Source organism: Peromyscus eremicus, chromosome 2 (assembly GCF_949786415.1).
Source record: "Peromyscus eremicus chromosome 2, PerEre_H2_v1, whole genome shotgun sequence".
Classification (NCBI taxonomy): domain Eukaryota; kingdom Metazoa; phylum Chordata; class Mammalia; order Rodentia; family Cricetidae; genus Peromyscus; species Peromyscus eremicus.
In genome coordinates this window covers 61,002,209-61,290,566 of record NC_081417.1, presented here as the reverse complement: position 1 = coordinate 61,290,566, position 288,358 = coordinate 61,002,209, and the positions used below count along the sequence as shown (strand labels likewise).

At 43.4% G+C, this 288,358-nt stretch overlaps 5 protein-coding genes and 1 pseudogene across 5 annotated transcripts; 3 read left to right on the top strand and 3 right to left on the bottom strand.

Annotated features, from left to right (window-relative positions):
- Window positions 1-54,628: 54,628 nt before the first annotated feature.
- LOC131904749 (UAP56-interacting factor-like) lies at window positions 54,629-55,673 on the bottom strand (annotated as a pseudogene).
- A 4,222-nt stretch (window positions 55,674-59,895) lies between these two features.
- On the top strand, window positions 59,896-70,795 carry Ndufb6 (NADH:ubiquinone oxidoreductase subunit B6). The gene is made up of 4 exons (XM_059254109.1): window positions 59,896-60,203; window positions 62,343-62,435; window positions 68,041-68,085; window positions 70,617-70,795. The coding sequence occupies exons 1-4, from the start codon at window positions 60,024-60,026 to the stop codon at window positions 70,683-70,685; spliced, it is 387 nt and encodes a 128-aa protein (XP_059110092.1). The 5' UTR covers window positions 59,896-60,023; the 3' UTR covers window positions 70,686-70,795.
- Window positions 70,796-71,062: 267 nt separating this feature from the next.
- On the bottom strand, window positions 71,063-71,769 carry Smim27 (small integral membrane protein 27). Its single transcript, XM_059254110.1, has 2 exons — window positions 71,553-71,769; window positions 71,063-71,255 (listed from the first exon to the last, which is right to left on the bottom strand). Exons 1-2 carry the CDS (start codon window positions 71,595-71,597, stop codon window positions 71,133-71,135), a joined length of 168 nt encoding a protein of 55 aa, XP_059110093.1. The 5' UTR covers window positions 71,598-71,769; the 3' UTR covers window positions 71,063-71,132.
- Topors (TOP1 binding arginine/serine rich protein, E3 ubiquitin ligase) lies at window positions 71,431-84,126 on the top strand. Its single transcript, XM_059254108.1, has 3 exons — window positions 71,431-71,598; window positions 72,771-72,971; window positions 80,600-84,126. The coding sequence occupies exons 1-3, from the start codon at window positions 71,596-71,598 to the stop codon at window positions 83,549-83,551; spliced, it is 3,156 nt and encodes a 1,051-aa protein (XP_059110091.1). The 5' UTR covers window positions 71,431-71,595; the 3' UTR covers window positions 83,552-84,126.
- Window positions 84,127-103,046: 18,920 nt separating this feature from the next.
- Rigi (RNA sensor RIG-I) lies at window positions 103,047-153,638 on the top strand. Its single transcript, XM_059254107.1, has 18 exons — window positions 103,047-103,410; window positions 114,345-114,479; window positions 119,927-120,108; window positions 120,998-121,145; window positions 122,256-122,378; window positions 123,911-124,018; window positions 124,385-124,538; window positions 125,557-125,815; window positions 127,743-127,905; window positions 129,250-129,354; window positions 131,991-132,148; window positions 133,078-133,213; window positions 135,517-135,665; window positions 138,629-138,719; window positions 140,544-140,714; window positions 144,396-144,547; window positions 149,968-150,111; window positions 152,471-153,638. Exons 1-18 carry the CDS (start codon window positions 103,305-103,307, stop codon window positions 152,765-152,767), a joined length of 2,781 nt encoding a protein of 926 aa, XP_059110090.1. The 5' UTR covers window positions 103,047-103,304; the 3' UTR covers window positions 152,768-153,638.
- Window positions 153,639-160,805: 7,167 nt separating this feature from the next.
- On the bottom strand, window positions 160,806-226,891 carry Aco1 (aconitase 1). Its single transcript, XM_059254106.1, has 21 exons — window positions 226,761-226,891; window positions 205,207-205,325; window positions 204,195-204,363; window positions 200,918-201,055; window positions 193,652-193,721; window positions 193,350-193,533; window positions 192,582-192,721; window positions 190,112-190,283; window positions 188,954-189,054; window positions 188,020-188,136; window positions 186,821-186,980; window positions 185,357-185,492; window positions 184,440-184,524; window positions 183,537-183,693; window positions 181,069-181,193; window positions 178,424-178,528; window positions 177,246-177,388; window positions 175,686-175,833; window positions 165,399-165,521; window positions 162,782-162,967; window positions 160,806-161,600 (listed from the first exon to the last, which is right to left on the bottom strand). The coding sequence occupies exons 2-21, from the start codon at window positions 205,301-205,303 to the stop codon at window positions 161,487-161,489; spliced, it is 2,670 nt and encodes an 889-aa protein (XP_059110089.1). The 5' UTR covers window positions 205,304-205,325; window positions 226,761-226,891; the 3' UTR covers window positions 160,806-161,486.
- Between the last annotated feature and the right edge of the window lie 61,467 nt (window positions 226,892-288,358).

Sequence of the window (288,358 nt, the reverse complement as noted above, 5' to 3'; positions counted from 1 at the left end):
ACATAATACAAAATTACTGTGAAATGTGGAGTCGGATCTCAGAAGATTTGTCTTGCACCCCACAGCCTTTCCCCATATCACTCACCATCCTCACCAATTCATTCCCCAGTCCTTGTTCTGATGGGTCACTCTTAGTTTACAGCACTTTCCATCTTTAAGATGCTCTGTAACCTGGGCATCTTCTCACTCAGCTTCCACGGTCCTTCACCAGAAGCTGGGGATTACTTATTGAATCTCTACATCATCTCTAACAGAAACAAGATTCATTTGATAGAAACAATCCCTTAACTCTGTCTATGTTTACTTTTCTCTGGAGGCTTGTTTATGTAATAGTACTGTTTGCTTACTTGTTTTTTCTTGCAACTTATTTACATAGATCTGTTCCATCCAATAAGGCCATCGCTGTCCAAATGATGCGATTGAACCTTTGAAATGTGAGTAGTTCCAACTGAGAATTACTGTAAGCATCAGATACATACTACATTTTAAAAAATTTTAAAAGAGAAGATCAGCAAACCCACTACCTAATTCCACACACACAGTCCAGGAACCCTCTTTGTGTACAAACCACCTTTCCCAGATAAGTGTAGCTATCACTCCTCAGCAAAGAAGTCTACAGAAAAAGGGGCCAGCACAAAAAAGCAAAACTGGACCCAATGTAAAGAGAAACAGATATGGAGAACCCAGCCTTGGTGAATAAATCTGCATCACAGCTCCTCCATCTATGGCTCAGGGAACATTGCAGAGGGGAGGAAAGATTGTTAGAGCCAGAATGTCAAGAAGTCTGTTGTGAAACAGTCTTCTAGAAATGGCCACGTGAAGAAGACCAGAACAATGGCAATACCAACAGACATGTTAACGTGGAAGGGGATAGTTTTCAAGGTCCCACACCTAGACAAAGAACTACAGGCAAGTAACGACCGCTGCTTTTCCCAGACATGAACCTCCATTTTGGTTGTCCAATGCAGAGTAGTCAGCCATGAAACCATAATACATACTACCTACAAAAATTGACTCAGCAGATTATGTGTGTGTGTGTGTGTGTGTGTGTGTGTGTGTGTGTGTGTGTGTATACAGACAGACAGATAGACATATGTATGCACGTAAAAATAAAGAAAAAGAAGCCATCGACTTAAGTGGGAGGGACATGAATGGGAAGGGTTCCAGGGCGAGTAGCTGCCAGGGGCTTGAGGGAGGAAAAGGAGGGAGGAAAGTAATGCAATTCTATTTCAATCAAAAAAAATTTAAAGAGTATAATATATCTGATTAATACAATTTTGTATTTATTACATGTTAAAGTAATATTTTGAATCGCTAAGTTAATGTATATTAAAGTAAATTTCACTTATTTCTGATTATGAGAAGCTTCACAATGATATATGCAACTCACGTTGTATTTTTATTAGACAGTGTTAGACAAGAGCATAAGATAATTAAGTAGATGTAATTAGAAAAGTTGATTAGCTCCAAGGCTTGCAAGGCCTTGAAAGAACATCTGTGAATCACTCTGAGTATGCCAAAACTCTCTCTATGTACAGAAACACACAGCATCTTCACTCGCATTTCATGACTTTGATATTGCATCGTAAGCAGGGAACTTGAACATGCCAGTCTCCACAATGACTCCTGCCAGTGCCCTCTCCCAGCTCTTTGCTTCCTGTCATTAAGTAGCTAAGAAAAGCTCCCCGAAATGGAGACCAGAAGAGGACAAAGTCCTGCAAGGGAAGTCGGAGAATATTGTATAGTTTCCACCATGGGATGAAAGCACATACCGTTAGCTTAGGGTGCACTCTCTGGCATGCCGTAAGTGAGAGACATAGCATCTCCTTAAGTGGGTCATGGACTAGTTAATTTCCATTCATGGGGTTTGTTTTGTTTTCTGGCATCTCAGTTAGCTCCAAGGTGATGCTTTAAATAGTCGTGAAGGCATCATGGAAGAGGCGAAGTTTCCGGAGTGGCCATTATTAACTCCCTTTGTCAGTAATTTCTTCACCTTCTGACAAGTCTTCAGTGGAGTCAGAGCTACTGTCCTGGAATGCCACCAGCAAGCTGTTATCAGAGCTCTCCAGCCACCCCTGGGTACCACTGCCAACAAACTGGAAAGAATTGTGTAGGAGGAAATGGCAGCCTTGCTGAGTCGGGCAACTTCTTTGACCCAAGGTTGACTGGTAATTAGTGTGCCTGTGTTCCTGGGGCCACAAAAGGAACAGTCAGCCAAGACCCAGCTCTTTCTGATTCTCCCCCCATGGAAAAGCATTGCCCAGGATGGTGAGATGCTCAACTCCATAGAGAAGAACCCAGAGAGACAGTCCCTGTGCTGCAGCATGTATGAGCACTATCCCTTCATGTTCTATGGTACCTCTAGTGTGTAGGTGAAAGAAGGAATAAATTCTATGGCCTTTGAAAATCTGTGCTCCCCGCAAACTTCTGCTTATGATCTAGACTAGATGAGTCGGGGGAGGGGGTTCATAATGGGGTACTCCCAAGACAGGCTAACTTGGAAGGCTATCTGAAACATTACAGGTTTTGGAAGTACAAGAGGTCACACAGAGTAGTGATCCTGCAATTTAACAGGTCTGATCTTAACTAAATAACTCACCCCTACCCCAAGCTTTCTCCATCTATAAGATGAGCACACACCACTTTCTGTAGGAGTTGAAGTCATACTTAATGAAAGGTTGTAACTCAAGACACCCCTCCCTCATCCTGCCTCATTCTCTCTCCTGAATTATTTCAGTAATTTTCCAACAGGCCTTCATCTTACTTTACTCCATCCACTTTGGGGGGCACTTGATACAGACATGAGTGCCCTGTTTAAATGCAGGTAATATCAAGTCACTCATGCTCAAAATTTTTAATGTTTTCTCATCTCATTCAGAGTAAAACCCAATGCAATACAATGGTTTTGAAGGCTTACGCAACTCCCCTTTAGCTACTGCTTCGCATCAGAATTCTACCTTTCTCTGTCTGCGCCCCTTAGACACACTGCCCTGGCTATCCCCTAAACTGCCTCGACCAATCAGTCCTTTCACATTGGATGGTTATCTGCTCATGTGTCAACCTTGGAAAGCTCTCCCTGGCAACTGTTTCCTTCACCCCTGGCATCGCTAGCTCCCTTGTTGTGCCTTACCTTGTTCTCCTAGAACACTACTGGTATCTCCCATTAAAATATTAGTCCATATTTTAAATTTGAAGACTGTCAGTCTAGATGATTCCAATCATTCTCTTGCATGAAGACAATTTATCAGCACACACACACACACACATATATTCTGCCAAACATCAGAGACCTAATGTATTAGTTACTTTTACATCACAGAGACCACATATACCTGGAAGCAACTTTTGATGCTTACTTTCAATTATCAACTTGATTAGATTAGGAAACACCCCGGTGGGACTCCAGAGATGGCTCAGTGGTTACACAGCACTTGATGCTCTCCCAGGGAACCTGAGTTCCATCTCCAGCACCCATGTCAGGTGGATCACAACTGCCTGTAACTCCAGCTTCAGGGGATGAGACACTGTCTTTTGGCTTCTGTAGGTACCCACACGCGTGGCATATACACACACACTAAAAGTAAATCTAAAAATTAAGAGAGAAAGACACAGAGCGTTAATAAGGCATGCCTTGGGTGTGTCTGTGGGATGTTTACAGGGAGCTTTAACAGGACTAGAGACCTACTTCCATCTCATGAGCTGGGATCACAGATTGAATGAAAAGGGGAGAGGAGAAAGCCCACTGAACGCCAATATTCCCCTTTCTCTGCCCCCCCCCCATATCCCCTATACGCGTAAGTTTTTTCAACCAAACTTCAAGCTCTTCCTGCCACCAGCATTTCTAGGCCACGCCCTCGACTATGAGCCATATAAAATCTTTTCTTTTCTCACTTGGGTTGTTCCTGGTCAGGCAGTTACAGCAAGAAGAAACGTAGCTGATATACAGCTTAAGGAAAGAGAAGTTCATTTTGATTCACAGTTTAAAGAACATGGCCCATCCTGGCGGGGAAGCCATGACAGTTATGGAGGCTTGGACTGTGACAGCAAGAGCTTAGTTCTTTCTCACGTAGCACTGAACCTGATGCGGAGCCTGGGCCAGAAGCAGATCAGACTACAGCCTCAAAGGCGTCAGCTAGTGACCCACCACCAGAAGCCTTGCCTTCTATCACAGGTTCTATAACCCCTCAAACACGGCCAGCAGCCGGGGACCAAGTGTCTAAGCACGCAAGCCTGTGAGGAGCATCCAGACCATAATACCTAACAATATAGGAAGCAATTGGAAGAAGGAACTCATTAGAGTTCAAAGAAATAGACCAGAACACTTTCAGAAAGCAGGACTTGCTGAGAGCTAAAAAGCAGCCTCGAGGCAGGGCCCGTTGTGATCTGGGAAATCACCGCTCGGGGTCCTGAAACCACAGGCACGCCATTTTGGCTCCGAGACTCTTTGGCAGCTCACCGGATACAGCTGAGACACAGAATGAAGCTTTTGAGGACTCAGCTGTTGAAGGTTTGGGGGTTGGCATTCATCCCTCCCGAAGACAGGGATCTTGACATGATACCCTTCTCTCTGGCTTGAGAAAAAGATAATGACCCAGAAACACAGGGTATGGGTTTTATTGTTTCAGGCTGCTGACGTACTCAAGAGTCTTTTTGGGGCATGAAAATGAGAAGTCATTGTGGTGGGACATTGCATCATCTTGGATCGCCTCTAGAAACAACCTTTAAATATTAATTTGTTACAATGGGAGATTATAAAGCAAATTAAGAATCCGTGTCAAGCCAGAAGAAGCAAGACCAGTGGACAACACACACAGTAATGCAGGGCTGGAGAGATGGCTCAGTGGTTAAGAGTGCTTACTGCTTGTATTGCCTAGTTTAGACAATGTACAGTCAAACTATTAAAATTATTAAGCTAGTTCACAGAGCTCCAGGAGTCCAGTTGAAGAGAGAGAAGAGGGATTCTATGAGCAAGGGGCATCAAGATCATGATGGGGAAACCTACAGAGACAACCAAACCAAACTAGTGGGAACTCATCAAATTTAGACCAACAGCTGTGGAGCCTCCATGGGACTGGACTAGGCCCTCTGCATAAGCGAGACAGCTGTGTAGCTTGATCTGCTTAAGGGGCCCCCTGGCAGTAGGATCAGGATACATCTCTGGTGCATGAGCTGACTTTTTGGAGCCTACTGCCTATGGTGGGACACCTTGTACAGCCTTGAGGCAGAGGGGTGGGCTTGGACTGCCTCTACTGAATGTACTAGGCTCTGCTGACTCCCCATGGGAGGCCTTACCTTCTTGTAGGAGGGAATAGGGGGTAGGTTGGGGGGAAAGGCTAGAGGGGCAGGAGGAAGGAAGAGGGGGATCTGTGATTGGTATGTAAAATGAATAAAAAAAATTCTTAATAAAAAAGTCAGAAATAAGTAAGGTATGGTGGTCCACACCAGTAATTCCAGCTCTGGAGAGCCTGGAGCAGGAGGATTGCCATCTGTAGAGCTCATGATATATAAAGTCATAAAGTATGCCCACTTAAGTCTTAAGATAGGAGTGACATGACTCTTATGGAGATAACCAACCACTCTCTGATTAGAGAGAAGGCTCACTCTACAGGAGGAAATCATGCCCGGTACTGTAAATCTGTTAAGAACTCATGACATGACTAGTGGGCATCCACAAAAATACAGCTACTTTAGAGAATGGGTTGACACTTACTAAAAAGTTAAAGATGGTGCTGGAGAGATGACCCTGCAAATTAAGAGAACTTCCTGCTCTTGCCGAGGACCTGGGTTTGGTTCCTCTGAAGGCTCCTACGCTCACATGATGCACATACAAACAGGCACACATAAATACACATGCATTAAAAAAATTTTTTTTGAGACAGAGTTTATCTGTGTAACAGCCCAGGCTGTCCTGGAACTTGCTCTATAGACCGGGCTGACCCCAAACTCACAAAGATTTGCCTGGCTCTGCTTCCTGAGTGCTGGGATTAAAGGAGTGTGCCACCACTTCCTGGCCAAAAAAATTTTTTAAGTCAAACGTATCCATATTATATGACCAAGACACCCCACTCTAGATATTTACCCACAAGAAACTGTATTTACCAGTTTTCTGTTGCTATAATAAAAATACCCAAGACTCAGTAGATAATTAGTGAAGGGAGATTTCGAGGCTGAAGGGATGGTTCAGTGGTTAAGAGCACTTGCTGCTCTTGCAGAGCACCTGGGTTCAGTTCCAGCATCTACGTCAGGTGGCTCACAATCACCTGTAACTCCAGTTCCAGAGGATCTGATACCCTCTGGCCTCTGTGGGCACTAAATATTCACGTAGTATACATAAACTCACACAGGCACACATAATTCACATAATTAAACAAATAAATCCAGCTCTTTTTTTTCTTTCTTTTTTTTTTTTTTTTTTTTTTTTGAGAAGGAGATTTATACCTCATGGTTTGGGAAGCTGAACTCCAGACAATGCCATGCTGGTGCTGGCCTTGACTCTGCTGGGTGCCTCAGTATCCTGTCATGGCAGGTGCTGTCATGGTAGATGATTTTATGTTGAGGACACACGGGAGAGGGGAGCCAGAGTGACAGAGGAAGCCAGAAATTAAGGAGGGGTCGGTCTAGTTGTTTTATAACTTGTTTGAAAGAAACGAGCTGGAGCCCCATAAGAATGCCAGGGTTACTCTCTGAGGCAGCACCTTTGGTGACTTAATCACCTCTAACCTGGCCCCACCTTTAAGGGCTGTGGGCCATCTCTCACCATCATCTCACTGAGGGACAAACGTCAATCACATGAACCCATGGGAGGCAGACTGCTTCCAAACCATAGCCAATACATGGAGACATGTCCATACTGGAACTAATCTACAAAGATTTATGTTAACTTTATAATAAAAAAGAGGAGCTGTTTGTCAATTGTCAAGTGGATAAACAAACCATTTACAGACACACGGTAGAATCACTCTCAATAATATTTCCTTGGAAGAATCATTTTTTTAAAGAGCTCATGGTGACCCTTTCAGAACTACTCTGACATTTCAGTTGTCTCTGAATTGCTGCGAGAACATTCCAGAACCCTTGAGAGCAAGCTAATGACAGGCTGCAGTCAGCGGAGGGCAGGCAGCCCCAGTAACTTCCCACTTCTTGTCTCAGTTTGTTTCATTGCTTCCTCATATGACCGCATCATATGGCTTCCTGTGATTTCTGCCGTCCCTTGTGGTTTAGTTCTCAGTCTGCCGTGACAGTGGTGGATAGTTGAAGACGTCCTCCCAGGAAGGCCTTTCCCGAGAGGCTCAGCAGCCCCACTGATGAGCACAGTGCTTCACGCCACCCGGAGCAGCAGGAGAGGGAACTTGCAGTGTGGGCAGGATCTTGCCCTGGTGATGACTCTCCACCTACGAGCCCAGAGCCCAACATCCATCCACCCACTTGCTTTGTGTGCCAACTGGGGTTCTTTCTCTCCTTTTTAAAGTTTATTCTTTAAGAATTTCATGCATGCATGCAATGTTCTTTGATTGTATCCTCTCCACTCTTCCCCAACTTCTCCAGAATCCCCCGTCACAAAACTCTTCCAACTTCATGGACTCCTCCTCCTTCTATTTCTTCTTCTTCTTCTTGCTTTTTTTAAAATAACTCATTGCATCCAACTAGTGCTGCCCATATATGTATGGGTGTGGGGCCAACCCCTGAAGCATGGTCAACCTACGAGAGATAACACCTCTAAGGAAAATTGCCTCTCTCTTCCCAGCAGCCATCAAATGTCAACAGCTTCTCATCTAGGGACAGGGCCTTGTAGACCCCTCCCCATCCATCCTATGTTGACTGGCTTAATCATGTGCAGATTGTATGCAGACACCACAGCCTCTGTGAGATCAGGAGTGTAACTGTTCTGTCATATCCAGAAGACACTCTTTTGCTCTGGTCCTCCAAACCTCCGGCTCTTACAGTCTTCCTACCACCTCTTCCAAGATATGCCTTGAACCTTTGAGGGAGTGAGTGTTACACAAATTTCCCATTTGTGTTGGAATACTCCATAGACAATTATTCTTTGGGGGTTGGAAGTCTGCATGAACAGCCATCTACTGCACAATGACACTGATGAGAACTGAGAGCTGCACTCATCTATGGGCATAGAGATATATATGAATTTAGAGAGCAGTCTGATACTATAATTATTTAGCAAAACAATAGCAGTAGGCTTACCCCCTGGGATCTATGAGCTCCCCAGCCACAGGTTCTTGGCCAGATTTGCAGGGCTAGGCATGAGTTCCCTTCTGTGGAGTGATCCTTAAATCCAACCAGAGAGTAGTTGTTTACCCTCAAAACGTTTAAACCACTATGGCACCCTTACAGCTTGATAAGGCTCTTGGTGGCTTCCATCCCATCACCGGCAACTAGCATAATACTTTCTGGTACCTTGAAAGCCAGTCAGAAGATAGGAAGCTTCTGGTAAGTACCAGCTTGATTTCTCCAAGTTCTGCATGTCCAAAGTGTATGGTGTCGTCAGCAATAGTCTTACTATTAAGTTCTGTGTGTCCAATGTGTATGGTGTCTTCAGCAATAGTCTTACTATTAAGTTCTGGTGGCCAACTGAGATCAATAGCAATAGTCTGTCTTGTTCTGGGGGCCTCTGAGAACTTCTGTGACAGCCTTTTTTTTTAAATACATTAAGTTTAGGGCCAATGTGACAGCTCTGCAGATAAAGGCACTTGCTGCCAAGCTGGAGTTTGATCCCTGAGACACACACAGTGGAGGGAGAGACCTAACTCCTGCCTTGACCTCTGACTTCCACACCTTTGCCATGCTTGAGAGTATACACACACACACACACACACACACACACACACACACACACATTCACAAAATAAAATAAATGCAATTTAATTTTTAAAATAAAAATTTTCATTCAAATTAAAAATTGAATTAAGATGTTAAATTTAGTTCTAAGGTGAGTTGCTAAAGGCTTAAGGCTGAAGTCCTTAGAAGAATTATAACTTTGATATTTTCTGTATTAAAAACAGTTCTACTCACTTATGTATTCAAAAACATTTCCTTTAAAGTTGTGTGTATGTGTATATGTCTGTCTGTCTGAAATCCTGGAAAGGTGATTGCAGCCATCTTTTTTGCCCCTGTATACCTAATGGATTTGATTAATTCCCATGAGCAGTGGGTGTAAGCATTACAGTTTGGATGGAAAGTTATCTTGGTAGTTGGGAGCCAAGGAATACCACAAAGTCACACTGCACAACAAACCTCACACAAGAGGTTTATTGGGAGGGAAAAATCAGGAGGGTAGCTGCCTCTGCTCAGGTGAGAAACAGCAGAGAACTGAACAGAAGGCAGAGCTCTTGGAGAGGAGGGTGGAACTTTCCAGGGTGGGGATTGGTGGGATTTCAAGTCCAAAGCTTGGGCTTTTTACTTTATAGGGTGGGGGCAGGGTCCAGTCATTGGGGCAGTTAGAGTGTTCTGTGGGTGGAACCTGGCAGATGGAAGTCCTTGTGGGAGGGGCCTGGACACTTATATGACTCCAGGGGCTTACATTTCCCTCTCTTTTGTTTATTATTGATAAACAATCAGGTTACCGGAAAGGGTCACAATGTTATCATGAGACTACTTCCCGCTGAACTGGGACATCGCAGTCCTTTGGGTGAAGTGATCTTCACCATCAGGGCATGATCAGGAGTCGCTGGCCTCTGGCTCTGCAGCGAGGGGCCAATAAACCTGTATTGCAAATGATTGAAAGTCTGGTTAGAAGTCTTTTGAATCTGTTGTTGAAGAAATCTAGACAAGAAGTTTATAAGGCAGGGTGCAATTAGTAGGATTAAGAAAAGGAGGAGAAGGGGGCTAAGAAGGGTGGTATCCAATTCCATATTGGACTGTCAATGAGCCACTAGCCAGAGGCATGGAGCTGTTTCTACATTTTCAGAGATGCACCTGGAGTTGTCAGATCTTGTCTTTTATTACACCTGACTGGTTGACATAGAAGCAACACTTCTCCCTGAGGAAGAGGCAAAGACTGCCTCTTGCCATTAGTGAATCTAATCCTCACCGATCATGTAGCACTTATGTTATGGTGGCCACCGAGTCTCTTTGGCCCTGGAGCATAAGGACAGTCTGAGCCACATATTAGAAGTCCTGGATGAACTGAGAGGAAACCCAATGGTAAATAGAAGTAGTCAGTCCCACCACTCCATTTGGTGACACCTAGGACTGCTAGAGAGGGTATGACCTGAACTGCTTGCTTCTCATGCTATGTGGCTGTAAACCCTGTGATGGGAATTAGCAAGGGTTCTTCACTGGGTGCTACCCCTAGATTTGGTAAAAGAAACCCCAGGGCACAAGTCCCAGACCACTCAACCGGTAAGCATCAATAAACTTGAGTGCTTCAGAGAATTGAACCATTGTGAATGGGAATAGGGGCTGGGTGGTAGTATTCAGAGTTATGGATGGTATCATTACAATCTGCGGAATCCAGGATGCCTACAAAATGTGTTTCTGAGCAGTTAAAGCAGTCTGTGATACCAAAGAGAGAGATGTGGGAGAGATAAGGGGTGGTAGTGATACTTGGCTCAGAGCAATTGATGAGAGGCAAGGTAAGAGAATCTAATAAGACAACAGAGGAGGCGACAAATGGTTGTCATGAATTAGACCCGGGAGGGACACACAGTCAATATTCTTTAATGCCAAAGCATTATTCAATAGCTGACACACAGAGGTATGGTCTAAAATAGATGGTATGACAGGGAGGTGGAATCAATATCATCTAAAAGGTATGATATTAGGGATACAAGGACTTTTGAGAAGCTTTAGACCATTTCTTCTACCATGTCTATACCTAGGGGTTGAGAGAATGGATGTCCACCCTCTGTGTTTTTATTGTGCCTGATTGACATCTGTGAACGCTATAATAAAGTTTACTAATGACCCCTTCTCCATCTGGGGTGCTATGGGCCATTCATACCTAAAAGACACCTAAATCCCTGTAAAACTGAATCCAGTAAGTTGAGAACAAAGAACACTTAGAGACAGGGAATTTTTGAGCTCTGGCTATAGAGGGAAAAAACCAGGAGGGTGGCTGCCTCTGCTCAGGCGAGAAATAGCAGAGAAATGAGCAGAAGGCAGGGCTTATATAGCGTTTCTTGGGCAGGTGGGTAGAACTTTTTAGGGTGAAGCTTTCCAGGGTGGGGATTGGTAGGATTTCAAATCCAGAGCTTGGGTTTTTTACTCTGTAGGGTGGGGACAGGGTCCAGCCATTAGGGCAGTTAGAGTGTTTCTTGGGTGGAACCTGGCAGGTCGAGGCTCTCAGGGGAAGGGCCTGGACACTCATGTGGTTGGAGGGGTTTACAGTGGGGAATGACAGAATTCAGAAGAGCTAGAGGACCTGCACGATTCCACATCACTCAACAACCTGACAACCAATACTTGGGCATTATCCTACAGAAATCTCAGTGCTCTGTAAAAACAGCAGCATGGAAAAGGGAAACAGGCGTACTACCCATCCCCCAAAACAGAGGCATGAGCATTTCATTGTTGATCAATGAATCATTAAAATTTGAATTGAAGGCCAGACTTTGTGACACATGCCTATAATCCCAGACTGAGCTATATTGCAAGGCCCCATTTTAATTTTCTTTTTGTAATGTGGAGGTGCGTAGAGTTTTACTTTGTTGAAGTGAAAAAAGGAATTCTGTCCTCCACCCTCAGAATTTCTCTGCCTGGCAGCAGACTTAACTTTCCAGAGCATGAGCTCCTTTGGTGATTGCAACTTGAAGACGCTTGTTTTGAATACATCATGTTTTATCTTTTTAATTATTTTAGGAGTTTGGGCTTTCTCTCTGAGATCTTGTCTTTTCTATTCTCTTAAAATGTTTTCAATGGTTTGCTGTTCAGAATCAACTCCTTATCTACCCAGAGCCCTGCACTTCCAAAAGAAAGCCACTGTCCTAAACAATGAAAGAAGACATTGATTCTAAAAACTTCTTAGTGGCTGTCAGTTGCTATTAATTTAATAATCTAATCTTTATTATGTTGCAAGAAAAGAATGCCTCCTTAAGAGACAGCAGCACACTTCCCAATAATATACTTGGGTTTTATCTTTCTGGATACGCCATGTCCAATAGCTAAGACAAATCTTTTCTGCATGTTAAATCTTGGCACAGCTCACATTTCATTATTACTGCCTTTGCTGGTTTTTAATAATCTTTAATAAGCAACAGAACTGATGAAGCATTGAGTGAGATTCCAGTTCTTGCTTGTCAATTTAAAATAGAAATTGCTTGCTGTACATATATATTAATTTGCCATCCCAAAATATTTACTCCTGGGGCACAAACTCCCAGTCACCACTAAGGCAGATATATGCTCAGGTGACTCCCCTGAATAACCCTGAAGGATCTAAGATAACAATTAAGAAGCTACTATGGGTTTTAAGAAAACTTCAAATTGAATAAGACAATCTTTAAATCAATTATTCTCAAGCATAGAAATGAAATATGACTTATAAATGTACATTCAACCTGCATATGAATATAGATCACATATGATGTAAAGAATAACTTTTGTTTGCTAGTGAAGGGATACCACTCTGACGACCATATTTACACTTTGAAATGGGATTTTTGAGGTGTCTCAGTTATGCAATGGACAGTTTAGACTTCTACAGTAGGATTTCGCCATGAAGAAAGGCATGAAATCCTACTGTAGAAGTCTAAGCATCTGGAGGTGGGACTGGATCAGGAGTTCAAGGCTAGAGGGCTACATCAGATCATGTTTCCAAACAACCAAAAACTGGGGGGAGAAAGTAACAAATAGGAGAGCTTAAAATAACTACCCCAGAAAGAATTCTCCTGGAACTCCACTTGATATATGTAGGTATATATGTACATACATATAGAAAACTAGGTAACATCTTTGCCTAAAGAGCACATCCATGATTACTCATTGCTAACACATGGTTTAAATACAAGGATTCCTATGTATTTTGTTTTTAACACACATAATTAGTTTTCTAAGAACATAAGGAAACGAGGAAGTAATTCCCAATATAACTGTAAAGTGCAACAGACTGAGAAACAAGGAAACCAGAAAAAATTGGAAATAAGGGAGAGGGCTTAGGATGCACAGCTATTGACTTAGAGTTTTCTTTTCTCTTTTCTTTCTTTTTTTGTTTGTTTTTCTTTTTTCGAGACAGGGTTTCTCTGTTTAGCCCTGACTGTCCTGGAACTCACTTGGTAGCCCAGGCTGGCCTCGAACTCACAGAGATCCGCCTGCCTCTGCCTCCCAGGTGCTGGGATTAAAGGCGTGCGCCACCACTGCCAGCTTGACTTAAGAGTTTTCGATAGATACATGACTCCCAGTTCCAGATCCCATCACCTGTGTCCTGTGGTGGAGCCATCCCAGAATATGCTGCTGCTCATATACTCAACTCCTGATGCAGCTTCCACAGTGTTATGACCATAAAGTCAGGGTGGCAGCTTGCTGGTGTCACTCTATAGTGACTGTGTGAACGGGCTCATGACCTCTGTAATCCACAGGGACACCTTCTAGAAGTTTTGCTTCTAGTTCTCTGTCTTTTAGACATGTTGAGGAACTGTTAAGACTTTTAGTTATTTGTACCTCCCTGGTCTTGATATCCAGTGGGAAGTGGAGTTGATATGTGGCAGGTAGCTATTACATGGACAGCAGTCTTTGGATTAATAAATGTTTCCTTTCATTTGTTTCGTAAGGTCTGTTGATGTCCTTTCTGTATTTTTCTTCATTAAAAACAACAACAACAAAAAAAAAAAAAAACTTGAAATTCCCTGACTATGATTGCTGGAATTATTCTGTCAATCTCTTCCTGGCTGCCTTGGATCAACCCCACCCCTGAGGGGTGGCCCTTTGATGGGCACCCTATGTGTCTCTTTTATTGCTGTTGATCACCTGGCTTCAAACAGAGCCCAGATACTCATGTTCAATGGCCCCCTAGATCTTATCCTAATTTTAGCTTAATTATTTTGAAACTGATATACAGAGTTCAGAGAACAGTACAGTGCAATAGGGACCCTTGAAAAGTAGACCCTAAATAATTATAGCTGTTCCAGAATCTCAGGCTGGAGGAGGGAATGCAGAAAAGCCCTGATGCCGGAGGGGGGACTGTAGATGTAATTCTGAACAGTCTTATTAAATAAGACACACAGAGCCAAATGCAGAGTTAAAAGCCCAAGAGGTCAGAGAACTAGCGAATAGCCCTTAGCTTACCAGTCGCTGCCGTCCTTTCCCTGAGAAAAGAGACCTACTTACCGTGTGTCTGTCTTTTTATTGACTTTCTGTTCTGCCTTCTCATTGGTTGTAAACCCAACCACATGACTTCTTCGTCACTGCTTGTCTATACAGACCTCCAGGTCTCTATGGTTGTTACTTGGGTTAAAGGCATGTGTCTCCATGCTGGCTGTATCCTTGAACACACAGACTCTGCCTGCCATGTGATCGGATTAAGGGCATGTGCTACCACTGCCAGACTTCTGCTTGATGGCTTGCTATTAGCTCTGACCCCCCCCCAGGCAACTTTATTTATTAACATACAAATAAAATCCCATTTCAGCACAAATAAAATATCACCACAGGGGACTTGACTCCCAGGAAAAGTCTCAGTTCCGACAGCCTATCATCTGGCTTTGCTTTCATCTTCTCTATGAAACTGTCGTACTGCGACAGGAAAGATGAAGGAAAACTAAGAACTCTTCCCTCCCCTCTTTGGCCAAATTGTAGATAAATCCATTTCCTCTTATCAAGTACTGTTTCCTAATTTCTTTTAGAATACAGAGCAACTAAAGCGTCAGGAATGGGCCTGTGTTCAGCAACGGCAGCATGGAATGCATGTAAACACATGCCATGAGCCCCTGGGTCCGCATATCTCATGTCCTCTTAGTGGTGGACCTTCATCCCCTCAGACCAGCTCAAGCCCCAGGCACAGAGCAGAGAGAAGATGTGCAGGGGGCGGGGTACGGATTTGGAGTCAGGGATGAGGAGATGTTGAGAACACAACTCCTAATTGGGGATAATTGAAGGTTTCCTTAAGAGGGAGAAGGGAGTTCTTCCTTTCCCTTTCCTTCTCCAATACCACTGGGTCATCAGGAGCTCTGGTGTGGTTTCTATGGTGAGACAAGGCAGGTATCACTGTCACACCAGTCACATTTATCGGTCTGTTCTGTGCAACAAGATCTATTCCTACTGCTACAGACTTATTTGTGTTGTAAGATGAAGGAAACACTTATGTATGCGTGCACACACAAACACACAGATGCACACCACAGATGTGTGTGCTTACACTGTATATGTGCACAAAATATCAGCAGATGTCCATGGCACACCTGTGACAGTGCTGATCTCTGGGACCAAGGGATCGTAAAGGAATGGGGAGAAGCTTTAAATTCCTTGTATTTTTAAAACTTTGGCAATAGCTAAATATTCTTAGGGGAAAATGAGATATTTCTAGTTTATGAAGAAAACAGCTAGACTTAAAAATCAAAACACTGAAAAATTCCCTTGCTTATGTCAGAACCCCCCATGTTGGCTCCCACCCACCTAGCTTCCAAGATTCTAGCGTCATCTAGGAGAGTTGCTTTCCCTTCCCGTTCTTAATAGTCCAGCTTTTTTAAAAACCGGTGTTGCCATCCCACTTTGAAGGCAGCTTGAGAAGAAGCTCATTTAATAATGTAATGAATAATTGATTCAAATAAACAAAACACAGTGCCACCTTTGCATTAAAAGAGTTTTCCTCCTTGTACATCTTATTGCTATCACCAATATTCACCTGTTACCATGGCTACGTGCTCATGGGTAGGAAGAAAGATTTGGAGAAGATCTTGACACACTTGGAAGTCTAGAGACTTCTGGTCTGGACATGGCTTGGCTGTGCCTCGTGCCTCCTTACTTTGTACCGTTTAGCAAGTAACACAAAGAAACAAGCCCATGAGACACAGAGGTAAGAGGCATCCATGAACTGGTACCCTAAGAGAAACCAAACCAAGGAGCCAGAGGCAGGGCAGAGAAGACATGGGCTAACAGCATAATGCAGAGTCAACTGCTGGTTAATACTCACATTCTGCTGTTAATTCCAGGATTTTCTAAGCAGTGTAGAACTGCTCTGTGTACCAAGTTTAACTACAGATGTTATTTCCATAAACAGAGTTAGCTCTTTGAGTGTAGACAGATATTTACAACTTGAGAGGCAACTGTCTAGGACACTGGATCCTGACCATGTGACTTCTAGCTGCTACCAAATCACTGCTCCTGTGTGGTCCCAAGAGGAAACAGCATACACACAGAGAGGACAAGTCAGACCAACGGGAGCTCTTGTCACTCACACCCAAAAATGGAACTCCAGATAGGCTGGAGTGCTCCTTTTGAATACTGTATGTTTGTGGGTTTTAAAAAATTTAAATATTCTATCTTTATTCCTTTAAGAAAGGAGAACATGAGAAGAGGAAGAGAAACAGACAAAGAAAGAGAGTCCTGGGGAAGCAAGAGGTGGTGAACACTGTGGTCAGGCTGTCACAGTGAACACCTTGTCTGGGCATCTCCTCCAACAGCTGTGGTGGCACTGCACAGCTGCATCACCAGTCCCACAGTGAGCATCTAGATTGACAGTTTCTCTGTTTTATAGACACGAAGGGAAACATCTTCACACACTGTGCCCTTCTTGGAGTCTTCTAAGGAGGAACACCCAGAAGTGAAATTTCTGGGTCACGAGTCTGTACATTTTATATTTGAATGCATATTGCCAACTTGCCTTCCAGGGAGGTTGTACAGCATGGCTCTCAACTATAAGGATGACAGTTTCCTGCTGCTGAGCTAACAAGACTGGATATTTACATCTATATCACATATGTAATATATAAATTATATTCAATGCTTTTTGTTATTTTAATTTTTCTCCTTTTTACTGAAGTTTATTACATCTGCAAATTTTGTCATATTATCCCTCCCCAGCTCCTCTCGGATCCACTTCTCTGTTCTCTGTACAGACAACTTTTGTCCTCTCTTTTTTCTTAAACTATCAAGTCCAATTTATGCTGCCCACATATTCTTGGGTGTGTGGCCTTTCACTGGATTGTAGATGACTTCCCGGGGCCTATAATCTCAAAGAAAACCGTCTCTCCCTCTCCCAGCAATTATCAACTGCCAGTAGCTCCTGCACTGGAGTGGAAAGTCATGCTTACAACCTGTCCCACCCTCCTCCTGCACTGGGGTGGAAATTCATGCTTATACCCTCTCCCACCCTCCTCCTGCACTGGGGTGGAAAGTCATGCTTACACCCTCCCCCATCTTCCTCCTGCACTGGGATGGAAATTCAAGCTTACACCCTGCCCCACCCTCCTCCTGCACTGGGGTGGAAATTCGTGCGTACACCCTCCCCCACCCTCATCCTGCACTGGGGTGGAATTTGGTCTGGTTTGGACTTGCACAGTCACAACCGCTGTGTGTTCATACATGTAGCTGCCCTGCTATGCCTGGAAGATACTGTTTCCTTGTAGCCATCCATTGCCTCTGGCTCTTACATTCTTTCCGCTCTCCTCTACAATCATCCCTGAGCTTTGGGGGTATGTGTGACATAGATGTCCTATTTAGAACTGACCACTCCACAGTCTCTTATTCTGTGTACCTTAAACAGTTGTGAGCATCTGTGTTAACCACTGCAAGTAGAACTTTCTCTGATGAAGTTTGAGATCTACATGAATCTATGAGTATAATAATAAATCATTAGGAGTCAAACTAATATTGTCCCAACCAGCGGGATCTTCAGCAGAGACCCTAGAAGGGGGAATGGTGAATGAAAGGGACAAGAGACACAAAGAATTGACAGCAAGACAGTATTCTGATCAAACTGCAAAATTTTATTTTTCTCAGGCAGATTTTATAGTAAGCAGACCAGAAAACTTTCTTTGTGAAAAGATCAGGGGACTGTTGAGTTGCCAAGCAACCCAATCAAGCAACCCAACCACAAAACGTTGTTACTAATGGTCACTGTAGCAGAAAGATAAGGAAATGTTAAGTTAGTTTCTAATAACTCAAGACTTGTCCAGGCATGTCAAAAGTTTCTGGTTAGTGGCTCAATACTGGACAACAGAGACTTAACTCAGGCAGGCAATATGGCATGGCTCTTACAGTTGTCCTCGGCAAATATTATGTCCATTTAGCAGAATAATAGTGGTAGGCTCTTCTCTAGGGTCTATGACTTATCTAGCCACAAGTTCCTGGCCCCAGTCATGGTACCAAGCATGGGTTTCATCTTGTGGAATTTACGAATCCAACCAGGAAGTGTTTGGTTACACCCATGATGTTTGTGCCGCTATTGCACCTGTGGGAATGTCTCGCCATTTGTTGTTGTAGCTTGCAGGATTCACATTTGAGTAATATGGGTGCCTATTTTTCTCATAAGACAGTGTGTACATCACCTTCCAGCACTATGAAAGCTAGCCAGTAAGGAGGAAGCTACCAGCTCATTACCAGATAGATAAATACATGTTCTATGACTAAAGTATGTAGTATCCTCAGCCGTAGGATCTTATAATCAAATTATGGGTAACCAAGAGCATTGGCAGCCTGTAATGTTTGAGCATCTATGAGACATCACTGGACTTTAAAAGAAGAAACATTCCTGGTACTAAGCTTTTAATTTGTTTGCCTGTGGTATCTAGTAAGAGCATTGCCACTCAATTACAGTTTTAACTTTGTGTGTGTGGGGAGCATTTGCAACAGTATGTCGTAGGGATGTTTCCATACAACTTTTTAGAAAGGTTGTTAGTGTTATTTATCCCTCTTCTACTCTGCCCTCCTCACTCCAGTTTAACGCTTCCTCTTCCATCATTTCTTTTCAGCCTCTATATCACTGAGTTCTGTCTTCTGTCCCTTAAAAGCCATTTCCCATGGGCCCTTAGTAATTTCCTGACCTCTATGGGTATTCCAAATGAAATATACATATCTGATGAGTTAAACATCTAGAAATAAGGGAAGTCATGTGACATTTGTCTTTCTGGGTCTGGATTACCTCACTTAGAATGACCGTTTACAGCTCCATACAATTACCTGTAAATTTCATAATTTCACTTTTCTTAATGGCTGGATAATATTCCCTTGTATAAATATTTGCTCACTATTTATCTGACAGAGGGTTAAACCTATTTAAAAATGGAGCATAGAACTAAATAGAGAATTCTCAAAAGTTGAAATACAAATGGCCAAAAGACATTTTTCACGTTTTCAACATCTTTAGCTACCAGAAAAATGCAAATTGAAATTACTTTAGGACTTTTTTTACCCAAGTCAGAATAGCTAAGATCAGAAAACAAATGATGATAAATGCTGGTGTGGGTGTGAAAAAATTATTTACTGCTAGTGGGAGTGAGTGCATATGGAAATTAATGTGGAGGTTTGTCAAAAAACTAAAAATAGATCTACCACATGATCCAACTCTATCACTCTGAAGCATATATCCAACAAACTCTACATCCTACTATAGAGAAACCTGCTCCAATGTCCATTACTGTTTAGTCTAAATGTCCATCAATTGATGAATGGATAATGAAAATATGGCATATTCACACAGCAGAATATTATTCAGACATTAAGATATTTTCTTTCTTTTTTTTTTTTTTTTTTTTTTTTTTTGGTTTTTCGAGACAAGGTTTCCCTGTGTAGCTTTGCGCCTTTCCTGGAACTCACTTGGTAGCCCAGGCTGGCCTCGAACTCACAGAGATCCACCTGGCTCTGCCTCCCGAGTGCTGGGATTAAAGGCGTGCGCCACCACCGCCCGGCGATATTTTCTTTCTTAAGTGAGTTGCAAATTCATTTGTTTTTGGATTTTACTTATGTATTGCTATGTAACAACCACAAATAAAACAATATCATTTTAATAGCCCTCATCATACCCATTTCATGGGTAAAGTATTTGGGCAGGATTCAGCTAGATGACTGTTCTCTGTGTGATGTCGGGATGGTATACAATTGGTGCATGGGGTGGCCTGGAGGATCCACAGTGCCCTTACACCAGCTTGGTGTCTTGATGGGGATAGGTAGAAGAATGTACACAGTTGGCCTAATACTTCTCCACGGAATCCCGGAGCTTCTCTCTGTGGCCTCTTTGGGCCCTAAGAGCTTAAAAGAAAAGCTGCTAGTCCTCCTAGAGGGTAAACTTAGAATACGCATAGTGTAAATTCCATGATTCTAAATTGGACATTTTTAGCAAATATATTGTGTTGAGGACTGTCATGGTTTGAATGAAAACGGTCCCCACAGACTCATATGTTTGAATGCTTGTTCCCCAGTTAGTAGAACTGTTTGGGAAGGATTATGGAGTGTGGCCTAATTGGAGAAGGTGTGTCTCGGGGGCGGGGGTGGGGAGGGGGTATGGGTCGGGGAGCTCTGCGGTTTCAAAATTCCACCCCAGGTCCAGTGTCTCCCTGCCTGCTGCGTGTAAATCAGGATGTCAAGCTCTCAACTCCTGCTCCAGTGCCATGCCTGTCTGCTTCCTGCCATGCTGATCCTAGAATAACTCTCTAAAACTGTAAGCAAGGCCCCAGTTAAATACTTCTCTTTATAATAGTTGCATTAGTCATGGTGTCTCTTCACAGCAACGTAACTAAGGCAGCGACACAGCTCAAGAGCAAGAAGGGTGAAGCAATAACAGAGCTCGCCCCCACTTAAGTACTTCCTCAGCAAGGCTGCACCTCCTAAAGGTTCCATAACCTCCACAAACAGCACCCCAAACTCGGGACATGTATTCCATGTGTGTGCCTCTGGGGGATACTTCTCATGTAAACCACCACAGGCATGTTTATTAGCTTTAACTTTGAAGCAGTTTGCAAAGAATAACATTCATGTTATTGAATGGTTAAAAGTAGCTTGCCCAGGGCTGGAGAGATGGCTCAGAGGTTGAGAGCACTGGCTGATCTTCCAGAGGACCCGGGTTCAATTCCCAGTACCCACATGGTGGCTCACAACTGTCTGTAATTTCTGTTCCAGGTGATCTGACACTCTCACACAGACATATATGTAGGCAAATGTCAGTGTACACAAAATACAAATAAATTATTTTTTTAAAAAAGTAGTTTACCTACAAAGCTATCTTGGCTGAGAGACTTCCGAAGGAAATTCTGTTTAAATTTTTGCTATTGGTATTCAGATGGGATAGCTCATCCTAAGTCAGTTACACTAACTGAAATATTTTTCACATTAGGTGTGAAGTTGTGCTTCATAGCTATGTATACCTGACCTTGGAAAGAACTTTGTAATGAATATTAACATGGGAAAGCAAGCTAATCAAGACACGTGGGAAGACAGTACTTTCTAGAAAGGCTTTTTATAGATACAGCAAGTAAAACTTAAACTTTTTCTCAGTTTTTCATAACATTCAAGACGATATAAGCTCTTTAAAATAAAAATATTATGTAGGAAGATGAGAGCTGGAGAGATAGCTCAGCAGTTAAGAGCACCTGCTGCTCTTGCAAATGACCCAGGTTCGGTTCCCAGCACCCACTTGAAGGCAAGCAACCATCTGTAACACCAGTTCCAGGCCTCTTCTGACCTCCTCGGGCACCAAGCACATACAGAATGCAGGGAAAACATCTATACACATAAAATAAATCTAAAAAGAAATGAAGAAAGAAACCTCAATACTGAGATGAGTCTTAATACTTAATTCTGAGATGAGTCTTGTCTAGAATGAGCCTCAAGGCAACAAGTCATGTTAGATTGCCCTTGAAGCATCCCTACCCCTGGCAACAAGAGGGCTCAAAAAAGTATCTGTTGGTCTATATATGAGGAATAAATAAGTGAATCAGTTTTTACAGTGTTACTTGGTCTCATGAAAGCTGTAGGAGATTGAACCTCAGGGGCCTTGGGAAGGGACCTTGCGTGTGTGTCATGTGTGTGTCACCTGCTCACTCCCCTGCAGACCCCCATTGTGATCACATCAGTCCTCCACGCAGGGCCCAGCATGGCTAGCTCTCCTCTTGGTTTCCCATGTCCCTCTCTTGGCTGCTGTACTCCTGGCTCACCTCTTCCCATCACGGAGCATCGAGTGCCATGGTTCTTGTCACCGCTTAGTTTCCATGGCAACTAATCATGGTAGGTTCTCAAATTCCAGGTAATCTCAAGTTGCAAGGCAAATGAGAATCACAGTTGGACTCACAGATAGCTCTGTCTAGAAAACACAATGGGACATCTGGTGACTTTATCACATTCATTGTATGAAATGAAGGGACAGTTGAGATGATGCCAGGAGCAAGATTCACTAAATGATGCAGCCAAGAGGCTTCAGTATGTTTATCAGAAAACAAATATACCTTTTAAGTGAAATTATCAACATGTGGTAATGCTCTGAGATTGGATGTATCATGAACTTTAATAGAATAAATATTGATGGGATGTATGTTAAATATTTGAAGTCATGGGAACCTAAGTGTTCTGTTTAGTCCATCTAATTCCTGACATGAAACCAATAAAGTCATTTACAGTTTTACAACCACAAGCACAGACAAATCTTAGAACATTTTAAGAATTACTTATTAGGGCCAGAGAGGCTCAGCGATTAAGAGCACTTGTTGCTCTTGCAGAGGACCTGGGTTTGTTTTTCAGCACTCACGTGATGGCTCACAAACACTCAAAACTCCAGCTTCAGGGGATCTGACCCTCTTTTCTGACCTCCAACAGGTGCCAGGCACACATGTGGTACATGTACTTTCGTGCAGACAAATGACTCATGTACATAAAATAAATCATAAAAGACTTTAAAATTTGTATTTATTATTATATGTGTATGATTTGTGTGGGCACACATGGCATGGTGCTCATGTGGAGGTCAGAGGATAATTTTGTGGAATTCTCTCTTTTCACCTTTATTTGGGTTCCAGGGATTGAACTCAGGTCCTCAGGCTTTCAAGCTAGTGTGTTTGCCACATGAGCCATCTTGGCAGTCCCGAATTTAGAACATTTCTATCACCCCAAAAAGAGACCTTGTGCCCAATCTAAATAACTCCTTATTTCAATTCCCTATCTACAATGTCTATTTGCCTCTGATGAATATTTCATATAAATGTATCGGGGACTATGGGGGTCCAGCCCCTCGATAGTCCCCTCCCAGGGTCTGGGAAGAATCTACAACCAGCTGATAATTAATCTTTGAAGAAAAGAAATGAATCTATGTACACGAAACTCCTTAGTTCATGCACTTTATTATTCTGTGATAGTTCTCTCTCTACACAGCTTCTATTCTGCTCTCATGTCTAGCTCCTTTCTTGCCTGATTTCTCTCTATATTTATCTACTGTCCCCTCTAGGTTCTATCTTAATTCCTTCATCTAGTTCTGTCCCTTCTATCTCCTTCTCTCTCATCTGGCTCTTCCTCATCTTGTTCTTCCCCATCTGACTCTTCCTCATCTTTCATCTCGTTCCTCTAGTCCTCTCTTCTAGCCCTTCAATCTAGTTCTTCCCCATCTCAGTTTGTTCCTCTCAAGTTCTTACCCATCTAATTCTTCCCTTCTCTTTTCTCTTCTCCCTCCTGTGGACTGGAAATCTTGGTATATATAGGGAGGGTCCGAGCTGAATTGCGTAAAGCTATTACTTAATGTCCACCTCTCCTACCACCTGGGCGGTGTCTCCTTGTGGAATTTAAGTCAGGAGACTTGCACGTGGGCTGTTAATCATTGTTATCCTTGGAAGTTGGGCGCCCACCTGGGTGGCGTTTCCTGTAGTTCTTGAAAGTGGCTAAGGGAGATATCTGATTCCAGAGAAAGCCTTTCCCGAGGCTGTTCTCCAAATACCTGGAATGTATATGTCCAGAGAGTGATCAGTCCACACTGTTAGCCCTTCTTAGGGAAAAATCAATTGGGAAAACTATGAAGGCATACATGATTTTCATAACAGAATACGGCTGATATATAACAAGCCAAGTAACACCAAAAACTCCTTGGGATTTGGCTTCCTCTGGAGGAATTCCTTGATTCCTCCCAGTAGTGACTTTGCCATAACCAGCTGAGTTCTTACGATATATTCCTGCCGCCTGCAGCATAAATGGAAGTCTAAAGTGCCATATGACATGTGGTCATTTGAGCCTCTCTGTCACCAATGTTTCTGAGAGAGGCATTCATTTGAAGCATATATTAGTGCTTTATTCCTTTATATTGCTGGAATAGCATCCAGTTGTATGGACAGATTATACTTGATCAGTTCACCAGTTAATGAATATTGGGATTGTTTCTACTTGGAAATATTACAGTGTTTCTATAAACATTCACATATGAGCCTTTATTAAAACATGTTTCGCCAGGCGGTGGTGGCGCACGCCTTTAATCCCAGCACTCGGGAGGCAGAGCCAGGTGGATCTTTGTGAGTTCGAGGCCAGCCTGGTCTACAGATCCAGGAAAGGCGCAAAGCTACACAGAGAAACCCTGTCTTGAAAAACCAAAAAAAAAAAAAAACATGTTTCATTTCCCCTGTGCAGGTAAGAAGAATTCTTTGGTTCTATAGTAACATTAACATTTTAAGAAAGTGCTACTTACTTATTTTACAAAGTGACTACATTATTTCACATTCTTTTTGTTTGTTTGTTTGGGTTTTTTGGGTTTTGTTTGTTTGTTTTGGGTTTGTTTGTTTGTTTGTTTTTTGAAACAGAGTTTCTCTGCGTAGTTTTGATGCCTTTCCTGGATCTAGCTCTGTAGACCAGGTTGGCCTTGAACTCACAGAGATCCACCTGGCTCTGCCTCCTGAGGGCTGGGATTAAAGGTGCGTGCCATTGCCACCTGGCCCTCACATTCTTACTAGTTGTGGTTTAAATGAAAATCATCTTCCACAGACTCATGTTTTGTCCCCAGCTGAGGGCAGGCCTTGAGGTAGAGCCTCCTTGGAGAAGTAGTTCACTGGCAATAGGCCTTGAGGGTTTTCATCTCGTCACCTGACTCCACTACTGCCCTACCTTCCCAACCACGATGGGCTGTTTCTTAAACCTTAAGCCAAAACACACCTTTTCCCCATAAGTTGCTTCTTGGATATTTGGTCACAGCAACAAGTGAGTAGTATACCAGTAAGGACTCACCTTCCCTGTCGTTGTCTGATTTTTTTTAACCACTGGCTTTTTATATTATAAAGATCTTAACAGATCTCATACCACCTTTGTATATCCTTAAGGGGAAAGCTGTTATCCTAAGCCACATTTCAAGAAACAGATGAATTATTCTCTGTAAAAAGTTGAGAATCCACATACAGCTTCCAATTGTGTATTAAACTCTGGAATGATACAACTTTTGTAATATATATATATATATATATATATATATATATATATATATGTATGTATATACTATTTAACACAGTGCATGTGTTTAAGTCAGATGTGTGCAGATGTGTGCATGAGAGTCAGGTGTGTGCATGGGAGTCGGGTGTGTGCATGGGAGTTGGGTGTGTGCATGAGAGTCGGGTGTGTGCATGAGAGTCAGATGTGTTCGTGAGAGTCAGGTGTGTGCATGAGACAACTTTTTACCTCAATCCACATTGTTACTGACAGGAAACTGGAACTGCTGGTGAAAACTAGAGCAGCCATCTTCACACAGAGACACAATTCACTTGGAGGGCAGGGCATTCACTAGGTGGGCAGGGCATCCAGACAAGGAGGCCTGAGATACAGTTCACTAGGTGGGCAGGGCATTCACTAGGTGGGCAGAGCATCCACTAGGTGGACAGGGCATCCACTAGGTGAGCAGGGCATCCAGGCAGGTAAGCCTGAGATACAATTCACTAGGTGGACAGGGCATCCAGACAAGGAGGCCTCAGCTTCTGTATTTTATTTCAGGGTTGGCATATCAACCCTGAGTTGCTTAATTAGACTTTGCTATGAGCAATAAGTATCTTGTTTAACACAGAGTTATTTTGAGGTGGTTTGTTACAACAGCCAAAATGTGAAATTACCAACATACAGGATGGCTTTGTGGGAAAATGGATAAAATGAGTTTTCTCTGCGTAGTCAAGGACACAGCCAAGCGGTGACCCTAACCTTTAATCCCACTACCAACCATAGAAACCTGGAGGTCTGTATAGACAGGCAGTGACGAGGAAATCATGTGGTTGGGTTTAGAGCCAATGAGAAGGCAGAACAGAAAGGCAATAAAAAGACAGGTCACACAGGAGAAGATCTCTCAGAGGAAGAGGCAGCAGTGACTGGTAAGCTAAAGGTAGTTTTGAGCTTCGCTACTGCTCTGATCTCTTAGGCTTTAACTCTGTATTTGGCTCTGTGTTTCTTATTTACTAAGACGGTTTAGAATTTCATCTACAACATAGTGAGTTCCAAGCTAGTCTACTGGCCTCTCTCTCTCTCTCTCTCTCTCTCTCTCTCTCTCTCTCTCTCTCTCTCTCTCTCTCACACACACACACACACACACACACACACAATATATATATATATTTAAGGGTTGGGGATTTAGCTCAAAGATAGAGTGTTTATATAGCAAGTGAAAGGCCCTGGGTTCAATCTTAGCACCACAAGTAAATAAATAAATTACAAAATCTGTGTGAGTGTGTGTGTACATATAATAAAAGGCATCTAGCATCTAGTTGCAAAAGTGCTTCATTATAATCATATTCATTGGTAAGTGACTCGGTACAAATTTGATATATATAAAGTGAACTTTGCCCACTGGGCTTACATAACAGGTGAAGATCATTTTTGCCTCCACATCATTGAGAACCTTTGCCCAGGACTAAGAACTCTCTGTATATTAGGTTTCAGAATCCTCTCAACGAGTTTCATAGTCCCTGCATTTTCAAATACAGAGTATGAGGGTTAATGAGGCCGAGTTCCTTGCCCCACTATGCAGGTAGTGGAGGGGCCTGAGTTTCAGTTCCTGAGCCCAGAACCCAGTTGCCTCGTCACAGTTACCCACCCCTATAACTAGACCTAACTATTCCTTGTGATAATACAAGAATTTCATGGTAATGGCTGATAACCATAGCCTCTCCAAGCAGTGTGACTAGGAGGGATTGCTACACTGTAAGATGAATAAACTACTCTTCCCATTGCACTCACTGGGATAGGGTGACATGTGGGTTAGGGTGACATGTGGAGCAATTATTTTGACTCACCCAGGGAACACAGGGAGAATTAAGCTAATGTCCATGCAGACCTGCCAAACGCTGAAAAGCAAAAGTAAGCAGCCCTCGAGAACCTCGAGAACCTGGGACCCAGCGATACTGAGCAGCATGATGCTGGCTCCAGGGACCCAGCCTCCCGAGCCTGGCAGGCAGCTGCGATCGATCGATCAATCCAAGAGAGGCCAGGCTCCAAGATGGGCTGGTTTCTGCCCGTTGCTCTTTGCAGAGGCATAATGAAGAGCTGAGCCTGATGGACTCTGAACATTAGTTGGGTTTTTCTTTTCCTGGCAACAAAATTAAACCCGCACCCAGGGATTTATCCACTCTTTTGCTGATCTTGGTGTGAACAGTGCGGCTAAATCCCTGCACACAGCACCAACTCCGTCTCCTGGGATGCTTCTTAAAACGTGGCTAAGCACAAGCCGAAAACACTTAAAGTCTTGTTGAAGTCAACACACAGAGAACAAACCTCGCAAAAGTAATGAAAGAATTAGTTTCACACCTTAAGATAAACGCAGAGGAAAGTGGGGTCAGAGATGTTGTCTCAGCTGTTTGGAGAAGCAGGCATCTGGGGAAGAGGATGCAGTGTGCCTGAAACCCATTTTAATACCACTGATAACAGTGTCAGATTGTGTGACAGTACAGACGACTTGGGAGTTGTTTTTTAAAGTCTGTTTGATATATGAAAATTTTAACCTTTAGTGCTCTTTAGTGTTGGGAAGGTAAAATCCCATGTGGCATGGCTTTTTTTTTTTTTTTGTAATCTCTTGGAAACAAATTTATGATTTAAATACCATATGAGAAGCCACTTCAATTTTTAAAAACTATCATTTATTTATTTATTTATTTATTTATTTATTTATTTATTTATTTATTTATTTATTGTGTGGGTGTGTATGGCATGGCATGGAGGTCAGAGGACAACTTTCAGGAGTGAATTCTCTCTTTCCACCTCCTTAAATCTCTTTGCATGCTCCTACTGCAAAATGTACTTCAATTTAGCTGGCCTGTGAGCTTCTGGCAGTTTCTCCTGGCTCTACCTCTGATCTCCCCACAGGAGAGCTGGGACTATGGATGCATGCCACGGGATCTTGCTTCTATGTAGGTTCTGAGGACAGACCTCGGGGCCTCACTCCTACCCTGAACTATCTCCCTGTCCTCCACCAACTCAGTATTTAAAGTCAGAATGAAATAAGGGTGTTGGTTTATCCCAGCCTTCATTTCATTTTATTTGACCCTCAGCTTTTGTGTTTTGTTTTATTTTTCCCCCCTAAGAATAGCCCACGAACCACCTGCTCGAAAAATCAGCAGTTCTTGGAGTTCACTGCTCAGGATTCCATTGTCCTTAAGGTCTGAGGTGAAGGAAGTCAGATCAGAGAGCATGGGCGTTGAAAAGTGGTTCTCAACCTGCTGACCACACCTGCTTCCCAAAAAGACCCGAGGAGAGACAGTCCACAACACTCCTCCACTCCTCCTCAGTGTGCTGGACGTGGAGAGACATGATCTTGGGAGCCAAGAGGTGGGGAAGCCGCTGTGAGTCCCTGATGAGCCATTCTCCAAGGCGCTGGCCCAGCTGGGAGTCCAACTAAAGCCAACCGGTAAGGGAATACCTCCCCACCCTGGGACGGTTAGCCTCTGAAAAGGACTCTGGAGAGGGCAGTGAGGATCCTCACAAACACTGCTGGTACCTCTGGAAGAGCTTCCTCCTTCCAGACCTCCTGTCCTCCGGCTACAGAAAGGAAGATGCTGTCTAGCCTTGAGGTTTCCTGTAGGGTGGTGATTTTTTTTTTAATATTTATTTATTTATTTATTTATTTATTTATTTATTTATTTATTTATTTATATTATGTATACAGTGTTCTGGCTGCGTGTTTGCCGGCAGGCCAGAAGAGGGCACCATATCTCATTACAGATGGTCGTGAGCCACCCTGTGTTTGCTGGGATTTGAACTCAGGACCTCTGGAAGGCTCTTAACCGCTGAGCCATCTCTCCAGCCCCAGGTGGTGATTTCTAAGGAGAATGTTCAAGAAGAGCTACAGAAGAACACAGAAAGCAGAAGTTTAAACAGCACTGCCCAAGTTTGACTTAAAGTGAAAATAAATATGTCAACCAAGGAGGGGGTGGGGCCAAGCCTGGGAAGAAAAGAAACCAAAAGACAGAAGATGACTCCCCCAGACCGCCTTGTGCTAAAGGAAAGAGTAATGAAAACAAAATGTCAATAAAACGAAAGCATAAATACAAACAGCCGAAAAGAAGCAAGCACAATCAAATCAGAAGCATTACCAGTCAACAAATAAATCTTAAATAGAACACCTAAACACTTCTGGAGACAGACAGCCAACAGTTTAAAAATTAAAACAGAGACCAAAGAAGGGGTTCAGACCATGATGACACAAAATATAATTACGGTTCCTGAAGTAGTACTCAATAGAAAATTAAACTTCTTGGAAATACAGTGAAGAAACATTTTTCTGAAGTGAAAAACAAAATCTGTTCTTGAAAGAACAGATTATTTAGTCGAGACTTTTTTTTTTTGCATTAAACAATAGGCATTGATTAAGGTATTTAACTTGAGGGATAAAGATTTTTCTGTGGCGTCCTTGCAGAAAATGCTAACCACCTACAAGTGTAGAAATGGGGCGGGCCCCTTGTTTTCCTCAAAGCACGGTGAGCATACCTCTGCACTTTGGTGGGAGGGAGCAGGACCAGATGATGGACAATGCCGAGCTGTCGCGCAAACTGGAAGGCCAGAGACAGGCCTTTCTGAACACAAGAAAATAAATAGGAGACACAAGAGAAAGCTGGGAGAGGAAGAGAGAAAGAAAAGGAGAGAGACCCCCACCACCACCACCACACACACATTTTTGACAAAAATCTAGGTAGTCAAATGAGTTAAAAAGCACCTATTATTATTTCTAGCAACTTTTTCCAGATATTGTCAACAATTAGATTTTCGAATTCAAAAAGGCCCCGCACCAGTTTGGGCAGAATGAAGAGGCAGGAGACATGGAAACATTGAAGGGGGTAAGCCCCACAGCATCATCAATAACAATAACGGCAATAATAATCCCTGCCTGGAGGGATGGCACATGCCTATAATCCCAACACTCAGGAGGCTGGGACAAGAAGGCCACACATTCAAGGCCAGCCTGGGGTCCAGAGCAAGAGAAAAACAATTCTCCCCAAGGGCAGAATAAAAGCGAATAATCACATAAGTACTGTGTACAGACCCTGCTGTGTCCTGAGCGCCGGAGCATGCAGTCCTCTGCGTCCTCCTCCCTTGATAGCAGCCCTGGGCGATGTGGTTTGTTCTGTTCAACTCAAGCTCATTTTAGCTTCTTCTGCCACTGTGGTTTGTCAGGTTGAAGGATGTATGGCTCGAAGCTAAATATTTCCGAGCAAATTGTTCTTTAAAATACACAGCATTGTGTCAAGGGCCACAGACGTGGCATTAGAGCTAGGCTTCAGTTCTGTGATTCATTGCTGATGTGGGGGTGTACATGATGTGTGCACACACTGTGTGCATGATGTGTGCGAGCGGGCGCACATACCATGCCGTTTGAGTGGAGGTGGGAGGACAACTCTGGGGAGTTTGTCTTATTCTTCCACCTTTACGTGGGTTCCAAGGTTCGAACTCAGGCAGCCAGGTTTTCAGGGCAAGCCGTCTCGACAACCCTCAGTTTGTAACAGCATAAGGTTATGTTTAATCTTTCTGTTTCTGTTTTTTTTTTTTTTTCATCTAGATTTGGGGCTCCTTGAGGTAAAATGACTAGTTTGCATATTTACATATGAAATAGCCACAAAGCTTTCATACCTATATCCATAATTGCTTCCTTAGGAGGGTCTCTTTCTTACCTGCTGAGCATCTTATCTTGTGGGGCTGCGTGATGAATTGGGGTTTGTAAGTTTGAGTTGGATTTAGGGAAGTAGCTAAATTATTTGCACATGAAGGGGAAGAAAAGGGCTGGAGAGATGGCTCAATGTTGAGAGCATCCGTTACTTTTCAGACGACCCAGGTTTGCCTCCCAGAATCCATTCAGTGGCTCACGACCATCTGTAATTGCAGTTAGGTGATCCGATGCATTCTTCCGACCTCCTCTGACCACAGGCACATATGGTGATATTTTATTTGTATTAAAATATTATTTGTATGTTAATAAATAAAGTTGTCCGGGGTCAGAGCTATTAGCAAGCCATAGGAAAGCAGGGCAGTGGTGGCGTACGCTTGTAATCCCAGCACTTGGTAGGCAGAGCTGGGTAAGTCTCTGTGTGTTCAGGGATACAGCCATTATTGGATACACATGCCTTTAATTTCTTTTTTTTTTTTTTTTTTTTTTTTTTTGGTTTTTCGAGACAGGGTTTCTCTGTGTAGCTTTGCGCCTTTCCTGGGACTCACTTGGTAGCCCAGGCTGGCCTCGAACTCACAGAGATCCGCCTGGCTTTGCCTCCCGAGTGCTGGGATTAAAGGCGTGCGCCACCACCGCCCGGCCTTTAATTTCAATACCAATCATGGAAAACCTGGAGGCCTATACAGACAGGCCGTGACCAGGCAGTCATGTGGTTGGGTTTACAACCAATGAGAAGGCAGAACAGGAACTCTATATAAAGACTTTAACACAAGGGTAACCCTGGTTCGGAGAGGTAGGACCACCACAGGAGGAAGGGTAAGGTTTTAGCTCTTAGCTCTGACCTCTTGGCTTTCTTCTTTGCATTGGTTCTGTGTTTCTTATTTAATAAGAAGATTGGTTACATCTACAGGCACAACCACACCGCACAGACAGACACACAGGCCAAAGCTCACACACACCAAATAAAATAATAAATCTTTCATAGGGGAGGGTAAGGATAATTTGGAAGTAGGCGTTTGCAGGTTAAGAATCAAGAAGAGAAATGATGTGGAGTTAAGGTGTTCCAGGAAGAAGCCCTGGATGGAGTGCCATCAAGGAGATTTTTGAAGGTGAGAAGGTAGAATGTGGTGTTCATCCTTTCTTCTGCTTGTATACTGTAACTTCCCGCCCTGACCTTCCAGGACACACAGATCTGGTGGGGCAATGAGGACTATAACACCCTAATGGTGAGGCGGAACACTATGGGCAGAGGTGGAGGGCTCCGAGCAGATAAATCCTGGCTCCTGGGTGGATTTCCTCTGCCAAACAGTTTATTTAGACAGTCTTTACAGTCTAGGTGGCTATGAATCTCTCACCGTGTAGAATTTTCAACAGTTCTTTGCATGGTAGCAGAAAGGTGGGGACAAGAATGTAGAAAACAGAATCAGATTGTATTTTCCAAAATCTTCCCCGCCCAGCTGCTCCCATCCTCCACCAAGCTGGATGTGATTCCCAGTCTGCTTTGTTGACTGATTCAAGGTCTCTAACCAAAGACATTGGCAAAGATGCTTTGTCTTCCTACTAGCACCACGGTCCAACCCTCCCAAGAGAGATCCTGTTCTGTTTGCCTAGACATTCTACTATATAGCTAGCAGTGCTCCTGGGAACTTTCCTCTTTTGCCTGCTTCTGGAACCTTCATTACTCCACCTTTCTCCCTTAGGCAACAGCCTCCCACCACCCCCCAACACCCCCACCCCTGACTTCTACGAAGTGCGTAGTGTTTTACAGGCTCGCATGAAACCGCTGCCTCGGTTTCAGTGAACGACTCCATCACCTATCTGGTGACACATTCTGTGACCAACACTGTTGCTTTCTCCCCCTGGAATTTATTACCCAAGAAAATCAGATGTAAAATGAAACTCCTTAGACCACAGCGGGGATTTCTGACAGCCTTTCAGGGGGTGCCTCATCTGTGAGATGTGGCCATTCTGCTGTGATTCTCTCAACCTGTTCACCAATGATACCTATTATCGGATGGGAGTTCCTTACAAGCGGGCCCTCTGTGAGCCTCAGTTCCCCTCTGGACATGTCTCTCATCGGCACACTCAGACCATCTTGCCACATCTTGCCAAAGCTACTTCTGACATTCCTCACAATAGAGCCCCTCCTACTATGTTGAAGTGGGCCTTCCCTCACGTGACTAGATTTCTGTCCCAGCCTCCACACTGCTTCATTTTACCTAACCGGTGTTAATTATCCCAGTAAAGGTTTCACTCTAACAGCTCTGGTCTCTTTTTAATCACAGTTGATTCTTCAGCCCCAGCTGACCAGAACCACAGAGTGTTAATTAAAAATATCACTTAATACTCCCAATAAAGTCTTTTTAAGGGACTTTCAAACGTTCCTCTGAAACTTCACACGGCAGGTCTCCATCTTCTGCATTAACTTCTAAGTTCTCACAACAGCCCAGTAAGCTCTGGACACTCAAAGGCTTTTCCAACTCAAAGTTCCACAGTCCTTCCACAGTCCTCCCCAAACCATGGTCAGATCTGTCACAGCAACACCTCACTCCTGCTACCAATTTCTGTCTTAGTTAGGTTTCTATTGCTGTAATAAGACACCGGGACCAAAAGCAACTCAGGGGGAAAGTATTCGTTTGGCTTAAACTTCCACACCACAGTCCATTATCAAAGGAAGTCAGGGCAGGACCTCAAGGCAGGAGAAACCTGGCAGCCAGCAGCTGTGAAGGAACACTGCTTACTGGCTTGTGCTCAGTGGCCAGCTCAGCTTACTTTCTTACACAGCTCAGCACCACCCACAGTCAGCTGGGCCCTCCCACGGCAATCTTCAATCAACCAATCGAACAAACAAGAAGTTCCCGGACAGAGTTGCCCTCGGGGAATCTAATAACGGGTTTCCTCAATCGGATTCCTCTTCTCAGGTGACTCTGGCTCGTGTCAAGTTGATGGAACAGCGACAGACTGACCAGGACCCTGCCTAACTGTAGCTAGGTGACTGACCAGGACCCGGCCTAACTGTAGCTCGGGGAGACAGTGAGTTTATTTGGCTGGCTCACAGGAAGACGGTTGACTCGGGCAGTTTAACCAACCTCGGGAAGCTCATCTCAGCGTGGGGTCTGCTCAAGAAAGCTGCATCACTCCAGTTCCCCCGCACAATTTGCAGGCGGCTCCATCTATGATTTCCAGTTCCCCCAGCAGCTGCTTACGCTTATGTAACCTCCAGCCTCCTGATAGGGAACTTTCTCCTGAGATTTTGTAACTTTTATGTGAATTCCCTGAGCCTCCCTCCTTATGTCCACGAGGAAATGTTTCCTTTAGGAGGAACTAGCTACACAATAGGCATCATTGCTGCCCCTTGCACGTTTATATCAGGGGTATTGGCAAGGCTTGCCTGACATACCAATGCTAATACAATATTTACAATAGTTTTAATAAATGGAGACAACTTATTTGGATAGAAGTCAGACAACATTCTGGATAATTCCAGAACTTCCGGAATAACAATGGACTCCCAGAGCTGGGTGAGATCTTGAAGGTCAGTCAGTCTGTTTATTGTTATTTTATATTGGACTCTAGCAGCATTTTCAGTTCACAGATGTATGTTTTCTTGTAAAAGATAATCGTTCTATTTTTCGTTTGAATGAACTAACATTGCTTTTTTTCTGAGCAACAAGGACAGAAAATGAGTCATATGATTCATATTTGAACTTTGATTCCGGTTGTGTCTGTGGGTCCTCTGCACTCGGTGGTGGAAGTCAGCCCCTAAAGAAGAACTTTTTGAAGGTTGTGCCCCCACCTGCTTCCTCTGCCTCCTGGTCACCACCGTGTGAACAGCTGCTGCCACACACCTCCGCTGCCTTAGTCTGTGCGGCTCGGCACCCCGCCAGGCCCTACAACCTCTGGAAACGAAAGCTCAAATCTCTGTCATCGTCTCCTCGAATCTCAGTCACGGTCTCTTCAATCTGATGACTGTTTCGCTTGGCTTGGAATTTCTCTTCCTGTGGTTCAGTCTAGAAACTTCCTCCAGCACAGAACTGAGATAACTGTGACCTCACCTCCCATGCATTGCGCCTGGTTTTCTAGTTATTTAAGGAGGAAAGCTAAATCTATCCCTGTTATTTCATCATGGCCAGTGGTGGAATTTTTTACCCATCAGCCTAGTCAACCCTGATGACTCTGAACTCTTAACTCCCCATACAGACAAAAACACAGAGAATTATATAACTGTTTCTGGACTTGGGTTTTAGTGAGTAAAACATGTGTTATTTTCCATAGTTTTGGAAGAACAAGAATGAAAAGTGTTTTCAATAAGCTTTCCAAGGTCATTTACATGCCTGTGGCACTAATGGAAGTTATTCTAGTCAGAACGCAATGTTCAGATTTCTCACTTTACCATTGTTGATGTGATTAGAACTATCGAGTGATATTTGAATGTAAGATAGGGGCTCCTTTTAAGCATATGAGGAAGTCTGGGAGATGGCCGGAGTAGATACTCTTGTTTTGAACTCCTTTGCTGCTGGAAGCAAACCAATGTCACGATCAAACTTGCCTGTGGGATGGTGAGATTTGGAAATGACAGGAGCTCCATCACTGGTCCCCACGGAGCAGGCCACGGGTTGGAGAGAGAGGGAGGAAGGGTGGAGTCAGGGACCGTTCCCCAGTTCCTCAACTTTCTCCACCTGTTACCAGATGAACCCTCCTTTTGCATCTGTGTGCACATATTGTGTGTGTGTGTGCTTGTCTGTGAGCTGACTCGTCTTAGCTAGCCAGCTCGCTGCAGGGATGACCTGTCTCTGACGTCAGAGGGTTAGGATTGCCCACAGGCATCATGCCTGCCTGGCTTTTTCCTTGGGTTCTAAAGACCCAGACTCTGGCCCTCGGGCTGGAATGGTAAGGGCATCACCCACTGAGCCGTCTTCCCAGTCCAAACTCCCTTTTCACTTTCTGAGGCCACACCTGGGACACAGGACACCTGTGTGAACGGATGCGCAGATGGGAGAGAGACAGCGTGCCCTCTTCTGTCTCATCAGCAGTTGGGGATTTGCTTTCTGGTGCCAAATGAGGCAACACTTATTAAGTTCTGGGCTTGAAGCTTTTATTGTAATTATATTTTAGTTACAGGGAGTATTTTAATTGGGTGTTTTGGACTCATTTGGAGTTGACAGAACCCATATAACTTAGCAGATTACCTTAGGAATTTCAAACTGTGTGTCTCAAAATAGAGCTCAGAAAAAACAGGGAGTAGAATCTGTGTTGGCTTTAAAATCCACTTTGAGCAAGGGAAATTTACAGCTTGGTCTGCCTTCTGAGTCCCTGCCTGCTGCTGATGCTGCGCTTTGGGTGACAGGCTGTCATTTCGGGGCAGGGTTTTCATTTTAAATGATTTGTTCAAAATGAAATACTACTCTCTTTTAAGAAAACTTTGGGCTGAATTATTTTACCAAAACATTTTCCATGTTATGCCAAAAGATTAAATTTACCACATCAATGGCGTTTTAGGAAAACCGGCTACAACTGGTAACGAAGTGCCCTAAATTCTCGAAAAGGCAGGAAGTTTGCAGTCCATCAGAAAGTCTCCCCTCGCCTAGGGCTTTTTGACGCTTTTAAACAGCGCCACCTAGTGGAGTCCACCAGCTATAAACACACGGCAGCATTGTAAAACCCTGTCCTTGAGTCTTTGAAGACATGGTTAGCTGGGTGTGACAGCACATGGGTGTGATCCCAACGCTCGGAGACTAAGGCAAGAGGATTGGCATGAGTTCAAGAAGAGCCTAGACTACATAGCAAGACTCTGTCTCAAAAAAAAAAAAAAGAAAGGATGGGGAGGTTGGGGATGTAACTCAGTGGGACTGCAGGTGTATAGTGTGTTCAAGGCTTTGGTTTGGATCCCTAGTGCTGGGCTGGGGTGGGAGGTGGCAAATGAACCATTCCTGATGTTGTTCAGACTATTAATAAATGGATTCCAGTTCCAATTCCTGCATTGATTTATTTGAATGTATATATATACTCAATCAAGTTTCCGAAAGTCGTTTACTGATATCAAGTTCATGGGAGACTGTCTTTTTGCCTGCCTCCTTTCACACTGTCCCCCCCTCACCCCCTGCCATGGAATCCCATTGCAGAACTAAGACATTTATGTATAAAATAAGATGCCATTTTCTCAGAATGGGAAGGGACACAGGATACAGATGCTTGTTATAAACGCAATTGAGTTTATACAGCTCACCAAACACAGAAAGTGTCCAAGTGTGTGTCCATGGGATAGTGTGAGAGAACAGCCAGTGATGGAGAGAGTTTGTTCTCTGAATTCATTTTGTGTTCTCACTGGAAAAAAGCTAAGTTCCATTTGCCAGATTCTCCTGCAACTAACTGGGCAGGGGTTGGGGTTGAATTTCACAGGTGGAATATGGGTAGAATCTGACTTCTAAAATATCCTCCATAATTTCTTTGCTTCTCCCAAGTCACCTGATAGCTGTCCTTATCCAGTCAGACCATGGGAGCATCAATGTCTGTCTGTAGCCTACTCTCCTATTCTAACCCCACGACCTTCAATGAACTGTGACGTGGACACAGCTCATTTTATGACTGTAAGCTAAAGATCTGGGCTTGGTTTGTTACTTGCACTGATGACTATAGAAGAGAAGAAAATGGAAGGAAAGAGAGAGGATGGGGTGAGAGAGCATTCTTCTCCTTCAGAAAGATGCCTGGGCTTTCTGGCTCACTTGTGCAGGTTTCGGAGTAAGCCTGTGGTTGATAGACGCTGAAAACGCCAGCGGCCCAGCTGGAAAGCAGAGGCGGGGCATTTAGGAATGGGCCCTGTCGGCTTCCATAGTGTCTTTCCTGATGCTGCCACACCTCAGGCTGTCAAACCTTCTTCCACACTCACTAAAATTCTTAATCTCCATTCCAAGATGCCCGGCAATATATGATGTGTGTTTATTTCCATAATAGTCAGAGTATACAATGTGCGACCTTAGTAAAAAGTTCTCATCTGAACTATTTGTGGGGGCCCCACTCAGCACACATTCAACACCTAAGGGAGCCTTTCGATGAGCAAAGGGAGAAGAAACGAGTGGGCTGCAGAGGTCAGAGTCTGCAGAGGAAGAATGGGCAGGAAGCTGTTTTTGAAGGAAGGAAGGAAGGAAGGAAGGAAGGAAGGAAGGAAGGAAGGAAGGAAGGCAGGCAAGCCTAGCCACAGGAGGAAGTGAATGAGTGGTTCAGCTGGACGGCCATTGGTTTTTCGGGGTAAGCTGTGCAAAGAGGAGGGAACAGAACTGAACAGTCTATCCAAGATGGAGGCAGGATAACAGGAGCTCTGGAAACCATCGCTGAGAACTGAATTTCCAGCTAAGTCAGCACTCCGGATCAGTTAAGCGCACAGACAAGCTGGACTTGGGCCAACTCTGCTCAGCGGCTATCTTCAGCTGGGCCCGAAAGCACACTCAAGATGGGACGAGATATGACTGAACACTCTGCTAAATAGAAACGTTCAGAGATTACGGGAGTGCCTGTCGGCACTGGGTCCTTGAGTGCCGTTTCTTCTGGTCGGACTGATAACGAGAGGACCTCACCCTCTAGAGCAGCAGTCCCCAACCTTCCCAACGCTGCGGCCCGTTAGCACAGCTCCTCGTGTGGTGGGACCCCCAGCCACCAAATTACTGTCCTTGCTGCTTCATAACTGCAATTTTGCTACTGTTACGAATCTTAATGTAAATATGTTTTGGAGTAGAGGTTTGCCAAGGGGGTCATGACCCACAGGTTGAGAACTGCTGCTCTAGATTCTTCTAGATTGCCTTTTCTGCTATGAATCCCTCTCCTGTGGAGCTCACCCCCACTCTGTGTGCAGCCACAGTATTGGATAGATGGCTCTGTATCTCCTGCTCCTGCAAATACTTGGCTCCCACCTAAACTCTGTGTTCTTGAAGGGGATGGACTGTGAGTCATTTAACTCTGCATTGGAAGAGTAAGGACAATGTCTGCTCCCTGGAAAGCGATGGAATAATATGTGATAGATGCATGGATGATGGTTGAAAAGTAGATCAGTAAAAAGTAAATGGGCTGGATCTAGACCTTAAAAAAACAAGCTTTGAGTCCTAGCTACGTGGGAGGACTGAGGCAGGGGAGCATAGGTTTAACATCTAGCTAGCTATAGAGTGACTTCAGGCCAGCCTGGAAATCTTAGTGAAACCTTGTCTCAAAATAAAAAGTAAAAAAGCACACTGAAGATAAAATTCAGTGATAGCATACTTATCCACCGTACACAGGACCCTTGAGACTCTAAGTTCAATCTTGAGGAAAACACACACACACACACACACACACACACACACACACACACACACACACACGCAGAGAGAGAGGGCCCTGAATTTGGGCCTGGTGGTAATCCCAGCACTTGGGAGACCGAGTTGGGAGACTCACAAGTCCCAGGCCAGCCTGGATTCTATAGCAAAAATTCTGTCTTGAAAACAAAATGACAAAACCGAACCAAAAGAGGCTCCGCCCACCACAGTTGTTCCATGCACTCATCTGTCCACCACAGTTGTTCCATGCACTCATCTGTCCATGCATTGTTTGTCTTTCTTTATGAGGCGCTTGGTCCTTGGGTCCTGCCCATAGACCCATTCTCAGCACAGTTCAAGGTCTATCGTCTTTAAAACACTAAAGTGATTAATGAGTGAGTAGATGAACGACCTGATGGCACAAGACCTCAGAAAGAATTCCGTGAATGGAGATGGTTAGTTAGCCAGCTGCAAGGACAATTCTTACAGTCACATGCGGTAAGACTCAGCGTGCATGGAGAAGCACTGTGGGAGATACTTGGATCATGGTTAGAACATTCAGCTTAAGATACACAAATCATGGGAAGCAAAGCCAGGTGGATCTCTGTGAGTTCGAGGCCAGCCTGGACTACCAAGTGAGTTCCAGGAAAGGCGCAAAGCTACACAGAGAAACCCTGCCTCGAAAAACCAATAAAATAAAATAATTAAAAAAATAAAAAAAATAAAAGATACACAAATCAGAGAATGTTCAACTGGACATGGGAATTTGTTTTTTGTTTGGTTTGTTTTTGTTTTTGTTTGTTTGTTTCTTTGTTTGTTTTATATTGAGGTGTTTAATCCATGAATGCAATAAACCAAGTGAGCCCATCATTACTATGTTGCTCCTCAGAGTAGAGCCTGTGCATAAGGAGGCCAGCCAAAAATGAATCACCGGGGTCGGAGAGGTGGCTCAGCAGATAAGAACACTAGCTGTTCCGCCAGAGGACCCAGGTTTGAGTTCTAGCACCCACATGGAGGCTCATAATCATCAGTAATGCCAAGGTATCTGGCGCCCTCTGCTGGATTCTGTAAGCATTGCCCATACACGGTGCACAAGCTTGCGTGCAGACCCAACACCCATCCACATAAAATAAATAAAATAAAATAGTAAAGTAAAATAAAATAAGAGAGCCTCTGTCTCTGGTTCTATAGCAGTGAGGACACAGGTCAGTGAGAAGCTGACTTCCTCCTGGCATCAGGAGATGGGCTGACCCAGCCACAGCGAAGACTCATGAAAGGTATACTCCAGTCTGGAATTCAGAATCCTCCGACCTCAACCCCCCGAGTTCTGGGATTGTAAGTGATTGCCATGATTTTGAGATGCTAAGTCACATATCAATACAAAAATAAAGGTAAAATACATCAGTTATTATGTGAGTTTGCATCACAGTCAGTTGGGGTGGTTCAGATTCTTCTGCTTTTGCTTCCCCAACCCACCGCCCTCAAATTACCTAAGAAGGAGAAGAATGATGGAAGAGAAACTGGAAGGAGGAGGCGGGGGTCAGAGTAGGGAGAGAGTGTGTATATATGGGAAGAAAGAACTCAGCCATACTTCTGGAAGATTTGAGGAAACAGTGGACTTAAACATTTTGCCCTTGGTGTTTTGTAAGGTATATCATGATGAAGTGTAACAAAATGAAGTTAAGGAATTATTGCTTTTATTTAAGAAGACTAGGCTGTTGCTCAAAAAAGTTAAAAAATCAAAAGTTAAAAATAAAATAGAGCGAAGCATGGAGGTGAATGCCTTTAATCCCAGCGCTCAGGAGGAGGCAGAGGCAGGAGGATCTCTGTGAGTTCTAGAACAGCCTGGTCTACACAGTGAGTTCCAGGACAGCCAGAGCTACATATAGAGACCCTGCCTCAAAAATTCAATAGTAATAAAAATAAATAAATAATAAAATAGAATGATATGATCCAGCAATCCCACTCCTGTGTTTATATCCAAAGAAAACAAAACCACTATGTGGAAGAGATAACTGCACTTTCTTTTATTTTTGTTTTTATTATTAAGAAATTTTCTATTCATTTTACATACCAACCACAGATCCCCCTCTCCTCCCTCCTCCCAGCCTTCCCTCCCAACCCACCTCCCATTCCCACCTCCTCCAAAGCAAGGTCTCCCATGGGGAGTTAGCAGAGCCTGGCACATTCAGTTGAGGCATAGCCAAGCCCCTCCCCCTGCACCAAGGCTACACAAGGTGTCCCACCATAGGCATTGGGCTCCAAAAAGCCTGCTCATGCACCAGGGATGGGTCCCGGTCTCACTGCCTGGGGGCCCCCTAAACAGTTCAAGCTAAACAACTGTCTCGTCTATCCAGAGGTCCTAGTCCAGTACCATGGGGGCTCCTCAGCCATTGGTCCACAGTTCATGCAGATAACTACTCTTTCTATTCCATTGCAACTTTAGTCACAATAGCTGAGATATGGATGGAATCACTCTGAGAGTACCACAGAGAACAAGCAAGCGAGAAAGCCCAGTGGGATATAAAATACACGATGAAATACTATTCAGTGTATAAACAAAGAGAGAACTTTGTCATTGATGGCAACATGGATGAGCCTGGAGGACGCTGTGCTAAATGAAATAAACCAGACACAGAATGACAAGCTCTGGAAAACCTGAACTCAGAGAGAGTAGGATGGTTGTTATCAGGGTACCAAATATATAAGGTTTGAGGAGATTTTGGTCAAAGGATACATTTTAGTTAGATAGGAGGTGTAGCGAGAATTCTAATTGGTCTTAATAATAAAATCCTGGAGTCAGATATAGAGGTAAATGCTGAAAGATCAGAGAGACAAAGGAGAAGCCACAGCCACTTCTTACCTCGACAACTCCTCAGCTTAACTCCTGTCTCCTCCTGCCTTATATTCCTCTCCTGGCCCAGCCATATCACTTCTGCCTCCACCTCCCTAGTGCTGAGATTAAAGGTATGTGCATTCCAAGTACCGGGATCAAAGGCATGAAATCCCAAGTGCTGGGATTAAAGGTGTGAGCCTTGACCACCTGGCTCTGTTTCTCTTTTAGACTGGATCAATCTCGTGTAGCCTAGGGTGGCCTTGAATTGATTGTCCTGCTTCCTCCTCCCAAGTGCTGGGATTAAAGGTGTGTGCCACCACTGCCTGGCCTCTATGGTTAACTAGTGACTAGCTTACCACTCTGATCTCCAGGCAAGCTTTTATTTGTTAGAGCACAAACAAAATATCACCACATTTCCCTTTTTTGTCTAAAATAAAAAGATTATAACTTGCCGGGCGGTGGTGGCGCATGCCTTTAATCCCAGCACTCGGGAGGCAGAGTCAGGTGGATCTCTGTGAGTTCGAGGCCAGCCTGGGCTACCAAGTGAGTTCCAGGCAAGGCGCAAAGCTACACAGAGAAACCCTGTCTCGAAAAACCAAAAAAAAAAAAAAAAGAAAGAAAAAAAAAGATTATAACTAATATAAGAAAATCTATATACAGTAAGTACAATATATATAATATATACAGGCAACAAATATATCAACAATGCCTAGTCCATAAACATTTGACAAATTCAGAGAAAATACTCCATATCTATTCTATCTTGGTGAGTCTAGAAGGTTAAACCTTTCTATTCTACTTGTATTACCAAAACTATCTTTTAATATCTCTCAACCCTATACACTTTACACCTCTTTAGTGAATTTCTTTTCTGAATCTGGTAACAATGAAAACTATAATTATGACTATAAAGTCTTGAACTCCATCAGAGACCCAAGAAGGAAATAATATTACCTGAGTAAGCAGGAAGTGCAAGCAAGTGACTTCCAAAAAAATGTGAGAAATGACAGAAACAGCTGACTGCCTGAACAGTCACCCAAGGTCCCTTTGCAATGTTGGGGCATCTATCTTCAGCCTACAGGCCTAGCATATCTGACAGACTTATCTGTGAAGCAGGATTTTCTGAAGGGCCTTCCTACCCTGTCTTGGCAAAGTCTGGCAGTCCTTTCTTTTGTGTCCTGCTTGTCCCATTTGGACAGCACTCTGTCAGCAGTCAAAGTAAAGGCATTTTCTTGCCCAGTGGCTAATGTTTGCCACAAAGAAGGTAAAGTCCATATGGAATTTCTTCAGTGCCCATCATCTTCTTTGAAGTAGATTGGTGCTGCCAGGAGCAGACATGTCTCATTGTCATAAAAAAAGAATCTATGTTATTAAAGCATCTTAAATGCCATATTCTGTACATGTCTGTAGTATTTGAAGACCACCTGTCTACCTAAAATTTATGTTTGACCTTGAAAACATACTTAACATGACAAGTTTAATTCTAATAGGTGACTAACTACTAACCTGCATTTCTTTATTTCCTAAATAGTTTGTAATAATAACTTTCAAGGACTAGCAATTTGCATTACATTGTTAAATGAGATGTATAGGTCCAATACTTTGAACAAGATTAGAAATGTATGCACAGTATGTTCTAATAAAAATAATCTCAACTTTGTATCACTATACAAAGATGCATATCAATGTAAAATATTTAAAACATGTAGTTGCTTTTTAAAAGTAGATTCAATAATCTACTCTTTCATACTATCATATCTATATCCCCCTTTTTTCTTTTGAGAGTAGATTCAATAATCTACCTTTTATCCTATCATTTCTATATCTCCATTTTTCTTCTTTCTTTTTTTTTCAAAACAAGAACCCTAAATCTAATATCCTTTGTTCAGCTTTTTTTTAAACCATTACTCAAAACAACTTGTAACCAACCACCCTAAACAATGACAAATATCCATAACCCATTGAACAACAAAAAATCCACCCACCCCACCTCTTGGAAATGTGGGCATTGTGTTCTTAAAATTACTTCCTGCTGTCTGGGGGTGATGGCATTCTTTAGGGAATCCTGAAAAAAAATTTGGGATTAGTTGTTAAGTCCTGGAGAGGTAGCTGTATCATTTGTTGTCTAGTCTCTGCATAATGGGAAAGTGCAGCGCTTGTTTCAAGCTCTAGCTAGAGTAGTCTGTGAGGCTGGATCATCTGCTAGCCACCTCGAAATTGTCCTGACTAGTTTGTAGTCCAAAGCCAATCTTTAGGTGGTGTTTGTCATAGTGCAGGAAGAATTATCATTGTGGGAGCCCATCATCCTTTTGGAAACTTCCAAGGTTCCTGTTAGACATGGTCATGGTTCACTGCAGGAAAATTAAACATTTTAAATGCCATATGCAGCAGATCTCTTTTTTTTTTTTTTTTTTTTTTTTTTTTTTTTTTTTTTTTTTTTGGTTTTTCGAGGCAGGGTTTCTCTGTGTAGCTTTGCGCCTTTCCTGGAACTCACTTGGTAGCCCAGGCCAGCCTCGAACTCACAGAGATCCGCCTGGCTCTGCCTCCCGAGTGCTGGGATTAAAGGCGTGCGCCACCACTGCCCGGCTGCAGCAGATCTCAAAGAGGTTACAGGATCAATATTTGTTATGTACACCCAGAGTACAAAACCTTAATTCCTAGTTACCTGATAGAAACTCAAACCTGAAATCATGCACAGGAAGGTAGATGAAGCCTTTTTCTAGAATTAGTACTCTATATGGCCATTAATATCATGAAAAAAGTTCAAAATATACATATATATATCGATCTTATAAATTTTGAGATATTATTCATACCTTAAGAAAAAAAATTAAAGAGTCAAAATAAAACCAAAGGATTATGAAGTTAGTGGCAATATAATAATCCCTTAATTTGGTTTTTCTTCTGTCCCATATCAGGTGGCTCTTCTGACATGAGACAGAGATTTTTGGATTTTACTTTAACAAGCATGCTTAGGTTTAGAGAAGGAGAGAGCCACACTCCAACTCCAAAGCCAGCTTTAATTTTCAACTGAGCTGGTACTACAAAAAGACCATTTACATTACATGTCTGCAGAGAACAGCAGAAACAAACATTTGGGAAGATTTATGAAATTTTAGCATGTTGAAAATGTGATATACCAATAAGCCAATTTACTCTTTTTCTTGGGACATTTTCTCTGGATGATTTATCTTTTTCTTCAGATGTCTCATCTGTCCAGTGGTCTTCAGATTCCTTAGCTGGATGCCTTCATTCTCCTGGAAGGACAAAAACAAAACCTTTCCCTAACCCTAATTTTGGAGAGGTTCCCTTATGGCAAGTTATATCTGATCAAATGAAAAGCTTTTGTTAGTTTTAAAGTTAGTTTAGATTGGATGGTCATGCTGTTTGATGAACTATCATCTCTTCTAATTAAGAGGTCTCTCTTGTTCAAATGTAATCTTTATTGATTTTGATTTATAGTTTCTCTTGAAATTTTTGTTTTATTTTCTAAAGCTGTTCTATCATCCAGAGCAGTATGGCTTTTTACAATAGGCATTAGGTCTTTAATTGCTCTGGGAAGAAATTTCCTCCATGGTGACGGTAAATAACTGAACCAAATTTGACATGGGGGCCTGCAAGAGGCCCCTTTAAGATGTTTCCTGATGGCAAAGGGTTACCTTGACTGTCCCTTGTTGATCTACATTCGTTAGTCCAATGTCTGCCTTTGCCACACCTTCTGCATAATCCAGAAGAGAGGAGCATTCTGTTTGGATTATGCTTAGAAAAAAATATTGTTTCTAGGAATGCCCTGTTTACAATCCCTTTTTAGGTGACCTTGTTTACCACAATTGAAACACTTGACATTTCAATTTTCCTTCAAATCTCTGGAAATCACCTCTCCTATCTAAGCATCATCATGGTTATGAGATTCAATATTGATTGTACCTCAGATCCATTCCTCTAAGAGTGCTGATCTTGTCTTTAATGGCCTAATTACCCTTTTGCATTGTGCATGAGCATTTCCAAAAGCCAGAGTTTAATTATTATTTGTCTAGCTTCTGAATTTGGTATTATTCTATTTACTGCTGAAGTCAATCTTTGTAAGAAATCAACGAGGTTTTCTTTTGGGCCCTGTATAACTCTAGTAAATGACTCAGTTTTCTTTCCTACTTCTTCAGTTCTGTCCCAAGCATTCAAAGCTGCTGTGTGGCATAAAGCCAGGGTGTTGTCATCATGTAGAGACTGCCTTTAGCATACTTTCCCTCTCCAAGAAGTTGGTCTTGGCAGATTCTCATACCTCTAGCCCTACTTTGTTGTTCAAGAGTCTTAGCCTCATCTTTCTACCAGGCCCTCCACTGTAATTGATGACCAGGCTCCAAGACTGCTATAAGCAAGTCTCCAGTCTTGAGGGATAATTCTACTACAAGTTGACCATGAGTTTAACATCTGCTTCACAAAAGGTGAATGCATGCCACATGAGACTATCACTTCCTTGAATCTCCTCAAATCTAACATTTGCACAGGAGTCCATTCAGCTCTTACACAGTCTTGGGGATATCTATCATTTGGCAGTTCCTGTAAGGTTATTGGATAAATTAAGTTTGGCTGCTTGAAAACTTGTATCTTAGCACTCATATTAATCAACTTTTTTAGTGATAAAACAAAAATGACAAAACTGATAATATAAGTATAGGTAGGGCGACCAAACTAAGAATTCTGGGAAGAGGAAGGGCGGAGTCAGGAGTCACCAGCCAGACACAGAGGAATCAAGATGAGAATGCTGTCCTGAGAAAACATACCAAGCCACGTGGCTAAACATAGATAAGAATTATGGGTTAATTTAAGTGTAAGAGCTAGTTAGTAATAAGCCTGAGCTAATGGCCAAGCATTTATAATTAATATAAGCCTCTGAGTGACTATTTGGAAGTGGCTGCAGGATGGGGCGGGACACAGAAGCTTCCACCTACAGGGAGGAATACCTCTGAGAGAGCTACTGCACATAATAGTGGTTACAGTTAATGACAATATCTTCTATATTGGAAAATTCCTTAAAAAGCACATTTCTAATCTCCCTATAAAAATAAAATGAGTAATTTATATGTTAACTAGCTTTCTTATGCATTGTCTTCAAACATCACTTTAAATAGGGGCTCATGTACAGCCTGGGTTGGCTTTGAATTTACTATGTAGCTGAGGCCAGACTTGGAGTCTTGATTCTCCAGCTTCCACCTCCTAAGTGCTAGATAGCATTTCAGTATTACTTGTCACTTCTAGCTCCCAAAGGCTGGGCAGGTCTGCTTATGTTTGTATATCCACTCCATTTGTCCTTAGTTCATTCCCTGTTGGTCACTAACTACTCTATAGTAAGGGGGAAACCCCTGTATAAGGAGATAACAGTATTTTCCAACTGTAGAAGAAGAAAGACAAATTCTTGCATATTCCTAGTGTAAAATTGTTTTTATTGCACATTTACTTACAAAGCCAACAATACCGAACTGTGTGTATAGTTTGTTTCAATGATAAAAATGAAATTGTTTTAAAGATAATTACAAACAAACCCACAAGATCAATAAAATTCAAATGTGTGTGTGTGTGTGTGTGTGTGTGTGTGTGTGTGTGTGTGTGTGTGTGTGTGTGTGGTGTGTGTGAATGAATGTTCAAGTGTCTATGTGCATGTGTGCATGGATGAATATGGAGTCCAGAGGTTGACATCAGGCGTCTTCCCTGACCACTCTCCAGCTTGGATTTCAATAAGCAGGGTCTCTCACTTGAACCCAGAGCACACCAATTCTGCTAGTCTTGCCACCCAGCTTGCTCCTGGGACCCCCTGCCTCTACCTCCCAAGTCTGAGATTACAGGTGGGCCACCATGGTAGACAGACATCTGTGTGAGTGCTGTGTGGGGTCTATCTCTAGTCCTTTCTACATTGAGCTATGTCCTCTGCCCTAAGTATGGACATGTTTTGATCCAACAAAAACAATGATTTGGGCTGAGTCCTAGAAAAACGTCTTTAGGGAATCTTCCACTACACTGACATTTCACCTGCTAGACTATCAGTTGAGTCCCTGAGGGCTGCTAACATTTTTCCTTATGAATAATGACATTTATTTTAACTGATTCTTTTAGCAGAGCAAATATGCTTAATAGCAACCTGCGAACAAATGTTAGCAAATATTTAATAATGAAGGAGCATAACTTTTCCGTTTTGCCTACCTCATTTGAGGTATGTATATAAAAATGGAATGAATCTATGTGCTATGACATGTGACATCAAGTGACTAGTCACCACTTCCCTGAATCTGAATGACTGCCAAATCCTTATCCAAACAATGAGACAGAACATGCTGTGGCCTCTAGCTATGTGTGACTGTGAACACACGTGCAAATTTGCGTATTGGGTTATAAGGTGGTTATCTGAGCAATATAGATAATATACACATTAAAAGAACAAAACAAAAACTAGAACTGAGGTGCCTTTATTGTTAGTGATTTCAACAAGATGCTTTTTCTGGGATCTCTAGTTGACATTTCTTGACCCGGGAGGTGCAGGGATCCAACTAGAAGTAAACACCCGAGTGAAGAAGCACTGCTGTAGACTCCTAGACCATGAAGCTATCAGACGGAAGCCAGGACCCGTGGCTTATGTGCAAAGCATGTGCAAAGCTGAGGCAGGAGGACTGCTGTGAGGTTGAGGCCAGTATAGATGACATAGTGAATTACAGTCCAGCCTGGGTTACAGCCACAGTTACAGATTCTGTCTGAAAAAGCCAAACAACAACAACAAACCAACCAACCAAACAAACAAACAAACAAAACACAAATGAGGCAGCCTGCTTTTCTTTTTTTTAATAATTTATTTGTTTTCATTAGTATTATTATGTGCATTGGTGTTTTGCCTGAATGTATCTCTGTGTGAGGGTGTTGGATCACCTGGAACTGGAATTGCACAGTTGTGAGCCACCATGTGGGTGCTAAAGAATCAAACCCGGGTCCTCTGGAAGAGCAGTCAGTGCTCTTAACCAGTGAGTCATCTCTCCAGCTCCAGCAGCCTGCTTTTCTAATCTCAAAAGGATATTAAGGCGGTTGAACTCATGCCAAAGGTAACCTTCAATGGAAACTAACATTCAGCCGAGGGACCAGCTTAAAACTCCATCTCTGGCACACACCTTCTGCCCCCACCAGAAGTTTCTGATTATATTGGCTCCTATACATCTCCAAGAAAGGAAGAACATCTGGAAGGATGCCCCCTCTCACATCTTCACAGATTTTCCTGATCAACATGGGGATGTTTCCTCTTTGTCACTTAGCAAATGTTACCTTGTGTGGTAGGGTGACACATTTAACAAAATTTAAAATTTATGATTGTATGTGTGTAAGATGTGTATATGTGGGCATGCGTGTGGCAGTCAGAGGACAACTTTGTGGAGTCCTTTCTCTCCTCCCACCTTTACTTGGTGGATCACTTTTCTCTGGCGGTGTTAAAACACCATAACCAAGGTAACTTACAGAAGAAAGATTGTTTGGCCTTATGCTTCCAGAAGGGTAGAGTCCATCACCGTGAGGACAGCGGGGCAGCAGGTGGCAGGCGTGGCGTGGCACAGGAACTTCTTGAGCTGTCAGCTTGAAGCAGACACGTGGCTTTTTAATCTCAGAGGCCACCCCCAGTGACGTACTTCCTCTAGCTGGGCTGCGCCACTGAAACATGCCCAGATAGTGCCACCAAGTGTTCAAATGCCTGAGACTGTGAGGGACAGTCCTCATGGAAACAACCACATGTGGGTTCTTGAGATTTAATTCGGTCTTGCATAGCAAGCAGTTTACCTGCTGAGCCATCTGGCTGGCCTATGGGTGATGCATTTTTTTTTTAACTAAAGAATAAAATAGAAGAACTTTAGAGGCACTGAAGGAATTATAAAAGTTAATTGCGTTTTCAGTCATTTGGCTTGAGCAGCTCCTAAAGTGAAGATCTGAGGCTCTTAAGTAGGGACTGAAGGGGAGAGGACTCCGATGTGGAGCAATCTCTTACCTGGATTTAGTCTGACGGCCAAGCGTTGCCAGCGGTGATATCAGCCTTCCTTCTTCACCCCCATGACATCCGTGGCTTCATCCTCCTGTCTGCTCCAACACACCTTGCCAGGGAAAAAACTAACTTCCCTTCTAGGTTTTAAAAACAGAGCTGCAAGTATAGACCCTTTCTCAACAGATGAAAAGTCAAGCAAGTTTACTGACAGATACCTTTTCATTTCATTTTATGGCCGCTTCTCTCTGCCCTCTAAGCCATATAGGTTTGCAGGCTGGTTCCCGAGGTCTTAGACAAATCCCAACTTTTAGGTTTTTTTTTTTATAACTTTCCAGTGTAGCATGAATCTTAAAGGGTCTTATTAATAAAAATATATAAAATACCTGGGGGAACGCTGAAAGATCAGAGAAACAGAACAAGCCACATCCAACCTCACCTTGCCAATTCCTCAGCTGATCTTGTTTCCTCAGACTGAAAGCCTCTGAATCCTCATCTGAATGGATCTCAGCTGAACTGCTAAAAGCTAAAAGCTGAAAAGAGGCTCTAGGTCCTGGTCCTCATGCCTTATATACCTTTCTGCTTCCTGCCATCACTTTCTGGGATTAAAGGCATGTGTCACCATGCCTGGCTGTTTCCAGTGTGGCTTTGAACTCACAGAGATCCAGACGGATCTCTGCCTTTGGAATGCTAGGATTAAAGGTGTGTATGCCACCATTTTCTGGCCTCTGTATCTAGTGGCTGTTGTGTTCTCTGACTCCAGATAAGTTTATTGGGGTGCACAATATATCAACCACATTCCAGCAAATAGGAGCACTGTCTGGTGGGAAGGCCTGGCAGTTGTCTCACTCCTGCATCCCATCTGAGTTTGAGTCTGTCTTAAGGGATTGTCTCTTTTTCTGCTTTCTTTTTTCACAGCCTGAGTTCATGGGGAGAAATGGGACATGGTGGGTAGCATCCCGTGGCAGAAGAATTATATTTGTTTGAAAACATTGATTTCATTTATTATTATTATTGACTATTTACTTACTATTTGTCAATGTGAGAAGTAGTTTATTATCCACTGAGAATTATAAGATGTGAGGCTCAAAACATGACTGCTCCATTTAAGTCTTAGAAAACATTGGCTCTCACTTTGCTAAGAGGTAAAAAAAGAGAGGCTGAAGCCGATATCTCTAAAGGTTCTGCTAGTTCCATGCTGAACCTTTTGATTATCTTTAGTCCCCCTCGGGCACCTTGTGTTACCCAGCATGGAATGGTCAAAAGGCAGTTGGAAGAATACCAAGAGTGTAAATTCAGCTGATCAGTTACTGCAGATCCCAGAAATCGTAAATATGCTTTGTAACACAGAACAATCTGAAGACCACAACTCAGTCTTTGTAGCTCAGAATTACTCATGTGAAACCCGTTACATTTTATTTGTCAAAAACGAACAGCTTCAGAATAAATCTAACATAACCCCCCCCCCAAAAAAAATACCAAAAAGTACAGTGTAAAGCACTTCCTCATTAAATACAAACGTTCATTTTGTGATACACTGCATCAATGTTTTGCATGCATCTTGGTGCAGAGGAAATTTTAAGTTGCACCCTGTTTAAACTTTTTTAAAGCCTTCAAGAACTGAACAAGAATGACTACAACCACATTCCAATAAAGAAAATTTTCATCCAAAAAATCATATTGTTTTGTTAATATACAATATGTTAGCACTTAAGAGTTTTAACTTAGTTGTATTAAAGGCAAATTTTACTTTGAAAGGAAATTAAATTACAGATGCCTGAAGAGCAAACATTTATTATACCAAAGACACCATGTTTTTCAATGTACTTAGTGTCAACATACCTCTGTATAATAGTATTTAAAATAACAGGAAACAAGGATTTTTATATCATATTTTCACAAATTGTTCCAAAGATAGTGCTCATCCTCAGTTGTTTTTTCCTTTGCTTTAACATAAGCTACCAACAAACCACTCTAAAATGCTTTGTTCCTGAACCAAATATAAATATTCATATTGACAAAAATATTTCACGAGTCCTTGGCCTCAGTGAAAAGTGTCACAGCTAAGGAGAAGCTAGATTTATTTTCAATTCTGTGATTGGTTTCCAAAAATCCCTTATCAAGTAGAAATACTGGCAAATAACACACATTGATCAGATTTAGATCTCTGGTGTAAGCACGAAATTGTTGCAGATTTTCCCATGACTGGTAAGCACGAAATTGTTGCAGATTTTCCCATGACTGGTATAAGCCAGTAAGAAACTTAAAGAGTGTCAAAGACAATGGTCTCTACGATACAGGGAAGGTGGCCAGGAAGCACAGTGCTTGGTCTCATTTTACAGAAGTCAAATTTTACAGGAAGTTTAAGTAGAGATACTTAAACATCCACTTGGAGATTTGAACTCATAGCAAAACAAAATGACCACACTTGATAGCAGGAATATGTTGCTGCATTTTGGCATTGTACTGTCGTTTATGACGTACAATCCCTGAGGACTCTCAGCACTGTCTTGACACAGCAGACCTCCAGAATAAGAGAAAAGCCCTTTCTCCCTATAATGCCTGAACTCTGAGTGATACGAGAAACAGAGTGAATGTGTGAAGTTAAGCAGAACTTCAGTAAAATTTTGCATTTTTTCTTTGTGACATATACAAGTGGATTTTTGTTTGGGGAGTTGGAAATTATTGAACTTATCAAGCCTAAAAGCTTTAAAAAAAAACTTTTAAAATATGAAACATAGGGCTTTATGTCTAGTGAGTGTACTGTCAAAATACCCAAGGATTCAATTCATTTTAAAAATTGTAATTCTTGTGAGCATCATTTGTAAAAGACTCTATGGACACGAGACTCAAGACGGCACTAAATCCAAAGAGCGTAACTATAACCCAGGTTTTTATTTTTTACCGTTTCCAGTCCTTCATCTGCTACTGCCTTTCGTGTCTCCTTCCTTTACTAAACACAAACTGTCAGGGTTTGCATCGGGCGTCTCCCCCAAGGCCCTGCCAGCTAACTTTGTAACATAAGCATTTCAGCCCTGACACGGTGTGATCTGAGACTAATCCTGAGAGCCACATTCTTATTAAAAGTTCAGTACTGCATGCTTAGAACTGGCAGGGGTGTGGGTGTGGGGGGCGGCAGGGGGGGAGGGTGGTGGTGGTGGTGGTGGTTAACCTAACAATGACCGAAAAATGAACCGAGTTCCAAATATTTCCATAAATCTTAAAAGCCAAAACTGAAATTCTCCTATACTTTAACAAAAAATATGCCTCTAATTACAAAAAGTCAACTGTACTTCTTACCCCAGCACATTAGTGGGTAAGTAGCAGAGACCAAGTACGGGGTGCTGTGGGATGTTCTGTATGGCAAATGTGTTGCTCTGATTGGTTGCTAAATGAAACACTGATTGGCCATTAGTCAGGCAGGAGGAAGTATAGGCGGGACAAGGAGGAGAATAAAGCTGGGAAGTGGAAGGCTGAGTCAGAGACACTGCTAGCCGCCATGATGACAAACAGCATGTGAAGATGCCGGTAAGCCACGAGCCACGTGGCAAGGTACAGATTTATAGAAATGGATTAATTAAAGCTGTAAGAACAGTTAGCAAGAAGCCTGGTACGGCCATACAGTTTGTAAGCAATATAAGTCTCCGTGTTTACTTGGTTGGGTCTGAGCATCTGTGGGACTGGCGGGTGACAGAGATTTGTCCTGACTGTGGGCAAGGCAGGAAAACTCTAGCTACACCAGTGTGTACTCTTATTTCTGAACTTTAAGATTTACCATGGCAATGTCTAAAAACTGGACAAAAGTGATGAGATCCTAAACAACACACTCATACAAATATTCCATTTCTGTCTTTCTGTCTTCCTCTGGCTTTATGAAGAACCAAAGAAGTCATGCTCTCGTTCATGGGCAGACCATGAAATCTTTAAGAACAGGTAGGTACATTCCTGTTGCTAGAGTTTTCCTGACTGGCCCACAGTCAGGACAAATCTCTGACACCCACCAGTCCCACAGCCATTCAGACCCAACCAAATAAACACAGAGACTTATATTGGTTACAAACTGTATGGTCGTGGCAGGCTTCTTGCTAACTGTTCTTACAGCTTAAATTAATCCATTTCCATAAATCTATACCTTGCCACATGGCTTGTGGCTTACCGGGATCTTCACATGCGGCTTGTCATGGTGGCGGCTGGCTTGCCACATGGCTCATGGCTTACCGAGATCTTCACATGCGGCTTGTCATGGTGGCGGCTGGCAGTGTCTCTCTCACTCAGCTTCCTGTTTTCTCAATTCTCCTCTCTGTTAGTCCCGCCTATACTTCCTGCCTGGCCAGTGGCCAATCAGTGACTTATTTATTGATCAATCAGCAACACATTTGACATACAGACCATCCCACAGCACATTCCCTGTTATTTTTTCAGGACATTATTTATACATTAAAAAATCCTTCAAAAATGAAGTTATTTAGGCTTGTGACTGTTTTGAAAGAAGGCTTCTTGAACTTCTCTGATGAACCCTTAAAGCGATTCAACTTTTCAGTCATCGCTTAGGAGTTCCTATGATGTGGACCTATCCCAGTTACAAAGCGGCTTCCTCCTCTGTTGAATGTGCGGGTGGTTCTTTGCTCTTTCAGAATCCCAAATTGTTCATCCAAAGCCTGTTTTCCCACACTATTTATGTCAAACTCTAGAGGAACGCCTCTAGGAACTTTTTTCACATCAGACTGCTCTCTTTTTGTCAAGAATGAGGGTAGAGCAGCAGAGACAATCGTGGTTCCTGAGTTACTGGACACTGTACTGTTCCAGGATTGTCAATAAATACAGTCAAAATTCCTCCACTGCCTGAATTACTGGACATTGTACTGCTCCAGGATTGTCAATGGACACAGTCAAAATTCCTCCACTGTGGTGGAAGTACCCACTAGTGAGTTCTCTTTGCTACCATCTAGTAGCTGTTCTGTGTTCAACTGGGCCTGAACCTTCAGGCCTCTTCAGAAAAGAAAAGTAGCCTGGGGAGTATCTTTCTGAGGACTTAATTTATTTCCACTGCTGGTAAAATTAGCTGGAGTATTATTATTTTTTGTTTAACTGGTTATGTCTCTTGAGAACTGGTTTCCTTTGTACTTCATTTGGTCTCAGAAGGCTTGCCTTCCTTTTTAGTGCTGGAAAATATCATTCTATATTCTTGTCACTTAGAGGTGGACAATTCATAGGACTGATTCCCTTTTGAATTCCAGTTGTTTCCCTAGCTGCAAAGTGGTAACTCTATAAGGACGTCTCTTTCCAGGCAATACTCTTCCTCTAGGGCTCACACTAACTAGTTTTACCAAAACCAGAATTCTGCTGGGTTCCCCACCATACTCTCATCCTGAATTGAAAGTACCATTTTGCTGGAGTCTATTTCGTCTTGGAAAATTTTGCTTCTTTTCTTCCTCTCTATTCAGCTTGATAACATCATCCAAGGGACATACCAATCTTGTCAAGGTTCTTATTGTGGCGGGCTCTCAGTGATGGTGTCGGGATCACAGTGGCTCCCAGAAACCAAGTGCTGAATTCAGTTCCTGACTGGGGATGCTGCATCTGAGCAGTCATCCAGGAAGGCCAAAGTCTCAGGCCCATCACCTCCAACTCACGCACACAGACTATTACTAAGTGTGAGAGTGGAATGGTTTCCACAGAAAGTCAGGATGATGGTCCTCAAATCAAGAAATTACTAGATGTATTTAATTTTATTAGTAAAGGAAACATTTATTTGAATTGTCAAATGCCTTTATATAGTCCTTCCTAGCTTGGTTAGGTGTCTGGAGCCATGCAGCTTAGTTTCGGCTTGGCATATGACTATCTGTCCAAGGGGTTTCCTGGGGCAATCCGCCCATGGAACCATGGGACAGCATAGGAATTTGCAAAATTGGTGCAACCTGCAGGTTCTTTTCTCTCTCATTGTATTTCTCGCCCATAGTATTGATTCTTTGGGTGGTTTTTTAGTTTTACTTTATCAGTCACAAATGCAACAGCTGCAATTTCCCCTGGAAATTCTGTTCTTTCTACAATAGTTTCCCTTTAGATCAGCAGGGAGCTAAGGCTTCTCAAATTTCTTATCTGGAATTACTAATTACAACTTCTATTCCTGGAAACTTTTCTGACTCAATAGGGGCAGTTAGGTATATATGAAAAAACAACACTTGGAACATTAACCATGTCTCACAGTTCTGGAAAGGAAAGTGAGGCATGCATATACAGAATAGGGAAAAAGCCTCAGGAATACACATAGTGCCAACTGTTGAGAGCAAGTTCCCTGGACACCAAGCATGTAGAATCAGTGGTAGGATCTGGTATGATCCAATGAGAAAAATGCAATGCAAAATATGGGATAGAAAGATCCATCTTTACCATATACAGGAACTTATATGGAAGTATGGTATAGGATATGGGATAGGAAAAGAGTGCTTTGTCAAAGCCTGACTTTTATTGAGAGATTGAGAAAAGGGAACTATATAAGAGCATATCTTATAGACATGAAAGAATTGTTTGGGTTTGAATATTGTTGTCCTTAAAGCATTGTGCCCATGTCTATTACTTTTTAACTTTGCAACCGCAAGTAGCTGCCAGATGACATAAGGGCTGCAGAGAAGGATGTGTCTGGCTCTGTATTTAGTTCAGCCTGCAAAAAACGATGAACTCGGGGTTGGGGATTTAGCTCAGTGGTAGAGCGCTTGCCTAGCAAGCGCAAGGCCCTGGGTTTGGTCCTCAGCTCTGAAAAAAAAACAAAAACAAAAATGATGAACTCTATGTCTAGAATAAGGTTATACAGGGGGTGGGAAGGTGTATTTGGGGAAGCATAAAGGGGAACAATGGGGTCTTTTGGTAATGACTATGATATATTTCTTAAAAGTCAAAAATAGGAGCCAATAATAAAACTGTTCACGCAAGTCTGGTAGGAAAAACAAAACAAAACAAAACACCTCTGTCAAAGTATAAATAAGGACAACTCAAGCAATTCGGGGCCACCTGCTGGTCAGAATCTTCCTTGCACAGATGCCCCATCCCAGTCTCAGGACCTGAACCCTGGCAGTTAGGCTCCGGGGACTTATTCCTACTTGAGGATTAACTATGCAGATCTCATTATAACAGAGTCGAAGTCTGTAGATAAGAGAAGTTTACATGAGGGCCCGAAGATTGATAATACCTTAAATAATGGCTCAGTGCTTCAAGGCACGGATTTTAAAAAATTTTAAGGGAATTTCAAATGTAAATAAAAGATTGAAAAGGGAGGAAACAGTGAGCCCAAATGACCGATTGCAAACTCAGACTGTATCTCCTCTACCCCAGGCCCTCCCTGGACTGAGGCCTCAGCTCCAGACTTTGGCAAGGCTATTTTAGAGGCAACAAGACAGCTGTCCACAAGAGGGCGCAGCCTCGCTGAGCAGCCCACAGCTACAGAGACAATCCCTGCACTGGTTCATTAATGAAGGGTTGTAGAATGGCCTGCCGGTTCTTCCTGTGTTCGGTATTAAAGAACTTCTTTGAAGAAAGTGTCCCCTGTAAGCTCTTGGTTACTGTAAGAGGCAACCTGTACAGAAAAACTAGGAAAAAAAAGTCCGATTTTTAAAAAAAAAATCAGATTTCAAAGTAATGAGTTGATTCCTAAAAGTCACAAACCATCCAAAATATTTTGACTTCGTGGGTGTGATGTATTTTACATTTTAAAATTCCTCAGTTCATACTTACTGATGTTGAAATGTTTCTATCTTTGATCTGGGGAACCTGCCGGTTGCCTACTAGTCTTAGAAACTTCTAATGTGTGCTAGTGGTGGGTGCCCTGGGGAGATCCTTGTAGATCATAGTCTTGTCTTGTGAAGAGCTGTTTCCTGAGGCCCCAGGATGTAAACAAACTCTTCTGAAAGAGCAGCATGTGTTCCTAACCGCTGAGTCATTTCTACAACTCGCCAGCTTCTAGCCTAACCCTCCCTGTAGAATATTGCTGTTTTCAAAGCAGTTAGCTTTCTAATCAATTTTTTAAATTTATTCTTTGTGTCTTTCACATCATGCCTCCAGATCCCACTTGCCCCCCCCACAAAAAAATTTTAAGATAAAAAATAGGAAAAAAAAGGAAGAAGGGGTAAATCTAGCTGCAGTGTGACACAGTGAGTCACGCAGTAAACCCCTTTATTCATACATTTTTACATGCAGGCATTCATCACAAATAATCATTGGTCTAGTTTGAGGCCCCTGGTCTCTCTGCGCTCTGGGCCCTCACTGGAACTCTTCCTGGACATCCTGTTGCTGCCCTGTGTCATGGAGATCCTGCATCCCTCGATCCACAGGACTAACATCCATCCCCCCACCCCCACCCCCGACACACACATAACCCTGGTTCTGGGCCTCTGTAGTTGGAGGGTTGGTCAGCCCACCAGCTCTCCCCTGTCTTCACCACCACTGAGCTCTCCAGCACTGCCCTGGCTAGTTCACCCTTCGCAGTTATAACCAAGGGTCAGGGCCAGTTCTCCTGCTTTCAAGTCCTCAGGGTCAGTTCTCCCACGCCTACACCTTCAGGGCCAGCTCTGCTGTGCTGCCCAGGTGAGGTGTAGGGGCCACTCTCCCAAGCGCTGCAGCTGATGAGAAGCAGGGACAGCCCTCCTGCTCTTATGACCTCAGGGCCAGCTCTTCCACCAAAAGCAGTTGTTTTTAAGTTGAGCATACTGGTGTATCCCTGCTCATGAGTAGTGGAGACAGAAGAATTAGGAGTTCAAGCCCAGTCTCCCTTCAATAGCAAGCTCAAAGCCAGCCTATATTACACCAGACCCTGTCTCCAACAACGAACAAAATTCGTTTTCATCACCCAGGTGGTGGTGGCGGCAGCGCATGCCTTTAATCCCAGCACTCGGGAGGCAGAGGCAGGTGGATCTCTGTGAGTTCAAGGCTAGCCTGGACTACAGAGTGAGTTCCAGGAAAGGAGCAAAGCTACACAGAGAAACCTTGTCTCGAAAAAAAAAAAAAATTCGTTTTCAATTATATTAATTTAAAAACTTCAGAGCATATATATATATATATATATATATATATATATATATATATATATATATATAATCACTGCTCACCTCTCTTGGATAAAAGATAGCATGCCATATACTCTTCTTTCTACTGAGTGTAGGTCTCTCTCTCTCTCTGCCTTAACAATAGATTGTAGGGGTCACTCCACAGTTGTGAATAGAAAGCTTATCTATACGACGGCTGCATTCCAGTGCTTTACAGTACCATACGCTTTTCCACTAATCCTCTGTTGAGGAATCCAGGAGGTGATCTCTAAGGTTTTACTGTTACAAATTGTGTTGTGATGAGTATTCGCGCGTACCTCTGCACATTTTTACCACCATACCTTTGGGATAGCTTCTAAGGGGGACGGCTGGATCAGAGAGTAAATGGGCCTGTGTAATCCTCCCAAATAAAGACTTCTTTATTTCTGCAGTACAGACGAGGGAAGAAACCGACACAGCTGCTCAAGGTCCCTTGACGGGATCTGGATGCAATTATCTGTAGGTCAAGAGGGGGATTCAAGGGGGCGGGGCCGAGGTCCAGTAAACTCACGTCCTCGTCCTTCCGGCCAAGTTCTTTCTTCTCTGAACTCCAGCCCCAGGACCTCTCACACTTTCTATCCCATCCCCCTCCCCGCCCCCATTAATCCATAACTAAGGGACCTTCCAGAGCTTGCTTTTAATCCGGGATCTTAAAAACCAGGGCGGGAGAGAGGGTTTTGCGCATGCGCAGACCCCGACTTCCGCGAAGGAGTCCGCGGGCCCCCAGAGGCACTGTTTTGGTGTGACGTCATCACACCGCGCCGCGGCCCGGTGTCTTCAAGGTCGCTTTGAAGAGCGGCCGCGCGCGTAAGTGACCGGCCCCGGGTTCGGACGCGCACCGTGTCTCTTTGGCTAGCTCGCCGGCGACATGACGGGGTACACGCCGGATGAGAAGCTGCGGCTGCAGCAGCTGCGGGAGCTGAGGAGGCGGTGGCTGAAGGACCAGGAGCTGAGCCCCCGGGAGCCCGTGTTGCCGCCGCGCAGGTCTTGGCCCCTGGAGGAATTCTGGAATAACTTTCTGCGGGACAGGGCCCCGTGGAAGAACGTGGTGAGTGATGAGCCCCACAGGTCCCAGTTCCCACGCCGGGTCGCAGCCCGGCCACCCCGCACCCCGCTCTTCTCGGTCCCGACCCTGTTCATGCCCCGGAGGGCCCCCAGGGACAGTCAGCCTGGGGTCTCAGGTTTAGCGGACACTGTCACATCACGAGAGCCCTGGGCAGGGATCTGGAGTCCCCGGAGCGGCTTGGTTTCGGGAGGATGATCCTGTTTGGCTGTCAGGTGTACTGAGAAGTCCGGCCTTAGGTTTTCAGCACATGTAGTTCTTTCGATTGTAGATACTTTCCCTCAGAGTAACAGGCCAGAATTCACTGGAGTGCGATTTTAGTATTTGAGAACATGTAGGCGATTTGTAAGGTCGAGGTGATCGAGACCAGCTAACATTGCACTCAGCTGCCAGAGGGCTAGCTGGTATAGTATAGCCTCAGGGAACGCAACAGAAGACAGGGCTCTATTTGGGATGCTTTGTCACACTCTAAAGCTCCCTTTCTATGCCTCAGTATGTACTTTGAGCACGGTTTGTTTACTTTTAAGTTGCATCCCTCGACTTTGCCAAGCAGAAAAATCATCCATTCTAGGGCTATTTTTTATTTTAAGGGTTCCGGATATTTTCTTGGAGTCTGTTATGTCATATCCGTGATGAGTAATGACTACTATGTGGGAATTGCTTTCAATTACTTCCAATAATAATAATAATAATAATAATACGAAGAAGAAGAAGAAGAAGAAGAAGAAGAAGAAGAAGAAGAAGAAGAAGAAGAAGAAGAAGAAGTAGTAGTAACAGTAGGCTCTTGCTATCTTCGAACCTAGTATTCTGCTGAGGTTTTTGTATGCATTACTTCATTTCTTTATTCCTAAATGATAAAAACAGTTCCTAATTCTCATTTTAAATGTGAGGAAAGAGAAACATAGAAAATTTTTTTGAAGGATTTGCTCCTGGTCACATGAAGGAATTCATATTGAAATCCACACGTAATTACTATCTTACTGTGCTACAAAGTGTAATGCAACAGAAATTAGTGTAAAAGGGTACTACATACTTAAGGTGGTAAAATTCAACTGTAATTCAGGCTGCCTCTCCCTTCTTGTGTATCTGACATTGCCTGTTGATTTTGGCAGTCACTGGTGGCAAGCTGATAACTTAGCTAGTGATTTAAGGAAGTAATCATTTGTTGAATTTTGTCTTACCTTACTTTCGATGATTTTTTTTTCTTCTATAATCGTCTGGTATAATACATAGATTCTAGGTTGTCTTTCTCCTTAAAGGGTGTGTTTTAGTCAAATTAGATGCCATAGAAAAGTCCCATTTTTTTTTTTTTGTATTTTGACTTTCCCTTTTAAAATGGTATGTCAGAAGAGCTCTCAGTGAGTTTAGAAGACCTGTATGTTAATACGAAGTCTTCTTTTATCTTGAACATGAATGCCTTATATCTTACAGAATGCTGTTTATCCTAAACCCTGTCTAGCAGTCTTGCAGAATGCTACTCATCCTAAGCCTTGTTTGCTCTGACTCTGGCTGTCCTACAGGGAGTCCCAGAGTTAGTGAAAATATTGGAGTAGGTAGGTTAGCCCCAATCTGTCAGGAGATATGTTCCATTGAGAAGTTTGTAAAGTAACCATCACACTGTTTCTCTGTTGGCGGTGGGATTTTTTTTTTGCTTTTGTTTTGCTTTTTGTTCCACACACATTGAAAATGAGCTATCTCATGTTCTGTGTAGTAAGTGGCATATGTTGGTAATACAGCAGCTGCAGAGGTTGAGTAAGGAGGATTGTTTCATGTTCAAAGCCAGGCCAGGCTACACAGTGGGTCAGCCTGAGCTAAAGAGTGGGACCCTGTCTCAAAATACATTAATGAAAATAAAAATGAGGGGTGGGTGAAGATGCAGAGATGATTCAGCACTCAAGACCACTTGGCTTTTGCCAAGGACCCGGTTTTGGTCCCCAGGACCACATCTAGTTCCAGGGGATCCAAGGCCTTCTTCTCTCTGACTTCCAGTGGCACCAGGCACACTAGCGACACACCATCAATCATACATGAAAACAAAACACTAATACACATAAAATGAATAAATATAAAAAATTTAAAAAGAGAATATTTGTTTATTTTGCGTGTTGTGTTTCCCACCTGCAGGTCTTTAAGGCATACCGGTCCAGTCTCTTCGCTGTTTCTCATGTGCTTATACCTCTCTGGTTTATTCACTATTATGTCAAATATCACGTAGCAGTAAGTATTTGTTAAATGTATGCTGTTTAGAACTTATCTTTAATATTGTCCAATAATTTCCCTGGCTATGCTGTACTGAGGAAATAATACACCACTTTAAGTTCATTTTGAAGTTCTTTGAATTCTTTTGGGTAACAGATTTAATTGAACTTAAGTAGTCTTAGATACAACTAGTTTCAAAACTTGAAATTCAAAAGATTACTTGTATATACAACTAGTTTATACTAGTTTATAACTTGAATGCATAACTTGAAGTAGTGTTTAATTGATCAGAATGTCTAAACCTAGAGTCCTGAGCAGGAGGCGGGAAGATGATTTCTACTACCTTTTTAGCACAGCTTAGGTATGTCATATTCAAAAGAGGTCTCCTCATCCTTTCATTCTCCCTTGTTTTTAAAAGTCTGATTTTTCATAATTTTCTTTCTTTAGAATCTAGGGTGACCAAAGATAATAACTTTTTCATGGAAAGATCTTGCCTGGGTTGTCCAGAGCCACTTGCTGTATTTTAAAGATAAGCACAGTACGGTTGATACATAACATTGGACTCTGGGTGGTAGGAGAAGGACATACAGTTTCTGGGGTGTCCTGGAAGAAGGAACAGCGGTGACTTCCTTGTGTAGGCTGTTGGAACTCAAATAGTGTAAAGAGGGCATTCTTGTGTTCAGTGAGAGTTGTTAAGAGTCAGCTGAGCATGCCTTTTTAGGGAGCCTTGGTGACAGCAGCCTGGTGTAGGATATTGGAATGTGAGAAGAAAGTAAGGAACCTGAAGTGGACTAGGACATCAAATATGGTGAGGAGGCTAAACATGGGAGGAGGTGGTGATGGCGGTAGATTTGTTATACTGAGGAGCTTGGTCAAGTAAGTACACTGGTGGAAAGGGGTTGTTTCCATGAAAAGGGAGAACTCCTGGGGGAATGGGATTAGAATTGGAAGTGTTGGTATGAATTCAGTTATTACTATCTATTCATAGGTAGACAGAGAAATAACCATGAGTGTGGGCGGGTGCTTGTATGCATGTTCACTAAGTCTGTCCACTAAGAAGGCCTGGGAATAGTGCTGTCCCTAAGTTATACTCTAGCAGGCAGCATCTCTGTGTCTGAGACAGCTGAAGCTTCTGCTTGACAGAGCAGCAAGAAGAAAGCAGCCTCAGCTCTGTGATATTCCTGCCCAACGTTCATCATCTGAATGCAGTCACGAGGAATCCTGAAACAAGTCCAACTGGAGGGAATGTCCAGGGGAGCAAGAATATTGGCTTGTTACCTTCAAAAGTGTTAGTTCGTGGAGGTTAAAGAATGTCAGAAGACAGTTTGAAGGACGTGGGTTCTCCACTTCCACCGTGTGGTCTCCAGGGACGAACTCAGATTGTTAGGTTAGCAGCAAGCCTTTGCCCTGTGAGCCGTCTCCTTGGCCCACATTATGTCTTTCGAGCAAAAGAATGGAATACCTAGTGTGTCCTTTTTATTGTTATAGAAAGAATATATAAAAGTAAGTATCTGACATCCAGGAATATGTATTATGTTAGAGGGCAGATAACATTCAAGGGAGAGTGTGAGGGAACAAGTTATGCCAGTTAGAAGGAAAGATAGAAAGTCAGAGATGGCCGGGCGGTGGTGGTGCACGCCTTTAATCCCAGCACTCGGGAGGCAGAGCCAGGCGGATCTCTGTGAGTTCGAGGCCAGCCTGGGCTACCAAGTGAGTTCCAGGAAAGGCGCAAAGCTACACAGAGAAACCCTGTCTCGAAAAACCAAAAAAAAAAAAAAGAAAGTCAGAGATGACCATGGCCAGAAGTCCTCCAGACTAGATGGCTCTCTATTGATCCAATAAGCTGAGACCAAGTTAGGGAAAGTTTCAAAATCTAGGGAGAAGATGTGAGCTGTATGTATAACAAGCAGTGGAACTCTTCATTGTGTGAGTATTGAAACTAAGTCTCATATACTGCAAGCTAGCCTTGAACCCTGGATCTCCTCACTCTCACCTGATGACATCCAGGAGCTTCCACACCCAACCGAATTCTCCGCTGTTAAATGGGAGAATGGCATGATGATTGTGAGGAATGTAAAAAAACCAAAACAAAACAAAACAAAAACAAACAAACAAAAACAAACCAAAAGAACATTGAACCCAGCTCCAAGGAGTCCAAGTTCTACACCAGGCAGGGCAGCTGGAGGCTGTTGCAGTTTGGTACTTGTTAGACGAAGTGGGGAAAAAGCAAACTGATTTGAAATTACATGCTTCCCTGTCCATATGGTTCCTGGAGGAGCCATGTTATCCTGGCTCGTCTGCTGTGTCAGCAGTAAGGTTAGTAAGGGCTAGTAGGGAATCTCAGAAACCAGCTGAAAACCCTTCTGCAACAATAAAATGTACTAATAATTTATTAAGGGTCAGAATGGCTTACATTCCTGTACTGATGGGCTTGAAAACTGTGTTCACGAGCAGCTCCCTGGGCCTTTTCATGTCTCTGTCCGTCTCACTTCACCGCTGCTTTAGCGTGGTGATCTCCGGAAGAACACTGCCTTCTGCAGGAAGGTTGAACATCCGAGGGTGGCTGCTCTGAGGAGGTGGTCAGAGTCTTGTCTGGGATTTTAAAGTGTGCTTTTATCTTATAACTAAACTGCCATACCTCTGATAAAGCGTATTCTGTCCTTACCACCTCGGAACTAATTGAATTTGAACTCAAGACAATCCCACTTAACAATTGTAATCACTTTCTCTTAAGCGCTTTAAGCCCATCTATAAATTTGATTTGTTCAATCTTAATTTTAGGTGTTTATATGGTATATTGGTGCCTCTAAGAAGCAATTCTTTCAGCTTCAAATCAGAAGTGTGTCTATTATACATTTTCATTTTAATCCTGAACCTAATCTGTTAGACTTAGAATGTTTATATATTATAAACATTCTAACAATAGAATATGGATCATCCCAACTTTCTTTTTTAGTTACCTATTTTTTATTAGTTCTTTGAGAGTTCTATACAATTACAATGTGTTTTGATTGTGCTCACCTCTTTCCCAGCTCTTCCTAGATCCACTTCCCTTTCCAACCCACCCTTACTTACATTTTTAAAGATTTATTTTCCATTTATGTGTGCTTGCGCGTGTGCCCGTGTTGTGTGTCTGTGTGTGTCAGATCTCTGTGTGGTGTGTACACATGAGTACAGATGCCCGTAGAAGCCAGAGGAGTTGATTTCTTTGGAACTGGAGTTATAGGCAACTGTGAGGCAAGCATTGTGGGTGCTGGGAACTGAACTCTGGTCCTCTGGATCAGCAGTATGTACTCTTAACATCTAAGCCATCTCTCCAGTCCTATCCCAACTTTTAAAACTTGGCATTTACCGTTTTATACAGAGTGTAGTTTCCTTTATCATCTCTGTGGCCAAGTTGTCTTAGGATTGCAAAGACATTTCTCCTCTAGCAGAAGCGTATTTAATAAGCTACAGTATCGGGTTGACAAAAAGAGACATTAATATGATTACTTCTCTGAGGGATTCATGCTTTCTTTTTTTTATCTTTTTATTTTTATTTTTGTTTATTTAAGAGTTCTTTTTTCACATTAGATACCAACCACAGTTCCCTAGGATTCATGCTTTCTTAGCCACTAGTGGACATATTTCAACATTTCTTGTTTGGTGGGGTCTGGGGCCACTTACCTTTTACTCTTTCTCTTGGTTTGTTTATGGAAATTCTGCAGCTTCGTTATAGTAACATTCGTTTCAGTAACTGAATTCTACATCTCTGAAGACATTTAGTATCTTCTTGACTTTGGCCACAGTTCTTTTTAGAATAAAAATTTTAAATATGTATTGTTACTGTGTGGGTGGGAGTACAGCTGTCCCATAATATGCTTGGGAGGTCAAAGGACAATTTTGTGAATTGGTTTTCTCCTTTTATCTTGATGTGGGTTCTAGAGATGCAACTGAGGTTGCCAGGCCTGGTCCTTTACCCAGAGTCACCTCCCTGGCCCTGGCCACAGTTCATATAATAAAGACATTTTATTTCCCTTGTATCATAGTCTAAGCTTCTCTCACAGTCCTGGTCCCCTTGTCTTATATCATGCCAATGATCTTTTAAATATTTTGGTATGGTATCTTGTGCAGACAGACATACATGCTTTAACGAGTTTATTTGTTCTACATTTATATATTAAGCCCCTCTTATGCAAAGCACTGTAAATAGGGGTATAGCAGTGTACACAGCAGATTGTGCCCTGCTTCATGACATGCTTATTCTAGTCTTGGAGACTGGCAATCAGCACATGAATAAGAGACATATATGAATATAGGAGGTGATCAATTCTCTGGAAGAGAAATTAGCAGGGTAAAGGAATAGAGAATGACAGAGCTGCTGTTTTAATTGGGCCTTTCTGCAGAAGTGATACTAAAGGTACCTAACTGGAATGAGGTAAGGGACAAGCAGATACCCAGGAGGAGTACACTTCAGGTGAAGGTTGAGTGAGCACAAAGGCCCTGGGACACAGCAGGCTTTATTGATTTGACTAATAGTTGGAGATCAGGGAGCCATTGTGACTAGGGTACAGTGTTGTAGGAATGTAGCAGAGTCACTATATCTGGGGTAGATACTAGAACGGACAACCATCTTTTAGAAGCACTTTGACCTTGAAGAATCCTTGTAGAAAACAGTGATTGTTTCCCTTGACCTGTAAAATTGTTTTGCTGAAGGGGCATTGCAGGTATCCCGTGACTTTGGTCACTAGACGCCTCAGGCGTGCATCTCGGATGCTAATAATAATCTTGTTATTGCATATTGCAAACAATACATAATAAAGGACTGGAGTCATGGGGGCATGTGATGCTGTCCTTCAGTAAGACATGCAAATTAAGATTAGGGACCTTGGTATGAGGAAATACTTTGAGTAACAATCAATAAATACGCTTTTGTATGGCTCTTCATGGCTCAGTCCATCAGAAGAGACTGGACCTTCCTGCTGCCACATAGGCCTTAAAATTGGAGTACTTTCATCTTGGAGAGCCTTCTTCCACCGACCCACGCTACATGGTGCACCCCGACAGTACAGTGGGGGAGAGTGGTAGAAAGTCAAGTGGTTAGCCAGGGGTGAGATCATGGAGGGTTGTGGAGATCACAGCAAGGACTCCATCTTTTTCTTTACGGATTATGAGATTTTGAGCTAAAATATGATCCCCGTTGAAAGGATCATGCTACCTGTGTTGTTGGGGGCATGAGTAGAAGCAGGGTAGCTAGTAGGTGCTGTTGGAGCAGTTCTGGCAAAAACATCAAGCGGCATGGGCAAGGAAGGTACTGTTACCTGGGGAGATCAGTTGGGTGCAAGGTATATTACCAAGGTGGTTCCGGCAGGACCTACTGAGGAGTTAGGGCTTCTGGCAGATTTTAGCACTGAGGGAATACAGGTGCCATTAGCTAAGATAGGGAACATGAGGAGCAGCAGTTGTGGGGCTAGGGGAAATTAAATTGTGGGTGTGGTTAACTTCGAGATGCCTAGTGACTTAAGTAGAGATGTTGAATTAACAGTTATATGGGCCCAGAGTTCTAGGAAAATTTGGGATAAGATCTAACATTTTCAGAAGAAAGTCTAACACTGTAATTTACACAGAGTTACTTTTATTGCAGAAAACACCGTATGCCATCGTTGACTCGAAGCCCAGAATATTCCCAGTAAGTCTCAAAACTCCAGTTTTTCCGCTTGTACATTATTCCCCCTCCCATTCTACAAGTGATTGCCAAGCTCATTAGCATAAAATGATCCTTTCTTACTGTCAGCTGAAGTGTATTTGTGTATTCTTGTAGGGGAAAAGGAGGATAGTATGAAGTAGCAACTGAATTTGAAAATGCGGAGTGGACACCATATTTCTCAGCCTTGTTTTTTGACCCTGACTGCCCTAGAGCAGAAGGAACCCTCAGTTTTTCATGGGTAAAAGGCTATAGCATAAGCCTGAAGAGATACTTTTTGTCAATTCAAATTTAAATCAAGCTGAGTGTGTTGGTGTCCACCTTTAATCCCAGCACTCCCCCCTGTGGCAGGAGGATCTCTGCGTTTGAAGCCAGCCTGGTCTACAGAGTGTACCTTTCAGAACAGCCAGGGCTCCAGAGTGAGCTCCTGTCTCAAAAACAAAAGTTTAGTACTTTGGAATAAAATACTAAATCTTGTAATGATAAATATTTTATTATCTTGATTGTGGTGATGGTCTTATAGGTATATCCATACTTCAAAATTGTAGTATATAGTTTAAATATACACTTTATTATGTCTATGTTGCTTTAATTTTTAAGTCTTCATATAAACAATATATATTATATATAATCAATTGGTATTTTTAATGGTTGTTTATGAGGCTTAGTTGTTTAGTATACTAAAACATGTTGTCTATCTCTGCTTACAAATAATGAGTGAACCACTATAACTGTAAATTCAAAAACTTCCATTAGGTAGCATATGTTACTGTAGACGAATTTCTAAGCAGTCTTAAAGAACATGGAGCCAAATATAGGGGTGAAAGCCTTAGAGATCAGGGAAATAGTGAGAGCCACCAACCACCTTACCTCACCAGCTCTGTAGCTTCCAAAATGCGAGCTACTTCCTGTCTAACCTGTGCCTTTATTGCCTTGCTTTTCTGCCCTCTCATTAGCTCTTAGCCCAGCTACCTCACTTCCTTGTCACTGCCTGTCTGTACAGACCTCCAGGTCTCTATGGTTGGTACTGGGATTAAAGGCATGTGTCACCATGCTTGGCTGTGTTTCCTAGTGTGACCTTGAACACAGAGACCCTGCCTGCCAAGTGATTGGATTAAGGGCGTGTGCTATCACTGCCTGACTTTTGTGTTAATAGCTTGCTATTTCCTCTGATCTCCAGGCAAACTTTATTAACATAAAAATAAAATATTACATTTCAGCACAAATAAAATATCACCACGTTACAATAGTCTGTTATCAGCTATAACGGGACTTTTGGGGCAAACCATCAAAATTGGTTAACTGTCCATATTGGAATTCTGCTTTAGGAAATAACAGGAAACTTCTGTTATTTACTTACTTGTAATTGATGTGTGTCAGACCCCACATAGTCTCAAAATAGGATATTAACTTGCTGGTTGGTGGCTAATTAATATTTATTTATTCTTTGCTTGCCTGGTTACTTATCTAATTATGTGTTTATTTTGCCATTTATGTACAAAGGATAAGACCAGGCTCTGTACAGAAGACCATATCACTGGTTTTGTAGCACTTCTTTTATTTCTGTATTTTCTTTTTTTTTTTTTTTTTTTTTTTTTGCTACAGTGGTCCTTTCCTGTTTCTATGTTATTGACCACTTCCAGAATCTTCCCTTTTGACAAGCTGCAGAATGGCCATCTAATTTAGAATAGAACAAGCTGTGACAGTGTTGCAAGTCTCTGGCTTAACAGAACATGTTTTCTCCTTCCTAATGTGATAGACTAGTATGGGTCAGGCTGTCCTCCCAGTCTGTCCTGTCTCCGTCCTTATTAAAATGAATGCCAGAGCGTAATAGCTTTTCCATGTAGCGTCTGAACATGGACTAGAGCAGAGTGACCACCTATCCAGACTTAATACTTTCCTGAAAACTGGAGGTGGAGATTGAGAGAGTAGATGGAAGGAATAAAATACTAAATCTTGATTGAGTTGATTGTGGTGATGGTCTTACAGGTGTATCCATACTTCAAAATTAGACAGTCTAAATATGTACTTTATATGTCTATAACTCTTTAATTTTTAAGTCCTCCTGCAATAATTTGATTAATCTTTCCTCCTGTAATAATTTGATTAATCTTTATATATATAGATTTTATATATGTATGTGTGTGTATATATATATATTATATATATATATTAGTGCAGATGAAAATATAGCATCCAAATTGAAATGTTTTAAGTAAAATGGAAATGGAAAATAATTTTGAAGTTTTTTGGGGTTTTTTTTTGGAGATAGTATTTCTATGTAGTCTTGTCTGTTCTGGGACTTGCTATATAGACCAGGCTGGCTTCAAACTCTGCCTCTAGAGTGCTGGGATTAAAGGTGTGCACCACCATGCCTGGCTTAATTTTGAGTTAACAAAATGTTTATATGTTTATAGTCATTTATTGTGCTAAACAATAAATGTTGAAATATTTTACAATAAAATGTACATTTAATGAAAATAAATTTTAATTAAACATTTACTTGTCTTTCCTAGGGTGATACAATTCTGGAGACTGGAGAAGTAATTCCACCAATGAAAGATTTTCCTGATCAACATCATTAAAGAGCACTTAAAAACTGAAAGACTTGTGTAACAGCTAAAGCCTCTTCCTATAGTGCTGTATTTACTGAATCTGTTCCCTGGAAAAGTAACCAATAAAGCTTTTTCTTGGAGTGTTGTTATATTTCTTTCCAAAAATCGTCCGATTTGAGACTAACAGTAAAAAGACAAATACTAACAGTTCCATCAGCTACCTTTGTCCTGTCCGTTTTGATAAACAGGATGCAAAACACGCTTTAGTCACATGATAGATTTTTTTTTTTTTTTTTTTACATACTGGTTTGGCAAGAGGATGTGAAGTGTTTGAAGGACTAGAATGAAAATCTATGACCTGATGAAAAATCAGCATGTTAACGCTTATCACAAAAGACCATACGCAATTTTGTGTTGGGAATTTTACTTTTAAGTCTACATAGGTGCTCTGAGGAAAAGAACTGTGTTTGCTGAGAATTACCAAAGTTCATTCATTTCAAAGAATTTGTCTGGAAACTCCTTCTGTAGCTGTCGGCGTGCGGCTACAGTCGATGCATAGATGACGAATCCCCAGGAGAGCAAGACGATCACAAGTAGCAACTGAAAGAGGGGAGGGAAGGCAAAAAGAAAAATCAGTGTGCTGGCTACTCGCTGCTCCGGCCAGGCTGCCAGCTACAGGTGGGACACGGAAGCACAGCCTGCAGGCCCGCGGGCCCGGCAGCCCTGACGTCACGGCGGAAGAGCGTGTCCTCCAGGAAGGGGCGGAGCTGAGGGCAGGGCGTAAACGCTCAATTTAGGAATGGGTTTTGGAGTTCCGAGCCGCAAGCTAACAGTCGGCTCTCGGCCTGCGGGCCGTGGGATGCGGCGCTTCGGAGTTCCATCGCCCCCGCTACCTACCACGGAGTAAATCCAGTCCAGGGTGCGGCGATTCACTGGCCTCATGGTAAGGAGCACCGGGACGGGGTGGCGCGGGCCCTAGAGCCCGCTCCCGGGCGCCGTCCACCCCGCTGCTGCAGCAGCCATCTTTCGGCGAGCGGTTCCAGGCGCGCTTCCGCCCGGAGTTGGAGCGCGTCACGTGATCCGGGCCTAGCCCGCCTTTCAGGCAGCGGTGGAAATAGAAAATTTTAAAATCGCGGTTTCTTTTTGAGCTTACATAGGCATTTCTCAACTTTTCCCCCTCCAGTCGCAGTGCGATATTAACGCAAAATAGTATGCCATCGAGTGCATGTAAGTTTATTTGGAAATCGTCACGCTGGAAGGATTAAAGTTGCCGCCCTACACCCGCATCCGTTTCCACAAAATGCGGATAGACGTTCATATGCTTGTTGGGCATGAGCAATATCATCCACTCCTTTGTGTGACTAAGGAGTCGTTGGAAACTGTTAATCCGGCCATACATCAAGAACGACTAGTAAGAATGCTGTCGCTTATGGCTGGAAACATTTTTAAATAGGTTACCAGCATGGTGGACCTGCCACTCAACAAGTGTTGACTGGACGTTCATTTATCGAGTCGAGGGCCTGAGCAAGTGTGAAATACCAAGCCCCAAGGAAGGCAGTTTGGCAGGCGAGCTGGGATGCTGGCGGCGTTCACAGTGGAGGCCTGGCTGGCAGAGCCTGCACTGCGCGGCCTCGGGCGCAGACGTGTCTCAAGACAGTTTGGGTCTAGATTCCTAAGAGTGGGAAGTGGAAAGCAGGCCGCAGGGGGCGAAACGGTGTGGCCGGGGAAGTGCTCGACGCCTGGTGTCCATCCCCGCTGAAAAAGACATGAGGACCAGGGCACTGTGGGAGCTCGGTCCGGTTCTTGTCCTAGAGAGAATTCTAGCAACTTGTCCAAGTTGGCGAGGTTTCGGGGTTTTTTTCCCCCCCGCATATTTGGCAATGATGATCGAGTTTGTGCCTCCCGAAGACAGGCGCCCCCCCGCCGTGGGGGCAGGGCAGGGTCTGGCATCTGGGCGCCAGGCCCCGCCCCCTGCGGGCTCCTGTCCGCGGCGCATGCGCCCGGAGCGCGCGGGTGGGGGAGGGGGGAGGGGGCCGCTTTGCTGCACGGGGGAGGGGTGTCTCGCCCTCTCCCCGCCCCCAAACTGCCTTTGGTGATGAGCGTTCTACGTCACAGGGGTCGCAGCCGCCGCCGGCGGGGTCTCCGCTGTCTCGCGAGGAGGGTGAGGCGCCCCCTGTGGCGCCTGCCGAGGAAGCGGGGAGGCGCCGAAGCCGCCGGGTACGCCTTCGCGGATCCTGCCGCCACCGGCCGAGCTTGCTGGGCCGACGGGAGCTGGCCTCCAGCGGCCCAGCCGGGCCTGCGACCGCGTCCTCGGAGGTGAGTCGGGTGGGAACAATGGGCGCGGGGTTGGCGGGTCCGGGAACAAGGCTACGGCCTGGGCCTCCCGACGAGACCGGGGCACCTGTGGATGGATCGCTGGCGGTGGGCTGGCGGTGGGCGAAGGAGGCGAGTGTCTCAGCACCGCCCGAGGGGCGCGAGCCTGACTGACGACTGGAAAGAGCTGTGTGTCCGGGCAAAGCAGCCGCCACTTCTAGGAAGTGTGACCTTGGCAGGTCCCGAGCCGCCCCCCCCCCCCCCCCCCCCCCCGGACCCTGTCTGTGAAATGGGAGTAGCATTTTAGTTGATCGTGGTTATGTAACGTACGTGGTGTGGCTGTCTTTCCGTCTGTGCGAGCCGTTCTCAGGCTAAGGAAGCCACGAGGACTAGTGTAGTTGTGCAGTGTTACACATGTGGGTAGGGTTTATGTGCCTTGTGACTTACCACACATCTAGTTAGTGCAGCTTTGCTTCTGGGCTGCTGATTCTGATGTGTGGACTGGAGAGGGGCAGTGAAGAGGTGAGCATAGAGATTTAAGAAGGAAACTGGGAAGGAATTTTGGTGGGTAAGTTTCTAGATTAAGGAAAAAAAAAACCGAGAAATGGGTGCCTAAGATTAAAGCTACTGATAGGTAGAGATTGCTGCTTGGGAGGACTTGAGGGTTTGGATTTTAGTACGTGAAATGCAAAGTGAAGAACTCTGTAGCCAGCCACACTCAAGCATGCATGTCTAGAGTGAGTGCCTTTCGCAGGGAATAGTTCCCAGGCAAACACCCCCACCCCCGCGCGTGTCCCCACTTTTGGACAGGGACTCTTGTGACCAGTCTGGAGTTCCTTATGTAGCAGAGGGTGATCTTGATCTTCTGACTCTATTGCCTTCATCTTTCAGTGTGCTGGGATTGCAGGGTGTTCCAGAGTACTTGGTTCCAGTAAATTATTTTTATTACTGATATTCGAAATTCTAGCCCGCCTTCAATCCCAGCATTTGGGAGGCAGAGGCAGGCTGATCCCTGAGTTCAAGGCCAGTGTAGCCTACAGACTGAGTTTCAGGACCACCAGGGCTACCTAGAGAAACCCTGTTTTGAAACCACCCCTCAAAAGAAGAAATTAAAGTTGGTCATTTATGTCCTATAACTTTTAGAATTGATTAAACTACTCAAGATTTACAAGTAGAACCCAGATTGCTTTTAACAGTCATTGTTCCAGTTTATCTACCTGTGAATGTTGTTAACCACTTTGCTTAGATACATTAAGTATATAGTTATTATTTAATTACTATTGACTATTTTTGGAAACCTATCAGTTGTTGGTGATGATTACTACCAAAATCAAACTTTTCCATAACTTAGGCAACTGTTGAATTCTTACTGTTGATCAAACACTGCTCTAAGTGCTTCTTTACATGAGTTACATCCCTTCACACAAGCTGTTTTTGTCCTCTTTCAAATGACTACTGGTATTCCATTTTAGAATTGAGAATATTTGAGAAATAACTTTGTCCTGGCTTGGTCTTTGCGGAAATCAAACTAAGAAATGGTGATTCTAACCAGATGTGGTGTCACACGATTTTAATCCTACCTAGCACTTGGGGCAGAGGCAGGCAGATCTGAGTTGCAAGCCAGCCTGCCTGTGCTACATAGTAAGACCTGGTTCTTCCCTACCCCCACCCTAAAAGTGGCAGTTCTCAGTGTTGACTGATGCTGTGTTAGAGATAACATCACTAAAGTACAGTCAGATGGTTAAATTCTCTGTCCAGTGATAATTTAAGGAATGCTATAGAGGATAACTTTGATAGAAAGTGTTGACTTTAGTGGGGGGAGGGAGAAAACCCTGAAATTCATGCAGTTTTCCAAACTCCCAGTCTAACTTTCATTAGATTGCAGTTGTGATTCTTTATATCCACCTATTTTCCCTGGATACGTTTGACCCTATTGTCTGAAATTTTCCCTGTATTATGATATAAAGAGTTTTTATCTTTGTTAAAATCTGCAGATTTGAAGATTTAAGAAAGGAAATGTTCAGTGCATCCTAAAGTAATAGACTTTGTTTTAGATTTGGCTGTTTAGGAAGTAGGAGCAGAGCTGGTTAAATCTACTCTGGAAGAACTAATTTGTAGGTCTAAATCCTAGGTTACTAGGGTAGAGGAATGGTTAGAAGGCTTCTTCTAGAACCCAGAATACAAAATAATAAATAGTTCCATATTTGCCACCTAAATAAGGACCTCTTTGCAAATGTCCCCATCTCAGTCTGTATTTACCAAGGTGTGTAGTCATCACCCAGGTCTAATGATCACCCAGGTCTAATGGACCATTTTCATCTTCCCAGAAAGGAATCTCATTACCAGCTCAAGTCATCGTTCCCTGTATAGATTGGACAATTTTGGTCATTAGTATGAATGGTATCATATAGTATTTGGTCTTTTGTGTTTTGTTTTACATTTATTAGAATGTTATATTGTAGCAGTCCGTACTTTATTACTTTTTATTGCTGAGTGATTTTGTGTACACATCTTTTTTATGTAAGCCACTGGGTCCAGTTAGTGCTGCCGATATGTTGATACGGCTGTATGGATATACTGGGCATGGGCAGCCTATAAGTCTCTGCGTTACAAAAAAATGGCTCTGATCAAGGTTGGGGGAAGCATTAGCAAAACCATTGGGGTCACCCCTTGAGCCACTGACTTGCCCAGCCTGGGTGGCTTTGACCATTTGATAGTAGTACCAAACCGTTAATCCGTCAGTTGATGGGCATTTCAGTTACCACATTTGAGCTATCAATAACTAATTTGGGACTTGAGAGTTTGGTTTGGGTTTATTTTGTAGTTTCTTTTGAGCGAGTACTGAGAAATGAATTGCTAAGTCACGTGATTATTCTACTTCATTTGTAGTTTAACAGACAAATTTAGTATTTAGTGATGATTTTTGAACAGGCAATCTCTTGATTATATTATCATTACATTGCTATTTTATGTTTCTAACTAGCACTGTATTGTGTAGCTAAATATAGTGTATGGAAATATAAGAAAAATCTAATTGTTATTTTGACAGTCTTAGGCTGTGAAAGTAGTATTTCTCAAAATTAGGAAAGACTTAGGTTTCACTTTTTCAAAGACTATATACTTCATTGATTTTTGAAGTCTATAGTCTAGTATCCTGTATGTACCACAAATCTGAAAAGGTCTTATTAATAAAAACAAACCCAGAGCCAGGTATTGGGGTGAATGCTGAAAGATCAGAAAGACAGAACAGGCCACAACTTCCTCACCTGCCAATTCCTCAGCTGAACTGCTGCTCAAAAGCCTAAAAGCTTAACAGACTCTGGTTCCTGGTTTTCACGCCTTATATACCTTTCTGCTTCCTGTCATCACTTCCTGGGATTAAAGGTGTGTGTCAATATGCCTGGCTGTTTCCAGTGTGGCTTTGAACTCACAGAGATCAGGATGAATCTCTACCTCCAGAATGCTAGGATTAAAGGTGTGTGTGCCACCATTTTCTGGCCTCTCTGTCTAGTGGCTGTTCTGTTCTCTGACCCCAGAAAAGTTTATTATGGTGCACAGTATATTGGGGAACACTATCACCACATTTCCCCTTTTTTTGTCTAAAATTTAAAAAGCTTATAATTAATAATATATCCTGTAGCTAGAGTTTTCCTGCCTGGCCCACAGTCAGGACAAATCTCTCTCACCTGCCAGCCCCACAGCCGCTCAGACCCGACCAAGTAAACACAGAGACTTATATTGGTTACAAACTGTATGGCCGTGGCAGACTTCTTGCTAACTGTTCTTACAGCTTAAATTAATCCATTTCTATAAATCTATACCTTGCCACATGGCTCGTGGCTTACCAGCATCTTCACACACTGTTTCTCATCATGGTGGCTGGCAGTGTCTCTCCCACCCAGCTTCCTGTTCTCTCAATTCTCCTCTCTGTTAGTCCCACCTATACTTCCTGCCTGGCCACTGGCCAATCAGTGATTTATTTATTGACCAATCAGCAACACATTTGACATACAGACCATCCCACAGCAATATCCAATAAGTGTATACAATATATACAGTCAAGAATTATATTAACAATGTCCAGTCCACTGACATTTGACAAATTCAGACAAAAAAGTTCATTACTTATCCTATTTAAAACAAGTAGTTCCTTTTTAAAAGTAGATGCAATAATCTTCCTTTTTATCTTATCATATCCTTATTCTCTTTTTTAAGTAGATCCAAAATCTACCTTTTATCGTATCATTTCTATATCTTCCCTTTTTTCAGAGTAGATTAAATGATTGACCCTTTTCTATATCTTCTTTTTTTTTAAACAACCCTGTGTCTAATCTCCTTTGTTTAGCTTTGTTTGTTTGTTTTTCTTTTGACCATTAACAATTAACAGCTTGTAACCAACCATCGTAAACAATAATAATTATACATAAGCCATTGAATGACCAAAAAACACCCACCCTACCTCTTGGGAATATGGACGTCATTTTCTTAAAATCACTTCCTGCTTTCTGGGGGCAAAGACATCTTTAGGAAATCTTGAAAAGAAAATTTTGGGGTTAATTGTCAAGTCCTGGGAGAGGTAGCTGTATCATTTGTTGTCCAGTCTCTGCATAATGGGAAAATGTAGGGCTTGTCTCAAGTCCTTGCTTGAGTTGTCTGTGAATCTGGATCATTTCAACTAGCCATCTCGAAATGTCCTGAGCATTTTGTAGTCCAAAGCGAATCTTTCCGTGGTGTTAATCAGCTTAATGGCTTTTCCATAGTCCATGTGGAATCATCTTTGTGGGGTCCCATCAACTTTTTTAAGATTTCAAAGTGTTGTGGTCATGGTTCCACAGAAAATGGTGGCACACACACCTTTAATCCTAGCAACAGCCAGGCACGGTGGCATACGCCTTTAATCCCAGGAAGTGATGGCAGGAAGCAGAAAGGTATATAAGGCATGAGGACCAGGAATTAGAGTCTGGTTAAGCTTTTGGGCTTTTGAGCAGCAGTTCAGCTGAAATTTCATTCCGGATGAGGACTCAGAGGCTTCCAGTTTGAGGAAACAGAATCAGCTGAGGAATTGGCGAGGTGAGGTTAGCTGTGGCCAGTTCTGTCTCTCTGATCTTTCAGTGTTCACCTCAATACCTGGCTCCAGGTTTGATTTTATTAATAAGACCTTCTAACAATTCGTGCTACAGTATCCTTTAATTAATTGATCCTGGGTTGTGATTTCTTTTCCTTTTTTATTTTGCGGTACTGGGAATAGAATCCAGGACTACCTTACCTGTACCAGACAGGCCTACCATTGAGCTACATAAGTTCCCAGGTCTGAATTGTACATTTCGTGTGAATTAGAAATGTTTAGTAAACACTAAGATTCTGTCTTCCAAAGAAACATTAAGGTAAAATGTGTTATATCTTGAATTCTGCTGGTCACTTTTCTTAACGCTAGTCCATTGTGTTGAGGGGCCAAGTGAAGTGGGTGCTGCAGGTTCCTCTGGTTTGGGAGCTCCTAGTTTGAGTTGAAGCCTGCTTGTCTCAGCCTTGCACCTCCTTCCTCTTTGCCATTTGTTGGCTCTGAGCACAGGCTGGCTTTGATCCTACAAGGTTTTTTTTTTTTTTTCTTTACTCTTTTTTTAATGGCTTAAACTTTTTTTTTCTGAATGGGTTGATTATTCTACATAGAGGGAAATACTGAGACATTTATGTGATACTGTTGAGAGTTTGAATCCATTCAAAAGTGCCAGGGATGTAGCTTATTGGTAGAGTATTTATTTGCCTGGCATTTTTGAGACCCTGGATTCCATTCCCTAAAACCACATAAATAATTAATTAACAAAGCAAAAAACAATTAGTGTTATGTATTTGTAATTTCCACTTTCCAAGACCAGTGAAAAGTTCTGAAGAGAAGACTGGGAATATCTGTACCATTAAAGAAACATTTGTTTACATTAGTTGACTTTTCTCTTAAGGTATGGTTCTGAGAAAGTCAGTATATCTGAAGTGGACATGTTTAATTTGGAAAGTATGGTGGAGCACTTGTATTATATGTACAAGAGGGTTAGTATAAAATGTAGTATAAGAGCTGGGCGGTGGTGGCGCACACTTTTAATCCCAGCACTCAGGGAGGCAGAGACAGGCACATCTCTGAGTTCGAGGCCAGCCTCGTCTACAGAGTGAGTCCAGGAAAGGCGCCAAGGCTACACAGAGAAACCCTGTCTTGAAACCCCCCCCCCCAAAAAAAAATTAAAGGTAGTATAAGAAAGGATTTATAGATGAGAGAGCTGAAATATAATGAATATTTGATTTCAGCTGCATCAAACTCTTTTTGTAAGTTGATATGATGTGTAAAGAAAAGTGATAATTAACATTCTCATGATGAGGGTGCAGACAGTAAGAAAGGAGACATCAAACATAGAATATACCTTGTGGTTTCACTTTTTGATTCAGCAAAAAAGGAGGGTTAGGTCCAGTGGCCTGCACTTAATCATAGAACTCAGGAAGCAGAAGTAGGAGCATTATCTTATGTTTTGGAGACCAGTATGGGCTACATAATAAGACCCATTCTAAACCAAACCAACAACAAAAGAAGCTATGACGGGTTCTTAGAAATACTTAGAAATGCCGGGTGTGGTAGCGCACGCCTTTAATCCCAGCACTTAGGAGGCAGAGGCAGGCAGATCTCCATGAGTTTTGAGGCCAGTCGGTCTACAGAGTGAGTTCCAGGACAGTCAGGTCTATACAGGGAAACCCTGTCTCCAAAAGAAAAAAAATACTTAGAAATGATCAGTGAACATAATAATGTGGTTATAGTGGTAAAGTACTGCTACTGGCTGGCTGTCCTCTTGATACCACAGCTGACATTTACTTAGCTGTTGGAGCCACATGCTGCCTTCTAGTGCTTTTATACTGAAAGAGCATTTTTTAGTGAAGCTTTCACTGAAAACTATAACATTGGCTTAAGCCGGTGAACTTTCTCATGTATTTTACAAAAGCTCAGAAAAATTAATGTACTGTATCATATAAAATAAATTGAGTATACATAAATTATTTCAAAGACTATTTTAGAAACATAAACACCCAGTAGTTAAGACTGTTAATAAATAGACTATGATGTTAGAGGCCTATATTATAGTTAGGCTATAAATAATTAGACCATGGTATTAGAGGTGCGTGTGTAAAATACAAAACCATATATGAAAATAACATTTGAGGACAAGAGGTTTTCTTTTTTTATTTTATAAGAGGGTCTAGAAAGAAACATAATGGTCATAGCATCAAAAATAACAATCACTGAAAATGTAACTTACTATGTCTGAATGGGGAGCATAGGTACTTTGGCTTTTGTGCTTCTCTGTTTGTTTCAAATACTTACCTAAGAGCTTACTGTGTACTCGATAATTTTCCTAATGACTGACCTATGGGTGAAATGAAAGTAAGATAGTAACACTTGAGGACAGAAGAGGATTTTATCCTAGGAAAACTGATCTTGGAGCTTGTGATTTAATTGCTATGTTGTTAATGCTTTTAGCATGTACTGCCTTTTTATGTTAAACCGTTTTTGCCTAAGTATGAACAAAGTCTTTTTTGTTGTTGTTGTTCAGTTATCCTTTTACTGAGTTACTGATACGTTTCTTTCCCTTTCACAGATAATGGCCTCAGCTGCTAAAGAATTTAGAATGGACAACTTTTCGCCAAAAGCTGGTACTAGCAAATTACAGCAGACAGTACCGGCTGATGCATCTCCTGATTCTAAATGTCCTATATGCTTGGACAGATTTGATAATGTGTCTTACTTAGATCGCTGCCTGCATAAGTTCTGTTTTCGCTGTGTGCAAGAGTGGTCAAAAAACAAAGCTGAATGTCCACTATGTAAACAGCCCTTTGATTCTATTTTCCATTCTGTGAGGGCTGAAGATGACTTCAAGGAATATGTCCTAAGGCCTTCATATAATGATGCTTTTCCTGCTCCTGAGGTTCGAAGGTTTCGCTACCGGACAACTATGACAAGAGAACGGACGACAACTATGACAAGAGAACGGAATGCTTCTCTTTACTCAACTAGTAGTACCATAAATAGAAGAACAACTACCCCACCAGACAGTGGAGTACTGTTTGAAGGGTTAAGCGTTTCAGCAAGACCTAGAGATGTTGAAATTCCTCAATTTATGAGGCAAATGGCATTAAGGGGGCCAACTACTGCAGATGAAAGATCCTTGCGGAAAATTCAGGAACAAGATATTATTAATTTTAGACGAACTCTTTATCGTGCTGGTGTTCGTGTTAGAAGCATTGAAGATGGTGGCCGCTACAGGGATATTTCAGCTGAGTTTTTCCGTAGAAATCCAGCTTGCCTTCACAGATTAGTTCCTTGGTTAAAACGTGAGCTTACAGTTCTTTTTGGAGCCCATGGATCTTTAGTCAATATTGTCCAGCACATCATTATGAGTAATGTTACTCGCTATGATTTGGAGAGTCAGGCGTTTGTGTCTGACTTAAGACCATTTTTGCTTAATCGAACTGAGCATTTTATACATGAATTTATCAGTTTTGCTCGATCTCCCTTCAACATGGCAGCTTTTGATCAGCATGCTAATTATGATTGCCCTCCTTCATCTGAAGAAGGCAGCCATTCTGATTCTTCAGTCATAACAATATCACCAGATGAGGCTGAGACTCAAGAGCTAGATATGAATGCATCCACTGTTAGGCAGGCACCATGGGATGACGAAACTCCCGGGCCATCTTACTCAAGTTCAGAGCAAGTGCATGTTGGTATGTCTTCCCTTTTAAATTCTTCAGACAGTTCAGATGAAGAACTTGTCCCCACAGGAGCCACCTCTCAGATACAGGGAGTACAGACCAATGACGACCTAAATAATGACAGTGATTCATCATCAGATAATTGTGTCATTGTTGGGTTTGTTAAGCCACTAGCTGAAAGGACCCCAGAACTTGTTGAACTGTCTTCTGATTCCGAGGAGTTGGGCTCTTATGAGAAAGTGGAAACAGTGAAGACACAAGAACAAGAGCAGTCTTACAGTTCTGGTGATAGTGATGCTAGTCGGTGTTCATCTCCATGTTCTGTTCTTGGAAAGGATGAGCAAGTGAGTCAAAGTCATTGTGATACTGATACAACAATAAAATCAAAGAAAGAAGAGAAACGATCTACATCATTGTTAACTCCCAGAGACAGTTCGCCTACAAGAGGAGACAGAGGATATTCCCCATGTAACCATCGACACAGGAAGAGGGGAAGATCGAGAAGTTCAGATTCACGTTCCCAGAGTAGAAGTGGGCATGATCAGAGGAATCATAGGAAGCATCATGGGAAAAAAAGAATGAAGAATAAACGATCCAGAAGTAGGGAGAGTAGTAGCAGACCTAGAGCAAGGAGGGACAAAAAGAGATCAAGAACTAGAGATAGCAGCTGGTCACGGAAAAGCCAGACACTGTCTGTGAGTAGTGGAAGCACCAGCAGATCAAGGTCTCGGAGCAGTGATCATGGCAAAAGAAGATCACGAAGCAGAAATCGAGATCGCTATTATTTAAGAAATAATTATGGAAGCAAATATAAGTGGGAATACACTTACTATAGCAGAAACAAGGACAGGGATGGTTATGAATCATCATACAGGAAGAGGACTCTTTCAAGAGCCCATTATTCTAGACAATCTTCAAGTCCAGAATTCAGAATTCAGTCTTTTTCTGAAAGAACCAATGCTCGGAAAAAGAATCACAGTGAAAGGAAATATTACTACTACGAGAGGCACAGATCAAGAAGCCTGTCTAGTAATAGGTCACGGACTACATCAACTGGGCCTGACCGGGGGCGAAACGAAAAGCCTGGAGGGAAACGGAAGTACAAAACCCGGCATTTGGAAGGTACTAATGAAGTGGCTCAACCATCTCGTGATTGTGCTTCCAAAGTGAAGGACAGTCATTACCAAAAATCATCAAAACTGGATGGAAATTACAAAAATGAGAGCGATAGCTTTTCAGATAGCCGATCATCAGACAGAGAGACAAAACACAAGAAGAGGAAAAGAAGGGCGCGGAGCCTAAGTGTAGAGATAGTTTATGAAGGAAAAACTACTGACACAACTAAACACCATAAAAAGAAAAAGAAGAAACATAAGAAGAAGCACAAGAAACACCATGGAGATAGTACTTCACGTTCCCCAGTCGTTATAACCATCGACAGTGATAGTGACAAGGACTCGGAAGTAAAGGTGGGTGTGGAATGTAGCACTAGTAATCTTCCACAGCCTACAAACAATGAGCTTTTGACTCCTTCCTTGGAAGCATTTGAAACTAAAGATGTTGTCACCATAGAAGATGAGCCTGGTGTCTTGGACAAGGAATGTGATGTTACTGCACTTACTGATGACTTGACTACCAGCCCAACTGTGGATAATAGTGTACCACCGGCAGACTCAGTTGAACAAACTCTTGATGTAAGAAAAGAAAGCACCTTTGCCTCAGATTTGGACAGCCAGTCCAGTAATGTATCTATTCAGACTGAGCCATCAAGACCATTGCCATCTCCACGGACCTCATTATTGTCAGTGTCTTTTGGTAGAGACTGTGATATGTCTTAAAACTGCCAAAGCATCTCATCTTCATTCAGAGGCTATAGAAAAAAGGGGGAAAGTCATCTACTGCAATCTCGATGACTTTTATTGGAAAAACTTTGCCTCTGAAAATATTTTAAGTGTGTGTGTGTGTTAATTTGTAAAATTCATTGTTCAAAAAGTTATGTATGTCTCATTCCCAGATATATGCACTTTTAAGTGAAGAAAATGTTGCTAGCAGTTTATTTAAAACTTGGGAACCTTTTTAAATAAAAATAAAAAAATTTAGAAGTTATTTCATAAAGCCATATGGTATTGACATATTTTTATGGTAGTATTTTTGAATTTTTTTTTCAAGAGTTATTCTGAAAATGTGTTACAAGCTGGGAGAATGCTTTTGGACAGTTATTTTTCATAAAAAAATTTGTATGATTCAAAACCATTTCTTAGGCTGAAATAAGTCATTTTAATCTGCACAGGTTATCTTGACTTCTGCCGAGAGAAGAGTTTAGTATTTTGTTTATATACTTGCTTATCTGGACTGGCAGTTAAAACAAATGTGTATTCAACAAAAGACAATAAAATAGTACACTATAAAAGATTTCAGACATTTTCCTGTGCAACATTGCTTTCTTTAAAGTTTTGCTAGGGCCAAAGTCTTAAAAACCGGGTGATCATTTACAGGTCCCAGTTTCAGTGGTTGGATCAGGTCTTTAACTGACATTGAGTATCTTATTTTCTTGAGGAAAATGGCTTTGGAGCATTTGGCTTACTACAAACACAAGCCCTAACCAAACTTTTCTTTGGCAACTTTTCACACCAAGCGGCCCTTGATTTTTTAATCTTTAGAGAAAATAAGAGGGCTCTATATCTATCCCAGTGGAAGGATTTTCAGTGAATAGCAGGGCTTGAACTTGATCCAGATTTAGGCCTTGTTTTCCCCTGTTCAGTCTTCAGTGGAAATTGGAGGGCTTGCTGCTTGGTCACTCTGTACTTGGTTTTAGTGGGAGAGCAAGGCCTCGTGGATTTGATGGATTGTTTAGCTAAAACAGTTATGTAAATATAACACTATAGTAACTTGTCTGGAGAGAAGATAAAATATATATAGAGAGAGAAGATACAATTTTTTATATATTTGCATATAATCGTGCTGTGTATATTATGTATATATAATTATATGAAGATAGATAGGAAGAATACATAATGGAGACCCAATCTGAGGTGAGGTGGAGGTAATAGTTAGAATCCAGAAAATAAGTTGACAGCAGTAGTATCAGAAAGGAAGAGCATGTGCAATGTTCCAAAGCAGGAGTAGGGCCTAACATGTTAGAGGCAAGGTTGCTGAAAATGTAGAAACAACTTAGTAAAAATCATCCTCAAAATTTGCTTAAAAGGCTATAGAAAATGTTTTTAAATTGGACTCTAAAGTTGATGTCGGCAGTTTGAAATTCACACGGTAGGAAATAGTAGAAAGACTTAGAGGGATGGAGGAATGGACTTTGCAATTGTAAGAAGCTTCGTGGGCTTTTTGGGTGAGAGTTGCTTTCCCTTCTCCCAGTTCCTTCCCATCTGAAGCCACTCCCTTTATGTTTCATTAGAAAACAAACAGGTTTCTAAGGGATGATAATGAAATATAAAACAAAACATCAGAATTGGGCAAACAGAAGAAGAGCCCAAGAGGAAGCACAAACACTCGCTCGTTTGCACACTCAGGAATCCCATAAAAACACTAAAACTGGAAGCCATAATATATACACAACAGACCTGGTGCATGCCTTGTGCATGCTGCCTCAGTCTCTGAGTTCATATGTGATTTGAGCATGTTGATTTAGAGGGTCTTGTTTTGGTGTCCTCTATCCCCTCTGATTCTTAGACTCTTTCCTCTTCTGCAGGGTTCCCTGGACTGAGGGATTTGATGGAGACATCCTGTATAGGGTTGAGTGTCCAAGGTCTCTTTGCATAATATTCTGGCTGTGAGTCTCTTTGCTCTCATCTGTTGTAGGAGGAAGCTCAAGGAACTGATCTATGAGTATAGAAGAATGTTATTAAGAGTCATTTGCTACTTTTTAAAGACCAGTATTGGTTTTACTCTAGGTCCCTAGGCTGTCTAGTCTCAGGTTCTTGGTCACCCAAGGAGTGTCAGGTATGGGTTCCATCTCATGGAGTGGTCCTTTGAGTCAAATCAGATATTGGTTGGTTACTCCCACAGGCTCTGTACCACCATTGCACTAGTGTATCTCAGGTAGGACACCATTGTCAGGGTTTGTAGCTGGATTGGATACCTTCCTGTACCAAAAATGCTAGAACATAGGGGTGAAGTCTGTAGGCGTCAGCTTGACTTCTCCATGTTGAGTGAGTTGTGTGGGTATTACTTTCCATGAGTCTTCACCATCAGTTTGTCAAGAGCAACCTATTGTCTTGGCAACAGCTTGGATTGTGGATTCCCTTTGGCCAACAACTCAGGTGTATGTAACCCAGTTCTGGCATTAGAAACTTCATTTGGTGACAAGCGATGGTCAGTTAGGGTTCTGTCTCCTATTTGGCGATTTCATTTATATTGCCTTCATATATGTATATATTTTTAGGAAACTTAAACTGTATTAGGTTTCTATACTACTCCTAAAATGCCCCTTAATTTTATCTGTCTCCCCATATTTCCTACCTCATCTTCCTCTCCCCTGCTCCTCCTCACTTGGTCCTCCCATTCCAGCCCCTCTCCCATCCATCCATCCATCCATAACTCTGATTCTCCTTCCCTGATAAGACCTGTCTGTCCTCCCTAGTCCCATACTCTACCTAACCTCCAGTTCTGTGAATTGTATCTTGATTGTTGTTGGCTTAGCAAATATCCATATATAAACAAATGCAAACTACTTGTTTTTCTGGGTATAGTTTACCTCACTCAGGATGAGACTTCTAGGTTCAACCATTTATCTGCAAATTTCATGATTTTTTTTAATGGCTGAATAATATTCCATTGTGTAAATGTACATTTTCTTTATCCATTCTTCTGTTGAGAGGCATCTAGGTTTCCAATTTCTGGCTATTATGACTAAAACAGCAATGAACATGGTTGAGCTAGTGTCTCTGTGGTAGGATGAAGTGTCCATTAGGTACATGCCCAAGAGTGATATGAGTGGATTTTTTTTTTTGTTTTTTGTTTTTTGTTTTTTTGTTTTTTTTTTTTTTTTGGTTTTTTGAGACAGGGTTTCTCTGTGTAGCTTTGCGCCTTTTCCTGGAACTCACTTGGTAGCCCAGGCTGGCCTCGAACTCACAGAGATCCGCATGGCTCTGCCTCCCGAGTGCTGGGATTAAAGGCATGCGCCACCAACGCCCGGCATGAGTGGATCTTGAAGTAAATTCCCATCTTCCTGAGTAACTGCCTTACTGATTTCCATAGTGACTGTACAAGTTTGCACTCTTATCGGCAATGGATGTGTCTTCCCTTTAGTCCACATTCCTCACCAGCATGAGCGGTCACTTGTTTTATTGATCTTAAGCTATTCTGATGGATGAAAGATGAAATTTCAAAGTCGTTTCAATTTGCATTTTTTTTTCATGACAAAGGGTATTGAACATTTAATTGTTTCTCAGCCATTTGAGTTTCCTCTGAGAATTCTGTTTAGATCTGTACCCCATTTTTTAATTGCGTTGTTTGTTTTCTTGATACCGTGTTATTTTAGTTCTTTATGTATTTTGTGTACTAGCCCTCTGTTGGATGTGTAGTTAGTAAGAACTTTTTCCATTCTGTAGGCTGATGCTTTGTCTGATGCTGTCCTTTGCCTTGGAGAAACTTTTCAGTTTCATGAGGTCTCATTTATTGATTGTTGATCTTAGTGCCTGCACAATTGGTGTTCTGTTCAGGAAGTTGTTTCCTGTGCCAATGAGTTCAAGGCTATTCCCACTTTCTCTTCTGTCAGGTTCAGTGTATCTGGTTTTATGATGAGGTCTTTGATCCACGTGGACTTGAGTTTTATGCAGGGTGATAAATATGGATCTATGTGTATTCTTCAAATGCAGACATCTAGTTTGACCAGCACCATTTGTTGAAGATGATTTCTTTTTTCCATTGTGTGTTTCTGACTTCTTTATAAAAAGCAGGTTTCCATAGATGTGTATATTTATGTCTAGGTCTTCTATTTGATCCCACCGATCAATGGGTCTGGTTTTGTGCCAATGTCATGCTGTTTTTTATTACTATAGCTCTGTAGTACACCTTGAAATCAGGGATAGTGAGACCCCCAGCAGTTTTTATTATTCAGGATTGTTTTAGCTATCGGTTTGTTTGTTTGTTTGTTTGTTTGTTTGTTTGTTTCGTACAAAGCTGAAAATTGTCCTTTTAAAATCTGTGAAGAATCGTGTTTAAAATTGGTGGGGATTGCATTGACTCTAGATTGCTTTTGGTAGAGTGGCCATTTTTACTATATTAAACCCTACCGATCCATGAGCCTGGGAGATCTTTCCATGTTCAGATATCTTCTTTAATTTCTTTCTTCAGTATCTCAAAGTTTTTATCATACAAGTCTTCAATTGCTTCATTAGAGTTACCTCAAGATATATTATTTGTGGCTTTTGTGAAAGGTGTTGGTTCCCTGATTTTAATCCAGCCATTTGTCATTTGTATAAAGGAGGCTACTGTTTTTTGTGAGTTAATTGTGTATCCAGCTACTTCACTGAAAATGTTTATCTGTTGTAGGAGTTCCCTGGTAGATTTTTTTGGGGTCACTTATGTATACTATCATATCATCTGCAAATAACAATACTTTGACTTCTACCATTCCAATTTGTATCCCCTTGATCTCCTTCAGTTGTCTTTTTTGCTCTAGTTAAGAATTCAGCCAGGGGCTGGAGAGATGGCTCAGAGGTTAAGAGCACTGACTGCTCTTCCAGAGGTCCTGAGTTCAATTCCCAGCAACCACATGGTGGCTCACAACCATCCGTAACGAGATCTGGTGCCCTCTTCTGGCCTGCAGACATACATGCTGTATATATAACAAATAAATAAATCTTTAAAAAATTATTTTAAAAAAATTAAAAAAAAAAAAAAAAAGAATTCAGCCAGCCAGCTTTGGCTACAGAGTGAGTTCCAGGAAAGGTGCAAACTACATAGAGAAACCCTGTCTCGAAAAACAAAGACAAAAAAAATTGCTGACCTTGACCTTGATATCCTCCCTATGCTAATTCCCTGCCAGGGTTCCACCCTCCTGAATGCTTAAGGGAAGTTCCTTGTCTGTGTATCCTGCATAATGGGAGTTAACAGCTTAGATGCAAGATTGTAAAACATCGGTAGCGAACTTCTGCCCTCTGGGGTTCTCCCATTGTGCTGTAAGCCTGTATTTAAGACCTCCTCCCTCCTTCAATAAACAGCATTCGGCATTAAAAAAAAAAATTCAGGTACTAGCCTGGCGGTGGTGGTGCACGCCTTTAATCCCAACACTTGGGAGGCAGAGGCAGGCAGTTCTCTGAGTTCAAGGCCAGCCTGGTCTACAGAGCGAGTTCCAGGACAAGCTCCAAAGCAACATAGAGAAACCCTGTTTTCAAAAAAAAAAAAAAAAAAAAAAATTCAGGTACTATAGGTGTGGAGAGAATGGATAGCCTTGTTTTATTTCTGATTTTAGTGGAATTGCTTTGAGTTTCTCTCCATTTAATTTGATGTTGGCTATTGGCTTGCTGCAAATTGCCTTTGTAATATTTAGGTATGTCCCTTGTATCCCTAATCTCTTCAGGACTTTTCTCATGAAGGGGTGTTGGATTTTGTCAAAGGCGTCTGAGATGATAGTGTGATTTTTGCCTTTCCGTTTTATATGGTAGATTACATTTATAGTTTTAGGTAAGTTTGAACTATCCCTGCATCACTGGGATGAAGCCTACTTGATCATGGTGGATGATCTTGGATGTGTTCTTGGATTTAGTTTGCACAAGTATTTTGCTGAGATTTTTACATCTATGTTTACATGGGAAATTGATCTGTAATTCTCTTTTTGTTGGGTCTTAAAGTGATTTGGTTACCAGGCCTCATAAAATGAACTGGACAATGTTCCTTGTTTCTATTTTGTGGAATTGGCATTAACTCTTCTTTGAAAGTCTGGTGGGAGTTGGGACAGAAACTATCTGTGCTACGGGCCGCAGGAATATATTATAAGAACTCGGCTGGTTATGGCAAAGTCACTACCTGGAGGGATCAGGGAATTCCTCCAGAGGAAGCCAAATCCCAAGGAGTTTTTGGTGTTACTTGGCTTGTTATATATCAGCTGTATTCTGTTATGAAAATCATGTGTGCCTTCATAGTTTTCCCAATTGACTTTTCCCTAAGAAGGGCTAACAGTGTGGACTGATCACTCTCTGGACATACACATTCCAGGTATTTGAAGAACTGCCTCAGGAAAGGCTTTCTCTGGAATCAGATATCTCCCTTGGCCACTTTCAAGGACTAGCAGTAATAACAGTCCACATGCAAGTCACCTGATTTAAGACAAATTCCACAAGGAGACACCGCCTAGGTCAGGTGGATGTTCAGTAATAGCTTTACACAATTTAGCTCAGACCCTCCTTTCTTACAGCCTTACTAACTTTATAGACCTCTAACTCCTTATCTAAACACTTCTAGAAATATTTAGATAACCTTCTGCACTGACAGCTATGCTCAGCCAGAACCCCAGTTCAAGCCTCCCTGTAATTATCATCATTAGCAGCATCCGGCCAGGTCCATCCCCAGATGGAGGAGAGTACTTTATCAGAGATACCTCTGTATTCTCTAAGAACAGACGTAAGCATCCAGGCTACCTGTGTGAGAAGGCCTGGCGGATGTGCCAATTAAGTCTTACTTCCTCCTTTCCCAAACCTTACCTCCAGTTCCAGATCTCCCTTTAACTATCACCAGAGGCATCTAGCTGAACACAGGTTGCCTAGCCACTGAGCACACTTTCCCCCACCCTGCAGAAAAACGGCAGATAGCTTGGACAGATAGGAGCCACAGGAAAAAAGAAGACAGTTTTATTTTCTCCCATTGATCTAGCAACTTATAGATTCTTAACATTTTCTACCAATCACGTTTAAGATTATAGTTGAGCACATAAGAGCCCTCTTCTTAGGTATTACCTAATTTAGCCTTTAGTTAATTCATTTCCCCATTGGTCACTTCCCTTTTGGGTTGCAAATGATAATTAACGGTTATTGCCTCTCTATGTGATTCTTATCACTCCTCCGTTTGACTCTGGAAGCCTGGCTTTATATACCAGGACTTCCAGGGCACGGAGGGACGGAGAAGAGAAAAGAGAATGGAAGAACTAGACGGGTAAGAACTTGAGAGGAACAAACTGAGATGGGGAAGAATTAGATTGAAGGGCTAGAGGAGAGTACCAGAGGAATGAGATGGAAGATGAGGAAGAGTCAGATGGGGAAGTACTAGCTGGGTAAGAACAAAATGAAAAGGACCTAGATGAGGCAGAGTTAAGACAAGAGAATTAAGATAGAACTTAGAGGAAGCAGTAGATAAATATAGAGAGCAATCAGCCAAGAAAGGAGCTAGACATGAGAACAGAACTGAAGCTGGGTATAAAGGATGTTATGCCAGAGGAATTAAAGCAAGTGGACTATAGAGCTCGGTGTGCTGAGATTCTATTTCCTGAAAATAGTCCTCGCCGTTAGTAGTTCTCTCTCCTGAGCCCCTGGGATGTATAATATTAAGGCTGGTCCCTCTAATATTATCAAGATATCTGGCTGGTTTTGTTTTTTTGGCAGACTTTTAATTACTGCTTCTATTTCTTTAGGGCTTATGGAGTAGTTATGTTCGTAAGCCTGAGTGCCCAAGGCTTTTATTTCCTTGAGTCCTCTTCATTAGTCACCAGATCTCTTCTAAGATTTTCATTGTGTTCGTACCCTCTGGTCTAGCCAGTCAGCATTTCTGGTCTGTACCCTGCCTGTACTTTTGTTCACTATTGCTCATAACCCCCACCTCTGTTCTTAGGTCATCCTGCGAAAGAATCTAAAATTTGCCGGGCGGCGGCAGCGGCGGCACACACCTTTAATCCCAGCACTCGGGAGGCAGAGGCAGGCCGACCTCTGTGAGTTTGAGGCCAGCCTGGGCTACAGAGTAAGTTCCAGGAAAAGCTCCAAAGCTACACAGAGAAACCCTGTCTTGGAAAAAAAAAAAAAAATCTAAACTTTTCATTCCATTTCCCTACTTAAAATACTTCAGTAGTGGGCTGGAGAGATGGCTCAGCAGTTAAGAGTGCTGCTCTTCGAGAGGTCCTGAGTTCAATTCCCCGCAACCACATGGTGGATCACAACCATCTATCGTGGGATCTGATGCCCTCTTTTGGCATAAAATTATACATGCAGGTAGAGCACTCACATACATAAATAAATCTTTAAAAAAAAATTAAAAAATACTTCAGTAGTTTCCCATTATGATGTTTTAGACAGGCCATAATAACAATAATAAAGTAAAAATCCAGTGTGACAAATGGCTTAGAAATCTAAGGCTAGGCTCCGAATCTGTCTTCCACCTCCATCTTACCTCATTGTACTCTAGCACCCACAATCCCCGTAATGCTCTTTGCACTGCCAGAAACTTCAGACATGGCCTCTTTCTTCATTTGAGGACAGCATTTTAGCTGAGTTTTGTGTGTTTGTAACCCCTATTTTCACCTGGTAGTGACTGGTTTTTGAATACCAGTAGGCTCAAACAGTTGTTGGTAATTAGTTATAAAGTGCCTTATCAGTCCAGAGGCCCATGATGGCTGTGTGTACTACTATATTGTTACACTGCAGCACATGAGGGCTTAAAACAATATGCAGTGTTTTGTTTTTTTTTTTACAGTTTTCATGACAAGATTGTTATTGCAAGAAGTCGGCAAATTAACCATGAAATCCTGTCACTGTGATAGTGTATGTGTTTGTACTGTGGCTTCTTAAGTGGATTTTTGCAGTTTTCACTAGAGTGCAATCCTATTTTAACAATGAATTTTCTGCTTAACTTAATCTTTTGTTGCAGTGCATTGAGTGTAAATCATGTATTGTAGCTCAGTGGCCTCTACAGTTGAGCATTTTGATTTCCTTTCCATTACAGTTAGGGTACAAATAGTTTTATGCATGCAGCTTTTCCCGGTTGTGCACCAGGGTCCAGCTGTTGCTGAGGTCGGTCTCTTAATTCCTCAGCTCTAGCCATCCTGTCAGTCTTGTAAGTGTTAGACTACAAGCGCATGCCACTGCATCATCTCTCCTTAGTTTTAACTTCAAAGTGTTATATCCGTATTGGTTCCCAGTTGAGGATAAAAGGTTTTAAGCATTATGCTTTTTGATTCATATTGCCAAGTTATTTCCAGAAGGGTTGTAGGACTCTGCACTAGAAATCTGCAAATGTATTATCACGATTGTTTCCATCTTTAGATACTCTCTACATACGCACATATATTTGCTTTTTTTCTACTTTTGAAATTGTTTATTGGTATACAATATGGATATGGTGTATAAAATGATAGATTTTACTATGATACTGGCATCCATGTATATGATGTACTTTGGTCGTATTTATTCCAATACCCACACTACTCTCTTCCCTCTTCCACTGGTCCTCTTTTCCAAATAGTCATCTACTTTGATGTTTTTTCATCTAGATTCCACATATATGAGAACATACTACAACATTTGTTTGTGAGTCTAGTTTATGTCATGTAATATCATTTGCCAATTCCATGTATTTTGCTGAGGATATGATCTCATTCTTTATGACCAACCAATACTCTGTTTATATATATACATTATAATCCATTCATCTGCTAATGAGCATCGAGGCCAATTCCATAACTTTACTGCCTGTAAATAGTGCATGCAGTGTTTCTCTGAATGGCTTGTAAGTTACATACATGAATGTCCCTTTATCCTAATATTCCTGTTTTTCTAAAGAATGGACTTATGTAACTGTGATGTAATCATTAGGGAAATTGACATTGGTGCATAATGTGTGATTTACAAGTGCCCTCAAGATGTCTTAACCAGCTCTTCCACTTCCAGCAGATCCAGTCCAGAAAGTATCTGGGTTTTTTTTTTTTTTTTTTTCAGTCTCAGACTGGAACAGTTGACTAGCACATGTCTGTCACCACTTTGGCACTTCTGAAGTAAGTGTTTTACAGACTGACCCTAAATGTCTTGGTTGTCGCCGGGCGGTGGTGGCGCACGCCTTTAATCCCAGCACTCGGAAGGCAGAGCCTGGAGGATCTCTGTGAGTTCGAGGCCAACCTGGGCTACCAAGCGAGTTCCAGGAAAGGCGCAAAGCTACACAGGGAAACCCTGTCTCGAAAAAAACAAAACAAAACAAAACAAAAAAAAATGTCTTGGTTGTCACTTGGTTCAGATTGTTGACTTGGCTAGAATTACTAGATGGTCTATTTGTTGGTGGTATCTGAGGTTTGTCCAGTTACACCTCATTTTGATCATTGGTTAGGTTGTCCCCCCCCACACACACACTCTTTACTCAGTAGTTTTCCTTTTTTCATTAATTTGTAGGAAGATGCTTTGAAATCCTGGAAGCATCCTCTTCCTAGTAAGCTTGCCTGAATCTACCGATGCTTCTCTTCTGATTGGTTATTCCTATGGTGATTATAAAATCATTTTCCTTAGTTTATTAGGTGGCATTTAGTAAGCAGGTGTTTTCCCTTGGTCTGTTAGTACAGCCCCCACAGGTTCTTACTCAGTTCTTCTTCCTTCCTTGTTTCCATACTTAGGTTTTCCCCGAGTCATCCAGTGAGGACATTGGCAGTCGGCCTTCTGTCTTCTTTTTAGTACTCTCTGGTGTAAAAAGAACACCCCAGTCTTATCATTTATCTTCTTTTAAAGTCAGGTGTTTCTGTAAGGAACTTTTGGGGCCCACTGCTTTCATCCATTATTTCTGGAGCTCTGGAGATAATTTTGTTTTCTGAATGCTGTTCACAGTGCCCAACTTACTTAGTTAACGAGCAACCTTGCAGTTTGTGCCCCTCACTTGGACAGAATATTCAAACTTCTTTCTTGGTATGTAAGATTGTTTCAAATCCGAAGCTTGGCTTCTCTTTCTCGTCTTCCTTTAGCACACTATTCATTTTCACCATTCAACCTCCATCCATTCCCTCAGCGCGTGAAACACTTTGCAAAAATCCTAGTTTCGGGGTTGGGGATTTAGCTCAGTGGTAGAGCGCTTGCCTAGCAAGCACAAGGCCCTGGATTCGGTCCTCAGCTCCGGAAAATTAAAAAATAATAATAATAATAAAATCCTAGTTTCTCACATAAGGTCTTGGTGTTTATTCTTAATGTTATTGCGTAGTGCAAAGCAATAGTCATGTAGGTAAATTCACTCACTTCGAAATTAGATGACAAGAGTTAATGCAGTATTAAGATATGGCCCTCAGGGCTGAGGAGATGGCTTGGGACAGTAAAGAGCTGCACAACAAATATGATAACATGAATTCAGATCCCTAGCACCTATGTCTTAAAAAAAAAAAAAAAAAAAGCCAGGTGTGGTAATGTGTACTTGTAGTCTGAGCACTAGGTGGAATGGGCACTGGCAGATCTGGGCTAACCAGTCTAGATTAAATGGAGACTTCAGGGTCAGTTAGAGACCCTCTCTCAGGAAACAACAACAACAAACCATGGAGGCATCAAGCACTAAGGAGGCAGAGGCTCGCAAATGTCTGAGTTCGAGGCCAGACTGGTCTACATAGCAAGGTCTGGGCGAGCCAGGGCTACTTAGACCTTGTCTCCAAACAAGGGAAGAGAGGCTCTGGAAACGGCCTGCAGTTTGAGAGCACTTCTGTTCTTGCAGAGGACCCTAGTTCAGTTCCCAGCACCCGCATGGCAGCGCATAACCAGCTACAACTCCAGTTCCAGGGGACATGTGTTGTGTGCATGCACGCAGGCAACCTTTCATACACATAAAAATTCACTTTAAAAAGTGTAGAAAATGACACCAGCGCAGATCATGAGTGAACACATGCACACCACACAGACAAAAAAAAAGTGCCCCTCACCTTAAAATGGGAGGGGAACCAAGAAAGGGCTAAAATGACCCTCTGTGTTAAAACACAATAAGCAGTATGTTGCCACAGGAAAAGCTAAATAAGGCAGCCTGTGGTTTGAGTCCAAAGGGTGAAACACTGCAAGAAATACTAGGTGGTGGTAAGGGAAGTGATGTAGTATTTGAAGAGACTTGTGCAATTACACAGATGAATGAACACAGGATGAGGCTGAGACAATACAGAATTTACGAGTAGTTGGTAAATGAAGTGATGGGATCTGCTGAGGCTGAAAAGTTGGTATCTGATAATAATGTCCAGGCAAAGAGAGGGTATGAGATTTAAATGTTTCTTACATCCCGGGGCACCTCTTCCCTGGCTTAGGTTACATTTTACCTAGGAATCAGAGTACAACTGTAGCTTAATAAATCCATTGCCATTCAAGGATACAGGGTTTCCCACTGGATGCATAAAACAAGGCATGTCGTTACCCCTTTTCTTTTGAGACAGGGTCTGACTTGTGTAGCCTGGCTGATCTAGAACTCACTATGTAGACTCAGACTCAGATCTCCCTGCTTCTACCTCCCAGGTTCGGGAGTTAAAGATGTGTGGCACCATGTTCAGTTACACCTTTACCTTTTTTAAGAAAATAATCGATTTATATAAAGTAAAAAGGGCTGGGGAACATGTAGGCCCTTTCATGAAGGACACGATCCAGACTAAGGGTTAAACTCACATTAAGAGCGAAACCGGAACAGAGCTGTCCCATGAGCAAATGAAGCTTCTGGGAGTTCAAAATGAAGCACTAATCATTTAGTGTGTTAGAAAAGGTGACATTCCACAGATTAAGGTAATAGAATCTAGAGATTCGATAATTTATCCACAATGCCCAGCATAAAGTTAAAAATTATTAAATGTGAGGGGACACAGAGTCAAGATTTAAAAAAACAAAACAAAACAGTAACTCAATGATGGAATTTGCAAACCAAGATTTAGTTTTCCAGTACTGGGGATCAGTTGAACTCAGAGCCTTGTACTATTATGCCCAGATCGCGGGGACCCCCAAAAGACCATCACGGAGACCAAATCCCATATGTAAAAGCAAAGAGCCTTTATTTCAAGCTCCAGAGCTTGGTCTCTCTGTCTGTCCAACGCAGCGGTGAGAGCAGAGAGCCCTGAACTCAGGTGGGGCAGAGTTTTTATCAGAGCAGAGGCTGGGGTGAGGGGATTTCCAGGGTCCAGGACCCTGATTGGCTGACCATTGTCTAGGGGTATCTATAAAACAAAAAATAGGTGTGTGCTAGACTCAAGGACATCTAGGGCCCCTTCACCGTACATGCTAGGCAAATGCTCTACCACAGAGTCACATCCTTATCCCTCTTCTCACTTTTAATTTTGAGACAGAAGTAACTAAATTATTCAGACTGGTCTTAATATTTTCTGGCTTCAGCCTCCCAGGTAGGCCAAAGTACAGGCCTGCCCCACCAAGCCTGGCTTGGAGTTTAAAGATATTATTAGAAATATATTTGTAAACTCAAAAAAAAAAAAATGGTTACCGTGAATAAGCAGAGGTTTCAAGCTGAGGCATGGGAAATGAAACAGAGGGAATGGAGAGACCCATTTGAAATCCTAGAACCGTAAATAAAATGTTTGAAAGGAAATGAGAAGTTCAGCAACCCGTGACAACAGACTGGAGAAGCAGAAGGAATGACAGCAGGATGAAAACAGTGCCTCTGAGGTGCATGGCTAGCACTGGAGTGGGAGCAGAAGGCCTCAGTGTGCACTGGAGTGGGAGCAGAAGGCCTCAGGGTACACTGGAGTGGGAGCAGAAGGCCTCAGTGTGCACTGGGTGGGAGCAGAAGGCCTCAGTGTGCACTGGGTGGGAGCAGAAGGCCTCAGTGTGCACTGGGTGGGAGCAGAAGGCCTCAGTGTGCACTGGGTGGGAGCAGAAGGCCTCCAGGGTGCACTGGGTGGGAGCAGAAGGCCTCAGTGTGCACTGGGTGGGAGCAGAAGGCCTCAGTGTGCACTGGAGTGGGAGCAGAAGGCCTCAGTGTGCACTGGGTGGGAGCAGAAGGCCTCAGTGTGCACTGGAGTGGGAGCAGAAGGCCTCAGTGTGCACTGGGTGGGAGCAGAAGGCCTCAGTGTGCACTGGGTGGGAGCAGAAGGCCTCCAGGGTGCACTGGGTGGGAGCAGAAGGCCTCAGTGTGCACTGGGTGGGAGCAGAAGGCCTCAGTGTGCACTGGGTGGGAGCAGAAGGCCTCCAGGGTGCACTGGGTGGGAGCAGAAGGCCTCAGTGTGCACTGGAGTGGGAGCAGAAGGCCTCAGTGTGCACTGGGTGGGAGCAGAAGGCCTCCAGGGTGCACTAGGTGGGAGAAGAAGGCCTCCAGGGTGCACTAGGTGGGAGAAGAAGGCCTCCAGGGTGCACTGGGTGGGAGCAGAAGGCCTCCAGGGTGCACTGGGTGGGAGCAGAAGGCCTCAGTGTGCACTGGAGTGGGGGCAGAAGGCCTCCAGGGTGAATTGGCAAATGCCTAGCAGGGATGAATTTTTTTAAGGGTTTTTAAAAGAATTAAAGAATGACATGAACACCTTAGGCCAGTACTTCAGCATTTAGAAGATGTGGTCAGATGTGTTGTGTTGGAAGATACCTAGGGCGTGCCACATTTTTAAGTTGCTTATTTGAGCACCTGCAGTATCGGAGCAGTTCAGAGTTTGGCTGCAGGGCGTGGGTGGAAGAGTGCTTTTGTTTTGTTTGTAGTTGAATCCACAAGGGAAGCAGAGTTATTTGATTGGTTGAAGTCTGGGCAATTGTCTTACCTGGGCTTTCCTGTAAGCAGTTCAAGAACACCCAGTTGGCTACCTGTGATTGCCTGAGCTAGTCTCCTTTTCCGTTTCTAGGGTCCCTTTTCTGGGCCTTCAAGTTGCTCCAGTCTAGTAGATTCTCGTTGAATTATTTTAGCATTTGAAAAAAAAAATCACAATTTACCAAAACTGATTCAAGATGAAGTTTAAAAAATTCTGAGCCGGGCGGTGGTGGCGCACGCCTTTAATCCCAGCACTTGGGAAGCAGAGCCAGGCGGATCTCTGTGAGTTCGAGGCCAGCCTACTAAGTGAGTTCCAGGAAAGGCGCAAAGCTACACAGAGAAACACTGTCTCAAAAAAACCAAAAAAAAAAAAAATAAATAAAATAAAAAAAAAATAAAAAAATAAAAAAATCTGAATATGTAATAAAGAAATTGAATCCAAACGAATATGACAAATATGACTCCCAGCCCAAATGGTCTTTTTGGTGAATTCTGTTAATATTTAAGGGGAGAAATGTTACTAGTACACAGACTCTTAGGATCCTAGCACAAAAAGCATTACAAGAAAATTGCAGACCAATATCCTATATGAACATAGACAAATAAAAAAAAAACCAGTTGTATGAAAATATAGCAAATTGAATGCAGAAGTATATAGAAAAGATGATACGTCATCCCCAAAAGAGATTTATCCCAGGGATTCCAGGCCTGCTTAACTTTCACAAGTCAGTCAATGAGACAAGCATGTTGGCACAAACCTGTAACCCTAGCATCCTAGGGGCAGAAGCAGGAGGAACAGTTCCAAGGTCATCCTAGGCTACAGAGTGAGTTCCAGGCCATCCTAGGCTACAGAGGACTCTGTCTCAAACAAAACAAAATAAAGTCAATAAAATTTGTAATGTTAAGAAAATATATGATCAGCTCAATAGATGGGGGAAAAGACAGTTGAAAAAATTCAACACCCATTCATGCTAAAGAAGAAAAAAAAACTCTTAAAAACCAGATATAAAAGAAAATGTCATTAATCTGACAGGAAGCATCTGTCATAGTTTATGTCAACTTGACAGAAACCTGGACTTTAAGACGAGGTAACCTCAGCTGAGAATGGCCTCCATCAGTCTGGTGTGTATGCCTGTCTGTACTGCATTTTCTTGACTACTGATTGCCGTAGACTTGCCTATCATATGTAAAGCACCATTATCCCTAGGCAGGTTACCCTGGGCCGCAAGAAAGGTATTCTCAGCAAGCAGGAGCAAGCAAGCCAGAAAATTACATTCCTCCATGGTTTCTGCTTCAGTTCCAGCCTCCAGGTTTCTAAAGCCTCGAGTTCCTGCCTTGACTTCCCCTGATGATAGACTTGAAAATAGAAAGCCAAACAAGCACATTTAGTCAGTGTTCTATCACAGCAACAGAAAGCAAACTGCACCCACATCTCTGATCATTTCCAACCAAGACTAGTGATAAAGTTTGTCAATTCTCATCACTTTTCCATTCAGTCTTCTGTTAGAGCCTCAGGATGGCATAAGGGAAGAAAAGGGAAAACAACAGCAACAACAACAACAACAACAACAACAAAAAACGCAGAAAGACTGGGAAAACTGTAAGGAATGGAAATTAATAAAAATCATAAAGTCACCAGGCAGTGGTAGCACACACCTTTAATCCCAGCACTCGAGAGGCAGAGGCAGAGGCAGATGGATTTCTGAGTTGGAGGTTAGCCTGGTCTACAGAGTTCCAGGATAGCCAGGGCTACACAGAGAAACCCTGTCTCAAAAAAGAAGAACAAGAAAAAAAAAGGTCATCAAGCCATGGAAGAAAGAAGAAAAACTATTCACAAATGACATGAGTACTTACCAGAAAAGCTTAGGGGACCTACAGAAGTTACTAGAGCTAATAAGTGGATTTAGCACTGTTCTGTGATATGAGGTCAACAAACAATATCACTTGTATTCTGTATGGTAGCATCAATTTAAAAATGAAAATTCAAGAATAATTCTATTTACATTAGTAAGTAAGAACATAGAATAAATTTAATATAACATGTACAAGATATGTACCCTTGAAACTGTAAGGTCTTTCTGGGAGAAATCAGAGACCTCCTGCCAGATGGTGGTGGTGCACATCTTTAATCCCAGCACTTGGGAGGCAGAGGCAGGCACATCTCTGAGTTAGAGGCCAGCCTGGTCTACAGATCGAGTTCCAGAATAGCTAAAGTTACACAGAGAAACTCTGTCTTGAAAAACAAAACAAAACAAAACAAAACAAAAAAATATTAGAGACAAAAATAAATTAAATAAATACCATGTTCGTGGAGTAGAAGACTCAGTTCTCTGATTTCATCTGCAGGCTCAATGCAGTCCTGATATATAAATCCAATAGGCAGTTATTTGTTTTTGTTTTTCAGTTGGTCTGTTGATTTGCATTGCCTATGGAAATGTAAAAAACCTGGAATAGCCAATGCACTCTTTATAATGAGCAACAAGTTTGGACGACTCAATAATACCTGATTTCAAGATTCATCTGAAATTTGCAGTTACCCAGAGAAAGTGGTATATACAGTTATAAACGTCAGGAAATAGAACCTGATGAAAGAGTCAGAAATGGATCTACACACATGAACTCAAGTTTTTCTTATTTCTTTAGTTTTTAGATAGGGTCTCCACCATCTAGCCCTGGCTGCCCTGAAATCCATAGATGTCTGCCAGCTGTGGTTTTAACAGCCTGACACTTTTTTTTTTTTTTTGTCCTGACAAATGTCCCAAGGTTATTCGGTGGAGAAAGGATAGGTTTTCAACATATGGCGAGAGTACAGTTAGAAGTCTGGAAACAGTTTAGTGTTCTGTGTTGCAGCACAGAGTTAATTCGATACAACCGTAGAACTAAGAGAAACGCTAAAAGTCTAGTGACTCTAAAGGAAATATGGAGTAACTTCCAGAGCTGCTTTGCTGGATAGTTTTATGTTAACTTGACACAAGCAAAAGTCATTTGAGAGGAGGGAACCTCAATTAAGAAAATGCCTCAGCAGTGCTGTGGTTGGTGCATGCCTTTAATCCCAGCACTTAGGAGGCAGAGGCAGGTGGATTTCTGTGAGTTCAAGGTCAGCCTGGTTTACAGAGTGAGCTCCAGGACAGCCAAGGATACACAGAGAAACCCTGTATTGAAAAACCAAAAAAATAAAAAATAAAGAAAAACGCCAGGCAGCCATGGCACACGCACTGGGGAGGCAGAGCAATCTCTGAGAGTTCGAGGCCAGCCTGGTCTACAAAGTGAGTTCCAGGACAAGCTCCAAAGCTACACAGAGAAACCCTGTCTTGAAAAACAAAACAAAAAAGAAAGAAAATGCTTGCATAAGATTGGGCTGTAAGCAAGCTTGTAGGTCATTTTCTTGATTAGCGATTGATGTGTGAAGGCCTAGTCCATTGTGGGTGGTGCCCTACCTGAGCTGGTGGCCCTGGGTTCTATTAAAGAAAGAAAGAAAGAAAGAAAGAAAGAAAGAAAGAAAGAAAGAAAGAAAGAAAGAAAGAAAGAAAGAAAGTTCTATTAAAAAAAAAAAAAAAAAAAAAGCCAGGTTTTGTGGCCGAAAGCCTTTAGTCCCAGCATTCAGAAGGCAGTAGTCAGATCTCTGTGAGTTCCAGACCAGCCTCATTTACGGAACTAGTTCCAGGACAGTCAGGGCTAAACAGAAGAGACCCTGTGTTGAAAAACAGAAAGGCAAAACAAAACAAACGACATAGGTTTGAGCAAGCCAGTAAGCAGCAGCCCTCTGTGGCTTCTGCATCAGCTCCTGCCTCCAGGTTTCTGCCCTGTGTGAGTTCCCACCCTGACTTCTTTGGACGATGAACAGTGATTTGGTGGACGATGAATAGTGATTTGGAAGTGCCCTTTTCTCCCCAACTTGCTTTAAAAAAAAAAAAAAAAAAAAGATTTATTTATTACATGTAGAGTGTTCTGTCTACATGCCAGAAGAGGGTATCAGATCTCGTTACAGATGGTTGCAAGCCACCATGTGGTTGCTGGGGATTGAACTCAGGACCTCTGGAAGAACAGCCAGTGCTCTTAACCTCTGGAAGAACAGCCAGTGCTCTTAACCTCTGAGCCATCCCTCCAGCCCTGCTTTTTGATCATCGTGTGTCATCATAGCAATGGAAACCCTAAGTAAGATACCTGGGGAGAGGTAAGTATTTATTAGAGGAAACAAAAATTGATGAATGGATCAGGGACTCTGATAAGTTATATTTTATTAATATAAATTTAATGCTTGTCGAAAAACACCTTTAAGAAAATTGAAGTGGTCAGCAGCAAACAGGAAGATGATATTTGGAATATATTGTGTCTAGTACACACACAAGTAAAAGATAGCAGTTTCACAAAAAAAAAAAAACCAAAAAACAAAAAACACTATGTATGCTAGCTAAACACATGCAGATGTGTTCAGAATCATTAATTATATGGGAAAATAAAACTACAATAATTACGAGTTTGCTCCAAAGTTAGAAAGAAGAAAGAAAAAAGACAAAACAATTCGTACCCAGCGAATGTTGGTCAACTTTATTTCTTTAATTCTATGAGTGGGGATGCAAACTGGTATGACCACTTTGGAAAAGAGGAGATAGTTTCCTTAAAAAGTTAAAACAGAGGTTACTGCAGGACCCGGCTGATCTGGCGGAAGAGGTAACTGGTGTCTCCATTTTTCGAAATTCATTGAACTGTACACTTCAACTGTGTGCACTTTATAAACCGCACCACTCCAAAAGCAAGGCTCGAACTTCAAGGCAGTTTCCAAGGTGCCTTGGGTCCCTACTGACGGCGGCGGCTCTCTGGATCAGAATCGAAACTGGATCCCCGCCCCCCGCGCCGCGGGACAGTTTCGATTTCCAGGCGCCGGCCCTGGCCGCTTTTCCCTCGGGTTTCCTTCTCGGAAAGTCCCCACCGCGCTCATCCTGGGCGGCTGTTGGGGAGCCGGGGCGCTCATCGCTCCCGGGGAGCCGCAGAATGACAGCTGAACAGCGGCAGAATCTGCAAGCATTCAGAGACTATGTCAGGAAGACGCTGGACCCCACCTACATCCTCAGCTACATGGGTCCCTGGCTCCAGGATGGTGAGTAGTCCCCAAGGCGGGCTCTCAGGCTCTCCACGTTGGTGTTAAAAAAACAAAACAAAACAAAAAAAATCACTCAGGCCGAAACCAACTGGGGTCCGGTTCCTCCCCTTTTTATCCTCCTTTCTTTAGGTTAAATTGGGTAACCTAGGGAACAGTGGGTTTGCGGCAGACTCCCGGGCATAGTAGACTGGAAGACTGGACGGTATTTGGGTTTGGTGGGCAGGGACAGAGTTCCTGCAAAGTGTGCAAAATGTATAGTAACCTATGTAACGATGCCTTTTTTTTTTTTTTTTTTTTTTTTTTAACGTTGAAAACTGGGGAAATCGTCTGTTTCTTTTTCTAGACTGCTCTGTAATTCCCGTCGTCCTGGCATGAGAGATTGAGAAATAAGAATGTGGCCCCCTGTTGATTGCTCTACAGAGCAAAGCTTTGGAGCAAAGGTGGAGGTGAGGGCCTCATGAAACACAGCACTGTCAGACACAAAATGCTGTCAAAGGATGTTGCTGACAGGAAGCCCGTGGAGGAGTTCCCCAGACGCCAAGCGTTTAGGGTTTTGTACAGTTGGTCACATCTAGCTTTTGAGATGTGATTGAGACGCTTTGTAGATTGTACTGGGTGCTTCCACGTGAGCAAACAGAGACTTCCTCCGAAGGGTGATGGGAGATGGTGCGTGAAGGGAGTCCGGATGACAAAGAACAAATGTTTTCCAAGTGCATGTTTGTCTTTCCTGGTGGTGGACGGGTGGTGCAGACTGCAGGTGAATTCCGGGGCTTTTTTGCTCTAAAGCCTAAATAGGTTTTGCAGTAAGCCGGAAAAGACCACCGAGGGGTCCCCACCCCCAGTTCTGCTAGGGAGAAGTAGAAAAAGACACCCTAATGACTGGAGTAGCTTGAACCCTGAAGACAGGAAACCCACCCAAGACATCTCTTAGCGTACAAGGTGGTGTGTCTTCTCGTCTTTTAATCTTCTTAGTCATTTACATTTGCGTACAGAGGAACGAGGTTCATTATGGTATTTCCATGCATTCCTGTTATTGTTCTCATTTATTCCTCTCTTCAGTTGCTTTCAAATCCCTGTTTAACCTGTCCCTCTCTGGATGGGTTCCCTCCCTCCCCCAATGGCCCTGTGTTCTGCTTTCTTAGAAATGCAGATGCATTCCGTCACTCTCTCCCTTCCCCAGTCTAAGATATCTTCCCTCCCTCTCAGGATGTCTGTTTTAGTTTTTTTTACCCCCTAGTTTTGTGAAGATGATGTGAAGATTGAGATTTTTTTTTTTTTGATGTGGATTATGTTGAAAATTGCCTAGTATTAATTCTACCTCTCTTGGGAGATCTTTCCATCTTCTACTGCCTTCATAAATTTCTTTCTTCGGTGTCTTGAAAGGTTGCACTGCAGTGGTCTTTCACCTCTTTGGTTAGAGTTTGCTGTTTGTTTGTTTGTTTGAAGTCATTGTGAATAGGACGCCCCTCCCTACCTGGTTTCTTCCTTGGCAAGGTTGTTATTGGTATGTAAGCAGCTACTGGCTGGTTTCTGTATGTTTATTGCGTGTCCTGCCACTCTGCTGAACGTTTTTATGAGGGCTAGGAGTTTCCTGGTGGAGTCGTTGGGGTCTTTCTAGGATTATATTGTCTGCAAATAGAGATAATGTGACTTCTTCCTCTCCTAGTTGTGTCCATTTGATTTATGTCTCTTGTTGTATTGTTCTAGCTGCGACTTCAAGCGCTGTATTGAACAATGGTAGAAGGAGCAGGAACCCTTGTCTCATTCCAGATTTTAGAGGGAATGCTCTCAGTTCCCCCTATTTAGAATGATGTTTGTAGGTTTGCCACTGTCCATGCAAAAAAACAAAAGACAACAAAAAATCACAAAGAAGCACAAAAGACTCCAAATAGCCAATTACAATGCACCCCATCAGATTGGCTGTCTATCAAGGAAACAAGTAACAACAAATGCTGACAAGAATATGGAGGAAAAGGAACCTTTTTGGCTGCTGTTGAGAAAATAAACTTGCTACTGAATAAATCACTATGGTGGTGTCTTAAAGCAAGCGAACAATCAAACCTGAAAATAGAACTACCGGATGACACAGCTGTGTACTGCTCTTGGACATCGTCCCAAAGAACTCAAATTCCAGCCTAGCACAGAGAGGCTTACACACCTGTTTGTCACCGCATTTATTCATGTAAGCGGGGTCACAGTAAAGAACCCCTGAAACACTAGCTCTGTGGTTAGGGGGGAGGTTTTATTATAGACATGAGAGAGCAAGCAGAAGTGTCTGGAAGAGTCTAGAGCAGAGATGCAAAGAAGCAGGCTGGCCATGGCCATGGTGGCTTTTTTGAAGTAGAGAAAAGAGCAGGGAGAAGCAAACGAACTTAATAGTGGGGGGTGGAGGTAACATGGGGAGACGCCTGATAATTCACCAGGACTGGGAAACACAAGCAGCCCAAAAGTTCGTCGATGCATGAGTGGGTGTACTGAACTTCATAAGCTGATTTCCTTCCTTCTTCCATGTGCTTGTCTAGTTTCACCATCAGAGTAAAGCTAGCTTTGTAGAAGGTGTTTGCTGGTGTCCTCCCCCTTCTAGCTTATGGAATATGCTGAGGAATACTGATTTTAGCTTTTCTTTAAAGGTTTGGTAGAATTCTACAGTGAATCTGTCTAATTCTAGGCTTTTCTTTGTTGGGATACTTTTGTTTTTAAACTACTGTTTCTGGCTGATTTCTTGTTATAGATCTGTTTGTTTATATTCTCTTGATTAAATTTTTTTGTTTTTTTTTTTTGAGACAGGGTTTCTCTATGTAGTTTTGGTGCTTGTCCTGGATTTCACTCTGCAGACCAGGCTGGCCTTGAACTCACAGAGATGCACCTGTCTTTACCTTTCTAGTGCTGGGATTAAAGGCATGCCCCCCCCCCCGCCCCCCCCCCCTCTTGATTAAATTTTCATAGGCTGTAAGTGTCTAGGACTTTGTCAATTTCTTCTAATTTGTTTTAAGTACAAAATTTTGAAGTACCTCCTAATGATTCTGTGCATTTAATTGGACTCTATGATAACTTCCCCTTTTTTATTTCTAATTTTGTTAATGTGAGTCTTTTTCTCTTCTTGTTAGTTTAGCTAGGGGTTTTAAAGCAATAATTTGGATTAAAAAATAAATCAGTAAAGAGTTGGGGGAAGTAATAATAAATGCACGAAAATCCCTTGCCTCAGAAGTGAGGAGGAAAAAGACATACCATTTTATGTCTATAGTTTTAAAATGCTATCCAGAGGTTAAAGATAATGATCTACACATTTAAAGATGATTATATTGGTCTCATTTTCTTTCTTTCTTTCTTCCTTCCTTCCTTCCTTCTTCTTCTTCTTCTTCTTCTTCTTCTTCTTCTTCTTCTTCTTCTTATTATTATTATTATTATTTTGATTTTTTGAGACAGGGTTTCTCTGTGTAGTTTTAGTGCCTGTCCTGGATCTTGCTCTGTAGACCAGGCTGGCCTCGAACTCACAGAGATCTGCCTGGTTCTACCTCCCGAGTGCTGAGATTAAAGGCGTGTGCCACCATTGCTGGGCTCTGGTCTCATTTTCTAGAGAAAGATAAAAACATGCTTAGTAACTTAAACTAACTAGGAAACAGAAAATGAAAGTATAAGACAAGATGATGGAGGGAAGGCTTTTGTTAGTTTTGGGTTTTAGTCAAACATGTCTTTAAAGGTGCCAAGATGAGTCCATAGGCAGAATTAGGGTCTGTGGTGGTCTGAATAAGAATGGCCCCATAAGAATGATTAGTCAGCAGGAAAGTGGCACTGTTTGAAAGGATTAGAAGGATTAGGAGGTGTGGCCTTGTTGGAGGAAGTGTGTCACTGGGGATGGACTTGAGAAGCCAGGCCCTGTGTCGTCTCTTTCTCTCAGCGTGCTGAGCAGGATGTAGCAACTGCTCCAGTACCATTTGTGCTGCCATGCTCTCTGTGTGATGATAATGAACTAACCTCTGAAACTGTAAGCCAGCCCCCAATTAAATGCTTTCTTTCATAAGAATTGTCTGGGTCATGGTGTCTTTTCACAGCAGTAGAACAATTACTAACACACCCATTTAGGGTTAAAATAAAAATAAAAAATAAAAATGAGACAGAGACATATTAAACAAATTAGATGAGAAAGCTAGAGACCCAATTTTAATACTAAAACATATCGCACAGACATAAAGCTTAAGATTTCAAAGGTAGCCGGGCGGTGGTGGTGCACACCTTTAATCCCAGCACTTGGGAGGCAGAGGCAGGTGGATCTCTGTGAGTTCGAGGCCAGCCTGGGCTACAGAGTGAGTTCCAGGAAAAAGGCGCAAAGCTACACAGAGAAACCCTGTCTCAAAAAACAAACAAACAAAACAAAACAACAACAACAAAAAAACAAAAAGCAAAAAAAAAAAGATTTCAAAGGATAGCTAATTCACAATGCAGCTTTTTTTTTTCCTTTTTTGGTTTTTTTGAGACAGGATTTCTTTGTGTAGCCCTGGTTGTTCTGGAATTAGCTCTGTAGACCAGGCTGGCCTCTAACTCAGAGATTTACCTGCCTCTGCCTCCCTAGTGCTGGGATTAAAGGTGTGTACCACCACCACCTGGCACCACAATGCAGCTTTGTTGGGTATTAAATGTGACAGGACATCTTAAAACTCAAAAAACTGGGGTATTATCAAACATCTTATAAAAAAGCATCTTATCAAATTATTAAATTAGTACATTAATGTTAATAAAGATATAGGTATCGTTTCATGTAGTAAGAATGACTGAGAGGCCACATACACACATTTGTACCCTATAAAATGAGAGTATATCAACCTCCTGCAATCTGTAAGCTTTCTCAGATACTATACTACATAAATCTTTAGCAAATGTTCTAAGCACGGCTTATATAAATTTATTCTTTAATTTGTAGGCTCAGGACCCCAGGAAAATGTTTTAAGTCTGTTTCAGTTTCTATGTCTATATGAAGGGAATAATAATGTTTGAGGATTTTGAGACTAAATGTCCATAATACCAAATTAGTAGCAAGTATTCTGTGTCCCCAGAATTAATCATAGGACTTTTAAAAATTACTTACATAATTTCAAAACATCATACTTTGGGACCACGAGATGGTCTCATAGGTAAAGGCACTTCCTGCCAAGCCTGGAGCTGAGTTTGATCCCAAGGACACCCACATGGTAGAAAGAGAGAACCAACTCCTGCAAGCTGTTCTGTGGCCCAGCTCTCCGCACATCTGCCATGCCATACACATGCAACACACTCGTGCACATGCACACACAAACACACACACACACACACACACACACACACACTCAAAGAAGCAAATAAAGAAATAAAGAGTAGTAACAAAATAGTACATTTAAATAACTCTTAACCAAAAGAAAATCAAAACATTGCTAGCCACTTTAAAAGTAAAGCTACCAATTAACTCACATATTACACATTTAAGATTTCAGCTAAGCCTCCGAACAGAGGGAAAATTATAGCTTAAGTATATTAATTGGTAATTCAAAAGAATAAGCCTAAGGAATTAGTGAAATTGATTCTATTAAAACAAAGCAATTCAAACAAAAGACAATAGCAACCAGAAACAGTAATAGCCAGAAAATCCCAAAGAAAGCAAATCAGCTAAAATAAAAGAAACAAAAATGTCCAAGTCCTGAAGCTAATAGAGTTCTTTCAGTCTTACTGCAAAAAGGTGTATAATGTTTTCATATTCCAGAACCAACAGTTAGAAATGCAACCTTTTCCTAAGACACAAAGGATTCTTACAAATTGAGTTCAAAAAGTGAGTCAACAACCCTTTCAAAAGAGAGGGTGTGGGATGTGAAGGGGAGATTTAGCTTAAAACATAGGATGTTAAGGGGCTGGAGCAATGGCTCAGCAGTAGGGAGAATGTCCTGCTCTTGCAGAGAACTGGACTTCAGTTCCCAAGACCTAAATCAGGCTACGGGTAACTCCAATTCCAGGGGATCCAGCCCCCTCACATGAACATACCTGCACGCAGACACTAAATATATGCGTAACTGTAAACAGTAGTCTTTAAAAATACGATGATAAAAAGAGGAAACAAAGAAATCATTAAAAACAATTGAATTTGGATTGGTTTTGTCTCTGCTTTGCAAAGATGATTAGGGTTCGCAAACTTCAGGTTGTAATGGGAAATATGTCTTCATGCATTGTGAGAAAGGCTAGGTTAGGATGCAGGTCTGTGCATGTGTTAGATCTCCCCAAGTTAGTTCATAGTTACACTGCAACCATGATAAAAAGATTTGAGGCTGGCCTGGTGGTGGTGGTACATGCCTTTAATCCCAGCACTTCGAAGGCCGAGGCAGACCAGCCTGGTCTACAAGAGTGAGTTCTAGGACAGCCAGAGCTACACAGAGAAACCCTGTCTTGAAAACACAAAATAAAACAAAACAAAAACAAGTAAACAACAAAACAAAACCAAAAAAACTTGAGTAAGTGGAAGACTGTATATATTTTTTTTAAACTCTGGTTATTAGAGATACATTGGAGGTTTTTTCATCTCTACCTATTGAAGGGACTCTGGCCAGCTTAAGTGTGTTGCCCATGGCTCTGACAGACCTTGCCCTTCTCCCCCATTCCCTCTGGCTTCTTAAAAAACCTTTAGATTGCCAGGTGGTGGTGACGCACGCCTTTAATCCCAGCACTTGGGAGGCAGAGGCAGGTTGATCTCTGTGAGTTCTAGGCCAGCCTGGTCTACAAAGCGAGTTCCAGGACAGCTAGGACTGTTACAGAGAAACCCTGTCTCAAAACAACCAGCCAACCAAACAAAGAAACCCTTTAGATTACGTTCCTGAAGGTAACCACCAAGTTCTATTTCCTTATTTGGCCACTTCCTCCTCCTGAGACTGACTACCGAGGTCCAGCTTCCAAAGTACTGAATGAAGTCCAGCAATCAGAAAGCCCCCTTTGGCTCACCTAATTAACATGCCCAGTTAGAATTAAATACCTCATCTGAACATGAGGTTTCCCCTTTTACCATTATGAACCATTTTCCTGTGGGCCACGTATGTCTCCTCTCTATCCAGAGGCAGTCCTTTGTCCTCTGAGGCAAATGTCCCTTCCCCTCTCCCTTGTTCCCTCCCCTTCTCCCTTGTCCTCTATCTCCTGTCTTTGTCTCTTACCCCTGTCCTCTGTCCCTCTGGGGCAAATGAATCTCCTTTGTGCTGAGAACTTGGTCTTGGGGTTCCTGGGCCGATGCTTTTCCTCTCACCTACCCCTCCATCCAGAAGGCCGTAATAAAGTTGGTTATATGAGGCTGGGCGTATAGCTCAGTGGCAAAGCTCTTATCTAGGCTATGTGAGGCCCTGAGGTGGTTTTTCTTTTAAAAGGAAGTTACTTGTATCTTGCTTGATCGTATTTTTATATTTTATCATATTAGTCCATAAATATTTTGCTTCCTCCTCTTTCTCAATTTTCTGTTAGGTTAGTAATGTTCTCTGTTCTTTCCCTTGCCCTCTCTTCCTTGCCCTGGCTCCTTTAGGAGCTCTGGATTCTGTTGGTTGACCTTAATTTCATAACAAGTATATCCTATCAGTAAGGGACCTGGAACACTAATGAGTACTAGGACTGGGTATAAGATTTTTGACTTATATTTTTGCTTTATTGGAAGACAGTGGGAATTTACTCATATGCTCTCCTTGCCCTTCCCTTTCATTATAACCTTCTTTTCAAATTGCATTTATGATGATGGGCACCGGCTACATCTTGTGAGAGAACTATTGAAGTCATATTTCTTTAGGAAAACTTACATGCTTCTCTGTGTAGGGGAGGGCGTTGCTGATTCCCAGGCTTCCCAGGCTGTTTCAAAGGAGGCCTGGCTGTGGGCTATAGGATTTTTTTCAGTATCCCTTTGGAGTGACATGCTGACCCTTACCGTAGAGGAGAACTGGATGGGTAGTATTCTCAGTATCCATTTCTTAGTAACACCTTCTGGACACATGGATAAACCAGCCACTGTGTTTAGTAGAATGTAAAGATGAATAAAATATGTCCATGTCACAGTGTTAGGGAGGAGAAGATAAGTACACAAATATTGTGTACAATGTAAAGTGTCGTAGTCAGAGGCTTCAAAGAGTATAGGGAAGCACAGAGAGGAATTTTAAAAGCCTCTACTTTGGGAAGCTGAGAATAACATCACAGGGGGGCCCAGAACAGTAAACACAGTGGGAACTGTTGCTTTTTCCAAAAGATGGGGTTTTCTCTGCTTTGAAATCCTGGTGATTTTGATGAAATTATCACTGACTTGCAAGCAGCCATATTGGATATGGTGAGTGGCAGGATGAGCCATACAAAGTACAGAGTATGAACTGCCCAGGATATGACAAGGCAGTTGGACCTGGATGGCCCCTGCTGCAGCAGGGATAAATCTAGTCTCAGTGATGGTGGGTCTAAGGGAAGATCATGTCACAGGAAGCAAGAGCACAGCTGTAAGTAATAGGTCAGATGTTAGTAATAGGACAGATGGACTCAAAGAGGTAAGGTTGTGGACCCAGGGAAGCTGGGCTAAGTGACCAGATGGGTTGCTGCTATGAGTTGAATTATGTTGGGGTACTAATTCCCAGTAACTCAGAACATGATCTTATTTGGAGATAGATGGGGTCTTTACAGAGGTAACTGGCTAAAATGAAGTCATATTGGAGTAAAGTGGTATACCATGGAACCGATATCCCTATAAGATGACAGCCATGTGTGGGCATAAAGATCAAGAAAACGCCTTGTGAAGACAGAGGCAGGTGTGTAGTGAGAGCTACAGCCAGATAAGGAGATAACAGTGTGGAGATGGGCAGAGACTGGAGTGCAAGAGGTCACCCGTGAGGAATCTCGATGGCTGCCTAAGCTGGAAGAGGCAAGGAAGCGTTTCCCTCTAGTCCTTGATGGAAACATGGCTCCACTAACACCTTGATTGCAGATGTATGCGCTTAGAGCTGTGAAAAAAAAGTTCCTATTGCCTTAAGCTATGTGGTTTGTGTCAAAGTGTCACTGCAGCCCCAGGAAGCTCGTACAGATGGCTTAAGGAAAAAGACAGTCACAGGCGCTGGTTAGGCTGTGTAGAAAATAAATCTCTGATTGCTAGTGGGATTGCAAAATTGTGCAGCCTCTTTGGAAAATGGCTTATCAATCTGTACAATGTTAAAAATGAGGTTACTGCGTGGCCTGCAGTCTCACATCTCTATGTGTACCTAAGAGAAGTGCATTAGCACAAACATTGTACGTGAGCACTGTGGTGGTCTGAATGGGGCTGACCCCCACAGGCTCATATATTGAGTGCTTAGTCATCAGAGTGGAACGAAGAACTATTTGAAAGTATTAGAAGAATTAGGAAGTGTGGCCTTGTTGGAGTTGCTGTGACCTTGTTGGAGGAAGTGTGTCACTGGGTGAGGGGGAGGTGGGCTTTGACGTTTCAAAAGCCCACACCAATCCCAGTGTCTCTCTCTCTGACTGTAGATCAGGATGTAGCTGCAGCATGATGTCATGCTCTCTGCCATGATGATAATAGACTTACCCCCTGGTGCTTACCCCCAATTAAATGTTTTCTTTGGTAAGAGTTGCCATGGCCATCATGTCTCTTCACACCAAAAACCAGTGACAAAGAGAAACACTCCTTGCACTTCTATTCATAATAGCCAAAATGTAGACACAGCCTCAAAGGCCTGTCGACTGCTGGATGGACAAACGCAATGTGAAACGTCCACGCAATGGAATTTCATTTGGCTTGTTGCATTCTTATTGTATAGCTTTTCAGTAAAGGAAAGAATGATAGCATGTACAAGATGAATGGACCTTAAAACGTGTTAAAGGAAAGATGCCAGTTGCAAAGACCATATGCTGCGTGGAACCGTTCACATGAATGCCCAGATGGGAGCCGGGGCTGGAGCTCAGCGGTAGAGCACTTGCCTCACAAGGCCTGAAAAGTCCTGAAGAATAGAATCTGTGAAGTTGGTTAGTGACTGTCTAGCGCGAAGGGGAGAGGGAATGGAGTGATCGCTAAGTGGGTGAAGGGTTTCTTTTTATTGTAATTCAGTAGTTGGGACGGAGTCCAAACTCTAAAATGCATCGAGTTTTTCACTTGAATAGAGAAAATGTGACTGTTAACAGTATCTTTACTGTTGATAGAGACCCTTAAATGAGAGCTAAGGTAGGAGACTTCCGCTCCTTGCTCTTTCCTGATCCCTTCCTTGAGTGCTACAGGCTGGGTTCCTAGTCTCTAAGAATGCACTGAAAACCACACTGGCAACTGGCTCCCTCCTTTGGAATTTCCATCTGCTATGGAAAAATTTGGGTATGTGAGGCCACAGTAGAATGGTGTTTGGTTACTTCCTGGGTAGAGTTAGCATGTGTATTCAAACTGAACAACCATTTTGAAATTAGCAGTTGCTCATGTTTCCTGCCACCTGCTCTCACTGGTTTCTTTAGCTCCCTCTCATTCCACTTTTCTGCTGTATTTTTTACTCTTCTAGCAAAAACCCGGAACGAGAGATCACAAACCACTCACTGCGTCAGCTATACACGTTACTGGCGCCATAGGGTGTTCGTTCCCACCCCACCCCTCAGTCCAGCCCTTGCTTCAGTTTTGAATAAGAGGAAGCCTTTCTCCTTCCATGTAACACCCTCCACTGTGACTTCTGCTTCCTGTGGGGAACTTTATTTATTTATTTTTTCAAAAGTCTTGAAGACATTCCTTTTGCAGAGTGCACTCTTGGAACTCTGCACACACTTGTGTAGAGGATGGGAAGTGTGTGCTGATGAGTGAGCGGAGAATGCTGCCTCCCGAAGCTGCTTCTGTTGTGTGACACGTTATGACTTCCAGCCCATGTGGGAAGGTCTGCTCTGTTTTATCTTCCAGTGATGATTGGTTCTGCTGGCTGCTCACTGGTCCTCGCTTCTGTTTGCAGATGAGGTCCAGTACATCCAGGCTGAGAAAAACAACAAGGGCCCGATGGAGGCTGCCTCGCTGTTCCTCCAGTACCTGCTGCAGCTGAAGAGCGATGGCTGGTTCCGGGCCTTCTTGGATGCCCTGTACCATGCAGGTCGGTTCCTTGTTCCTGGCAACGCAGAGTACTTTACTCGGCTGAGTTAGTTAGAATGCTGGAAAGGGAAAAAGGATTCATCTTGAGCCATCTGTATGTAGTTCACACTTCATTGTTCAAGGAAATGTAAAGACTATTTGCAAGCGGATGATAGAGTTGTCTACCAGAAGTATCCAAAGGAATCTACAGAATTATTGTAACTGTGGGAGAGGTGACAGCATTACTCGAATGCCAATGTCTTTCAACAGGAGAATGAGTAAATAAGTTTTATGGTGTTTACACAGTGGCCCATTATACTGCAGTGAAGCTGTGTGAATGTAAATTGTCAAGTCCTGCTCGACCTGTTGAATTGAGTGTGGAATTGGGAAATGAGAGCTATGAAATATAGATGTAGATGAAGAAAAAGACACAGGATAGGTTCAGGAGGACTGACTCTAGGCTCACAGCCTTTATATACCCAAAGCAAGGGGGGGTAAAAAGACCCCCCTCCCCTTTTCAAGGACATCACGGTTCAAGGTACAAAGTACAATCAAGTGTAAACACCTCCTTAATACTCTGGTAACCACATCCTATTATGCAGCCTTGCAGGGGAGAACAAGCTCGGACTCTCTGACCTTGAGTCAAGATGAAAACAAGCCACAAGCTGGGGTGTCTGTGGGCCCCCACAATAAATGACAATCCAGCTGAATTGTAGGCATGCAGTATTAATTTTTTTTTTTTTTTTTTGGTTTTTTGAGACAGGGTTTCTCTATGCGGTTTTGCACCTTTCCTGGAACTCCCTCTGTAGCCCAGGCTGGCCTCGAACTCACAGAGATCTGCCTGCCTCTGCCTCCTGAGTGCTGGGATTAAAGGCGTGTGCCACCACCGCCCAGCAAGATTTATTTGTTTATTGTGTATACAGTGTTCTGCCTACATATGTCCCTGCAGTCCAGAAGAGGGCACCAGATCTCATTACAGGTGGTTGAGAGCCACCATGTGGTTGCTGGGAATTGAACTCAGGACCTCTGGCAGAACAGTCCGTGCTCTTAACCACTGAGCCATCTCTCTAGCCCTTAAATTTTAAGTGTCATAAGCTATATGGGAGCAAACAAATGCCTTGTGACTTTTCAGACAAAAGCCAAAGGGAGTTGATAAGTTAAACATAGTATATTGTTATTTCTGGTGAAGAGACAGAGGGGTGAGAAACAGAAGGTGTACCCAGTACTAGAGTGTTCTATTTTTGTTTTTTTGTATGTTTTTTGTTTTTATGAGACAGTGTCTCTCTGTGTAGCTCTGGCTGCCCTGGAACTTGGTGTGTAGATCAGTCTGTCCTCGAACTCATAGAGATCTGTCTGCTTCTCTTCTGCAAGTGCTGAGATTCAAGGTGTTTGCCACCACACCCAGCCTGGAATATTCTAATCCTTAAATGGACTAGTTGGCTCACATCAGATTACAATTGTGTTGTGTGTTTTTTGGTCTCTGATGTTGATAGCATATGGAGTCAGTCTTATCTGGAGATGAATGACATCATAGAAATGTCCAACTTTCTCTTTTTCTGTACATGAGAAAACTAAGGCCTAGGGAGATGCTTTGCCAAGGTTCACACAGCTAATTAGCAGAAACGCCGGGGGCAGCCAGGACCTGGGTCTACCGACGCAGGTTCTGTCTGAGGTGCTACACTGACATTAATTAGCAGGTGGAAGTCAAGCATCACACTTTAGCATGCAGCCAGTCCTTTACTAAAGGGGGTTTTAGTCATGTTCCTTGCCTCTCTGTTGCTCAGCTTGAAAAAAGGCAAAGGGTGCTTTTCTTCAGTGTTAGAAGCAGTGAACGAGAAGACGTATATGAAAATCAGGCACAGTGTATATAAGAAACACCAAAGAAAAGAAAGCCACGTCGGACTACTGTTATTGTCATTGTAGGGGAATGATGTAACAGACAAGGAAAATGTGTCAGCTGGCTGTGGTGGGGCACGCCTTTAGTCCCAGCACTGGTGAGGCAGAGGCGGGCAAATCCCTGTGAGTTCCAGGCCAGTCTGAGCTGGCCTCACAAATGCATGAGATATAACCACTATGTTATAACACGGGTATATTGAATTAACATGGGGATGCTAAAGTAAACACACTGCCCTTCTCAGGTGCTGGTGTGCCCTGGGAAGCCTTACACTGTCCGTGTGATGATGGCAACAGTTTTATGAAAAGTAATGGTTTTGTTTTAATTAGGTAAAAGGCCTTAAATGCCATTTATTATAAAATAAAACTTGGTTTTCTGCTATTTCCAGGATTAGTAGTTGATTATCGCTTCTTTTTCCTGCCTTACAGACAGACCATCATTGTAACATATTATCTATTTCCCACGTCAGTGATGCATGCTTATCTTCCCTGTTTACTCTTAAATATGTGTATGTGTATTTGTGAGTGGGCATGTGCTTGTGGGTGCATTGTCTACAGAGGCCAGCTCTTCCCTTGCAGCTGGAGTTCCTGGCAGTTGTGAGGCTCGGACATGGGTGCTGGAACCTGATCTCAGGTCCTCTCCAAGAACATTATGAACTTAATTGCTGAGCCATCTCCCCAGCCCTTATCTAACAATTTAAATGGCACAGAAGGGGATAAACAGACAAGTAAACTAATCTTTTGCTTATTTTGTTCATCTCTTACCTAGCCCTCCCCAGAGAATCCATTGTTTTCCTTTTGGAGGCTCTAACTAATCTGAGTATTATATTTAAGTCTTGGTCTCTTAAGCAAAAATAGCACATCGAACTTTTACTGTGAAAAATTACATGAGATTTATTAGAAAAAGTCTTACATTTAGGCAAGAAAGGGAATTTTAAAACATCTGTATTGGAACGTAAGAGGGGAAGCATCTCTGTTTGCAGATATGATGCCAAGTGCACAGCTAAGCAGAACAAAAATGGACAAATGGGCCTGCATAAAATCTAAAAATCTTTGTAGACCAAAGGTCACAACTGCCAGAGAGGAAGATCAGCCTGTAGAACGGGAGAAAATGTTCATAAATCATACATTTGATGAGGGATTAGTATCTATAATACATAGGATGTGTATTATAATATGTAATATAAGGGACTCCTAGAACTCAACAGAGGAAACCTGGTTAAAAAATAGACAAAGTGGATCAGCTGCTCACGTGGGCTGGTAAGAGGGCTCAGCTCATGAAAGGTTTTGCTGCACAGCCTGATGACCTGAACTGGGTTCCCAGAACCCACGAGAAGCAGCTGGATTCAGCAGTGTGCATCTGCATTCCAAACCTTCTTATGGTGAGATTGGGGTAGAGACAGAAGAGTCGGCTGAAAGCCCATGGGCCAGGTAGCCTCGAATATGGCGGAAACAAAAAGAGAGACCCTGCTTCAAAACAAGGTGGAGAGAGAGAGAATTAACTCCTGAAGATTGTTTTCTGACCTCCACGCATGTGCTGTGGCACTCCAGTGCCACCTCCTCCTGTCACAATATGAATAAAAAAGAAAGGATTTGAAATTCTCCAGACATACAACTGGCCATCAAACATGTGAAAAGATGCTCAGAGTCACTCATCCTCAGTGGAATGGAAGTGAAATCTCCCGTGAGAGATATAGCTGCACACCCATTACTCATGTCCAAAAAAAAAAAAAAAAAAAAAAAGTCATTGCATTATCCAGAAGGTCCATACCTGGCACATTTCCCAAAGAATTAAAGCAAAGCTTTGAAGAGAGAATTCTTCACTCATGTTCATAAAAGTGTTTTCTGCCACAGCTGAGATACAAGCAGTGCTAATATTCTTTATATTCTTTATCACAAATGTAGTATTGGTTAGGGTGGTAGCATTCCCCCAGCCTGTGGTGAGGCCTTACACTCAAACGCATCTCAGCACCACAGAATAAATAAATAAACAGTTAAAAAATAAATACAATTTAAGGAGAAAAACATGCAGTACACACATACAGTGGAATCCTTTTTAGTTTTACAAAGGGAAGGGAAGCTCACTTATGCTACCACGTGGATGAACCTGGAGAATCAGTTACACTAATTTCTGTGTGTGTGTACACATGTGTGAGGGCACTTTTGTGTAGGCCAGAGGTTGACATTAAGTGTCTTCCTCAGGAGCTTTTCACCTTATGATTTGAGACTGGGTCTCTCACTGAACCTGGAGTTTACCGCTTTAGCTAGGCTGACTTTTGACGTGAGAGCTGGGGATAGGAACTCAGGTCCTCAGGCTAGTGTGCTGAGCTCATTATCTTCTGAGCCATCTCCCAGGTCCAGGAGATACTTGGATTGTGTTAGTTTCTTGGGTATATAGGAATAAAACCATTGTCTTCCTAGGCTACTGATTGAATTAAATGTGGGTCTTAAAGGCAGACAAACTTGGGGATTCTGCCCAAGAGCCTTACAGTGAGACATTCTTGGGTTATTTTAGTTTGAAGTCATTTTTCCTCCTTTATTTGCCCAATGACTTCTTTTTTTTTCTTTCTTGAAATGGTGTGGAAGGAAAGCTCTTCAAGGGCAGGAAGTAAGATTCATTATCCTCTCGTCTTCTTTACTTCTTCCTACTGAGAAGATCAACATGATGAGTTTGACTAATTTAAAAGTAAATTGGGGGCCAAAATATGACTCTGTGGCCAAGAGCACTTGCTGCTCCTGCAGAGGATGCAGGTTTTGTTCCCAGCACTCACATGATGGCTCAACAACATTTGTAACTCCAGATCCAGGGATCTGGCATCCTCTTCGGCCCTCCGCAGGCATCAGACACACTCATGGTACACAGAGACACACATGAAATAAGTAAACAAACAAACAAACAAACAAACAAACATTTTTAAAAAGTAAATTGCATGTTATTGTTAAAGTACATGGGGCATTTTGAAGATTTTATACTAAGATCAAATAGAAGGCTTCATATCTGTCCTTAGGACTTTACCCTGAAAGATAATGAATTTTGGAAGGCCTGAACTGTTGGGTGCCAAAAATGAATATTATTTCCTTTTTGGAAAATCATGAATAGCTGTATTAGTTGACTTTCACTACTGTGACCAAATGCTTGAGGAAATAAAAGGCAGAAAACACAGAGCCATGTGGATCTATAGCTTCGCACCCATGTCGGGTGAGGCAGGGCACCACGGTGGAGAGCACGTGGTGAACCAAAGTCGCACTTCCGGGTGGCAGGAAGCAAAGAGCAATGGTAAGGAGCCAAAGCGCATCTCTAAGACTTACTTCTTCCAGCGAGGCCACAGTTCTCAATCACTCCTTCCGTATGATCTCAATGTGCTAACCGTGATGAAGCCAGCGCCAACATGGTGCAGTTACCTCTAAAGACAACCTCTAGGGACCAAGCCTTCGACCTGTCAGCCCTAACTGAGGCCATTTGCAGATGGTTTTGAGTTCTCTTACCATCGATTCAAACAGAATTCCTATGGTTTTGATGTTAAAGCATTTCACGTTGAACTCATTTAAGAAATCCCGTTTTTTCTTTCTTTTCAGGTTACTGTGGACTTTATGAAGCCATTGAAAGTTGGGATTTCCAAAAAATTGAAAAGTTAGAGGAACATAGATTACTTTTACGACGTTTACAACCAGAATTTAAGGCCAGAATCAATCCAACAGATATCCTTTCTGAATTGTCCGAATGCTTAATTAATCAGGAATGTGAAGAAATCAGACAGGTAAATTAACACAAAATTAGAAAAAAATGCTGCGATTCTGGAAAACGGCTCCTGTTTTCAGTGTTGTTTTAGACCCTCAAAGGATAATTGAAACTCGTAAAAGCCCTCATCTAGAAGACGCAATGACTAGAAAAGAATTTTTAATGTGAATGGGGTAATTTTTTATGCTAGACTATTTGAAGTTTAACCCATTTTCAGCTCAGGTTGCCCTGTTACTTTTTCTCTCAATAGTGTTTTGTGCACATGCAGATCACGTTGCACAGTACACTAAATGAAAAGAAAAACAACGCTAGACTCTTGGACATAGATACATTTATTATAATCTCCTCTCAATCACTTAACTAGTGATGTGATCCTGGACAATTCATTTAGCTTCTCTAAGCATCTGTTTTTTCCTGTCTAAAGTAAGAAAAATGTTCCTTATTAACATGCTGGTAGGAGTAAATGAGGCGATACACATAAAGTGCTTATGTCAGCTTCATGCATAATAGTACATACAAAGTACATTTTAGTTATCATTAGAAATGCCTACTCTAAAGAATTTGCTGTCATGCTGTTAGGGTCTTTCAAATAGCTCTATATGCTGATGTATCCTTAGTGTGAATGGTTATCATATGGGTTAGCTTTTTGCCCTGGGACTGCTGATGACAACGAATGTAAGGATTCAGAAGATGAGAACATTTGGCTTGACATATTGATATCACATATAAAGGACAAAGGTGAAGGAAAGGCTGTCTTAAAAGCTAATACTGGGTGGGGTAAAAAATGATGCTAACTAAGACCTACTGCACTGTACTTCACAGTGATTTCCATCAAATGCTACTTGAGTAGACATCTCTTCAGAGAAAGCTGAGCTAACTGATTCGCATGCTGCGTTTGTCTCGCTCAGATCTGCTTCACCAAAGGAATGATGGCGGGTGCGGAGAAGATGGTCGAATGTCTTCTCAGATCGGATAAGGAGAACTGGCCCAAGGTTTTGAAACTTGCTTTGGAGAAAGAAGACAACAAGTTCAGTGAGCTGTGGATTGTTGATGAAGGTGGGCTGCTTCAGAAAGAGCCCTGGACCATACTGTGCCCCTCACCATTTGCCCCAGGACTTTGCCACATCCTACCAGAGTTTGCTTTTCATAATAGACACTATTTTGTTTAGATAACCCATGGCTACATCCCTAGGGAACAAGCTCGGGAAGCTGAGTTCTGGGAGGGAATGAGCCTGCACAGCCCAAAGAGTCTGGGAAAGGAAAAATAAGGGGTTCCAGCCCAAATTGAAGTTGTCAAAGAAATAGCTTGAGAATTCCACACCTAAAGGTTCAAATCACAAGACTTACCTCCCTACCAGAGTAGAGGCTGAATATTGAGAATGATGGATATTTATTGGTTCTCTTGCCTGGAAGCCATCTGGAACCGACAGAGCAGGAGGGAATGCAGAATTTGCTGTGACTAAGCCAATCTTATTTGGCTTCTGGAAACTCACGCTTGCTTTAAATTTGAGTTTGATAAAGACCTGAGTTTCTAGTTTTAGTTTTCACCTGGGTTTGTTTAGAACATAAATGATCATAGAAACTGTCTATGTCTTTGGTGAGGGATTAGCTAGAGATGAAAGCCATGAGTGTCTCTTTCGTGTGCCTAGGAATAATCTCTTGCAAATGTTATCCACCTGAGCTACTGAGAGAGGAGGGGCTCACGGTGCGTACTGCTCATCAGCGGCAAGTCCCACACTTTGAGTCACATGGTACTCAGTGACACTGGCGTTCAAACACCAAATTGAGCTTCCAACTCAAAATGATTCTTCCAGTTGCTTTAAGAATTGAAAGGTGGCCCTTGAGATGGTTTACAGGTAAAGGCTGCTGTCACTGAGCCTGAAGACCTGAGTTCAACCTCTAGGACTTACATGATAGAGAGAACCAATTCCTGAAAGTTGTCCTCAGCCCTCCACACACTCCCTGTGTCATGAGTGACACACACAATAAATTAACTAATAAAAGAATTTTAAAAATAAATAAAATGTTAAGGAAGCGAAAGGCATGGCTGTAAGAGTTCATCAAAATTTAGATGTTCAGTGTTAGGACTTTTGGGGCTTTCACAACCCAAACCACAGTCAGATTACATTGAAATTCTAAGCTTTTGTTTTTTGTTATCTCACAAAGGTTTCAAAAGGGCTGAAAGTAAAGCTGCTGAAGATGATGGAACAGAGATGTCCAGCATACAGATTTTCATACAGGAAGAGCCAGAGTGCCAGATTCTCAGTCAGAATCCCTGCCTACCCTCAGGTACCGGGCATCATTTATCCTCAGAATCCCGGCCCACCCTCAGGTACTGGGCATCATTTGTCCTCAGAATCCCTGCCCACCCTCAGGTACTGGGCATCATTTGTCCTCAGAATCCCTGCCTACCTTCAGGTACCGGGCATCATTTGTCCTCAGAATCCCTGCCTACCTTCAGGTACCGGGCATCATTTGTCCTCAGAATCCCTGCCTACCTTCAGGTACCGGGCATCATTTGTCCTCAGAATCCCTGCCTACCTTCAGGTACCGGGCATCATTTGTCCTCAGAATCCCTGCCTACCTTCAGGTACCGGGCATCATTTGTCCTCAGAATCCCTGCCTACCCTCAGGTACCGGGCATCATTTGTCCTCAGAATCCCTGCCTACCCTCAGGTACCGGGCATCATTTGTCTTTTTCCATAATGGTCTTTCTTCAGCACTGTGATGCCTTTTGAAAATCTTTTTTAAAGGATGATTAGGAAAGGAAAGGGAATTTGTGTGGCCATAGGGACTTCATAGTTAGAATCACTGTTCCCGTCTTTTGTGGCCTCTGCTGCTTTTATCTGCCTGCTACCACTGAGAATATACGTCCACAGCTTCCTCTGATGTGATGTTCACAGAACTTCAGTGTCGGTGACACTCAAAGCAGCCTTGCATTCTAAAAGAATGCTTCTGTTTCTGAGCCACTTGCTCAGTCTCCTTCCAGGATCCCAGGGCTGCCATACATGTGGATGAGTGGGCTATGTGCCCTCCGTTTGCCAGCCTCTGTGTGGAGGGCTCAGTCAACTGGTTCCCACATACACGGTGCTGTGAAGTTACCTATGGCTGGATAAGGTCTCTAGTGCTCCTTGAAATACGTTTGCATCATAAAGAGAACAGAAAGTTGTAAGATGTGCCTTAACATATTTATAACAAAATGTACCAGGAAGGAAATAAGATGAATAATGAACATGATCCATATATGTCTTTTAAGCAAAGCTGATTTTCTCAACTTTCTCGAAAGTCTCTTTCTTTATAGTGGGAAGGTTGGACACACGAGGTGATTTCAGTCTTTTCTGTCTCCTGACATTTTGTGTGCTGAGCTGTTATTGAGATGAGACCTCAGATCATTAAACCTCCCATTGTGCTGATCCATCTGGGATCCTGAGAAGCGTACAGCATGGTTTCCCCTTGTGAAAGTTGCTTGGAGAACCTGATGCCAGCAGCACGGTTCTTCTCAGCTGGCTTTGGGGGTCTCTTGCTTCTCTGTTCTGAGTTGCTTTGCTTTGAATCAGACCAGTCTTGTTTTCCTTTCTTCTTAATCATGTTTCCATGATTTAGAAAGAATTCACTTTGGCCTTTCCTGTCTCCTTGTTGTTGATTCTTTATCACTGAGAGACAAGTGTGTGCTTCAAATCAATGGGGGAAGTGGGCCAGTTGATAAGAGGCCAGATTCCATACCTCCAAAACGGGGCCCTTGTTGCTAGAGTCAGAACTCATGTCCACTGAACGGTGGTTAGAGCTCTGGCTGTTGGTAACCTGTTCCCTCTCTACTGTAGAAGCGTCTTCTAATAATTTGAACAGCCCATTGAAACCAAGAAATTACCAGCTGGAGCTTGCTCTGCCTGCTGAGAAAGGGAAAAATACAATAATATGTGCTCCTACTGGTGAGTCAATTGCAGTAACTTACGTCATTTTCTCTTTGCTTTTTCTTCTGTCTTTGGGTGCCGTGATACAATGAAGAAGTTCAAGGTTTTTCTTGTTGTATTTGCCCTTGGGAAATCTGTCCTCTCAATAGTCTCAACGTATCTTGTTAAGGGGCATGGACAAGGGAAGAGAAACGCCCTCTTTGTTTGCTTTCGGTTTGTGCATGTTCCCTAGGACGTAGCTGGATGGTTTTTAGCCATCGTTTAAATTGTCACGTCAGTGCAGATGACCGATTAGTTCATTTGTATCCCAACGGTGGTAGAGAAGCCGAAAACAAGTACATTCTAGAGAAGCATCTAACGTTGATTATCCGTTTCTATTGAAAGGTTGTGGGAAAACCTTCGTGTCACTTCTTATATGTGAACATCATCTTAAAAGATTCCCACATGGACAGAAAGGGAAAGTGGTCTTCTTTGCTAATCAAATTCCTGTCTATGAACAGCAGGCAACTGTGTTCTCACGCTATTTTGAAAGACTTGGGTATGTATTACAATCAGTCCAACTGCTTTTTTCTTTCTTTAAATTCTAGCTTCATGACGTGAATATACTTTTTTTTTTTTCATATTACCAGAGCTGTCTTCCAACTCACTATTGTAGCTGAGGTTGGCCTAGACGATATGATCTTCTTGCTTTTACCCTCTAAATACTGGGATTACAGTGTACAATGATGTGCCTGGTTGTTCTGTGTGTGTGTGTGGTTTTTTAAATAATTTATAGTTTTATTTTATGTGCATTGGTATTTTGCTCGCATCTATGTCTGTATGAGAGTGTTGGATACCCTGGAACTGGAGTTACAGACAGTTGTGAGCTGCCACGTGGGTTCTGGGAATTGAACCCTGGTCCTCTGGAAGAACGGCCAGTACTCTTAACTACTGAGCCATCTCTCCAGCCCCTTTTCTGTATGTTTCAAAGAAAATAAACATAGACTTAGCCTTTAGAGGTAACTCCTTTGTGGAATAACATTTTTCATTTAGCTCCCCCAGAAGTGCTAAGCCTTCATGGATTGCTCTGACAGAGTGAATGACTTGGTGGCTGAAGATGATACACCAGTCATTCTTAATGATTTTATACTTCATTTGACATTACTCTTTTAAGAATTATTCAGCCGTGTGGTGGTGGTGCATGCCTTTAATCCCAGCACTCCTGAGGCAGAGGCAGGCAGATCTCTGTGAGTTCGAGGCCAGCCTAGGCTACAGAGCGAGATCCAGGAAAGGCGCAAAGCTACACAGAGAAACCCTGTCTCAAAAAAAAAAAAAAAAAAAAAGAATTATTCATCTCCTAATGACTTGAAAGAATAAATATACTGTGGTCAATTAACCAGCTTGCATTTCCTGATCCCTGGATTTGTGTCAGGTTTGAGTGTAAGCTTAAATTACTCCCTGGTTGCAGTCTCTTGGGCTTAGGGGGACGTCATTCACTGTTGCTCTGATCTGATGTTTCAGCTTTGTTTCCTTGTTCACACTGCAGTTGGTAATAAGGGATTTCTGTCATCTCCCAGGTACAACGTAGCGGGCATTTCTGGGGCAACGACTGATAATGTCTCAGTGCAGCCCTTTATTGAAAACAATGACATCATTATCCTGACACCCCAGATTCTTGTGAACAATCTCAACAATGGGACCATCCCCTCACTGTCCGTCTTCACCTTGATGATATTTGATGAATGCCACAACACCAGCAAACACCACCCGTACAATCAGATCATGTTCAGATACCTAGATCACAAACTTGGAGAGTCGCCAGACCCGCTGCCTCAGGTATTTCAGTCAGATGGTGTCTCATAGGAGCCACAATCATCCAGAATTCCATCTAGTTACTCTTGTAGCCACATTAGAGATTACTCTCCTCCGATTCTAGGTCCATCAGTTACAACTCATTGGTTAGTTTTGGTTCATTCGTTTGACAAACAGTTGTCCTTGGTATACCCTTCACAGGAACCAAAATCTAGGCTGCTTAAGTCTCTTGTATGAGATGACATTGCATTTATATACAATCTACACACTTTCCTCCTACGTTCTTTGAATCAGCTCTAGATTACTAATATTGTACAGTATAATGTAAATTTTATATAAATAGTTCTTATACTGTATTGCTTAGGGAATGAAGATGGGAAATTTATACATTTTAGCACTTATGAGGTTAACAAAATATTTTTGATCCATGGTTGTGTGAATTCACAGATGTCTATAACATCTGGATGTTGAGGGCGAACTGTATGAATCATGGGCTTCCATGGGCCTTGGGCACTGTTTTAGGCCCTGGGAACACTGATATAGAAGATATAACGTTGGCTCTCATACAGTTAAGTTTGTACAGGGAGCCGGGTACATAATAGTTATGTCACAGCTTATCATGAGGTTTGCTGCAGAGACGGGTAAAGGGTGTAGTTGAAACATAAGTAAAAGTAAGACAAGACGTAACCGAGAAGAGAGGAACTAACAGGGGTTTTCCAGGCAGATGACTTCATGATTTTCATTAAGAGGATGCGGTGTGTCCAGAGACACAGAGCTATGAAAGATTCCAGCATGCTCCAGCATCCTGAAATCTACGGTATCACTTGAGTGTAGAGAGTGAGGTAAGGAGCAGTAGCAGCAGATTTGGCAGGATGAGAACAGGGGACAAAAAGTAAAGCTGTTAGTTATGACAGATGCTCCTGGAGACATCTGGAGGGTAGAGCGTCAGTGGGCAAGTCTATGGCTTAGCACAGGAAATGAGCAGCAACCCGTCCAATGTCACATGAGAAGAATCACTTCAGAGGGCCATTCTTAGATGGGACAGGAAGGAAAGGAATCATGGGTTTAAATTCTCCTTTCTCTCAATCTGAGGAGAGGCAGGCACTGGGCTGAAAATCATCAATATAGAAATGGGGGGCTGGAGAGATGGCTCAGAGGTTAAGAACACTGCTTGCTCTTCCAAAGGTCCTGAGTTCAATTCCCAGCAACCACATGGTGGCTCACAACCATCTGTAATGAGATCTGGTGCCCTCTTCTGGCCTGCAGGGATTCGTGCAGACAGAACACTGTATATGTAATAAATAAATAAATCTTTAAAAAAAAAAAAGAAATGGGAGAGGGAGCTGGAGAGGATGAAGACGATTTGAAACAGTGCATGAGAACAGAGATGGATACAATGAAGAATGATGGTGTTGTACCAGGGCCCCAGAGGAGGCTGTAAACCATGAATTGTATGCAATTCTTTAGCTCCAATAATTACCCATTTCAGAAGTACAGGTTAAAGGACATTTAGTGTGGTACCCACAGCTTGATCTTCTCAAGTAATGTTGATGGTAAACAGATTTCTCACTGGTGAGTTAATCACTCCATAGTTGTCGGGTTATTACTGAAGGAAGTTATCTCACTGAATCTACACAGCTCTCATTTTTAAATGGCCATTCCCCCTCCACTGACTGTTGAGGGTGCTTGTCAAAGCACACAGAAATGAACAGAAATGGATGTGACTGGAATGGACACATTATTCCTTTTCATTCCCATCTGATGTTTTCCTCCTTAGTAGGCGACACGGGGTAAAGAAAGACTAGCCCTGCCTGGAAAAGGTTTCCTCTCCGTTCTTCCTCTGGCTAGTGTCTGGATGATGAAATTTATTTAGTGCTACACTTCAGGGGCCCTTCTGCTCACAGCATCCTGGAGAACGTCCGAGAACCAGTGTTGGGGATGCTCCTTACAGGTTATCGGGCTGACTGCCTCAGTTGGTGTTGGAGACGCCAAAACCGTAGAGGAAGCCATTCAGCACATCTGCAAACTCTGCGCCGCCCTGGATGTGTCCGTGATCGCCACGGTCAGGGACAATGTGGAAGAACTGGAGCAGGTTGTTTATAAGCCCCAGAAAAGTAAGTGGGTTCAGCAACACACCCCTTGGGAACTTGTGACTCTCTGCTCCTCCTACTTCAGATGGATGAACTCTGAGGCATTTGTTTGGTAAAAGCATTTTAACTCCAAACTTCAGAAATAGTCACGTCTTATCTTTCTCCCTAATCGACCTCTTCTCCCGAGTGATGCATGAGTCTCAAAAGTAGCCTGAGAGGGACAAACATCCTTGCTCTTTATCTCTAAAACCCTTAGCAAGCACCAGCAAGAGAGCTGAGAGCCAGTGGCTGGGTCAGGCCTCTGGGCTCCATGCCCTAGGCAGGTACTATGGGGTCATCTTGTTCCTGTATGGATCTGATAATTGTAGTTGGAATGATCTGAATCATAATAGCTCTCATCAAATGACCGGAACAGGTTTTAAAAATGAGATTCACTAGCAGATGGTTATTAATGATTAACTAGCCATGTAAGCCCGGAGGTAGAGCAGTTACACACGGCTTCGTCTTGGCCTGCACTGATTTCGAGTCAGTGGCAGAATGCATACAGTGGGCTGGGGGGCCCCCGGCCCTGTTCATTTCTGAGAGTCCCCCATGGAGAGTGTGACGACAGGCCCACCACGTCCCTTTTGCAACACCCGTGAATTTCTCTATAATTTGAGCCCTTTGAGCTTCTTCTACTTCCAAGTCTTGTAAAGACTACATTGCTTTCCCTGACTCTGCAAACCCTCCCTGTGCTGTTCTGAGCCTGCGTCCCAGCTGGGCTTTGTGCTTGGCCGCTCCTGGTCCTGCCTTTCTCCTTCTCATGCTTATTTTACAGCAGCCTCCCCAGAGAGACTGACTTTCCTTCCCTTGCTCCGCAATACCTTGCCTGCGCCCGCATTGCAGGACTCTGATGGGCGAGTTTAGGAGCACACCTTTCTTTCCTCCAAGGATCAGCCTTCTGTGCAGCATCTGGTAGTTCTTGTCAACTCTCTACCACCAGAACATAGCACGTGAATAGTAAGATCAATGGGAACACTCTTCAGGGGCTAGATGGTGCGGAGAAGGAATATAGGAAAGCAGAGAAACAGGGCTGGATTTGGTGTCTTCAGAAACCAGAGGGCTACCAGACTTGTCAGAGTAGAGGCACCAGGAAACCTAGACTGAGAGGCTGGATTACACCTAGGCCAGGAGGGACATTAGACTCAGCACAGGAAGCAACGTGAAGCTGTTTCAATGCTTTTGAGTATTTGCTGTGATTTGGGCCGCTTACTGGTAAGCTTGGAGCCTGTGGCTTTCCAGGGGATGTGACGAGGGCAGAGGAGGATTTGGAAATGGCAGCGTTTGACCTGTGTGTCCTTCAAACTACTCACGTTCATTCAATCCTAGTTTTCAGGAAAGTAGAATCACGGACTATCAACACCTTTAAGTCCATCATATCTCAGCTGATGAAGGAGACAGAGAAACTGGCAAAGAAGGTCTCCGAGGAACTTGGTAAGTCTGTGCTAACTCATGATGAGCTAAATCTCACTTTTTGTATCCCTTCCACTTGGTGAGAGTCATTTATTGCCCATTAGTGTCTTTTCAGTTCAATGGTGAGATTATATCTAGATGTGGAGTGATTTATTCTCTTATCCACACGTATTTCTCCTCCTTTCTCTATATCTTCTTTATCTCTTCATCCTTTTTTTCCACCTCCTTTCTTTTCTCTAGCCCTTTTTAAAGGATTTATTTTTATTTTCTGTGTATAGGTGTTTTTGTCTGCACGTATGTATGTGTACCACATGTGTGAAGAGTGTGTCAGATGCCCTAGAACTGGAGTTACAGACAGTTGTGAGCTGCCACAGTTCTGTTGGGAATTGAACCCAAGCTGTCTCTCTGGCTTCCATTTCTCTAGTTGTTTGTGAGACAAGGTCTTTTTCTGTATCACTGGTTGGTCTGAAACTTGCTATATGACTGGGCTGGCTTTGAACTTGCAGAGTCCTCTTGCTTCAGCCTTCTGAGTCTTGGAGTTGTTAGCATGAACCACCATTCCTGCCTCATCTGTTGACTTTCTCCATTCTTGGTTATTTAGGCACCTTATAAGAATTCTTTAATTCTCTTTTGCTTTATTTTCTTTTCAAATCCAAAGCAGATGCATCTGGACATACATACCTGAAAAATACTGTCTTTAAATCATCTTCTGAATTTACTTCCTTCTTTTTTCTTTTGAGACAGAATCTCTGTATACAGTGCAGGCTAGCCTTGAACTGGGAACTTGCTGCCTCCTCCTCCCAAGATGTGCATCAACACTGGGCCTCCATTAGATCTGCATTAGTCCCTTCCAGGAGCAATGCCCCCAATTACACCCTCTCACTGTCCTCAGCTCTTGAAAGTGCCACCACCTCTTAACCTCATCATGCTGGGGACCAGCCTTTTGCCACATGAGCATCTAGGAGACAAACAGTTTCTAAGGACAGCACTGGGGGAGGAGTTTAGGTAATGAATCCACTGAAGGCCCTGAAGTAGTAGCCTGGGGTAGCGTGCTCTCTCCTCTACTGTTTTGGAAACTGTGTAGCTACTTGGTAGGAACTCGATGGAGGAAAAAAGGCAGGCTGTGAAGAGACGAGTTAGGAGGTGCATGGGTCACCCAGGAACAGGATGACATACTCTGACTAAAGTGATGATGAATGAACAGACTTTTACTGAGTTATTCCTTTCACTGTAGCTAACATCTACACTTCCTCAAGTCCAAATCCTGTCAATAACTCATTTCCTAATAGCATAGAATAGTTTCCCACCACCTCACATTGAGTAACTGTCGATAGCCACCTCGTTTCTCCTGGAACTGGGAAAACATCTCATTGTGAGCTGGGTGTGGTGGCAACATCTGTAACCCCTGCAGCTTGGAGACTGAGTCTACAAGGTTGTGAGTCTGAGGGCCAGCCTGGGCTACATACTGAGACCCTGTCTGTGGGGTGGAAGCAGGGAAGAAGCCTGCCACTGTTACCTGTTGGGTATCAGTCCTTTGCTCTATTATTGAAAATGAATGGGTGAGGGGAGACATTTAATGCATAAATGCATTTCTTGTCTTTGAATTTTACTGTCCTGTGCTTGTCTCAAGAAGCCCAGGAAACTAAACTAATAGACCAAGCCACTGTGGCTATTTCCATTTCAACTTTTCACCTCTCCCCATGCTGGCACCCCACCCTCACTCCCCACCCCCAGAGTCTGGATCACTGTGGACCCTACGAGTCTGAACCAGGCAGCTAGGCTTAGCTCCAGGTGTGCACCCAGATGTACCCAGAACAACATCTCTGTGCTCTGCTGTGGTTGGTGCTGTGAGTGCTGCCCAGAGATCAGGTGTCCCGACCTCATAGCAAAGCAGAGCAGGCTGTGTTGGGTACTGGTGCTCCCATTTTATATACCTGTCTCTGATGAAGCTCTTGAGACTTATTATTCTTACGGTGTCTTTGTTTTTAAAGGCAACATTGTGTTTTTTTTTTTTATTTCTTAATTACTTTGGCTGTCAGCCCCTTAGACCTGTAGGGCTTAGACATCACATAGCTGGGTTTGAGTTCTTGCCACACCCACACAATACGAGTTGTGTGCTTTGGGTAAATTATTTAGTTTTCCTTTCATGAAAAGATTTATTTAAAAAAATTGTGTGTATGCTCATGTGACTGTGGGGGATGAGTGTTGTTGCTCCTAGGGGCCAGAAAAGGGCACTGAATCCCCCTGGACCTGGATTTACAGGTGGTTGGAAGCCGCCCAACATGAGTGCTGGGAGCTGAACTTGGGTCCTCTGCAAGAGCCTAACTGCTGAGTCATCTCTCCAGTCCCCCTTACTCAGTTCTTTCCAAATCCGTTACCTCTTTGTAAAATGAAATATTGACCTCACCAAATTAGAAAAAAAATAAATGCAATTATGAATGAAAAGCACTTTGATTTGGACCATTTACTAAGTAATCACTTTACTTGCACACGCATGTGTGCGTGCGCACACACAGCTGAAAACTCAGGCTACTTCAGGATAAATACCACTTACAATGAATAAGAAAGAAAATTAGAGGACGAGGCTTGTTAGAACCAATGCTTGCAGACCACTTGTTCATTTGTTTGTTTGTTTATTGATTTGTTTTGCCCTCTAGGGAAGTTTTTTCAAATTCAAAATAGAGAATTTGGCACCCAGAAGTACGAACAGTGGATTGTTGCAGTTCACAAAGCGTGCATGGTCTTCCAGATGCCGGACAAAGAGGAGGAGAGCAGGATCTGCAGAGCGCTCTTTCTATACACATCCCATCTGCGGGTAGATGGATTGCTGCTTTGAATGGCATGCTTTGGTCACTGCGGCTCCTGGGGTCTGCACGGTGGCAGCTGAGAGAACATTAGCTTCCTAGCCAAGGGCTTCATTAGGAACTTTCCAGAAAGTCATCACCACCCTCCTTTGTTCTCTGAAATTTAACAGCCAGGCTACAAGACTGGAGCAGAGAGAGGTTCAGGGTCCATGTCAAGCCTCCAGCTCTGCCTTATGGATGTGGTTGGAGAAAGCCGGGTGATGACGAAAGACTACTACTCTAGATTTGTGATTGGTAACCCCATCTCTGAGTTCAAGAAGTGGCTCCTGTCGCCACATCCTGACGCCTGTGTGGCCTTACTTTGTTAAAGCCACAAACTTAGAACCCTGGGGCTCTGGTTAACACAGAAGAAAGGAATGGCGGGAGCAGCTGCCACTGTTGCTAGGCTATGGAACGTATTTATTTAAGGACTTGTTCCATAGCGTGTGTTCATGGAATCTTAATGCTTTCTGGACTCTCAGCAGAGGGGGTAAGGGCCATCATTCTGAAAGGCCCATGTACGTTTTATTTATGACTCTGGCATTTAAGAAGAATGTCAGCACTATGATGCAAGGTGATGTCAAACTTGCTGACTTGCTTTTATTATTGTTTCTTATGATACACTGTTTCTCCTTCTCTCCCAAGGCATAATTTTACAATACAAAGTGAATCTACTTAATTAATATTTCTAGTTAACTAAAACAAAAAAGGAAACCAGATTTAGGTTCAGAGGGTTTTATCATAGACCCACTAAAGGCCATTTACCTCTAAAACCTCAGCAGTGCAATATGAGAAAGATTTTCCTGAAACCAGTTTTGTACTAAGTACAGCTGGTTGAACGTCAGTGTGGGGAACATGGGGACTTGGAAAGGTACTGAGACTCACCTTTGATTTCAAACAGAAATACAACGATGCTCTCATCATCAGTGAGGATGCACAGATGAAGGATGCCCTTAATTACCTCAAAGCCTTCTTCCACGATGTCCGAGAAGCAGCATTTGATGAGACTGAGCAAGATCTTACTCGGAGGTTTGAAGGTGAGGGTGACTCCAGGGTGACTTCCGAGGTCGGGAGTCTCTGGAGTCTGGTGGCTTGATCAGCAGCGTGCACATCACACTTAGCGTCTAGTTATTCGCTGGTGCTGTTGTGCGGGGTTTAAGATGAGACATTATAGGGGCTGTGATGGAGCATGACCTTAGCATGAAACCCCTAGCACTACAAACATAAAGCAAAAGCCTTAAAGCCAACCAACCAACCAACCAACCAACCAACCAACCAACCAAACAAACAAACAAAAAACACAGGAGGGTTTGGCTTCAGAAAAAATCTAATCCCTACAGACACATCCGTGGTTTTTCCACTTTTTATTTGGGAAAAGGGAAAACAGTGGGATTTGGAAAAGCTGCTTCCCACAGTTAATAAGTAGTAGCATTCTGTTCAACTTGGCAATTTAAAAAGGTTTAATAACACCAGCATGTGTTCTAATGATGTTAAGAAGACTATGCTTTATATATGCTTCTTTTTTTGTTGGTTTTTTTTTTGAGACAGGGTTTCTCTGTGTAGCCCAGGCTGTCCAGGAACTCTCTCTGTGGACCAGGCTGGCCTCAAACTCACAGAGATCTGTCTGCCTCTGCGTCCAAAATGCTGGGATTAAAGGCGTGTGCCACCACCGACTGGCTTATGTATACTTCTAATAATGAGAAATATACCCCTACTGCCCTTACATTATACTCCAAACATTGGAAATAGTAAATGGAACATGTTTTCTTTCTCCTTTCAAATTACTTTTCCTAGAAGCAATCACTACTAATAACTTTTTTGTCTATACTAAATTACTTATTATACATATGTGTAGCCAGTGATGTGCTGTGTTGATAAACATACAGTTAGTTATCTGGGAGAAAATGTGTAGACAAATTGCATATGTTTATTATAAATTTTACTGATATGGGGGATAACATAGTAAGCAACTCACAAATAATAAACATGGAACTCTTCAGTATATATTACTTTTAGCCATTTGTGGCCCACAGAATGCTTTTCGTGGTCTCTGCAGGATTATTGTCTTCACAGCCAACTGGAGATTGCAATTACCAAAGTAAATGTAGTTCTGATATGGCTGTCAGGTCTATTTTCTGTTAACGCTAGGTGTGAGAACCAAATGAAACAACAGAGACATGTTGGCACCTCGCTGATTTCTCAGCGAAGTGAGCAACTTTTTATCTGAACTAGGTAATAGCTTCAAACACAGGGAGGGCATTTCTGCATTTTTACACGATTCATAAATAATAGCTAAATTTAATCTGCATTATATACTTAGCATTTTACGAAGTCTAGACTGCCAACAAAGGATGAAGCAGGTGTCACCTTCATTTCCGTGTATAAGTACTTCTATGATGATCAATTTCCAACCACCAATATTTCATTGAACTTGTGTACAGTTGAACACATGCTAACATTTCTACCATACATACACTCTAGATGTGTACATACATGCATGCACAACAACTCAAGAGTATAACTCATAGTACAGTGTGAGAAAATGAATTAGGATGTTAATGAGCATGACTATTCGTTATATTTGTTTTTATATAGGTCATCGAGCTGCAAGGATAGAGAATTGAATTTTTAAGGTGATATTTAAAACCAGACACTACAATTCTCAAGAACTTCACAGTTGACCACCGTAATCCAGTTTGATCTGGCTCTAGCACACCACACTTTTTTTTTTTTTTAAAGTTAAGATATTCTGTGTTTCAGTTTTTAACTTAAAATATCTTTTTGAAAGCCCACCTTTAATCCCAGCACTGAGCTCGAGGCCAGCTTGGTCTACAGAGCAAGTTCCAGGACAACCAGTGATACACAGAGAAACCCTGTGTCGAAAAATTAAACAAACAAAGCAAAACAAACAGAAAATGTGTGTCTTTTAAATCTTTCCATATCAGCAGGTACATACCTCTTTAATTTTAACAGCAACGTTGTATTTCCATCAGCCAGGTAGCCTAAGATCTGTGGAGCAGCTTCTCAGTCACTCAGTGTTTGTGTTGTTTTCTGTATTTCTTTCATAGTCTCAACAATCTCAGTGACTGTCCTCGGAATCTTCTGCACAGTTTTCTAAATAGAACTATTGAGTCAAATTCCTAGCTGTAGATTACTGCACTAAAGAATGTGTGAGCTTTATATTGCTAAACTGCTTTCTAAAGGGGTACACCAGTTGAAATTAGTGTTTACTTCTCAGATTTCTGGCTAACAATGGAGAGGTTAACTGTTTGAAATAGAAGGCCACAGTTCTAAAGCTTTAACATTCATTAGCCTTTTGCAAACTGTTCTCCATTTGCAGAAAAGCTGGAGGACCTAGAAAAGGTTTCCACAGATCCCAGCAACGAGAACCCTAAACTCAGAGACCTCTACTTGATCTTACAAGAAGAGTACCACTTAAAGCCCGAGACCAAAACCATTCTCTTCGTGAAAACCAGAGCACTTGTGGATGTAAGCCTTGTGTGTGTGTGTGTGTGTGTGTGTGTGTGTGTGTGTGTGTGTGTATGTGTGTGTCCATCCATGCACACGCACAACAGATTGGCTCTACTTTACTGAAAAGGTTGCCCATTCTTCACTGCCCTGTAATCAAGTCTCCATGCATGTGTGGGCCTGCCCTGATTGTTTATCCTTACACTAATACCTCACTCTTTTATTTCCTCATGTTCTAAGTCTTAGCACTTCATCCTTTTTAAGACTTTCCTGTTAAAATTGTCATTTCCAGCCATCCTGTAGGTTTTGATTTACATTGATTAGTAACTAATATGCTTGGACATCTCATATGCTTAGAAGTTTGTCTTGAGATCATCTTTAAAAAGTTTATGTATTCAGATTTTAAAACCAATGCCAAAGTTGAGCTTTTGGGCTGGAGCTACAGCTCAATGGTTGAGCACTCACCTAGCATCCGTGAGTTTAATCCCAAATTCTGGAAAAAAAAAAATAGGTTACCATCTTATTGTTAAGTTTTCAAGAGTCTTTTGTAGGATGGCCAAAAAAGTCCTCTGTTGAGACAAGGGATTTGAAGTGTTTTCTGCTGGCCTACAGCCTGCTTTTTAGTTATCTTTTTTTTCTTTTTTTTAATGGTGGTGGGACATGGTTTGAGACATAGTTTCTCTGTGTAGCCCTGGCTGTCCTGGAACTCACTCTGTAGACCAGGTTGGCCTTGAACTCAGATATCTGCCTGCCTCTGCCTCCTGAGTGCTGGGATTAAGGGTGCGTGCCACCGCCCAGCTTAGTTATCTTAACAGTGTCTCTGCACACTGAATGTTTCAAGTCTGTTTTTGTTTGTTTGTTTGTTTTCCCCCTGGCTTTGGCTGATGTTTAAGGTCACAAAAGTTTTCTCTGTTCCGTCTGGAATTTTTTGTATTTTTATATATAGTATGAGGTGGGGTGAATGTCCCGTTCCTCCTCCTCCTTTGGATTTATACGTCTTATCGTCTGTTGACAAGACAATCCTTTATTGAATTACTTTTGTAACTTAAAACAATCTATTGACTATATTTGGATGGATTAATTTCTATTTCCTTTTTTCCCCCCAGAGCTGAGGACTGAACCCAGGGCCTTGAGCTTGCTAGGCAAGTGCTCTACCACTGAGCTAAATCCCCAACCCCTAATTTCTATTTCTTATTGATTTATACATCTGTTGCCATGATTTAAACATCAATTCTTGAATCTGTCCCATAGTTTTGAGTGCTGTAGCTTTCTAATAAGCTTGAAAAAGGGCAATGTGAATACTTTAGCTTTTTTTTTTTTCCTAAGTTTTAAAATCTGCATTCCATTGTCTACTGTGTATATTTTGGAATCAGATTTTCCACATCTATGAAAAATATCCCCCAGGGTCTTTTTTGAAGTTGCATTGAATCTGTGGATAGATAAAGGAAGAAAGACATTAATATTGAGTCTTCAAGCCAAGAGCCATAGTGTATCTCCATTTATGTAGAGTTTCTGTATTATTTTTGCTGAAGAGTCAATTACTTACAAAGCTAGAGCCAGAAAATTACCAACATGTATTATCCTATGACATCCATGGGCCAGGATCTGGGAACTGGGTGCTTATGGCTCCAGGTCCCATGAGGCCGCAGTTAGCTCAGGACTCAGGGTCAACCTCTCGGCTCCTTTTGCAGGTTTGTAGGCAGGCTTGCAAAGATGTGCCTCCAGCATGGCATCTGGCTCTGCCTAAAGTGAGTGACGTACAGGAGACTGAAAGGAAGAGGGCCCAGTGGACACTGTCACTTTTACAAGTCCCGCTACATCTACCTTATTGTGCATTTCAGAAAGAAGCTGCAAAGTCTTTTCATAGGAGGTAGAAGTCACTGAAGGTTACCTGTCTTGTGCTCTTTGCTGGTTTGTTTGTTTTTTTAATGTATGTGGGTGTTTTTCCTGCATGTGTATCTGTATATTGCATGCAGTGCTCACAGAGGTCAGAAAGGGGCGTGAGATTCTCTGGAACTGGAGTTACAGACAGTTGTGAGCGGCCATATAGGTGCTGGGAACTGAACCCAGGTCCTCTGGAAGAGCAGCCAGTGCTCTTAACCGCTGAGCCATCTCTCCAGCCCCCTTTGCTGGGTTTGATTAGTGTTTTGTCATTTTTAGTATAGAGGTCGTGTGTACATTTTGTTAGATTCGTACTTAGGTATTAGTTTTAGTGATGCCATTTTTAAATATTTACTTTAAAATATTTCACATTTTGGGCTGGGAAGATAGCTCAGCTAGTAAAGTATTTGAAGTGCAGGCATCTGGACTGGATTTTAAGTCCCCAGCACCCCCACAAAAATGCTGAGCATGGTTGTGCACACTTGTAAGCCCAGCACTGGGGAGGCAGAGAGAAGCAGAACCCTGGGGCTTGCTGACCAGCTACATCAGCCTGCTGGGCAATCCCCAAGGAGTTACTCAGTCCTCAGTCTCAAAATGAACTAAGGCAGCGGTGGCGGCGGCGGCGGCGGCGGCCAAGGGGGGGGGGCTCTTAAGGAATGACACCTGAGGACTGAGGACGACCCCAGGCCTCCACATGCATGTACACACACATGCTCATCCCCCCAACATGGTCAGCCATGTACACCCACACACAACACACAGATTTTCAAATTGCAATTGTCTGTTGCTGGTATGTAATCATGCAATTGATTACACATACTGACCTTGCATCTCAAAGTCTTGCTAAATCCACTTATTCTGTGTACCCGTGTGCTAAACTTCGCCTTTTTGTCACTTAAAACATCTCACAAATGAAGCCACAACGAACCACAGAGTTCTAGGCCACTAGAATTCGTTGTTGTTTGGAATCTGGGATTTGTCAGTCTGAAATCTATCTGTATCTTCGGTTTTATGTTCTTTTTGTAAATATATTCTATGCTGAATTAATGCAAGGTTTAATGTTTACAAGTAGTGTCCAACTGGTCATTGCTTCTCACTTCAAGGCTTTAAAGAAGTGGATTGAAGAAAATCCTGGACTTGGCTTTCTAAAGCCTGGCATATTGACTGGAAGAGGCAAAACCAACCAGGCCACAGGTATTTGTGTATAGTGAATTAGATGTAGCATACTATGTATATAAAATGTACACCACGTTCCATTATTTTGTGCTTGTATCAGTCAGAGTTTAACCAGAGAGATAAAGCGACTAGGAGATTACACATATGTATGTGGTATGGATGTGTATTTATATCTGTTCTCAGTGCAGCGTGCAGAGATTTCCTGAAAATGAACACACAGTTAGGCTGGCAATGCAAACCTGAAACCTGCAGGCAGGGCAGTTAGTCAGGAGGAGGAGCCAAGAACAGCTTGGAAGCCCCTGCACATGAATTGTTTAGGTCTCTGAGCTCAGGGAAGGCCCACACCCTCGTTCAAAAGGTCATGAGACTAGGTCGGGCCCACTTAGATGAACTCACTTCTCATGTAACTCAACTGATTAGGATCTTAACCATGTCTGCAGGCTCCCTTCACACGAATGGCCGCAGCTGTCTGTCTGCCTGATCCAGTCAGTGCCTCAGAAGGCCAGTGTCCCAAATGCCAGAAGCTACACTGGTCTGGTTCCCTGCGGGAAATTGCCTCCTTTTGTGTCCTGCAGACAAAGCCGGAGTTGCTTTTCCGCACTCTTGGCTCATGCCTCTCTTCAAATTCTGGAAATAAAAATATTCTGCATCTATTATATTGTTATTCTTTGCAGGGTAGATTTTGTTCTGTCTACTGCATATTTTATAGTTTAAAAACGGTCCAGGCAACCCTGAACTCTAGCTAGTGTGGTCACAGGGTGGGAGGTCATCATTACCTGGAAGAATCCTGTGTTGCTAGTCCTCATCACAGCTTTGGCCCAGCTCCCAGACTATCTCCTGCCCTATGACATGTCGTCACCCTGCTCTTCCTGCCAGTGTCGTTTAGACTAAACAAGCCTCCGCCCCTGTCCTCTTGGTCCTCACTCACTGTTCTGGTACTTTTCCCACATGGAATTTCCAGATCTCATAAACATAGAGTGGGTTCAAGTTTTGAAAGTGTGGTTTCAAGTCTAATACTATCTTACTGTGACTGGATCTCAAAGTTCTTTGCCATCTCTCCAACATGAATCCAACTTGATTTTCAAACTTTGTAACTGACATACAAATAGACACTTACTGTTTTCTTATCTGTTCATCCATGCATGTGTGGATCCTGCCATTCTTCTTTCTTCCTCCCTCCCTTCCTTCTATTGATACATTCATCTATCCATCCATCGATGCATCCATCCATCTTTCCATCATGTATTGAGACCTTACTCAGTGCCCTGCTTGTACCCAGTAGCCATCCTTGTCCTCACACCTGAGCTGACCTCCCCCAACATTTCCATTTTGTGGTTCTCACCCCACTTCCTTTGCCATGGCTTCCTGCTTATCATTCTGGTAGATAAAAATGTCGTCTTTAGCCATCATATTCTTACCTGACAAACCATAGTCCATAATTGCTGACTGAGTGTTAGGTGAATGAATAGATAGGCTGAGATGATGCTGATAATTTTTGTTTCCTGGATAGTTCCTTCTTGTTTCATAGCTAACCCAGAAAAAAATGTGAATTAAAAAAAAAAAAAGCTACAGGTTGTTTGCTGTCTGAACATTTTCAGATTCCCTTATCTGTAGCATTTTTAGTTTCTAGATTGTGAAACACGTTATAACTTCTATGCCTTATTTTCTTCATCTGCCAAATGGAAAAATAGTAATTAGGTGAAATCTGATATACTGTGTGCTTTTTTTGTTTTTCAAGGTAAAAATAACTTTTCACTTTTAAATGGTTCCTAATTAGTAGCTGGTTTTCCAAGAGCATAATTCTTTCACGAGTGAGTTGTACTACCTCTTTATCCCACATAGGGATGACACTCCCAGCCCAGAAGTGTGCGCTGGAAGCATTCAGAGCCAGCGGAGACAACAACATTCTGATTGCTACCTCGGTCGCTGATGAAGGCATTGACATTGCTCAGTGCAATCTGGTCATCCTGTATGAGTATGTGGGCAATGTCATCAAAATGATCCAAACCAGAGGTGAGAGCTGCTGATGTCATCCCTACCTGGCTCCCATTTTGTCTGGCTTGTGGGTGTTTGGCCTTCCTTCTTTACTGAGCTGTATTATGTGACTGATGGCGCACTCGACTCTGGTGCTGTTAGTCTAAAAGCTGACTTACCTGGTCAGGATTGGGTGGGTACAGTTTTACCCATAATACTCCATTGTGTCTCTTCACAATGGCGCTGCTTAATGCCCAGCGTTCACTGGCATATTTACGAAAATATAATATCCACTAAGCCTGAGGCTTTGCCGGTCAGCGAGTAGACCTTTCATGGTTGTGGTGAGTAGCTCCTGTGTTCCATAGTCCTCCCTCCCTTCCCTTGCTTCCCCAGGAACAGCCCCCCACCCCATTTTACCCTTCCTGAATCATGGCTGTGTGTGTGTCGCTCATTATTCCCATTTGCTTCTCATTCTCCTCCTCTGCTTACTTGCCAGTCCAGCCAACCAGACTCTGCTTACTGCCTGTTGAATGTCTCACATACTGTCCTTTTGTATTTTGTGTCCTTTTCTGTCTCCATGGCACATAACCTAGTTCTCCCAGAATAATCTCTCGTTCAAATGCCCATGAGCCTCGTTATACCTGTCTCTGTAATGGCACTGACTAGTTCTCATCCGCACTCCAGGGTGAGAGTGTGGGTGAGAAACCCTCTTTCCCCATTGCACGAGGGTTCAGGTGGGAGTGCTCATGGTGCCATGACTGAGGGCTCATGGAGCCATGACTGAGTGCTCATGGAGCCATGACTGAGGGCTCATGGAGCCATGACTGAGGTTTCATGGAGCCATGACTGAGTGCTCATGGAGCCATGACTGAGGTTTCATGGTGCCATGACTGAGTGCTCATGGTGCCATGACTGGGGGCTCATGGAGCCATGACTGAGGTTTCATGGTGCCATGACTGAGTGCTCATGGTGCCATGACTGGGGGCTCATGGAGCCATGACTGGGGGCTCATGGAGCCATGACTGAGGGCTCATGGAGCCATGACTGGGGGCTCATGGAGCCATGACTGAGGGCTCATGGAGCCATGACTGAGGGCTCATGGAGCCATGACTGAGGGCTCATGGAGCCATGACTGAGGGCTCATGGAGCCATGACTGAGGGCTCATGGAGCCATGCCTGAGGGCTCATGGAGCCATGACTGAGGTTTCATGGAGCCATGACTGAGGGCTCATGGAGCCATGACTGAGGGCTCATGGTGCCATGACTGAGGGCTCATGGAGCCATGACTGAGGGCTCATGGAGCCATGACTGAGGGCTCATGGTGCCATGCCTGAGGGCTCATGGAGCCATGACTGAGGGCTCATGGAGCCATGACTGAGGTTTCATGGAGCCATGCCTGAGGGCTCATGGTGCCATGACTGGGGGCTCATGGAGCCATGACTGAGGGCTCATGGTGCCATGACTGAGGGCTCATGGAGCCATGACTGAGGGCTCATGGAGCCATGACTGAGTGCTCATGGTGCCATGCCTGAGGGCTCATGGAGCCATGACTGAGGGCTCATGGTGCCATGACTGAGTGCTCATGGTGCCATGACTGGGGGCTCATGGAGCCATGACTGGGGGCTCATGGAGCCATGACTGAGGGCTCATGGAGCCATGACTGGGGGCTCATGGAGCCATGACTGGGGGCTCATGGAGCCATGACTGAGGGCTCATGGAGCCATGACTGAGGGCTCATGGAGCCATGACTGAGGGCTCATGGAGCCATGCCTGAGGGCTCATGGAGCCATGACTGAGGGCTCATGGAGCCATGCCTGAGGGCTCATGGAGCCATGACTGAGGGCTCATGGAGCCATGACTGAGGGCTCATGGTGCCATGACTGAGGGCTCATGGAGCCTTGACTGAGGGCTCATGGAGCCATGACTGAGGGCTCATGGTGCCATGCCTGAGGGCTCATGGAGCCATGACTGAGGGCTCATGGAGCCATGACTGAGGTTTCATGGAGCCATGCCTGAGGGCTCATGGTGCCATGACTGGGGGCTCATGGAGCCATGACTGAGGGCTCATGGTGCCATGACTGAGGGCTCATGGAGCCATGACTGAGGGCTCATGGAGCCATGACTGAGTGCTCATGGTGCCATGCCTGAGGGCTCATGGAGCCATGACTGAGGGCTCATGGTGCCATGACTGAGGTTTCATGGAGCCATGCCTGAGGGCTCATGGTGCCATGACTGGGGGCTCATGGAGCCATGACTGAGGGCTCATGGAGCCATGAGTGAGGACTCATGGAGCCATGCCTGAGGGCTCATGGTGCCATGACTGAGGGCTCATGGAGCCATGACTGAGGGCTCATGGAGCCATGACTGAGGGCTCATGGAGCCATGACTGAGTGCTCATGGTGCCATGCCTGAGGGCTCATGGAGCCATGACTGAGGTTTCATGGAGCCATGACTGAGGTTTCATGGAGCCATGACTGAGTGCTCATGGTGCCATGCCTGAGGGCTCATGGAGCCATGACTGAGGGCTCATGGAGCCATGACTGAGGTTTCATGGAGCCATGCCTGAGGGCTCATGGAGCCATGACTGAGGGCTCATGGAGCCATGCCTGAGGGCTCATGGTGCCATGACTGAGGGCTCATGGAGCCATGACTGAGGGCTCATGGAGCCATGACTGAGTGCTCATGGTGCCATGCCTGAGGGCTCATGGTGCCATGCCTGAGGGCTCATGGAGCCATGACTGAGGGCTCATGGTGCCATGACTGAGGGCTCATGGAGCCATGACTGAGGGCTCATGGAGCCATGACTGAGTGCTCATGGTGCCATGCCTGAGGGCTCATGGAGCCATGACTGAGGGCTCATGGAGCCATGACTGAGGTTTCATGGAGCCATGCCTGAGGGCTCATGGTGCCATGACTGGGGGCTCATGGAGCCATGACTGAGGGCTCATGGAGCCATGAGTGAGGACTCATGGAGCCATGACTGAGGGCTCATGGTGCCATGACTGAGGGCTCATGGAGCCATGACTGAGGGCTCATGGAGCCATGACTGAGGGCTCATGGAGCCATGACTGAGGGCTCATGGAGCCATGACTGAGGTTTCATGGAGCCATGACTGAGTGCTCATGGTGCCATGCCTGAGGGCTCATGGAGCCATGCCTGAGGGCTCATGGAGCCATGACTGAGGTTTCATGGAGCCATGACTGAGGGCTCATGGTGCCATGACTGGGGGCTCATGGAGCCATGAGTGAGGACTCATGGAGCCATGACTGAGGGCTCATGGAGCCATGACTGAGGTTTCATGGAGCCATGACTGAGGGCTCATGGAGCCATGACTGAGGGCTCATGGAGCCATGAGTGAGGGCTCATGGAGCCATGCCTGAGGGCTCATGGAGCCATGACTGAGGGCTCAGGCTGGAGCCATGAGAGAGGACTCAGGCTGGATCATCTGTAAGTCAGTGTTGTGACACGGTGGCTGTGGAATCACATTGCATCACTGGAGAGCCTAAGGAGACGAGCTGCAGGTGGGTCCTGGTTTCTCTGTATGTTCACCGTGCAGGCTGGAACCTGCATTTGAGCCCACTCTTGAGGCCAGCTTCTCCAGAAAGCAGGATGCCGTGAATCACGGTCAAACTCTAGGAATACTTCTCACATTTTTTAAATCTATTTTCACATAACGTCAGTGTTTTACATCCAAAGTACAAATAAAACGTTTTCTGACAGGCAGAGGGAGAGCGAGAGACAGCAAGTGCTTCCTCCTGACCAGCAATGCTGACGTGATAGAAAAAGAAAAGGTGAACATGTTCAAGGAACGAATAATGAACGAGTCCATCTCAAGACTTCAGACATGGGATGAAATGAAATTTGAAAAAATGGTAAGTCTTTTTTTTTCTGTGCTATTCTTTTGGAATCTGACCAGAAATAACAAATGAGCATGGTTGGTGCTGCTGAGTGTGTGTGTGTGTGTGTGTGTGTGTGTGTCTGTCTGTCTGTCTGTCTGTCTGTGTTTTTTTTTTTTTTTTTTTTTTTTTTTTTTTTTTTAAGGGTATCCCAAGTAGTTCAGGCTGACTTTGAACTTGAACTTGCTGTGGAGCTGAGGGTGATCTTGAACTTCACATCCTCCTGTCTCTACCTTTCAAGTGATAGAATTAGAGATAAAAGGGAATGATGAAATTCATGTGACTTGAAAGGGAGGACATATGGAGTGGGGGAGACCAGCCAGAGGGGAGGGGGAACGCAGTGTGGGGAGGAGGCATGAGAGATCTGTGTGAAAATGCCATAAAAGAAGAAAAAAGATTATGGTTCTTGGGGTGGGAACCCCTTTTGTGGTATTTAGTGAGGGTTCTGGAGCTGGATTTGAACTTGAAAACTGGCTTGAACACAGTTTACTAGGAGGTTGCATGTTGTATGGTCCACCATCATTAGAGCATTGTGCCGTGAGGAATTCTCTGGTTACCGTGTAGCAGCTTAACATGTACAGTCCAGGGGAAGCCAAGAACTCACATCCATGATGGAGGAAGCTTTAGGATACGATGGTAATTCAGGTAATTCACGATGATGAAGGTTATTGGGCCATTCTGGTTGTAACGGCCATATTAGTGTAATCTGAAATTTAAATGAAGAAGCCTGTGTTCCCTTCCTCTTGGGGACAAGATAGGTCATGCATGTTCCTTTTGAATGAAGGACTTCCAGGATGATGTGGATACTCACAGCTGCTGCCAGGGTTTGCTTTCTCCACCTGTGAGGGTGGGAGGAGGGGTAGAGGATGGCTCATGTTAGCCCCACCAGGTGAGAATAAGACCACTACTACAATTTTGAGCGAAATTTGAAGCAAGCTTTATTAAATACTGGCCAGGACGATGGACACTGGCCAGGTCCATACCCAGGATTTCCAGAGAACGGCGCAAATTAGTCACTAATTTATACAGGCAAAACCTATAAGGCTTCGTACTTCTTGTCTTTGTCCAATCAGGGGCAAACATACATCCTGATATACTTCCTGCCTACATACTATGTGTGATCAAGCATATCCTGTGCATTTGGGGCAACCAAGCTTGTTTATGGAAGTGAAAACATGTGGCCTGTTATCTAACATGAACAACAGCCCCCAGCATTCCAGGACATTATCTGTCCTTAGGCAAGTGGGGCTTACAGGTTAGAGGCGTTTCTGTTTTATTGTTCTCTTAAGCACAGTCATTTAAACTTAAAATACAACTTTAGCCATCACACTCAGTGGATAAGGGTGCTTGCCACCAAGCTTGATGGCCTGAGTTTGATCCTTGGAACCTACAATATAGAAGGAAGAAACCGATTCCGCCTGTGTGTGGAGTTGTTTCTTTTCAACCACAGGTGTGGGATTGGGTCGGGCAGGGCCTTGGTGACATCTCCACTAGTTGCTGCTGTCTGCCTTAAAGTCTTAACTCTAGTAGTAACACATTTAACTCATTAGAATTTAGAGCAATTACCAGCAATACATTTAAGATACTTGAGATGACTGTATTTTAATTAGATTTTAGTATATAATTTAAAAAAGCCATTACATATAAGTGAGTGAAAGACAATGGGATGTCTAAGGGAAAGTTCATGTTTACTCTTTCCTGTCATGCTCCCCCAAGCCCTAGCCTAACTGAGAAAGTGAGTAGATCTGAACCTTTTTAATCTTTCATTTTATTTTTTATATGTATGGGTGTTTTGCCTACGTGCATGTCTGTGAACCCTGTTCATGCCTGGTGCTCTCAGAGGTCAGAATTGTGTGTCAGATCACCTGGTATGGAGTTATGAGCTTCGATGTAGGTGCCGGGAATCAAACCTGGGAAGAACAGTTAGTGCTCTTAACCACTGAGCCATCTCTCCATTCACCTTGATCTGTATCTTAACAAATGAAGTTAAAAATCTGGGCATTGTGGTGCACACCTTTAAATCTCACCATTTGGGAGGCAGAGAGATCTCTGAGTTCAAAGCCAGCCTGGTCTACATAGTGAGTTCCAGGCCAGCCAGGGCTATCTACAGAGATATTATTTTATTCAAGAAAATAAAACAGCAATAACAAAAAAGGAAGTTAATATTAAAATTGCTCATAAAGCGAGCCAGGTGTGGTGGCACATGCCCTTAATCCCAGCACTTGGAAGGTAGAGGCAGGCAGATCTCTGTGAGTTCGAGGCTAGCCTGGTCTACAAAGGGAGTTCCAGGACAGCTAGGGCTGTTACACAGAGAAACCGTATCTCAAAAAAAAAAACAAAAAATTGCCTATAAAGGAATGTGTAAATCATGTAACCCTAAATTTTTTTTCTAGAAATTTATCCAAAGTTAATTTATAGCAAAGAATAAGTACATGTCATATAACTCTTTCACAATAGTGAAAACTTTTTTGAAGACAGGAACATAACCCCTATGTGGTAGTTTGAATGTAACTGGCCCTCATAAGCTCATAGGGAATGGCACTATTAGGAGGTGTGGCTTTGTTGAAGGAAGTGTGTTACTATGAAGGCAGGTTTTGAGGTTTCCTATGCCCAGGATACCACCCAGTGTCTCAGTCAACTTCCTGTTGCCTGCAAGATGTGGGACTCTAGGCTACCTCTCCAGCACCATGTCTGCCTGCATACCACCATGCTCCCCACCATGATGATAATGGACTGAACCTCTGAAATCTTAAGTGAGCTACCCCACTTAAATGTTTTCATTTATAAGAGTTGCTGTGGGCATGGTGTCTCTTCACAACAACAGAAACCCTAAGACATTCCAGTCCCCCCCCCCCCATAGAGGCACCACTTAGCCCAGGTAGCTTTAAACTCACTATGTAGCCAAGGATGACTTTGAACTTTTGATCTTCCCACTTCCAGATCCAGATGCTTTGTGCCACCACACCCAATCACACTTCTCTCTCCATTTTATTTACAAAACTTTAAAAAAAAACCTGAGAGGTTGAGTATGGCAGGGAATACCTTAAATCCCAGAACTTCAGAGGTAGAAAGATCTCTGAGTTTGAGGCCAGCCTGGTCTACATAGCAAGATCCAGACCAGCCAGGGCTATACAGTGAGAAAATAAGAAAAAGAAAATCTCAGGTGTGACAGCATGAGGATTGGAGGCTGTGAATATCATGCATTGATTATTTTTTAACTTATATTCATTGTAAGTGTGATGGTGGTAAAGTCTTGGTTTTCTTTCTCCTGAGAATACCCCTTCATTTTTGGGAGGCAGGTTTGATGGGCAAGAGTGATAATTCTTTTAGCATTTGAGAAATAACTATGCCACTTCCTTCTGGCTTGTGTGGCTTCTAAGGACTGCCTGCTGGCATTCAGACTTTCCTTTGGAGAGAGAGTGGTGTTTTTTTTTTTTTTTCATTATTATTCTGAAATTTTGTGTTTCCAGAAGTTTATTATATGCACCTTGGAGTGAATGTCTTTACTTTATTCTGTTTGGGGCTCATTTGGCTTTGTGAATCTATGACCTTATTGCTCGTCACATTTCAGAATTGTTCAGCCATGATTTCTGGCTTTCCAAATCCTGGTACTTCATTTCTGGACGCTAATGGCATTAAATATTAAGTGTAAAAAAATTCTTCAGTAGCCACATGTCCCGAAGAGTTTGTTTTCTTGTTTGTTTAGTTTATGCTGTTTGATTGGGGTAATTTTGTTTGTTCTAGTTTTAGAAATACACACACACACACACACACACACACACACACACACATACACACGTGTTGACAGCATTTAAGTCTGTGCACCAAGTACTCATGCCTGGTGCTTAAGGAGGCCAGAAAAGGGTGTCAGATCTCCTGGAAATGAAGTCATGGAGTTGTCAGTTGCTGTGTGGATCCTGGGAACTGACCCAGGGCCTCTGGAAAAGCAGCCAGCGCTTGTTATTAACTGCTGAGTCATCTCTCCAACATTTATTTCAGTTTTTGGTTCATAATTGCTCCTTGGTCCCCTCTAGTCCAACCCTCCTGTTGAGTTTTAAGCTTGGGTTGTAATGAACCTGTATATTTTTCCATAATCAAATGTCTGTGATTGTTCAATGAAGCATTTTTATCCTGGCTGTGAAATTCCTTACCACACAAATCTTATCATTTCAGCCTTGGCATCATTGATTGTTACTTTTTCATTCAGTGTGAGCTCTTCCTGTTTCATGATACGAAAAGAGGTGTTTGAAACTTAAGACATCTTCACTCTGAACCTTTGTCGTCTTCTGTGTTAGCTGGCTTCTGGCTCAGCTCTGGTTAGGAGGTAGGGCCAGTGCTTCGTCACCATCTGTGGAAGCAGATGTCCAGCCTCTGAGGGGAGAAAGGGGAGGAGGCAGGGAATTGTCTCCTCACAGGGTCTTACTCGACTGTGGGTAAGTGGGGTGGGAGAGTGGGGTTTATGAGTCCTGTCAACAGGCTGAAGACCCTGGCTCCATCCTGATAATTGGGGATTATTTATATCTTTGTAAAGGAGAAATCTTAGTTCCCCCTTGGTGCTGGCACAGGTAGGGAGGGGTTGGGCCACAGTGCCCTCTCTACCCAGGGAGCCAAGCAGTTATATTGTCTCAACGGTAGGCTCTGAAGATTTTGTCTGCAAGGCTGCTCTTTTCCGGTCCTTTGCTGAGGGATGGCAGGCTTTTCTTGGGACTTTGTTTCTACCTCTGGCCATTTCTGATCTCAGCTGCTTCAACCTCAAGTCTGCACATATCAGATGAACAGAAAATCCAGGGAACCCACCACCACATTATTCCCGGGACTCCAGTGTTTCTGGCTGGTCTGCCCTCTCCTCACTCTTGATAATCTTTCATTTGCTTTCTCATCATGCCCAATTTCTTTCTGTACGCCAGAGTCTGCATTCTGAGTTAGAATACAGCTGCACCATGCAGGCATTACACCGTACTGGACTTCAGCAATATGGTTTTGGGCTCGAGGAGAGGTTTCAGATAGAGGGCCATTTCTCCTCTTGATCCATCCCTTTGGCTTATGCCTGAAGCATCCATATGATAGGTCTATTTGTGAAGGTTTTCTAAAGTTTTGCAAACCACTAGAGTAGAAAGCATGGTTCATCTGACTGTTTGACAGGCATGTCTGTGAAAGCAACTGAAAGATTAATGGAGGATGTAGTTAAACACTGACTACTAAAGAGTTAAGAGAACTAGAGGAATTATGAGACTGACTTTCACAAACAAAACAGTACAACTAGGCACTGTATGCTCATTGGAAATTATATTCGAGTGAGTTGTGTGTGTGTATGTGTGTGTGTTGTGGCCAACCATGTGCTTTTATCTTCATGTGCTAGTTGTGGTCACTCAAGAGATTTTTCTTTTGGAATGTAGGTTCGCCGTATACAGTTGGACGAAAAATTCATCAGAGATAGTCAACAGAAACCACCACCTGTGCCTGATAAAGAAAATAAGAAACTGCTGTGTGGGAAGTGCAAGACCTTTGCATGCTACACAGCTGACATCCGAGTGGTCGAGGTGAGCAGCCCTGGCCATCTTTAGTGCCAGTCAAAGCTTATCATCTCCTGGAGAAATGTTTGTAGAAGGACGCTAGTGCTTCTGTTGTGACTGTTGGCCATGGTCCTTGTAGTGAGAAATAAAGTCTTGCTTCTATGTGGGAGCCAGGAAAGCTGATGTTACAGAAGCACAAACTATGACAGTGGCGGGAGAGGCCGGGGAGTGGAGGGAGGTCTGATTACAGCGGCCCCAAACAGTCAGGATGGTAAGGGTTAGTACTCACAGCGGGGTGAGTACTGCTTACAGTTTCCAATTCACTTCTGTGTCTCGGCCTCCCCAGTGCAGGGACTACAGGCACACACCACCACTTTTTCCAAAAGTTCTTTTATGCAGCTGTAGAAAATGAATGTTATGCCGGGCCGTGGTGGTGCATGCCTTTAATCCCAGTACTCGGGAGGCAGAGGCAGGTGGATCTTTGTGAGTTCGAGGCCAGCCTGGTCTACAAAGTGAGTTCCAGGACAGCCAGAGCAACATAGAGAAACCTTGTCTCAAAAAAACCAACCAATCACCCCCTCCCCCCCAAAAAAAGAAAGAAAGAAAATGAAGGCTGCAGTGTTGTGTCCTTGATTAGCTCCTGGGACAAATAAAGGATTAGGCATAAAAATCTGTAATTAAAAGGAACGTACTGGTGTTGATTTCTTAGTTTTATCAAATGTGTGGATGAATATAAATGTGTGGATGAATATAAATGTGTGCCTTGGAACTTGGTTTAAGGCAGTCAAGAATCTCCCTAGCTATTTTTGCACCTTTACTATATGTCAACAACTATACCGAGGAAATGTTAAGGCTGCAGTTTTGAAGCACACATGGTATAGTGAAACCTGCCAGCAAACTAATGGTACAGTGGGAAATAATCTGAACACACCATTATAAAGATGCTTTCCTTATGGCTGCAAACAACATACACAGCAACACCTTTGTCATGACCACCAATGGGGGGTGTCCATCTTTGTCAAGAACAGAGGGTAAAGGCTAAGTATATAAAAATGTCATATTCTGATAAAGACATTCTTTCTTCCTATTGTGTTTTCTAAAATTCTTTTTTGGATAGAGAACTTTGTCTTTTCCTTTTTGCTTGTTTTTCAAGACAGGGTTTTTCCTGTATTGCCCTGGCTGTTCTGGAACTTACTCTGTAGACCAGGCTGATCTTGAACTTAGAAATCCACCTGCTTCCACCTCAGGAGTGCTGGAATTGAAGATCTATACCACTACCACCCAGCTTCAGGGAACACTTCTATGATGAAAACAAAACACTTTATTGAAAAAAAATGTAACACAGCTGGGGGCAGTGGTGGTGCACGCCTTTAATCCCAGCACCTGGGAGGCAGAAGCCGGTGGGCCTCTGAGTTCGAGGCCAGCCTGGTCTACAGAGTGAGTTCTAGGATAGTCTTTACTGAAAAAAACAAACAAACAAAAAGTAACACTTGCAGGTTAGCCTTTTAATTTTTCCCCCTTATAACTTTTTTTTTTTTTTTTTTTGAGACAGGTTCTCTTTATATAACTCTGGCTGTCCTGAAACTCACTCTATAGACCAGGCTGGCCTTGAACTCACAGCGATCCATTTGTCTCTGCCTCCCAAGTTCTGGGACTTAAAGGTGTGTGCCACCATGTCTGGCCCCCTCAAAACTTTTAATTAAAGGTTGGTAAAACCTCCAGAGATGAGTGCTGGTGTAATTCTTGCTACCAATGGAGGGTGGTGGATGGCTCGACTAGCTAGGGATAGGTTATATCGGACCATTTGAACAAGAAGCATATTACCAGTGACATCCATTTTATGAATCTGATTCTTTAGATGTAAAAGGTACTTTCAGTTCTGATTTCAAAGGCTTCTTGTTCACCATGGCCCCTTTAGACAATTTCCCTGGAGAACTGGATGCTGGGTCTGCACTTGTTTCTGTAGGGTACACTCTTAGTCAACTATAGGTAGGACCTGGGGACAGTCCAGCTCCTGAGCTTCTTCACACGCACACTGACCCGTGGGTGGTCATCCCTATCCCTTGGTTTGTGCCTTTCTGGCCTCTGGTGAACTTGTACTTTGCATGTGTTCAACAACTACCCCTTTGTTTCTGAGTTAGAGAGCTGGGTTTCTCCCTCTTCTGGGGTGCTCAGTACCACCTCACTTACACCTCCTCCCACCCGTGCATAAAGCCCAGTAAATGGATCCTCCTCTGGCCTGCAGGAGGCTGTCTCTAGTCCCTTCTTTTTCCATCTGTAAAATAAAGGTGATGCCACTCCCTCTTCCTCCTTGACTGTTGAGTAGTTTTTAAGTCGTTTTCGGACTGCTTCTAACATTCTTTTATGTTCCATCTCTTCCTCTCAGCAATCCCATTACACCGTGCTTGGAGAAGCTTTTAAGGAACGCTTTGTGTCTAAGCCACACCCTAAACCAAAGACCTACGATAGTTTCCAGAAGAAAGCAAAAATATTCTGTGCCATTCAGAACTGCCGCCATGACTGGGGGATCCACGTGAGATACAAGACATTCGAGATTCCAGTCATAAAAATTGAAAGTTTTGTGGTGGAAGATATTGCAAGTGGAGCCCAGAACCGGCACTCAAAGTGGAAGGACTTCCATTTTGACAGAAAACAGTTTGATCCTGCAGAAATGTCCAAATGACCTCACGGCTCCCGAGTCTTTCAGTCCAGGGAGCCACGACTCTCGGAGTGCAAAAGCAATGAACTAATTCTTCCTTACACAAGCTTATACTGTGTCGAAGGCCAGATCACCTGACCTGTTTGTTCTGAGCAGTTCTCATCCACACAAAGCGCATGTGCATGAACTGCAGCACCGAGTATTTTGTTTACCAATAACTCACAGCACTTGGCAAGGGGGAGGGTTGAAAATTTTTCCCTTTTATACTTTTCAGAACTGCCGGCCAAGAGAACACACAGCCACTCAGTACATCAGGATGGATGAAGTGTTGGAAGGTTTTCCTTACTGCCCTCTTTTCTCAACCTGCCACAAGATGCTTTGCCCTTAACAAGCTACTGAATTTGTTCTTTTTAAGGACACCAGACTGACTGCCAAATCCAACGGGCATTTCTGGTTCTTATAATGGACTCCTTTCCTGCTTTGGCGGTCACACTCCCCTTCGGGTTCTCTTGGTTTCTGATTCTTCTAGTCTTTTTCTATTGGTCTTTGCTGACACAAGTATAGGTGATTAGAGTGACATATACCTTTAAAATTTAACACACTGTAGTAGACAGCTATGCTTGCTGAGAAGGCATTTCTTTTCTGCTCATTTACTATACATCTTACTCTACAATATGTTCTTTTAACTTGGACCATTTCCCCTCCTTGACTAGACATCTCAAGCCATGGTTCCCTCCTCCCTCTCCCCCTTGAGACAGGGTCTCTCTGTAGACCAGGAACTAGACATGTAGCCTTGAATTCACAGATTCCCCTTATCTCCCTAGTGCTGGGATTAAAGGCTTATGCAACCCTACCTGGTTCTAGCTATTTTCAATAAAGGCTAATGTTTAACATTTCCAGTTAATATGGCTTTTTTTTTTCTTTTATAGACAAGGTTCCTGGAACTCTCTCTGTAGACCAGGCTGGCCTTGATCTCAGGGATCTGCCGGTCTCTGCCCCTCAAGTGCTGCGAGGAAAGGCTTGCCCTTTCTTCTTAAATATTATATCTTCAAATGGCTTTACTGTCTTTCTTGTTGAGGGTTACAAATACTTTAGAGAGCTTTCATGGGGCTCTTCAGCTTAAGAGACAAGTGCCCGAGTGATGTTACTGCCAACATACCAAGGCACTCTGTGTTCAGTTCAGGGTAGGAACTGTACTGCTTTGGAGGCAGTCCAGCGATTTAATTATCTTCCTAGAAGTTATTTGTAATTCATTAGTGCCATCAATGGCCCAAACAAAACTGCAGAGATCACATGACCACATAACTCTTTTCACATGACATTTCTATCTGAAGACTATCCCAAGAACACCCAGTACACAGTGGGCCACCCAAGTCAACCTGGAGGTCAACAGAATGCCATGGGATAACACCCCACTTCCCACTTGTTCTTATGTCCAGAGAATTAACCAGCAACAGAACTTCTGGAAGAAAACAAACTGTAGGGATTAGGCTTTTAATTGAATATATGAAAAAAGATAATATGTAGTAGTTATTGATCATGGTTATTGGTAAAATTCTTAATAAGATGCAATACAATAGATTAAGTGAATTCTCTGAGAGCTGACTTTCACTCATCACTTTTAATATGTGAGAGCTTTCTTTGCTGGTACAGTTTAAAAAACTATAGCATGTATAAGATATCTACTGGAAATTATTCAGATAAGACCCCTTTAAACATTACAATGATTTAGTTGAAAATCACTTCTATATTTTATGTATATGGGCATTTTGTGTGCATGTACATATGCACACTGGAAGAGAGCACTGGATCCCTTGGACTATAGTTATAGATGGTTGTGTTCTCCATGCGGGTGCTAAGAATTGAACTTAGGACCTCTGGAAGAGCAGCCAGTGCTCCTAACTCCCGAGCCACCTCTCCAGCCCCTGACAATGATAATTTAGTTGAAGTGGAATAGTCCTTTCTCTGCCAATGGGGAAAAGCAGACTAAAGCTGAAACTGAACAGAGAATTTGAGTGGTACATGGAGTTAAGCCACTGCCAGGCATACCCTGGAATGGAACAAACCCTGGGTTATTAAGTACTGAATGAATAGAACACGTAAGTTTTGAGAAACGCCAGAATGCTGGTCTTTGGACTTCCTTATGGAAGGCTGCATCTGGACTATCCCATGAGCACATGACCAGACCCTGATAGAGTCCTGGCAGGTTGCCAGCATGTGTCTTTTCTGAAGTTCAGCTACAACTTGTTCTACAATCACAGACCTTGCTGTTTTGTGGTCAATACTGCTGTTGCAGCCTGTTCATCCTGAAATGGAGTCTGCAAAGACTTCATTATGCAATAAGGTGGCTAAAGTCCCGACTCCTGTACTTAGAACAGACTCAGTGGTAACTAAAGTTCAAACAACAAGCCAAACAGATGGCCGTTCTGCAACCACTGAAACACTTCTCTTCCCTGGACGTTGTTAATCAGCATCCTGTAGAAACACAGGAATAGATAGGTAGGTGGGATACCAGCAAGACCGGTAGAACCAAAGTGAACTATAAACTTCTGGATCATGTCAGTAAACTGTTTTAATACACTATAAATACAACTACCAATTCACTCTACAAATCTGTATTTAATAGACAGGTACAGGCTTGCTGGGTGCAAACTTTTAAAACTCTTAATAAAAATACCAGCTTTGATTATCTTTGTTTATGGCAATTTGACTAAGTGAACAGAAATTAGTTGAGTGTCAAATCACATCTGTGGTGATGACATTTAACAGCTTCCTAAAGCAGCTGGTGGAACCATAGTTCCTGTTTTCACAGGCAGGGCTGTATACTCCTGTACAACCCACCGGCTGCCTCACACTGTCTCAATTGTGGTCTGAAGGCACCCGGTTCGAACGCTTGGTCTCCAGAGGGTGGTGCTGTTGGGGAAGACTGTGGAACCCGGAGGAGGTGGGGCCTCTCTGGAGGAAGGAAGTCAGTGGGGATGGACCCAGAGACCTGATAGCTGGTTCCACTTCCTGTTCGCTATGCCTCCTGCTCCCATGCTTCCCTGCCTGCTGCCCTGTCTTCTCTAGCAGGGTGAGAGATACTGCTCTGGAACCCTACACCAAAATAATCCCTCCTGTACGCGCTTTTGTCAGGGTGTATTCCTACAACAACAGAAGAGTAATGGACACTGCTACAGTTCTGGGGAAGCTGTGCCAAAGTTAACTTCTTCACTGATGACCAGAAAGTCCTGCTGTCTGTGCCTGAGGCAAATGTTTGCAATGACAAATGATTGATTGACAATCAACAGTGGATGGTAGCCATAACACTGACCCATGGAGGGACTCGGAAGAACACAATAGATGCTGTCCCGGAGGCCATAAGAATGGGAGCTGAGAGGGGAGATGATGGGTAAGGAGCTGCAGTTTAAATCACTAGAACCAGCTAAGCCTGAGGCCACAATATCACTATCCTTTTAGTTATATGGGCTGATTTAGTTTTCCCTTTTTGCATAAACCACTCTGAGTTGTGCTTCTAACACCCCAAGACGGACACGGCTAACATATCCTTTCTTTACATACTTCTATGTAACACAAACATTGTATACACACACACACACACACACACACACACACACACACACACACACACGCACGGCTAACATATCCTTTCTTTACATACTTCTATGTAACACAAACATTGTATACACACACACACACACACACACACACACACACACACACGTGCATGCACACACTGAAAGGTACATGTGCTTTGTTGCTGTGTTAATTTGCCAGTTAACTTACATTGGATGCCAAGGAATGCCTATTCTTTAGAAAAGATAAGGCAGTAATGGACTTGGAAAATCATAAACACAAAGGAGATTATCATCCCCTTTTCGAGAGGATGGAGGGGATGGAGCCAGCAAGAACTACACTTTCAATTGGAGAGTGAGTGGGCCAGCACCACCTTAGAACTCAGGGAAAAGGTTGTACAGTCTTATGGACCAGCATAGGACACAGGCCAAGAATACCACAGCAAAAAGAACAGAAGATTGTGGTGATATATTGTGAACCCTAATAAAGCTTGCCTGAGAATCAGAGGACAGAGCCAGCCACTAGATTAGACATAGAGGCCAGACAGTGGTGGCACACACCCTTATTCCTATTACTTGGGAGGCAGAGATCTGTCTGGATCTCTCTGAGTTCAAGACCACACTGGAAACAGAGCCAGGTGGTGGTGGCACACACCTTTAATCCTAGTACTGGGAAGCACATGCACATTTAATCCCAGGAAGTGACAGCAGGGCAGAGAAGGGTATATAAGGTGTGAGGAAACAGGAACTAAAGCAGTTCAGCCGAGATCCTTTTGGGTGAGGACTCAGAGGCTTTCAGTCTGAGGATTCATGGAAACAGGATCAGCTGAGGAGTTGGCTATGTGAGGTTGGCTAGGGCTTCTTGCTCTGCTTCTTTGATCTTTTGGCATTCACCCTGATATTTGGCTCTGGGTTTTTTATTAAAAGACCATCTAAGGGGGTTGGGGATTTAGCTCATTGGTAGAGCACTTGCCTAGCAAGCGCAAGGCCCTGGGTTCAGTCCTCAGCTCAAAAAAAAAAAACAAAAACACAAAAACCATCTAATATTTGAACAACAGAAGATACATTAGAATTAAGAGTGAAAGGGCCTCCTTCCAGAATCACATCCACAGGAAACTTCCCTCACAACCAGGGTCTTAGTCTCCTCACAACCAGTGTCTTAGGCTGCTTCAACAGAATCTCACAGACTGGATAGCTTAAGCCTAGGAATTCTGGAGGTCAAGAAGGCCAAGATCAAACACCCTCTCCCCCGCCAACTGCCAGTCAAGACTATCGTTCCTAGAACAGCTGTTCTAGAATGAAGAAAGGATAAAGGCTTTCCCAACAGAAGATGAAGGAGTCATCTCCAAGAAAAGACACAAAAGCATAAAACTCAGAGGGAAGGTAAGTAACACACCCAATTGAGAGCCTGGCTGTGTGGTATGTAGATCCGTTACTGCCATTTACTTTTGCTTTAAAGGTTTAAAGATAACACTCTTAAAATGTTAAACATTTACCACCATTGGTTAAGAGATGCACAATATAAAAACATGTCAAGTGTGGCATTAAAATACAAAATGTGGGAGGAAGAGGATGTTTTTATAAGTGTCAGAGTGTCTCTGGCTTATAAAACAGCCTGCAGTTCACATGACTGCTGACGGCCTCCGGGTGAGCACAAGGCCAGATGTCTGGTAGATACACAGAGGACACCACTGAAGACCATCACCTGCTCACACGGGACGAGCCGAGAAGTCAGAGGGACAACACATCTGCTGAATGACCAGAGCCACACGGAAGGAACTCCTCACCTACCAGTAACGGGGCCTTTTAGAAATGTGCAAAAAGTGTACACATATTATAGTCCCGAACAACTAATGAGCCAAAGGAGAAATTAAGGAACTCAAATTCCATGCAGTGGGAGACTAAAGTTGAACATGTCTGCACTAACACCATGATCTGCAGCTTCAATGTAATCCTATGAAATTCCCGGTGCTGTTTTTCCCAGTGATGTTTTTCTAAGAAATAAAAGCAACCTTACTATGTACATGAAACCACAAGACTCACACCAGCCGAAGACATGCTGGGCATAGAAACAAAATTGGAGTTATTACTGCTGTCTAACTTCAAGATAATACTACAAAGACATAGCAATGAAAATGGCATGGTGCTAACATAAAACAGATGCATAACCCAATGGAAAAGAACAGAGACCCCTCCCCCCAACCTCCCCCAAAATAAACCTACACAGGTGTGGTTAAATGACTTGACAAGGAAGCCAAGGACACGTGGAGAAAGAGCTGTCTCTTCAATAAATGCTGTGGAAAAAAATGGATGACCACATGCAAAAGAATGAAGTTGGACCCTTATCTTACTATGTATAAAAATCAACTAAAGGGCTGGAGAGATGGCTCAGCAGTTAAGAGCGCTGGCTGTTCTTCCAGAGGTCCTGAGTTCGATTCCCAGCATCCACATGGTGGCTCCCAACCATCTGTAATGAGATCTGGTGCCCTCTTCTGGCATATAGTCAGAACACTGTACATAATAAATATTTTTATTTTTTTATTTTTATTTTTTCCGGAGCTGAGGACCGAACCCAGGGCCTTGTGCTTGCTAGGCAAGCGCTCTACCACTGAGCTAAATCCCCAAGCCCATAATAAATAAATCTTTAAAAAAATCAACTAAAAATAGACTGAAGATGTAAGCATAAGCTTTTACTCCATAAAAGTATTAGATAAACGCATGGGGGAGTGCCATGGCATTGGTTCTAGCGATGGTTTTTCTGGTCAGAATTTCAAGGGCGAAAGCAACAAAAAATGCAAATAGGCCCATCAGACTGCTTCAAAATAAAAGCTCTATAGCCAAGGAAATAGTCAAGAGTCAGACTGACTACGAAACAGGAGAAAATATCGATAAACAGTTACTATCTAGAATATGTGGTATTAAAATTCAACATCGAAATGAAATAATTCAATTAAAAAATGGGCAAAGGACTTGAACAGACATTTTTCAAAAGAAGCCACAAAAATGATCAACGGGTATGTGAAAATATACTCAACAGCATTAATCATCAGGGAGCTGCAAATAAAACCATGAGTTAGCACTTCAAATCCATGAGCCTGGTCATTATCTAAAAGATAGAGGTTAGGACTGGTGAGAGTGGGGGGGGGGGTGTACACACCGCTGGAGGCCGTGGACATGTAAGGACACTACGGAAAATAGTATGGAGCCCTCTAGAAAATCAAAGAGAACGTTATTATGACCCAGACATTCTTCTTCTAGGTACGCATCCAAAAGAATTACACCAGTATGTTGAAGAGACACCTGTACCAATGTTCATCTCAGCATTATTCACCAAAGCTAAGGTATGAACTCTGCCTGTTGTCTAGTGTCTATCCATGGCTGAATCAATAAAGAAAACAGGGCGCATGTGTGTGTGTACACACATATATACCATTTGTGGCAATATGGGTGAACCTTATGGACATTATGTTAAATGAAAAAGCCACATACAAAAGAAAAATCACTGCAGAGTCTCCCTGTGTCTGAAGTGAAATGCACACAGCACTCAGACAAGCATCGAAATAAAAAGGAAGCAGTGAAGAGTCAGTTATAGAATAAATGGGAGAAAGTGTATCAAGCTATACGTGAAAACATGAAAGAATATGGGATTTCATGCAGGAGGAACGAACTTAGGAGTTCTGTGGTACAGCATGGTGACTGCTGTTAATACCTATACATTATATATTCTTTTAAAAATATTTTCTTGGAAGTGTTTTCACCACAAAAGATAAGTTTGTGAGGCCTAATTCAGTCACTCTACAATGTTTATATATTTAAAAAAATCATGTACAAAGTATAATTTTTGCTTTTCAGTTAAAAAAAAATTAAGAGATAAGGCAGCCCTTCCCCCAGTGGAAATTTTAATCCATAACAGAGGCACTGGCTGGTCTGAAGTCAAGGCTCGGGGGTCAGGCCATGTATAGAATTGCACAGGTAACATCCTCAGATCTAGTTCTCATACAGACTCAAGGAAACCAGGCTCCCGGTGTGAGAGCCAAGGAAATGGTGGCAAGCCAGTCTCTAGCGAGAAAATAAGGGGTGTGTGTATGTGCGTGTGTGTGCGTGCGCGTGCATGTGCACACATACATTCTGACATGCTCTCAAACAGCGTGGGGATGGATGATTTATAGTCTGTGGCATTTTGTTACAGCAAATGTTCTGAGCAGAACAAGGCACTCCATGAAATAATTCCAGCTATGAAAATGAGTGAACAGATGATTTTAGGACACCAAGAAGCCATGATTTGCTCCTTGCTGCTGCTGCGACCAAGGTCTGGTCTCCTGCTCGCCAACAGGCAGCGCACACGTGGCTCCTCGACATCCCCTCTGTGTCTGCAGTCCAGACACAGGGGTAGGAACAGCAGGCACGAAGGCCCCTCAGGGCTCCTATGGCTCAGTGTCACAGCACTGTGCCACATTCCAACAGAACTCAATTCCAAAGCCAACACATTTTCATGAAAATATATTTAATCTTATTCAAATTAGAAATCCCGTCTCTCTCCCCAGTTACTTTCAAACAAAGGTCCCCCCGTCAAATGTTGAAAATGGTAAGAGACGATCTCTCTCCTGTTGATTGGAAGGTACATAATCAAACACTTCCGATGGCTGACCGTCCACCAGGTCTTTGCTCACCAAGGAGGGAGGACATCACTGCTATGGTTGGAAGCGTGAAGAAGTTCTTACCTATGGCAGTTAACACTGGTGTGATGGATAGAGGAACGGACTCTCGGGGGGGGGGGGGTGTTTCATTGAGCGGAGACAGATGGACAGAGAGGAATACAAAGGGGAGGAGACACTTCTGAGGATACTGGCTAGTGTTCAGCTGAAGATTAGTCGGTGAAAATCAATGTCCGGTGATCAGTAACTCAAAGACAAGGTGGTTCTCTTTTTGGTACTACTAACTTTCCCATGATCCTAGGTTCCAAATTATAGAAAAGGATAAAACGATTAACAAATCAAGAATGTAGACACTCCTGGCTCTGTGCCTCCAGCAATGGCAGTGCCCACTTTCTCATCTTGGCAGCACCCTCATTAGAGGTAGAGGTGGCTGCTTTACCAGGTCTCTGCCAGCTGGGGCCTGGTACCTCGTTGGGTCTAGCACCAACGGTGGGTCTCCTAAGAGGCCAGCACCTACTGGGCCATCTTGCGGATCATGTAGTTCAGGATGCCTCCATTATGGAAGTAAGTGAGTTCCACATCTGTGTCGAACCTCATCACGGCCTGGAAGGTCTTCCCAGTGTCCAGCTGTAACAGCAAGGAGGCAGAGTGCTGCTGAAGGAGGGGTCGAGACACCTGCCTCAGGGAGATTCCACCTGGCTGCCCACTAGCTTCAGTGAAGGTGTGGTCCATATGCCCAGGGCCAGCAGCATATGGAACCGGTGGTCTCTGCACTCAGCCAGGCCTACTGGATTAGCATGTGTATTTCAACAAGACCCCTGGGGATTTATGTGCCCACTGAAGGTTGAGAAGCACTGCAGAATTAATGATGTGGGTAAGAGGCATGTGGGAACAAGTAGTCACCCAGGACAGCAGCTTGAGTGACACTGTGATGCTTTCTCCTAAGTCTTTTCTGGACATGCTCTTAGGGGTCATTCTGGGCTCTCAGCAGCTGCCTCTGTAGTGCTGTCCCCTTGGGACTCTGGTGCTGGGCACTTTATTCTTGCCTCCCTAAGGACGTGTCATCACCTCCGTATTAGTTACTTCCTGTTGCTGGGTCAAACGCCGTGACCAAAGCAACTTAGGGAAGAGAGTTTATCTTGGCCTGTGGTTCCAGAGGGATAAGACATCAGGTGGGGAGGCATGGCAGCACATGGCAGGCATGGCTGCGGGAGCAGGAAGCTGAGAGCTCATCTACTCGACCACCAAGTGCCAGGCAGAGAGAGGGAACTGTAATTGTGAGACTCTGAACTCTCTGCCCCCGGGAACACACTTCCTCCACGAGGCTGCACGCCCGAGCTGCCCAGGCACCACTGGTTACCCAGAGTTCCAGTGCGGGAGACTGGGGGACACTTCTCACTTAAACCACTGGGCTAATTACAGCTTGGGGCCTCAGCTGAGGCTCATGGAAAGAGTGTATACAGGATCTGTTGATCATATTTTCATTTAAAAAAAGAAGAAAAGGGAAACTTCTAGAAAACAGGAAAGTGTTACCTCTGAACTTTGATCACTATTTGGGCTGAAAGAGACTGAGAGAATGGGGCTATCTGGTGACAGGAGTTCAGAGGGAATCGATGAATACTGTGACACAGGAAAACCATGATAATCAGCAGGTATTACCTATGCTGTGAGGAGGTGGACAGTACCAGTAGGCTTCACATCTAATGCCATCCCCAGTTAACCCCTCTCCCTCCACTGATTTCTTCCTATCGAGGGATTAAGAACAACAGGCCCTTGCTTCAGGGCCTGCCTGCAGAAGCTCTGCTTACCTTTATCTGAACCTTCATGCGCGGCTTAAGGTTTTCAGGAATGTCGATAGTATACCGTTCCCGACCCGTGAGGCCCAGAGAGTCCGCAGTTTCACCGGGGAGATATTCAAGGGGGATCACCCCCATCCCGACCAGGTTACTGCGGTGAATGCGCTCATAGCTCTCTGCCAGGACAGCTTTGATTCCCTGATGAGCCAAGAGAGAAGTTTGGACATAGTTCCAACTTTTTCTTTAAGAGGTACACAGAAACTTTACAAATTCTTCAAAAATACTCACAGCTAGATTCTCAGTATCTGCTAGTTATTCATCTAAAACGCTATCTTCTAGTTATCAATAACTTATTAGCGAGTCTTCTACCAGATTGCCTACAATATACCAGCACTCTATAAGCACTTCCTTGAATTCTCTCCTGCCCTCCACCAACTTGGAGGCCAGCAGATGTGGTTACTGTCCCCTTTTGCTAAGGGAGTTTTATGGTGGGATGCAGTATTTGAACCCACATGGTCGGACCATGCACTTAACCACTTTGAGATACAAGAGTCCTCAGCTAGCCGGGCGGTGGTGGCGCACGCCTTTAATCCCAGCACTCGGGAGGCAGAGCCAGGCGGATCTCTGTGAGTTCGAGGCCAGCCTGGTCTCCAAAGCGAGTTCCAGGAAAGGCGCAAAACTACACAGAGAAACCCTGTCTTGAAAAACCAAAAAAAAAAAAAAAAAAAAAAAAAGAGTCCTCAGCTAATTTGTATCTGCAGCGTATATCACAAAGCAATATAAAAAATCATTTTCTTTTCCTTGGGTTTTCTTTTACTGTGGGCACATATCAGCAGATACTAAGGGTTTAATCGAGAGAGAATGCACTACCAAGCAAATGATTAGTGTGCGTTACTTTCACAATTCCTGTTCCAGGACCAAACTGCACTGAACAGCTTTGCTATGAAGCTTCCCATGAAGGATCTTTTATCATTAGGGTGTAATTGGCAATATACAGCAGTAACTAATAGAGCAGAGAACTGGATTAACTAGGCTTTCCTACTAGTTATAAATTCCTGGATACCACCTCAGATCTACTGCACCAGAACCTTGCAGGGGTGTGAAGTGCAGGAGTGTGTGTGTGTGTGTGTGTGTGTGTGTGTGTGTGTGTGTGTGTGTGTTTGTGTCTGTGTGATTTCATCTAAGTTTCAAGAACCTGGTCGTTAAGCAGTAAGTATTGATGCTGCTGCATACTGGAATCACCAGGGGAGGTTTTTAAAATCCCAACATCCAGACCTTTACTAACTGAAGTGGGCTTTCCCAGGAGAACACCTAAAACATCCCCACACGTATTTCAAAGTCAAGAAACTTTCACTGATATAAACTGTGCAGCCCCTCTGGAGGTGAGACAATTCAGTGGGTAAAGGTGCTGCCATCAAGCCTGAGGTCCCACAAGGCTAGCATCAACTGCAAGTTATCCTTCCTCTGACCCGTGGCTGTGTGGGTACTCATGTTTGCACTTGCATATATGTGCACATGAGTGAACATACTAGATACAGTAATTTAGAATAAAAGTACCTACTCTTACTTTAACCCAACTCTCCAGCCCCCACCCCCCAGACAGGGTTTCTCTGTGTAGCTTTGGAGCCTGTCCTGGAACTCACTTTGTAGACCAGGCTGGCCTTGAATTCATAGAGATCCTCCTGGCTCTGCCTCCCAAGTGCTGGGATTAAAGGCGTGCGCCACCACTGCCCAGTTTAACCGAACTTCTAAAGAAGCCCAACTCCTCACTGCTCCCTTGGAGTTTGCGTTTACTCTTTATATTCACTGAGGACAATAATCTTAATAAATTATGTGTCGGAACATGGTCCAGGAATGGAGTCACGTGAGGAGAGTTCTGAGTGCTTGTGAGAACACTCCAAGAAACAAGGCCTTGTGACCTCAATTTCTGCTCTTGGACTGTGTTTTTGTGCTCTTCCCAGGTGTATCAGACAGGAGTGAGTTTATTTCGGATTACTCATCATTGCTTTCTCTTATTAGTCAATTCAATCAAACGTTTAAATTATCCTTTGTCTTCTGTGGAAAAACATGTTTTTGCCACATGCAGCTTGTCCTTGTGATTGTACACAGCGTGAACTCATGAGAGCTTTACTCATGTGACCTTTCTTCACCCTCACAGTATAAACTCTCTGAGGCTCTCAGTAAGGTTGGCTACTGCATGAGACTTTAGTCCACCTCACTTATTGGCTTCTATTCTCCCAGGTCCCACTGCCTCTAGAGCGGTGACAATTATGAACGTCATGCTATTTTTTCCCTATATATTAAAAAAAAGATAGCTGCATATGCATTTCTGAAGGTGTTAGCCCTCACAGGCTTTCCTTCCACGTTATCTACAGATACCCTCAGAGCTGATGGCTGCTGGTCCCAAGCCCACCTGGCATGTGTGAGCCAGTTCCCCTTGGGCTTGCCCTTTGACGGGAAGACGTCTAGATCTACAGAGCAGCAGGCTGGGGGAATATCACAAGCTTTCCACAATCTGCTCTTTCTTAATGTCCTGGAAATAAAGCCATGGCATTTCTTCCCAAGCACCCTCCCTGCTCCCGCCCCAGGTGAGAGGCGGCCCCACCAGGAAGCCTCTGCTCCATCCTACCAGCAGGAAAGGGCCTTTGGCTGCCCAGTCTCGGGAGCTGCCTGAACCGTATTCTTTGCCAGCCAGAACAATCAGGGGAAGTCCAGCCTGCTGGTACCGCTCCGCAGCATCGAACACATCGAGCTGAGAAAGAGGAAAAGACAGCTCAGTCAATGAAAACCTAAAATCCTGCCCATGTGCCTGGTCTCTGGGCCCCCAGTTAACTCTCATCTACTCATTTCTACCCAACTGAACTTTACTTCTGACTAAACGTAACCGCCGTCCAATTTTACAGATTCAAATCCTAGAGCATCAGAGGCAAAAGGGGAAGCACATCAGATTTTCTTTTTCTTCTCTTCTATTTGAAAGTTAAAAGACAAAACCCATGAAGCCTGGGTTTGGGCCCAATACTAGAGGCCCAGCAGTGGTCCGTTCTGAGAAATAGCAAAACGCAGGGTGCTATGTTTAGAAATGATGTCAAATGCAAAGTCTTCTTGCCCCTCCGGGTGCAAGCCAAGGCAGGGGCAGCAGAAGCATGCACAAAAGCATGCACAGAAGCATGCAGCAATGGGCCAGGAGAGGTCAGCTAGTTTAATAAATGAGAAACATCTTCCACAAACACATTTGCTTCCCACAGGACATTCTGCCGAGTTGAGAGTTCCCCAGACATCTGATGGGATCACTGGTGACTGTGAACAATTATTTATTCGCAACTAAGTGGATCAGAAAATAAAGCCCCTTAAGAGGGAGTCAATTGAAAGGGGCCTAAGACAAGACTTTAGTTAAACTCTAAACTAGGGTTTAACTCAACATGTTAATATTCTGGTAATGGGTGGGACTGGGGTTCATTTCATGTTGCCACCTAAATCTGGAAAGATTCTGTATGTCGTGATTAGCTAGGACTCATGAATATGGAAACTGCTATGTAACAGGAAGTGCCTTCCTCTGCCCAAACAAACTGGTGGGATCTGAAGGAAACAACCTACCTGCCACTACCAGACAGTCGTCTGTGTGAACTAACAGTGGGAGTCTGTGTCTTAAAATCAAGACTGCACTCAGAATCCCGCAGGAAGCAGTCCCCGTTACTGTAGGCTGCTGCTCCCTCTAGAAGTTCGTACAACCTTTCCTAACTTCTATCTTCATTACAAAGGCTGTGACGTAACAAGGTGGCTAGCATTCGGTGTGCCTTTCAAAACATACTCCTTGTGTTGTTTCTTAAGGAATTCCCTTCCTCTCTCTCTTTTCAAAGACTTACTTAATTTGTGTGTATGGGCTCAAATGTATGTCTACCACCTGTGTAGAGGGACCTGTGGTGGCCAGAGAGGCGCCTGGCCCCCTGGAAGTGTTGCTGCAGGCGGTTGTGAGCAGCCTGATGTGGGTGCTGGGAACACCCCGGGGAGCAGCAAGTGACATCTCTCCAGCTCCCATCTCCTTTGTAGGACCTCCCGTTAATCAGATGTGTGAGTTCAGTCCATCTTCTTGAACTTCCCCTTTCTCACTCTTCTATATCTCCAGAGACTTTCTAAAGAGATCTGCCTTGCCTTTGAATCTTTTAATGTTTTCTTCATCTTTCTTTTTCTTTAATGAACAAAGATCTTGGCTTGTGATTGCTCTTGCTAAGAACAAACAAAAAAACAAAACAAAACAAAAAACCCCTCTTCTTGGGGATAATTGTTTTTCTTAACATTTTCTACTTTTTGCAGTGTCCCTGTGTCCTGCCTCCTTTCTATCCCATCTGCTTGCTACACTCTGTTTCAGACTGCTGTGCTGGTTCATTTTACACCAACTTGACACAAGATAGAGTCCTGTTAGAAGAGGGAACCTCAGTGGAGAAAACGCCCCCACCAGACTGGCCTGTGGGCAAGCCTGTGGTGATTTTCTTGATTCATGATTGATGTGGGAGGGTCAAGTTCACTGTGGGTGGGGCCACCCCTGGGCAGGAGGGCCTGGGTTGGATAAGACAGCAGGCTGAGCAAGCCAGGGGGAGCAAGCCAGTAAGCAACATTCCACCATGCCTCTGCATCAGCTCCTGCCTCCAGGTTCCTGCCTTGGCTTCTCTGATGATGATTTATAACCAGTAAGTCAGAAAAACTCTTTCCTCCCCAAGTTGTTTTTGGCCATGATGATTTATCACAATCATAGGAAGCCAGTTATTGAATGTAAGACAGTTATTGAATGGGCCTGTCTCCCTTTCATGTAATGCCTTCCCTTTGGTCTTCAATGTGTTATCTTTCTCATATAATAGCTTATTATCCTCATTCATTGTTCATCTGCTGTCAAGGTCTCTCCACTCTCAGCAGAAGACGGACACCCACTCCTACCCCTGAAATAGTGCCTTTTCCACCTTTAACTTAGGAAATTAATCTTTCATTATCCGGTAAACGAGCACTGTGACTTTCTCTGAAGGTGCCAGGTAAGACAATACTGATGTCCCTCAGGGCCCAGCAATAGTTGCCTCTAAAAGCTAAGCAGGCCCCTAGTGAGGAGACAGAAAATGCAGAACAGATGTAACAGCTCCTTCTCCAGCGCCTTGCCTGCCTGCATGCTGCCATGCTCTCCACCATGATGATAATGGACTAAACCTCTGAAACTGGGGGCAGGAACGGCAAGCTGGCCTCACCGGCCCCTGAACAGATAGCTCCAACCTAGAGGACATGTTGCTGCTGGTGGTGCTTCAGGAATTCTCGGCTGCTGGGTTAGTGCGCAGCCCTGACCACTGCTCCCATTCCATACAGCTGAAGGAAAAAAATAACATCGTCCTATCACACAAGAATGGAACATCATGGACAAGTTATGTGTCCTAGATAAGTGTCCTACCAACTACACCTCTAAACTCGGGAACAGGAGTTCTTGAGTTTCATCAGAAAATTTCTGCTGCAACACAGGCCTGCTGAGGTGGCCTGAGGACCCCCATGACAGATGAGCATCCGTGAGATTAGCAGGAATAAGGAAGAGATGAGCTGGCTGTTGGCAAGTACATCTCATCTCTCTATCTCAAGTGAAGTCTTCGAGGCATTCTTCATCCCTTCCCCGGGGAGCTAGGAAATGACTGGACTCCCCTGTCTGTGTGTAGTTTAATATAAGTGCCCATTAAATTTCTTCTGCAATTTAGGGAACTCTATCTGATTGGTTGTTTTGGTCAGCTTTAGGATATTGGTCTGAAAAAGGGCCATAAATTTTGTTTTCAATTTTGTTTCTGTGCCTTTTATGCTTTAATATGCCCCTGCAGACTTGCTGAGCCTGATGCTCCAGCTGGGGAGAGAAATGGTTCCAGAGAAGAGACACCCAACCTCTGAAAGAATTTCAACCCAAGCAAGAGTCTTGACCTTTAAAGACTTGAAGCCTAGTTGGGACTCAACTAGTATGTGGTGTCGTGTTGAAGGTTCACACGTCTCATCCGACCCCTTTCTTCAGCAGATTCCTTCTGCATTCCCCCCATCAGGGCTCACCCCACTCTAGCTGCTGGGTTTGACATTTGATTCAGAACAGGCTATTAGAGAACTCACTTTCTTGGGGTGAGAAGGGACCACTGAAGCTGAGCCAATCATAACCATCCCATGGGTCCAGCTATGCCCGCAGCCCAAGATTCCCCTGGAAGTTCCCATTACACAAGACAGATCCCACAGTTAACAGACTTTGGATTTTAAAGATAACTTGGACTTTGAAAGTGTTGAAAAATGTAAAACCGGAATTTTTAACATTGGACTGTGTTTTATATTGTGATATTAACATGAGATTTGGGGAATAAGCAAGGAAGGAAAGGTTATGGCTGAATAGTGTATGTTTGTGTGTGAAAGTTGACAAGGGGTGAAATATCATAGTTTTTGCCAACTTGTCACAACATACCTGGAAAGAGGGAATCTAAATTGAAAAATTGTCTCCATCAGATTGGCCTGTGGACATGTCTATGAGACATTCGCCTGATTAATGTTGATATGGGGAGGCCCAGCCAACTGGGGATGGTGCCATCTCCAGGCAGGTGGTCCAGGGTGTATACAGAAGCAAACTGACCAAGCCATAGGGAACAAGCCAGTAAGCAGCACTCCTCTATGGTCTCTGTTTCAGTTCCTGCCTCCAAGTTCCTGCCTTGAGTTCCTGTCCTGACTTCCCTCAGTGATGAACTGTTTGTTACCTGGATTTGTAAAACGAAATAAACCCTGTCCTCTCCAAAAAAAAAAAAAAAAAAAAAAAAAAGAAAGAAAGAAAGAAAGTACAGAACAGAATGTAGATACAAAGTATAGATAGAATACTTACAATAGATATTTAGAAGTTGGAAGAATTCTCACATTGGTCCCCTGACCTGTGTGAGAGGGCTATTGTGGTTGGAAAGACTAAATGGAAGCCTTTAGAGCTGCCTCTGTCAGGAAAAACAGTGACTCAAAAACAGTATCACACCTCTAGAAAAATTAAAGAAATTAATGCCACCATCAAGGACTTGAAAGATGCAGGGACGGTGGATCCCACCACATCTCCCATTAATTCTCCTATCTAGCCAGTGCAAAGACAGATGGATATGGATAATGACTGCTGACTATCAAAACTCAATCAAGTGGTGACTCCAGTTGTAGCTGCTGTACCAGATGTGGTGTCCTTACTTGAGCAGATGAACCCATCTCCTGGTACGTGGTATGCAGCTATTGATCTAGCAAAAGCCTTTATCTTGGTACCTGACCATTAGAACCACCAGAAGCAATTTCCTTTCAGTTGGCAAGGCCAGCAGTATACCTTCACAGTTTATCTCAAGGATATATTACTCTCCAGCTCTGTGTCGTAACTTAGTTAGAGGGATCTTGAATGTCTGTGTCTTCAATGAACTATCACGTTGGTTCACTGTATTGACAACATTTTGCTGATTGGACAAGGGGGCAGGAGGCAGCTTGACTTGTGCAGCCTGCATAGCATCCTGGACTTGTTGAAGAGCCTTCGTCTATTATTCTAGGCCCCGCACAAAGCTAGCAGTACCTATGCACAACAGAGGATGGGAAATGAATTCAACCAAAATATGAAGGCCTTCCACCTCGGGGAAATTCTTAGGAGTCCTGGTGTGGGCATGCAGGGATTCCTTCTAAGGTGAAGGATAAGTTATTGCACCTGGCCTTTCCCACCACCAAGAAAGCAGCCCAATGTCTAGTGGGTCTGTTTGGATTCTGGAGACAGCACACCCCTCACTTGGGTGTGTCACTCCGGCCCATAGACCAAGTGAGTTGGAAAGCTGCTAGTCTGTGTGCGGGCTGGAAGAGGAGGAGGCTCTTCAACAGGTCCTGGCTGCTGTGCGGGCTGGAAGAGGAGGAGGCTCTTCAACAGGTCCTGGCTGCTGTGCGGGCTGGAAGAGGAGGAGGCTCTTCTACAGGTCCTGGCCGCTGTGTAGACTGGAAGAGGAGAAGGTTCTTCAACAGGTCCTGGCTGCTGTGCGGGCTGCTCTACCACTTGGACCATAGGACCCAGCAGACCTGATGGTATTTGAGGTGTCAGTGGCAGATAGGGATGCTGCTTGGAGCCTTTGGCAGGCCCCGGTGGGTGAATCACAGAAGAGACCTTTGGGATTTTGGAGCAAGGCTCTATCATCATCTGTAGACAACCATTCTCTCTTTGAAAAACAGCTCCAAGCCTGCTATTGGGCCTTAGTAGAAACTGAATGCTTGACAATGGGCCACCAAGTTACCATGTGACCTGAGCTGTCCATCATGAGCTGGGTGTTATCTGACTCACCAAGTCATAAAGTAGGACACACACAGCAGCAATCCATTAATAAATGGAAGTGGTATATACATGATTGGGCCTGAGTAGGTCTTGAAGGCACAGGCAAGTTACATGAAGAAGTTGCACAAATGCCTTTGGTTTCTACTCCCATTACAATGCCATTTGCTGCCAAGCATGCACCTATAGTCCTATAATTGGTTGACCTGTAGCCCTAGAGAAGACTAGGGCCTGGTTTACTGATGGTTCTGCACGTTAGACACCACCCAGAAGTGGATAGCTGCAGCCTTATAACCCCTTTCTGGAACAACCATGAAAGACACCAGTGAAGGGTGTCTTCACAGTGGGCAGATCCTTGGGCAGTACACATGGTCATATATTTTGTTTGGTAGGAGAAATGGCTAGATGTGCGACTGTTCACTGATTCATGGGCAGTAGCCAACGGAGTGGCTGGCTGGTCAGAGACTTGGAAAGAACATGATAAAAATTGGTGAGAAAGACATCTGGGGAAGAAGTATGTGAATAGATCTCTTCAAAATGGGCAAAGTATGGGAAGATACTTGTGTCTCATATAAAAATGTTCATTGAAAGGTGACTTCAGCTGAGAAAGAGTTCAATAAGAAAGTAGATAGCATGACCTGTTCTGTGGACAGTCAGCCTCTTTCCTCAGCCATCCCTGTCATTGCCCAGTGGGCCCATGAACAGCGTGGCCACAATGGCAGAGATGGGGGTTAGGCATGGGCTCAACAGCTTGGACTGTACTCACCAAGGCTGACCTGGCTACAGCTGCTGCTGAGTGCCAGATCTGCCTACAGCAGAGACCAACACTGAGCCTCACATACGGCACTGATCCCCAGGGTGACCAGCCAGATGCCTGGTGGCAGATTGATTACACTGGGCCACTTTGTAGAAAGGACAGGAGTAGATGTTTATTCTGGTTAGCGATTTGCCTTTGCTGCATGTAATGTTTCTACCAAAACCACCATCCTTGGATTTGTCTTATCCACTGCCATGGTATTCCACACAGCATTGCTTCTGACCAAGGAATTCACTTTACAGCTAGAGGAGTGTGACAGGGGATCCACGATCATAGAATCCAGTGGTTTTACCATGTTTCTCACTGTCCTGAAGCAGATGGCCTGAAAGAAAGATGGATGGCCTCTGAAGACACAGTTACAGTGTCAATCAGCTGTCAGCAGCCTGGAGAGCTGGGACAGGGTTCCCCAGTAGGTGGCATATGCTTTGAATCAGTGTCCAATATATGGTACAATTTCTCCGATAGCCAGGATCCATGGAATCAGGAGTGGAAAAAAGAATAGTTCCACTCATTATCACCCTAGTGACCCACTAGGAAAAATTTTGCTTCCTGTTTCCTCAAACTTAAGTTCTGTTGACCTAGAAGTTTGGGCTCTAGAGAGGAGAGTGTTCCTGCAGGAGCCACAACAAATACTTTATTGAAGCTCAGACTTCCGCCTGGTCACTTTGGGTTTCTGATGCCTTTAAGCCATCAGGCTAAGAAAGAAATAACAGTGTTAGGAGAGGTGATTGGTCCAGATTACCATGGGGAAATTGGATTGCCTCTCCACATGGAGGTAAGAAGGGTTATGTCTGTAATCCAGGAGATCCTTTGGGGTGTCTCTTGGTGCTATCATGTCCTGTGATTAAAGTCAATGGGAAACTACCACAGCCTGATCCAGGCAGGATGACAAAGACCCTTCAGGAATGAAGGCATGGGTCATTCCTCCAGGAAAAGAGCCAAGACCTGTTGAGGTACTTGCTGAGGGTGGTGCAAATATAGACTGGGTAACAGAGAAGAAGTTATAAATACAGGCTAGGGTTAGGTGGCCAGCTGCAGAAGTGAGTATTATAAATGACATTAGTGTTTCTATTACATTTTGTTAAGAATGTGTTTGTACAGATATTTGTGTTTTCTTCCCTTGACCTTTTTTTATATGATGTAACGTAAAATCAATTAAGAGAATATCAGTGGTTGTCATGTTTAAGTTTGAGATACTAAAAGAATGTCCCTCAAGGGAAATGCTACCTATTCTAAATATGCGTGTTTGCGATTTTGGGTGGGATAGTTATATAATGTTAGGTGTAATCATGACTGGTTATTGCTTTCATTTGGGATTTAAGCATGGCATAAGGCGATACTACTGTGTGTCAAGCTGACCTGGGCTGGACTTGTGAGGGGTGTTCTTGGTTGTCAACTTGACTACATCTGGAATCAACTAAAACCCAAATGGCTGGGTGCACCTGTGAGGGATTTTTTCTTAATTAAGTAATTTGAAGTGGGAAGATCCTCTTCTAATCTGGATCTGTGAGGTGGAAAGATTCACCTTTAATCCAGATCACACCTTCTGCTGGCAGCCTACATAAAGGGCATAGAAAAAGGAAGCTTGTTCCTTCTTGGCTGGCTTGCTCTTGCTCTTATTGGCAATTCTATTCCTTCACTGGCATTAGCGACTACGTCTTTGGGATTCTGGTGTATACTGAAGACCAGCTGACACATTCAGCCTTGTGGACTGAGTAACTACTGGATTCTTGGACCTTTCATAGACTGCAATTGTTGGACTAGCTGGACCACAGCCTGTAAGTCATTCTAATAAATATATTTATTTATTATATATAATATAATATAATATAATATAATATAATATAATATAATATAAATATATTTATAAATATAAATATTATATATATATATATATAAATAAATTCTATAAGTTCTGTTCCTCTAGGGAACCCTGACAATTACAGCAATCAATATCTGATTTGATTTAAGGCCCATTCCATGAGATGGAACTCATCCTTGATACTGGTTGGGTGACCAAGAATCTGAGACTAGATAGTTTAAGAACCTGGGGGAAAACAAAATAATACTGTTCTGCTAAAGAAATGTAACAATAAAATGACTCCTGATGACATTCTGCTGTCCTAATAGATCAGTGCCTTGCTCAGCCATCATCGGAGAAGCTTCCTTCTGCAGCAGATGGGGAGAAATACAGAGGCCCACAGCTGGACAGTGTGCAGAGTGAGAGACCTTGGAACACTCAGCCCTAAATGGGATGTGTCCATCAAATCCCTCCCTCAGGGCTCAGGGAACTGTGCAGAAGAGGATTGAAAGAATGTAAGATCCAGAGGGGCTGGAGGACACCGAGGAATCAAGGCTTTGGAAACACAGCAGGAAGGAGGCACATATGAACTCAGAGAGACCGGAAGCACACACAGGTCTGCACAGGTGTGCGGCAGGTAGAGTCCCGGTGCTGAGAGGAGACATGTACATCCCTAATCTAGGATCTATCACAACTGATGACCACTTGTGAATGAAGGACTCGTTTTCTCCAATGGAGTCTCACTGGGGATACAAACCAATTTTAAGGGCAGGCCCCATGTCTAGCAGTAGATGGCCAACACCAAAGTAACTCAATGGCATCTTTGGAGGCTGTTTTTTGTCTCATAATATTTTGCCAGGGCATTTTTTTTTTTTAAATTTACAGGGTCCTTTGTGCATATATTACAGCTTCCGTAATATAGGGTTTTATAGGGTTCATGGGTGTGTGAACATTTTTGTCTCTGCATCTATATGTGTTTCTTGTGCTTTTTTTCTTCTGTTTGCTTGTTTTGTTTTCCTTTTTGGTTGCTTTGAGACAAGGTTTCTCTGTGAAGTCTTGGATGTCCTGGAACTCACTCTGTAGATCAGGCTGGCCTCGAACTCAGAGATTCGCCTGCCTCTGCCTCCCAAGTGCTGGGATCAAAGGCGTGCGCCACCACTGCCCAGCCTGTTCGCTTTGTTCTATTCTAATTTGTCTGTTTTGTGGATCTGGATGGGAGGGGAAGTGGAGAGGAACGCAGAGAAGTTGTTGCTGTTGGGGAATTGTAATCAGAATATATTGTATAAAAAAATCTATTTTTAGTAAAAGAAAAATAGAAGAAAAAAAAAAAGGGAAGCTGGCAGGCTACACTCCTTGGAGACCTGCAGATATGCTGCCATCCTAGATCTTATAGGCTATCTCATCTTGTAGCCTCAGAGCCACATAAGGCTGGTACTATTTCTAGGCCACACATTTATAGCAAGCCCCAGAGAGGTAAATAACTGGAGCTAGGGCTTCACCTCAGGTGGCTCTGAGTACGGAGCCCACCCCACATACCCACATCTACAGACAAATAACTCCAGCATGTGCGCCAGCCTCAAGCAGCTCCTTTAGGACTGGGCAGACCTCAGAGGGCCTCCATGGCCCTTCCTTTTGCTGTGGATGCAGTAGATTAAAACAAATACCAGTGGGGACACACCATAGCTCTTCTCGAGAAATACCCTGAATAATGAGGAACTTAGTCTTTAAATACTTTAAATACATATGAAATTTCACCAGAGACTTTTTTGAGCTCAACTTCCACAAAATGAGACTTAGTTGAACTATGGTACCCAACTGCTAAGCAGCAAGAAACTGTAACCTCTACCGGGCTAAATGGCACAGATATGAACACACGGCAAGAACTAGGAAGTCAGGCAGGCTGCCGCTGTGAAGACAAGAAAAGGCACTGTGAAGAGTCAGGCTCCGAAGCCCGACAGACACCGGTTTCTGAAGGAAGAGAGACTGTACTCACTGTTTCTCCTGAAGGAAGATGCACAGTCTGAGGTGCCTGCTTGTTCAGAAACTTGTTCAGCAAGCGAATGTTGGCAAATGTCCCCCGGGCCATGATGGCGTCATTTCCCCGACGGGAGCCATAAGAGTTGAACTCGCGTGGCGTCAGGCTAATAACAGAAGCAGGAGGAGCTCTTTAGTGACGTGAGTAAAGAGGAAACAGCTTACACATAGACAAGAGAATGCCATAAAGCTAGCATGTTACTGAATCTGCCAGGGACCGCTCTGCAGGCTGTTCTCAAAGCCTCAACTGGGAGAGTGAACCAGGGGCAGAGAAGGGCAGGAATCAGTACTCTCCAGGGTCAACTCCAGAGTCTTCCAAATCTGGCTAGAAAATTAGAAGGAGTTTTACAAGGAGTGTTCACCCTCTTAACTCAGCAGGAAGTTCACACAGCTACATATAGGGTGAAAACTGAATTAAAAATAATAGGGAGGCCAGTCAGAAGGATTGGAGAATGGGAGACGACTAGATATGCTCCATAAACTAAGCAGAAGTAGGCCTGAATTTGTCCCTGAATAATCAGGGCCCCAAGGCAAAGGGAAGCAACACAGTGGCAATATAGCACACAACTTTCCAGAGGAAAAGAGTCACCGCAGGCCAGAGGCGCAAGAGTGACGTCTGCTCCTGTATCTTATGTGTGAGAGCCAATGAAGGGAACTTTGTATGCCAAGGACAGCATGGTTCAGCAGACACAGCAGCCCAGTTCACTGGCCTGTTTCTTACAATCCTGGGGTGAGTGTTAACGCGACTGAATTCTTAGACCTGTATTTGGTGGTTAAGAGAGCTTCTGGTTGGGTTTCAGGAGCAGGCAAACATGCCTCAGAGCCTCTGAAATCCTAGCCAAAGTGTTTCGGGTTTGTGCGTTGGGGAAGAGGGGCATTATAATTGCTTACATTCATTTCCCTAAAGAGCTCCTATGTCAAGACAATCACCCCTGGAGAAAAAAGTGTTTGTTCTGCTTCTCAGATTTGCTCCAAGCCCCCTCTCCAAGAGAACTGATTCAGAAGGGAGGACAGAAATCAGGAAGTTTTTCCTCCTCACGAGTCTCACGGAAATCAGACCTGGGAACCTCCAAACTCATTATCTGTATTTAGCTGGCAGCAGATGATGCTGAGGTTCCTATAGATATCGGGGTGAGCGGGGGTGGGGTGTGGGGGTGTGGGGTGTGGGTGAGCTGCACACTCTTGAGGCAGTTCTGTCCACACTGTCTCAACAGGACATGACAATCAATGTCGGGATATATCACTGCTGGGTCTCCAGCAGGCTCTACTGGGGCTTGGGAGAGGGCTGACGCTGGAGCCTAAGGCATACGCTGGCTTAGGAAGCTGTCGCTCCTGGTCACTTGTGATTCACGGGCTCTCCTATGGTGCTAACTAGGCAACAAAGCAGGAAAATAAACTGGAAAATAACCTCAGTAAGGAAAGAACAGTGTGATCCCACAGGCACTCCGTGAGAGGAGAAATGCCAGCTGCATCGGGTTTCCCCCCTTGCCTTCGGCCTCCCCGCCTCACCCACACTCACCCTCGGTTGGTCAGGTAGCGAGCAGCAGGACTGTTCCTTGCAATATTCCCCGCTGGAGAGATATGGTCCGTTGTCACTGAATCGCCTAAATTTAGTAGCACGTAGGCATCCACTATAGACTTGGGTGGCTGGAGATCTAACGTCTACGGAAGAACGCACAAGCCGGCATTTGCCCAGGTTTCCCAGACAGGTCACCAGGTGAGCTCAACCAGGTGAACCAGACTGAGAGCGCTACATCAGTGCACAGAAAATTCCACTTTACTGGCTCACAGCAACACTGTTCCCAGTTAGAAGTAAGGTAAGCTGAAAACATTCACATCTGAACCTTGGATAGAAGGTGAAGTATTGGCATTGACCCTCAAAGGCAATGGGAATGTAGCTGTAAGGACATTCTTTCTGATGCCAAGGACAGCTGGGATGCTGACTTCTCCTCCCACCCATCTCCACAGCAATCCATCATGGAGCGTAAGATTTAAATAAATATGGCAAGCCTTGAGGATATTCTCCTGGACCAGTCCTGCAGACCTTAGTTGTTTCTCATCTAGGTGGTGTCTACTCACTAGGATGTCCTTGCACAGCCACACAGAACCTCTGGCCAGAGAAACGGTGCCTACAGCCAAACCTCCCAGACTCCTACAGCACTCCCAGCATTATCTGCTGGCGAATGCAAAGGTTTTGTTGTAATGGGCAGCCAGCACGGGGCTGTACAAGGAAAAACATCCTTTAAAGAACTAATGTTAAAAAATAAAAAGCCAGGGGCCAAAGCGATGGCTCAGAGGTCAGGAGCACTGATTGCTCTTCAATTTCCAGCACCAAATGGTTGCTCATAACTGTGTAATTCTAGGTCTAGGGGATCCTATGCCTTCTTCTGACCCCCTCCCTTCTGTACACACATGGTGCACAGACATACGTGCAAGCAAACTACTCGTACACACACACAAATGTGAGGCCAGTGAGATGGCTCCAGGTAAATGTTCTTGCCACCAACACCAAGCCTGGTGACCTGAGTCTGACGCTGAGACCCACTGTGGAAGGAGAGAACTGATTCAACAAGCTGTCTTCTGACCTCCACACTGTGTCACGGTACACCTTTGCCATGCTCACACACTAACATCATATACACAGAACAATAAATAAAATTTAAAAATATACTATTTAAAATATAATAAAAATCATACCAAGTTTTGGAAGAAGGGTGGTGACTTAATGTATGTAGATTTGGGATTCCACGTATACAGCTTTTCTGATGGGGCTGCTAAGGCATTCCAGCTTTTGTTTACAGTCTTAAATAAAAAAAAAAGGGGGGGGGAGAATTAATCACATTCCAGGCCAGGAAAAACTTGATATATAAATACAAAACATTCAAAAGAGGTCTACTAAAAGCCACTTTGAGTGACAGGAGTCTTCAACAAGCCCTGGTAGAGAGGTAGGAACTTTCTATTCGCTCCATCCCCAGGACTCTTTCTCAGATGACGGCTCCCATGAAGACACGGCCTTCCCACCATTGCTCTGATGGTAACTGTCTTCCAGGATGAACTGTGAAGACGCCATGGAGGCAGTACTGAGGGAAGCCTCCAGCTAAGAGCCAGTGGGGGTCTGGGGAACTCAGTCCATCCCCCAAGGTGGCCCTCAGTAGACGATGTCAGCCCAGGTGGGATGAGTTTTGCTTGTGCAGGCTGAGGTCCCATTGGGGAATATTATTTTAAGGTGTGTTACTTTTGTTTACGTTGCATTTGTTTAACTCTGTGAAGCTGTGTTACTGTGCCTGTCTAAAACACCTGATGGCTTGATAAAGAGCTGAACGGCCAACAGGGAGACAGGAGAGAGAAATAGGTGGCGCTGGCAGGCAGAGAGGATGAACAGACCGAGAATCTGAGAGGAGAGGAGAAGGACCAAGAGAGGAAGGAGGAGGACTTCAGGGGCCAGCCACCCAGCCACCCAGCCACCCAGCCACCCAGCCACCCAACTAGCCACAGAGTAAGAAGGAAAGAAAAGGTATACAAGAACAGAGAAAGATTGCCGGGCGGTGGTGACGCACGCCTTTAATCCCAGCACTCAGGAGGCAGAGCCAGGCGGATCTCTGTGAGTTTGAGGCCAGCCTGGGCTACCAAGTGAGTTCCAGGAAAGGCTCCAAAACTACACAGAGAAACCCTGTCTCGAAAAACCAAAAAAACAAAAAAAACAAAAAAAAACCAAACAACATAAAAAAAAGAATAGAGAAAGATAAAAGCCCCAAGGTCAAAGATAGACAGGATAAATTTAAGTTAAGTAAAACTGGTTAGCAACAAGTCAAGCTTTATTTGGGCATTTATAAGTAAGTATAAGTTTCCATGTGATGTATTTGGGAGCTGGATGGCAGGTCCCTCAAAAGAGTAAAAACAATCAACAACTGGCCCCTACGGGCTCTGCATCCATAGACACAAAATGCTCTTGTTTTTAATTGCTAAGTTTTAGTTACTTTTATTTCCAATATATGTGCATATATCTTCTTTTTTATGATTTCATATACATGGATACAATGTCCAGGGCATATCCCCATTATCCTCTCATGTCCCCCTCCAACTCTAATCACATTCCCTTCTTCCCACCTACCACCCCTTCTTTTTCACGGCCTTTTCTTTTCCTCATGTGCTGAGTTTCATTAGCATTGCTTGTATGAACACGGGTCAGGTGGGTTACTGGAGCCTGGATACCTATCAGTGGCTACACAACTGAAGGAAATGACTCCTCTTCCCCAGCAACCGTTAATTGAGTGGATGGGGCCTCCTGAGTCCCACCCCCGTTCCTGACGGAACCAATGGATAATGAATATATACATTTAAAATTTGGACTTCCGGGTCACATGGACACTAGCGAGTAAAATGACAGCCACTGTGTATTTAAGTTGGCTTGAATTTTCTTCATAGATCCCTTAACTTGATCTTTGCAGAAACATTTTCAGTCAGATGGCCGATAAGCTCCCAGATACTGTTTCCCAGTGAGTAGCTTGTGGAAGGGAGCAACGAGAGAATTCCATGTCCACGGCCTCTGTCCTATAGTCTTGTTCTCGTTTCAAACCACCACCCTGCCAGAAGATGTTGGCCAGCAGGGACGAGTGTAACTGAGGCCTGGAAAAGGGGACTGAACCCCATTAATTTTCTTCATTCATTCATTCATTTATAAAAGGAGACTGAACCCCACTCATTTTCTCTATTTATTTATTTGGAGGCAGGGTCTCACTATGTAAATCTGGCTGTCTTGGGACTCACTATGTAGACCAGGCTAGTCTCCAGTTCCCAGAGATCCACCTGCGTCTGTCTCCCAGTGCTGTGTTGGGATTAAAGGCGTGCGCCTACATGCCTAGCTTTTCTCCTGTTTTAAAATGTACAACTTTTGTTCTCATTTCAACAAGTTGGCAATTCTGATTGTAAGACTTTTTTTTTTAACCATTCAAATGACTCTTTGAGAGGTGCATTCAATCAACTGACTGCACTCCAGTGACTAAATCCAGTGACCATCATGGTGAAACTGCCAGAGAGATGGTCTAAAGACTGCTACTGAGGCTGTGCGTCACATCCCTGTCCCGATCGGTGGCATGTGGGCTTTGTAAAAACGTGAATCATGGGAGAAGAGTACCCCATAACCCTGCCCTGGTCAGAGGAAGAAAAGCATGTCTCTCTCTGCTTCATGCTCCTGTGGCCTCAGGTCTGCAGACATGGCACAAAGCAGGCACTTAGCAGTATGTGTGTGCACAGTGACGCGTCCCACCACTTAGCAGTGTGTGTGTGCACAGTGACATGTTTCACCACTTAGCAGTGTGTGTGTGCACAGTGACGTGTCTCACCTCTATTTTCTGATAGACCTCCTGGAACATCCCCGGGATGACATACTGCCGTTCTACCGCCTGGATCTCATCTCGAGTTGGCCAGATATCCTTCAGAAATACTTGCTGGCCCTGTGCATTCACTCCTGGGGAAACACGTTACCAAGGAGACACTTCCTTTAACACCATTTTCATTATCACACAGTCAGGTCTGTTCCTCCAGGAGCTGTGCAAACAAAGACTATCTCTTCTCATAGGTCACATTTCCATCAACTGATTAACACATAACCCGGTAGTACGTGCTCTCTTATTTAAAGACAATTATGGTCAGTTTGGCCTCCAGCTTACAGGTTTTGTATTTGTTAATTCTGTGGACTATAGACTGAAACAGGAAAAGTGCCCCTGTTGAACATGCTCCCTCTCGTCATTCCCTCACAGCGGGCGTGCAGCACCGACATCGTCACAGGTGTAGTGCGTGTCTTAGGGATGGTCTGTGCATAACTGAAATACTCTTTCATTTTCTGTTAGGCACTGAGTCACTGGCAGACTTCAGTACCCTCAGAGGTTCCTGAAGTCAATGCTGCATGGACATGGAGAAGGCTGTATAGTACTGTCCTTAACTGGGGACTCGAGGCCAACAGCACACTAATTCACAACTGAATGAAGCCTGTGTCAATGCCAGGGGCATCACGGGCTTCTTGTGTATAGAACAGTGGACACTAATTCAGTATTATGCTCCAGGGCCATCTAAAAAAGCAAAATCATCACAAAAGAAACATAAAAGTGAAAAATGGTACTAACTGACTATGAAAAGGGCGTTTGTTTACTTACAGACTTACGGAACAAGAAGGCTGCTTGTGACTCTTGTCTGACTGCGTCACACTGAATGTGTGTGTGATTCAGGGTGATTCAGCTTTCACCCTGTGCTCATGTCCACGAAGGGCCATGACAACACAAGGAATACTGACTGAGGGTCAAACACATTTTAGGGAGTAGGCATAACCGTAAATGTAGAATCCAAAACCAACAAGGGTCAACGGTATGGCATGGCTACAGTTCCATCTCTTTTTTTTTTTTTTTTTTTTTTCTGTGTTTTTTTGTTTTTTTTGTTTTTCGAGACAGGGTTTCTCTGTGTAGCTTTGTGCCTTTCCTGGAACTCGCTTTGGAGACCAGGCTGGCCTCGAACTCACAGAGATCCGCCTGGCTCTGCCTCCCGAGTGCTGGGATTAAAGGCATGCGCCACCACTGCCCGGCACAGTTCCATCTCTTAAAAGCAAGTCTAAGGGATGCCTCCACATTATCTAGTCTCCTTGGGCTGGAGTGAGGAAGGCATCGAGGGTGAAAGCCCAGGGGAAGCAGACAGAGCAGAGCTTTGAACTGAGGGAATCTGACTGGAGCGTGTTCCTACAGGGTGTACAGAAAAGCGAAGCCCATCCCAGGAGGCCAGACAGAGGCAAAAGGCCTCCGAAGACTCCAGAATGGCAAATTGCTAATACGTTTGGACCTTATATCCTGTTTGCCACCTGCTGCCCCCAAAAGAATCTTGCTTCTTTCCTTTGTGTTTTGGGTGTACACTGAAGAACAATTAAAAGACTTCTCTGTCTCCTCTTGTGAGAGCCAAAGTTACATTTTAAGTTTTAATTACTACGCTTAAGAGATCCATGAAACAAAAATGCCTCTGATCTGCAAGTTCCTTGCCCAAGGACAGATAGTTCCTGAAATGCTGGAGGCTATTGTTTATGGGAGATAACAAGCCACATGTTTTCACTTCCCTGAAGAAGTTTGTTTGACCCATCTGCCCTGGATGTGCTTGGTCACATGTGGCCAGGTGGCTCACAGGCAGGAAATACATCAGGATGTATGCTTGCCCCTGATTGGATGTAGGCTGGAAGTACATCAGGATGTATACTTGCCTCTGATTGAATCTAATACTTAAGTCACGGTAAACCATGACTCAGGGACAATCCCCCACACCCCCATGAGACAGGGATTCTCTGTGTAACAGTCTTGGCTGTCCTGTAACTCATTTTGTAAACCAGGCTGGCCTTGAACTCACTGAGATCTGCCTGCCTCTGCCTCCTGAGTGCTGAGATTAAAGGTGTGCACCACCACCGCTTAGGGGCTGTTTTTTCTGGGAAACCAGAGATTGGTCTGGCCAGAGCCCATTCACCTGTATTTAATTAAAGGTCGCTTTGGCTCTAAATTGGCTCTAAATTGTGGTAGTGGTCTTATTCTCGACCAGTGGGATTAACACTCTCTAGAGTCTTGTGTTTAGAGACAGGGTCTCACTATGTAGCTCTGGCTAGCCTGGAATTCACCTCTAGAGATCCTCCTGTCTCTGCCTTCTGAGTCTTGGGATTAAAGACACGTGCTACCACGCCCAGCTCTCAAGACTCTGCACTTCATTTTGTATTAACAAAAGCAGCAAATCCTTCTAGTCCTATTTTTCAATTCATTGGAAAAAGATAGTTACGAAACCAAAATCTTACCCAAAGGCTCTTTCTCAAAGTCAATCCTGATGGTCCCTGCGATTGCGTACGCTATTACTAACGGGGGAGATGCTAAGTAGTTGGCCCGGGTGTTAGGATGGACTCGACCTTCGAAATTCCGGTTCCCAGACAGCACTCCAACAGCTACGAGGTCTCCCTGTGGGAGGCAAGAGTTCAGTTATCAACAGTTATCAGTTCACAAAGAAGGCACTGCCTAGACTTCCCGTGTCAGACCAGTTTCCACATCATACCGACAAAGCCTTCAGACACCCTTCCCTTACATCTCCTGCTACAGGGAGGAGGGAAGGGAGGGGTATCCCAGGGGAGATGCTCCACAGGTCAGCATGTGACATCACAGTTTTTGATGCTGGAGTCTAAGACCAGGTGAGACCACCCAGGAAGAGCAGAAGCTGACATGTGAAGGACATGTGACATAGTGACAGACCCAGCAGGACTTTCCAGGGTTACAAATCTATGGCAGCAGAAACCATGCCAACACCATGAAGTTGACGTTCATTTCTGAGGAGATCGGTCTGAGTTTGAACCAAGTGTCAAATGACCAGCAATACACAATTTTAGAGTCCTTTGTAGTCAAAAGCAGCATGCACTGAACTCTTGCCTGGGTGCCAGGCACTGCTCAAAGCACTTTTTTACCATCGTAATTCTCAAAAACAGGTACCATCACCTCCGATTTACGGTTGTGGAAACCAAGGCACAAACCAGCTAATCTACTTGTCCGGTGTTACACAGCTAGTGATTTCTCCTTGTGAATTTTAGTTCTAAAGAGCATACCCCTGTTACCATACCCCCAATCCAAGGACTGTCTTACAACTTCCAGAATTTGCCATATGTTATATAAAATCAAACAAGAGGTCTGCAGAACGTAGGCTCCTCTGTTGTTACCTGAGTGATCGCCTCTACCACAGATTCCGGAAGGGGTCCACTGTTGCCAATGCAGGTCATGCAGCCATAGCCCACCACGTCAAACCTAGGTATCAAACAAGGCACAGGAAATGGCTACTCTCAGTGAGCGCCTCTGCAGGAACACTTCCCAGAGGTCACAGGTCAGAAACAATGGCAGCGGAGTGAGATTAGGACAGGGCCATTCCAAAGAGTTTTCCTTCCTAAGAAGGATGCCACTCACGTTTTTAAACTTGTAACACAAGGAGCTGAATGATCTAGACTATTTAAAAGCTGGAACTAGAAGTGTCATTTAATATCTCCATCTCCTATTACTGTGCATTCCCAAAGGCTTTTGAATTTCATGAAACACATGGAGAAAACAGATGTTATACAAACTAGTAAATAACACAGGAATTGGAGAAACTGTTATGGTGACTAATCACTCATTCGCCTCAACGACTAGAATATCTGCAGCCACGTAAGTAATTATTTTCGTGCCAAAAGGCAGACTCAATTGCACAGCCACGGCCAGCCCACAGTTCTCAGTGCAAGTGAGGACTGGTGCCCTCTTCTGGAGAAAGAAGGGACTGCCACACGGAAGCACAGGGTTCACTCTTGTATGATGAACCATCCCAGGCGCCCCATGCACTCAGAAAGCTGGGGTTTAAGTCTATCTATGCGGTGATAAAAGGCTGTGAAAGTTCACAGGATCCGGTAAGGTGATAACCGGGACACAAGGACACAGGACTAGGACAATAGCTCACAAGGACACAGGACTAGGACAACAGCTCACAAGGACACAGGACTAGGACAACAGCTCACAAGGACACAGGACTAGGACACAGCTCACAAGGACACAGGACTAGGACAATAGCTATGGCACAAACAAACAAACAAACAAACACCCTCTCCCTCACCCTAGCTGGGACAGATAAGGCATGACTCCACTCTCTCGAAGGTAGTAGGTGACCACACCACTTCCAGGAGACAGGCTGGTTTTGATGTAGGGCTTCACATTCAGCCCCGCTTCCACAGCTTTCTTTGCTAACAATCCTGCCAGACGGTGAACAGAGACACAGCATGGGTGGCTAGATACTCAGATGTTAAGAACACTTTAGGAAAAGGCCTGGTTTTTTCCAGTTACATTTCTTGACTGACAGATCAAAATCTCACTACCTAGAGACAGTTCATGGATGCAGCAAGCCCAACTGAGTCATGGAGATGAAGCAAGAGGCAGGTGGACTTTTGTTCCTCTTAATAAACAAACCCCAGCCTGGCGTGATGACTTACATCTTTAATTCCAGCAACTGGGAGGCAAAACCTCTGTGAGTTAGACCAGTCTGGGCTTACACAAGTTCCTCAAAACAAAACCAACCAACCAAACAAACAAAAGAAATAAATCCCAAACCACTTAGGAATATCTTATGAGTTTTTAATTTTTGGAGGAAAAATGATCTAAAATTATCTGTTTGGATTCAGATGAAAATTCTATCAGGAAAGGCCTTTTCTGAGATACACAAATTGTGTACTGATTGGAAGGGAACACTGGCAGCCTACAGTACATCTAGACCACAGATATTCCTAAAGCAGAGGATCAGAGGCCCTGGGCCCCATCAGGACCGTAATAGAATGGTGCATGGTGCATGGTGCATGGTGCATGCTCTGACTCAGGAAGTGTAACAGCTGAGAGGAAGAAATGAGGCAGAGAGAAGAAATGAGGCAGAGAGAAGAGGGGAGGGCATGAGGATACACGGGCCATGGGCAGTTGCTGGTGTTCCCCGAGAAAACTGGCTTGTTCCAGATAAGTATGGAAAGTTTAGGTGGCAAAGATGAACTCTAAAAAGGTTTTCCATATAGGCCCTTTAAGAAAGAACTATTGACCCTGGTCTCTGGACCCGAGGGAAGCTCTCAAGGTGATTAAACATCAGAACTAAGGAGATCTTATAACACTGAACTCTACATTTAACTATTAACTACCTCACAGCATTGCACAACAAGCTGGTACACTGAGCTTCATCAGCCAGGGGCCTGTGCCCGGTCCAGCTGCATCTGCCAATGCACCAAGACAGTGCAAAGTCTCCCTGCCAGGCTTACAGGGACAAAGTCCATGACAAGAGTTTCTTTTTCTGTTCTCTCTCAGGGAGGACTCAGAGGCTAGGCTCTGGCAGAAATCCAGCTTCCCCTGCTTCCTTCTACTTATTTTCTGTGCTAATCACAAAAGGAAAGGCTGTCAAACACTATGAATTCCACTGCAAATATTTTGCTTTGGATGCTTTTTGCTGTGTAGGAATTTTCTGGGCCAATCTGTCTGTACATCTGTAAAATGTAAAATTCTACTCCCACATCCAGGAGACCCAGAGAATGGAAGCAGATGTGCTCACCTGCTCCCAACATCACGGATGGATTGCTGGTGTTGGTGCAGCTGGTGATGGCAGCAATGACCACAGAGCCATGAACAAGAGTGAATTCGCTGTTGTTGTAGATAAATGTCTTGTGGTCATTGTGATGGTCTGGAGCAACCTGAAAGCCCTTAAATCCTTGCTGTGGGAAGGGAAGGTTGAAAATATTACATGCTAGAAGAAAGAAAACAGGGCACACACAATCTGCTATAATAAGAAAAAGTGCCAATTATTAACAAAACAAATACTTCTCTGAGTAAACTTTGAAATGATCCAGAAAATTTAAACTTCTCTTTATGCTTTTTAGATATGCACAAAGGCAGCCGTGAGTCCTGAATCTCACTCAGCAATGAAGTGAGTAACAACCACTGTCCTCCCTCCCCAAGGATAGGAGACTAAATCTATTCACAGTTCAAAGTTAGCCTGCAAAGTATACAGTTTAGTGCTTGTGGCCTGACTGAGACTACTGATTCTGATCTCATGGAAATCTGGAGAAAGATGACTTGTATTAACACTGCTTTCAACTAATCAGATCAGTAATGTAAGGTATAGTCGAACATCTGGTATCACGCTGATGCCTCATGGATAAACTCCATCTCAACCTCTCATTTGGGAGACTCTCACTGAAAATCTAAACATCAGTCATCTCGCTGGCAGCTGTGTAGGGTAGCAGTGATTATGATGTAAATCTTATGTTCAAAGGTACAGATCAGTAAGGGAAATCACACATACTCAAAGAGTACCATGGAGTTTCAAGTGAGGGAAAGATGACTTCCTGCTAGGAGATGCTCGGGGCCATGTTACAGAGAGAGAATAGTATCTGAACAGAACTTTAAGGACTGGACAGAATAGGATGTCAGGGGATGAAGCAGAGGCATGTACACACAGAGAAGCATGAACAAAAGTCCAGGGACATAGAGCCTGTGTGAAGAGGGCGAACAACACTGCAGGAGGGGGACTTTCACAAGAAAAGGGCATATGCATAAACAGGGGTTGTAATTAATAGGCAGGCATGTGCTGTAGAGAAGCTGCTAGGCCCATAGCCAATGGGGGAATCATGAAGGAGCTTAGGAAGGAGAAGAAATGTCCTTGGTACCAGGCTTCAGGAAGATTCATAACAAGGTGGGGTGCAAGCCTAGGCACAAAGAAGCAAGGTACAGGGTAGAGTCCAAAGGCCCTACCTTGGCTCCAAGGCAGCTTTCAAAGTCCTTTTTCATGTCAGACACAGCAACTTTGTCTTGGGGTCTTTTTGGTCCACTGCAGCAAGGCACAACTGTTTTCAAATCTAACTCCACGACCTGTTCACCCAAACCAAAAGCAATTATAGAATTCATAAAGAAATAGCACAATTACACCAGAGACCTTAGAAATCTTAACAATCAACAGTCAAATAAACAAGCTCCCACGTTCTAAGTCAGGGGCGCCAGTGATCCTTTTATCAGGTCAAAAATTAATTTCCCAATATTAAGGTGGGCATGGGAGTAGCATGGGGCTGGCAGGGCTCTTTGCTGCCTTAGAGAGACGGGGTAGACCCCGGCTGCCTGGTCCTCCACTTGCTGCTCTGTAGAGTAGCTAACACATGGCTTTTAGGGGGAGACGGCTTTCTGCTGAGGGGTGGAGCCACAAGTCATCACTGCAGAAGACAGGCTGTTAACTCAACGAGTTCTTCCTTCCTGGATGACGCAGGAAAACTGGGACCCCAAATGCGTCTAGTTTACTCTCTAAACTTTGGCTGCTTACAGAAACATGGATTCAGTTTGTACCCCTAGAAAATAAAGCAAATCACTGGATAAACAGACCCACGGACATGCTCACGCCTCCATTTCTTCTTTCCAGGACTGTAATAATGATACCTAATAAAGTCTGCCATGCCTAAGTGTCAATCAGGAGTTGGGGGAGGGAACACTCAACTCACGAAGGTTAGGTCAGCAGTCACATTAAGAAGTTACTTTGATATGTCCTTCACCTTTTCACTCTCCACTGTTTACCACCCCATTCCCTTATCACGACAACACAGGGACTAACTTCCCAAATTCCGTCACCTGCGGAAAAACAGACACCCGCAACTGTTGCCTCAGAAGGCAGAAACGTGTTGTTTGGAGGGCGCTCTCATACCTGAGTGAAGTCTGGGTCTTGAGAGGGGTCATTGAAATCCCGGAACATGCCTACAGCCTGAAGATACTCTTTAATGTGCTTTACTTTGTTCTCCTCTCGACCTAAATGGCGTTAGCAACAGATGAACGCGTTACTATTTCCGGGTTAGAGAGATGAACCGAGAGCCCATCTGCAGTCCTGCAGGTCACACCATCTTCTGTGCACCTACACCAAGGTCTCTGCTCCTTCAGCTTCCGGGCTGCTGTTTATCAGGCACCACCCGCTATTCCTACCGAAGTGACGTGTACGGAACAGATTCTGGCTCTACTCACAGACGTGCTTCATCTTTTTGGTGACAGCCCTTATTCAAGGGGATCCTGAGCTGAAGCCCACTGCTCAGGTGTACCCATGCATCTGCCCTCAATTTACCATGGTCACTCTTGGCATTACCTTGTTAAAGTAATTACCCACCACCTCAAACTTTGGTGTGCCTGCCACTGTGTGCTAAATGCTTCAAATGAATTACTTCAAACCCTGTGCTTTTATCATGATCCCACCAGACAAGTACCATTATTATTCTCATTTACTGATGAGGAAATGCTAGTGCAGGAAAATTATTAGGTAACTTCACTACAGAATACAGCTAGGAAATGGCAGAACAAAGAACCCACATTTGCATCCAAAGTCTAAAGTCTTAACCCCCAGCGCCTCATCACTAGAAATACAACCCAGAACCCACAGCTGTTCTGAGTATAACGGCCAGAGGCTATTTATTATTTAGCCTTGGGTGATTACACTGCTCTGATCCTAGATTTTCTTTCCTATTGTTTAAGCTGGTAATCTATCACTTTATCCTATCAATGCATGAAGGGGAAGACAGTAAGTGAATGCCAGCTCCTGGTACCCGACAGGCACCCCAGAGACAACAGTTACCACCACTAAGCCCTCTTGTGCCAATATAAAACAATTAGCATCTGAAAAGCAGTATACACATCTGGGTTCTGGGGTACCAGAGAGAGTTGTTGTTCTTGGCTACCACAGGTCCATTTCACATCTCCTTAAATCCACAACATACTTTATCTCCACAGAGAGGAAATAAATCTAACACAAGAGCATCGTGTGGGCTGGAGGAGGCAGGGTTAGGATTCTCAGGGTCTCTGCTTTCAGCCCTTCCCCTACCTGTCTGCAGCAGGTATGCGATGCTAACTTCATCGACCGGGAAGAAGGCTGCAGTCGCGCCGTACTCCGGGCACATGTTGGCAATCGTAGCTCGGTCAGCAATGGATAGCTGGGCCACTCCTGGTCCGAAAAACTCCACAAATTTGCCCACAACCCCAACTTGCCGGAGGTGCTATACAGTAGAAACAACAGGAACGTTTGAGGCTGGACAGCATGTTTAAAACACAGAACTATCTCTTTGCAATGCTTCCTAGAAGGACTGGATCCCAGGATGGCAAAGGGACATCCCTGATCGTGCTGCCAACATTAAAAGGGCCATTGTGACGTGAACGTTGGGGAATTGGGAAGAAGTGGGCAGGGACTCTACTAGTTCTCCACTCACCCTCCTGTAGATCTGAGATTGTACCAAATAATTCTTATTTTATAAAAAGAGAGAAAAGAAATGCCCAAACTATGAATTACACCAGATAAGTTGTTCTTTTTTTTTTTTTTTTTTTAAGAATTATTTATTTATTATGTATACAGTATTCTGCCTACACATATGCTTGCAGGTCAGAAGAGGGCACCAGATCTCATTCTGGATGGTTGTGAGCCACCATGTGGGTGCTGGGAATTGAACTCAGGACCTCTGGAAGAGCAGCCAGTGCTCTTAACCGCTGAGCCATCTCTCCAGCCCCAAGATAAGTTGTTCTAAATGACATTCAGAATGAAACACTGAAGGCATTAGAAAATTACCTTCTTTCAACCTAGGTAAGTTTAGTTTTATATAATCACAGTATTTAATAAATGATGTGTTTCTAAAGACATAATGCATAGCTCTTGCTACTACAATCCCCACAGACTGCCCATCTCCTGTCTCCTCTGCCCATCTCCTATCTCCTCTGCCCATCTCCTGTCTTCTCTGTCCATCATCTCCTGTCTTCTCTGCCCATCATCTCCTGTCTTCTCTGCCCATCTCCTGTCTTCTCTGCCCATCTCCTGTCTTGCCCACATACGGCATCAGCCAGGGCTGAGGCTCCAGCACTGGTCAGTTAACTTTACAAGGACACAAGCTTCACAGACAGCTGAGTGGACGGAAAAGTCCTTCAGCTACGTGCATTCTACCAAACTTTTGGGGTGAGCCCTGTTAGTCCATTTTTGAAAATGATTGTGACAATCTGTGGTATTCAATAAATCGAATTCTAAATTCCATAAAGATTAAATCGAAGACAAACTTTTGGCTTTTTCAGCATGGGGTCTCTACAAAGGACCTCTATACTACATGACCAGAAAAAAATTATTTAAAAACAAAGACCATGAAACTACTTTTTTTATTTCCCCCAAGACAGGGTTTCTCAGTGTAGCCCTGGCTGTCCTGGAACTTGCTCTGTAGACCAGGCTGGCCTTGAACTCAGAGATCTGCCTGCCTCTGCCTCCTGAGTGCTGGGGTTAAGGCCATGCGCCACCACAGCCCAGGTGAAAGTACCTTTTTTTGTAAAGCAAATGAATTACACACACACACACACACACACACACACACACACTCACACACAAAGGATTCTTGTAAGAGTTTAAGAAAAAGCCCTAATAATAACTTCCAACTTGTAGTTACATCTGTTGCAATAAAGTAACTTACAATAAGAGAAGAAAGTGTGAAATTATTCATGGAACTAAGTTGCTATTTACAGATAAAAAGGTCTAGGTGGGGCCAGCAAGATGGCTCAGTTGGTAACTTGATGCCAGGAATCCACAAGTGGAAAGACAGAACCAACTCCTAGAGGTCACCCTTGGTCCTCCACACATGCCATGGCATGTCTCACACACACACACACAGAGCTAAAAATGTAATAAAACTCAAGAGAAAAAGATTCATGTGGAAAAACTGTAGCAAAAGTGTAAAATATGTGTGGGAATAATTTTCAACCTCAAGATTACTTCTGGGAAGGATAGGCTCTTCCTAACCATACATACATGCTAATTCTAGATACTCAGAAATTATAAATACATGCTAACCCACAAAAACAGCCTCCAAAGCAAATCTGACAAGACATTATCGTCTATTTAAATCTTGGTGACAGGAGCTGGGCAAGAGGCAGAGAGCAGCCTAGTCACATAGTAAGTTCTAGGACAGCTACCTACATAAGCTTGGGGGGGGGGGAGAAAAAGAAGCATGACTTTAATTTCTGGGTATTTTATGTCACAACTTTAAAAATTAAGGAAAAGAATAAAGATAACCATCTAAACTTAACCACAAGAACCCTTTTTAATCTCATTTTATTTTTATAATCTATCAACGTATTGTATCCTAGCCTCTCTAGAACACACCCATTCCATTAAGTTTATTCTGTTTGTCATTGGTTTTCCAAGAGGCTTTGTGTGTGTGCATATGTGTGCGTGTGCGTGTGTGTGTGTGTGTGTGTGTGTGTGTGTGTGTATATGTGTGTATGTGTGTGTGTGTGCGCGCGCACACGCGTCTATATAATCTCATTACCTTGGTAATGGTGAGCACGATGTCCGTGGATGTTACCAGAGGGTGGGGCTTCCCCTTCAGCTTGTAGCCAATCACCTGAGGAAGCACCATGCTGATGGGCTGACCCAGCATGACAGCTTCTGCTTCGATACCACCTACGCCTGCAGGGAACAGCACAGCAGAACGGCGTTTCAAGCCCTCACTGTCCCTCAGCCACAGACACAAGAAACCCAGTCAGCATGTTTACCTGGTACAGCTGTATTTCCCTAAGGAACACTCATTTTTTTTTTTTTTTTTTGTTTTTTTGAGACAGGGTTTCTCTGTGTAGCTTTGCGCCTTTCCTGGAACTCACTTGGTAGCCCAGGCTGGCCTTGAACTCACAGAGATCCGCCTGGCTCTGCCTCCCGAGTGCTGGGATTAAAGGCGTGCGCCACCACCGCCCGGCTCATTTTTCTCTATTCCCTCTATGGAGTGTGCCCTCCCCTAGTACCCAGGTTAAAATTTATTCAGTGCCACTTAATAGAGAGTAGATTTAGGAGGTTCCATTGTTAATGAACACCTAGCTGATATCACTTATGCAAATGTCCTCGAACTTAATTCAGTTTATTGTTCGAAATAGAAAGTGAATGCCTTGTTTTCTAGGCACTGAAAAATACAGCAGTCAACAAAGCAGACAAACACGCCTCCTCTGTGACCCTGTGAACACAAGCAGTGAATGAGGTGCGTGCTCCAGAATGAGGTGCGTGCTCCAGAAGAGTGCCCTTGACAGGAGTGTGGGAGAAGACTCACCCCAACCAAGAACTCCCAGACCATCAATCATGGTAGTGTGCGAATCTGTGCCCACGAGGCTGTCTGGGTAATAGCATCCATCCTGATCAAATACGACTCTTGCCAAATATTCCAAATTCACCTGGTGAATAATTCCTGAGCCAGGAGGAATAATCCGCATATTGCAAAAGGCCTGGGAACCCCACTAGGATTGAACAACGAAAGGAACACAGTGAAGACATTTGTACTTGGTCATCTGCACACCTCTGCTCAAACCCCATAAACATGAAAAACCAAATGTGAAACCAAACTCTGGCCCATACCTTTAAGAATTCAAATCGTTCTCTATTTCTTTCAAATTCCAGGTCTTGATTCTTCTGTAAACTGTCTGTCCTATCAGAGAGAAAAACTAAATGTATAAAATGTAAGGCTTCACATGGCACCCATCCAATCTGCTGTGATGAATCAACCAAGCAGCCACTGCATATGTGAGCTTGCAGGCTGGTATATACTGTTACCAGCTGGAAAACTGAGGTAAGCCGCCAAAAACATGTAACAAATTACCTGCTTCAAGTGATTCCATCAAAGCCCTAAGACAGTGGAAAAACAGGAGCTGAATTCCACCGGAACTTAATACCCAAGTCGGACTCTCAGGGACAAACTCTTGTCAGGCAAGAGCAGCAGAGACACTTAAGGGACCTTGCTTCTGCACCTGCTTCTCCTCTATGACCCCGTCAGTTCTCTCTGCTGAGCCACATGGGGGTGACATGCTCACGTGTTTATGCTGGAGACAGAAGACAGCAATGCCAAGGGCCCATTGATTTCAGAACCCCAGTCTCCTCCTATCTTTCAGACGGGGGTTTATGAAGATGGCTGCCCTCCATGAACAACTGTAAACCCAGATTACATGCAGAGGTTTATTCAAGGTCATTCAGGTAGAGTAAGTCACAGTCACAACTCTGCAGGTTTAGCAGAGAGAAGGCACACATAATCTGTATATGATAGCTCGAGGAAACACTAAATATACAGTTAAGACCCAAGTCAAGCTCCACTCATTAGATAATCACTAACTATTGCCATTACTAGGAAACAGCTACTATTCTAACTACTTGATTAATTTTCTCATCAAGCCTCCATAATGATATCTTGAGTTGGGCACTATTAAAGCACACATTTTCATACGAGCAAAATGAGATATGCAGAAGTTACGAAGGCTGCTGAGTGCTGCACAGCTAGTAAGTGGTGAAAAGGAACTGATATCTAGGCATCTGGATCAGAGCTCACACTCTTTACCTCCTCCATTATTGCCTCCTGCAGGCAGTCACGGAGACTGGGGCTGTAGCAACAACCACTGCCACCGTACCAACAGGAGGCGCTGAGCGCCCAGACTCCCAACTCTACCCATCATCTCACCGTGTTATCGTCACACCCCCTTCCCTCCACCTGCCGAAGCACCAGCAGTGGCACAGGAAAGCTGGATAACTTGTCATGGTCGGATGACTGATAAATTACAGAGCTGTCATCTGAACCCATGTCTGATTGTCCTGGAGTCTCCATTTCATACTCAACCCTTCTTTTCACTTCCAAATCAGCTATGGGAACACAAAGGCTGCATTTTCATTACTTGGATGGAGCTTAGGGCCTGACAGGAAAGAGAAGGAACCAAGCAATAACGAAGTGCTATTATCAACTCTGGATATACAGCACTAGATGTCATAGGAGCAGGCAGAAAGGGCCATGAACTCAGACCGGCAGAGCTTCCAGAAGGAACTGACATCAATCCAGGCAGAAGGATGAAAGGAGCCAGCCAGGGAAAATCAGACAGACACTCTTTGGGAAGAAGATGTGAACAGAAGTTCCCTGAAAAAGTCCACCCCAATGCTGAAGGCTATGCACAGTGATCACTGCTTAGAACTTTTGATTGGGCAGAGTTGGAATGTTGCAGACCCAGAGCTAAGATTATCTTAGGCCGCTGTTAGTTCTTTAACAGCTATGCACCACCCACCTCTATTTCTGACCTGACATTCTTTTGACCATCAAGTAAAGCCTTTGGAATGTATTAACAGACCACCAGCTTCCACCATCCAAGAAGCTAAGCACACCAGAGTTCCCTGCTTTCTGTTAACTGCCTACCTCGCGTCCCTGCCAATGTATATGGCAAATGAACTGGCAGCTCATGAAGGTATTTATGGAACCATTTCCACGATGCAGCATGCCAGTCAGGGGCAACTTGAATCTTCACTCCGAGGCCATGGGAACTCACACCTGGCTCAGAAAAACTATCATAAACTATAATAATAAACTATACCTGAGCCAGAATAAACTATCATATTCCTTTTGAAGTGAGAGCTGTGTGTGTATAGAGGAAAAAAAAAAACAAAAAAACAAACCAGCCAGCATGTATTACTTACCTTGAAAACACATTTAGTGAATAAATCGACCCCTCCCCCACTGTGATGTGAATATTCTCCAAAATAATTATTAGTTATTTTAATGGGTTCAATTTATGAGACACATTCGAGCATGGGGCAGGGGGTGTTCTAAAACTATAGCTCCAGAGCTGAATTCAGCTCAATATTTGTACATGCTTCATCCCCAAAGAATGATTTTGCTTTAAAGACTGGGGATGGATTATATGACAGAGATAGCATGTGGCTAGCAAAGCCTGAAATATTTAATTCTGAACTTTGCAGAAAAAAATTTATCGATTCTACTGAGAAAATGAATGTTAGAGAAAAGCAAAGAAAGACGTGGAGAAAGGGGCCCAGCTGAAGCAGACACCTATTTCAGCAGGTCCTCTGGATGCATGCAGCTACTCCGAATCTCCACTGTTCCTCTGTTCCTCCTGAGGACTCCAGCCCTCCTGCTCCTGCCTGTCTCTCCAGGCCCCGGTGCATCTGCGTCAAGGGGAAACCTGAGTGCCCTGACTTCCTTCCTAAATCATTTCCTCCATCCATTCCTCATCTAATGATCTCCCCTCTTCGTATTTAGCCCTACAGCTACCAAAGTATTTATCATAAACACAGCCCCAGCTGGTTTCCCAGTTCCTTAAACTCAACTTTCATATCATCACTAGTTAGAGTTTTCTACATGCACAGATCACTATCAGCTCACTATATTCTAATAAACTATACACCCTTTGTTTCAAACACCCAAGTTCTTCAGCCTGACACAAACCTTGCTTTACCAGACCCTCCGTATTCTCCAGCCCAGCTCTCAGGGTCGCCACATGGCAGCTCTATGATTCTTGACTCTGTCCTCTCCTAGGATGGACTTTTGGGCTCCTCCCTCCTTGGTCTGTGTGCTTTAGGACCCTGATCGAGTGGCCTCTGGAGAGCCTTCTGGCTCCCAAGTCAGGGTTGTTTGCACCTTCTCAGGGTGACCACACTGAGCAATTGCATTGAAGTTATGTAGTCATTAAACTTCCTCTTTGAAATTGACTAGTTTATTGAATAAATATGGGTACAAAAAAGGTCTGTTAAACCTGTTTTACAGAGAAAAGAAAACCAAACACCAGAGAAGAGATCTCCAAGCATCGTTTCCACCAGTGCAGGCGAGACTCTGACTCATGTGGCTGGTGCCATCTATCCTGCGACACACAAGCACTTCTGGACTTTACCCTCCAGCATCAGGAGGCTGTGGGAGTCGAAGCAGGGAATGCAAGAGAAGGCTTGGCCCAGAATACGGTGGGCAAAATGATAAGAAGCCAGAAATGCCCAGGCTGTTCCAAGCTATAGTGATTTCAGGTAAAAACCTAACGCTATGAAAACAAAACCATATTGTGCTAAGTGTGGCTCAATTAGTCTTGTTGTGGTTATTAGAATAAATGAACAGACCTAGAATTCACACTTTTAAAATTTCTTTTATTACCACTCAAAACTCTCCTAAATTGGCACAATCTAATGAGCCTTTTGTGTTTGGGGACAAGGTCTCCTGTAGACAGGCTGGCCTCCAGTTCTTGATCCTCCCATCTCGATATTCAAGGTACTAGAATTACAAAGGTGTCAACATGTAGCAGGTTTTCTTTGGGCTGCCAACCAGCTCCCAAATCATGTCATGGAAACATTAATTATGAATGCTCGGCCTTAGCTTACACTTATTTCTACTAGCTTTTTAAAATTAACCCATTTCTTATTAATCTATGTGCTGCCCCAAGGCTCGTTTACTTCATCTACATACTGTCCAGCCTGCTTTCCTGCCTCCTCCATGTCTGTCTATCTGCCCCAACCAACTGGCCACTGGCTGGTTGGGCCCCATTTCCTCTCTGCCCACCAGCCCCATCTATCCCTCTTCTGCCTAGCTATTGGTCCTTCAGCTTTTTATTAGGCCAATCAGGTGCCTTAGGCAGGCAAGGTGAACAGCAACACACCTTTACATAGTTAAACAAAAGCAACCCATTTTTACATAGTTAAACAAAGATTCTATGATTCTATCCCATAACATCAACATGCCTCACTCCAGTCTAGAGAACTTCTAGAGAGGTCTTTGAATGAGAATGGCCTCAGAAACAGAAGGAATAATTTCCCCGTGAGTATGTGATATAAATTCACATTTATAGTGTCTGAGACTTTCACAGAATAGAGCCTAGAAATTTATAAGTAGTATTTCCAGAAAAAAAAACAGCTTTCATGAAACCTGGTCATAAACTGTTGTGAAATTCTTGGGGAAAAGCCAGGGGCAGTTCTGAGATAAATGCAGGGCACATGACAGCAACATGCTAGTTAGGTCCTCAGCAGCTGAAGATGGTAAGGAAAATGATATTCAGACTAGACAAAGAGCTCCCAACTACTGAAAATGTACAACCCTGACATCTTTACCTGGCTTTCCCAGCTCATTTCAAGAAATGGAGCTGGGAGTTAGCCCATAGCACTCACTTCTATAACAGTCAGCACATATCACATTTAATTCCTTTAGGTTTTTTGTTTGTTTGTTTGTTTTTTGAGACAGGGTTTCTCTGTGTAGCTTTGTGCCTTTCCTGGATCTCACTCTGTAGACCAGGCTGGCCTCAAACTCACAGAGATCTGCCTGGCTCTGTCTCTTGAGTGCTGGGATTAAAGGCATGTGCCACCACTGCCCGGCCCATTTAATTCCTTTAAAGGGTAAGGAAAAGATTAGGTCAACTTCCAAAACTGAAACTCAAAACAAACAACAAACAAACAAACAAATAAAACAAAAACCCATTAAAACCAACCAACAACCAACCAACAACCAACAACAAACCAACAACCTACCTACCTACCTACCTAGCACAACTGGGGCTGGTGGTCTGACTCAGTGTGTAAAGGCAGCTGCCACCAAGCTGACAACCAGAGTTCCATGCCTGAGGTGCACAGGGTGGAAGGAGGTGACATGTCCCCTGACCTTCATGTTTGCACCACCCCCACCCCCACACAAATGCATGCAAAATAAATCAACCTAAACAGTTTTTAAAAAACATCTAATATGTGTGTGTACTAGATTTAAATTGGTATATGACATTCACCCTTGCATTTATGTTTTCCTAATATCATTTCCATTAAGATCATGTAAATGAAAAAGGTCATTAAAAAAGGGGTGGAAGTCAATACTTAAAGGGAAGAAAAAAATATCAAGTGATAGCCCAGAGGCATTGATAGCATGAGCACTTGGGATTTGAGGCCAGTAAGTCAGACATGAAATCACCGCATTCTGCCTCCAGTCCCTTCACCTCCCAGGAAGGAACAATGAAACCAAGGCGCTAAGGTGAAGTCGCTATGACTTTGTGAGGTGACTTTATTATTACTTATGAGGTAGGACTTTAGAAAATCCTTACTCAACTTCTTGTTTGCAGATCAGAACCATCAAGCCGTGCTCATGTGATTTAAAGAAGGTACTGGAGAGAGAGAACACCTAAGGATGGTTCCAGAGCCAAGGGAAAGGAGAAGGTGGGGAGAAGTCAGTCTCCGTGTCCAACATCTGTCAGTTCCAGGACAGGTCCTTTCTCTTTGTGTTGAATTTATCTAGTTTAAATATCTCAATATGAACTAGAGAATGGCTTATTCCTAATTTCCTTGGAGGGTATATGAAACCCACTGTGAGTCAAAGGGAAGAGGCAACTAGTTTCTTTTTTCTCAGGCTTAACTTTTTCTTTGGGTCCATGATGCACCAAGTGCACTCTCTGGATTCTGCTGTGGTACAGGCTGACTTTCTGCACCTTCTAGTGCATCATAATGGGACTGGAAATGCACAGTAACGTTTACTATCTAGATGTCATTTAGCCCAAAGACTCACTCTCGACGACTTCAATTTAAGCAAAGACTTTTGGAGAATGAGGACTAAAAGTTATTTAAAGTCATTAAAAAATACTACAAACCTCAGTTATCTGTAAAACAAGTTAGGATTATAAATGCATCACATGTTTTGCTTAAGCAGCATTCACTTTTAAACATTTATTAAGAAGTCATCGCTAAGTTGCGAGTTTGCAACTGTAAAGTCCTATGTTCAACTTCTTTATAAAGACATTTACAACCCACACCTTTGGATGCCCGGTGGAGGGACAGGTGAAAAGGAGAGATTTCGTTTGTCCCCATGGAAAGGTATCTCAGTCGTGTTAACTTACCTTCTCCTTTCACCGAGGGATAATTTCAAGCTCACCTGCTTTAGTTATGTTAAGTGCCTATTACATGCATGCTCCAGTCCAGTGAACCAGCAACTCACTCAGCTGGACACGGGCTGGATGATGAGGGATTTCTGACATGTGTGAATTTCAGCTGGCTAGGAAAGATGACATGGACTTTGGCAGGAGAGGGTGGGATGAGGATATAGCCCAGACAGAAGAGATGGAGGGCAAAACTAGTGTAGGCATTATTCTCATGCCCAGGGAGCCAGTCACAGAACAGTTACTTGCGATAAAAACAGGGATAAAGCTGCACTGGATGAAAAACCCCTCAACTCTTCTAAATCCAGACATGCACTTGCATTGACAAGTTCTCATGGCAAAATGTACACGTGTGTTTTGATTCATTCTTCAAGCTAGAGTAAAGCTACTAGATGCAGACCACTCCTCTTCAAAACAAACAGACAGGCAATGATAGGGTTTATATGATCCATTTCTCCCAGTATCATTCACTGGAAAGTCAATTTTCTGGCATCACCTTTAAAGATATTCTCAAATATGTATGCACATTAAAGAATTGTCTTACATTTATTTGTCTGTATGTGGGTATGTGTGGGCATGCGTGTGCCGTGGCACTCATGTGTACGTCAGGAAATGACTTGTGGGAATTGGTTCTCTCCTTCTATCATGTGGATCCCAAGAATGGAACTCAGGTCCTCAGGCTTGGCAGCAAGATCCCTGACCTGCTGAGCTATCATTGGCCCAACATGTACACATTTTTTTTTTTTTTTTTTTTTTTTTTTTTTGAGACAGGGTTTCTCTGTGTAGCTTTGGAGCCTGTCCTGGAACTCACTTTGTAGACCAGGCTGGTCTTGAACTCACAGAGATCCGCCTACCTCTGCTGGGATTAAAGGTGTACGCTACCACCACACAGCTAATACACATATTTTTAAAAGATGTGTATTCCAAGATTTTGCACAAAGAAAGCCAAAGAATCCCTCCTAACCCTCCTCACCTTCTGCTGAAATCAACCTGGATGGAATGATCAATTACAAGGTCAGCAGGACAGACAGGATTTATTTTCTCTGGATTTCCTCCCAATTTCTTCACAGCATCACGCATTGCAGCAAAATCAACCACAGCTGGCACACCCCTAGGGGGAAAAAAGCAAGCAGAAAACAGCCATGAATGTGTGTGACTGGATTTTGCAGGTTTTGCCGTTGTTAATACTGACAAGGGACCATGTCATCAGAGGCGTTAGCAATAGGTGACTTAGAAAAGTGTAAGTTTTTCTAAGCATATTTCCTTGAGCAGAAATCACAGAGGTGGTAAGTGGTACGGCTGAGCAGAATGTCCTTGTAGAAGTCCAGCGGTAAATTAACTTGAACACAAGACACTATGGGGAAGACGGGATGTTTGCACTCAAGAACCCCAACGAGAGCGATTCCTTCCCAGATCATTCCTTCAACTTTAGACCAAACTCGAAGGAGTGGATATATACCTTGGAATAAGACTAATCAAAGAAGTGAAAAGTCTTTTTAATGAAAACTTTAAAACGCCAAAGAAAGAACCTGAAGATACTAGAAGATGGACAGACCTCCATACTCATGGACCGGAAGAATCAACGTTGTAAAAGTGGCTTTATTACCAAATCATCTACAGGTTCAATACAATCCTCATCAAAATTCCAATGCTATTCTTCACAGAAATAGAAAAATATATTAAAATCCACATGGTCAGACAAAAGACCCCAGGCTGCCTAAGTACCCCCCAGTGTCTTAGCTTCTTTTCTCACTGCTGTGATAAGTTACTGACAACGCCACTTATTAGGGGGGAAAGGGCTGACTGTAACCCATGGTCTCGGTACAGCCCTTCACAGTGGGGTAGAGTGGGGAAGTCAAGGCAGGAGCTTGAGGCAGCTGATCAAGAAGACAGCAAAGAACACATGCATGCTGGTGTCCAGCTCACACAGCTCTCCGCTCGTGCAGTCTGGGTCCCTTGCCTAGGGAATGGTCCTACCCACAACTAAGATGGGTCTTCCCTGTCATCATCAATTAATGTGATCATGACAGTCCATCACAGACATTCTCAGAGGCTCATCTCCCAGGTGATTCTAGGTTCTGTAAAGTTGACAACACTAACCAGCACACCGAGCAAATAGAATAATACTGGAGGTTTCATCATACTTGATTTCAAGTTATACTGCAGGGCAACAGGTAATAATCCCATCCCCCAAACAGACATGTAGAACAGTAAATTAGAATGGGGATCTAGATAAAAGTTCACAAAGTACTGCCTCCTGGTGTTTGGAAAATGCCACTTTACATTGGAGAAAAGGCAATCCTGGGAAAACTGGCAGTCTACATGTAAAAGAAACTAGATCGCCATATCTCACCTTGTGCAAACGCCAACACCAAATGTACCAAAGGCCTAATATGAGACCTGACTCTCTGAAATTGTTAGAAGAAAAGTGGAGAAAACACTTTAGGACGCAAGTGTGGGCAAGACATCTCTCAGCAGGATTCCAGTCTCCCCAGGAGATACGGCCAACAGCTGATAAATGAGACCTCCTAAAATGAAAGGCTTCTGCACACTAAAGGAAGCAGTCTATCAAGGGAAGAGGCAGCTTACACAATGGAAGAAAGTCTTTACTAGCAGTAAAGCTGACAGTACAGCTGACAAAGAACTAACATCTAGGATATGCAAAGGTCTCAAAAACTAAACAAGCAAGCAACCCAATCAGTAAACAGAATAACGAAACAGAAAGACAGCTCTGCAAAGAAGAAATACAAACGGCCAAGAAACACATAAAAGTGTTTAAGCCCTCACTAGCCAAAGGAAAGCAAGTTAAAATTTCCCTGGGCTTCCACTTCACTCCAGCCAGAATGGAAGTCATTAAGAAAAAGAATCACTATATAGTGAGGACATGGACAAAAGGGAACTGTTGACACTGGGTGGGAATGTGACTTAGTCCATCCACAATGGTAGTCAGTACAGGGGTTTCTTTAAAAATTGAATGATTTTTAGATGTCCCATACAACCCGGCTCTGCCTTCCTGGTATTTACTCAAAGGCTCCAAGTCAACACGTCACAGAGACGCTGCACTTCAGTGTCCCAGCAACCCTGTCCCAGCAGCTAAGTTATGCGAGCAACCAGATGTCTGAGAAAGAGCAGTGGATAAGAGCAGTAGTATACCACACAGTACCAATGTTTTTAAACCTGAAGTACACAATTAAATCACGTGCAGGAAAATGAACGCTACTGGAGATTCTCTGTGGAGTGAACTACGGCGGTCAGAAAGACAAATATCTGCGCTCTCTCATTTGTGGTTCCTAAATTTTATGTAGATATATAAAGTTGTCTATGTGTAAATCACATGAAAGTAGATGTGAGGCTATTTAGGAGAGCAAAGGGATTACAGGACGGGGAGGGAAGAGAGAAGGGGCCGTAGGAGGTATGGGGACAATATGCTTAATGGCCAGTACCTACTTACATGAAAACCCCCTTACGTAACAATGTACCATACACAAGGGTTACACACAACTTAAAAAGAACAAAGTAGTAGTTAGAATTCAGAAAAATGGGCTGTCAATAAGATTTATACTGAGTCAGTCCTTCTATTTTTAAAATATAAAATCTGGGGACTGGAGGGATGGCTCAGCAGTTAAGAGCGCTGGCTGCTCTTCCAGATTTCAATTCCTTCATGGCAGCTCATACCTGTCTATAAGTCCACTTCCAGGGCTTTTGATACCCTCACACAGACATATATGCGGGCAAAACACCAACGATCGTAAAATTATATATATATAAAATCTGGTGATTTTCTTTTACATAAAGAAACTGGGTCCACTAAAGGAATCAGAATAACATCATTGCCAAACGAGAAGATTATGTCTGAGCAATTGCGCCGTCACTGGCAGCAGGAACTCCAGCAGCAGCAGGCTGCAGCTGAGGGCGGTAAGGCAGTGCCTTTTCTCTCCTCAAAGACAGCGCAACTGTGTGTGGGCACAACAGCCCGACACTGGATCCTGCACGAAACTCCCCACAAAGCCCTCCTGCATGCTCTCTCCTACCACCCCAGTGAGCTCCGCCCAGGGGCCTCAGTTCTGAGGCTGGACGCCCCTGTCACTGGCGAGGTGGGATGAGGCTGGAGACTCAGCAGTCTACTCTTGTTCCAGGGGTTAGGGCCTCTTGCTTTCCTTTCGTCTCCCTGACATTGGGAGACGACGTTTTTGTTAAAGTAAAGACTTTCTGGAGAGGCTGACGAGGGGGTGGAGGAGAGGCAGGCTCACGTAAAGTCTTGCAGGATGACGCGAGCCGGTCTAAACGGCACTTCTATGTTCTTATGCTGCATGACATTCCAGTTCAGAATGTTTTCAATGTCATGTCTCTTCACCAAAAACTCATCACAGTTCCGGACGGCTGCCTCCAGGAGAACTCTGATAGAAAACGGTAGGCGTCCTGGGAGCAGAGATAGAAAGCATTAAAATGAAAACTACAGGGCACCTTTTGTTCAGAGCTCTCTTTAAAGCCAATCTTTCGATAAACTTTATACAAGACATCGGATTATTCTTCCAACAGGGGAAGAGGGTAAAGTGATTGACAAGTTTAGGGCTGGAGAGATAGCTTAGTGGTTAAGAGCACTCTTCCAGGGGACCCAGGTTCAATTCTCCAGCACCCACGTGGCAGCTCACAACTGTCTGTAACTCTAGTTCCAGGGACCTGGCACCCATGGCAAAACACCAATGCACATAAAATAAAAATAAATAAATTTTTAAAAAGTGATTGACAAGTTTAAAATGGAAAATGGTGAAAACTATGTACAGGGAATGGATTTAAGAGACATTCAGTAATTGAAAATACTCAAGGACTAGGCTAAAACAATTCGTTTACTTATTTAAATGGTTGCTTACTTTGAATTCAGTAACAGAAAGAAAAGTTCCCATTAAGTCATCACAGTTCAACATCAGTCTAGACTTTGTGTGGTATACAGCAAGCAATATGAATTTTTATAGATACACAGAATAATATTTCTTAAGAAACTAATGCTCAAGAAGAGAGAAAATGACCCATTTACAATTAAACATTACTACTATGAACTAGAAAAGATAATAAGATGTTTATTTGGAAAAGTGTGTGTGTGTGTGTGTGTGTGTGTGTGTGTGTGTGTGTTTAATCCACATTCACTCGTTGTCTCCTCTGATCTCTTCCAACCCCCCAAAGGCCAATTAGTTGCATAATCAATTATACAAATGTGAGACCAGTTGCTAACAGAGCAGTTACATCATAGAGTGATGCACTCACCATATCTTGAGTCCTCCAATTTATTCAAATTGAAGAATCTCTTTCCTGGTTGTGCAGGGTCCAAGGGCTCAGCAAGGTGTGCAAATGGGTTCTTCATGATTATTGATAGTCACGTGTCCCTGATAAACAAAAATAATTGGGAGGGGTTAAGGGGAGAGTGGATATGATCAAAATATATTTTATTCATATATGAAATACTTATAACTTAATAAAAAATTAAATTTTAAAATAGAAGATAATCTAATTTTTATTTTGGAAGCTGGGCTCTTGTAGAAATTATGGTACACACTTACATAAATAAATCAATTATTAACTTTTCTAAGAGTGACAGTCTCAAAAGTGTTGTTTCTTGTGAAGCTACCGTGTCTGAAAGCCAGCTTTGGCTTCTCAAAACAGCAAACAGCCCAAGTAGCTTCTGTCTTACTTCAACACCTTCCAACATCCTTCCACAAACTTCATGTAGGAAAAGGGGAAACAAAAGATGCACCTCACAGACAGTCTTGGCCATATGAGCAGACCTTGAAGCTGGACTCACCTTTCAGTAGACGCCAGAAGGGCACACAGGTGAGTTTATGCTTCATATCAACCTTGTGATCCCCCTGCCTCTGTCTCAGGACAGCCACTACAGCTAGTGCAACTATATCAGCTTCAACTGTGGAAGGAGGGACTGGAGAGCCTATGTGTTTCTATTCGGAAATCTCTGCAGCATTTTAATAAACTTGAATCCCACAGTTAGAAGCCTTCCTGCTCTGCCCTGGCATCTGATGGTAAACAGCGTGCTGACATGGGTGAACCCTCTCTTGCTCCCGTCCTCTTTGGGGCTTCAGGTCAGGCTCCAACTGCCCACATATGTTCGTGGGACCAGCTACCCCAGCTCAGGAAGACTATTCCCAGGTCCACCATACATATACATGGTGCTTTCGTTCAACAACACAGCTGAGAGCAAAACACACTGAGGTGGGTCTCACTCTTCAATCAATCTAGTCTCCAATATTTTTTATTTTATTATATGTGTATGATGAACGTTTGCCCGCATGTATAAATATATGTCCACCATGTGTGTCTGATCCCCTGCAGCTGGAGTTAAGGCGGGCTGTGAGCTGCCATGTGGGTGCTGGGAACCAAATCTGGGTTCTCTGCAAGAACAGCAAGTAATCTTAACCTCTAAGCAATGTCTCCAGTCCCTCCCCAATATTTTTAATTTAAATGTAAAATAGCATTTCCCCTGCTTCATCTCAAGGTTTATATGAGTAAATATTATTTAATCAATACATTTATAGAATGATCACTATAGCAGGATGGCATTACTGTACAGGATAGAACTGTTTGTGAGGATGCAAAATGTGGTGTCTATAGACAGACGGTATAATTCTTCATTAGGGACACAAGAACCCTTCTGTGCCGGGTTACTGCAGGAGGAAGGCTTGGGTTTTATGTACCCTTTAGTATCATTTACATTTTAAACTGTGAGTACATGCAAGTTTTTAAAAAACTAGTTACAGATTTGAACAGAAACAACTGTTTGTGCATCTATCCAGAGAGCAGTACAGAACTAGTACGCAGAACCAAAAAATCTTGAATTTAAATTGACTGGAAACCTGTAACTTTTTGTGTACCCAGAGGATGCCATAAATATAAGATTCCATATCTGAACTCATGTGACTGGGTACAACTAAAACACAGGTGTGCTAACAAATAGTGTGTAAGACTAGCTTTAGATTTATGCATATAAAGGGCATATGAAGCATAAATGAATTTCATATGGAGACTTCATTTCATAACTGAGAGATCTAATTGTGCACATGCAAATATTTCAAAAACCGAAATATTCTGAAAAGATATTTTGACACAGGGTCTCACTATGTAACCCTGGCTGGCCTGGTACTCACTATGTAGCCAATGGTAGGTAGTTTTGCACTTAGCTAGCAATCCTCCTTTTGACTCCTAGGTACTGGGTTTACAAACTATGTGCCACCCTGCCCAGGAATATGTAAGATCTGGAACACTTCTGGTCTGAAGCATTTGATAATTGGACTAGGTAGTCCCGGGAGAAGCTGTTAGAATCACCAGTAGAGCAGGGCCAAAGCATACTATGTTAGATTGGGTTTCTGTTGCTGTGACAAAACACTGAACAAAACCAACATGGGAGAAGAAAGAGTTCACTTCCTCTTACAACTCTGAGGTCACAATGCGTCATCCAGGGAGGTTAGTGCAGGGACCTGAAGGAAGGAACCGAAGCGGAGGACAAAGAGGAACACATGGGCTTGCTCCCCATGGTGTGCTCAGCTTGCTCTTTTATACAACCCAGGACCACTTGCCAAGGGATGGCATCACCACAGCAGCCTGGGCCCTCCCACAATGGCGGTTTCTGTGCAATAGCCCTGGCTGTTCTGGAACTCACTCTGTAGACCAGGCTGGCCTTGAACTCACAGAGACCACCTGTCTCTGCCTCCTGAGTGCTGGGAATAAAGGCGTGCGCCACCATCACCTGGCAACAGACTTGCCTACAGGCCAATTTAATAGAGACATTTTCTTAATTAGGGTCCCTCTTCCCAGATGGGGTGGTTGAATGAGATTGTCCCCCGCACCCCAGGCTCAGATGCTCGAATAGAACTTGGCCCCCAATTGGTGGTGCTGTTTGGGTAGGTTTAGGGGGTGTGGCCTTGCTGGAGAAAGTATGTCACTGTGGGAAAGCTTTGAGCTTTAGAAGCCACAGGTCATTCCCAGTCCCCCTCAGCCACCTCTGCTTCCTGTTTATGGCTCAAGATGTAAGCTCTCAGATCCAGGTGCCATGTCTCTAGACTGTCATCATGGACTCTTATTCTTCTGGAGCCTTAAGCTCAAATAAACTATGTTTTCTTTAAGTTGATCTGGTTATGTGTTTTAGCAGAGCAAGAGAAAGTAACTAGTATACTAGCTAACTCTAGTTTATATGAAGCTGACAAAAAACGAGTGTGCATACCAAGGTATCTGCACAAGAAGAGCAGACTGCATGGGGAGAGTGGCTTCAGTTTTTGTTCTTGTTTGCTCTTTCTGACAGGGTCTCACTGTGTATCCCTTGCTGCCTGGAACTTGCTATGTAGATAAGGCTGGCTTGAACGCATAGAGATAGATCTACCCGCCTCTGCCTAAGAGCTTGAGTTAAAGGAGACCGGCACCACCATGCCCAGCCTTGTGGCTTTAGTTTAGTGAGGGTTCACGTAAGATGAAACATCACACAAATGCAAGAGATTTGTTAGCAAGTCCTTGTAAGTGGGGAACCCACCAAGTCAAACCACCAAATTCTAAAACATCAAACCACCAAATTCTAAAACACTACCAAACCACTCAAGTCTAAAAAAAACCATCAATACTCTTTTTTAACAAGAAACACGGAAACCTGTCTATAGGAGTCGGTTGCAGATCTCTGGGCCCTGAAAATGAGATCAATCAACTTGAAGAAGGCATCATTTACAGATACCACACTGCCACATCCTTTTGGATTTGTCATCCATGCTATAGGCCTCACGTTTACATTTTTCACCCCAAACAGTAGCAAGTGCAATGATAAAGCTGTTGTTTTTCCTGCCTGGCAAAAAAAAAAAAAAAAAAAAAAAAAAAAAAGGATTAACAGAAGAGCATCTCCAGGGGCTGCAGCTGGAGGAAGTGCTGGAAAATACTCAAAGGACTGAGCAAAATGGGTCACACTCATGTCTTCAGACGGTCTTAAGTTCTGAATCATTTCTGTTCCCATGTCAAGTCCTAAAGGTGCTGGGTGCCAGGAACCAACCAAAAATTTATAATAAGATCAACTGCTAAAATTACCAATACCTACCACCATTCGGCAAGGACCAATCAGCTGGTTTCCTCAGCACTGCTCTCAGATGCCCTGGGTGCAACACCAGTCCCCACATGATTCCTGCTACTCCGCCCACCCTTCCTAGTCAGGTCCTGTCTTAGGATGGATGCAGTGAAAAATATGGCTCCTGCAGAGAGTGGCTTGTATGAAGAGCTTTTACTGTCGGCCTCCTTTTTCTTTAGGAAGCTGGTAACTCTAATAGTATTACGGCCACAAAGCAAACCCCACTTGTAGACATCAGAGGGAAAGGAGGCACTTCCTACCACTAAGTGGAAGCAGGCACCAAGCTGAGGACCCCCAGCTTCTCAAACAGTGGGCTGCAGCTCTGTATGGGGTCATAGAACTGCATGTGGGGGTTAGGAAAAATTGAATGCAGTCACCAAAAATGAACTAAAAATCCAATGCTTAATGAATCTGAGGTGTTTCTGGCAGTCTTCACCCAAGTGGCTCTGAGTGACTTCTCTGCAGCCTTGGCTCTGAGCACACATGGGCACACTGCAATGCATATGTGATTACATCATGCCACACCAACCAACGTTGCCCAGAACCTCAGCTCAGATTCAAGACTACTGTACATTATGAACTGCAGTCAAATTTTTCTGTTCTTATGGAAACATAGTGACTGAATTATGGAAAACAAAGACTTTTCATGTTTTTCTTACCATCATTCTTGTAAGTATTAAATTAGTATATCTGAGTTATATTGTATTAAAATGTTTGACTTTAAAAAGTGCAATTTGATTGCTAACTTGAATTTCACTCAAAAAACAACCATTAAATGAATTTTGGATTGGGATTTTAAGAGTTTCTAACAGTGTCTGAAATATCCCTAAGCATGTGTTTGCCATTTTATACTGTGCATTTATGTGAAGCAGCATTTTCAGCATTGATGGTTAAAAAATCAGGATACCAGTGAACTCTAACTCTGCAGGATCAAGTATTCAGCCAAGATTTAATTCTTCATATAAAACAAAACAAGAGTATCCATCCCATTAGTGTGCAAATTTGCTTTTTTATTTAATAGATACCAAGATTATATATATATATATATATATATATATATATATATATATATATATTTACTATACATAACATTTGGAGACTACGCCTTTTTCTACACCTACACTCGAGGTCATGTAAAATCCCCCAGCCAAAAGGGACCTGGAGGTAGGGATGTGTAAAGCAGCCCTTATACTGTCTTCTGCAGTCCTGGCAAGAACGCCATCAGTGGCATTCCCATGTCACATCTGTAGGAAGGCAGCTCTGAGGGATGGCACACCACATTTATCATAGGAAAAGGCAGGATGAGGTTTGAACTCAGGCTGCTTCCATTGCCCAACTCCACTTTATGGGCACGAGGACTCCTGCTGTGACAGTGATGCTGGCATGACCAGGCTACCATCTGCCCCTAGCCGAAGACAGCTAGCAGAAACCTTCGAGGACCAGCTCAGAACTGAATGGTGGAGTTATTCTTTCTTCTCGCACCTGTTCTGAGCCATGTCTTATTACATGTCCCTGCCCATCTTTACTGAGCCATGGGTCAAAAACAATAGTAACTGTGTTAGAGCAACTAAAAACTGGTTTTGCTTAGAAGTTGGGAAATAATGCCTCTCCATAAATCTGGAGGACTTAAGAATCCAGGAGCACTCCAAGACTCCACCCACATTATCACTCTTGGTACAAACCTCCTCAAGGTCTCAGTGATTTGGTAATTTCACAAGAAATCCCCAAGTGACCACATTTCAAGGAGGAAGTGAGGGAGAAGACCTTTGGCTTGGGAATAGGTCCAGATCTAGCACAGACTCTAGGCATGGTCAATGCCTTCTAGGTCAGCCCTTTCCCTGGTCAAACGCTAACCCATTCCTAATCCTTAAGTATTACCATACTCTTACAATCTTCCAGACGCCCCAAGATCTGCAGCTTTGTCCAGGAAGCTGAGCAGCCGGCTAGGGGGGCCCTACCTACTTTTGAGCAAACACAGGCCCCAGCTTTCTGCTTCTCTGTCTGTGCTCTCTCCCCCGTGACTCTGCTCCAGCCTCCCTTCTCTGTTTTATCTAGCTAATCTGCATAAAGTAACATTCTAAGAGAGGAATGGACCCAGATTGTGAACTGTGGATTTGGGGGCAAGGCCAGCACATTATTCTAGTTTCTTCTGTGGGGAAAGTGGGAAGAGTCAGCACACAAGGCAGTAGGTTTAGGCTGCTGCCTTTTCCGTTTCACAGAATGGGATGGTATTAGAGGCAAGAGGAAAAGCAGACAATAAAAAGGTGAAAGAAAAAAAAAAGACTTAGTAATGCTATCTTAGGAGCGAAGCTAAAACAGTCATTTAGGGCCAATCCTCCTTGGAGGCTTAATACTTGGGACTTTGGAACACTCACCTCTAACTACTTAGTCAACTGAAAGCCCTAAGAGTTCTTCTACAACAGGATTGTATGAAGGGATGCTTGCACTACGTGGGAAACCCTTCACTGTAACTACGTTCTGAAAGTAAAGATAATTATCTGGTAGGATGGTGGTTCAAAGCTAACCTACTACGAAGTGATGACTGCATGAACTGCACCTCAGGATTCTCACAGTTCACTCTGCACAGGACAGGAGTGTACAAACACCGAGTTTTTAGAGGAAATCACAAAACAAACAAACAAAAACCTAAACACCAGGCACAAGTAGCTGAATCTGAGGTAGGTATATAAGGGGGAGCCATGCAGGTAAGGAGTTCTGAGTCTGGGCTCCACAGTCTTGCTGGTAACTGTCCTCTGGTCTCAGTGCAGGATATCTGTGGGGATCTGGAGCTTTCCCTTGTGCATATCCAGCATGGGTTAACCTCCATCACACCCTAGGCACACCTTGATCTTGGTTATTCGCACATACTGCCAAACAACGCTGCACCTTTGTACACAGAGCTCTAGCAGGCCCCTAATCTACTTAATAAATTGTTGGCTGTGAGTTTCTAGAAGCAGGACAGCTAGGTGAAAGGATCTGTATGTCTCTGCTTTTCCCCAAGCACTCAGGAAAGGCTGTATTAGTGTAATGATCCTTCTCTGGAGTAGTGAATGGAGCTGCACAAAACAGGCAAGATAGTTTTGTTCTTACATTTTACCACGTTGAGAGAAAAACAGCCAATCTTTACATTTCCTTAACAGCTAGTAAAGTTGAGTATTTCTCATTTGTCTGTTGTATGTGTGAATTTCTTCATTTGTAAACTGCTTATCCAGGCTGGGTGTGGTGGTGCATGCCTTTAATCCCAGCACTTGGGAAGCAGAGGCAGGTAGATCCCTGTGAGTTTGAGGGTAGCCTGGTCTACAAAGTGAGTGCCAGGACAGCCAGGGCTACACACAGAGAAATCTTGGCCCGAAAAACCAAATATAAATAAATAAATAAATAAATAAATAAATAAATAAATAATTCTATCTGCTTATCTGCCAGTAAGGCCAAACTGAGTGACAAACTGAGGTTCGGTGACCAAATGCTCTCATCTCCAAGGAATGTAAGTGAGATACTAATGTGGGCAAGAGTCGGTTCTGTAACCTCAGAGATAATGGGATTGCTCTAGCTCTCTCTCTCTCTGGCCTTGAGACCCAAACTCTGTTAGATTTCCCTGGACATAAATGAAGCTCTAAAATATGTTGTACAACTGACTCTGTGCTTGAAAACCTGAAAGCCTCACCGCCTACAGCAGGGTAAGAGGCTCACCAGGTTAAAATGTGGGCGAAACGCCCGTCTAGGTGAAGGTGCTCTGCTCTGCGTGGCCCCAGACTCAACTTCCACATCCAAGCAGCACTCTTACAAGAGGGTTGTATGAGAAAGACTGAGGGCTGCTTGTGAATGGAGGCTAAAGCATCTCTCTTACTTGAAAAGCACGCTGAGCCATATTCTAGGGAGCATAAGTGCCAGAGGGTGCCTGCCTGCCGATTTTGTCCACCAAAGGCTTCTTTGTTTGGAACAGGTGATAAATCAGCTAACTGCCAGTGGTCAGGGTTAAAAAAAAAAAGCTGCCTCTTCTCGCTCTGACTCCAGCCTCCAGATTAACTAGGCCTATGTTATATCTCACTATCAGAGCTGAATCCTGTCAAGCTGCCTCATGTTTAAACAGGCCCTGCAGTCAACACTGCACTTGTACCCTCACAGGAAGAAGCAGAGGAGTGGTCTTGCCTCACAGAACCCCCATAGCACTGGGTGAGGGCAGAGTTTGGGGTTTTGGGGTTTGTTTGGGGGCAGTGCAATCACTTCCTGGGAACTGTGTGTTCTGTCCAAGCCTGACAGGGCAGGAATCACCCCTCTGGGGTCTGAAGCACAGACAGCGTACCTGAAGGATTGCTCACTTGGGACTTTCAGAGGAAAACAAGAGCAGATTACAGATTACTAACGTCTGTGTGACAACAGGAAGAGGCTTCCTCAGCATGTCTCGCCGTGTGGCTCCTCTCTTCCTAACCCTTTCTAAACGCACTCAGCCTGCATGTTCACAGCTCTCAACTCCAAGGTCAGAGTCACCACGCTTAGAGTTTACTTCAGTTCACTGGACAGACAGCCATGCTGCTCCTTCTTCTTCTTCTTCTTTCTATTTAAAGAGAGATGATTGGTCCTGTTCCCAAACTGATGGTTCTGTGTCTAAACATTATGCTACTTATAAACAACTTTTTTTTTGTTGTTGTTGTTGTTAAAAGAAAGATTCCAAGGATGTCTATGTAAGAATAAGCGGAGGTCAGATGTCTCCAAGAAGGCAAAATTATCATGGTTTGTCCCCGGCTCTTCCACAAGCAAAGCACTAGAAAGCTTTGCTGTTCCACGTGCCGTGGGTGCCTGTGGGAAACGGATTTTGTGAGACAGGGCAACTCTGATCCTTCCAGCCATTTGTAAAAGTGATTTCAACCAAATAAAAACCTCTTAACTTACAACAAAAAGCGTGGGTCTTGTAGGACATTTGTAACTAGGTAACTTAGACAGAGAGGCCAACACAATTGTCTACCTTGGGAGAGAACAGAAAGCCACAGTGGAGCAGACAAGGTCTTGGGGTAAGCAATGGCTCTGTAACAACAATCAGCTTGGAGGCAGGGCCGATGGCTCAGCGGTTAAGAGCACTTACTGCTCTTCCAGAGGACCCGAGTTTGAGTCCCAGCAACCTCTTCTCACAACCACCTGGAACTCCAGCTCCAGCTGAACTGATGCTCACTTCTGGTCTCTGCAGGCAATGCACACATTTGCATACCAACACACACACACACACACACACACACACACACACACACACACACACACTTAAAAATAAATCTTGGAAAAAAAAATACTGGGTGTAGTGGTGCACACCTTTAACGCCAGCACTTGGAATGCAGAGGCAAGTGGATCTATATGAGTTCAAAACCAGCCTAATCTACATAGTGAGTTCCAGGACAGTCAAAGCTACATAGTGAGACCCTGTCCCTAAAGAAACCGACTAACCAATCAACCACCACCAACAAAACAGTCACCAGCTCTGGTAGTACCTTTCTCCTGAGCACTAATTATATGCCAGGTGCAGGGCGGCCAGAGAGGTGAAAGCATCCCTCTCAGAAAGCCTGCCCCCACCCCCCAGGCTCTCTTCTTGCTACATTCAGAAGTTAGTGCTCTCTTTCCTCCAGTCTTCTGGCCTATTCTAGATACCTGACCAGATTGAGCCATATATTTCTAGACTTCTAGTGGATGTTAAAGAATTAGTTTTTATTTAGGTAGCTAACATTCCTGCGCTTCACTTTCACATAAAATGCATAAAATAAGGTAGACTGCAGATCTAAAATAAGGTTGGCCAATAGGCTAAAAAGTCATCTCTAAGGAAAAAAAAACAATTTCTGACTTGTGCATTCAGTGGACACTTCTTTTAATTATCTATTGCATGTCAGGGACTATTGCAGGTCCCAGGCAGACACCAGCAAAGAGACAGAGACAAAGCTCCCACCCTTATAGACCAGTACACACACAGACTGAACAAGTAAACAAGTGCACAAACAGAATTCGGGGTGGGGACCTGTTCTTGGTAGAGTAAAGCAAAGGCGTTAGGCAGCTCAGAGGCAATGGAAGGAGCGTCAGGTGACCCAAGACTCCTCACTGAAGCCACCCAAGCAGAGAATTGAAGGCACAGTTTCTACACGCAATTCTCAGCTCAAGGTATGAGCAATCTGCAAGAGGGTGAGATCCCATGCAAAGGCCCTGTGAGAGGCCTCTGGTGGGGCGAGGGAACAGCCTGGAGGCCATGGTGAGCGAGGACAGAAGGAAGGCACACGCTGGGACTGTGGTGGTGGTGGTGGTGGTGGGGGCGACTTGAGGGTTTCCAGCCATTGCAAGGGTTTTTGATAAAGACTATACATTCCTGGCTGGCTACCTGGTTTAAATTATAGGCTTTCAACATAAGACTTCTTTAAAATATTTGATGAGACATGAACTCAGTAAGAAAATATTAGATTATAATTAAGATGTGGCTATTTCCTAAATTTAACCTAAGTTCATTACTAAGTAACTCTGGAAATTCTTGGGACACATCACAGAAATGATCGTGTCTCACTTAGCAGATGTGCACAGGCTCACAAATACAGTCAGGATTTGGAGGACAGGGACAAGCCACAGCAGTGCCTGACAAGCTCTCTCCTGAGGGCTTCCCAATCTTGGAGGGAGCAGTGTTCATGCCCAGATCTCAAAGACATAGGATATAAATTAACCCAATAAATTTATTTTAAGTTAGTTGAAGCAAATCAAGACAAGAGAAGATTCATTTTTCCTTTCAGTATCACTGGGTGGTAATAACAGTTTCACAACATGTTGCTGAATTTCAGCATTTATAGATTCCTGATACACCTAAGAACAACAGCCACCCGGGACGTAGACCACTCATCCAGAAAGCAGAGACTCTGAGACAGAGCTCCTCAGGTTCTAGACAGCCTGTCTCATCCTCTGCTCGGGAAGGTCACCTTCAGTTCCTCTGGATATGTGGGTCTTCACCCCGTAGTTTCTTACGGTCATTAGTGGGCTTAGTAAGTGATGCCTGCAGAGACTCCAACTATGTTCTTCTGCATCTAAGTCGTGTGTGTGTGTGTGTGTGTGTGTGTGTGTGTGTGTGTGTGAGAGAGAGAGAGAGAGAGTACGTGCATATGTGTGTGTGTGTGTGTGTGTGTGTGTGTGTGTGTGTGTGAGAGAGAGAGAGAGAGAGAGAGAGAGAGAGAGAGAGAGAGAGAGCGCAAGTACGTGCATATGTGTGTGTGTATGTGTGTGTGTGTTTAGACAGGGTCTTGATGCACAGGCTGGCCTTTCACTCTCAATCCCCTTGCCTCAGCTTCCCAAACACTAGAATTTGAGCACAACTGCCACCATGCCTGGCTTACAGGTATGTTTTGAGGCAGAGCAGAGGAGAGCATGACATATAGCGGGACCAGCTGAGACTCATTCTTTAAGAAACCTGAATTCCTCAAGCCCCTGAGTTTATGTGGGGATGAACTTTTGACTTAAATTTTAGGATGAGAAACGATGTTATCACAAAAGGCTGTATGTGCCGACTCCAGCGATCTCCCAGGGCCACGATTTCACCTTTGCATTCACCAGTTTTGGAGGCCCAAAGTGGTCTTGTCAGGGCCTCAGAACTGTCTGGACTCAGCGATGATGACTCATGCTAATGAAGTTCCCGGAAGCTCACTATCTATAAACCCCCATCTCAATGATTTTTCACGAGCCTTCTATCTCTTTGACTGGCGTATTCCTGCCCCAATGGCAGCATCACAGCAGGGGGTGGGGAGGTGGGTACCCTGAAGCCAGAGGCAGACCTGTTGAGATAGGGACTGCAATGCAAAATGTCGTCCCTCAGACTCTTGTTCCAGCTCAGTGAATCACATGTGGCATGGCTTACACACGACTCCCACTTCGTTAGGTCAAAGATGTGCTGTGGAATAATGTTTTTGTACACTGTGAAGATGTGTCTTTGTCAAGGTGCCTTCTGATGGGTTTAATAAAGAGCTGAATGGCCAATAGCTAGGCAGGAAGAGGTTAGGCGGGACTTCCAGGCAGAGAGAGAAGAGATGAATCTAAGCAGGAGAGAGATGCAGGAAACAGGAGGTGCAAGGTGGAAGAGAGGTAAAAAGCCATGAAGCAAAACATAGGTTAATATAAACGGGTTAACTTAAGTTATAAGAGCTAGTGAGACAAGCCTAAGCTATAGGCTGAGCTTTCATAACTATTAAGTTTCCATGTCATTTTTTTATGAGCTGGAGGCCCAAAGAAAAATCCACCTTCAAAGATGTAACAAGTAATAGAGTGACATTAAATCTTGGTAACTGTACCTCTTTGAATATCGAAGGAACATCTAACCTGTGGTCTATGGGTCACATGTGTCTTAGGATAGCTACGAATGTGACCTAATACATTTGGAGATAACACTACCATATTACAACATCTCCTGGTATGTAGACGGAACTGATGGGATTTACTCATGCATTTGCTATTTAAAGGGGTGAGGAAGTCCCCATCCTCAGCTACTCTTGGACTCAAAAAGAGGCTGGAGAATAACCACAGCAGCCAGAAAAGAATCTCAAGCCTCCCACTCTGCAGCAGTGGGCACAGGGTGATGAAGAAGCATCTAGGCAGAGCACTTTGTCCATCATGGGAGAAGGCTCCCAGGGACACCACCATGCACCTTCCCGAATCACACCGAAGTAGCAGACTGACGAGAGAACACACTGGCAGAGAAACACTGGACTTAAAGACATAAAAAAAGTGATGTTGTCCAAGTCACAAGTCCTTCTGGGTGAATGAAGTATGGGGCACAGGAGGGAAAACTAGGAGAAAGGGACGGTCAAGGTCGAGGTCAAGGTTGTGAGGGACCCCACTCAGATTTACACTGGAGACAAGGGGCAATGTTTGAGGCTTTTAGGCAGCTCCTCTCGGCCATGATAACAGACTGGTGTCAGGGAGGCAGGTGCTTTTACAGTCACCATGCTTGGAAATGGGGGCGGGGTTGGTGAGTAAGTGTAGGAAGGAAAGATCCAGGGGAGTTAAAAGTAGACCAGGGCAGGCGAGGTGGACTCAGGGGTCTAGGGTTATCACTGTCCCTCTTTTGGTTGAAGCATCAGTCAGGTTGGCAGGCCGGGAGCCCAGGGGCGGTTGGGGCCAGGACCCAAGCTGGGAAGAACAGTAACAGCATGAGGCAGTAGAGAGCAGAAGTGGCTGCCCCCCCAAGGATGTGTGGGTCACCTCTGCAGCACCAGGCATCTCACGAGTACTGACAATATCTTTAAGCAACCTATCCACAAAGACACCACTCTCTTATTTTATAGGTTGACAAGACAGTAAGGAGGGTCAGGTCACCTGCTGAGGCCTCTGGGTGGTAACCTAGCTAGGAGTTAAACTCAGCTATAGTCAACTCTCTCACACCCAGGGTGCAACCTCTCTGTGACAGGCAGTCATTTCACATACAAATATCCAAATTAATAGTGCTTAAAAAATGAAACTCACAAATAATAACGCCACCAGCACTAGGGCAACTGGTGTAGGCAACACCATCTTGAGTGCCAAGGCTCGAGAATGGAACACGGACTCTCACCTTCCTTACATCTCCCTAGTGCAGCTTTCAAACATGGCAGATTCTGGGCAGTTCTTGACCAAGTCTATTCCCTGCTCCTCTTCTCAACCAAAGATTCCAACTAGCGAATCACATAAGAGGCCAACTTAGGGTGATGCACCTTCTTGAACCACGCCACAACCTGTAACCTGTTCTGTAATTCTATAACAGTCCCAGGAAGGACGAGGAGGGCAATGAATAATTAAGTGTTCCATACAAGTCATTTGGAGCAACGGTCCAAGGCAAGTCATACAAAGACAAGCTTGCCCCAGTTGCTCAAAGGTCGGGAGAGAATGAGAGAGAACCGGAATAAGGATATTCACATACATCTGCAAACTCATCAGAGTGCTTGGGTAAACTCTTGACTGCAAAGTCATCAGAGTACTTAGGTAAACTCTTGACAGCAAAGTCTGGGAAACAGTTGGCTCAGAGAATGAGATGTCATTCTGTAGTTAAAATGCTGTAGTTAAAATTCAGAGGTAAGAACCAGTGCTGAGTCGCTCTGACATACAGGGCCCAGCAAGACGGTTTCATGTCCATGCAAGTTGGTAACAGTTAATCCCCGATTCTTTGGTTTCTGATCTGCACTTTAGTCCAACTGCCCCTTAGGGCTATAGACAAGAATTCTTTCTAGCTTGTTAAACCTCACTTTATTTCTTTGCATGTCTGTACATCTTTGCCCACATGGCAAGGGGTGATGGGATAATTGAGTTAACACATTTAGCACAGTGCATTCTGGGAGCCCTATGACATAAGAGAATTGATGAGATTGTTACCCCCTTACTTTATAGAGCTTGGTAGACTAGAAAAGTAAACTATTTCTCTTACTAGAGATTTAAATTTACACCTTAAAACACATTTATTAAGCAGAGTCAAGAAGCACTCTTATCCAGTAAAAGTGACCCCGTAAGATGTATTCTTAGATATTTTTCCTGGGGTGGGAAGAAACATTGTAAGGCTGGATAGACTTAAAGTCTCCAGATATATGTTAAAAAATAAAAAAAATAAAAAACCCTAAAAACAAGCAAAGCAAACAAGTGGTCCATCACAATTCTTTAAAACTTTCAAAAACTCTATGCAGATGAGAGAAACTTTACTTAGCCATAGGTAATGTCCAAAAATGTATCTTCTATACTCATTTTTTTCCTCCAGTGTTTCTTTCTAAAAATATTTATTTATTTAATTACTTATTTGAGAGACTGGGTTTCTCTGTGTAGCCCTGGCTGTTCTGGAACTCGCTCTATAGACCAGGCTGGCCTTGAAATCAGAGAACTGCCTGCCACTGCCTCCCGAGTGCTGGGATTAGAGGCCTATGCTACCACTGTCCTGCAAAAAATACTTTTATTTAATGGATATGAGTGGTTTTGCCTGCATGTATGTATATGCACCATTTGGGTGCCTGGTACAGGTGGAGAGGACAGAAGGCATCAGAACTGGAGTTACAGATGGTTGTGAGCTATTATGTGGGTGCTGGAAACAGAACCCAGTCCTTTGGAAGGTCAGCTTGTGCTCAAACCACTGAGCCATCTCTCCAGCACTTCCAAGGAGTCTTATCAACTCAGTTTGGCATGTATTTCTTGAGGATCTTCTTTGTGGTAATTACTAGGTACCACAGGAGAAAAGAAGATAAAAAGACATGTCTCTTATACAAGGATTACAACCTACGAGAAAAGACAAACATACGCACATGTTTAATTACAGTAAGATAAGGGGAAGAAGAGAGATCAGCAGATAAAAATAGCTACAACTGGGATTTGAGGAAAGCTTTAGGAAAGCCAGAGTGGACCAGGGCAAAGGGAGAGCAAAGGCAGACACCGGGAAATGCAAGCAGGGCTCAAGGACTCCCAGAGGCTCCACCTGGCTCACACTAGGCAGTTTAAAGACAGTAACAAACAGACGGCAACAAAACACAACAGAGACCTGTGCTTTTCTGCTGTTGTTAACTTAAGTAGCTGAAGATGGAGATGACCACTGCCAGCAGAGGAAAAGGAAGAGAGGCAGGTGGAAGGGGCGATGGATGAAAACGAGACTGGCATGTCTGGAACCTGTGATGCCAAGTCACTCTCTTCTCCATGCACTTGTGTGCCCCAAATCCTTAATAAAATAGTTAAATAGAGAGAGAGTTAATGGGGGTGGGGGCAGAGGCCGAGACAGGGGTGTGGGGAGGAGGGGAGGGAAGAGAGGCTGATTGACAGGAAGATGGTCAGCTTATGGCACTAAACCTAGGAAGAACCTTCTAGGTTCTCAGTCAAGAGGACAAAGGGTCACAGGAGACTCCAGGGGGAAGTCCACACAGCACATGTGACTCCAGCAGTCGGTGGGCCTGCTTTTAGTTCCCCTGCCTCGTTCTCTTAGTTCTCCTTTTCCCACTGGGAAAAAGATCTGCAAAGCTCTGCTGCCAGGCAGGCTGTTGGTAACTCAGCCTAAGAACGGAGCAACTCTGTCCTCAGTGTTTGTGTAAAACAACTGCAGAGGTTGGTTTAATCATAAGCCAGTCGAGAATCTGTGCTGGAAAGCACTGACAAGCAGCATTGAGGAAAATCCCAAACCCAAGCTAACCACATGACTAAGAGAAAACCACTCAATACTGTGGCAAACCTAGTTTCTTTACCCAGACATGTGTGCGTGCACACACCTACTTGAACACAGACACACACACACTCACCCACTTGAACACACATACATACTTACCCACTTGAACACACACACACACACACACACTCACCCACTTGAACACACACACACACACACACACACACACACACACGTATGCACATGTACACACTCACATTTTCCCTCCTCAGAAACAAAGAATCAAAGGTAATCTTTTTAGACCTTTTATTTTAAAAACCACACACCAGATTTTTGCAACACCAGTACAAGGGTTTGCATAAGGGCCCATCAAGGAATAGTTTGATTTTGGGACCTCCAACCTCTGGCAAGAGCTTAAGTCAAACACTAGGAAAGAATGAAATGTTTTCACTTGAGAGGGTTTGCTCTGAATATTTTGAGTTAATATATACTAGCATTACAGATACTAGTTCAGAAATGTGACAATGTCACTTGATGTGGTGGTTTGAATAAGAATGACCACCATAAGCTCATATATTTGAATGCTTGGTTTTCAGGGAGTGGCACTATTTGAGAAGGATTAGGAGGTGTGGCCTTGATGGTGGAAGTGTATCACCGGGGGTGGGCTTTGAGGTTTCAAAAGCACAAGCCAGGGTCACTGTCTCTCTCTTCCTGCTGCCAGAGGATCTGAAGTAGGACTCTCAGCTCCTTCTCCAGCACCGTGTCTGCCTGAATGTCATCATGCTCCCTGCCATGACAACAATGGACTGAACCTCTGAAGCTACCAGAATAGTGTCTTTTCACAAGAATAGATATGGGGGAGGGGGGGTTGCTGCTCTCTTACCAAAGAAATCACCCATCTCCCTTTAAAGGCATAGGTTGTTGGGATTTAGTTTTTCTTTTTAAGTTGCAAAAACAACATATAAAGAATGTTACAGGATAGATGAGTATCTAATACAAAAAAAAAAAAAGGAAAAGGTTCCAGGCTTGGTTTTATCTGACTCCACTACTCAGAAATGGCTACTCTTAACAGTTTAGTATTTCTGTTTTCCATTTCTGAGGCAACTTCAAATTCACGGGTGTGAGATCACATATGAATACAACTTATGTATGTATACAGGTGACAAATATATATGTATCTACAGTATGTGTACAAATATGTACATATATATCACATATAATAATAGTTATAATACACACATGTATAAGGAAGATTTGTCCCTGCCCCTGAAATGAGGGTAACTGTTAGAGACGCTACTGTTTTGTGCCTACAGTCAATATCCACACTGTGTTAGAAGACAGGTCCATCCACCCCAGTGTAAACCTGAGATACCTCCAAGGAGTCGGGAGTAAGGATTTCCACTTATTGTGCATGCCAGATGGTCCTTCTGTGAACAACCAATTTTGGGTTTTTCTGTGATTGATTCTAAGTCCTCTGTAGTCCCTACTTCCACATATATCCAACTTGGAGATTCTAGTCCCAGAATTCCTGAAGAATCTTCTTTTCTTATAAAGAAGGTATCTTTGAAACAGTGTTCCTCTTTATATTCTAGTACAGGAGTTTGTAAACTATGGCCCAGCACCTGTTTTTGTAAATACAGTTTTATTTAAACACAGCCATGCTCCTTTGCTTGTATACTGCCTGTGGCTGCACGGTTGTAATTTTTGCTGTCTGCTCCTTTACACAAGAAATCTGCTGATCCATATTAGTATATTCTAAACACAGTTTATTTGTTTTTCTTCCATCAAACATTTTGAAAGACTTGAATAACACACCCCATACCTTGTATCTTTGCTCAGGCTAAGGGGTCTGGTTTTGCTTAAAAAAAGAAAACAGAAAAGAAGCCAAACAAATCAAATGCACCTTGGCTCTGACAACAGCAGCAGCGTGCTTGTCAATGGTTAGCAATTTGTTCCCCAGGTAGAAAAAGCTCAGACATGGAGCGCTGGATGATTTCCACAGTGTAAATATTCATCATCATGGCCCATTTCAAGCTACAGAACTGTAACACTGCTGACCACAGAGCTGAGAAGACATATGCACAAATGCTAGCATAAACCCCTTTCAGGAAACCATGGGTGCTTGGGACATCTACTAACAACAGCTTAACTGTGAAGACAGAGACACTAAGGTTCTGAGAGATCAAGCGTCCTCTACAAGGCTAGTCTAAGAACTGACATCAGGTTGGAAGGGATTCTCCCATCCAGACTCTAGCTGCCTCATGAAGAAGTATTTCCTCCTAAAAGGCAGAACGGGCAAAACATGACAAAAGATATTTGCCAGGCACATGGTAATAAATATTGATTTTAACTGTCATCTTCACGGTGTGGGCCTCTGGTTTCCTTCACATATGCTTCTGAAGCACACTTTACTAGGGGGTATTGCTCTTCTGGTAGGACCATGTTTCATGTACACATGCAGACAGGGAATTGTCTCAACTGACCAGTCGTTACCTATGCTCTTGACCCAAAGTTCAGACAGGCCCCACATCATTTACACTTGTTAATTTTCCTAAGTCCAGAAGAATTGAGAATGAGATAAACATCTTCTCAAGGGATAATTAAGGGAGGCTCCACCATCACTGTGGAGTCATAGGCAAAGAATACAAGTGCTCAGAGTTTAGATCCTAATCCCCCTCTCCCACCTGTGGGAACAACAGCATGTGCACAGATCATTTCCATCAGCCCAAAGGCTTAAATTGGTCCATCAAAACATGCTGGAGATGTCTTTCTGTATAAATAAAATGCTGACTGGCCAGTAGCCAGGCAGGAAGTATAGTATAGGCGGGACAGAGAGGAGAAGGCTGGGAACTGGAAGGCTGAGTCAGGAGTCGCCAGCCAGACACAGAGGAAGCAAGATGTAAAAGTACGGGTAAGCTACAAGCCACGTGGCAACTTATAGATTAATAGAAATGAGTTAATTTAAGATGTAAGAGCTAGTCAATAGTTAGCCTGAGCTAATGGCCGAGCAATTTTAACTAATATGAGCTTTTGAGTGATTATTTTACAAGTGGGCTGCGGAATTGCGGGGGCCCGAGCAGGACTGGAGAAAACTCCAGCTATAAAAACACCATAGCCTCTTTGGGTAGAGGATAGAGAAGTTTGTTTGCTTTGGTATATGTAATTGATAATATGTGTACAATTTCTGTCTCAAATTTGTATAGACAGAACATAAACCAAAGGAAACAATCTAATAAAGGATCCCATCTATTACATAAACACGATGATGGACAATTGCTTTCTAGTGGGGAGCAGAAAATATTGTTGTGGAATATTAATTTAAGATGTATTACATTTGTTTATGCTATGGAATATTTGTTTAATGATGCAAAGACGTGGTATATTTGCTTAATTAAATAAAATTAACCTGGGTCAGGAGGCTGAGTCAGCAACTAGCTGACAGGAAGTGGCAGGGAAGAACCAGGTGTAGTTAGGGTTCTTAAGTGGGGGCTGGGCAGAAGGACACCCTGTTTTGGGGGGAGACGTGAGCTAAGAGAGAAGGTTAGCTACTTGCTATTCAGCCTCTCTGAGAGAGCAGGATTTCACCTCAACCTTTGAATCCTGAGTTCTATGGAGGGATAGAGATTTAGATGAAGTTTCCTTTAGGGGCCCTGACAGAGCCGGTGCCTGAGGGACCAGAATTCCTGCCTGGCTATGGCCACTGCAGCTGAACCGCTATTGGTAGCTGTGGAGTTGCAATTGCCAATTAGGACAGCAGTTGCTTAAGGGGCAGTTACTCAATTTAATGAAAAACAACAGAGGACCACTCGTAGTGATAGCCAGGAAGGTGGAAGTGAAAGAATTCAAAGACAGGAAAGCATATCTCAACAAATCCAAGTCTAGACAGAAACTACAAACAGAACTGAACATGGCGGGGGGGCGGGGAGGCAGGAGCATGCCACCCTGATATTCTATTTATTTATTTGTTGTTTATTTATTTATTTATTTTGGTTTTTGAGACAAGGTTTCTCTGTGTAGCCCTGGCTGTCCTGGAACTTGCTCTGGTATGTTGCTTGTGGCTACTTTCACACAGCAGCGTAAGAACTGTAGGGTTGTAACTTTTGCTGTCTGCTCCTTTACACAAGAAATTTGCCGATCCACATTAGTATATTCTAAACACAGTTTTTTGTTTTTCCTCTATCAAACATTTTGGAAGACTTGAATAACACACCCCCCTAGTATCTGGCCTCTAACTCAGAGATCCTCCTACCTCTACCTCCTGAGTGCTGGGATTAAAGGTGTGCACCACCACCACTACCACCGCCGCCTGGCTCACCACCCTGACATTTTAGAAATGACCTCTCAACTACTTGGTAATCTTACACCAACCCCTATACATTTGGCATGGTCTCTCCATACACACTTCTCAGAACCCACAGATCCGGTTTGTCACATCAATCCTGCAATTCTAATGCTTACGTGGGTCAACTCAGCAGGCACAGAAACAACCAAGGCACACAAGAACATTACTGAGTTTGCAGAAGGCTGCAGCCACCATCAGGTGTGGGGATCTAGGACTTAGTTCCCAAGTGAGGTCAAGAGTGGTCTTGCATACCAGAAAGTAACACTTAACACTCTCCATGGTGCTGGGTGGAAGGTTCATAAACAAGGTTGGGAACCCATTGAACTATGCCTTCCAAGCACACACTACTTCAAAAGTGTGGTGCAGAGAACACCTAGGTATCTGCAAGGTCAAAAACACTTCCAAACAATACGAAGATGTTACATTTTCAGGAGCATATCTGAAAGTCTCCAGAAGCGACATGACATGTCAGACTGCAACAGACTGAATGCAGAAGCAGATGTAAGAATCCACCTGTCAGCCGGCGGTGGTGGCAGCGCGCTCCTTTAATATCAGCACTGTGGAGGTAGAGGCAGGTGGATCTATGACTTCAAAGCCAGTCTGGTCTACACAGCGAGCGAGTTCTAGACTGTTACACAAAGAAACCCTGTCTTGGGGGAAAAAAATGTACCTTCTTCTTCTAAGCAGAGATTTGCAGAAATGTAAAACAATGCGACTCCTAATAACTTTATTTTGTAAAATATAAGATTTTAGAAAATGTTATTTTAAATATAATTGGTCTATTCTGAATTATTAAGCATATTAAGTGTCTGTCTATAAGTTTTATTTATACACGGCAAATATCAATAGGTACAACCCACATAACAAAGGTTCCTTAAGCACGCAAACGGTCCTAAGTCCAAAAGTTCAGCAACTTCTTAGAGGCTGGGTTTCTCAATCAGTCACAATGGGCTCTGAGCCCAACCGTTCCACTGAGGGGGTCTCTCACCCTCATCCCACTTCCCTTCGGCCCTGGTGGGAGACTCCCTAATCTGCCCGCCACAGTCGCAGCCTTCTCTATCCCGTAGGCCAGGCCTGGCCGCACAGGCAAGGCGAGAACTCCCGGGGCGCCGAGAAGAGCCACTCCCAGTCCAAAGCGACGCAGGCTGAGGAGCGGGCGGAGAGGTCACCCCAGGAGCGAGCTCCGCGGCCTCCCCCAGGTCGTCCCGTGTCCCCGCGGTCTGCAACGTGTAAAGGCCTGCACGGACGCCCCGGAGGCGCGTGGTACTCACCGCTCACTATGGGACTCTGCGAGCACACAGCTGGGTGCTACCAAGGACCCTGGCCGAACTCTGCGATCCTCCCGATGAACGGTCCTCCCTACACTCCTAAAGCAAGGCGGGACCGTGAGTGAGCGGGCCGGAACCAGCTGCAGCAGGAGAGGGGCGGGGCCTGGGCCTCACTATGCCCAGGGGGGCGGAGCCTGAACACCTCCTCCATTCAGAAGCGGCGGGCCATCGCCGAGGGGCGGAGCCTGGACCCCCCACCCTTTGGAACCTTCAAGCCAAAGCAGAGGGGCGGAGTCTAGGACCTATCCCGCCCCAAGGGCTTGAACTTGAAGCTGCGGCCAGGGGGCAGAGCCTGGGACGCCTCTTTTTTCCAGAACCTGAAGGCAGGCCATGATCGAGGGGCAGGGCCTGGGATCTACCCCGCCCCGAGGGCGGGCCCTGGAGGCTGAGGCTGAATAGCGGGGCCTAGGCTCTCCAGGCCCAGTTCTTAGATCCCGAGAATCTGGGCCCCGGGCGGGGGCCAGAGCCTAGGACCTGCTCCGCCCCTCTGTACGGCCCTGCCTGAAGCTGAAGGCCTAGGAGCTTTGGCCCTCGATCCCCCTCGGCTCCGCCCCATAGGCGGGAGAAACTGGACCTGGGGCTGTGACCAGCATTGCTAGTGGCTCAGTCCCAGGAAGTGGAGAGCTGACTTGGAGGTTTTCCCTTGCACGGGAGAAGGATGACTGTCTCTCATGTGGCGCAGAGTGTGATGTGTAACTGCCTGACTGGCGCAGGGAGTCCGAAGAAGATAGGCATCCTTTTCCCACCTTTCTTTAAGAAGCTTGACGGTAGGTACAGACTTCTTTTTCTGAGTGCCTCAGTACACTACACAATCAGTCATCTCCGTGCCTCCAGGTCTGCCCCTCCACCTTGTCCTTTTTCTTGTTCCCACCCCAATTACTGTTTTGTTTAGGGTTCTTCGTGGGGTTTAGTTGTTTTGGGGTTTGGTATAGTTTTGAGAAAGAATCCCGTGGGGCCTGGGCAGGTTTAGAGCTCACTGTTCAGTGGAACTCAGTCTGACTTTGAACTCCCTGCACCCACCTTTCAAGCGCTGGGATTCAGGTGTGCCCCACCATGCCCAGCCTTTTTAAAAAGTCAGTTTCCCTGTTTTTACTTGGACAAGGCGTGGGAAGTGGACATCAGGAATACTCTCTAGAAATAGACTCTCAACATTTCTATGGCTTACTCAGGCAAAAATTTCTATGTATGAAACTATTTTTTTTAACCTATAGCGACCCTTTATAATACATGTCCACTGATCTAGTCCGAGCAGCGAGGCTGGGTGGGCCTTCCGTATGTACTTTACATGCAGTTTAGCCTCTCAGGTCAATGTGAATTCAAAGACATGATTAGCTCTAGATGAAAGGTGGTAAGGTTTTCTTGTCCAAATTTGGAAAATCAATGTAGATTTCTACTCATAGGCTAGGCTGCAGTTCCAAGCTGTCAAAGCCTGAGGCTTATTATTGCTCTAGGTACTCAAGGAAGAGGCCTATTGCTCAGGATTTAGAGTGCCCAGCATGCAGCAGGTGGAGTTAGAACTTTTGAACCTAGGTGTAAGGACCCTTGCTGTCCAAGAGACCAAGCTATGCACTCCCTACTTTCTGTTCTCCAGAGTCCCTCCCTGTCCTGGAAACGCTTTAGCCACTCTCTGGTGTTACAGCTCAGAGCTCTTGGAGGGCTCTGGAACTCTTAGCTGCCTTCTGTGTTAGTGCTCTGAGCTTTGGAGGCTGAGTCCCTTGGCTCATGGTGACTCTCCGGAACTCTTCAGCTACCTCCTCTCAGCCAATGCCAATGCTGCTGCCATCACTATCAGATATGGACGTCTCAAAGTCTTATCTTCCCTCAGTACAACCTGCCTAGCTTGATAAAGACCGTAAGTAGGCAAAGAGATTATTTATGGGGTGCTGTTACTGTGCCTAATATCGAAATCCCAAGAGGCAGCACACCGGAGAGAATCCTTCCAGACTAATGAGACAGTTAGGGGAAACAGCCTGCTTACATAACCAGAAGACCGGCATGGCATGCTTGCGAATGGATTGTAATCCCACCAGTTACAGCCCTGCCTGTGCATAGCTCTACCAACCCCAAGTGCTGAATAAACAAAATCGCAAGCTTCACTTGCAAACCAATCACAAGCCTCACAGTGTATCAATCACAGTTTTTTTTTGTTTTGTTTTATTTGTTTGTTTGTTTGTTTTTTCCAGAGTCAGTAGAGAGTTACTCCCTTCTCTAGTACAGAGAAATAACAGCTTCCCAATGAGCAGGATCATAGCATTTACTGGCTTTGTCTTACAGAGAGCAGTCTTCCAAAGCCGGTGCAGTTCGCTGAAGAGGCCATGGCTGGAGCAGGGGCTCCCAGAGCAGAGGTTTTAGCTTAAGCCACAGTCAGTGGCTGCAGTGATCATTGATGCTGGGGAATAGCTGCCTGTTGAGTAGCAGTATCTTCCCAATCTTGCATTTTGGAGGGTAACTTCTTAACATATGAGCTATAAAAAGGAAGGTGAAACAGCAGGATATTTTAAGACAGGCTATTTCTCCACCCTGCAGGGACAGGAAGTACTCAAAATAACTTCAGGAAATCCCTGAAACTGACCAGATTCACACACACACACACCTCTCAAGCATATAGAAGCAGTAAAAACTGTTCAGAGTCACTCTCAGACAAGCCAAGCTGCCTGGAAGAAGCAAAGCCAAGCTGAACTGCCTAGAAGAAACAGACCAGCAGAGCTGCGGGGAGGAAATTCAGACCAACCGTGCCACCTAGACATGACACTTTCCAAACCACTGAATTGCTTGTACACTGTGTGTTGTGTTTCAGGTCTCTAGCTTTTGTGAGTGGTCATCTGTGTTAGGGTGGGCTTTGGTGGTGCAGCTGTCTGAGTCCTTTCTGCTCCTATAAGTGACCCCTCACACATATTTCTGTAAATAACACAAATAAAACTCATGGGTTCACCAAGTTGGACTTTGACAGTATCTGTACTTCGTTCTCTCATCAATTTCCTGTCCTGAGTGAGTAGCCATTTGGTCACATCTCCCCAGGAATGGTGGCTCAGCATTTTCCCATGGCATCTGTGGTGCATTTAAAGCAGCCACAGTGCCCTGGTGACAGTCTTGCCAGTTGCTAAGATGAACTGCCTGGTAGATAGACCCCCATCCAAGTCAGTTGGATACAAGGACATGTTTGACAGCTGTAAATCTAAAGACCAAATCTGTCTGGCCCCCAACAGCTTAACTTATTAGGAGGGGCAGTAAGCATTTGAAATGTGCTTACAATCAAGGCATAGTGTTTGTCTTTAACCATGCTTAGTCTCTAGCCTGAAGTCCATGGGGAAGAGCTGGTCTTTCTCATCTGTCTGGCCAGTCTACATAATAATTGAAAGGGACTCCTACGCCGGGCGGTGGTGGCGCACACCTTTAATCCCAGCACTCGGGAGGCAGAGCCAGGCGGATCTCTGTGAGTTCGAGGCCAGCTTGGGCTACCAAGTGAGTCCCAGGAAAGGCGCAAAGCTACACAGAGAAACCCTGTCTCGAAAAACCAAAAAAAAAAAAAAAAGAAAGGGACTCCTACACAGTGGGAGCACCCTTCTAGACCCCGGATTAGGTACAAACCACACCCAAACACTTGTTCTCACGGAGAGATCCTTTATTAAGCAAGGAAGAAAAGTTAAAGTGGTTGCTTTTTGACTCTGATAGAAAAACAGCAGAAAATGACCTTGTAAGTGTAATTTGTAAAAGTAGAAAAAAAGAGGGGAAGTCTGTGTTAGAATGGGCCAGGATGCAGTGGTAGAGGAGATAGGGGATGAGGGAGAAAGGGAAAAGGACAAAGGAAAGGGGGAGGAGTATTTGTCCTGGAGACAGACATGGCACATGGGCAAATGGCAGTTTATAAAGGTAAAGGGAGAAACCCCCGTGTTAGGATGAGGTTGTAGCTGGAGTTTTCTCCAGTCCTGCCCAGCCCCACGGACCCCACAACCGCTTATAAAATGATCGATCAGAAGCTCATATTAAACTGCTCGGCCATTAGCTCAGGACTACCACTGTCTAGCTCTTACACTTGAACTCAGCCCATTTCTATTAATCTATACCTTGCCACGTGGCTCATGGCTTACTGGTAACTTACATCTTGCTACTCATCGTGTTGGCTGGCAGCATCTCCTGACCCAGCCTTCTTCCACCCAGCATTCTCCTCTCTCCTTGTCCCACCTACACTATCCTTCCTGCCTGGCTACTGGCCAATCAGCATTTTATTTATCAATCAACCATAGCAACATAAATTCACAGCATACAGGACATCCCACAGCATGAGGTGTTTAATTTTAATTGGTATGTTAATTAGGTGAGCCAAAGAGGGCCTCTGATTGCTGGACCCCATGATAGCTGGACCTTGGTAGTCAGCCTCAGGTGGAAGAAGTGGCCAAGTAACAGAATAGACCTTGGTGGCTAGCTTTAGCAATGTAATCTAACAGTTTTTAGCAAGGCAGAGGGAATTGGGGAGAAGGGCAAGGCCTGCCAGAGCCACATGCTCGAGTGGGCTGGTGTCCCTTCAGTAACACCATTTCCAATGGAATAGAGCCCTGTGGTTGAATCTTTACATGTCATCCAATTCTTTTAACCATCAATGAAGAGTTGGCAGGTATGAAATATGCCACAGTGGATTCAGTCCTCAGTATATCTGACTTTCATGCTTCAATATTATGCCTCTCCCATCATGATACCCAGTGTTACCCCATACTGTTTTTAATTTTGAAGGGGAGGTATAATTTATTGTATTCCAACAGAAGAGGACACTTTTCACCCACTTCCCAAATTCTTGAGTGCCCACCATATTAAATGTTCACCATAACCCTGAAAGAAAATGTTAGTGTCCTCCTGGGAGTTAAGGAGGATATGAGTAATATGACAGTGTGTGGAAGGCTGGGAGTAGGGTGAGGACAAGTCCAGCTGACTTGTCTTGAGGCAGCCCTATCTTGAGGTTCAATGACAACATGGATATAACTGATAACCAGTGAAGAAAATAATCACAGATATGAAGAGTAAGGAGACAGATAAATATGCCTGGCTAAGCCTGAGAGGAAAGAGTTCCCATACCCTTCAATCGGCTGCTCTTTGACATGCCATCAATGACATGGTGTTTGGGAACAGAGTGGCCTCTCTTCCATTGCCATCCTTGCAGCTACTCTGTGGTATCTGAGGTGATTAATCTTAGAAATTTTAATTTCCTATAGGCTTTTCCAACTCTGTGCTTTCATGATTCACATCTTCATTTTTGGATCCTTTTTTTTTTTTTTTTTTTGAGGCTCATTCACTGTTCTCTTCTTCGCCTTGGGTCACGTGTTACTGTGTAAGCTTGTGGGGCGTTTACCCAACCACCCCCACAGTTCCCCAGAGTTTTCTTGAGTGCGAGCAGCAGGAAATATTAGATAGAAGGATTTATTGCGGAGAATATCGTGGAGATAAACAGATAGAAAGAAAAGGATAGCCTCGAGAGGGCCTGGAACCTATTCCAACGGGCCCCGACTGTCTCTGCCCCAGGGTTTTTATAGAGACGCCAAGGGGTGGAGCAAAAGACCTCCTCCCTCAGCACAGCCAAGTGCAGACCATCTCAGACACTTGCACTCAGGCCCGTGGTCTAATCATCCTCTATGAGGACCTGCTGGGTAAAGCCACGAGGAACCCGAGAACGGGCTCCCACAGGTCCCCCTTTCTTAATATATAAAAAAATAACTAATAATGGCTTACAGCAGTCTCCATAGCTGTTACACCTCCCAGTATGGGAGTAGAGGATGATATAGATGGCATTTCTCTTTTGAATTAGGTCCAAGGTGACTACAGCAGTCTTAGCTGCCTCAAGCCCTTTCTAAGCCAAAAACTCTTAAGGCGACTACAAACTTAAAAGAATCCCTTAGCTTCATCGTTACCATTAACAGGTTAACATAAACATTGCTATACATAGCCACAATTCTCTCAGTCTTACAACTCAAAGCAAACTCTTAACAGAACCATTTGAATTAGCATATATGGTGCTATATATAGTTAACAATGTTCTCCGTCTTACAACTTTAACTCAATCATTTGAATTTTCTTGTTAACAGAACATAGGAAAAACTTCGATGTATTCACATCAAACTTAAATATTTCCTTAACTCCACAAAACCAGGTGCATTAATATCAATAGGGTAAATATAATTTCTGCAAACATAATTCAACCTAACTCCTCCTTTTCTTTATAATTTTTTAAACAAAATCTAAAACCTAGTTAGAAGAACCCAAACTCATACAATTCCTACAAACCCATATTGAAAAGCAATCTTCTCAATCTAACCATTAACACTTTGAAAACTTAGCAAAACATCCAAAAGCAGTTTCTTAATAAAACTCTTTACACTTTAAAAGTAGTCTCTTAATATACCCCATTTGCATTTCTTACTAACAAAAACATGACATTAATCCACTCAAACAACTTTTGAAATTAGACTAAGGAATATTAACTCTCCCCCTTTTCTTTATAACTTAAGCAAAATCTCAAGCCTAGTTAGAAAACCCAAACTTCTGTTTAAACAGTTCCATTTGTAACACAAACCAGTTGCATAAGTAATTCCATTTTACATAAACAGTTCCACAAAACAATTCATGAATCACCAGTTAATAAAGCATATATGCATATACAAAACTGCATCTTGATTCTAGGTAGAAATAAATTTCTTCATTTAAACAGTTCCATTTTTAACCCAATTCCAGCAAACAGTTCTAGGTCATTACTATGAATAAACTCAAAGTTGTCCATTGCATGAAATCTCTGTTGTTCATTTCATTTCTTAAGTCCCAAAATTCAAATGATAAATTCTGGTACTAGCCTTCCAAATATGAAGAAATCCATAACCAAAATCTTTTTGTAGTTTTATCTCATTTTAAGTTCAAAAAGTTCAAACAAATAAATTCTGGTATTAGGCTTTCACTTCAAAATATGAAGAGACGTTTTTCAACCAAAACTTTTTGCAGTTAATAATTTTTGTTCAAACAAGCGTCTCTGAACTTACTCTTTAGGTACAGTAGTATTTTAAACCGCACCGTTTTTGATGTTAGCTCAGGTTTTTCTGTGTTGCGAAGATTTTCCACAGATCTCAGCTGCGGATGCCTTGTTGTGCTGGTTCTCGCGTCCGCCATTCTTAGCGGCTTTTGGAGCTTTTGAAAACCGCTCAGACTGCCTGTTTTGCAGTCTGCTAGGACACTAACTTCTGTATGTCTCAGGTTCTTTCACCATATACATTAAAAATAGACTCACACTTAACATTTACACTTTACAAACTCACATATAACATTTTTTGCATTTAGATTCACATTCAACATTTACGTGTTTTTACAAACTCACATATAACACATTAACATCTACTTATTTATACTCCTTAAGGAAACTATAGAACTACTTTAGCAAATATATTTCTTCTTATATACTTATCATATTTCTTATTTAAACTTACATTTACAATTAGTATCTTTACTTCTTACAAGCTTATTACTACACGTCTTAGACTACCTTAGATATTTCTTGCAAGCTTATTTTCTTAAAGGAACTCTATAGATCTATTTTACAAACTTATACAGGGCTACCATTAGCATATATTTAACTTAGCAAACACCTAAAGATTTCTTAACACAGATCTAACAAGATAATTTTTACAAACTTACATATCTTATTTTCATCTTTTTCTATTTCTTACTCTTAATTATTATCACTATCTCTATTAGAAAGATTCTTAACTAGACAGGAAGTACGTACATCATTGCTAACGTTTAGAGTTTATAGTCAGCTTTGTTATAAAACACTGGGATTTAGTGAGTGTTGTTATAGAATTGTGATAGTTGTTGCTAGGGGACTGTAACCTTTTTTGGACGAAGCCACACTCCAAAGTTGCCAGTTCTCTCAGCCGTTCCGGAACCGGCAGAGATGCACTGTCAGCGGTAGACGGTTTTTAACTAGAGGCTGTCCCTTCACCCAAATTCATAACAGCTCCCCCTATGTACTTCAATTCAGACAAACGTTTCTATTACAGCAGTACTCTTGGTTTGCTCTACCGAAAAAACTTCATTTCATACTGAGGGTGAAATTACCATATTTAGCTGCTGTAAGGTCTTTGCCAAATACCGCACAGCTATTAGGTGATATAAGGTATTTCTCTAAAGGAGCGAGTAAAGCCACAAGTGGCACAGCTCCGAACTGTATTTAGTATTTTCCTTCATTAGCTTTAACTCCTGATGTTATTAGTGGCTGTAATATTTAGCATTGATTTCTTATAAGGAACTTTCAGGTGAAGCTTTTTAAGACAAATTTTTCTGAAGTTTGTTTCTCATCTATAAAGCAGTCATTTCTTTTTGAATGCCTGTTTCTTATCCCCTTAATTAGATTTGCAAAGGAATCACTCATTTCCGGCTGTTTGTTCAAGAGGTAAATAATTTTTAATTTCACGTAAGTTTCTTCATATCTAAGACAACGTTCAGTGTATAAACTGCACTCTCTTGCTTTAAGGATTTTAAAGTGGCTTGTTTGCTCTTAAAGGTAGCTTTTGTCATCCAACTACTGTAAAAACTTTGCACAGCTATTAGGGTAAATAAGTCATTTTACCAACCCCCAAACCGCGAAGTGCCTAGTTCCGTATCCTTTCAATGTTTCATTGGAACTGACACTTAAAACTCTTAGATGATTTTCCTCCTTATTCTTTTAAAAGCTGTATTTTAAAGTTTACCATGAACGTATTTTCGAGCTGACAAAAGTGTTTCAGGGCAATGTCGCCATCTTTAGCAGAAAAACTACCTTTCACAGAATGCATTTCCCTTATATCAGTCCATAATAGTATCAGTCCCTTAAATCAGTCCTTTATATCATTTCCCTTATATCAGTCATTTCCCATAGTTCTTTTTGGGTCTGAGAGTCAACTTTTAAGTTCTTTTTTACCAGACTTGCTTACAAATTCTTGCCCGGGAGGTTTGAACAAAGTTTTTTGCTTTTGCAACGGGAGATTTGAACAGACATTTTACATTTTCAATTATGGGACATTGGGAGGTTTCTGGTCTCTCCTCAGCTGGCTTTAACAGGTGTCTCTCCTTTAATTGACATTGGCCCCCAAATCAGAACTGCACCTGCCTCGTTAGCGCGCATTGAGGTGGGCAATTTCTGATAGCAACTTTCCTCGGGGCTTGTGTTTGTCTTAGCCAGTCAGTGAAAAACAAGATCATGCACTACAGCTTTTCCATAGCTCTTTCGGAGAGATTTTCTCCCACTGATTTATCTCATTTTGCTTGTTCCTTCCCCCCCCAGATGCAGAGCTTCAGGTATCTGTCTGCGGCTCTGTACCTCTGCTAGCTGCCTTTGGAAGTAGGGGCTTTTTCCCCCCAAAATCTGCCTCAAATTCTAGCAGCTTTTCACAGGTCATGTATTTTCTGGGGAGGAATATGTCCCTTCTGTTTCTTCGGAGTCTTTTTCCCAGACAGTTCCCAGTTTGGTCTCAGTTTATCCCCTCTACCCCAGAAACAGTTTCCGACACTACAGTGGCGGCTTTCCCTGCTACTGAAGGTAGGGAGGGGCTTTTTGTCCGTTTCTGTTTTCAGGGTCTGTGTGGTTTGCGTACAGACTGAAAATCTAACAAGGGAGGTTTTTGCCATTTCTAAACTCCCATTAGGACAGGTGTTTTGCCTTATCAGACCTTCACCTGGTCCAGTCCCCCAGTGGGTTGCATTTGCTTGTCTGGGTGCTCAAGGACAGAGCTTATTCCAGAGGCAATCACCCCTCAGGGCTACACTCCCTCATCTCACTGGGAGTCAGTTGAAACAAAGCTTTTCTCAAAGAGATGCTTTCTGACTTTTACTCCTGGATAGTTCTGTTCTGCCCTGGCTGGGCTCTCTGACTCAGCAGCACAACTGCTTCAGACACAGTTCAGCTTTACCGTTTTCCCAGAAAGGTCCTTTCTCTAATAGGAAAGCTTTTTTCTCAGATTTCTTTTTTTCAGCTGTGGACCTATCAACCCAGGGCTTGTAGGAAAGTGGATAACTGTGCTGTTCCCACCGGCTTTAGTTTTGTTTGTTCATTAGCAATCTTCCCCCGGGTCCTGCACCTTCCTGCCTCAGCTCTGTTTACCACTGCAGGAACCCTAATATCCCAGAAATGCATTCCAACTCAGAGACGCTGGCCAGTCGCCTCTGGGTTTTTGGTCAGAAGCTAGGATACAATGCTAACATTTTGCACTGCTTCAGGGGATCTTTGCATTAGGATGATTAGGAGCACCTTTTCATTCTGAAACGCTCAACTCAGAAACAAAACCCTTGATGCCTCAGCTCAGTTGTAACTGAAAAGCTTGGCTTTTTTGCTTTTCTCAGGTAAAGTTTCCCGCCCTTTTGGGCTCTCTGTAGCTTTTTACCCACACTCTCCCAGCGTTTCCCTCAGGGTACTCTGACCCACTGTCTTTTACTAGTTTAAAGAGACAGAGCTTAGAAGAGGTTTTTAGGAACTTGTCCCTGCCTCCTGCATTGCAGGGAGGATTTTTAAAGCTTGAAAGAACTTAGAGAGGTTTTGCTATCTTAACAGGTTTGTTGTTTTTCCCTTTGAGCTAATCACAGGTGGTCCCCATACTAAAATCTTCAGGTGATTCTAATTTTTGTCCTTTTGAGAAAGTTAAAGGCTTTAGTTTTTAAGTTTAAGAGCTTTTGAGAAAGATTAAGGCTTTTTAGAGATTTTTCCCCCAAATTTTCCAAGAAAAGCTTTAAGAGAAAGGTTTTTTTCCCCCCAAGAGAAAGAGCAACTTTTCCCAAAACTTCCCAACTTTAAACTTTGGCTTTCTACACCCCCATTTTTGCCTCAGGGAGAAATCACTTTCTCCTGCCGCTTGGACTTAGCATTTCAGTTGTCCCCAGGACAAAAGCTTCCATAGGAAACTTTTTCTTCCCCATAAGCTCAAAGAAGAGCTTTTTTACTACCCATAAAGCCCAAAGAAAGATTTTTTTCCCCCAGTTTGCGTTCTTAGCCCCCAAAGTTAGAAAATTGTAGAGTTTTTCTGTCTAGTTGCTTTACTTATTTTTTCCTACACAATCTTACACTTCTAAGTTTTTCCTACACTATTTTGCTACCCTACACCTTATACTTATTTTTCAGATAGAAATTGAGAAAGGGATAGAAGATAGAAAATTTTGACAGAAGAGAATTTCGCTGCAGCATCGGACATCCTTCCAGTCCGCTTTCTTTTTCTCTCGAGGATAAAACCCCTGCCTCTCAATATATATAAAAAATATATATTTTCCATAACACCGGCATGCCTTATCCACTGGCAGGGCTGAACTCAGCACTTCCGCCAAAAACTCTGTAATAAAACTATTATTTTCCTGTATCTTTAGTCCCTATTACTTTGTCTTTAGTCCCTGTTCGTTTGTTTTTAGTCCCCCCTTTTTTTTAGTCCCCCCTTTTTTTTTAGTCCCTTTTTTTTTCTTTTTTCTTTAGTCCCTGTTCATGGCGCCATTCTGTGGGGCGTTTACCCAACCACCCCCACAGTTCCCCAGAGTTTTCTTGAGTGCGAGCAGCAGGAAATATTAGATAGAAGGATTTATTGCGGAGAATATCGTGGAGATAAACAGATAGAAAGAAAAGGATAGCCTCGAGAGGGCCTGGAACCTATTCCAACGGGCCCCGACTGTCTCTGCCCCAGGGTTTTTATAGAGACGCCAAGGGGTGGAGCAAAAGACCTCCTCCCCCAGCACAGCCAAGTGCAGACCATCTCAGACACCTGCACTCAGGCCCGTGGTCTAATCATCCTCTATGAGGACCTGCTGGGTAAAGCCACGAGGAACCCGAGAACGGGCTCCCACATAAGCTGTAAGTTTCCCTTTGTTACTATGCAAGCTCCCTGCCTCCTCCAGCTGGAGCCTGCTCTATCTCCACCATATTAAATGCATTATTGGAAATAAATTTCAATCCCCGTACTCCCCATACAGGTAGAATCCCTACTCACTTACGTTACTCAACCTTCAGATCTCCACACTCTTTATTTCTAGTCATGCATAGCATCATCACCTGGATGTCTCAGAGGCACCTGTCATTCATCATATCTCAAATGGGAGTTTAGTGTCCTCTCTACTCTCTGTTCACCCAACCAGTTTCTATGTCATCCTGGATCTTATATATTGAACTTAAATTTCATGGTTTGTTGAGAAAGCTGAACATTCAGGGTCATGAGAACCTTGTGACCATTATTACATAGAGTCTGCCTGCTAAATATTTCTGTCATGGTGCAAAAAGTTCTAGTACCCTAGAAGAATGTGATATTTTAGGACTTTCTGAGATGAAACTACTCAAGTGTGGTGAGTGCTCAGTTCTGCTTTACGGGCCAGCAGTAGAAGGGCCTTAAGAGGTTACCATATTTGAGCTAGAAACATTACTTTCCAGAGCCTTCTATATGAGAAGAGTAATAAAGATTTTGTTGGTGTCTTAGTTTGGTTTTTGTCGCTGTGGTAAAACACTGGCCAAAAGCAAGTTGGGCAGGCTAGAGTCTATTCCATCTTATACTTGCAGGTAGAAGTCCATCACTGAGGTGACAGGCAGGAACCTGAAGGTAGGAACTGAAGCAGAAGCTATGAAGAAATGCTGTTTATTGACTTGCTCCACATGGCTTGCTCAACTTGCTTTTTTTTTTTTTTTTTATACAACTCAGGACCACCTGCCTAGGGCAGCTACAGTGGGCTGCTCCCTACCACCACATTGATCATTAATCAAAAAAAAAAAAAAATGCTCCCACAGCCTTGCCTAAAGACCAATGTGATGGAGACTTTTTCTCTCTTGAGATTCCCTCTTCCCAGATGACCCTAGCTTGTGTCCAGTTAACAAAAAACTAACTAGCACAGTTGGAGACCTGTTAAGCTAGAAGGACTGCCTCTTTCTGTTCCACACTGACGTTGTGGAATAGTTTGTAATGTGTTAAATTTGTTTATGCTATGGAACATTTGTTTAATGATGCAAAGATGTGTTGTATACTTGTATGTTTCATTTGTTTAACTCTGTGAAGCCGTGTTACCTGTTTAAAACACCTGATTGGTCTAATAAAGAGCTGAATGGCCAGTAGCAAGGCAGGAGAAAGGATAGGCAGGCTGTCAGGCAGAGAGAATAAATAGGAGGAGAAATCTGGGGGAGAGAAGATCTAGGAACAAGAAAAAGAGGAGGAATCCAGGGGCCAGCCACCCAGCCACACAGCCAGCCACTGAGTTAGAATGAAAGTAAGATATACAGAAGTAAGAAAAGGAAAAAAAAAAAAGGCAGATGGGATTTTTTAAGAAAAGCTGGCTAGGTGGGCGGTGGTGGCGCACACCTTTAATCCCAGCACTTGGGAGGCAGAGCCAGGCAGATTTCTGTGAGTTTGAGGCCAGCCTGGGCTACCAAGTGAGTTCCAGGAAAGGCGCAAAGCTACACAGAGAAACCCTGTCTCGAAAAACCAAAAAAAAAAAAAAAAAAAAAAAAAAAAGAAAAGAAAAAGAAAAAGAAAGAAAGAAAGAAAAGCTGGCTAGAAATAAGCTAGGCTAAGGCCAGGCATTTATAAGAAAGAATAAGCCTCTGTGTGTATTAATTTGGGATCTGGGTGGCAGGGCCCCCCAAAGAACCAAAAGAGTAAAAAACAAACAGCTACACACTGACTTCATTGCAGTGATGTGTGGCTTGGGGACACATTCTGGAAAATGCATCATTAAGATCTCTTGAACATAAGTGCTAGAATGGTATGCAGCCATAGTTATATGGCAGCCTCTTGAGGATTAAAACATCACAAGGTGCGTTACTAGACATGTGTAACCTGGACTTGCTCAGTTAGCTGAAGGAGCCTAAGAACTCTATCTAACTGACTTTGTATCATGCTTTGCCGTTTATAGTGTACTTTCACGTTCCTTTCGTAGGAAGGAAGGGGCATCAGAGAAAGACAGTATATACTACTTCTCAAGCCTCAGAGTGCCCTGAAAACACATACACTCATAAAGAGGCTGAGTTTGATACAAAAGGTGGTTAGAAGTTCACACTAAAAATATAGTTTCCCAGGTACCCTGTCCTAATGCGTCTGACTCATTACCTTGGGGGTGGAATCTGTACTCAGATTCTAGGTAGCTAAAATTTTGCCACACACAATTCTGTTCTAGCATACATCTCTATAGAGTGGCACCAGGGTCCGGCTATCTGGGAAGATATACTCCACAAGGGCAGGGAAGCATGCCAGTTTGGTCTTGTTCCTGAACATGGAGCCTGACCTATCACGAGGCAGCATGGGTCTGCTGACTCTGGCCTGCTGTCACCAGCTCTCCAGGGCTTGCTCTTTGACTCCTGCTGGCCTCTACATTGTTCAAGTTTCTCTTGCATAACACAGAGGAATGAAGTGTGTTTGCCAATGAATGAAGTATAAAGTCGTCCTCCTAAATTCCTTATTTGAGGAGACTTAAATATCTAACTTTTTTTCATTATATGTATGTCTTTTTCTATGCCAGAAAAAAAATTGAAATGAATATTTTTTTATTCTTCTAAAACTCAAAAAGCTATAGTCATAAGGAAAGGCAGGGCTCAGCATCATCTTTGCACCATATAAAATTCAACCCTGTCCCTCATCTGCCATGTACTTAATTTCCTGTTCTTTCTTACTGCATAAGTACCTGGATCATCAAGAGGCCTTCCCAGAACCCCCAGCTAGCCACTGATAATAAAGCAGAATTTCCCTCAATATAGCAAAAAAAAAAAAAAAAAAAAAAAAAAAAAAAAAAAAAAAAAAAAAAGAGAGAGAGAAAAAAAAGAAAGAAAAAGAAAGTGTTATTAAATGCCCATCCAAACAACAATTGTTTGTGCTTTGTAAGTTACCAGTACTGTTTCACAAGGAAAACTGAGGTTCAGAGTGGCCATGTTAGTTTCTTCAGGTCCCCAAACTCCTAATGGTGATCTTGGTTTGTGTGAAGACTCATCTAACTACAGAATTCATGCTTTCAACCTTTATGAAACAAAATAGTCAGATGCGCTGACATTATGAAGTATTACTACTGTTACTTACAGAAAGAGTCAGGAATTCGATATTCTGGGAATGAACTTCAGTCCCCATGTAGCCTACAATACCTTATGAAGCCATTTTCAGGCTTGTTCTCTCTGATTGTCATACAGAGATCCTAGCCATAGCCCTGTCATTTAGGAGCACCCAGGTAAATAGTCCTCCTGGGTGGTGGGGTGTTGGAAACAAAGGACAGCTCCACTGTGAATCTCAGGATTGTTATATAATTACTAAGTGTCCAGTATCCTTCATGGATGTTAATTTTCTAGATTCCTTTTAAATGCATTGCCTTTTTCTTTTTTTAAGTGAATAGGAAAATGTCAGGATTGATCTACCAAATCTACAGAGGCGCTGAGATACAATGCCATGACCCAAGGCAGCTGCTGCTGATTTATGTTTCCAATTAAGTGATTTGGTAGCATTGACAAATGAAAAGAGAAAAACCAGCAAATTTGTTGCTTACTTGGCTCCTTTCTATTTCCAGTTCATGAAAATGGCTTCCACACATAGGTTTAAGTGCTGGGAAAAATTAGTTGGGGACTGGTAGTGTAGTTCAGTTAGCAGAGTGATTTTTAATGTGGAAGAGCCTCTATCATCACTTTCCCCTCATTCTTGGTGACCAGCAGCAACAAACCACAATTCAGAATAAACCATCTTGTCTATTCCAAGTTCATCCATGAAAGTACCAAGATTAAGTGAACAGGATAGCGGTCGTCTGCTGCCCTCTGTTGACGGAATGTGAACATGTAAACACATTGTCTCGGGGGAAAAGCTGAGTGTGGTTTTAGCATCAAGAGAGTAACAATTAAACAAAACATTAGTGGGAGCTGGAGGGATGCTTAAGAGTGTGTACTGCTCTTGCAGAGGACCTGAATCCAGTTCCTAGCACCCACATCAAGTAGCTCACAAACCCCTGTAACTCCAGCTCTTGGGAGGATCCAACGTCTCTGACCTCCATGGAGTACTGCACTCAAGCATACACACACACACACACACACACACACACACACACACACACACACACTAGAATAAAATAAATCTTTTTTTAAAGAATAAATATTAACAGATTAATGAACTTTCTGTCCCTTAAGTCTGGGTTCACTGACTGTCCCAAAGGTCAGAGTAGAGATAAAAACATTTGGTCAGCAAATAGACTTTGTTAAGAGCTTGGTATTATGTGTCCCAGAATGATTATGATTATATTAATTAGTACTTTGGGGTGCCTAGGGGATTTATTGCTGTTATTATCTTCCCAGAGTCCTTTGTTTACCATTTTAATGTTTACCCAAGCTTGAAGAGTGTTCTTCTTTGGCATATCAAAATCTACTGTTGATTGTGACTTTTGCTTTTTCCTGGTAATACCTGGTTCATAAAACACTGTAACCACTTTACTTCCCCTTCCACTCTTATGCCATTATTGCCTTGTATTTTATGCTCTTGATGCTAACTCTTCAAGGCATCATTATTGTGCTATGTGGTTAGTATTTATTTGGACTTATATATACACTTTCTGGCTTTGTTGTTCTTCATTCATACCCAGCTTTCTTCAGAGATTCTGGGCTCCTCCTATTCAGTTAATCGTATTTCTGAATATTTTCTCTAATATCTGTTTACTGCTGACAACCTTCCCATGAGATTCTTTTGAGGGGAAATGTCCTTCTTCCTTCCTTCCTCTGCTCATCTTTGTTCTCCCTCTGCCCCTTCCTTTTTTCTGTTTCCACAGGCTTAGCCCAGGCTGGCCTTGTGCTCAACATGTAGCTGAGGATGACTTTGAACTTCCAGCTCTGCATCTCCTTCCTGAGTGCTGGAATCACAGGCATGCACCACCATGCCCAGTATAATTGATGCTGGGGATTAAACCCAGGACCTCATGCATGCTTGGCAAGTGCTCTACGAACTGAACTACAGCTCCAGCCCTCAACTATTTTTTTCCAGCTCTTAAAAATGGCCAGCCCTTATGGGCATGCTTCTGGGAATCCGGTTCCTGCAGTGTGATATCTTGCACAGCCTTTGTGCAATGGGAAGGAGCTTGGACCTGCCTAGGCTCAGTGTGCTGGGCTCTGCTGACTCCCCTTGGGAGACTTCGATTTGAGGGATGTGGGGATGCGGGGTGGCTCGGGAAAGAGGGCTGGGGGGGGGGTGGGGGATTGAGGAGGGGGGATCTGTGGATGGTATGTGGAGTGAGTAGAAAATTTATTAATAAAGAAAAAAATTCGAAAAAAAAATGGCCAGACCTTTGGCTACCATAGTGTTTGTTGAGAAGTCCTCTGTTAGTCTAAATCTCCCTTCTCTGAGGGTTGATTTCTGTGGATATTTTTAATAATATGTTGTCTTATTTCACTGTTTAGTTTGATTTTTCTAAGAATTTATTAATTTTTCTGCTGGATTCCTGTCCTAGTTTGCTTTCTGTGTCTGTGGTAGAGCCCTGACCAAAAGCAGCTTGGGGAGGAAGGTGTTTACTTGGCTTACACTTCCATAACATAGTCCATTCCTGAGGGAGGTCAGACAGGAGCCTGAAGCAGAAACCAGAGAGAAATGCTGTTTACTGACTTGCTTTCCTGGCTTGCTCAGCTACCTTTCTTACGCAGTCAAGGCCCAAGTGCCCAGGAATTGCCCTGCCCATAGTGGTCTGGGCCCTACCACATCAATCAGCAATCATGAAAATGACCCACAGACATGCCCACAGGCCTCTCTGATGGGAGCAGTTTCTCAACTGAGATGACTTTTTCCCAAGTATGTCAAGGTTTATGTCAAGTTGACAAAAGCTAACTATGATAATATTCATAAGGTTTGAAAAATCTTCTTCATAGTCAGGCATGGTAGTGCATGCCTTTAATCCCAGCACTAAGAAGGCTGAGGCAGGCAGATCTCTGTGAGTTCGAGGCCAGACTGGGCTACAAAGGAAATTTCAGGGCATCTATGGCTGCATAGAGAATCCCTGTCTCAAAAAACCCAAAACTAACCCAAACCAAACCAAAAATCTTCATGTGACATGAAGACAGTGGACATCTGGCTGGATACACTGCTTGCTGAGTTCTCAACAATGGCCTGCTTAACATTTCCTAGGTTAAGGGACAAGACACAATGGTTCTTCAAAAATTTTAAAAAAAAAATCCTTTCTGGTAGTTTTTTATTGTAGCTATAATGAATTACCAGGCATCTAGAAGTTCAGAACAATACTAAGTTTCGTCTTATGTTTGGTGAAACAGAAATGTGAAATGGGCTCCAGTGGGCTGAAGCCAATTGTTGGCAGAACCGTCTGGAGTGTGCAGGGAGAATCCGTTTCCTTTTCAGCTGCTAGTAACCACGTGTGTTCCTTGCTGTGGCCCCTTCCTCCAGCTTCAAAGCCAGCAGTGGCCATCATCACGCCTCTGACCTTCGTCTCTACACATGTGCTCTATCTGTGCAGTCTTGTTGCCCTTTTATAGGCTCTCTGGGATTATATTGGACCCACTCCAGTGAGATTATCCTTATCCTTCACGCCTCCTGATGTAATTTAGCCACAGCTGTGTGATTCCTTTGGCCATGTTAAGTGTGGTCAGCTTAGTGTTCCCTGCTGTGACACAAACCCATTGCATGAGCTGTGCTTTTTTAGATCTCGCCACTTCACCATGGGCAAAGGCAGACAGTAGTGCCCTAGGGTGCCCATGCTGCTTTTTTAAATTTTTTTTTATTTAATCTTGCATGTAGAGACTCCCATGACTCAGGCATCTTGCATCTTCTTCAAGATCCATGAAATAATAACAGGTTTGATCAACTGCAAGTGAATAAAATACCAAACCTTGGTGGGCATCTGGATTTCCTTTCTTCCTTCATCAATACTTGAATACCTTTCTTTATTAACTACTTGGTCCTCTTTTGGTCTAATTCTTCTAGGAAAGATAAAATAAACATTTTATTCTTGTCATCAATCATATTTACTTAATTACTGCTATTTTTCAGAATAATAATCTGGATCCCTGTAAGTTTTGGAAAAGACCAATGTGCTGTTCTTAGTATGATGAACTCACAAATCTAGACATGTTGGTTTCAAATATCTACACCATTATTTTGATTGAGGCTTCAATTAATCTAGCTTTACTCCATGGGACTATCTTTAGGTTGGCTCCTGAGTCCTTTTGATAACTTCCTTTCCTCACTCATTTTGTTTGATGCATTCCCCAGACCTAGAACCTGCCAATTCTCCAAGAAGCCCCATTTCCCTTTAGTAGGACATGGTCTTTAGAGACGGTAATCTGAGCACTGTGGCATTCACTGCTCTCAGGCTGATCTCTATAGGAACAATACCTTCAGCTTTTGTTTGTTTTCAACATAAAAAGTGCAGAAGCTTTGTTTTTTATCTTTGTAAAATTTTACAAACTGAAGCTTGGAGAGATGGTTCAGAGGCTGGGAGCACTTGCTCCTCTTGCAGAGAGTCCGAGTTTGGTTCCCGGTACCCATGTCGGGTGGTTCATGACCAGCTGATAAACTGTAACCTTGAACTGTGGGCAAAACCAAACCTTTCCATCTTAAATTGCTTCATTGAGGTTTTAAAAAATTACAGGAGGAAAATTAACTCATACACTATCTTGTCTTCAATTTGATATCCTTTTAGAAAATATATATTTTCTTATTCTTAGTTGAGGAAATCAATGCATTTTGTCAGACTTTTCCTTAAGAATCAAAACATAAATAGAAAAACATTTCTTAGGTGTCACAGTAGTTCATATGTATCAGATCTCAAAGAATATTTTCTGCTGAGGAAAATTATTTAGACACATGCTTAACATTTTAGATATATTACCCATTGGGCTTTGCCATGTTTGACGGAAATCTGTAAGGGCTAGGTTACATATAAATAGCAGTGTTATTAACAATCACAAAATTAATGAGACCAATAATGAGCTCAAATGTGTAAAATGCCAGAGTTAGCATAAGGACCATGATGCCTCTGTGCATGGCATTTTTATTTTGCCACAGGGAAAAGTTCTGTGAGCTAATTCCCCAAGTGGAGCCAATACATTATTACTGCAATTAAACTGCTCATTATCTTAGTTGTTTTTGCAACTTTTAGAAAGAGCAAAAATGAAGTACTCTTGAAGGAGACATTTGTTGTTATGTAGTAAGTAAAAGGTTTGAACAGAGGTAAAATTAGCAGCAATTCTTTCTGCATAGCACTCTATCAATTGCAAGGGTAAAACATATTTACTGAAAAATACTTTGAACACCCCCCCCCACACACACTGTTCAAAACTACACACAATCCTATATTCCATCAATGACTTATGACTGCCAAAAAGTGGTTCAACCTGTCTCTGTAAGTGAGGAGCATGTAATAGATGTTTTAAACAAACATAATGTCTTAGTCAGTGTTCTATTACTGTGAAAAGACACCATGACCGAGGTAACTCTTATGAAAGAAAGCATTTAATTGGGGGATTGCTTAGAGTTTCAGAGGTTTAGCTCATAATTATTATGGTGGAAAGCATGGTGGCATGTAGGCAGGTGCTAGAGCAGTACCCGGGAGCTGCATGGTGATCTGTAGGCAGAGAGAGAGAAGCCTGGGCCTGGCATGGGCTTTTGAAACTTCTAAGCTCACCCCCAGTAATACACTTCCTCCAATAAGGCCACACCTCCAATCCTTCCCAAATAGTGCCACTCCCTAATGACTAAACATTCAAATATATGAACCTATGGGGGTCATTCTTATTTAAACCACCACACATAGCATCAGAAACTTTGGGTGATTGAAAGCTAATTGAAAACACAATTTTTGCATTGTTATGGTATGGGCACATAATAGAATACTACTCAACAATGAAAAGGAACAAATTGTCAATACATGCATCACATGAATGAATTACCACATAATTATTCAGTAAAAAAGTTCCATACAAGTACATTCTCTGTGATTCTTCTATATAAAATTTTAGGAAATACAAATTCATCTGTAGTAACAGCACCAATGGGTTGATCTGGAGTATTTGGGGGACCACAACACGACAGAAGAAGGAATTTCAAAGAGTCATGAAAATGTTTTTGGAGGTGAATGATACATCTATCATTTTGATTATGCACTTTCATAAAACTGTGTAGATGCATGTTTTAGTTAGGTTTCTTTGTAGTTTGGCAAAACACCAACCAAAATGAACCTAGGAGAAGAAATGCCTCATTAGCTTCCAACTCTCAGGTTAGAGGTAATGACTGAAGGAAGCCAGAGCAGGAATTCAAGGCAGGAACCTGTAGGCATGAACTGAAGCAGACACCGTGAAGGGATGATGATTATTGACTTGCTCAAGGTTTACTTAATTTGTTCTTTTATGTAATCCAGGACCACCTGCATAGGGGTAGCACTACACTCAGTGGCTGGACCATCCCACATCAATCATTAATCAAGAAAATTTGCCTATACATCAGTCTGTTGTTGGAGGCAATTTCTCAATTGATGTTCCTTCTTCCCAGATGACTTGAGATTGTGTCAAGTTGACAAAAAACAAACCAGCACAATTGACTCCTTGTCAACTTGATACACAAATACTTGACTATTAAAACCATAACTTTTCTTGTCTATCTATAAGATCAAATTATTAAACACAATATAACTTTAAAAGTCTTATAGTCTTTAAAATGTTCAGACACCTTAAAAGTTCAAAGTCTCTCAACTGCAGGCCCCTGTAAAAATACAAAAATTAGTTATATTCTTATTCCAAGAGGGGAGAACAAGGGAACAGTTACAATCAAACCAAAGCAAAACCAAAAATCCAACAGTGTAGATAGTCCAGTGTCTGACATCTGGGCTTCACTCACAGCCCCCGAGGGCTTGAGTAGCTCACTTCTCTGGCTCTGCCATCCACAGCATCCACAGCTTGTCCTGTAGGCTCAGGGTGGCTCCATCCACACCTACTACTGCCCTTGGTGGCATCCCTGTGGCATCTTCAATATTCAGGATTCTCCCCCGAAACTGAGGCTTCACCTGCACCATTGGCTTCTCCTGATCTCTCTTGGGAGAGTCCAACTCTGCCACAGAATGTCAAAGTCAGCTCCTGTTCGTGACCCCTTCACACCTGTAAAACCACTATGGGGTAGGCGACGCTAATCCATTATTTTCCACATTCTGCTGTCAGTTTACTTCAGCCTTAACTTTCCTCTAGACCACAGCTTTCTGCCGTCTGATCCTGAGCAAATACTTCTAGAAGAGTTCAACTCAATGATGATGAGCTCTTATTAATCTCAGCTACTTCTTCAGCCTCAGCTGAGAAGAAATCATAGATCCTTAATTAAAAATACCATAAACAACTCTGATAGAGTCTTTGAAGCACTCAACTTCTTTATGAAATTTCACAAACTAGGTCTCCACTGTCTGTAGTTCTCTAAAAATTCTTACCTTGTGAGCTCCCACTGGATAGCTTATTAAGCACAGCACACTTAACAGTTTTTCCAGCCCCAAATTCCAAATGCTTCACAACCTTTCCCCAAACGACATGGTCAAGTGTCACAGCAATGCCCCACATTCCTGGTACCAGCTTCTGTCTTAGTTTGCAGTTATAAGTTATATCCTGTCCTATATTTTGGTTATAAAGGAGAGGAAAGGCTTTACTTTGTAGATGTAACCAACTGTCTTATTAAATAAGAAACACAGAGCCGATTCAGAGAAGAAAGCCAAGAGGTCAGAGCTAAGAGCTAAAACCTTACCCTTCCTCCTGCGTTGGTCCTACCTCTCCGAAAGAGAGCTACTTCCTATGTTAAAGTCTTTATATAGTCTTTCTGTTCTGCCTTCTCATTGGTTGTAAACCCAAACACATGACTGCCTCGTCACTGCCTGTCTGTAGAGACTTCCAGGTCTTCTATGGTTGGGATTGAGATTAAAGGCGTGTGTCTCCTATGCTGGCTGTATCCTTGAACACACAGAGATCTACCTAGCTCTGTCTACCAAGTGCTGGGATTAAAGGTGTATGCCACCACTGCCACACTCTTGCTATGGCTCTAATAGCTCTGACCCCCGGGCAATTTTATTTATTAACATACAATTAAAATCACATTTCAGTACAAATAAAATACCACCATATTACTTGGCTTATAGATTATAGATATCATTTAGGGAAATCAATGCAGGAACTCAAGGCAGGAACTGAAGCAGAGGCCATGGAAGAATGCTATTTACTGGCTTGCTTCCCCTGGCTTGCTCAGACTGCTTTCTTATACAACCCAGGACCACATTTCAAGGTGTGGGTCTTATCACATCAATCATTAATTAAGGAAACGCCTCCTCAAACATGCCCACAGACCAATCTGATGGAGGCACTTTCTCAGTTGAGGTTCTTCTTCCCAGGTGACTCTAGTTTTTGTCTTGTTGACAACCTAACTAGCACTGTTAGTAAAAACAAGCATATAGAGTTTATTACTTTGTTGTAATCTCTAAAAAGATTTAACATGCTTATTTTAATTTCCATTAAGTTATAATCCTGGCCCTATTGCTGAAGACAACACTTACCTTTTTTACTGAACAAGGAGAAGCTGAGCTGGTGCCTAACTAGAGCCTTCACCCCATGGACTACCAGAGGAAAAAGGTAACAGTATTGGTTGGTTTTGTGTGTCAACTTGACCAAGCCAGAGTCATCAGAGGAAGGAGCCTCAGCTGAGGAAATGCCTCAATGAGATCCAGCTGTAAGGCATTTTCTCAATTAGTGATCAATCGGGGAGGGCCCAGCCCATGGTGATCCCTTGGCTGTTGGTCCTGGGTTCTATAAGAAAGTGGGGCTGAGCAAATCATGGGAATGAAGCAAGCCAGTAAGCACCACCCTTCCATGACCTATGCATCAGCTTCTGCCTCCTGGATCCTGCCTTATTTGAGTTCCTGCCCTGACTTCCTTTAGTAATGAACAGCAATGCAGAAGTATAAGAAAATAAAACCTTTCTTCTCCAACTTGGTTTTTGGTTATAGTGTTTCATTACAGCAATAGAAACCCTAACTAAGACAGAAGTTGGTACCAGTGACTTGGGTATTGTTGTGATAGGCCTGACCATGTTTTTTTTTTTTTTTTTAAAGAAATTTGGACTTTGGTACTTTGGGTTTGGAAAGCAGTAGAATGCTTTAAGCACTTCTTGGGCCCATAATAGTAGAAGCATGGAAGACAGAGGTGCTAAAAGTTGTTTGAACTGTCAGGGACTCATTCAAGAGGTTTCAGAGGAGAAGAATTTTAGTATGTTGCCTAGAGATCATTCTTGTGATATTTTGGTAAATAAAGTAGTTGCCTTTTGCCCTTGACCAGAGTCTGCATGAGGCTAAAGTGAAGAGTTTTGGATTAATTCCACTGACAGGAGAACTCTCAAAACAGCTTAGTATAGACTCTGTCGTGTGAATATTAGTGGTAACTCGAATGAAAATTTATAATGAAAAATAGCAAGCTGAACAGGATAAATTACAAAAAGTAAATTTTGAGGTGAAAAAGAGCACCAGGAAATGGAATGGAGCTAAATCAAATCCTGTGTTCAAGGAGATAAGTTGATTAAGAAATGGATTAAAAGGGGTAGTGACCTCAGGACAAGATCCCACCCAGTTAAGTTTCCAATTTGTGCAAAGAAACTAAAGAAAAGCTTAGAATCAGGTGTGGTGGGGCACACCTTTAATCCCAGCAATGGAAAGCCAGAGGCTGGCAGATCTCTGAGTCTTGGGCCAGCCTGGTCTACAGAGCAAGTTTCAGGACAGTTAAGCTTAGGTAGTAAAAGACAGAAAGCTGGTGAAGATGTAATTGAATGAGGGGGGCATGTCCCAGCCCCAGTAATTAGCAGAACTTGGAAGCTTCAGCCATGTGGTTCTGGCTTTAGAGTTAAGGATAGAAGGAAGGAGTTATGGAATAAAGCCACTGAGGCCAGGCATGTGTCAGGGGTGTTACTGAATGGAGGCCTAGTAGAGAGGCCATTGCTTAAAGCTGTGAAGTTGAAGCCTGGATTTCCTTGGAGAACCCAAGATGTTAGAGATGCCAGGGTTGTGGGATACCTGCTGAGAAGAGCTGCTAACAGGGAGTGGAACCAGACCAAAAGAAAGAAGTGTGTTGCACTCAAACCATAATGGAGTTGGAGATCTGAAGAATATTTTGACATCAGACACAGAGATGCAAAGTTTGGAGTTTGCCCAGCTGGTTTTTGGTCTTACTTTTGTCCAGTATTTCCTCACTATTCTCCCTTCCCTGCATTTTGGAATGGTAATGTATGTCCTGTGCCATTATATGTTGGAAGTATGTGATCTGCCTTTTGATTTTGATTTTTACAGGGGGATTACAGTTAAGAGATTGCCATGCATCTCTGAAGAGACTTTGGACTTTGAAACAAGTTTGAGACTGTTATAGACTATGGGAACTTTTAAAGTTGGACTGAATGCATTTTTTTTTTTTTGCATTATGATATGGCTATAAGCCTTTGGGGGCCAGGGAGTAGAATGTGGTGGTTTGAAAGAAAATGGCCCCCAAAGTGAGTAGCACTATTAGGAGCTGAGGCCTTGTTTGAGGAAGGGTGTACTGTGGGGGCGGGCTTCGAGGTCTCTTTTACTCAAGCTTCCCTCAGTGTGACAGTCAGTTGACTTCCTGTGGCCTGCAAGATGTAGCACTCTCAGCTCCAGCACCACATCTGTCTGCATGCTGCTGTGCTCCCCGTCATGATGATAATGGACTGAACCTCTGAAACTATAAGTGAGCCACCCCAATTAAATGTTTTCTTTATAAGAGTTGCCACGGTGTCTCTTCACAGCAATAAAAACTCAAACTAAGATGCTGAGGTTTTTTTTTTTTTTTTCATTTGTTTGCCTGCTTGTTTTCTAGAGAGAGAGAAATAAAGGGTATGGAATTAAGTGGGTGGGAAGGTGGGGAAGAATCTGGATGTATTGAGGGAGGGAAAACCATAACCAGAATATATTGTATGAACATTTTTTTCAATGGTTAAAAAAGTTATAGTCCTATCTCAGATGACAAGTCCTCAGTGGATTTTTCCTTCCTTGTCTTCATAATTTTTCCACTGTGTGCCTTGAGTGGACTTCCTTCCCACTTGCTGCTCATGGGAGTTGACTTCTTGAAGAGCTCATAAGGGTGTACTTGCATACGCTGGTTTCATAGAATTATCGCTAGTACCCAGAAGTTTGGGCTAATTTCTCAGACTGATATTCCCCACACGCTGAGCATGCTACACTCTGAGTGCCATCACCTGAGGCACTTCACTCTCTCAGGAGACGGCTGCTAATTTGATTTGGATGCTCAGATGATGCTCAACTCTTCATTTTGGGTTCCTGGAGATCTTTCATTCTCTTTTTACTAGAACTTCGCCAGATTCAAGCTTGAAAGAATATCCCGGCTCCCATACCCACTGCAATGTGTCTAGGCATTCAGAGTGGGAGAATTCAAAGCTTCTCACTTCACCATTCTGACAGAAGCTCACATTTACACACAGCATTCCTGTTGGCTTCTATTGTCAACAGTCCTTGGAAACTCCTGTTGTCAAGGCTACAATGACTTTATGTTGCCAAGCCAACAGTCATCTCTCCTGGCCTCTTGACAGCGGGGCCTCATTTGCCTTCTAATTGCACTCTTCCTTTTACATCAGTGGCACTACCTCTGGATATTCCATTTATTTCATTGGCTACACTCATCAGTTTCTTTTTCTCTTCTCAGACACTCTAAATGTTGTCTGAATTAAAATGGAGTGATATGTACCAAGCGCTAGCAAAATAACACAAATAAAGGCAAAAGGTCATCCTGAGCTGACAACAAGAAATATCAGAAGAGACTACCAGAACTATGACTTTGCACTAGGCCACAGTATTACAGGACTAATACTCCTATAAGAACATCTGCCCAACAGCTGTCTGTCCCTCCCAGATTGATGCCATCTTTGTTATTGATTTTTGTAGTCAAGGGTATTTATTACAAAACAATCTAAACAACTCTCTTTGTCTGTCTTAGTTAAGGTTTCTATTGCTACGAAGAGACACCATGACCACAGCAACTCTAGAGCATAGGAGATCTCAAAGCCTACCCCCTACTGTGGCACACTTCCTTTAACAAGGCTACACCTCCTGATAATGCCACTCCCTATGAGCTTATGGGGCCAATTACATTCAAATTACCACATTCCATTCCCTGGTCCCCATAAGCTTGTAACAATATCATAATGCAAAATGCATTTAGTACAAATTCAAGAGTCCTCATAGTCTATCACAGTCTCAACAATGTTTGAAAGTCCAAATTTCCAAGTCTTTTCTGAGATTCACGCAATTTCTTAACTGTATTCCCCTATAAAATCAAAATAAAAAAGCGGATCACATACTTGCAACATATAATGGCACAGGATATACATTACCATTCCCAAACAAAGAGAAGGGAGCATGGCGAGAAAATACTGGCAAGATTGAAAACCAGCTGGGCAAACTGTATCTCTGTATATCCAAACTCTGTATCTCCATGTCTGATGTTAAAATTCTCTTCAGATCTCCAACTCCTTCCAGCTTTGTTGACTGCAACATACTTCTTTGTCTTGGGCTGTTTCTACTGTTAGCAGTTCTCCTTGGCAGGTATCTCATGGCTCTGGCATCTCTAACATCTTGAGGTCTCCGAGGGAATCCAGGCTTCAACTTCTCAGCTTCAAACAATGGCCTCTCTAGGCCTCCATTCTGGGACACCTCTGACATATGCCCAGTCTCAGCGACTTTCCTTAGTGGCTCCCTGACTCTAAAGCCAGAATCATGTGGCCAAAGCTGCCAAGTTCTGCTGTTTACTGGGGCTGAAACATGACCCCCTTGTTCAGTTACATCTTCACCAGCTTTCTGTTTACTACCTGTAGTGGTTTGAAAGAAAATGCCCCACAAAGGGAGTGGCAATATTAAGAGTGTGGCCTCCTTGGAAGAAGTGTGTCACTGTGGGGGTGGGCTTTGAGGTCTCTTTTGCTCAAGCTTCCCTCAGTGTGACTGTGAGTTGACTTCCTATTGCCTCTGAGTCAAGATGTAGGGCTCTCAGCTCCAGCACCTTGTCTATGTGCATGCCGCCATGATCCCTGCCATGATGATAATGGACTAAACTTCTTAAACTATAAGTGAGTCATCCCAATTAAATGCTTTCTTTATAAGAGTTGCCGTGGTCATGGTGTCCTTTCACAGCAATAAAAACCTAAACTAAGACACTACCTAAGCTTGGCTGTCCTTCAACTTGCTCTATAGACCAGGCTGGCCTCAAACTCAGAGATCTGCCAACTCCTGCCTTCCCAGTGCTGAGATTAAAGGTGTGCACCACCATACCCAGCTGTAAGCTTTTCTTTAGTTCCTTTTCACAAGTTGGAAACTTAGCTGGGTGGAATCTTGCCCTGAGATTACCACTCTCTTTATTCCATGTCTTAATTTGTTTACCTCCTTGAACCAGGACTTAGTTCCAGTACACATTTTGGTGTTTCTTTTCTCCTTAAATCTTACATTTTGTAATTTACCCTGCTCAGCTTGCTCCTTTTCATTATAAATCTTCATTAGAGTTACCACTAATAACCACATGACAGATTCTATATTAGGCTGTTTTGAGATTTCCTTTGCCAATGGAATTAATCCCAAACTCTTCACTTTAGCCTCAGGCAAACTTTTTGGACAAGGGTAAAAAGCAGCCACATTCTTCACCAAAATATGAGAATGATCTCTGGGCCACATATTAATATTCTTCTCCTCTATAACCTTTTGAGCAAGGCCCTCACAGTTCATCAAATCACACTCAGCATTGTCTTCTATGTTCCTACTAGTATGGCCCATAATTAAAGCATTCCACTGCTTTCCTAACCCAAAGTACCAAAGTCCAAATTCCTCCCAATAAAAGCATGGTCAGGCCTATCACAGCAGTGCCCCAGTCCCTGGTACCAACTTCTATCTTAGTTAGAGTTTCTATTGCTATGGAGAGACACCATGACTATGGAAACTCTTATAAAGGAAAACATTTAATGTGGTGGCTTACAGTTTCAGAGGTTTAGTCTATTATTATCATGGTGGGACATGGCAGTTTCCAGGCAGACATGGCTCTTGAGAAGGAGCTAAGAGTCCTACATATTGATCCACAGGAAACAGGAAGTGAACTGAGATACTGGGCATAGCATGAGCATAGAAAACCTCAAAGCCCACCCCCACAGTGACATACTTCCTCCAACAAAGCCACACCTCCTGATAATGCCACTCCCTGTGAGCTTATAGGGACCAATTACATTCAGAGTACCACATTGTCTTATCTTTAAAACCCCTGATTTATTTTGCCTCCTTGGATATTTCTACATGTATTTCCATTACAAGATTCATTCCCAAATAAATGAATTGTGTTAGGAGACTCCCTCATTTGTTACTTAGATTGACCTAATGTTGGAGAGCCTTAGGATTCTTCTGTGGGACTTCTCTTCTCTTTCCCTGGTGATCTTACCCAGAATATTTGTTGATTACTGCCAAAATTACCTCTCCAGTTTAGACTCTCTTAATATCCAAAATCATGTGATATTTTTCCTACTGAACTCTTTGCACAAGTAGGAACTCAAATTACATCCAAATTTAATGGGTCCAGAGGAAAACCTCACCCCTTCTCCCTTCAGGAGCCTTTTCTTACTTCTCCCCAGCCTTCATTATCTCAGGAAACAGCATGAGCCTCCTTTGCTTGAGTTGAAAACCTAGGAATCATTCTTGGCTCATCTGTTCCTAGAGTCTTGTCTAAGGATTGTCAGTTTTCCCTCCAAATTATCTCCTCATCTGTTTACCCCAGCCCCATCATTACAGGTACCTTCTTCCCTTAGCCCATCCACAACTCCTTTCTACCTAGTCGATAGCATCCTACCTGGTCTGTCTGCTTCCAGTCATTTCCCACTACAATCCACAAAATATTGAGTTTTCCTTTTAAAATATAAATCAGGCTGCATTGTTCTACATTAAGTCTTCCCTATGGCTTCACATAGTATCTGAATACAATCCAAACACTTCATTTTCAATGAGCTCTTACAACGTTTGAGTTTTGCCTCTAATATATCTCATGCTATGGTCCTTCCTGGCATGTTGGCTTTGCCTGTCTCATTGATACTCACTCTTGCCAGATTCATAGTCCCCCCTGAGGCTTCTGCTCTTCTTCACATGGCAGGCTCTGCTCATCTTTCCTCCAGTGTGCCCCCTGGCATAACTGATTATATAACTTCTTTGTTGTTTCCCTCATGGTTCATCCCACAATATTAAAAAAAAAAGATTTTTTGGTTTATTATCACCTTTCAGAATAACAAACAGGAACTTTAAAAAAATTAATGAACTTTTAAGAGTAATTTAGGTTCACAATAAAATTGAAGAGAAAATACAGAAAGCTGTCATGTGTCACCCCTAACTACCTCCCCACTACTGACATCTGGCACCACAATGCTGCTTTTGTTGCAGTTCATGACCCAGCATGGACACATCAGTGGGTGCACAGTTCACACACTTTATATCAGGACTCGCTCTATGGGTGTGGGTAAGCGTATAATGACATATATACATTGTTACATGTCACACATATAACGATTCTCATTGCTCTAAAAAATCCCCCAAACTTTGTCTATGTGTCCCCTTCTTCTCCCCACTCCCTATGGATCTTTACTGTTTCTCTTACAGAGGCTAAAATAGGTGGAATCACACTCTATCCAGCTCTTTAAACTGGCTTTTTGTTTCCATTTAGTAATCTGTATGTCTGTTCGTTCATGTCTTTACATGGCTTGATAGCACATTTCCATTTAGAACTGAGTGATATTCCAATGCTTGGATATACCACAGTCAAGTCTACTTTGGTTTGCTTCCAAGTCTTGGCAATAGACAAAGCTTCCCCACTCTCTTCGTTATCTGTTGCTTATAGTATCTTTTGAGTTTGAGTAATGTCAGGCTTCCAACTTTGTTCACCTTGGAGTAGGCTCTTCTGGATCGTTTACCACTCTACCCAAACTTTAGAATCTGTTTGTTGATTATAAATCCTCAACTGATTCACACTTTTTTGTGTCTTCAAGGTGTATTTTATTTGACTTATTACATGCTCTGTTCATTTTGGCTGAAAGGCAAGTCCGATAGACTGGGTTAAAAGCTTGCAGTAAGTGGGCCTTTGGTAGTGTGCTTGTGAGAGGAAGCCTTCTGCAGTCTCATGATTAGGCTTTGGTCTCTTGGAAAATCTGTGCCTTTAGACTGGGCATCTTAGGATTTTCTGCATTCAGTGGGATTGAATGGTTAGACAGAGCTGAGCTTGGGAATTTTTTCTCTTCTCTGCTGTGCTGGCTGGTCTCCTTGGGTCTCTGCCAATAGCATGTGGGGCTTAGGGGGAGCTGGAAAGACCTGGGAAGGAAGGGACTTCCTTTTCAATCTTGTTGCTTCTATGCTGCAGAGTCTTCCTGAGGAGCTGTAATATTTCTTGCTGTTTGTGAACCTCCCTGGTTTTGGTTCCTTGTAGACTCCTTAGGCCGCAGATTTAGTGAAGATAGGAATTATGGGAAATCATAGCAAAACCTTTTCTTCTTATAATGACAATGACCCCCAGTAAAAAAAGCTACCATTTGTTGAGTGCCTATTTAGTGGTGTTTATTTTTCAAAATATCATCTGACTTAATAGCAAGACAATTACTACATGAAGAAAAAAACTCATGAGGAAGAAAAAAGTGACTACCTGAAGGTTTGTATTTTGTATAAGTGGAGGAGCTGGATTTGTTTTTTGATTTTTTGAGACAGGGTTTTTCTGTGTAACATCCCTGGCTGTCCTGGAACTTGCTTTGAAGACCAGGCTGACCTTGAATTCACAGAGATCTGCCTGCCTCTGCCTCCTGAGTGCTGGGATTAAAGGCATGCGCCACCACTGCCCAGCTTGGATTTTTTTTTTAACATTTATTTTTATTTGTGTGTTTGTATGGGGTAGGGTCAGGGGAGGTATGTGTACATGTGAGTACCAGGGGAAGCCAGAACAGGGCACTGGATCCCCTGTGAGCCACGCAGCATCGGTGCTGGAACAGAACTCTAGCCTCTGCCAGAGCAGCAGGTTTTCTTAATCACTGAGCCATATCTCTAGCTCTGAAGAGCTAGATTTTAATCTCATATCTGAAGAGGATATATATCCTATATAACACTACAGACATAGAGAGTCACACAGACATCAATCATCACAAGAATTTCTAGAACATTTTCCAGTTTGATACTTTTTAAGGGTGGTGAATTTTGCTTTAGAGAACATAGAGTTACCATGTCAGAAAGAATGTGTTCCTCAAGGTGAAGCCTTGGTGTTGGGGGTGGAGGGTTGAGACTGGTTCAGGTTCCATATGTGGCATTAGTTTCTGGTGCATAATCATGAGACCTGTCGGCCCTTTGGACCCCCCCCCCCATTTGTTTTATCACATATAACCTGTTCTAAAAATGAGGATTGGTATGGTGACATTTCCAGGATTCCACTAAGCCTTTAAAACATCATTTCAAACGATTCTCACATTTTAAGTTATTCTTGGTTAAATCTATGCACCATCCTGCTTTGGGCTTTTGTATCTTATTTGGGGGGGAAATCTGGTTTGGCTTTCTTCAAGAGGTAGAGACGATGATCTAAGCAGCTCCTTGCCTTTGTGTTATAGATTCATAAACTCCCGGAGGCAAGAAAGCTTAAGGCTGGGAGATGCATGTAATTACCGACAGTGGAGTTTTTTGAGAGACATGATGAAGAACGTATCTCCATAGAGTTACAAGGGAACATTTCATTCCAAGATAGTGTTTGCTATATTAAATTGTGCCAATAGATGGAGAAGTTGTTCCATAGAAATCAGAAAGCCTGGCTCCTTCTCTGAGGAATAAAGAAATTTAGGTTTCTGGCAAGTTGAAATGAATTTCCTTAATAAAAATGAGAAGTAGAAAAACTAGGTTACTTATAAATTTTAACAAGAAGTAGTATTAACTAGGGACAAGAATTTCACTAATTTCAATTAAGTGTACATGAAACTCTTACTGCTTATGCTGTTTTTGAAATTTGGTCATTCTACTTTCAACTATGTGTGCATGTATGTGTATATGCATGTATACCTGGCCTTAAACAAAAAGGATATAAAATAATGTGCATACTTTTATACTATAGCCAGGCAGTGGGGGCACACAACTTTAATCCCAGCACTTAGAAGGCAGAGGCAGGTAGATCTCTATGAGTTTAAGGCTGGCCTGGTCTACAGAGCAAGTTCCAAGACAGTCAAGGCTTGTCTCAAAGAACCAAAAAAAAAAAAAAATTATACTAAAATAAAGATAAAATACAACCAAATAACTAAGTTTAGAAAAAAAAGTTGGGCAACAAATATGTCCTGGAACTTCCTAAAAGTCAGTGGGGGAATCAGCATCATTTGTACAGCTCCATGTCTGTAACATAAAGACAAGCAGTGGTACCACTGGTATACTAGGAGTAGAAATTATATCCCTTAGAATCATGAAGAAGATATAGGGTGTAACATAACGAACAAGGTCCTTCTACATGCTTATACTTTTCTCATGGCTGACTCCTACAGTTTTAGCTGGTGTGAAGCCCACAGTGTTGTTCATTAAAGGGGATCAGGTAGAGGGACAGGTGAACACCATGCACCCCAAACACTTTCTTTAAGAGGTAGACATGATGATATAAGCAGCTCCTTGGCTTGTGTAGTTATTTTGATTCTGTAGTTTAATTGATATAAACAATTTGAAATCCATCAACTCTTGATAAACATTTCCCACCTACCCCTACATTGGTGTGTGTTCATGTACATACATGTGTGTGCATATGTGTGGAAGCTAGATGCATCATGTGTCTTTCTTAATCACTTCTGCACCTATTATTTTTAAAGATAGGCTCTCTCCTTGAACTTGGAGCTTATTGATTGGCTAGATTATCTGGCCAGCAAGGCCCAGGATTCTCCTGTCTCCACCTCCTCAGTGCTGAGATTACAGGCATGTGCCATACCAAAATTTCTGTATGTGTGATAGGGGTCCAAATTTTGGTACTCATGGTTGAGTGGCAAGTATATTATTATTATTATTATTATTATTATTATTATTATTATTATTCCAACTGAATCATCTCCATAGCCTTTTATGTTATTTCTTTAACTGAGGTTTTGGTAGAGACAGAGGGATGCTATGAGGACCAAAGAACATGTCACCTGGCAACATTTAGCCCTGAACCTGTATCATTAAAAGCCATCCATGCTCACTCTGAACTATCAACACCTTCAGCCAAATGACACAGGGTGTCTTCCTCGGTTGACCCAAGTTGACATCTGTGTATAATCTGCTAAGCACACTGGTGCCTTTTTCAAAAGTCATTTAAGTAGCTCACCTTGTCGTTCCCTTCTGGACAGACTCACTCCAGCTCTTTGACTCTGTTCCAAACCTCCAAAGCGTCGACATCCTGTGGTACGTGCAGCTTCTCTCTTGCCATCTTGCTTGGTTCTCCACTGTCTCCCAAGCTCCAGAGGGCATGGCTTCTCTGGACCGTGAAGCATAAGCCGGGTCTTACTGCCCCAAGCCTTTACAGACCACTACTGTGGCAAGCATACACTGTTTTCTGCACAGTGTTTGGGGCTGGAAGCTGACCCGAGAAGGTTTTTCCAGCCACTGGGTTTATGCACACCTAAGCTTTCTGCCTTCAAACACAGAACCACTGCAAACCAGGCAAGACGTGACTGGACACTACTGAGTCCGTCTGCTCAACCCCACACACAAAGGTCCCTCCTCCTCCAGACTTCCTCTCGCCTCCACTGTATCCATTCCAACACAAGAAAGAGTATCTCAAACATTTTGTAGTCTATCACCTGAGGATATGCCAACAGGGTGTATTTTGGCCTATATTTCTGCTTGCTGGTTGAAAAAAAACATATGCCCCAAATTCTGTTTTGTTTCCATTAACCTTTCTCTGAGAAATTACTGACCCTGAATATTGGAGCTGCAAATGGATTCTTTTAACAAGTACCCTGTCAGGAGGCAACCTCTGTGTGTTATGGGCTTTTAGCCTGCAAATGCTTTTCCTCCATTCATCCGATCCCCTAAGAAGGATTTATTTGAGTGACTTTTCATGTATGAGGGTTTTAGAAAGATCTCTATCTCTGCTGTTTTAAGAGACCCACATTTGGAAAAATTTACAGTTTGCCTATTTTTAGGGCTGGTGCTGGCTGCTTAAGATGTTGCCTCTTACTCCGACCTGTTTGAGATCTTCCCAAATCAACGACTCTTTTGATTCCTCTCCAGGCTTTGCCTTTACCTGGTGTGTGCTCAGACTTGAGTGAGATATTTGCATCCTGGAATAGTTTGCCCATTGCTGTCATCCTTGAGAATACCATCTGAAACTCTCCCCTAGCTCAGGGCAAGTGGAGTTGTCACTGTCTTGAGTCAGAGGCTGTGAGAAGAGGCGGAGCCACGATGTCGGCTTGATGCTAGATTTCTAGATTTCACCAGAATACTGATGTTTGTGTTGCTGTCGGTGCATAGGTCTGGGTGGGAGACAACTTCTGGAGACCAAACCTTTCAGGCGGCCCATAGCACGAGCCTTGACTCATTCACCATTTTCAGGTGATGTTGCCAACCACCCAGGGCTGGGAAGCACCAAACCCCGGCCAGTCTCACAGGGGCTATCTGGCCCTCTAACTAGTTTCTGTTGTGGTAAAAATAAAGATTTTTTTTTCAAAAGCTCACTGTAAAGAATGCTCTGTTCCTGTCTATTAGCGTATTAGTCAGGGTTCTCCAAAGAGACAGAACCAATAGAATATGCACATAGATGTATGAGAGGGGGTATGAGGGGAACAGGTTCACACAATTTGGCAGATGCTAAGTCCCACCACAGATTATCTACATGCTGGAGATGCTGTGGTGTGGTAGTGTGGCTTAGTCCAAGTCTCCAGACCTCAGAACCAGGGAGGCTGATACAACTCAGTGTGAGGCCGAAAGCCTGAGGACCCAGTGAGAGGTCACAGTCCCGGAATCTGTAGCTTGAAGTCCAAGACAGGAAAACCTATGTATACTAGCTCTCAGGATGGATAAGAGGAGGACTAACTCAGTATACTAGCTCTCAGGATGGATAGGAGGAGGACTAACTCAGTATACTAGCTCTCAGGATGGATAGCAGGAGGACTAACTCAGTTTCTGCATTTATTCTGTCTACAGGCCCAGATCTCTGGATGGTTCCCACACACATTGAAGACAGGTCTTACCTCCCTAGCCCACACAAACTCACATGCTAACCTTCTCTGAAAATGCCTTCACATACCCCAAATCCTGCTTCCCCATGTTTTTTAGGAATTCCTATTCCAGTCAAGCTGTCAGCTAGAATTAACAATTAACATTTTGAAAATCATTGGAATTTTGGATTTACATCTCTCTGTGTGTCTAAAATTAGGGGTCAGTCAAGATACAGAAAAACAGAAGAAAAGACATTGGGAATGCAATAAACTGAAAAGGAGCCCCCAAAGCCTTGCTGGAGAGTCACCCTAGAAGAAAAAAGAAATTGCATTTTGGTCCCCAAAATCTCTCACTCTCTAAATTACCAACAGTGTCCTAACCCCTAAACTTTAATTGTAACAAGTGAAATGAGGCGGCCTTGCTTCTAGGTAGCAGGTTGGATTGCCATGGCGTCTCTCTGGAATACCTGGGCCTTCGTTAAAAGCTAAGCAGAGCTGACACCAGATGGTACCTGTAGTGTACATTGCAATCTCTTCACACACATTACTTATATTTGCATTTGTGGAGTATAAACCATGTGGTGAAACTAAACACTGTCCAAGAGGCCCTATGGAAGACCTTTGAGCACAACAACATCATCTTGGTTTCTGTTACCCTGGGATAAATGAGAGCCAGGAGTCATGGCGGAAGAATGTGGACAGATTGGAAGTCAGGAAGATGGCTCTAACTTGGCTGGGGGCATGTGTGCTTGTGTGTGTCAGCAGTAGCTAGCAGATTCTTCCAGATGGGATGGTTTTTCACCATCCCCTCATTATACGGAGTGGGATTTAGTTGCCAGTTTGGGTATCATTGGCTTTTCTACGTGCCAGGAATAACTTCTAATGAGCATGTTAGATCAAGGGAAAAAGAGGACCTATTATACCCATGTGGTACCTACTGAAAATGAAGCTGAGAAATGGTTGATGATTGGAGAAGACTGGGGTGTGATGGGGACTGAGGTGTAGCGGGTAAAGGGAGTTGAAGAAAGAAGAACAGTCTGTTACAGAGACAAGCAGAAATGAAAAACAGACTAGGAGAGAAGAGAAATGGGAAGAAAAGAGGGCCAAAATTCAGGAAAGAAGACCAAACACTGCCAATTAAAGACAAAATGTAGCTAACGTAATTTCTGGTCCTAATAAAACTCAGAGAGTGGCTGTGCCTTGTCAGTTCTATGTCCCACAGTCCTGTGAACCCGACCTGGGTCCAACACTGGGTCGGGCAGCAGGGTAACAGCGCAGCAAGAAGCGGTGGTTAGGTGTACCTGTCCTCCCCTTGCAAAGGGAGCCTTACAAGTGCCCCCCCACCCCCCACCCCAGGGCTGCTCTCTCAGTGTCTAGGCTGGGGCTGGTTTGTTCTGTTTGCTTGGAGGGAGAGCAGTGAACAGGAAGATAAGGAGGGGAGAAGCAGAAGATGAGCATCCATCCCCCTACATCTCCATCTTTCCATTTATAAAATGGTAAAATCTAATAGTGGATCTATTAGTAATAAATCTAATAACCCAAACAGTCCTCATGAGGAGCTGGTGAGAAGATTCAGCAGGTAATTGCTGCCAAGCCTGATGACCTGAGTTTGATCCTGGATCCCACATGGTGAAAGGAGAAAATTCACTCCTGAAAGATGTTTCTCCATCTTCCACACATGCACTAGGGTATGTATATATCCATACACACTGCACACACAGTACAACTAACTAACTAACTAACTAACTAACTAACTAACTAACTAGCTAAGTCTTTGTGATAATTAAGGGAGTAATATAGCAAGGATCTACTCAAAAAATGCTATTTTTGTATTTACAAAGTACACACAATATCAACTCAGAACAGCTTTAATAACTAAAGTGCCAGTTAAAAAACAGTACTCAGAACTTGAAATACACACACATACACTGTACTTCCTGAGAGAGAGGGGTGGAGAGGGAGAGAGGTAACTACTTTGGGAGAATAGATTTTCCTTTTCTCTTGTGCTCGACTATATTTCTACAGAGAGCCTAAATTACCTTTTGAAATAAGACATGTTACTCTTTATAAAGCTGAATTAGTCCTAACAAGGTCCATTATGATCCCTACTTTTCATAGCTTCCCAAGTGTGAATTCAATAGGGTCTAACATTAGTCCTTTCCCCAACTGTCCCCGAGTAAATTCATGCCAGGTGGGAGCGCTGGTGGCCACCCACTGGTGTCTTTCTGCTCAGAGAGAGAAGCACACTTACATTCTTGGCAAGAGCTAAGCAAGTTACTCTACCCTAGATTTCTCACCTGTGCTTTAAGAATGGGACCTGATGTTTGTAACAAAAGACTTTCTCACAACTGTGCTGAATAAAGAAGCCGAGGATTGCAGGCGGCCTTGGCTCCGTCACGGCTTCCCAAGATCTGAAATCGGAAGCCCTGTTGTTTGGAAGGCTGTCTCTTTGAGCGTGCTTTTTAAGTCTGTAGACATGACCACAACGTTTTGGCTTTTAGCAGAGCCGCTTCTCTGAGGGGGGCTCAGTGGAGCAGCTGCTTTAGATTGCAAGGTGTCACTCTCCAACTGAGTGTCCATATGAAGCACCCGGGGGCGGGGTGGGGGGCTAGCTGAGAGGACCCAAATGTAAGCATTTGTCAGCCAGTGCTGCTTTTTCTGGGTTTGGCTTGGAGACGGGAGGTGTCGTGAGGTGCTTGCAACACCTCTCTGCCAGAATCCATACTCACCAGTACTGTGATGTGGTGGGATCAGGGTGGGTTTTGGTGGAGATAATACTTCTGGTGATCAGAGATGAGGGCAGAGTTTGAGAAGGAAAAAGATGGTGGCATTGGTATCCATTGAGGTCTTCTGTAGAGGTGGGAATTACTGATAGAAGTATCAAGTCAGACATTTGTGTAGTAACCACCTCTACATCAACTTAAGCACTGCTTCTTATATTGAGATGCTTTGGCACCTCTTGATTTTGGGCAAAGGTTCAGCCTTGCCCATGTTGCCGGAGGCTGTGTGTGTAATAGAGGCATCACATGCCGTGACAAGCCTGAAGAAAAAGGAGTCTTGGCTGATACAGATCAAACAGGAGCATTTCCATTGAAAAGTGCAACACTGGTTATCTTCCTGCATCCCAGTAGGAACTTGGCAGCCCAGAGTCACACTCAGCAGCTGTCCAGGTATGTTGACACCCAGTGATGCTGATGGATGTGGAACCTCATGCCCCATAACAGGCCCGCTCTTAGGTGGAGATGCAAGCAGGGGGCCTAGGATTGGAGCCTGAGTACTGGCTCCCTGGGTTGTTCGAGCCTCGGGCATGACTCTGATCCTGTGTCAGCCACTGACAACTGAAAGCTGAAGCAGGGATTAGTCATGCCCTTTCTTCATTCTTCTTCTGGCTATAGTCAGCTCCTCTTGAGGAGCCTAGAAGGCAGAAGGCAGAAGAGGGAGAGGAAAGTCAGGCAGCTGCTTCTTCTGTTAGCAACTCTATTAAAATGTATCATGGGGGTGGGAAACAAGTGGTAGGAATAAAAATTGTATCATCTCCTTACCTTTGTTTTCTCTGTGACTTATCGCTGAGGCCCAACGACTCTCCTTCCATACACAATGGACAGAGTCTAAGACCCTGGGTTAAATACTTAGTGAGGAGATTTTGTGTTCATCTTAGTGTGTGTGTGTGTGTGTGTGTGTGTGTGTGTGTGTGTGTGTGTGTGTGTATGTGTCCATCTATCTTTTTGTCTAACTGGACTGGCAAGCAGTTTGGTACACAAGGTTTTCTACTTCGCCTTTTGCTCTTCAAATGTGCTCAGGGTGGGGTGGGGACTGGCTGACAGTTAAGTGTGTGTAGAACATTCACGACATGTCTCCTGTGCACCAAACCTTACCGAAAGTGCATCTCTGCCTTCATGGATTTAATTTAATCAGGGCTACAGAAAATTAAGCAGACAATGAGTGCCTAGTGCAGTAAGTGCTCTGACAAGGGAAGTCTCTGGTGCTTTGTAGCTTGTTGCTTGGCCCTTGAGAGTGACAAGGACCATATTCTGGAGGAAATGTTTGCAAATTGTTGTAGTTAATCTCGATTGTCAACTTGACTTTTGAGTCACCATGAAAACAAGTCCTCTGGGTCTTTCTGTGAAGAGATTTCTGCATTAGGTTGATGGAGATGGGAGGCTCACCCTTAGTGTGGGCAGGACCATTCCAAGGGCTGGGGTCCTGAACTAAGAAAGGGAGGGACCTGAGCAGTGGCCTCCACAGCTCTTCTTCCTGACTGTGGCCCCAATGGGACCAACATTCTCCTTCATCTGCTAACATGCTTTCCCCACTATTATGGACTGTCCCCTCAAACTGTGAGCCAAAATAAGTCCTTCTTCCCTTAAGCTGCTTCCGGTCAGGTGATCTGTGAGAGTATGAGGAAAGGAAGTAACACACTTTCTATCGGGAGTATGGAAACAAGGAGAAAGGGTGGGGGGCGATGAGTGTTCTGAGCAGAGGACCACTAGAGCCACACTTGGGAATTCCCTTCTACAGTGAGAGAAGAGTTAAAAAGTCATAGACAAGATTTTGCTTTATAAGTATGATTTGAAAGATGGTTATTAATAGCTTTTTGCATATTCTTCTTCCTCATATAAAATTGAATAGAGAATATCTCTTCTGGTTCTTCCCTTTTCATACCTTTTAAATTTCTCTTTATGATCACTACACACTGAAAAAATAACAATGGTCTAGTTATTATTCATCTGACAAATATTTTAGTTCCATTCACATCAACATATTCAAAACCTTTATATGCTAATGTGTAGAAAGTTTGTATTAACCTATTTCATACTAAGAGAGAATTCTTGTCTGTATGCCTACCTTATGGTAGGTGCTGGCATTACAAAGACGGATAAGTGGAACCTCTGCCTTCAGATTCTGGCAAGAATTACACGTCAGGCCTGTGTTAGAAATGGAGGTGGTGTGTGTGTGTGTGTGTGTGTGTGTGTGTGTGTGTGTGTGTGGTTCCTGCGTGACGGTTTTGGGCAGCTGTTATCCATGACATTGAAAGAGAATATGACCTTGATTCAGAATTTGTGGGTTTGGAGAAAGAACAGTTGGCTAATTTTTATTTTTATATTGTCTGTGAAAGAAAAGGGACTTGCACATAGGACGACACTAACATTGACAAACAATTAATAGGACCAAGTCTCTTTAACAAGGGGCACATAAAATCGACAGATTAATTAGAAAGAAGACTTACCTTCTCACGAGACCCTGCCTTGCAAATAGAACCGATCTTGTTCTACATACTGTTAAGACTTTACTGTGCCAGCTCTTCTCTATGGGATTCTTAGGATAACTCACGCTGGTTTTTAGGCTACAAACCACCTGTCCACATTGTACAAAAAGACAAATTAACAGTGACATAAATCTAATGGGTTGTTTATTTCAGAAGTAGTGAAAGCTAGAAAACCATGGCAACTAATGTAGTCAGAGATATGCGAAAGTGACTTATACTCTTGGCAAAGATGTGTTTTTAAGAAAGTGTGAAAAATACTGAAACAGTCACTAACAGTTCTAGGCAATTTAACTTTTTCTTTTTCATGCATGTGGAGGAGTATTTGTGATTTTTCAATAACACCTCTAGTTAGACTTCTAAGTTCAGCAGAGGATGCCTGGTCAGAAGCCCAAGGATGGGGCTAAGGAATTGACTCACTGGGTAAAGGACTGACTGCACAAGCATCGGGACCTGAGTTCAAGTCCTAGCACCTATGAAGAGATGCAGGTGTGGTGATGCATGCCTGTAATCCAGAACCAGGGAGATGGAGACAGGAGGATCTCTGGGACTTGCTGGTCAGCCAGTCTAGCCAAACAGCCATCTCCAGGGTCAGAAAATACGATGGAGAGTGATTTAGAAAGACACCTGACCTGAAAAACATGACCTCCATATGCATGCACACATGTGTGCACACCCTCAACATTTACTTACATATAGACCACACATTCCAACATGTGCATGCATACACACTGTTACCGCTTTGAAAGAGAATGGCTCCCATAAGCTTAAATTTTTGAATATTTGGTTCTCAGTTGGTGGAATTGTTTGGGAAGGATTGGTGGTGTGGCCTTGTTGGAGGTATGTCACGGGGGGGGGGGGTGGACTTTGAGGTTTCAAAAGTCTCATGCCATTCCCAGTCAGTGATTTCTCTCTGATTTCTGCATATCGATCAAGATGTGAGTTCTCAGCTGTTTCTGCTGTCATGCCTTTGACTCACTATCGTGGATTGTAACCCTCTGAAACTTTAAGCCCAATTAAACACTTTCATTTATAAGTTGTCTTGGTCATGACATTTTGTCACTGCAACAGAAACGTAACTAAGACATACACCATATACCCAACATATGCATTCATATATATCACATAGACTTCCCCCACATGAACTTGTATGTGCATATATTTGCCCACATCTAGGCATACATGACCAAGAATATGTTTTATTGTGGAAAGAATGGTAATGAAAACATCCCAAGAACCTACAAAGAATTCAGTGTGTACTGTGTGTTGTCAGCTCCAGTCCCCTCCTTGAGAAAGCTATCTCTTGAGACCTACATGGATGCTATTTGATCACAGGAAAAATTACTGTGTCAGTTCCCTTATTTGCAAAATCCTCGCTGTTAAGGCTGTGTTTGTGGATGGCAGAACTGCTGTGATGTTGATAGACTGTTTTTAGTTGTATTATAACTCAGTGGATGCTTAATCAAGCAAAGCAACATCCATCCATCCATCCATCCATCCATCCATCCATCCAATAAATAGTGGTGCCAAATTTCTGCTTCAAAATAACTGGAGAAATAGAATGTACTACATGGAATTAGCTTGCTGTTTGGTAATTGCTGCTGGACTATATCAAAGGTTATCCAATCAAAGGCAAAGGGAAGGGCTTACCTGCCTCCTCCTAATTTCCCAGCTTTAATTCACTTCTGGGATAAGGCGTGTGTCTTCAGAAGGTCTTATTTAAAATATGGCCAACTTCTTTGGTGGAAGCAAACTAATTCTTTAGATAATGAACTTCTATCCTGAAGTAGAGTGAGCACATGTTCAGTTCTCAGAAGAACCCAAGGGTATTTTGCAGAATATAGTACATTGTGATAGGAGGAGTTGGGATGACATGGGGATTTGAGGATTGTTCCAGGTAGCATTGGAAACCTGTGATGGAGTGGGACAAATGAAGGCATTAGTCCCCACAGTGGAAGACTAACTCTACCACAACACTTGGTTTCTAGGCTCCACGGAGGGGCAGAATGGCTCCAGTTTATACAGTGGAGCAAAAAAAATTATCCCAAAATTCATTGGCTTGAAATAGTGACAAGACTTATTTTGAATGTGAATCAACAGATTAAGTAGGGCATGAGGAACCCTTGCAGCTCATGTGACTACTGACTTACTGCCACTATGGATTAGTTTGCATTTTCTAGAATTCAATATAAAGGGAATCCTATAGCCATTGCTGCTTATGCCTGGTTCCTTTTGCATAATATAATTATCTCCATATTGCTGTGTGTATTGAACACCCGTCCTTCCTATTACTGAATAGCTTACCATTGCATGGATATATCCCACTTGTTTATCTCTTTATCCCTTGATAAGCCTTTGGGTTATTACAAATAAAGCTGCAATGAAAACAATGCTATAAAAGTATTTGTGTATGTTTTTATTTTGGGGGAAGAATAGCAGGCTATGTGGTAGGCACATTCTTACCTTTTAAATATGTTCCTAAGCTGTCTTCTAGACTAGTTTGTATCTTCTAGAGTTATATATTTAAAAGTATCATCAAGTACATGTTATCTTTGTTTCTACTTCTACTCAGATGTTTTTCTCAGCCTATCTGGCAGATAGAGAACTTAGGATGTTGGTATTATGGCACAGTCCAAGTCCAAAGGTCTCAAAACTAGTGTGTGTATGTTGGAACTCAGTCTGAGGCAAAGGCTTCAGGACTCAGAGAGCTTCTGACAGAGGTTTCCAGGTCAAAAGGCTGCAGAGCCTGGAGTTTCAATGTTTAAGAATGGGAGAATAAAAGTATCTTGGTCTGGGAGGCCAAGAAAGGAAGAGAGAAAGGTGGTCGGCAGTCGTGGGAATGCGGGTGGGGAGATATTGGCCTGTTCCATACAGAGAGTGATCTACGGTAGTTGTGCTTCAGTTTTGAATTAGTTTATTAAGCACATTGCAAGCAAAAGTGAACGAACAAACAGCAACAACAGAAGCCCCAGATACAAAACATCATCAACCAGGGTGCTTGCAACATCCAGGAGAGACTACTGTAGTAGCCCAACAGAGGGCGCTAACCAAGGGCAATGTCAGCCAATCATCTGCTTACAAACTTTGGTTGAGACTGACTTGGGAAGCCCCTTCGAAGCAGCCAGCTGGAGTTCTGATTGAGAGTCACAGGTACAGCAGTGTTCCCTCTGGTGAGGCTCCCAAATAAAGGAAGAGCGCACAGTCAAAAGGATGCTTACAGTTATCCAGCAGAAATGCCTGGGGGAAACCTTGAAACCTTCCCACTGGAGTTTCTGCTGGAGTTCCAGGCAGAACAGAGCATTCTCTTTCTGGATGAACTTCTGCCTTCACTTCCCCACGATTGGAAATAGCTCATCTTTTAGCTGTTCTCAAGGATACAATGTTTTTACTCTTGGGTTGTGTCTTAGTTTGCTTCCTATTGTGAAAACCACTCCCAAAAGCAATTTAGGAAGGAACAGGTTTTGTTAAACATTGAGACACGTCAGGGTAGGAACTCAAGCAGAAGCAGTGGCAGGAAGCACGCAGGATTGCTGCTTACTGGCTTGTCCTCATGGCTTGCTTGCTCCTCATGGCTTGTTCAGCTTGCTTTTTTTTTTTTTTTTTTCGAGACAGGGTTTCTCTGTGTAGCTTTGCGCCTTTCCTGGAACTCACTTGGTAGCCCAGGCTGGCCTCGAACTCACAGAGATCCGCCTGGCTTTGCCTCCCGAGTGCTGGGATTAAAAGCCTGCGCCACCACCGCCTGGCCCAGCTTGCTTTTTTATACAACCCAGGACCACTAGCACCAGGTGGCACTAACAACGGTGGGCTGGACCCTCCCACATCACTCATTACTGAAAAAATGCCTCCACAAGCATTCCCTTGGGCCACTCTGATGGAAGCAATTCCTTAATCAAGGTTTCCTTTTCCCAAGTGACTCTAGTTCGTGTCAAGCTGACAAATACAAGCACAGGCCGTTTTTGCTGTTCTGTTCTTCTCTCTCCACATTACAGAGCATCCGGGTGTTGCTGAAATTCCTTCTGGGGTGGGGGGGGGCATAAAGCAATGTCTACCCACATTCTGAGGTTCCAATGACAAATGGAGGCACCGATTCCATCAAAGTTCACTCTGGGGTACCGATGAGTTTATTAGTTTTCCTTACAGAGTCTAAGTGAGAGGTTACTTACAGGGGTGTGAGTACTTCTCCACCACCTAACTGTCCACACCTGGAAAGCCTTACCCAGCAGGGCTGAGGGCTTCCATGTAGCCATACGGATGGAGTCCTTACTGTTGGTTATGCTGTGGTGCTGCTCCTCCTGGCTGGCTGCCGCCCACGGTGGCCATGCCGGCAGAGGAGAGTGCTGATTGGAAGAATCACAGCCATGGTTACCTTTTTAGAGCTTTACTGGGAGAGAGGGGGGAGAGAGAGAGGGAGAGAAGGGGGACAGAGAGGGGCAGATGGAAGGAAGGAGCGGAAAGGAAAGAGAGGGGCACACAGAGGGCCCATCCGCTTTTTAGGCTGGGATGCCGTCGAAGTCTGATGACGTAATTAAGGACTGAATCCTTACACTTACTCTACACTAGCTCCTCCCCCAGGCCACAGGCGAGGTTGCCAGGTGGTAGGGGGCAGCTGGATACTCAGAGAGAATCTTGTGCCATACTCTGTGCCTCTATGCAAGGGGTTGTAAACCACCAACAAGCCCAGATTGTTGTAAGGGGGGGGGCACAGCTGAACTCCCCAAGGTGGTGGGTGCTTGGCTTGGAGAACAGTCACTCATGACACAGAGGGACAGCCCATCCCAGGACAAGAGGTCTTGGAGAATATTTGAAATAAGCCTCATGGAATCTAGGACAATCACCCAGTGTCTGCAGTCAACAAGTTTAAAGAACACATGAACATATACCAATATTATGTTCATGATGCGGGGGAGAGGAAGGGGAGGTGGAGGGAGAGTATGAATGGGAATTTCTGTCTGTGGATAAAATGCAGATCTTTGTCCATTTTGCTGGCCCATATACTCCAGAGATAAACTCACAGGCATAGCCAGAAATGATACCAGATATCCTGGTGTCCTTTAGTCCAGCAAGGTGACACCTAAAGTTAACCACCAGAATGTTCTTAAGAATTTTATACTTTGAGTTCTTTACATTTAGATCTGTGATCCATTGTGAGTAAAGTTTTATATATGGCATGAGATGGGGCTCAATTTCATTCTTTTTTTTTTTTTTTCCATGTGGCTCTTAAGTAGTCTTTGTACTACATGTTGAATACTGCTTTGTGAAGAATAACTTTCAGGATTACCTGTGCATACTTGATACATTTTTTTCTATGTGACACTGAAATATCTGTGGAGCTAGCTTAATGACCAACTTTATTAATGAAATTTTAGGGCAAAAGCTGGGCTGGTACACCCCTGCCCCACAATAGGCTAGGTTTGGTTCTCTGTTGCTATTACACTAATTAAAAAGCTAAGTAATGGTGACAAGCAGAGGAAGGAGATTGATTCAATGCAGCCATGTTGGAAAGAGGAGCAGATAAAGTCCATCATTGGGGTATTGGAAAGAGCTATTGTTTTCAATAAAGGATGAGTAGGAGCAGAGAGCAAGAGATGGTCATAACAAGGCTGTGCTGATGTAGCCATGATCATTGCCCCTACTCAGTTTCTGCAAGGTGGTCTGAAGAAGTCCTAGCCACTTGAGGGGAGAAGGTGGTTCTTAGGAGATGATGATTTCTTTCCCATCACTGTCATGGACACTTGCTCTACAGTGGGCATGGTCTGTCTGATGACGTTCTGCCATACTCTTCCAACTCCTCCTTCCTTCTCTTCTCCCTTCTTTTCTTCTTCCCTATAACCTTTATCGCTGCCTATCCGTGCATAATGTAGGGCAACCCACTGGATCATGGGCAACCTACTAGAGGTTATACCCTCCAAAGAAAAATCTCCTTCCTTAGTAATGGCTCCTTGGAGAGAGATGAGGTCTCAAGAGCCCCTCTCCTATCCCTGCAGGAATCTTGACTCGCTTGGTCTTATGAGGATTTCTGCAGGTAACCACTACTATGAGTTCATGAGGACAGCAGCCTTGTCACATCCAGAAGACAGTATTTCACAGCACTCATCTCCATCCTTGGACTCTTACATTCTTTTTGCCTCCTTATCTATGGACATCCCTGAACCTTGGGTGGGGGCAGTTGTTAAAGATGTCCCATTTAGGGATAAGCACTCAACCATCACTAATTCTCAGTATTTTGCCCAGTTAGGAGTCTGTATTAACTGATGCCCACTGCAAGGCTGTGGGAGCAACAAAGGTCAATGACCAAGGTTGAGAGCAACAAAGCGCTGTAGATATAAACGTAAATGTTTAGAAGGCAGTTTTTCAGTATGACCATTTGCCAAAACAACAATAGCAGGGTTCCCTGCTAGAGTCTGTGATCTCCATAGCCAGGGGCTTTTGACCAGGTTCATAGTATCAGCCGTGAATTCCCCCCTGTGGAGGTCTCAAATCCGTTCTAAAAGTGTCTGATTATCCCAGTAACCTTCATACCACCACGGGCACATCTTGCTTGGCAGGTCGGTATTGTAGCATGCAGAGTCCAGTGTTGTGTAATACCACTAATTGCCTTCCCTCCCCAGCAGCCTGCACAGCACCTTCTGGCTCTTTGAAAGCCATCCAGCAACGAGGAAGGTTTCAGGTCAGCTCCAGACTGGTTTCTCTATGTGCTGCAACCAAAGTGTGTGTTATCTTCAGCAATAGGGCCTTACCACCTAGTTATGGTGGAGATACAAGAGAAATGCCAATAGCCCATGCTGTTTTGGGAGCCTCTGGGGCCTGCCTGACCAGTAGCTGGTAGGGAGGTATCTCATGTCTGGTTATGAGATTTTTTTCTTTAATACCTCATTTACACTGAGGACAGCATTGTCTACCCATGTAGCCTACCTCTGTTCAAACTCCTCTAAAATATGTATTTTAGAACTAGTTTACAAAGTAGTGAGTGTCTGTAAGGCTTTTTAATACATCTTTAGTTTTGTTACCCCATCACTACATGAACCCTAATGTCCCCCCTCTACTTTCATCTCGCATGGGTCCCACTGCCCTGTTTCCTCTTTAAGACCTCTTCCCTTTCCGTTCCCACGGACCCTTACTGGCTTCCTTATTTTTTTTTCCACTAGTGTGCTCATTGCTCTAATTGAAATTTCTCATGGAGAGTTTTGGAGATGCTCATTGCACTGTTCTGGAAGGAGCTCTCTCTATTTCATTTCAGTCCACACACATATCAGTAACAAAAGTCAACGAGTGTCAGCAAGATGGTTCAGCCGTTAAAGACATTTTTCTGCCAAGCCTGATGACCTGGGTTCGATCCTAGGGACCCACATAATGGAGAAAGCAGCTTCCCACAAATTGTTCTCTGACCTCGACATGAACACATGGCGTGTGAACACCCTCCCCCTATAAAATAAAGAAATGTAGTAGAACGTTTTCTTTTTTTTTAAAGTCAATAAGAAGGCTGATGGTTAGTTTCAGGTATTAACTTGAAGTTAGTTTCAAATGCTAACTTGTAGCCAGGGGTAGAGATGTGGGTCAGAGGCTAGGAGCGCTTACTCCTTCTTTCCCATGTCAGGCAGCTCACAACCTCCTGTAACTTCAGCTCCAAGGGTTAGGATACCCTCTTTTGGTTGCCTTGGGCATCTGTACACATATAACATTGACTCACGTGGACACACACACATATACACATAAATAACAATATTAAAAGTAATTACAAAGTAATTCAATGTTTAAAAAGAAAAAAAATCATCTTGCTACCACCTGTAATTACCTGGGAAGAGAGTTCGACTGAGGAATTGTCTTTATCAGGTTGGCCCGTGGGTATGTCTGTGGAAGAATTGTTTTAGTTGCTAATTGTGTGGGAGAACCACCATTTTGTGCGTTGGGTCTTGAACTACTTAAGAGAGAAGGAAGCCGGCCGAGCGCATGCGGAGTAGGCAGAGGGAACCGTGTGTGTCTCTCTCCACTCTGGACTGTGGATGTGACGCTTTAGGTTCCCACTGTGACTTCCCTGGGATTGTAATTCCAGGACAGTTCCTCCCCCACCCACGCTGCTTTTGTCAGGGTATTTTATCACAGCAACAGAGCTGAGACTGGAATAGCCGGGACAGAGCTCTGTAGAGGAGTGCTTTCCTATCATGCACAAGCCCCTGTGCTGCACCCTGTGTGTCCCCAGCACCTCCCAAAGGAGGGGCCAGAGAGGAATAAAGAGACAGCAGAAAGATGGTTGTGTACCCAGTGGCCCCAAGACAGCGGACAATGGCACAGTGTGGCAGCTCAACAGGAATAGCCTGCACGGTGAGCTGTTGTCCCAGCTGGAGCTTTTCCTTACTGGGAAACCGGAAATGGACAACCGGTTAAAGCCGGAAGAGGAAAGTGAACCCCACCAGTCAACAACAGTGCTTTAGTGCAGAGGAGTTCAGGGCAAGAAGAGTGTATTATCTTAACTCCAAGAAATTTCAGAAAAAATTGCCAGATCCTGTAATTCACTTTTGATTCATCTCATAGTAGAAAATGCATTAGACTTTGAAAGTTCTTGTACAGACTTGTATGTTATGCAAACTTGCTCCGGGGCAGAGAAGACCCCGAGCTTCAAGTTTTCGCCCAGTGGCAGCTCTCTTCAGACCCCTTCACGGACGGACAGTGCCACGTGAGCCAGGGAATCTTTTATAGAAGACTGGATTGTGCATTTATTAGCTTCAAATGATCCATCGAGAAACTTCAGACTGTGAGTCACTGGGTGGGAAGGCTAGGGTGAGTGACAAACAGGGAGTTATTTCTGACCACAGAGGCTCTCGGTTTTAAATCTAGGTCAATTGTTACATCTGCTGACATGCCCTCCTTTCCCCCATCAGAGTGAGATTTCTGTGCTTGCCAGCATCCTGCTTCCTACCTCTCCCCTCCTCACGGCGTTCTAGGAATCCATTATATGCTGGTCCAGTATAATCAGTGGTTCTGAATAAGGGGCAAGTTTACCATCTGTAGATCAACTGAAGTTTTGGTTAGTTCACTGGGGTGGGCTATAGTGATGGTACCTGCCACATATCATCACTAAACATCTGTCCATGTATAGGACAGCTGCCCGTACCAAATGATTATCCCTTTACAAATGTCCATTGTGCTGAGATTGGCAAGTGGCTGCAGTTTAAGATGAGAGTGGGGAGCTTGTAGCTACATATGTAAGATAAGAAAAATGGCTAACATATCAAAGAACTGTGTGAGAAGTGTATTTCTTAAGACCATTTGTAAGTAGCGGTCTGAGGGCTTAACATTTTCATTTGAATTTTTTCTTTTCTATGTTGGTCGCTGAGAAGAAAATCCAGGAATGATCAAACAATCCATTTATTCATAAGAATAACTGTCAAAAATACATGAAGAAAGCCACCCAGAGAGGCACTAGAGGCCAGATGAAAAATGAAATCCGTAAAACATCTCTTCGGAAAGGCGAGCTCAGCCCTCTTCAAGGATCTGCCATCAGAGCAGGCACAGCCTTCCATCAGGGTTGTTTCAGCCCTCAGAGTAGCTTTGGGATGTGGCTCTGATTTGCCCTTCTCTGTTATAGGCAGATTCTCAAGACAGTGCCAAGTGCCACATGGACAGAGAGAGGCAGAGAAGGCAGAGGGGTGACAGGCAAAATGTCAGCTGGGCTTCCTGGCTTTGATAGAGACAGCCGTGATATCCAGTCAGGGCTTACTGCCTGATGATGCTGGGACCCAATGCTAGACACCAGGTTTGACAATAGCAGTTTTAATGTAGATTGTCTAGGAGAAAGTGGCAGGGGTCATGGGGACATAGGATCTGACAGGTTGTAATAAGGTGTTTTCTAGCCTGTTTCCTGTAGCTGTTGACAACACTCTTTAAAAATAATCTTTTAGCTATCTGACAATTTCACAGATGTACACATTAATAATATCTATCCTGAACTCCCCCTTCCTACTTCCCGTGGTTATTCCTCAATGTATCCCCCTCCATCTTCGTGTTTTCTCCTTTTGCTTCTCTTGTAACCCGCCTGAGTTTGATTAGATCTGTGTGCTGGAATGTTGGTTGTTCCAGCTGGCTTGATCTTATGCAAGTCTTGTGCAGGTAACCATAGCTGCAGTGAGTTCCCAAGTGCAATGGGCATGCCACCCCCAGAACGCAGCACTTTTCAGCACTCCCCCCCATCCTCTGGCTCCTACATCCTTTTCGTACCTTCTTCTGTGATATTACCCAAACCCACATGTGTGCACACGACTGTGTGCTTGTATGTGATATAGATGTCCTCTTTAGGCCTGAACACTCAACCTCAACAGTAAGTAACTTATTAGCACTCTGACCAGTATGAGCCTTTGTAGTAACCGCTTCCAACTGCAGAAACAGATTCTCTGGCCAAGGCTGAGAGCTGCATAAATACTTAGAAAACAATTTGTCAGCATAGGCATTTAGTAAAGCAACAATATAACTCTCTTCTAACATAGACTCCGAGGCCCTGTTCTCTTTCTTCAGGTAACAGGCTTCTGTGTCTGGGCCCTGATAAGCAGCATGCATGACAGCATTTAGAGATGGGGAGTTGCCATGAACACAATCACGTGGTGGTGTTGGCATACCTCCTCTGAGGCAAGGATCCTGTGGAAGACAGGAGATTCCTGACGGTGGCCAGAAAGAAGGAAGGAGATGGCGGCTTTCAGAAAGATTGATTGGAACTCAATTCTTGTTCACATTTGATTTTGAAGGGTTTTTAGTAATCCAAAACTATAGTCTGAATAATTTTATTGAACTGCTCATGAATGTTATATTTGCCATGTCTAAACATGTAATTAGTGTTACAAACCTAGGAGTTTCTACTAAAATCACACACGCGCGCACACGCACACGCACACGCACACGCACACATATCTGAGAGGAGAAGAAAATACTTTACCTGATGATGATAATAAGAAAGTTTTGTTCTCAGAAGTTTTAAGCTGTTTGTGGTGGTTGGGGCATGCCTATAATCCCAGCACTCAGGAGGCTGAGGCAGGATGATGTTGAATTCCAGGATACACCGTAAAACTGTCTCAAACAAACAAACAAAAAGTTGAGTGCAAGTTGAAAATGACACTCTGAGAATTTACTGCAGAGTTTCTGATTCAGGTCTGGCAAGGAAGAAATAATTTTTAACAAGCAATTCAGGGACCACGGGAAGAAGTGGACTAAAAAATAAATAGAAAACCAAGTTCATGGAACTAATTATCAGGGAGAAGTTATCAAAAGACCCATGACTGGTGTCTTCAGAGGGTCTTAAGGACTTTGAAGAGATGCTTCATTGTACACACAAGGCTATATCACTCCTACATCTTTAGCTGCAGAGTGATTCCTGCATGAGGTTGTTTCTGCTCGGCACTACTGTTGGTGGGAAGCACATGGGACTGAATGAAGCCCGACTTTACTCTCATGGAGAAAAGCTTAAGCTCTAAAGACAGAGTGTTAGCAGTCATATTTAATTATGCTTGTGGGTATCTCTCTGCCTGAAACAGAAGGGTCCTCTATAATCAGCAGACATTCTTGTTTGCAATTAAGAGAATTTACTTCGCTCAATCAGAACACAAAAGGGATTTGTTAAAGAGGAGAAAGAGACTATTAAAGAAAGTAGAAATGTTCACAAGAGCACTAGGGGGACCAGAGTGCTCTGTGGTCAAATCCAATGCTCCGATGCGCAGGGGACTGCTTCAGGTTGACCCTACTACACTGCGGTAGGAATGGACCTACATGCTGCTAGGACACAAGGAACATGATGTCTTCTGCATAATGCTTTCTCTGTCATTTGGCAAAAAGGTAGAGCTACCATACAGAGCTCTCCTCTCGAAAGCTAGTATTTCATCAGGAGCATCTGCACAGCACAGGGAATCTGTCACAAGCTGTTCAGTGATAACGTTGAAACTGGTGTAAATGGTGCCTAAGGAATGGTGATTAGGTTTCACAGGTTTTTAAAAGCCAGATTTTTAAACTGGTAACTTGAAATGGTACAGGAAGAGAATTTACGTCACGGACATTGGCAATTTCCAAATCAGAGCTTTTTCCTAACAGTGCAAAAAAAATCAATTGTGAAATATTTACCAGATTTCACTGCAAAGAATGCTGGTTACTTTGTTCTCATAACCCTCCTGAGGACGTGCCTTTAAAGGAGAGGAGGTCTCTAAGCATAGGACTATTGGTTAAAACAGTCATTCACAGCAACATTTACTTCCTTGGTTAAAGCATCTTTGGTACCTAATACAGAGTGAAGTAGAAGCTCAAGTCTGCATCACATTAAGCCAGGGTTTACAGCCATGTCTCCCTTTGATGGGCATCCTTTCAAGCAGCTCTGTTTTTCCTAGAATGACTATTTATTAAAAGATGAAAGGGCATCATGTTGCCTTTGACATGCCACTGAAGCAAGGGGCCATGAGCATCCTCGCCAAGTGTACTAGTCTTTTAGTATAGGGTCCCCAGGCATTATTCCCCAAAGGGAAATTGAGAGAATAGACTCCAAAGATAAAACGACCATGGCAGAAATGGTCACCCAGGAAATCTGAGAGATTGTGGAGGAAGAGAGAGAGAGAAGAGAGAGGGAAGAGAGGGGAGACAGAAAGGGAGAGAGAGGGGGAGGGAGGGACAGAGAGTATTAAAATGAGAGACTTAACTAGCAGATTCTGGAGAAAAGATTTTGATGTTAGCATCTCCTCTGGGAAGGAGAGAAAGTGGGTATGCTCGGGTGGAGAGGCAGACCTGCCTCTAGAGATATCGGAGAGGAAGAGGATACAGATCATGAGTGGTGTGTGTGTGTGTGTGTGTGTGTTACTTTCCCACTCACCTTAATATTTTTTATTTTTTCTTTAGTCTTTTCCTGTCTATCACATCTTATATGTTGTTAAAAATCCTATTGTATATTCTACAGGCTATATTCTTCTTAATCTTATATAAATTATTTCTAATCACCATTCGTTGTAGGAGAACTGTTTATACGGCCAACCTGCTGTGCCAATAAAGCCACCTTGAATCAAGGATGGAGTCTGGGATTGGCTGACCAGGAGTAGCCATAGAGATGTTGGAGGACTGAGGAAGCCGGATAGAGAGGGATAGGAGGGGAGAAGGAGAGGCTGAAGGGGATTTCCAGGGTTTTTAGGTTGGGAAAATGTGGAGAGTAGGGTCAGCTGATCGCCGCTCCACTGTTCCTTAGATTTATCAGGTTTTTAATCTCAATTTCTGACTCCTGAGTTTTCATTAATACTAGCACAATTAGGTAAACGTTATATCTACTGTCCAATGAGTGGCGTTAGTAAACCATGCCAAGGCAGTGAACCCACCACCTCTGCGCTGCTGCCATCGCCATTGCCGGCTTTGTCTCCCTCCCCACAAGCCCTCTGTGTGAGTCGGAGTTTTTCCATTGAAGGCTTTCTACAGCAGCCTCCAGGGGCTGTCCACTCCAGCCCCAAATGCCTCTGGGGTTAGCGGCTCACCGCCAGCCTGTGCCCTCACTTCCCACCACGAAGGCTTTCCCTGGATCCCCTCCCTGGGTTAACCTTGGCCAGCTGGGCTGCCTTGACACCCGCTCACACCTTCTTGGGTTTTTGCTGCTGTTGCCGCTGCAGAACACGCTCAGGCCCTGGCTACACAGCTACACGAAAGCAGCTGTGGGCGCCCTCAGCCAGGCGAGCCCGCTATAGGGGGCTACCCACCCCCTTCACAGCTTTGCCGGCACTATAGTTACTGCTGTGGACAAACTCAAAAGTTGTCAGATCTGGTGAGATATCTGGGAATTCTTAAAAGGGGAATTAGGCTTTTTTTTGTTATTAGAAAAAAAAAAAAAGAGGGGAAAAATATTTCCCATGTTAAGAATCAGAAATCACAATGCAGGGAGTTAAGACCCTGCTTAGTGCTACTATGGATGGCTTGCAAGTGGAAAAAATAAATGAGGGGATAAAACCACTTAGCTGAGATTGACATAATACCAATTTTAATTACTATTATAAATTGAAATTGAAGAGGAGCAGCCCAAAGCTATTAAAAAGCCAACTTTAGTTTATCCAGTTACCAAACAAGAATGACCACCAGATGAGAGGCATCCCCAAGGCTATGCAGAAGTTGACTAGAATCCTGTAGAAGTTTTAGATTTGAAGATATTTAAAGTGGCTGTTGTTTTGTATAGTATACACTCACCCTATGTGAACCAGATGTTAAATTCATGGGCAACTTGGAACAGAATTATTCCACAAGACTGGAAAGACTTAGCTACAGCAATATTGGAAGTTGGCCTCAGTTACAATGGAGAACATGATGGAAAGAGGAAGCTAGGGCCATAGAACAACGAGGTAGGACTAGAGGTATGGAAATTTCCGAAGACCGGCTTCTTGGTGAAGACCAGTATGCTGATTTGCAAAGACAGTTCAGATTTGATGACCACACCCTGGCTCTATGTCATATAGCAGCTTTGAATGCTTAGGACAGGGTCGAAGAATCAGGAAAGAGGATTGAATCAGCTCACATAAAGCCTTCACTGATTTTTTACAAATACTGACTTCAAATGTAAATAAAGATGTGGTCATCTCTAGACAACAGGAAGTAATTTTAAGAACATTATACCAATATTCCCAAGAGGTGGGGTGGGTAGTTTTTGGTCATTTGATGGATGTTTGTCATCGCTTGTGGGGGTTGGTTACAAGATGTTACTGGTCATGGTCAGGGAGGAAACTAAGCAAAGGAAATTAGATTCATGGATCTCGTTCTGAAAAGAAAAAAGGGGGGATTTAGAAATGATCAGATAAAAGGGTAGATTATTGAGTCTACTTTCAAACTAAAAAAGCAACTACTAGTCTCAAATATTTTACATTAGTATGGATTTTTGTGTATTGATACAAATTCAAGGTTACTTTTATTATGTTGTATATATTTTTATTTCTTGTTTAATGTATTCATGTTTAATGTACCTATGCAGCTCATTTAAAAATGTAATGCAAAATTCTAGTCCCTGAAAGCTATTTAGGATAATAAAGAAGTACAGGCTAGTAGTTAGTCGTTGTCTTCTTCTTCTTCTTCTTCTTCTTCTTCTTCTTCTTCTTCTTCTTCTCCTCCTCCTCCTCCTCCTCCTCCTCCTCCTCCTCCTCCTCCTCCTCCTTCTTCTTCTCCTTTTGGTTTTTTGAGACAGGGTTTCTCTGTGTAGCTTTGTGCCTTTTCTGGAACTTACTCTGCAGCCCAGGATGGCCTTGAACTCACAGAGATCCACCTGGCTCTGCCTCCTGAGTGCTGAGATTAAAGGTGTGCACCACCACGCCCGGCTAGTAGTTAGTCTTCTATAACAATCAAACTTATAGTCATGTTAGATATGTTTTCAAAGTCAAATAGACATATTTTAAGTAGTCTTCAAGCACTTCAGAGAACTATAGACTATGACATTTAAAATGTTTCGGGGTTGGGGATTTAGCTCAGTGGTAGAGTGCTTGCCTAGCAAGCGCAAGGCCCTGGGTTCGGTCCTCAGCTCTGGAAAAAAAATGTTTCAATAACATAAGGCTTCTCATGACAATGAGACATGTCTGCTCTTGGCAGCACCAATTTACTTCAAAAGAGGATGAAGGGCATCAAAGAACCTCCATAAGGCGTCTGCTTTTATTGTGGCAAGGTTAGCCACTGGGCAAAGAAACTGTCCTTGCCTTGACTGCTGGCAGAATATTGTCCAAATTGGATAAGCAGGACATTAAAGAAGACAACTGCTGAACTTTGCCAAGACAAGGTAGGGTAATATCCTGCTTCACAGAAAAGTCTGTCAGATATTCTAGGCCTGTAGGCTGAAGATGGATGCCCCACTGTTGCAGACGAACCTTGGGTGACTGCCCAGGCAGCCGGATATCTCTGTCATTTTAGTTTTGGAAGTTGCTTGCTCTACACTTCCTGTTTAATCAGGTAATATTATATCCTTCTCAGAGCTCTAATGGGGTTGAAGATTAGATAGTTATAGTTACAGTTTTCCTTAGTTTTGATAGAAAGTAAATCAGGTACAAAACTTTGGACTCACCAAGCTAAGGTAGATAATGAAGTATTTTCTTTGAATTTGCCAATACTAATGGACTGGACATTGTGAATGTACTTCTTACTTGATAATTGTTCTTATTGTATATAGTTTTACTATGTTAGAGTTAAAACTCCTCTTTTTTTGTTGAGATCAAAAGGGGGAAATGTTGTGGGAAAATTGTTCACACTGCCAATCCTGTGTGTCAATAAAGCCACCTTGAATCAAAGACAAAGTCAGCGGTTGACTGACTGGGATTGGACATAGAGGTGTTGGAGGGCTGAGGAAGTTGAATAGAGAGGGACAGGAAGAGAGAGGAGGGGCTGAAGGGGATTTCTGGAGCTTTCAGATTGGGAAAATGTGGGCAGTAGGGTCAGCCAATTGCCCCTCTGCTGTTCCTTGGATTTATCAGGTTTCTATCTCAATTTCTGACTCCCGAGTTGTTATTAATACTTGCACAATTTAGGTAAATGTTAGAACCATTTAATATAATTCCATGACATTCTATTCTATATGTTTGTGTGTCTATGTGATGGCTAATCTAGATTGTCAACTGGATGGGACTTAGAGTTATCATGAAAACAAACCTCTGGGAATTCGTGTAAGGATATTCTTCTAGATTAGGTTAGTTGAGGTAGGATAATCCACAGTCAATGTGAGTGGCACAGTTCTATGGGCTGGCGTCTTGGATTGAATAACAAGCAGAAAGAAAGCCAAGCAGTGACATTCATCTCTCTACTCCCTGAGTGTGGTTAAAATGTCACCAAGTTGCTTCAAGCTCCTGCCACCAGCCACAACTTCCTTGCTGTGATGGACTGTACTGTCAAGCCACAGTAAACTCCTCTTCCTTTAAGCAGATCTTGTCAGGTGTTCTGTCACAGCAGCAAGACAACTAACTTATACAATATGTAGACATAACATACATATCTATCATCTCTTTGTTTAATCCATTATAAATGTCTGTGATAATCAATGTGTACGTTTTTACTATTTCTGTGAGATTTACAGGGTGTAAAAAAAAAAAAAAAAAAGACTGTTGAGATGGCTTCCCAGACTGATTTCTTCAATTGTCTTTTAGTTTTATATGTTGTATCCCAGGCTGGCCTCCAACTCATTATGCCATTGAGGATGAATTTGAACTTCTGCTTCTCCTGTCTCCACCAGCTGAGTGCTGGGATTATTACTGCCAGTTTAAGGGATGCTAAGGACTGAATCCAGGGCTTTGTGCATGCTAGGCTGGCTAGGCATAAGCTTTGAAGACAGAAATGATTGAATTGGTATTCTTACTCTGCCATTTCCCACCTGTCTTATTTTGAGCGGTAACTGTGACTTACTCCATTGTAAGGTGGGCAACTACAACTACCTTGAAGAATGTTGTATGGATTAAGTAGGAGAATGCATGGGAAGCTTAGCCCACAACCTGGCCCACGGCAAGTACACCGAGTACCTCATGTACCTTTGCATGTTCTCAGAGAGGCCTCACCTCTGATGCTAAAATGGCAAGCAGACCCAGATCCCTAGGTACAGGTATACTCTGACGGTTGCTTTCCATTCTCATTTCCTGTCCTAGCTACTCTGACCTCCGGCTGGGGCCACTCCTATGAGTGCAGCTTAGAAGTGTGGCTGATTTAATCCCTTGTTGTGTGACACTATTCCTGGGAAGACATGAACAAATGTCTACTCACCCCAGAGAAGGAACCCACAACAGACCAAAGTATGGATACCATCAAGTCCAACGAGTTTTATTCGAGTTCCTTACAGGAATGTGGGTGAGGGGTTACCCACGGAAGCAGAAATGACTCAAAGACAGCTGCAGCACTAAAGCCTACCCCAGCATGGGTGACAGCTCACAAGTTGGGGACCTGGAGCACACACACAGCCTGCACACAGCTTAACAGGCTGGAGAGTGTCCTTTCCAGGTGGTTCAGTAGTCAGAGCATCTTTCAGTCGGTCTCTGCTTCTTCCAGGTGGCTGGGCTTGTCTGAGAGTGACTCTTAACAGTTCTTACTGCTTATACACGCTTGAGGAGGGAGTGAATCTGGTCAGTTTCATGGACTCCCTGAAGCTTTTTGAGTTGTTTACTGTCTTAAGGAGCTTCCCTGCAGGATGGAATGTTTCACTTCCCTGTAAACATCCTATCTTAAAACATCTTGTTGCGCTCCCCTCCCTCCATTATAGCCCATGTTTTAAGATGTTAAAGCCAAGATGGAAGGCTTTTACCCCAGGAAACTGCTACACAGCATCCTTGTGGGGCAGCCCCTGACCAGCGCATGGGGGCAGCACAGCACCAGCCGCCCTGACCCCTTTCTTTGCAGGTGCATTGCTCAGAGAAGTTTTCTAAAAAGGAGGAGATGGGGATGCAGTGAGCAGTGGACCATAGCGGGGGGTGGGGTGGGGGGTGGGGGATGGAGGGACTGCCAGTGTTGACTTTCCTGCTTCCCAGAGACAACCCTTCACCTCACATTCTCCCCATACTCTTGCCTTCCTGAGTTTTACTCCAAATCCATCACCAGCTGTGACATTTTGCTTAAGGCTCTGCTTCTGAGGTAACATGGGTGAAAACAGGAGGCATTGTACTCTGACTTCAGCAAATAACATATCTCCCCCTTTCTCAGAAAAGCATTAAAGAATTTATGGCTATTAAGTAAATAGTACCAAGACCTGCTGTCTTTTTCCAGAAGACAGATATTTTAATAAGCGAAGAGAAAAAAAATGACAATTCCACAAGCTTATTTCTCTCCTTTGAGAGCACAGCTTAAGAGATTGGCTTTCGTTTTCACTCAGGTAACCTCAGTTCCATCTCCTCCTTTCATTTCCCGAGTGACGGGCTGGACTGAGCTATAATTTCCTTCTCTTTACCCTTCCATCAACGATGCCCTCGTAAAGGACAAGTAACATCTGTAGAGCTTGGCATATGCCAATGGGTCTTACATTCCAGAGGTGTGGATCCAGGGTCCCCATATTTCAGACCATGTCTATTTCCCAGGGCATTTTTGTCTAGTTTTTGCTCACTGTGCTGCATGCAAACCAGGAGTTCATCCCCAGAAAACTTGTTAAAAATGCATATTTGGGGTCCAGGCCAGATCCAATCAGTCAGAAACAGGATGCGGCCCCGTGACCTGTGATCTAACAAGCTGTCAGGTGACTTCGGTATGTGCTAAAGTTTGAGAGCTGCTCACCTAAGTCAACCAGGCGCAGCGGCTGCTGTCCGGAAGCCTCCTAGCCCCTAATGCTTCAGGAGTTTCCTGCTCGTCCTCAACAGGCAATTTGGTCACCACCTCTTCCACAGAGACTTCGCTGCCTTCATTAGACAACGTTTACTTCTCCTGGGTTAACCTTTCCTACCTATCTCTTCCATGGTGAAGTGTAATACGCTGTTTCAGAATTACCCCAATTTACTTGTCTATCTCTCTGTCTAGGCTGTGAAATTCTGTTGGGTGAATAGAGACTGTCTAAAAGGTTTTAACCCCCATCTTTCTATAACACACACACACACACACACACACACACACACACACACTTTTTTTTTAATAAGGAAGAAGACCACAGAACCAAATAAGAACCATCATCCAAAGTTTAGTGGGCATTTCTACTAACTGGAGTCTCTAGCTGCCCTTTCTTGTCCTTTATGTTGAAGGCAAAGATCTATCCTTAAGTAGGTCCTCAAAAAAGAGGCCTGACTGTTATCAGAAAACAGTTTCTGTAATTACAGTTATGAGATTCCCTGTTGGCTCAGTTACATTCTTCCCCCCTCTCTCTCTCTGCTGAGGACTGAACTCAGTACTTGTACATGACCCAGACCCTCCATCTTTTTTGTTTAATGTAGGTTTTAGTGCACAACAACCTCAAACTCATGATTCTCTTGCCTCTGCCCTTTAGTGCTGAGATTATTATTCATTGAAGTGAAGCTGGAGTTTATTAATGAAAAGTTTTAATATAGACTTAAGCACAAACACCAAGAAAGGTGAAAAGAGATGCTTCGGAGCAGGATCCTGGAGTGGGTGTGGCTTCTCAAGGGATATCCACCAACCCAGCATTGTCTCTCCTTTTTAAAATAGATTGATTGAAGTTGTGGTCAATTATCTTTTCCTTTCATTTTGAG

What these genes read in the sequence shown, in the direction of transcription:
- Topors (XM_059254108.1), top strand. An exon ending in CTGCGACCGCGTCCTCGGAG is followed by an intron (nt 72,972 to 80,599) that starts GTGAGTCGGGTG and finishes TCCCTTTCACAG; the next exon opens with ATAATGGCCTCAGCTGCTAA.
- Rigi (XM_059254107.1), top strand. Translation starts at nt 103,305, where the DNA reads ATGACAGCTGAACAGCGGCAGAATCTGCAAGCATTCAGAGACTATGTC. An exon ending in GAATCCCTGCCTACCCTCAG is followed by an intron (nt 122,379 to 123,910) that starts GTACCGGGCATC and finishes TCTCTACTGTAG; the next exon opens with AAGCGTCTTCTAATAATTTG. An exon ending in CGCTATTTTGAAAGACTTGG is followed by an intron (nt 124,539 to 125,556) that starts GTATGTATTACA and finishes GTCATCTCCCAG; the next exon opens with GTACAACGTAGCGGGCATTT.
- Smim27 (XM_059254110.1), bottom strand. Translation starts at nt 71,597, where the DNA reads ATGAGGCCAGTGAATCGCCGCACCCTGGACTGGATTTACTCCGTG. An exon ending in TGGACTGGATTTACTCCGTG is followed by an intron (nt 71,256 to 71,552) that starts GTAGGTAGCGGG and finishes CCCCTCTTTCAG; the next exon opens with TTGCTACTTGTGATCGTCTT.
- Ndufb6 (XM_059254109.1), top strand. Translation starts at nt 60,024, where the DNA reads ATGACGGGGTACACGCCGGATGAGAAGCTGCGGCTGCAGCAGCTGCGG. An exon ending in GGGCCCCGTGGAAGAACGTG is followed by an intron (nt 60,204 to 62,342) that starts GTGAGTGATGAG and finishes TCCCACCTGCAG; the next exon opens with GTCTTTAAGGCATACCGGTC. An exon ending in ATGTCAAATATCACGTAGCA is followed by an intron (nt 62,436 to 68,040) that starts GTAAGTATTTGT and finishes CTTTTATTGCAG; the next exon opens with AAAACACCGTATGCCATCGT.
- Aco1 (XM_059254106.1), bottom strand. Translation starts at nt 205,303, where the DNA reads ATGAAGAACCCATTTGCACACCTTGCTGAGCCCTTGGACCCTGCACAA. An exon ending in AACGATTTGAATTCTTAAAG is followed by an intron (nt 193,534 to 193,651) that starts GTATGGGCCAGA and finishes GTTCAATCCTAG; the next exon opens with TGGGGTTCCCAGGCCTTTTG. An exon ending in CACCCTTCTTCCAAAACTTG is followed by an intron (nt 177,389 to 178,423) that starts GTATGATTTTTA and finishes GTTCTTCCGTAG; the next exon opens with ACGTTAGATCTCCAGCCACC.